Source organism: Trichosurus vulpecula, chromosome 8 (assembly GCF_011100635.1).
Source record: "Trichosurus vulpecula isolate mTriVul1 chromosome 8, mTriVul1.pri, whole genome shotgun sequence".
Classification (NCBI taxonomy): domain Eukaryota; kingdom Metazoa; phylum Chordata; class Mammalia; order Diprotodontia; family Phalangeridae; genus Trichosurus; species Trichosurus vulpecula.
In genome coordinates this window covers 227,525,847-227,814,204 of record NC_050580.1, presented here as the reverse complement: position 1 = coordinate 227,814,204, position 288,358 = coordinate 227,525,847, and the positions used below count along the sequence as shown (strand labels likewise).

Below are 288,358 nucleotides of genomic sequence, written 5' to 3'. Positions count from 1 at the left end.
TTCAAATTTGGCCTTCAGACACTTACTAGCTGTGTGATCCTGGGCGAGTCATTTAACCCTGTTTGTCTCAGTTTCCTCATCTATAAAATGATCTGGAGAAGGAAATGGCAAACTACTCCAGTATCTCTGCCAAGAAAACCTCAAATGGAGTGAAAAGAGTCAGACATGACTGAACGACAACAACCATTGACTCTAAATTTTATTCTCTTTCCACTCTTCCTTGTTACTTCTACCTGGGCTATCATAATAACCTCTATTTCATCCCCTGTTCTGGTATTCTCTCTCTCTAATTTATTCTTAACATAATTGCCAGAATCATCTTCCTAATGTGCAGATCTGACGAGGTGACATCCCTGCTCAAAAATATTATGTGGTTCCCCCTTGGATAAAGTTCCAGTTCCTAAACTTAGCTTCTATGGGCCACTTCAGTCCATCTCCAAACTCTCTTACCAGCCCTATTTTACTCTTCTTGTAGTGTAACACCTGTTTGTGCGTGCCATTTTTTCTTCTACTTAAAATAGCACCAGGACCATCATTGAGGAGGAACAATGAGGCTGCCACAGGTATACAAGGCTATACAAGGTATACAAGCCACAGGTATACAAGCTACCTCTGAAGACCAGAGGGTAAGCAGCATGTGTCCACACACCTGCATGTTCACTGAACCAGTCCTTTTAGGGGATGGAGGAACCATTTGGCTTCCATGACACCTAAGACATGAAAAGCCTAGCCTACAGAAAGTTGGTGTTGGAGGTTTTACTAGAGCTTTTACTGCCTGGAGGGGAAATGCCTTTCCCATCTGGTGTGGCAAGTTGCCATGGTGACTGCAGAGGAGAAGGAGGAGGAGGGGAATAGTGTTTTATCTGATTCAGTATCCTTTTTAACTTTAGAAACTATCATTTTAAAGTCTCTGGTTATCAGTTATTTTTATTGCATTTTGTGGTCAGTAAATACTTTACTGTATTTTAATACCCTTCCATCCTCAGCCTGAATCACTAGATTGACCTAGGTTAGTCATGGCTCAGAATAACTACTCTCTTGCACGTATTCTAAGTGCCAGGCAAATTGAACTACTAGCTTTATCCCATCTCATCTGACCTGCTCCTACTTCTGTACAATTAGTCCTCATATTTGAATATATGCTTTCTTGTCTTTTTTCATGGCCCATCTCAATTGTCACCTACCCCACGAAATTTCCCCTGAACCTCCATTCCCACTTACCATCAACTGAAAGAATCAGTCTTCTCTCAAATTTTCTTAGAGTACTTTGTCTGGAAAAGTGCCTGGAAAAATCCCCTGCCCAGGAGAAGTCCCCATCCCTATCAAATTCTACTTGTGTATTTATTTGTGTACATGACATGCCCCCCAAATGATATTGTAAACTCATTGAGGAAGAGGATTGTGCCTTTTTAAAAAAAATCTTTATATCTAGTGTACAGCACATTACCTTATACACATCAGATGCCCAGCAAATGTTTGGGTAACCCATGCCTCACAGTTCATTTGCATAGGACTCTCCTTACTGGTGGATACTGGTTATTCAATGTTTTAGTGCCTGTATGAGGAGCAGAGTTGGTGAGATCTTGGGAAAGGAAAGATACTGGTCTTCTGATTTCCAGCTTCTAGAAAGAAGAGATGAGGTTTCATATTCTCTTTAGGTCCCTGAAGGGAGAGAAAGACCTTGACAAGAGGTCAACATGTAGAGAACACAGCATCTGATCATGGTCCTTCCCTCAGCTTACCACACTAGAGCCTTTGGGGAATTTCCCCTTGTGCGAGATCTAAGACTCTTTCAGCCAAGCTATATTTCACTCCCAATGGTTAGAGTTCATTTAGTCTGTGTATTATCTGGTATATATTCTTCTACGCATACTTTCTCTGATTTCTACTTGCTATTAGCTTGAATAAATGGGTTTGTTTGCTATTTGCTACATGTATTCAATGTGGAATTGGCATTTGGTGGCAAGGAAATCAAGTCTGGGATAGCTTGGGGCACTTCTTCCTTATGAAGGGATAGTGATCAGAAGTTCAGCTTGAATATAAAAATTATTTTCCCTAGACTAACAATATTACTATACTATAATTCTAGCTTGGTATTCTTTCTCTGAGATGAGAGGCTAGTATCTGGCCCCAACTTCCTGCTACCCTCCTGACAGAAATCAAAGTTCCCCTTGGAGAATGGTGGGTAGAGAAGACCCTAGAGGTTTTAATGCTTCTTAGAGATTCATTTGTTTTTATTGTTTCATCTTTCAGTCATTTCTGACTTTTTGTGACCCCATTTAGGGTTTTCTTGGCAAAGATACTGGAGTGGTTCACCATTTCCTTCTCCAGTTCATTTTACAGATGAGGAACTAAGGCAAGCAAGGTTAAGGGATTTGTCCAGGGTCACACAGCTAGTTAAGTGTCTGAGTCCAGATTTGAACTCATGAAGATGAGTCTTCCTGATTCCAAACCCTGTGCTCTATCGACTGTGCCACCATTCCTCCCTACAAGCCACATCTAGACAGACTCAATGGATACACGCAACCTATATGGGCAACACACATACCTACATTTATCTGAATTTTAAAGCCTTACCCTCAATCAATGGAAAGAATGTTATGTTTGGTTGTGAGAAACTAATTAAAGAGAAGTGGCAACGTTTCTGGCAAAGGAAAGAGAAATGGGCTTGCATCAATGGATTTAAATCCCAACTCAGTCTACTCTTTATAAATTGCATGATCCTGGGCAAATCACTTAGTCACCTCCACCCTCAGTTTCCTTACCTGTCAAAAAAATAGGATAATATTTACATTACCTACTTTACAGGATATTTGTAAGGAATGGTTTTTGTGAATGTAATGGGAGATAGTGCAATGAGGGTCCAGTCTTCTAAGGGGTTCTTAACCTAGGATCAGTAAATGATTTTTAAAAATATATTGATAACTCTATTTCAATGTAATTGGTTTTCTTTGTAAGTCTACGTATTTTATGTGTAACCCGAGACTCAAGCCCATTTGTATATGACTCTACTGGTAGAGAATTACTAAGTACTCTGCATTAGGGGCAGAGTTGGTGAGAGCTTGGTAGAGTGAGAGATCCTAGTGCTTCTTGTTCTCAGCCTCTAGAGAGGACACACATGTGTTTCCAGGTTCTTTTCAGGGAAATATCCCTGGAAAAAGGAAAAAATACAGCAAGAAGAAGCCTCAGCTGACTACACTAGAGATTTTGGAAAATTTCCATTTGGTTAAGATTGAAGCTTCTCTCAGTTGAACTAAGATTTCCTCACTAACAGTGGGAGAGTTCATTCACTTTATTTATTTTCTGGTATATTTTAATCTGTATAACTTTTCTGACTTCTGTTTGTTATTGGCTTGGAAAAATGGATTTATTTGCTATTCACGTTTGTCTTTGTGTAACTGGTTTCTGGTAGAAACGGAATCATACTTTTGGATCTAGCTTTGGGACATTCCTTTCTTGTTAAGAGAACCACTCAGGAGAGTGGTTTGAACCTAAAAATTATTTCTCTTATACTAATAATATTGGGGGTGGGAAGATAAATATAACTCTAGTTTGATACCTCCTCTCTGAGGAGAGCAGAATAGCCAGCCTCATATCTCTAACCTGCTGTTCCACTCCTGGTAGGAATCAAAGTTTCCCTTGGAGAAAAGTGGGCAGAAAAGGTTCTAGAGATATCTATTCACACCTCTCTGTGAGCCACATCTAGAGATATCCATATGGATACACATAAAATCTACATGGACAACACAATACACACATATACCCTACATATGTATTTTAATGATTAGTCTTAAAAGGGGTCCATAGATATCACTAAACCGTCAAAAAGGTCCATGACATAAAAAATGTTAAGAGCCCCTGTTCTAGAATGAGCTTGGATTTATCCATCCAGGTGGGTTCTATGGAACATATGTAGGTATTCTCTGCCTGGTTTTAATCCAACATGTGGAATTTTGGGTAGCCAGTTTCTAACCGTGAGTAATTGTTACAGTATGATGATAAAGCCTTTGTATTTGGAAGAACTGATGACTCAAGAGCCACTGAGCTTGAACTCAATTCTCGTACAAAAAAGACACCCAGCAAATCTCTGATGCTCTTCCTTCCTGGAAGTGAGTAAAGCAACCATTTGGATCTGCCAGGAAAAAGGAAGGGTGACTATCATTGTGTCCATGAGCACAAGGGACTTCTATTTATTTCTTGTTTCCCAAATCTTAGTTCCCTGAACTAAGTTTCATACATAGAATCTACCAAATTACATCCTTGTGGACTATGAAATGTCAGAAGAGTAAAGGTTCCATCTCCAAGTGGAGCCGAAGAAGAGTCCATTGGAGGCAGTAGCAGTAGATGACATAACAGAGGAAGTCCTTGTAGACAAATATGGAAAGTCAATCATGGAGAATTGTGACAGCTCCAAGGAGCATGACTCCTCACCCTGAAAAGAAATGCTGGCTATAGACTTTAGAAATGCACTGATATTTGTTGACCAGCAGAAAGTTATTTCTAAGGGGAACCTCATGAGGACTCTATGAAGGGAGAAAAAGACTTCTAGTTCCATGAGTTGAGAGGCATCCCTTGGTCACATATGTTCTGTACACATGTGTATTTTAAGTTAGGGTTTCATTCTCCTCAAGGTCCTTATGTGTTTGAGGAGAGAGTAAACTTCCTGGTTGGGGGTGGGGGTGGGATATTTTATTACAGTTATTCTTTCAATACTTTCTCAGTTAATTCCCAAAGCTAATAAAATTCTATTGGCTTATTGATTAATGGGCAGCAAACCTGAGGGGAACTCAGAAGCTGGAGGCAACAAGGTGTGCTCAAACTTAATGCAGTTTCTACATAGCATTGATTCCACCAAGTTCAAACCTAAAAGTTCTCCTGACCTTCTCATGAGGACATAGCCATCTCCCATCTCCTTTAATCAATAAACATTGATTAAGGCCTACTCTGTGCCAGGCACTGTGCTAAGCACCAGGGATACAAAAAGAGGCAAAAGACAGTCCTTGCCCTCAAGGATCTTATAATCTAATGAAGGAGACACAAAAACAAATATATACAAAGCAAACTATATATAGAATAAATATGAAAAATTAACAGAAAGAAGGCACTAGAATTAAATAGTGTTGAGGAAGACTTCCTGTAAAATATAGGATTTTAGTTGAGACTCAAAGGAAGCCAGGGAGGTCAGAGAAGTCAGAGTAGAGGAGTAAAGCATTCCAGGCATGAAGGACAGCCAGCCAAAATACCTAGAGCTAAAAGATGGAGTATCTGGAGGCCAGTGTAACTGGATTAAAGAGTACATGTTGGGGATTAAAGAGTAAGAAGACTGAAAAGCCAGGAGGGGCCTAGGTAATGAAGAGCTTTGAATGACAAATAGAACATTTTGTATTTGCCCCTGAAAACAATAGGGAGCCACTTGAGTTTGTGAGTAGGGGGTATGTGTGGCATGGTTGGATCTACATTTTAGGAAAATCACTTTAGTGGGTTGAATGGAGGATGAATTGGAGTGGGGAGAGACTTGAGGTAGACAGACCCAACAGCAGGTTATTATAAAAATCAAGGCATATGGTGATAAGGGCCTGCACTAGAGTGCTGGAAATGTCACAACAGAGAAGGGGCCATTTGTGAGAGATGTTGCAAAAGTGAAATCCACAGGCCTTGGTAACAGCTCAGATATGGGGAGGTGGTAGTGAGAGTAACCAATGGGCCACAAACCCGTTGGTGAGTTACGGGGGTTTCTACCCAAAGCATGTGAAAATTTTCCCTATTGGAATGGGTAGATGAGGACAATTTGTTCCAATGGTCAGACATTGAAGACACTAAGGTCATCCACTGCATCCCAGGCTATTGCCAGTCATCCTGAGTTTTGTCTTGCCACTGGACTTCAATGACTCTGAAAGAGAGAGTAAGGCTGATGACTTCATGCAGCTCTTCCTTACTTAAATCTAATTTACCCACCAGTCAAGATATCACTGTGTGATGTCATTGGTCCTCATTGAGAATGAAGGACAACCAACAACAGGAAAACCAGGAGATAGTGTTGTGTCAAAGACCTAGAGAAAAGAGAGTAGCAAGAAGAATCCTTCACCCAAAAAAGGAAAAAAAAACACATTTTAAGGCAAAGAACCAAGGCCCCTATTCATGGGTTACAGGTTAGCTTGAGATGGGGAGGGCCAAGGTCTGTACCAGAATGCAGCCAGATGGGAAGGAGTCAGACCAAAGGGTCGGGCTGGGTCAACTAGAACCCTTGGAATGCACCTCATTTCCAATTTCATGGCCAAGCAAAAAGGTTCGTCTTCTAGAGAATCAAGTAAAAAACTACTTGAAATAACAAATAACTTTAGCAAAGTTGCAGGATATAAAACAAACTCACATAAATCCTCAGCATTTCTCTATATTACTAACAACAGCAAGAGATAGAAAGAGAAATTCCATTTAAAGTTACTGTAGACACTATAAAATATTTGAGAGTCTACCTGCCATGACAAACCCAGGACCTATATGAACACAATTACAAAACACTTTTCACACAAATAAAGTCAGATTTAAATAAATGGACAAACATCAGTTGCTCATGGTTAGGCCAAGCTAATATAATAAAAATGACAATTTTACCTAAATTATTTTACTTATTTAGTGCCATACCAATCGAACTATCAAGCTAGATAAAATAATAACAAAATTCATCTGGAAGAACAAAAGATCCAGAATATCAAGGGAATAAATGGAAAGAAATGCTAGGAAAGGAGGCCTAGTCATACCAGATATTAAACTGTATTATAAAGCAGCAATCATCATAACTACTTGGTACTGGCTAAGAAATAGAGTAGTGGATCAGTGGAATAGGTTAGGTACACAAGACACAGTCGTTAATGACTACAGTAAACTACTCTTTGATAAACCCAGAGTCTAGCTTCTCAGATAAGAGCTCACTATTTCACAAAAACTTCTGCGAAAACTGGAAAATAATATGGCAGAAATTGGGCATAGACCAATGTCTTACTCCATATACCAAAATAAAGTCAAAATGGGTTCATGATTAAAAGCTGATATTATAAGTATTTATTGGAGAGAAGGGAATGGTTTACCTGTCAGACTTATGGAGAAAGGCTAACATGTCAAAACAAGAAAATGATAAATGCTAGAGAAGATGTGGGAAAATTGGAACACTACTGCATTGTTGGTGGAGTTGTGAACTGATCTAACCATTCTGGAGAGCAGTTTGGAACTATGCCCAAAGGGCTATGAAAATGTGCATTCCCTTTGACCCAGCAATAACACTTCTAGGGCTATATCCCAAAGAGATTGTACGAGGCGAGGGGGACCTGTATGTACAAAAATATTTATAGCAGGTTTTTTTGTGGTGGCAAAGAATTGGAAATCAAGGGGATGCCCATGAATTGGGGAATGGCTAAACAAATTGTGGTATATGAATTTCATGGAATACTATTGTGCTGTAAGAAATGAGGAGCAGATGAACTTCGTAAGACCTGAAGAGTCTTATATGATCTGATGATAAGTGAAGGGAGCTGAACCAGGAGAACATTGTACACAACCACAGACACATTGCTTCTGTGATGACTAATTTTGATAGACTTAGCTCTTCTCATTAATGGAAGGTTCTAAGACAGCTCCAAAAGACTCATGATGGAAAAGGCTATCCACATCCAGAGAAAGAATTATGGAGTCTGAATGCAGATTGAAGCAAACTATTTGCTCTCTCTTTTTAAAAATATAATTTAATTTTATTTGATTCTTGGTTTTGTTTCATCTTTCTCATGGTTCATTTCATTGATTATAATTCTTTTTTACAACTTGATTATTGGGAAAATAAGTTTAATGTGAGGATGGAATCTATATCAGATCACATGCTGTCTTGGAGGGGGAGAGGGGAAGGAGGGAGGGAAAATTTCAAAACTCAAAAACTTGTGGAAAAGGTTCCTCTCCCCCACATGGTTATTTGAACTTGAACCAGTTACAGAATGTCTGTGCATGCCCCAAAATCCACGTAGTGATTGTTATAACAACTGAGCACTCTGTGTTTACTCATAAGGCCTAGAGGCTCATCAGAAAGTGCCCTGGTACACAACGAAAAACTAGCCTTAAAAACTCCTCCTGACCCAGTGGTGGGTAAAGCCTTTTAGAGCTGAATATAAATGAGTGCTGTTAGTGTTGTGACAATTGCTTCTTTAGCTTCTCCCACAGAAACAACAGATAGTGTTACTGTATCTTCAAACACTTTGGAATCTTAAACAGTGATAGTTTAATGACCATTACTTGAGAAGTCAGTGGTGAGTATGTATTTTAATTTTTACCTATGAGGACTCTGTGAGGAGATAAAAAGTTTTAACAGTCATCTTTAATTGTCATTCTGGGGAGGCTGGTCACAGTGGCATCTGGAGATAAACAGATGACAGAGTGAAAGGATGAGGAAAACTTTCTGAGAATCATTTTAATTTTTATCTTGTGAAGAAACTTTACAAACAGAATTTCTTGAGGAGACTCAAGAATTTTAACTGTCATTCTGAAGAGTTACCTGTTATGGTTGGAAAGAGACTGCTAGGACAGAGAGAAAGGGCTTATTCCCTGAGAGAATTGAATTTAACCCTTTATACTGAATAAACAAGAAGAGATCTCAGTCACATAAGGTCTTGCACGAACCCAAGTGAGGGAAGCTTGGGTGACTTTGCGAGGGTGGGGTCAGTTGAGTCTGGCTAGATATTGAGGAGAACAGGAAGCTCATGTTTTGGGGGGGACCCTGATGGGGGGCTCTTGACAAAGACTTCTCAGACTCTAAGCCTTGGCACCCAGATATCTGGACCAAGAGACAGGCACAATTTGGCCAGACCTTGATCTTCAGGGAGGAAGGCAGGCTGATGAGCCTCCTTCCCAGTCTCTGAGATAAGGGAAATTTTGCTCTATACCTTTAAGCAGGCTCTCAAGAAATCCCAAACAAGAAACAGGGAGTCTTTGTGAGTATAGGCTCTGTTGAGTTTGCGGGGTTGAGGGAGGGTAAATCGCAGTAACATATAAAGTAAGAGAACTCTCAGAAGTTATGACTGAATTCGAATTCTGAATTGTTTGTGTGCAGCGCCTAGTCTAATGTCTGTATGTTTAAGAAAAGTTTCTTTTTTTTTAACTTCAGGATTTAAGGTCAGGAAAGAACTCCCATTTGTCTTAGGCTTTTACTGGGAAATTAAGATTTTTTTGGTTTCAACACTGGCCAAGTTGGAATACCAGACTCGAAGTTGAATTGTGAAAAGCCAGTAGGTTTTAGAACTGATAAGGAATCAGAGCCAAAGCAGCCCGCCCAGAGGAGGAGAGGGCTGATAAAGAGAAGAAAGCTGGAAGGTCTGAATTAAGGTTTGATTAGGTCCTAAAGGTTTAAAAAAAAATTGTGTGTTTGCATTGAATCAGTGTATCTAACAACAAGCAAAGTGTTTTAAAATTGTAGAAGTAAAGGGGTCTTCTGTATGATAATTGGATGTTTATTTTAAAGGTTCAGTGGTCTGTTTAGAATGTGATTAAATTGTTTTAAGGTAAAAAAGCAGCTGGAAAAGAAGCTTGGTAAGTATAATTTTTTTTTCATTTATTTGAAATGTTTGAGGTAGTTTGGGTCAAGATTAGGAAAAAGATTGAAATTGGAGTGAGAATACAGAGGGTATAATGTTTCAGTAAAGATTGGGAAAGAAAGAGAGATAGAAACTGGAGATAAGGGAATTTGAGTGGCTAAATCCACGTGGCTTTAAATCATGTGCTCTTAGCCACGCCTCCCACACCCTACATTGGAAGACTTTGGTTGTGTCAAACCAGAGCTGGGGCTGAAAGAAACTTGTAGCCTGATTGGAAAAATAAGGCTGATTGGTTGGTAATCCAAGTTTTTATAGTAAAGATATTGATTTGTATGATTATAAAATAAGCTTTTCCTGTGTAAGGTATGATTGAATTTTGTGTCCACGTACTGGTGGCTAGGGATAGGAAATTAAGCTAGCCCCCTGAAAATTGCATATCTAAAAAGAAATAGCTCCTTTGTTCTTAGAAGGTCCTCTAGGCCAGGCCCAAAGTAATTCACCTAGGGATGAGACTCCTAGTCCGTTAAAAGTATTTTAACTTGGAATAAAGAATTGGTGTGTATGAAGATGAGAGGGGTTTATGGAGGGTCTTGAGGAGGAGTCTAAGGAGGATTTGATGGGACTGGGGTGACTAGAGGTCAAGACTACAGGAAGCAAGAGAATGGGATTTTAATGGGACCAAGGGTGGGAGGCAGCTGGACAAGAGAGGGCTAGGCCAAGTAGAGATTTGGGCCTAGACAATCTAAGGCTTATGGCCTCAGGGGAAGGCCAGATCTAGTGGGAAGATTCAAGGAGAGTTCAAGGGGGCTTCCAGAGACTGTACTCCATCAGGTTCAAGGGGTTTCCCAGAGACTGTACCCCATCACTCTCCATTAAAAACACCTTTTTGACTAAGGGAATTTGTGATATTTAGGGATTCTGTAATAACAAGGAATTTAGTTTTTTGATAATGCTTTGGAATTTGTGTTACTTAGGGACTTTTGCATCAACTCAGTTTTAATGAATTCCAATGTTTAAAGGTTTATTTTTGCCTTAAGGAAGAAGAAAGAAATTTCTATCATTTTAAAACTACCCAACTAATTTTTTTCATAAAAGTTTAGTGATTACTCCTCTTATCAGGATAAAATTTTAAACTGTTTTTTTTAAAGAAGGGGAAATACTTCTAGAAATGTTTTGAAAAATCTCTTGTGGGATTTTTAGAAGTCCTGCTGTAAATTTGTAGTCATTCCATGGCCTAAACAAGAGTTAAAATTAGTGTTTGAACTCATCATATGTAAGTAGTATCTCATTCTTCTACACTGAGTATAATTAGAGAAGAATAAACAAGCTTGTGAAACAAGGACATAAATCCATCCACCTGTGGGGTTAGTCATTAACCTCTTTGCTTTGTTTAAGCTGGAATGGGATTCCAGTACAGTAGTTACGTTAGTAAAGGGTAATAATTTATGAGCTATCTTGCCTTATGGTTGAAACGTAAACTAAGGTTGAATAATGGATAGTTTCAAGTTTTAAATACATAAAAATGTTTAAGACATTAAATTTGGGGGGCAGCTAGGTGGCACAGTGAGTAGACCACTGACCCTGGAGTCAGGAGGACCTGAGTTCAAATCTGGCCTCAGACACGTGACACATCTACTAGCTGTGTGACCTTAGGCAAATCACTTAACCCCAATTGCCCTGCCAAAAAACAAAAAATAAACAAACAAAAAAAGACATTAAATTTGTACAGTTCAAACATACATTTGTATGGTTTAAATGTTAAGAATTGTACTATCAGAGAAAAATGATGAAGAGGTTAAAAAGCTGTTATTGAATTATTATTGAAATTAATTTTTATCAATCAGTGTTATAGTACTTTGGGAATTTATGAACAGCAATTCCCCTTATAATCTAGATGTTGTTAGATTTAAGAATTGTACTTAATAAAGAATAGAGGCTGTTAACTAAAACAAGGATTTTGAACATAAATTCTTATCAACCCTGTGTAAAATCTTGAATTTTATGAGTCTGTAGTTAGGACTAAATGCTAGGGAGATATGCACAAGCTGAATGTGCCCCATAGAGATACCCAGACAGGTCTGGGCAAACGTTAACCACCCCTTTTGTTGAGTGGGGTGGAAATTGGTGTCTCTTTGATCAGGATCCAGTGACTTAGGTCTACACCAGAACTCATTTCAATATAGCTCCCCTCCCAGAATGTAGGCCTGTCAATTGGCATTCCTTGGGAACACCTAATCTTTGGTAGAAGGGAAGGAAGGAGGAGGGGCAGAAGTTACTGGGATTTAGGTTTTACTGAAAGAAAGAGAACAGCATGGGTCAGAAGCCAGCCTACCTCCAAACCTGGCTTTTTAAAGTTAGTAGAACTGATTCCTAGTGATGGGGTTTTAGGATAAGATTAGATTTTGAGATGTGGGTCCTGGTAAAGTATCAAAATTTGCGATCTGATGTAAAAGAACCTACCCTCTGGAGGAGATTATATGACGCTGCCTATTTTTTATGGCAGGTCTCTGTAATTAAAAAAAGTAGTTATAAAAGGAAAGGTATCTGTCAGAATCTGTTACTATTGTGAAGTGAAGTTGTGATACCTACAGACCTACCTGATTTTATGGGGAAAAATGGAAAACTTGATTAATGCAAATATGTGAAATCCTGCTGTTCTAAATCAAATGACTGGGTAAATTGGTACTCTTGTATAGTCATATGAAGGATAATATTCTTTCTAAATATTAGTGGGAATAGTTAGACAAAGGGGGGAAAAAGTTTGTGAAATAAGAATATAAATGCAATGTTGAATCCTCATCCCATAGACTAAGGCTGGAATTTAAAGTTACTTTGTATCTATGTGGAATAAGGCCCTTAAATGCTTCAAAGTGATATAAGATCAATTGGGTATTAAGACAAATGGTGTGATTAATTACTGGAATTAAATCAGAGACATTTTCAGTTTGGGGAAAATAATTTCAGTGTTCCTTAAAGAGAGGTAAGTTGTAAAATATTTTTGCATTGATGGGAAAAGTTAAATGTTGTTGTTTGGATTTGAATTCATTCCATGGTCTAAAAAGTAAATATAGAGTTAGTATTTGAACCTACCATATTTATATGGTTCAATTCTTGAAGAATATCTCATTCTTTCATATCAGGCATAGTTAGAGGAGAATAGAAAGCCTGGGAAACTGATGCAAATGTGTTAGAGCAATAACTTATGATCTTAATGGGAAGATTTTATGAACAAAAGTGGAAGCACACATGAGCTACTTAAGGCTCACTTTAAGGATGCTCCTTAAGCAATGTGAGATTAGAGTCATATCTTAAACTGATTATTGGAACTTGTTATTCAAAGACTTAGTGGGATTGTTAACTATTTTTCTGAGTCTAACTCCAGGTGTGAATATCAAGGAAGGCTGTCTGAGCCACCGATTCATGATGTCAGCAGCCCTGTGAAGGGAAGTATGAACTGCACGTATGATTTCATGGGAGGGCATAAGACAGCAATTTCTGCATATGCTGAGGTAGGACTCTCTTGACTTCCTTAACTGAAACCAGGCAGACTTTAAGCCTGGTTCAATGCAGCTTGCAGTTTGACACAACTTCTGCCTGGAGTTGACAGGAAGCTGGGGAAATATCATCCCCTTACTATAAGACCCTAATCTCTTAGTGGCATATTTTTATAATCAGAAGGTTTTGTAAGTACAGTAGCAAGTCTATTAAAATAACTGATCATGGAACATTTCAGGTTACTATAGGACTGGGACTAGTGCTCTTGTGTGTGGTCCTGCATATGTTAGGGTAGTTTATAAAGGCCTTACATAGGGTCTTATATAAGTTAGGTTTTTTTCTTGGTAATGGTATGGAGACAATTAGGTCAAGGGCTTGTAATAATATTATTTTGCTATTTGGTTAATATCATGCTTGTCTGAAGCTTTGTTACAATTAGTTATGTTAAAAGGAGAATGGCTTGTGGTTTATTTTGTAAATACCATCAAAGAAACATGGCATGGCTAAGATTTTATGTGTACTGTATTAAAAATTGATTATTTAATGTATTTATGTATGTACTGGAGCCTTTTGTTAATTCCTTAGTGACATCTCATCCTTCTGGTGAGGAAATTAACAATGGTTTAATGTAAAATATAAGAAACTGGGTTCTGATGTGAATTTCTTAAACATGACAATTAGTCAAGGTTCCAATTTTGAATTTGTAAAAGTGATGAGGGTATAAGGATTAGAAATGGTAACTTAAAATTGTATTAAGGTAACTTTTGTAGGAGAATGGAAAGAAAGCTGGTTCCTACAAGGAGACAAGAAGAAGAAGATGCTGAGATGCTGTGCTGGAGATGGCTGGAACAAATACCAAGGACCAGAGGACTTCATTCCCTGGACATATTCCTGCCAGACAGCTGTATGGGAAGAGACTTTTGAATCTTAAAAAGGACAATTGCATTATTGTTTTCTTTTGGGTCTCTGTATCTGTATTTATAAAGGGGACTGCCCTCTTTGATTTGTCAATGCATCGATCAACCTTTACCTCTTCCCATATTTACTTAAAGGGGTGATGGTTAAGGGGGAAAAAGTTCAGATGAGAAAGAGAGTAAGGGAGTATTAAAGATGTGGAAACAAAAATTTGAATAAAATAAGAGGGGGAATTATAAGAGATGGGGGAACAGTTTTGTTTCCACAGAGTTGAAAGCATTCCTCTTCCTTCCCCTCCCCCCTCAGCTTTAGCAGAATGTAAGTCGAGTGACTGGTTAGAACTAGTTCTAATCAAAGCTCTAGGGTGAAAGGTAAATGCCTGTATGAATGCTTAAACAATGCTTAAAAATGCCATTTGAGGAGGGCAGGACATAGGCAGTCAGGGGTTTGCATCTGGCCAATGAAGAGCCTGGCGGGAGATTCAAAGGGACGGTCTTTCTTTCTTTCTCTCTCTCACTCTCTCTCTCTCTCTCTCTCTCTCTCTCTCTCAATCTCCCCATCTCCCCTTTAGCACCCATGAATTCAACTATCATTTCTATACAGATTCCCAAAACTACATGTTTGACTTTCATCTCTCACCTGAATTCTAGTCCTAGCCACATTTCCTCCTTCCAGCTTGACTATCTCCCCCAGATGTCCCAAGGGCATCTTAAACTCAATACATAAGAATAATAATAACTAGCATTTATATAGCATATTAGGGTTGGCAGAGTGCTTTACAAATATGATTTCATGACAATCCAATGAGGTGGGTGCTATTTATCCCCACTTCACCATTGAGGAAACTGAGGTTAAGTCACTCGCCCAAGGTAACACAGCTATTTAGGGTCTGAGGCTGAATTTGTAGTCAGATTTTTGTGACTCAGGTCCAGCACCCTATTCACTGTGCCACCTAGCTGCCTACTCAACATATCCAAAACAGAACTCATTATCTTTCCCCTTCCATACACTTTTCCCTCTAACTTTCCTGATAAGCATGAATACTATCTTTCCAGTCACCCAGGTTCTCAACCTAGGAGTAGTCCTTAACTCTTCCCATTCCCTTACCCCATTATCAAATCAATTACCCAATCTTGTTACTTCCACCTCCTCAACATTACCATAGTCACCCTACTCCAAACTTTTATCTCTTTTCACCTGGACTATCAGTCTCCTAAGCGATCTCATCATATCCAGTCCCTCTCTTCTATGTGTCCTCCTCTATATAGGTGCCAAACTGATATTCTTAAAATGCAGATCTGACCATATTGCTCCTCTGTCCAAGAAGCTTCAATGATTCCCCATTGCTTTTAGGTCCTCTGACATGTATTCAGCCTATCTGCCCAGGCTAATAATACATGACTTCTCTCTCATACACCCACATTCCAGTTTATTTGCTGGTCCTTTTACACAACACTCCCTCTCCTATCTTGTCACAGGCCATTCCTCTTGTCTCAAATGCTGTTCCTTCTCACCTTGAAACACCCAATTTCCTTTAAAGTTCAGCTCATTGTCCACCACCTACAAAAGGACTCTCCTGACTCTCCGAAGTGTTAGTGCCATACATACCCATTAACCTAGTTGTTTGTGATACACACACTCCATTAGATTGTGAGGTCATTGAGGGTAGGGGCTGTTGGTTACCTCCTTTTGTATCCCCAGCACTTAGCAAAGTGCTTGACACATGTTTAATAAATGTTTTTTGACTTATTGACCCCAAACAAAAATCACTTTTTATCTATTTTGGATTTATTTATATGCGAACATAATGCTAGTGCCTTAATATTGATGCCTTCCCTTCAAGTTTGTCTCCAATTTATCCTGTGTATATTTTCTTTGTACGTAGTTGTTTTCAGATTGTCTACCCTATTGACCTTCTTGAGAACCGGGACTGTTTTCCCACTTTTCTTTGTATCCCCAGCCCTTAGTACACTTTCTGGAACACCATAGATGCTTAATAAATATTTATCGATGTGATATGACTTGAATATGTTATATCTTATGAGTATATTGTAAATTTGCCACCTTGACTTAAAGAATGCTTGAGATTGTGAATTCATTCCAGACGGCCTTCCAGTACTTGGGTCCTTGAAGGGTACTCCCCCTTAACGACCCATCTGGGAACTCCAGTCCTGGGAACTTTAGTTTCGGGATTCCTGAATCCCTGGGTTTTTCCCCCTCAACATCAACTAAAATCCCATTTTCTAGAGGAAACATTTCCCAATCCCTTTTAATTCTAGTGCCTTCCTCTCTTAATTCTTTCTTACTTATCCTATTATTTATTTGCTTCTTTTCTCCTCTAACACAGTAGGCTAGTATTTAATAAACCCAAAGATTCTAGATATTGGAGTAAAGATTCACTTTTCAACAAGAACTGTTGGAAAAATTGAAAAATAGGTTGGCAGAAAGAAGGTAGAGACCAACACCTCATACAATGTACCAATATAAGCTTCAAAAGGATACATGATTTATACATAAAAAATGACATCACAAACAAATAAGAGGAACAACAAAGAAACTATTTGTCAGATCTATGGATGGAGAAGAATTCATGGCCACACAAGGGATAGAGAAGGTAACAAAAGGTAAAATTGGCAATTTTGGTTACATAAAACTAGAAAGTTTTTGCACAAACAAAACCAATGCAGCTTAAATTAGAAGAGAAGCAGATAAATAGGAGAAAAACAGGGAAATTATTCAAATTTCTAAGAATAAGAGCCATTGCTCAGTTGATAAGTAGTCAAAGGATATGGACTGGCAGTTTTCAGAGAAAGTAATCCAAACTGTCAAAATCCAAGTGAAAAATGTTCTAAATTACTAATAATTAGAGAAATACAAATTAAAATCACCTTAATGTTCCACCTCATATCCATCAGATTGGTAAATTTGACAGAAAAGGAAAATGACAAATTCTGAAGGGGCTGTGAGAAAACGGGTAAATGAAATACACTATTGGTGGAACTGAGAAGTGGCTCAGCTATTCTGGAAAACAATTTGGAATTATGTTCATATCCTTCTAACCCAGAAATACCACTACTAGGTCTATACCCCAAAGAGATCAAAAAAAAGGAAAAGGAGCCATATGTACAAAAATATGTATAATAGCTCTTTTGGTGAAGGCAAATAACTGGGAAATTGAGAGAATGCCTATCATTTGGGGGAGTGTTAAGCAAGTCATGGTATATGAATATGATGAAATTGTGCTATAATGTGCTATATTGTGCTATAATGATAAAGAGATGGTTTCAAAGAAACTTGGGATGACTTACATAAACTTATATGAAGCAAAGAGAACAGAGCCAGGAGCATAGTATAAAAACAAATAACTTTGAAACACTTAAGAACTCTGATAAACACAATAGCCAATCACAATTATAAAGGAATTGTGGTGAAACATGCTACCCAACTGCTGATTAAAGAGGTGATGGACTCAGAGTACAAATTGGGAAATACACACAATTTGTGTGTGTGTGTGTGTGTGTGTGTATTTGGTTCTGGCCAATGCAGAGATTTATTTTGCTTGACTGTACATATTTGCTACAAAGGCTTTATTGTTCTTTCTTTTTTCCCAATGGGATGGGGGGAAGGGCTTATTAATAACTACTGTTATATTCTACCAAGATATTGAGACAAAACCATCACAAAATAAAGCATTTGTTGGCTGTCTTCAAGTAGTCAAAGGGCTGTTATGTGGAGGAGAGATTCAGTTAGTTTTATTTGGCCCTAGAAGACACAGGAATCATGAGTAAAACTTGCAAGGAAGCCAATTTAGGCTTGATGTCAGAAAAACACCATTTTTTTTGGCAGGGCAATTGGGGTTAAGTGACTTGCCCAAGGTACATGTACAGCTAGTACACATGTCAAGTGTCTGAGGCCAGATTTGAACTCAGGTCCTCCTGACTCCAGGGCTGGTGCTCTAATCACTGTGCCACCTAGCTGCCCCCAGAAAAAACTTTATAACAATTACATCTATCCAGAAGTTGGAATGGGCTGTCTTGAGAGGTGGTGGGTTTCTTCTCCAGACCTCTTGGGTTCACAAGGTTATCTTAGCATGGATACAGCCATCTTAAGATGGATGTTTGATCACTTAGGATAAGGTGGAGAAATACAGAGCAGAAGAGGCAGCCAGATGCTCATGGTTAAACTTCCTTAACTGATCCCCATTCTTGTTGCCATATGGAAGCAGGGCCAGAGCACCTCTGTAAATGCCTTTCTACTCTTGGACCAGACTAGATCAGAAGGGTCAAACTCTGCTTTCAACACTCTGGAATGTGGCCTGACCTATATTAAAATGTAATTGGCAAATATTTGACAGAATAAATAAAAATACAGTAAAACAGATAATCTTTATATGTAGTTATCTAAGTCAATATATGGCCACAGGACTCTTTCTGTATGAGTTTCATGGTCCTTTCTATTTGTGTTTGACACAACTGGATAGCCCTTTTAAGTAGGTAGAAGCCAGACTAATTCCTATTTCAACTCCAGTACTCATTCTACTATAAAGCAGAGTTGGTGATCAACATTTTCACCTCAGTATTTTATTACCAAGAAAATTCATAGATGTGTTTATGGAAGAGGACTGACTTAATCTGTAAGCTTTCTATCACAATGTCTTATTTATTTATATCCATATCAGACAAGAAAGGCTTTGTTTAGCTCATAAGCTTCTTTGAAGGCTAGGATCACATCTCCATGCTAACTTTGCATAAAGTACCTAAGACATTGTCCCAAGATGCTTAGGAAACAGTGGAATATTATCACCTTGAGGAGCAGGGATTGTATTTATGTTCTAGTATTTATCATTATTCCTACTGCCTAGGAAAATCACAAGAATCTTGCACATGATTCTATGGATTTGGGATCTCATCAGTATGGGTACACCACACCTTCCAATGCTATAGACTACAGTCCAACCACCCCTTTTCATTCTATGTAAATCTTGTTCAAGGTCTCCCATAAGCCTAATAGGGGATTTCCTTTAGATACCTTGATATTGCATGGATACAAAAAAAGAGTACACTGGCTATGTAGCTCTTGCTAAATGACAAGCCTGCCTCCTTTTCCAGGCATATATTTCTCTGGCTATATATCCTTTATACCACTTCTTCTGCCCAGTTGTATTGGCAATCAAGATGGGGTCTTAGCACTTATTCAAACAAGTGCCCTTGAAGAGTTTGGCCTTTGTTTCCTTGATTAAATTAGGAGTCCTTGATGACCTCCTTGCCTCAAGGGAAAGCCTGGTTTACATGGATTTGAGTGACATGTTTGTGACATCAGAGGCTTTTAGACCACGTGGGTTTAAGTCGCATTTTTGTGACGATTTTAGGTCATGTGGGTGAGTCCCATGCATGACTCGCCTTTGGCCCTGAACAAGATATATAAACCCAGAGGTTGGCTTTCTCTTTTGGAGCTCTGAGCCACAGCAAGAGTGGCACGTGACTCTGGGCCCGTCATTGTTATGAGCTCCCTGGCTTTAGAGAAAACTCAGGTGTTGATGGTTCTTTGGTAACTTTGGTAACTATGAATTGTATTTGGTCTGTTTATAAATGTATGTTTGTAATTTGTATTTGCTCTGAAGTTCAGGGAGCTGGCTTTTTCCCCTAAACTAAGTGAATGATATTTGTATGTTGGATTAAATTTTGTTAACCCCTTAACGTTGCTTTCCTTAGTAAAGCAGATCAAAAGAACCTGGGCTTGCAGCATTCTGTGTGCTGGTTGTTGTTGGTTTTACACAGCCACAGTAGCTGCTAGCTGAATTGTTGAAACAGCAGCTCAACTCTAAATGTTGGTTGAATTGAGTAAGGTAGCTCACAAGTAATTTATTCAAATAGACTTACTATGTTTCACAAAACCTTTCAAAGGATAGAGCTAGGTTCAGTTGTAAAAAACAAAACAATTTGGAATAACATCTCACTGGGGGTTGCCTTAAAATTGGATATCCTATATACCAACTTCTTGTGGAGTGGGAAAGTAAGTTTGACCCAAATTTCAGGCCAGTCCCCGCTGGAGCTCGCATGGGAACCTAGGCATTCCTTCCTCTCAGAGGCTTTGGCTCTGGTTTTCCTAGCTCACACCTGTCCCTGAGGCTAAGAGAGGCTCCTTTATCCATGAGAACATTAAATCAGCCTCATTGTACGCAAATAGGCAGTATCTGTGCCTGTGAATGAGACCATACAGGTAAGTGGTGCCTCTGTGCCTCACATAGAGATTAGTACCCAGGCCAAGTTTATTTTTCTTTGGAAAATTCTTAATGTTTCCATGGTCTGGTACTGGTGAGTTCATATTAATTCATCTTAATTAAGTGTCTGGGTAGTGTTGGGTTTTTTCTCCTACCAGTTTCTATGTTATTCTTTGTTTGAGAAGCCAAGGGGAAAAAGGTCTTAGAGTCAGGACAAACTATCTGTTATATTTACATCTAAGAAGGCGCCAGCCCTAGGTGAGTAACTAGCTAGGGAGTTAGCACATTGAGTCCTGGTTCTGCCTTATTCTTCCACAATAAAAGAATAAATCTATAGTTCAGTCACCCTGTGCTCCTGGGTAGGTCAGGTAAGGGTCATGTGGTATGGGAGAAAGAGCTAAATGCCAGGTGCTGGTGACTTGTGATTTTAAACAAAACTTCCAAACTTCCCTGTCTTAGTTTCCTCAACTGTCCAATGAAAAAAAGACCCTTACTTATACCATCTCCCTCAGTGGGTTGATGTGGAGATCAAATATGGAAGGAAATAAACATTTATTAAGCCCCTCCTGTGTTCTAGGCACTATGCTATGACCTTTACAAATATTATCTCATTTGATCCTCACAACAATACTGGGAGGTAGGTGTTATTATTACCCCCACTTTACAGTTGAGGCAACTGAGGCAGACAGAAGGTCTTACCCAGGGTCACACATCTAGTAAGGCCAGATGTGAACTCAGATCTTCTTGTCTCCAGGCCCAGTGTTCTGTCCATTGTGCCCACCTGGCTACAAACTATGGGATGGAAATGAGATAGAAGGGAAGGAACTTTGAAAATTTTAAAGCACAATATATGGTTTATGATATTATTACTGAAGAAAAAAGCCCAGACAGAAATTTCACCTGCATCCAACTCGTATCTAAATCTTGTACTTGCATCCCTCGAGGCCTACCTCAAGTCTTATATCCTCTGGATTCACTAAAAAGTCACCTTCCTGCTGCCCACTCCTTTCTTCAAAGCATTCTGCTGCAGCAAGTGGAAGGAAGTGGAGTTCAAGACGGGTGATCAGGGCTTGAATCCTACCTCAGACACTTCACAGGCAAGGCCCAAGCTCTCTGAGCCTCAGTTTCCTTATATGGTACATGGGGAAACTAATACCTGTGCTATTTACCTCACAAGGTTGTTGAGAGGAAAGCACTTCGTTGACTGTCAAGTCCGATATAAATATGAGTTGTTGTTGCTACTGAACTTAAAGATGTTTTGAGGCAGTGTGAAGTTGGAGTCAGAAGACCTTGGTTCTAGTCCTAGCTCTGCCATTGTAGTGGAAAGAACATCTGTTAGAGTCCCATCCATGTAGTCTGAAGGACTAAAAAGCTGTCTGCACAACCTGCTTGGTTCAGGGTACTATGGCTTCAGCCATTGATGAGCCCATGATGAAGTTTCCTAGTTGCCTAGGACATGAAAAGTCTATTCCACAGGGGTAAGGGACCCCTCCTAATTGAAAGATTTGCTGCTGCCCTGTGAGTCAATACATCCTTCTGACTCAGTGGGCTTCTCTGTATGTAGATTAGTGGGGCTGTGTTTGCCTGAACCATTGCTGTATCTTTTCTGAATATACTTTCCATGCTACTGCTAAGTAAATTTCCTTTTTGCTAAATGTTAGATGGCCTGGGATTGCTTGGCTTTATACCAGTCTCAAACCTGAACTACCAGACCAGCCCTGAGTCAAACCTGGCCCAAAAAAAGCCACAAAGTAGACCTACGGCTTTTGGCTAAGCCACAGTTTCCTTATCTATAAAATGAGGCACTATTATTATCCCCATTTTACAAAAGGGAAAACAGAGCATGAGAGAGGTCAGGTGACTTGCCCAGGGTCACAGGGTTAAATGTCTGAGTGAGGACTGAGAATTTACAGTTCCCTGACTTCAGACTCAATACTCTACCTATTGTGCCATCTTGCTATGTAATGGTTAATGTGTCATGGCGTCAGGAGGTCCTGAGTCCCAGTCCTGTCTCTGGCATTTACTAGATGTGTGACTAGGGGTAAGTGTCCATTCTCTGTATCTTTCAAATAGTGATAATGATTCCTATAGTAGCCACCTCACACAGTTGTGAGATGCAAGTAAATGATATATGTAAAATGCTTCCCAAATTTTAAAGTTCTATACAAATGTCAATTATTATGATTGTTAACTTCAGTTTAGCATTCTCTTTTTGAGTTATTTTTGGATCTTGATTCAGTCTTCATTGTGTTAGTTATCTCTTCTAGCTTTATGTCATTTGAAGATCTGGTAAATATGGTATCTATGCCTTCATCCAAATGACAAAGACCACTTTGGCCTTAGAGAGGTAGTGCATCATAGAAAAAAAATGCTAGATTTGGAATCAGAAGACTAGGGTTTTTATCCTGGCTCTTCTATATACTCATGGTGTGATCCTGGGCAATTGCTTATGGTCCCTGAGCCCCAAATGGCGTTGCCTAACTTTAAGGGTGGTTCCCAACTTAAAGGATTATTGGAAGAAAAATGCCATGTAATCAATCAACATGTATTTATTAAGCACCTAATATTTGCTAGTCAATGGCAATATCAACATAAATAATGAAACAATCTTTACTGTCAAAGAAGGGAGAGATATATTGGGAAATAAAAATGATATAGAGATAGATATAAATACAGACATAGATATAGGTGTGTATGTATTTTTTTAAATAGAAATATAAACTTGTATTCCTAATGAGGAATCAAATGAAGAAGCTTTTATTAAGCATCTGTCAGATACTGTGCTAAGCACTGGGGATACAAAAACAGGCAAAAATATGGTTCCTGACTTGAAGAAACTCTTAATCTAGTAGGGGAGACAAGATGCAAACAAGATATGCATACTGGATAAACTGAAGATAATCAACAGAAGGCAGGCATTAAGGGAACCAAGAAAGACTTCTTGCAGAAGCTGAGATATTGGTTGAAACTTGAAGGAAGCCAGGAAAAGAGAAAATGTTTGATGCATTTTTTTAAAGTGTACTTTCTTTTCTTGGAAGCTGGAACAGTCTTGGGAAATCTGAAACATATGGTCATCTTACCTATGTGCCAAACTTCTCATGGACTACTTTGGTACAATAGTAACTTCAGTGGTTCCTTGAAGAATCAACCTCTCACCCCTACCTCAGCCTCAGTATTATGAGCTCCGTCTCTCCACACTTACTTATTTTCATGCAGATCTCTGGGCTACAATTTGGGGCTGGTGAGAGATGTTCTATCCCTAGCTCTTGAAATCTGAGGCCCTTTGTTATTTTAAACAAGCTGTGGCAGCCCTAGTTTCTCTGACAATTTGCCTCAGCCCCTCCCTGTTCTAGGGAGAAAAGGAAAGCATCCCAGTCCATTAAAATATGGTAGACCAAGGGCCTGAGCCTTTGAAGTCAGGAAGTACCACTCATCCAAAATCTGGGAATCATAGAAATGGGAATGGTCCAGAGAGATCACCTGATCCAGCTTATTGCTGAAATGGTAGGGAAGCCAGGGACAGTGGAACATTTCTCCAGGCAGAAGGCAACCAGCCAGACTGGAAAGAAAGCATGTTACCCCAAAAGGGAAACTATCAGACTCCTTTGAAAAAGCATCCTTCTTCCTGATCCCTTCTATGACTATTTAAAAATAACTGGATTTTGCACAATAAAAAGCAATTTACTTAAGACAAAAAGATACATTGGCGGGGGCAAGGGAGATTGAAGTAGATGTATCAGATAAAGATCTGATATCCAGACTCTACAAGGAATTAATGCATACTTATAAGAATCATAGTACATAATCTCCAACGGAACAATATTTTAAGGATATGAATAGACAATAAAGGAAAATATATTAAACTGTTAATAACCAAATGAAAAGATGCTCAAATTCCCTAATAATTAGAGAAATGCAAATCAAAGTAACCATAAGATAACATCTTACACTCACTAAAGCAGCAAAAATGGCCAAAAAAAGAGAAAAATAGAATGTTGGAGGGGCTAACAATGGAGCCACTAGGTCAAAGGGTATGATCAATTTTGTGATTTTGGTTGCTATCCAACATATTTGGAGGTGACAGCCAAGAGAAAACATTCATCTGTTGGTAAGACAGCAGACTGATACAAATACATAATTATTAAAAGCATCCCTCTTATTAATAGTTATAATAATAGCTACCATTTATATAACACTTTAAGGTTTAAAAAGTGCTTTAAATGTTAGCTCATTCGATCCTCACAGCAACCGTATTGAGGTAGACGCTATTTATTGTCTCCATTTTTAATATGGCAAAACTGAGGCTGAGACTGATTAAGTGACTTGCCCAGATTAAATAACTTGCAGAGTTGCTAGTAAGTTCCTGAGGCCAGATGGGAACTCAGATCTTTCTGACTCCAAGTCCAGCACTCTACCCATCATGCCACCCTGCTGCCTCATTAAATTATTTGTTATTGATATTAGAGTTGGAATAAACCTTGGAAACCAGCTAATCTAACCTTTTCATTTTGCAGATGAAGAAACTGAGTCCCAAAGAGGGAAAGTGACTGGATTTAGAGTCAGAAGACCTGGATTTGAATCCTAGCTCTCCTACATGCTACCTTCATCAAGCCTGATCCTTTGTTTCCTCATCTGTAAAATGAAGAGGTTGGATTACATGGTCTCTGAAGACCTCTCTAGATCTATGATCCTATGAGCTCTAAAATCTGTTCCAGATCTTGCCCAATGTCCCAGGATTAGATCCAGGGTTAAACTGTATGTAACAAAGCCAGGATGAAAACAGTTTCCATTTTACCTGTTAGACCTATGGATAACGGAAGAGGTTATGATCAAACAAAAAAGATAGGCTCATGAGGTGTATGAATAATTCCGATTACATGAAATTAAAAAGTTTTTGCACAAAACCAATACATCCAAAATTAGAAAGAAATCAGGAAACTGGGAAAGAATTTTATAGCAAGTTTCTCTGATAAAGGACTCATTTCTCAAATATATAGGGAACTAAGTAAAATTTATTAAAATAAGAGCCATTTCCCAAATTGACAAAGGATATGAATAAGTGGTTTACAGAAGAATCAAAGTTATCAATAGTCATATGAAAAAATGCTTGAATTTCTATTGATTAGAGAAATGTAAATGAAAACAACGCTGAGGTGCTACTTCACACCTATCAGATTGGCTAACATGACAGAAAAGGAAAATGACAAATGCTGGAGGGGATGTAGAAAAGCAGGGGCACTAATGCACTGTTGGTGGAATTGTAAATTGGTCCAACCATTCTGACAACCAATTAGGAAATTAACTCAAAGGGCTATAAAACTGTGCATACCCTTTGATCCAGCAATGCCACTACTGGGTGTATATCCCAAAGAGATTTTTTAAAAAAGGAAAAGGACCTATTTGTACAAAAATATTTATAGACATTCTTTTTGTGGTGGCAAAGAATTGGAAATTGAAGGGATGCCCATCAATAGGAGAATGGCTGAACAAGTATATGAGTGTGACAGAATACTATTGTGCTATAAGAAATGATGAGCAGGATGATTTCAGAAAAACCTGGAAGACCTATATGAACTGAAGCAAAATTCTCAGAGCCACCCTGCTTACTTTCATAGTTCAGAGAACAGATAAAGAAATCAGTTGCCCTTTGTATGAAAATAAAGAGTCCTTGATACTGTCTTAGGATTGGGTCTACCTTTTCCTGAGCTAGTGGTAGCGTTTATAAACCATTGCCTCTTTCACCAACACAAGACACATCGAGCCCCCATTCCTGTTACTTGACTACAGAGTGACTAGAGGCAGTTTCAAATGCTTTCAAATGAACATCTGAGGAAGCCAAGAGAAATCTTTGCCCTTTAAAAAGAACCTTTAGCAACTACTCTAAAGCTGTACTTAGCCTTTGGGTGTGGCCACACTGGCCATTTTTTAATCAGATTTTTGAGCAGGTAGCCAGGTTTCCATCTTGCTCCAGTGCTGATCTGGAACAAGGAGGTGGGAGGAGACAGTATCTCTTTAAAGCAGAGTCTTTGGTGAGTTAGATTAACAAGGAAAAATAATTGACCATTCCAGAAAGTTCATAAAAATGAATTGAGGGCTTGATTTTATGACAAACAGATGACTCCATTTCCCCTGACCTTTATCTTTCTCCAGAAATTTGTCCCTGTTCCCTTTTTTCCTCCAAAATAAATACTTTGCTTGACTTAAGGAGACTGATTCATTTCTCTTATCCTAGGCATTTTAGACAGGAGCTAGGGAAGAAACTTGAGACTCAAATTAAATTTAAAATACATGTACATTTATATAATGGTGAAATCACCTTTTTAACAAGCACAACAGAACTTATTCATCCAAAGGAGAATTATATCATTTAAAATAGTTACCACAGGAAACCATCATTCCACGTATTTCTAAAAGTCCTCTTTGGGAATCTTCTTCAGACCCACCAATGTGTTCTCATAAATATCCTTAATAGTGGCAGGTCCTCCTACATAAGGCATTTCCTGATTGGCCCTCCCCCCCCCCCCATTTTTCAAGCTCTTAATCCTTTTTGAAATACCTTGCATTATTTTATATATACTTCATAGTTACTTATGTCAGCCACAGTCCAGAATTAGGGTCCTTCACACAAAGGGGACTCTGGACTCATGCTGACTGAGTTCATTCCTGGAGGAACCTGATTACAAAGAAAAGGGATAAAACTTTTTACTTTTTCTCATAGTCTCTGGTTTATTATGTCACTATCCCATGGTTCCAAGGAAAAATCTCAAGCAAAATCTAGGTATGGCTCATGGATGCACAGAGTGCCTTCTAGAAATGGTACACACACACACACACACACACACACACACACACAAAGTATCCTTCCTACTGGTGGTTTCTCTTAGTGATTGTGGTGGTGCATCATCTCATCCAAGGAGGTATAGGGGACACCTTCTGAAAGGCTACTGGCACTGACTAAGATACTCACAACCTCTTGAACTCATAAGTCGCCGGCTGGGCTGGCAACATACATTTCTTAGGAAGATTGTTTGGTAACCTCAGGGAAAGAAATATGAAGCTGAAGAGGCAACCAGAGACTTGAGGTACAGTCGCTGGGTTATCTATGTGAACCCTTCCCTACATTAGGTTGAAAGTCCAAGGGAGAGAGAGGCTGCCTGGGTCCCAAGTGATACACTAGAAAGAGTCAGAGGAAAAGTTTATCTACAGCTCTTATAGCTACTGGGGTAGAAGAAGGATATAGCTCTTCCTGGCTCAGTCACCAGTCATCTTTGACACTACCTCCCAGGCACAGGGACGAAGGAGGTCACATATATTCTTTAACTAGGGTGAAAATAACTGTTTCCTTGGGAAGTTGTATCAGTAAGGCAATAAACACAACATCAATGATAATTGTGAATATGCCTGTGTAGTTCCGTATCACCAAGCATGAGAGACTCTCCATAAAGAAGGCAAAAGAAGTATAACATTTATTCAGACACCAGAAAACCATATCCCATAACCAAATGTTCAGCTCCCACAGTCAGTTAGCCCACTTTATCATAACAGGAAGGAACTTAAAACACCATATCACAGCCTGTAACCTCGCCATCCTAAAGCCTCTCCAACCCCCTGCTGGGGTCTTCCCCAAAGAATACATTTAAGTCAACCCGTTCAGTTCTAACAATCACGAGGGCAGCCATTAGCAGCCATTAACAACCATAACTGCTCTCTCTCTCTCTCTCTCTCTCTCTCTCTCTCTCTCTCTCTCTCTTTCTTTCTCTCTCTGAATTTCCTGTGACATAACTTCCTTTCCTCGTCAGGAAGCTCCTCCCACCACATGTGACTTAGGCTTCCTGCTACATAAGCAGGTTTCATGGCCTATTTATGGGTGGGAAAGATCTTCAAATCTAAATTGCTAGTACAGAAGCGCACAAGTTCAGCAGATCAGGGGGGATTGCCTGGATTGTCCCCATTTTATTTACTGTTGTAAATGATTTCTGAGTAGCATATAAACTACTCAAAGCCAGGGATTCTTCCCACCGCACCTAGTACAGTGTCTTGCACAAAGTAGATATTTAACAAATATTTGTTGAGGGAGAAGGGAGTTAGCCTGTGATTTCATTAGCATAGGGAACTCCTAGTTTGGAAACTCCCTCTAGCAACGTAGATTGCCACCTACTCTCAATCTATAATCTTAGAAATTTGCTTGGCTCAATAACTAATCCTCTTTGATACAGCCTGACCTCTTTGCAGGGACCATTTCCTCCACTTTCATGCCACCATTATGATGATCATATTGACCAATCCAGAATCACTTTTTGAAGAAATAGAGGGAGGCTAAGTAATTTAGGGAGGGTCATGGCCATTTTATATTGTCGGCGGCAGGTCTTCCTGACACCAGGGCCAGATCTCCATTCACTATACCATGATGTATCTACCAGATTAGAGTTCCTCCACCTGCATGAATGGAGAGCAAGAGTTCCATAGTATAATGCAGTCCCAAGAAAGCTGAATCTGATTGGTGTCAGAAGGCCCGGGTTCAAATACTGGATCTTCCACTTACTACCTCTGTAACCTGATTTAGTCACTTAACTTCTCATTTAGGACCCCTGTCCCAAAGTCCTTTGCTATGGGCCAAGGGAGGGGAACCTGTGGCCTCAAGGCCACATGTGGCCCTCTAGGTCCTCAGTTGCAGCTTTTTCACTGAATCCAAGTTTTACAGAACAAATCCTTTTATTAAGGGGATTTGTTCTGTGAAGTTTGGATTCAGTCAAAGGTCTGCACTCAAGGACCTAGAGGGCCACATGTGGTCTTGAGGCCACAGATTCCCCACCCCTGGTATGGGCTCTTTCCTTATTGGAGGAGATGAAAGTCCTGCCATGTGTGAGGGGTAGGGTGGAGTTGGCAAGAGATAAAAGCCTCAGTTCTTAGCAAATCCTGCTTTGGGGACTCATCATTCAGGTCCTCCTGGCTTCTAGCTTCAAGAGAGAAGACGGAAGAGGCCAATCCCACTTCAGGTTGCTAAAGGAAAAGACTCTGGGAAGTAGGAGAGAAGCAGGTAGTCTTTTTATGACCCTAATTCCTAGCTTGCTACACTAGAGATTTTAGTGAGTTTCCTCTTGGGTAAGATATGAGACCCTCTCTCTTGATTGAGCTGTTATTTCTCTTCCAGTGAGAGAGCTACTTCACTTTGTATCTTCTGGGATATGTTGTCCTATGTACACCAACACTGATTTTTATTTTGCTATTCTGAATAAATGAGCTTCTTTGCTATTCTTTATGTGTTCATTGTGAAACTAAGATTAGATGGGAAAGGAGTTAAGCTTGGAGATATAAAGCTTGGGGTCTCTCTTTTCCCCCAAATTACAAAGTGATCAAAAATTAGTTGGAATCTAATCTAATCTTTAAGGAATTATTTTCTTCAGTGAGCTTTTGTACCTCCTTTTCCATTTGGCCAATCTACTTTTTAAGGAGTTGTTTCCTTCACTGAATTTTTCTAAATTTTTAAATATCTTTTTCCATTTAGCCAATTCTGGTTTTTAAAGAGTTCTTCTCTTCAGTGGATTTTTGTGCCTCTGTTGCCATTTGCCCTAATCTTTTTAAGGTGTTATTTTCTTCAGTATTTTTTGTGCTTTCTGTATCAAGCTGTTGACTCTTTTTTCATGATCTTCTTGCTTGACTCTCATTTCTTTTCCCAATATTTCCTCTTCCTCTCTTATTTGATTTTTAAAATACTTTTTGAGAACTTCTATGAGTTCTTTTTGGGCCTGAGACCAATTCACATTTTCCTCTGAGGCTCTGCATGTAGCTGTTTTGACATTGTTGTCCTCTTCTGAGTTTATGTTTTGATCTTCACTGTCACCATAGTAACTTTCTATGATCAGGTTCTTTTTTTGCTGCTTGATCATTTTTCTCACCTGCTTCTTGACTTTTAACTTTGTGCTAAAATTGGATTCTGCTCCTGTGGTAGAAGTTTGGTCTGAAGTTTCAAGTTTTTTGTTCTGTTGTTTTCAGAGATGGTTCTGGGGGTCTGTAAATTTTTAGTTCTTCCAAGGTGGTATGATTTAGGGAGAGGTGTGGTCACTGCTGTCTGGGCCTGTGAGCAACCACAAGCACTGTTTTCTGCTCTGGAAATATGACCAGCATCCCCACTCCCCTGCAACTAGGAGCTCTAATGTATTATTGTTCCTCTTCACCCTGAGACTGTGACCCAGATCCCTTTTGGCAATGCAATAGAGTCCTGCACTGCATCAATGACTGAATGACAGTCAGGATTTTTTTAAAGACCTTGGTAAGCTAGAATGTTAGACTGAATTTAATAAGATGAAATTTAAAAGGCACAAATGTAAAGTCTTATATTTAGGCTCAAAAAATCACTTCACAAGTAGGAAAAGACAACAATTCATCTTAAAAAGACCTGAGAATATTAATATATTTTAAGATCAATATGATTCAACAGTATAATATGGAAACAAAAATAAAGCTAATTTAGTCTTGGACTACCTTAGTAGAGGCACAATGTCCAGGGACAGGGAGGCAATAATACCTCTGTATTCTACACTACTCTACCCTAACCTACATCTGTAGCATTATGTTCAGTTGTAGGCAACACATTTTAGAAAAGACACTGATAAGCTGGAGAGCATCCAGAGGAAAGCAACCAGAATGGTGAAGGAGATCAACTTTGTGCCATGTGAGGAGAGGTTGAAAAAATGTGAGATATTTAATGGGAGGAAGGGATGGAGGGAGATTTGATAGCTATCTTCAAGCATTTGAAGGGCTATCATTTGGAAAAGGCTTTAGACTTGTTCTGCTTTTTCCCCAGGAGCACAAATAGGAGGAATAGATTGGAGTCTCAAAGGGGCAAATTTAGACTTATCTAGGACATCCAACAATTAGAACTAAAGATAGAGTGGGTTCCTCTCCCCTACCTCGAGTGTGGTCTTTAAACAAAAGTTGTTCTACCATTTTCCAACTATGTTATAAAAGGGATTCTTTTTTCAAATACTAAATGGCCTCTGAGATCCTTTCCAACTCTGAAATTTTGTGATTATGATTCTATAATTGAGATTCCAAATCATAGACTTTTCCCACAACAACCTGAGACCTCTGGCCCTCTTTTTTCATCAACAATAACTATGTCATACCATGCACTGAATGTAGCACTCTATTTATTTACACAATCGCTTCCCTCTTTGGGATGCAATGGCACTTCACAATATTGACTGACAGCAAGTCTTTTTCTGTTCTGATGTAGTAGATGAAGAAATGGGTGGTTGAAGTGGTTTTTTCAAGGTTGCATAGTAAGGAGTAGGCAGACTAGAACCATTGTGAAATGATTCCTCTTCAACAGAGGAAGTACAGAGCAGAAAGCTTCCAGTCAACTTCCTCTGAGAAGTACCTTTCCTTTCATGTCTAATTTCAGTTTATCATCAACATCTTTTACATTTACTTTTAAATTTTAGTGATTTTTAACACTGCAATCATTTTCTGAAACCTCTTCCCCTTTATTGAAATCTTTTGTCTTAAAGTCACCTTTATTTAAGACTATATCCCTCCCTCCTCCTCTTACCCAGCATTCCATCCTGTAATAAAGATTCTAAAGGAAAGAAAGAAAAAAAAGTAGTTTAGCAAAACTAGCCAACCCACTGACTGATTCTGAGGGTATATACTGCAATCCACACCCACTATTTGATCTCAACTCTGCAAAGAAGGGAGGGAAGTACATTTTCTCATCTCTTCTCCAGGGCCAAGTTTGGTCATTATAATTACAGTGTTTCATTCAGGGACTTTTGCTGTTGTTGTTCTTTCCATTCTTTCCATAGTTGTAGGCATTGTATATATTGTTTTCATGGCTCTGTTTACTTTGCTCTGAATCAGCTCATATAACGAGAGGAGGCATCCTGGTGTAAGGCAGAGGGCACCAGATCTGGACTTAGAGAAGCTGGGTTTGAATTTTGTCTCTGTCACTTCATGTACGACCTTGGGCAAGTCATGTAATCCTCTCTGGGCTACACTTTCCTTATCTGTAGAATGAGGGGGTTGGACTAGATGACTCCTAAAGTCTCTTCCAGCTCTAAATTTTTGATTTTATGATCAAGCTTCTCTGAATTTTTTGCCAGGAGGGCATAGTGATGTTATATTCATGTACCATCATTTGTTCTATCATGCTTTAATTGATAGACACTTTGCTTCCAATTCTTTACTACTACAGAAAGTGATGAATACTTTGATGTATATGCAACCTTTATTTCTATCTATGACCTCCTTAGGGTGTTTGCCTAGCAGTGGGCTCTCTGGGTGAAAAGGCATGCATGGGCCTTTTAGTTTCCCCTCCCCCCTTTTAAAGAATAATGACAAATAGATGTGGTCATTGGGGCAAAGGATATGGACTTTTTTAGTCACTTTTTTTTTTAGCATAATTCCATATTGATGATGCCTTTTGTTTTTGATATGACCATCATTTCCTGACACTTCTTCTTACATAGAACCTTCCCTTTAAAAAAGTTTTTATTAATATATTCTCTTTCTACATCACTTTCATTTCTGTTTGAGTGAGAAGGATAATTTGTGAAGACTTCACAGGGTAAGAATATAGGGACTACTCTTGTCTCATATTTCTGGAATGGGGAATGTCTGAGGGAGTAGGAGAGGCTTGGAATTTAACCTTATAGTGACTTAGCTAACTTCTGAAAAGTCAGGGCCTGAAGCAGTAGGTGCCCTTCCCTTCCCCCTCTCTGAGTGCTAGCACAAGAATTTTACCAAATAGGGAGATAATGGACTACCTGTGAGCTGTTTGTTCTCTGCTCCAGGAAGGTCTCCCTCTCCTTCCTCATTCTTTCTCTTTAGCCATATCATTGCCACATTAGTAGCCAAATAAAGAAAGTATGTATGGATTGGCTCTGTATTTTCATGCCTAGATTGTAAGCCCGCCTCCCAGCTAATGGTGAGAAGGGATAGAGGTGGGCAGGAATCTTTGCATTAAGGGTATAGCTAGTGCTGCATTTCCTTTGTACTTTGCCTCCCTCCACCAGTTTCCTAGTGGAGGTGAAGCCCAAATCTTGTGAGGTTTGTAAAATAAATTCGCTTTGCTTCTCCTAAAGATGTCTCTCCCATTATTTGAATTTCCCGTCCCACACATGATGTTTTACCTTCCCTCCCCCTTACCTACTTAGCTAGCCCTTGCGCTGAAGATTTGTTTTTTTAATTCTCTAGATCAGTCAACATATCAACCCACAACTAACAAAATATGCAATGATCCCCTCTCTGCAACTCCTCTCTTGGGCTAACCTTCTTGGTCATAATAATTACACAGCATAGAGCCCTTCTTTTAAACAAAAACAAAAATAAAAAGAGTTAAGCAACATCTGACACAATAACATTTGTAAGTTACTTTGCAAACCTTAAAGTGTTATATAAATCCTATGATCATCATTGTTATAATTATTATAATTGTTACTATCACATAGTCTGTGAAGCTATATTACATCTTCCACCTATGGTTCCACAACTCCTTTCTAAGAGGAGGACAGTGTTTTTAGAGACAAAGTTTGGTCACTGCATTTAATCTGAGTTAAGCTTTTTTTTCAATAATTATTTTCTTGATATTACATCAGACATCTTGTACATTTACACCAGGATTAGAGTACTAGGTGGGCAAGAAAAGGAGGGCTTCGCAAATGAAGAAGAATTTTGAAGGAGAGGAAGGAAGATATTACTTCCGGATTTTGAGAACTGCTGAGGAGGCTGCTTGGAAAAGCAGTGAGGTAATATCCATAGAGTTCTTTGAGATGTCTGCTGAAAGGTATTAAATAAACAGCCATTATCCTCATCACCAAGCTTGTGTATCTAACAACAGCCACAACAATGGATGGCCCAGAGGTCAATCTTCGGTCTTCTGTTGGCTAATACATTTAGTAAGGATCTGGAGGAGGAAATGAGTTGATGAAATTTGTTGATAATTCGAACAGGTTTGGCTGGCCATATGCATGGAGGCCTGTGAGAAACTCCAGATGGAGTTAAAGCTCCTTGGGGCCCTGGGCAACAACAGATGGCAGATGAGTTTAACTTGAATGAATGTGAGTGAAGTCAGGCACACTGGTGAAAGCTCATTTCAGCTTTTCTGAAGTGATATAAGATTCAGAACTTGTGAGATCCTAGAGAAGATGAAATTAAGAGAAGCCCTGAGAGATAAGTATAGCCATTCCAGGGGAAATGGATGATTGCCTTGAGTACAACAGCAAACAAAAAAAGCCTTTAAGGATTGGTAATTGGGGTCAATAATGCATCTCACCACCTCTACCCAATTGAGTCCCTGTGCATACCTATGGAGGTCATTAGCCCCAACCTGGTAGAGCATCACAGATTATGCCAGGGTATGGTATGGGGACAATGAGACTAGGCAGAGGTCACCCTAATTCTCTTATATGCTACATATATGCATACATATATCCTGGTTGACATTCCCATGAATGGGTTCCCAAGAGTCCAGAGCAATGTACTACAATTCAACAACAAAATTTATTAGGTGCCCACTGTGTGCTAGTAGTTGGGTATGCAAAGATTTTTTAAATGGCATAGTAGCCTCCCTTGGGGAGTTTGTAATCTAATACAGGAGGTAAGACATATAAGTGTAACAGGGGAACTCATTTACCCCTTCTGTTATATTCTATGTTCAAGCCCCTGGCTAAAACTAAGCATGCTCTTAGGCCATTTCTGGTGATAGATGTGCCCGGGCTTAGCACAGAAGAATTTATGCTTTAAGATGATTCCCGGTAAATTGATCTTTTGGTCCCTCTGATGATGAGAGAGGGAGAAGTTTGCACATCAAAAAGAATAGGGTACTGATCTGAAAAAACTGCCCGTTTGGTATACTTTAAAAGGGAGGTAGCAAGGTGACATGATGGAGTGCTGGGCCTAAAGTCCAGAAGATTCATCTTCTGTAGTTCAGATCTGGCCTCAGACACTTACTAGCTTTGTGGCCCTGGGCAAGTGACTTAACCCTATTTCTCTCAGTTTCCTTATCTATAAAATGAGCTGGAGAAGGAAATGGCAAATCACTCCAGTATCTTTGCCCAGAAAACCCTAAATGGGGTCATGAAGAGTCAGACATGACTTAAAAATGAAACAAAAACAAAATACTTTAAAAGGAGAAACAACTTCTGCTATGGCTCTCTCTTCCCATCTGTTGAGCGTGTTGGTGTCCTAGCAGCCTCTCCCTTGTATTTCCATTGGGGAGAATCTTCCCCATCTTCCCTCAGCAGCTATGGTGGTTACTCACACATGGTAGAGAAGAGCATGTGCTTGTCTAGGGGAGCCTGAAACTGGATCTTAAAGTCCTAGCTACCTTTTCTGTTTTGTGTTTCTTTCCCTGAACAGAGGTTCATCTTGAGAGATGAATTTTTGGGACCTGATAGCCACATCAGGAATTCTTGAGTTCCTACATTCATTAGTTGGTTCTGAAGGCCACTAACAACTCCCCCTCCAGTTGGAGATCACTGCTGACAGGAGAATTCATGCCAGTCTACTTTGTTTTTTATTATGAACCTTGTAGTCTCATAAAGGGTTTTATGTTGTGTTTTAATGATTTAAGTACCAGCCCCCATAACAGAAAAATAGGAGTAAAGGGTTTTAGTATGTTTTTCAAACACATGTTTATGCACAGTTAAGAGTCTTTTGTGTTTTAAGCATTTTTTTGTGATGGAGGAAATAAATAGCTGTCCTATATCTCATCTGTTTTGTATACTTAGTACCTATCTAAAAGGGGCCTTTTAATTCCATTTTGGCCATCTTAAACATAACCCACTTTGGACATGAACCATTTATAAATTTTGTTTAAGAGATTTACTCAGAAATTGCCAGGGTGGAAAACAGGTGTATTCTACCCTCCTCTCCCCAGGGATGTCTGAAGTTGGGACTGTTTGTCAATATAAGTGGAAAGAGAAAATACTAGGAGAAGTTGTGTCTCCTTTTAAGGTCTATTGCATGGGCAGATTGTTCTGCTCAGTGACTAATCCTCTTTGGAATCACTCCCATCCCCCATCATCATTGTTGACCAAGGGATCATTCAAGAAATTTCTCATCATCCTAGAGCATTAGTTCATAGGGACAAATAATGGGTCACTGCTTCATTCCCAAAACAAAAGTCTTGCATGACTGAGCCAGAACACACATATCACCTAAAGTGGATAAAATATTGGATTTAGAGCCAGAAAGAACTCATTTTGATACTTGGAGACCTACTAGCCTCAGACACTTACAAGCTCTGTGACCCTGGGAGCCTTTCTCAGCCTCAGGTTCCTCATCTGTAAAATAGAAATAATAACAGCCATCTACCTCACAACACTATTGTGAGCATCAAATGATGCATATATAAATGCTTTGCAAACAAAATGCTATATAAATACCATTTGTTGTTGTTGTGGCTGTTGCTGCTAGTTTCATCATAAAATAAGACAGGTAAGGTAGATTGGAGATAGGTTGTAAAAGGCCCTAAAAGCAAAGCATGAAGTCTTTATTTTATTTTTTAAGTAATGGGAAGCCACAGGAAGCTTTTAAGTATATGGTCAGACCTGCACACTAGGAAGATTGTTTTGGTAGTTGTGTGAAGGATGAATTGGAGAGGAGAGAGAATGGACTTAGGAAACCAATGGAGAGATAGGACCTTGAACTAGAACTGCAGTCCTATGAAGAAAGAAGGGGAGAAATTCAGGAGATGTGGAGGTAGGATCAATATGAATTATTAACTGAATGGAAGTTAGGAACAGTAAATCAATTCAAAACTAGGGGGACTAAATGATATTCATTCTGACCAAAAAACATAAAGAAGTTGTTTCTAGCTAAATGTAACAAAATGAAAGAAAAATTCAAAAGTTTGTCCAAAAGAAGCATATAAAGAAGGTGACAGAGTCTGTTTTACTATGTACTGAAAGACAACAAGAAACATCATTTCATGGAATATTTGGTCATCTGTGGAGGTGGGGGGGGGAATGAACAAGACCAACATGAAGATAATAATTACAACTTATTGTACCAACATCTGTTGAAGAGGATGAAATCTAAAAAGAAGACATACTTCTGTATGTAAAGTATACCTTCTACAAGAAGAGAGCTGGAAGGTGCCAAACTTGGGAATGAGTATCCCCCAAAATGAAATTGATGATATTTAACAGAAAGGAAATGACAGGATCTAGATGCAGCAGTCATTTCCAAAATAGTCTATTTGGGTGAGTGAATGAATGAATGGATCAATGAAAAAACAAGTATTAATTATTTACTATGTGGCTGGATTCTATGCTAAGATTTTCAAATACAAATAGTAAGGTCTTTGCTTGGGGAAGATGGGCTGATGATTACTGACAACAGGGAAGGCAGAGCGATTCAATTCCTATTTTATTTCTATTTCTCTGTAAAGGAGAATTAGCTTTAATCAGGAAAAAGACAGAACAAAAGTGGTTAACCAGTTGATACACAAAATTAGTCAGGAGATAGAGAGGGCTTAGATGCCCTTGGTGAATTCAAGTCACCTGGCCTAGACAAAGTACAAATAAGGGCCCTGAAAAAAAATGGGATTAGAGAGCCACCATCAGTGACATTCAAAAGATCATGGGAAATGGAAGAAATAAGATAAGACTAAAGAAGGGCCAGTGTTGTCCCAATTTTCAAAAAAGGGAAGTGAATAGAAGCTTCAAACCATAAGTCAGTGAACTTGACTGATTCCTAGGAAAATTCTTGAAAGAATCATTAAAGAGATGCTGGGAAATATTTAGAAAGAGAAGCGGCGATTGTAGAACCAGCCTAATTTTACCAGGAACAAGCCATGCCAGACTAATTTCATTTCCTTTTTTTTTGACAGGATTACTAAACTAGTAGGTGAGGGAAATGCTGTAGATACAGTTTACTCAGATTTTAGCAAAATGTCTTATACTATTCTTGTGGAGACAATAAAGAGGTATGGATTAGATAATAATGCTATCGCATGTATTGAGAATTGGTTGGATAGCTGTCAATGTGGAAGGAGGTCTCTAGGGGAATACCTCAGAGATCTGTACTTGGTTCTGTGCTGTTAAATATGTTTTATCAATGACTTGAATAAATGCATCAGTGCATATACTCATTAAATTACTAAATGGCACAAAGCTGGGAGAGATAGCTAATGTACTAGATGACAGAGTCAGGATCCAAAGGAATTTTAGACAGGCTAGAGCGCCGGGTAGAAAATTGAAGGTGAAATTCAATAGGGACAAATGTAAAGTACGGCATTTGGATTAAAAAAACCCCAACTCCCCAAATATAAGATGGGGAATCGTGAAGGGATGGCAGTCAACAGTGCGACGTAGCAGGCAAAAAGTTAATGCAATCTTGCATTGCATTAGGAGGGGAATGGCTTCCAGGAACAGGGAGGTGATAATCTCAATGAACTCTGTCATCAGCAGAATTCATTTGGAGTACTGTGTTCACTTCTAGAAACCCTGCTTTAAGAAGGATAATGGTAAGCTTCAGGGTGTCCCAAAGGAGAACAACTAGGCTAGTTAAGGGCCTTGAATCCATGATATAGGAGGATCAGTTGAAGGAGTTGGCCGTGTTAAAACCTGGAGGGAAGAAGACCAAGGGAGAGACGATAGCTGCCTTCAAGTTTGTGGAAAAGGGATAAGACTTGTTCTTTTTGGCCCCAGAAGGCGGAACCAAGAGGAATGCATGGAAGTTTCAAAGAGAACAAGTTAGGCTTGATGTAAAAAGAAACCAAAAACTTTCTAACCCGAAGCAGAACAGCTTATCTCTAGAGGTGTGGATAGTTCCTCCTTAGAAATCTTCAAGCAGAGGCAAGATGACAACTTGTCAGATATGTTATTGTGGGTTATCGGTGCATGGGTTGGATGAAAAGGCTGCTGATGTCCTTTTCAATTCTCAAATTTGGTGATTTTATGAGCTTATTCCATTTTATAGCCCAGAGAGGGGAGCAGTGGCCAGGGAAGGCAATTTTGGTATAGGAAGTCAGCAGATAGTAACTTGATCCATAAAGCAATTATTTAATACACTCTTTCCAAAAAATAATGGAATCATTAATTTGATACATCTTTTTAAAATTACTGGCCCAGACCAAGACATGGGAAGGGAAAGGTGGGAGTATGCATGCTAGGGGCAGGTGAATGATTGGATGGAATAGGAAGCCTGGTCTGGTTTCAACTGGGGACAGCTAGAAATTATAAATCAAGCAAATCAGTGTAGTTGAGCCCGAGAACAGGAGTTCCACAACTGAATAGGTTAACTTTCCCAGAAATTAGAAGGTGTGAATAATGGAGGCCTGGTGGTTGAGAGAAGTGAGGAGTTAGTGGTGAAGGGATGACTAGATGGCATATAAAGCATAGTTCAGGGCAAGGTTACATACATTGGGCCATGAAATTTTGTATTCACTCAAGATGGATTAGCTCCAGGGTAGGAGTTTCAAAATTGAGTAGACTGAATTCTTCAAGGATTAGAGGTAATCAAACTATCAGTTATTAATCCAAAAGTCACAATCAAGAACCTTTTGAAGGATAGAGATGAGAAAAAGATACTAGGTGAACCTGACCAATTTAGATAAGCTATTGACTGAGAAATAAAGGTTAACTCTGATTATCACTATTTTAGAGAAAGTTAGCAGATATAAAATAATAAGCACAAAAACACCAAAAGCAAAAAGCCTAGACATCACCTCAGTCAGCAAATACTTGATCTCCTGGCTGAGAGACATGGAAGCCAAAGGCAACACCATTTTAGAGTACAAGCTTATTTATGAAATATAACATGACTACATAGGATCCTCACAAAATTGTGAAAATGCAGTTAAGAGGAGAGCAAGCTTGTAGATACATTGGCATGGGACCCAACTGGGTCAGATTATCCTAAGAGCATTTATGGATAAAACTTGAGGACAATGAATAGACATGAAATGGAATAAATTTGCCAGGGTTTCCATAGGGATGTATTATCACCATGGATGACAGTGGAAACATCACATTTGGACTCTACCAACTCAGTACCCAATGTACTATATAAAGGAGTGAACTAAAGTAGCACTAAAGAAGATGAAATTGGGAGATGTTACTGTCCCTGACCAACTCTATACAAAAGAAATCTGTACTGTGGGTGTCACAATTTTATTTTTTGAAATCAGAAAGTGTGTTTTATTGTATAGTATTTTAATATCTTTTGGTTTTTGTACCACCTTTATTTCCAAATATCCTTCCTCCTCCCCTCCCCAGTCCTTAAAATACAATGAAAAAGAAAGAAATTTAAAATTGTCAGGTAACATTTGTAAAGGCACCTGGAATTCATTTCCAAGAGATTTCAAAGAATCAAAGATTCCACAATAGTGGAAAAGAGCATAGGTAACAATTCTATATAAAGAAACAAAAAGAAAACATGAAAATATCATCAAACATTGACCTATATTCATGATTTTTCATCTCTATAACACTTTTATGAGAAGGAATTATTTACAAAGTAAGGGTACCTTTAAGGAATATGTGAAGAGGAAATCGCCAGACTTTCAAAACAATTTTCTATAATGGACCACATTCTCACAGGCATATAATTAACTGAGAGATATGGACAATACAAGACCATTCTGTTTATTTTTATTGATAGCAAAAAAGTACTTGATTTAGACAGGCAAAAATGTAGTCTTAAAGTCCTTCTTCCAACAAGGTAGAAACATTCATGCAATTATTCAAGTTACATAAGACTCCTTGAAAGATGTAAACCCAGAGATAATATTATTCCATAATCCTCTGAGTATCAGTATCAAAAAGAGAAAAAAGCAGGAAGATATATTTGCCAAAGGTGCTTGTCACACTATTACTGAGAGCTATCCTGCATCAGAGTCCAGAAAGAAGAGATTTCCTGTTGATGGTGAGGCTCCCCTCATTCTCGTGCTAGTACCAACTGTATCTATCTCTGTATTATAGGACCTCCTCAATGCTTTTAGAGACCATTTAAAAGAGATTGGCCTGGTAGACCATATAGGAAAAACCAAATGGATGAAGATGTTATTCATGTAGAAGGGCTAGAGCTCATGGGGTATCTGCACTAAGTCCTGTCGCTGATGTGTAGAGCCCCAGGTAGCGGAGAATCATCGTACTACCTAAGGAAGTGTAAACCAGCCAAGGTCAGAAAAATAGAGTCGGTTGAAGCTTTTATGCCAATTTATTTTAGGTTTGGCCAATGAGTGGTTTCTGTACTTCCAGGGTGGGTGAGATAGGGACACCCAGTTGTAAGGGCAAGCAAAGCAGGATTTTTTTTTTTTTTGCTGTTTGTCTGTGTTTTTCAGTTTTCCAGCCTCAGTCTTACATGCCTCTGCGTGGAGCCAATCAGAGATGTGCAGGTGGGCTTTAACCAATCAGATATGTGCATGTGGGCTCTATCCAGACATGTACATGTGGGCCCTAGCCAATCAAATGCTGACTAGAGCTGTATATGTACAGAGCCAGTGTTGAGGGGGCAAGTCAGCATTGAAAAGAAGAGAATGCAGACAGGGGACCACCGATGGGAGAGACTTGCTAAAGGAGGCTCTGAACTTTGAAAGGGAATAGATCTGTAGGGCAGAAACCTGCCCATAGAAAGGAGGCTTATCTTGGACCCCTTTTGAGAGCTGTTAAAGTGAACTGAGCTGTTTTCACAGAGCCTCTGGACTTTGGAGGTGGATTGAGATGATGGTGCTGGTGGTGTGTGTCAATGTTGTTGTTACACTGCTGAGCTTTGTTTTCCCAGTGGCAGAAGCTGCAGGCAGGAGCCCTTGGAGCCTGCTGTTGGGCAGGAGCAGGGAGAGCTTGGAGTGGAGCAGTCCCTGGGAGCTGGGACATGGAGCAGGAGTGGAGAGCTGCCTACATGTGAATTCACGTGGGAGTCCGGAGCAGTCAGCCCACAGAGGAAGAGCCGTGGGACTTGGAAGTAAACCTTGAGTTAAGATAAAAGAGGACTTTACTTGGACACTCAGTATTGATTGGGGAGATTATTCTTACTATGATCTAGGGGTGGATGGTGTGGTGTTTTCTGCTACTCCTTGGGATAGGTTATGCTGGGGAAGACCTTGGCCTGGGACCCCCTGATTTTGGGGATGTAATGATGTGTGCTGCATAGTGTGTTGTGCTGGGGAAGATCCTAGCCTGGGACCCCCAATTGTGTAAACAAGTATTTTGGGGGATGCTATCGAATGCAGTGTGTCACATGACTTTGTTATTATATAATATATATACATATATATTGAATGATATGTTCTGCTTAAGGATGTTGCTGTGAATGTTATGCTTTATTTTATTGAACAATGTTTAGATCTGAATAAAGAGTTCATTATACTATGCAATTAGACCCTTAAAATTCTTCACAGAAGTAGTCCTCAGGTGTGCTGCCATGATTGGCGCTAAACCAGTCTCCAAAAAAATAAAGAATGACTATTGCTCAGATTATGACATACAGTTGATTGGACAGGTTGGACTTAGTACATCAGTACATATATCTTAGACAAACATTTCAGACAGTGAATTAAGCCCAGAATTGAATAAAGGAGAATAAAGGAGATAAATAAAGGAATAAAGGAGAAGAGCAAGCTGGACTGCATTTGGATGCTTCCTTCCTGTATTATTCCTATATACAGAAAAAAATTTTTTGTTGTTGTTGAGCATTCCCTGTTCTTTCCTCCTTATCTCACATCATTTATATATCTTCCTCCATTGTCTCCTCCTTCACTTTGCTCTTAGATAAAGAGTCAGCCCTCCCTCCTTTCCAAGGCAAATCCTTCTATATGCACCCATGATACTATCCCCTCCTAACTTTTCCAGCAAATTACCTCTACTATCATCCCCATTCTCTTTCCTATATTCAATTTCTCCATACCTCCTGCCTCTTTCACTGCTGCTACAAACATGACCACATCTCCGTTCTTAGGAAAAAAAAACCCTAACTGGATCAGACCATTTCTCCTAGCTATCATCCTTTTTCTCTTCTTCCCTTTGTGGCAAAACTAATTGAGGAATCAGTCTACAGTTAATGCCTCCACTTCCTCTCCTCTTAACCTCTTCTAAACTTTCTGCAATCTGGCTTCCAACCTCATTATTCAACAGACCCCATCCTCTAGAAAGTCTCTAATGATCACTTAATTTAAGGGCCTGAAGGCAATCTAGTAAGTAGTAACTAGTATGATTCCCATTTATACAAAGAAAGAATAATTATACTTAAACTCTTAAACATGAAACATTTACTAAACAAGACAAAAGCAATAATTATAAAAAATAACATTTATTCAATAGAAGGCAAAACCAGGAATAATCAAAATGTAATATTTCACCTACAAACCTGGGTCACATTCTCCTACCAAAAGAGGAGAGTATCAGGAGAGAGTGGGTATACCTATCTGTGAGGCACCTGAGTAGGAAAATCCATGTGCCTTGGTTAACTCATAACTCTAGACTGTAAGCTTAGATGTTGGTGGTTGTTTATTTAAGCAATATTCTGTACAATTCTTGATTTTCTCCTGCTGGACAAAGCTGCTTCTCTGCTACTCAAGCCAGTGAAGCAGTATTAAGCTCTTTTGGTAAAGCCACAGCACCATTCTCTTTTCAATAGCACAGCATTTCCCTTAAGTCTGGAACATGCCAGGCTAATCAGGTGTGATCTCTATGTGCTGTGAGGGGTTTCCCTTCTTCAAGTCGTAGAGTTCAGAAAAGAGCAGGCAAGCCCCTGAAAGGTTCCCCCTCCCTCAAGCTATAGATAGTGATACAGCAAATGTAGCCTGTTCTTCAAATAGAAGAGGGTTCAATTTTATTTAATTAGCTCTCCACAAAGAGAGGTATCTTTTTTTCAATCAAAATAGCTCACAGTAAAGCAGATGTGAAGCCTGTCTTTCTCCCTAAAAGGTCTTCCTTTTCTTAGGGTGTAGTTGGAACTACAGAGCAATGAGCTCAGCCATCTCTTCATACACAAGAATCCTATTTTCCTCCCAATCAGTTTTCCCAGCATGTGCAGGGCTTATTTATTTCATTTGGCTCCCTCATTTGACTTCTCCTAAGAGAGCTGTTCTTATCTTCCAATTATCCTCTTCTCTCACTTCTTTCAAATAGCAGGAGAGAGTCTCTGTCATTAGCTTCTCTCTTTAGGCAGCTGCTGTGTCTTCTGGCTTCTCACCTCTCTTCTTTTATGTTTTCTATCTTAAATCAGGACTTCCTCGTTAGTTCGCTCTATAACTCAGGTGAAAAAAGCCAAAGTTCATAGATCAATCATGTGTAATGTAAACAAACAAAAGAATCTTTCTATAGTTCCCAAACAGTTGTGTGAGTTATAGTTTCTCAGCTCTATTCTTCAAAACCCTGAAAACAAATCATATGTAAATGAGAAGATAATGGTGCCTTGTAGCCATCGACATTTTCAGTCAGTATTGTTTTCTAAATTTTCTTTTTTTTAAAAATTATTTATTTATTTTTAGCCTGGGATGCTTTCTCTCTGTATCTCCTTGTATACTGACTAGCTTCGAGTCCCAAATAGAAATCCCATTTTCTAAAAGAAGACTTTTTCAGCTCCTCTGAATTCTAGCTCCTTCCCTCCCTTAATTATTTCCTATTCTTACTATATATAGCTTGTGCAAACTTATTTATTGGATTGTTGTTTCCCCCGTTAGATTGTGAGCTCCTTGACAGCAGGAACTATCTTTTGTCTTTTTTTGTATCCCTAGTCCTTAGCACAGTGTCTGGCACGTTTGTTGTTGTTGCTGTTCACTTATTTTCAGTCATGTCCGACTTTGCATGACCCCATTTGAGGTTTTCTTGGCAAAGATACTGGAGTAATTTGTCATTTCCTTCTCCAGCTCATTTTACAAGTGAAGAAACTGAGGCAAACATGGTTAAGTGACTTGCCCAGAGTCACAGAGCTAGTAAGTGTCTGAGGCCAGATTTGAATGCAGGTCTTCCTGACTCTAGGCCTGGCACTATCCACTATGCTGCCTAACTGCTCCTGGCACATAGGAGACACTTAATAAATATTTATTCTTAATGATTGATAGTTTTCACCAACCTCTAAATGAAATGTAGCATTTCCTTCAATTACTCTGAGAAGGGATCCATAGTCTTCACCATACACAATGACATACACAAAAAGGTCTATGAACCTTTGATTCTAATCTAATCCTCTCGTTTTACAAATGAGGAAATTGAGACCCAGAAAGGTAAATATCCTCAAGGTCACACAGGTATGAAGCAGCAGGGCTCACACTCGAACTTAGAACCTCTGATTACAAATCCTATCATCTTTCCCCTTCCCTACAGCCATTTCCTAGGGCTGTGTTAAGAATAGACCAGAATCCTTGTCCTCAAGGAGTGTATATTCTAGTTGTGGACATCAAGATCACTGGATCCAAGGAAATCAAAGTGATATGTTATTTACTGAATATAATATAGAATTGACCTGAAAAACTTTTATTTGGGTTTCTGAACTTATCCCTACATTTTGAAGATTATTGATAGTCTGATTATGCATGGGAGGAATGACAGAAGAGGTCCTCAAGATCTCAAGGAGGCCAGTTTCTTTTGATTTATCAGTATTTTGCTGATTCTAGGAGAGGAAGCCCACAATTTGGTCCCTGCTAGGGCCATCTACTCCCTCACTATGAGGTTAGTCCATCTACCCATCTACCGGGGCAGCTAGGTGGCACAGTGAGTAGAGCACTGGCCCTGGAGTCAGGAGGACCTGAGTTCAAATCTGGCCTCAGACACTTGACACATGTACTAGCTGTGTGACCTTGGGCAAGTCACTTAACCCCAATTGCTCTGCCAAAAAAAAAAAAACCAACCCAATAAAGAGCTTCACACTTGACTGTGATACAAAGTTTACAGCTAGGTGGTACACTGGATAGAGCACCAGGCCTGTTTGCCTCAGTTTCCTCATTTGTAAAATAAGAAGAAAATGGTAAACCACTTCAGTATCTTTACTGAGAAAACCCCAAATGGGGTCACAAAGAGTCAGACATGACTGAAAATGACTGAACAACAGAGGTCATTGGATTAGGTTAGGAACAGCAAGCCTCTTACAAAGGAGGGATGCCAGGGCTCAGAGGAATGATGGTGAGGAGGCTTTGATATAGACACTTAGTTAATATCCTCAGAATTTTTTGTGTTAAAGGATAGGGATTAAAAGAATGAAAGAAAGAAAAATGGAACTGATAGGATTTCCATGATTTCTTTTCTGCCTGAGTACAAATTAACCTCTGTGTAAGATGGAAGAGTAGTCTCTTTCATACTATGAGTAATGTGGTCTACAAGTCACAAGATCTGGGTTTTCTAATCCTAGCTCTGCTACACATCAGCTTTGTGACTTCGGTCAAATCACTTGGTCTAGCTGAGCTTTACTTTTCCCTTTGGTAAAATGAAGCCTGGCATAGAGTCAGGAAGACCTGAGTTCAAATTTAGCCTCAGACACTTACTAGCAATGTGACCTTTGGCAAGTCACTTAACACTATTTGCCTCAGTTTTCTCATCTTCGAGCTGGAGAAGGAAATGACAAACCATTCCATTATCTTTGCCAAGAAAACCCCCAAAAGGGGTCATGGAAAGTCTGACACAACAGAAATGGTGGAAAAACATAAAGGTGGCACAATGGAAAGAGGGAACATCTGAGTTCAAATCCAGCCTCAGAAAAATAGTATCTTGTGTGACCCTGGGCAAGTCAACTTAACCTGTTTCCTCAACTGTAAACCCTTTAAAAGGTTGTTGTGAGGATCAGATGAGATTATATTTGTAAAATGTTTAGCACAGTGCTTAGAACACAGTACTCACTTAATACATGCTTATTCTCTTCTTTCCTTTAGAATTCGGGAAGATCTAGTTTTGGGTCCTATCTATATCTCATACTTTGGGCAAGTTACTTAAGCCCAAAGTGCCACAGTGTTTCAACAATCCGGCTAGCAGCTGCTGTGGGGGGTATAAAACCAACAACAACCAGCTCACAGAGCACTGCAAGCCCAGGTACTTTTGATCTGCTTTACCAAGGAAAGCAATGTTAAGGGGTTGATAATCTTACTTTAATCCAGCATACAAATGCCATTCACTTAGTTCAGGGGAAAAAGCCAGCACCCTGAACTTCAGAGCAAATACAAACAAATTATAAACATCAACAGACAGACCAAATACAATTTATAGTTACCAACATCTGAGTTCAGCCAGGGAGCTCATAACAATGGCTGGCCCAGAGTCATGCACACCACTACTGCTGTGGGTCAGAGCTCCGGAAAAGGAAAGCCAGCCCCTGGTTTTATATCTTTTTCAGGGTCAAGGGTGAGTCACCCACATGATCTAAAATTGTCACAAAAATGTGACTTAAACTCACGTGGTATAAAAGCCTCTGATATCACAAACATGTCACTCAAACCTATGTAAACTAGGCTTTCCCTTGAGGCAAGGAGGTTGTCAACGACTCCTAATTTAATCAAGGAAATAAAGGCCAAACTCTTCAAGGGCACTTGGTTGAATTAAGAGCTAAGAGCCCATTTTGATTGCCAATACACTCAGGCAACTTTCTAAACCTACCTGTTACAGATGACTTCCAGTTGTGCCTTGGTGAAGGCAGCATCCATGGTGAGATTTCTTCATGCTCATGAAATCACTGGCTTAATGTTCATAGAATGCTTTTAAATGGTTGCATGGAATTGAACCAATTTCATGGTTATCATCTCATTTGATCTTTACAACAATGTGGGGAGGTAAGAAAGACAGGTGTTTAACTTTTGAGTAAATGGAAGCTCACAGCCAATGAGTGATGGAAGCCAGGTCTTAAGACCCTCTTATCCTGTGATTTTTCTCTTCCATTTCATCACTCCACCAGCCTGCCTATCTCAGAAGGTTAGAATGAAGTCAGAGCAAAAACTATCAAAATTCATGATTTAAGCTAAGAACACAATGACACCAACAAAAAATCTGCCCATAATCACTGAACTCTCTGAATCCCCAGAGTTTCTTTCTTTAAAGGATAGCAAAAAACAAGCTGAGCTTCAGACAAGGAAAGTGATCAATCAATGGGAGCTAGGTTTGTTTCCCTCCTTATTTCCTCCAACTTTGCCTCAATTTCTCTCCAGGTTCATAATCCTTGTCTTCTTCCCCCTCAGCCTACAACCAGCACCAGAGTCCTGAAGTTCTTAAATCTTCCAATGGAGAAGCGGGACAAAAGACCTTACCTTACCTTTAGAACTTCTACTAACAACCAAAAGTATGACAAATAACCCTAACCCAACAATGGAAAAGCATGATCATTTATTTTGTGGATGACTTTATGGGAGTGCTGGAAGAAATATAAAACAGGGTCATTCATCCCAAGGAATTTACAAACTGGGTATAAAAGATAACTATAAACACAAAAGATAATAAACCATTAGATTGTAAGCTCCTCAAAGGCAAAAACTGTATTCTTTTCCATCTGTCTTTATTGAGCACTTAAAAGAGCTCCTGTATACAGTAAATGTTTAACACATAGTGGATATTCCAAAAGTCTTAGGGCACTAACTTTTAATTGCTCCAAGACTTTTGGGACAGTCTGTATTTAAATTAGCAGAGGGAATAGTAAGGTAGATCCTTGTGGTATAATGCAGGAAAAATCATAAAAACAAGTCCCTGTTCTCATGGATTTAAAAATCTGATTATGGAAGCCCATCTCTAATAAGGTGGGGACAAGTTGTAGAAGGATTCTTCCTCCCGCCAAGGAAGGGAAAATCGATGATTTTCTAGCAGCTGGGTGGTACAGTAGATAGAACACTGATCCTGGAGTCAGGAAGACCTGAGTTCAAATCCAGCTTCAGATACTATGACCCTGGGCAAGTCGCTCAGCCTTTGTTTGCCTTAGTTTCCTCAACTGTAAAATGGGGATAATAACAGCACCTACCTCTCAGGGTTGTTGTGAGGATCAAATGAGATCATATGTGTAAGGTACTTAGCACAGTGCCTGGCACATAGTAGGCACTATATAAATGCTTATTCTTTTCTCTTCCTTCTCTCCCTCATGGGTGGTATGGTACAAATCAGCAACTTCTCTGTAACTTAATCTTGGAAAATTGCCTAAGAATTCTGAGAGTGACTTAACATCATAAAAGATCCTGAGCTGGGAGGAACCTCAAAGACCATGTAGTCATTTACAGATGAAGAACTGAGACCCATGGAGATTAACGACTTTTTCCCGGTCATACAGCACTATGTCTCAGAGGCAGGACTTGAACCCAGGTCTTTCCTGACTCCAAGTCTAGCTTTGTATCCCTCACACCAGGCTGTCTTTCATAATGAACACACGTAATTAAGTTATCCATTGTAAGATGCATGTTGAGGACTGCAGGAATTCAGAGAAGGGGAGATTCATGAAGGCTATCAGTAGCCAAGGAGGGTCTCATTGAGAAGTGAGACTTTGAAGCTTATACGGTTTTGGATAGATGGCAAGGAATGAGGAACATTCTGATGAGAGGAAGCTATTCCAGAAAAAAAAAAAGGAGGCAGGATAAAGCACCCACATGTGTTTGGGACTAATTATAGAGGATCCTTATCAGCTTTGTCACTCTTGACTCCTCATTCTCTCTCTCTCTCTCTCTCTCTCTCTCTCTCTCTCTCTCTCTCTCTCTCTCTCGAACACACACCCATCCAATCTGTTGCCAAGTTCTGCCAATTCTACCTTTGTATCATTTCTCCTATTTGACCCCTTTTCATGTCTGACATTGCCATCACCCTCCTGCAATCCTCACCATCTCACACTTGGATTATTTCAATGGTCTGCTGATTGGTCTGTCTCCAGTCTCTTTCCACTCTCTTCCAGTCCATTCTCCACCCAGCCGTCAAACTAATCTTCCTAACATGTAGGTCTGACTGCGTCATTTCCTATTCAATAAACGTGCAGTGGCTCCCTATCACCTTTAGCAGCAAATGCATCATCTGCTTGGCATTTGAAGCCCTTCATAACCTGGTCCCACCCACCTTTCCAGTCTTCTTTCATCTTCCTTCCCTTCCTTGCTACTCTCTAATACTCTGCGATCCATTGACAACGGCCCCCTTGCTGTTCCTGAAACCAGACACACTGTCTTCTGACTCTAGGGATTTTCACTGGCTTAAAATTTCCTTTTCAACTCTGTCTCCTGGCTTCCTTGGCTTCTTCCAAGTCCCAGCTCAAACACTACTCTCTACAAGAAGTCTTTCCTGATTCTCCTTAATGGCACTGCCTTTTCTCTGTTGATTAGCTCCAATTTATCATGTCTATAGTTCATTTGTACATAATTGTTGGCATATTGCCTCCGTCATTAATGTGACCCCTTTGAAAGCAGGTAGTTTTTTCTTTTTTCTTTTCTTTGTATCTGTAGCATTTAGCACAGTGCTTGGCACATCATAGGCATTTAAAAAAATGCTTGTTGAATGTCTTACACATTGCCCAAGTTAGAAATGATTAGGAAATAACCTGCTAATCTGTTGTATAAAGCTCCAGCACAATTTTGTAACACAACCCAAAAATAGGAGATGCAATTTAAGAATAAGAGTAGCAACTACATATATGTGTATAGTGGCAACATTCTTAAATCTCCTTGGAATGCAAGGTACTTTCTCTTCCTCCAGACCATACATGATACTGGAAGAACCCAAAACCAGGTCTCTTCCTCTAAGGAAATTCCCTTCTTCAAAGGTCACTTCTTTAACCCACCCAGGATAGCAGGCTCCTGGGGAAGTGTCACTTTTAGAATGAATTGTTCAAAGATTAGGGGCCTCATCACTTGTAGTTTTAAGCTTCTGGGGGCACAACTGGGGGACTAGATAAACAAATTGTTGAATCTTGAATGTAATGGGATACCACTGTACCATAAGAAATGATGAATATGAGTTCAGTGAAACAGTAGATTTCTAATTACTAATGCATAATATACTCAGACTACAGCAATGCAAATGGGAAGAGTCATAAAATAAAGTGGAATGCTTTGTTATTAAAAATGCACCTCCTTCCCTTCATTGTAGAAGTGGAGGAGTTTGGGTGTGGAATAGTACATCTGTTAGCTGAAATGGCTGTGTTGGCTGGTTTTGTTGAGTTAATCTCTTTCTCCCTCTTTTTAAATCTTTGTTAAGACCCAATAGGTAGGAGAGGGAGGGAGGAAAGGGATAAATTCCAAAATGAATGGGATTAAAGACAAAATATCAATAACAGTAAAACGCTATGCAATCAATTACGACTCAGGGTCTTCTCTGACACTCATTTCCCTCTGCAGTTTTAATTGGATCAACATTTTCTTGAAGTAGCTTTCTCCTAGGCCAGTACACAGCGATAACTCAGTTGACATCCAGGGAACATGGACTAGATAGTATGAGAAAGTACAGTGATTAATTCAACAAACATCAGTCACTTAATCAACAAAGTCCTTACCCTCAAGAAACTTGAGGCTACTCAGCAAGGGGAGAAGTTAATAACTTATTCTAAAAGAGAGTAAAGATAAAGCATGGGAGGAATTTTTGGTCTAACGTCCCCTGATAAAGCTCTGCTGGGGAATAAAGTGAAAGAGAAATTATGAAGAGTGGCACAGCAGAGAGCCGTCGCTGCAAATAGTGCTGGAGGTGGGAGGAAGGGCAGTGTCATGGCAAAATCTCACCTTCTGCTAGAAGCCTTTCCGATCACCCTTAAAGCTGAGATTACCTGCCATTTATACAGTATATAGCTTGCTTATACACAGATGTTTGCATGTGGTCTCCTCCATTAGACTGAGTTCCTTTGAGCACAGGAGCTGTTTTTGCCTTTCTCGATATCCCCAGAGCTAGCACAATGCCTGGCACAGAGTAGGCACTCGTTGACTTGACTAGCAAGAGCACTTTCCCGGAAGTCAAAAACCCTGTTTCTTACTTTACCAGTGTCTACCCAATTCACAGGGTTGTCGTTAGTATCAAATGTGCTGAGGAAGGGAGGGAGTAAAGAAGAGAGAAAGGGAGGGTTGAGGTTAGAGGAAGGGGGGGCAGGGAGCAGAGTGAGGGAAATGTTAGGGGGGGAAGAAGGAGGGGGAAAGAGAGGGAGTAGGGAAAGGAGGTGGAAAAGGGAGTGAAGAGAAAGAGAGAAGAAGTTATTCGCCCAAATCAACCTATATCAGCAATTGTGAGGCTGATGGATATCAGGAAGCCCCAATGAGAGGCGAAGATAGGAAGTTTGGGCTACTCAGATGAGCCAATCAAGTTGTTCGGGAGGGCTCTGCCCGCTTCTCAGCAGCGCTCCTCCTCTCCCTCCAGCTGCGTGTGCGCGAAGATTAGGTTTGAGCCCAGGTATTGAAGAGCTGCCTCCGTAGCCGCAGCTGCCTCTTCCCGCCCCCCGCCCCCGCCCCCTATAGCCAGCCCTTCTCTCTTTTCCTCACTAGCCGCGTTGTAGCAGGGCGGAGGGGAGTTCACACGACCAGCCCAACTCGCCCCGGCCCAGCCCCACTCAAAGTGTGGCACTAGCCACAGCTTGTAGAGAAGGTGGAAGACAAAACCCAAGGACGCAGAGTCGACCATGGATCATTATGATTCCCAACAAACCAATGACTACATGCAGCCGGAAGAGGACTGGGACAGAGACTTGCTCCTTGACCCCGCCTGGGAGAAGCAGCAAAGAAAGGTAACCAACACCAACCACCGTCCTCTCCATCCTCCCCCAATCCACACCCTGCTGATGTGATCGCCGTCCTCCCTAGCCCCTGCATCCCAGGAAGAGTCCACGGCGAGCCGTGGGAGGGAACCAGCCGAGGCTTGCAGGGGCGCTAAAGGATTCATCGGGGTGTTAGGTTTCAGGCATTTAGCAGGAAAAGGGGGTGGGGTGGGTGGATGGGTGGTAGTGGAGGAGGTGCTGGCAGGGTTGGGCTCCACCGGTGCTTCTCTAAATTTCGTTTCCCCGGTGTGCACTGGCATAGAGGGAGCTGCAATCATGAGGGACTAGAAGTTGGGTTGGAGGGGAAGATTAGGCGGATTATCGGGCAGGTTTCCTTTTGTGACCCGGCTCCAGGCATCACCCCCAGCTGGAGTCTGGAAAGCCCGGGAATATCGGGAAGAGATGCGGTTTGGGGGTGGGAGAGCTGAGCTCACCACCAATATCGATGGTTCCAGAGATCCATCCCCCCTTCCTTCTCATTCCCGCCCCCTGTCCGTCTCTTCCGTATGGCGTTCAGTGGCAGCTTGGTTTCCTTTGCTTGCCCCGTGCTCGTTACCTGGGGGTATATAATCTTAATAGCGCAGCTGTAGCTGCGTGCCAGACCCCTCTCCTTCCCCTGTCCCCTGCCTCCCACCAGCTCCCCCGGATCCGCCAGTACTGCGGCCCACGTAGCTCCAACTCCGGGGCTGGCAGGGGTAGGTAGGTAAGTAGGGGGAGAGGCAGAGTCGCTTTAGGGTCTCTCCCCGAGAGCGTGTAGGAGGTGGATGTGCTTGTGTATTCGTGATCTGTGGTGGGTGGGAGGAAAACGGGAACCGGCTGTGTTAGCTCGGATCCGTTTTTCGACTCTTTCCCTAAACAAGAGGCCAAAAAAAAGGAGAAAAAAAGGAAAAGGTAGAGGGGATGGAATGAGTAAAATCAAACCGTTTTATTGCCCAATTCAGGCAAGGGAGAAGTTCCCTTTTGTGGTTACCAATCCAGAGACTTGTATCTATTTACTATTTGTACCTGTTTCTGTCTCTCACCTTCAGTTCCCCACCCTACCCCCTCCCCTCTTCCCTCTCCCTCTTTTCTCCTCATTCTGAAAAAAACTGTTCTTGGGGGAGGGGTGAATCCTTAGGAGTCCCGAAGGTTCCTGGCCCCTGGGCACCAAGGAGGCAGTGCAGATAAGTACTGATTTCTTCAACATCTTTATGGAGAGCCCTAGTGTGTGCCCAAATTGCGTGTGAGCTCTAACGCGTCTAGATTCTACACCACGAGGTCAGGGACTCTGGACTGGCTGGAAAGGTGATTCTGGAGCAGCTAGTTTCGGGAAGAGAACAGGAAGGCCCCCCCCTTTCCCGCTCCCTCCTCCCACTGCTGTAGGAACCCCACGTTGGGAGTGGGACCCAGGAAGCTAGTCCTTTTGCCTGTCTTGGACATCCCAGGTATCCGGCGTGCTACCTCACCTACAGTCGTCCCTTTCCAAACTCCCGGCTCCCGCCTCCCTTTGGCCACCACCACCCCACTCCTTCCCTCGGACTCCTCCCCCACTTCCCATTCCCGCAATTCCAGCTGATCTTCCGAATGGGGAGGATAGTGTGGTTTTAGGGCAGGGCTAGAAGGAGAACGCTCATGTCCAAAAATGGTAACGTTCATTCCCTTTTTTAAACTTAAAAGGAGTGGGGGGTGGGGTGGGCTCGAGCCGGCTGAACTTTTTTTTTCTCTCTTCAGCCAAAGGCATCCTGTATTAGCTCACTCTGGAATTCTAAGCCCTGAAACATTTCCCTTTTAGTCACTTCATCAGACAATCAAAGGTAATTTAAAACACATACGCTATAAGGCTTGGCTTGTTGCTTCCTACAAATGTGGCAACCTCGGGGCCTGGGAGTGCCTGGCCTGCTCCCCGTTCTCTGCCATATATAGTCTTCTGTGGACTTCATTTTCTACTCCCCCCATTCCTTTGTAATGTAACTAAGTCATTTAACTACCTTCTCTAGTACCCCACCCTACTGTTTACATACACTTTAGAGAGGGGTGGCTGTGATCAATGGGGGGGGAGGCAGAGGGTAAATGGGGCCATATTAAAAATCAGGCTTATTATCCGGGACTAGTTGGGAATTGAGAAGAAATTTTTTTTGATGTTTTATTGATCTTAAAACCCCAAAAACATAACCCTCACTTCCCATTGATGGCCCTCTCTTATATAGTCAAGAAAAATAACGCATTAACCACATTAGCCATGTGTGAAAAATAGTTGTTTCATTCTCCAATGATACCCTACCTCCTCTTTGCTAGGAGGCATGATTAACCATCATTCTTTTGAAATCATGACTAGTAACTTCATAAATAAGAATTCTGAATTTTTTCTGTTTTCTTTTAATATTGTTGACATCATGTAAATCCTTCCCTTGGTTTTGCTTATTTCAATCTATCTGTTCATACACATTTTCTCAAGTTTCTCTGAACTTTTCATATTCATCCTTGTGGGGTGGTACAGTACAAAGAGCACTGACCTAGGAGTCCCAGGGATTTCATGTATAATCCTGGGCCTGCCATTCACTGCCAGTCTTACCTTGGGCAAGTCATTAACCTGTTTTGACTTTTGTTTCTTCATTTGACTAGGTGACCTCTAAGGGCTCTTCCAATACTAAATCTATGTTTCTGTAATCTTTTCATCCACTTGGCAAGTGATGCCTTCATTTCCAGTTCTTTGCTAACACAAAAAGTGATGCTCTAATTATTTTTGTATATGTGGGACCTTTCTCTCTGTCTTTGACATTCTTGGGATATCTATTTAGTCGTGGCATCATTGGGTCATAGAATATGTACAGCTTAGTGGCTTTTGGGGTATAATTCCAATTCACAGTTCCAACTTTAATGTACCTGCTCTCTGAGAGGGTAATTATTAAGTGCCAAAGAGAGGTTGTCTTTTAGTGAAGCTTCCTAGAGGTTGGAATTTAGTTTCATTTTGGGGGTGGACGAATGCTAGGAGTTGTGGTCGAAGAATAGTTCAGGGAAAATGTATGAGCTCATATGAACGTAGGTTTGTTGTTTGCTACTTTTAAAATACCATATTGACATCTACTGTGTGCAAGGTATTATGTTAGCCATCCAGGAGACAAGAGAGACTCAGTCCATTCACTCCCTGCAGGACTGAAAATCTTGTTAGGGGAGGAAAGGCACACAAATGTCCTGAAATTATTGGGTAGCCCTAGAGGAAAAATAATGAAAGGGAAGAGCCAAAACATTTGTTTAAACCAGGGGTTCTTAATCGTTTTTATGTCATGGATTCCTTTGGCAGGTAAAGCTTGTGGACCCCTTCTTGGAATAAAGTCATAAAATAAAACACAAGATTACAAAGGATTTTGAAATACAGTCATTAAAGTATTAAAAAAAAAGTTTACGCTCCTCAAGTAAAGAACCTGAAATTGGTTGTTTTGGGTTAGTCAGGCTTGAACAAGGGCAAGTGGAAAGTTTGGTATCAAAGGTAAGAACAAAACCAGCTGTGAGCACATAAGACCCACTTGTACCAAGTCTGTTTAAGGAAAAGAGGCAGGAGGTGGAAGGTCTCCAGCAACAGTGGAAATCTGGAGGTGGCAGGCAGCTGATTTGTCTTGGTAGAGATTATGATGGAGGCAGTGTGATGTAATGGAAAAAGCTACTGGACAAGAGAGCAGAGATCTGCATTCTAGGCTTGTTTGGCCTTTTTACAGTCATGTGACCATGGTCAAGTCACTACTAAGTCTCTCTGGGTCTCAATTTCATCATCCGTAAGTTAGAGACAATATATCTACCCTGCTGACCTCAAAATTGTTGTGGTGAGCAAATGAAATGCTGTGTGAAAGGGTTTTTGAAAAAAATGAAGCCTTTTATAAATGCAGGTTATTCAATATTATGAGTAACTTGGTAAGTCCTGCCTTCTGCAAATACTCTATCACCATACTCTTGGTGGGTGAATGGTAAAATTGATTCATGAGCAAGAGTTGACATAAGAACAGAGGGAAATGGGGGACATACAGGTGAGGAAGGAAATCAGGAACTCCCAGGGGATAGAAGAGGTTCAGATGGGAATCTAGGGGATGGGAGATAAAGAAACTACTTTTTGACAAACAGGCTAGAATATGATTAATTTTCCTGAACATTTTTATAGCTTTTTGTGTCTTCAGAGACTTATGGTACCACAGTCCATTGTCATTACCTTCAGATACATAAATTCTTCAAATAATCCACTTTCCATCTGCCCAAATCCTATCTGTTCTTTGAGACCCAGCTCAAATGTCATGTCCTGCCTGAGGCTTTCCTAGATTCCCATCAGTATTATTAAATCTGATGTCACCCTTCCTTGGACCCTATAGCAGCCTGTCCTTGTACTATACTGGTAGGCAGTGAAGGTGGGGCAGGCAGTGTGGGTGGAGCAGAAAGGACATTAGACCAGGAAGCAGGAGATGTGGGTTCAAATCCTACCTTTGAATCTGAATAATATGTTATCACACATAATATGCAGAATATATATAATATATATCATATAATACAAAGTTAAGTTACTTTCCTTTTTCTGGGCCTCAGCTTTCCTCTTTGCAAAATGGGGATAATAATACTTGTATTACCTGCCTTATAAGCTTGTTGTGCAGAAAACCCTTTGTAAACCTTGCAACCAGAGTTGCTATTGTGTATATGATTTATATTTTCTCTAGTTTCCTATGATTGGGGACTTTTAATTTATTCATCTTTGCATCTATATTGCACCTAATAGAGAGCATTAAATCTAGTCAATAGTAATAAATATTTGTTGAGTAAATTTAGAAACTGAGACTGGTGAAGGAAGCAAGCTTTCAGCAGGTGATAGTTAACCACTTTATCTTTAGCCAGCTTCCTCATCCTTCTGGGTTACTGAAGGGACAAATGGGTCTTTAAGGCTCATTCTCTGGACAGTGAGAAAACTACACCACTTTTACCTGTCCAACTGTAACAACCCCCCCTCCCCCTTTGGCCATGTTAAATGTGTCAAGCTGGCAGATGAATGAGGATTAGGAAATGATGGATTGAGAGCTTTAGGAGATCTTGGTCAAATTCCTTTGATTTTGAAGTGACTGACCAAGATTAAACCATGGTTAAAAAAAGGTAGTAAGTAGAAGAGGTAGGATTTGAATATAGCTCTTCTGACTCCAAGTCCAAAACTCATATTGGCCTGGGAAATCTAATAATTTTTAAGGTTTGCAAAATACTTTACAAACATTTATCTGATTTATTCTCATAACAATCCTGAAAGAAAGGTGCTTTTATCTCCATTTTACAGAAAAGGAAACTGAGGCAATCAGAGATTAAGTGACTTGCCTAGGATCACACAGCTAATAAGTAAGCATCTGAGGCAGGATTTGAACTCAGGTCTTCCTTCCTCCTCCAGGTCCAGTACTGTCTCCACTATACCACCTAGTTGCCCCCTAAAGATGAAGGTGTCTAAAAGGAGTAATTCTACTACAGTGCCCTCTGGGAACTGGACAGGGTCTTCCACTCATCTACTTAATTTAGACATTCAAGAAATCGTTGGTCATGAACTAACCTCTCCTTGTGTGTGAAATGAAAGGAAACTTATCTCACCTCCCAGCAATGCCAAGTAGAGGTATCATGAGTATGAAAAAAAGATGAACTGAACTGGTTTGTTGTCTTAGGTGACATTATTTCCATAAGCTGAAAGAACCCTAGCTACCTCTTCTCCCACTGCTCTCAAGTGTGAGCCATATAGTCCAAGCACAGGGCAACCATTTTTACTTTTAGAGGTGGCCTCTTCCAGTTGGAGTTGAAGCCCATAACTGTTACCTCCTACTCCAGGGATCATCCGTTTAGGATCATCAGGGGCCATTCCATCTCGGAGGCTATCTCTTTTAATGCCTTCATTTTATAGATGAGGAAATAGTGCTAGAGGGATGAAGTGTGGCTTGCCCTTGCCCCGATTTTCTGGTTTCTTTTCTTTAGATGGGATGTGCAGAGTTTTTTTGTCCTCCAGTTTGAGAGTCATTGGGACTCTCATATAAATTGGCCTTCTTAGTAGCCAGTAGGTTTGGGGAAGCCAGGGTTGGAGCTTGCTTATGCTGGCCTCTTTTTGTTGAATCACGTTGCCATTTGGAATGACCTCGTCTGCAAAATGGAGATGTTGATAAAAATTTAACAGATAAAATACATTGCTTTCTTCCTTGCCTCTTCACAGAAAATTTAGGATGAAGATAAGATGATATTACAGTGTTATAGAGCTAATTATCTTAGAATTGTTGCTAATCCCAATAATTATAACTAATTACTGATTCAATGACATGTGTATGAAAATGCTAAAGCACTATAGAAATGTAAATAATCATTATTACTGTTAGGAATTTCCTTAAAATAAATTCAACATATTCAATCTGGGTCCTACCTCAAAGGTTAAATTGTCCAGTGTTTTCTTTCAGGCCCATCTTTAATCTAGCGTTGTCACTTTGAATAGTGGAAAGAGTACTCACTTGGGAGACCTGAGCCTCCAATCCTGGCTCTGCTCTTCATGAATGGTTTTGGGCACTGAGAATGTTGGCCTAAAAGAGCTCTAAGGTTGTTTCCAGCTCTAAATCCAATGAATCCCTTAAGGACTTTGCTTAGTGACTCCTTCCTTTTCAAAATTCTTGCCCATAACCAACTGAAGATTTGTCCAGGTTTCAGAGCCTGGGTAAAAGTGTCTGTCAAGTCTTCTGACATTCCCTATGTCTTTTTCACTTGGGTTGATTGGTGCTTCCCAAGTGTGAGATGGAAGATGTTATTCCTGATAAGGGATGAGCACTGGATGCCATTTGTGCTCAGACTAACAACAGACAGATTTTTGATCCAGGGTTAGCTGTTTGGGGCTACCTAGGTGGTATTACCACTTGGGGAAGCCCTGAAAGCACTTGCGGGAAGAACTAGATTTTGAAGAATGGTTGAGGAATAATTTTTGCTACTAGGGCTATCATGATTTTTTTAAAAGAATCTTAGCTCATTTAGCATCAGTAAAATAATAATAATAAATGCCCTTATGTAATATTTAGATATATTTGCTCATAAGCTTTTTTTTTTTTGCAGGGGGGAAGGCAGAGCAATTGGGGTTAAGTGACTTGCCCAAGGCCACACAGCTAGTAAATGTGTCAAGTGTCTAAGGCCACATTTGAACTCAGGTACTCCTGACTCTAGGGCCGGTGCTCTACTCCCTGTGCCACCTAGCTGCCTCACTCATAAACTCATAAGGTTTTTTAAGGGGAATTGGGGGAAATAATTTTTTTAAAGCTGACCTTTCTATTGAGTTTGCAGGTTAGAGGGTGGGAGGTGGCAGTGAGGTATGTGCCTGAGACCCTGCGGAGAGAGAAGGAGATATGTGTCTTAATGTAAAAATCTTCCCCTTGTCAGAGGTTGAGGAGTAAATCTCTGATTGGGGTTCTAACTTCCCTCTCCCTAAATTTCAAGGAAGCCTTTCTAAGACTTAGGCACAAAGATAATTAACAATATGAAACAGTAAGTAGTAAAGTAGCAAGTGAAAGGGTGATAGTACTGGAGATGCTCAGAGAACAGAAAACAGTGTGCTGGGGCAACCAGGAAATTTCTGGCTCGCAAAAATTTATTTAAAAACTACCCTATGCTAGGGGAGATGGCCAATTCTCCCTCCTTTTCCATACACACACTTGTGATTTCCTTGGTGTAAGTTCTGCAATATAGTCTTTTTTTTTTTTTTTGAGGCAATTGTGGTTAAGCATTTTGCCCAAAGTCGTCATATAGCTAGGATGTGTCAGAGGCCTGGACTTGAATCTAGGTTTTCCTAATTCTGGGAAGATAATCCTCTATCTTTTACCCCATATTGCCAGGGGACCTAGAAGGATTAATAAAATACTGTTCTTGCTCTCATCAACAAGACAATCTACAGAAGAGCGAGATAGGATCTATGCAAGTAATTATATATTTAAAAAAATCAAATGTGTGCAACAAAGAATGTATTGTGAGTTTCAGGAAGGAAAGAACATTTCTAACTGGGGGAATCTGGGAAAGCTTTCATTAGGTGGAGAGTGTGGAGGGAAGGGTGGGAATGGAATAAGGTGAGGCATTCCTACTCTATAGAACTCTGAACAAAGAAAGGCCCAGGAATGGGAAGGCCTGGGACGAGTCCTGGGAACTGGGAAGCCAAAGGGTGGGAAGCAGTAAAAGATAAGACTGCTAAGTCATGGTGGAAATGAGACTGAAAAAGAAAAAGGGTATGTGGAAAGTTATCAAATAGCTTAGAGGAACACATGTTGGAAAAGACTCACCTTTCCCTGATGGTTCTTGTGGGGGTGTATGTGAGAGAGAATGAGAGGGTGGGAAAGGGAATTCAGGCAGAGTGATGAGTAACCCATGTGGGTGCAGGAGCTCTCTCCCAAGTACACCTCCCCCTGGTTTTCTCCCTGCAGGCTGACTGCTGAAGCCTGTTGAATGCTGCTCCTGTTTTTTCTCTTCCCACCTATTGTTTTTCCTCTCTCTCTGTCCCTTCCCCCACCACAAGGCTTCCTTTTTACCTATACAGGAGGTCAGGCTTAGCTTCTGGTACAGGTTGCTGCTATCAAGTACCACAGTGATTTTTTTTTAAACTTGAAGTAGGCTTCATGCCAGACAAGTCAATACCTCCTACACAGGTTAACCTGGATAGGAGACTTAGGGATAGGGAAAAGTGTCCTGAAAGACAGTGCCATTGAATTAAAATGGGGGCACTGGCATCAAGGCCTTACCTGGGAAACCTGACATCCTGCCCCTATTCCTGGTCATCCTGTCCTCCCCTCCGAGTGAATGGTAAGCCCATTGGCTTTATCTCTTGCTTTGAATGGGGAAATATCCAGCAGAGAGTGTAAATATGTTCAGGATCTGCTTGGTTGCAGGGTCAGCTTACTGTTGTTCTTATACGAGGAGTTCAAATCTGGCCTCAGACACTCACTTGTAATAATTCGACCCTGGGCAAGTCAGTTAACCCTGTTTGCCTCAGTTTCCTCATCTGTTAAATGAGCTGGAGAAGGAAATGGCAAACTACTCTAATATCTTTGCCAAGAAAACCCCCAATGGGGTCAAGAGGAGTCGAATTTGACTCAACAACAACAAAAGAGGAAATGAGAAGTAAAATGAATAATCAAGTACCTTTCTGGCAAGCAACTGACTTTACCTTTGGCTTGCCTGCGACCTATTAAATGGAGCTTAGTCCTGCAAATGAAGCTTATTAGGGGGGTGGAACATAGCTGAGCCTATTCCCTTAGCCCAGGGGTGGGGAACCTGTGGCTTTGAGGCTACTTGTGGCCTTCTAGGTCCTTGGGTGTGGCCTTTTAACTGAGTCCAAGTTTTACAGAACAAATCCTTTTATTGAGGCAGTTTGTTCTGTGAAGTTTAGATTCAGTCAAAGGGCTGTACTTGAGGACCTAGAGGGCCACGTGTGGCGTTGAGGCCACAGATTCCCCACCCCTGCCTTAGCCTGGCTTACCATATCAGACCTATGTTCTCTTTCTGCTGTTGGCATTACTGGACAGTTCGTGGGATGGAGTGGGGGGGGGGTCCCCATGGAGATGTCACCCAACAGCCTAGTTTCCCCTTAATAATACATTCTCTTGAAAGTGATTAAGGAGAATTTTCAGTCTTTAGCAGGGTTAAAGAGGTAGTTGATGCCAACTCTTTGGATTGGGGCCCAGTTATTGAATATTTCCCAAGAAAGTCAGGTTTCCAGCTCTTTCAGACTGAAATTTGTATTCACTTCAGGCTTCAACTCCAGATTCTCCAGTAAACTTCTTTCACAGTCCAGGTGGGGAGAGACAGGAGGAAGATCTTAATGTGTTTTCCCTGGGCTCCTGCTCACATATGCCCCAACTGTGCCTTCCCAAGACTATAGAATTTAGAGCTTGGAGGAAACGTAAGGATTAGCTGGTTGAAAAGAAGACTGGGTAAGAGAGAGGTGATGGCTTTAGTGGTGAGAGAATTAGGACAGAATGAAAAGAATGCCAGCTCCAGGGATCAAGAGATCTGGACAATTACTAGCCATGTGATCATGGACAAGTCACTCAGCTCACTCTCTTAATCCTGGTTGTCTCGTTTAGAAAATGGAAACGCACTGATAGGGGAGTTGCTGGGGGAGAAGGGAACACATATTTATTAAGCACTTAAAATACTAGTAAAGAGCTTAGCACAATCTCTTTTGGACTACTTGTTTCCCAGTGCTGTGAGGGAAGTATTCTGTTTCTATAATGTACTTTATGTTCTATTAAAGTATGTTTTATAAGGCAGCTAGATGGTATAGTGGATAGGGTAGTGGACCTGGAGTCAGGAAGAACTGACTTCAAATTCAGCCTCAAAAGTTTGTATGACCCTGGGGAAGTCACTTAACCTTCCGTCTGCCTCAGTTTCTTCATCTGTAAAATAGGGATAACATATTCCTACCTTCTAGCATCATTGTGAGGAAAGAAATGTCATAATATTTATAAAGTGCCTTATAAATCTTAAATCATGTGTGTGTGTTTTCTTTATCATCATTTACAAATTTGGCTTGGAATTGCTCAAGAATATTTGCAGAGAGATGTTATATTGTACAGAGTACTAATTTTTTGGATTCAGAGGACATAGGTTCAGATACTCCCTTGCTATCCTACTACTCACTTCTTAATAGAGCAGAGGAGCTAGGATTGTAGAATAGTTTCACTGGAGTGGGGCTAGGGACATAGTAGATAGAGCTCTGGACCTGGAATCAGAAAGACCGGACTTCAAATTCATTCTAGACTTTTCATTGATTCATAGACTTTTACCAGCTGTGTGATCCTAGGCAAGTCACGTAACCTCTCTGTGCCTCAGTTTCCTCTTCCATAGAATGGAGATAGTAATAGCATCTACCTCCTAGGGTTGCATGGATCAAAGGAAAATTTGTAAAGTGCTTCTTAGCATAGTGGCTGGCACATAGTAGGTACTTCATAAGTCTTCCTTTGGTCCATCTACAAATTGCTTTCAGTTTGCGCTTTATTCTGGTTCCTTCTCTATTTTATTTCCTATTTATCCTGTATATGGCTTATTTGTGCATATTTGTTCGCTTGTTGCCTCCCCTCCCCACTTTAGATTGTGAGCTCCTTGAGGGCAGGGGCTGCCTCCTGCCTCTTTTTATATCCCTAGCAATTAGCACAGTTCCTGGCACTTGGTAGGCATAAATACTTATTGACCATTGAAGTAGATGGCCCCTTTGGTCCGTTTCAGCTCTGAATTTATGATTTCATGATCCTTTTACCTTGTTGTTCAGACGTGTCTTATTCCTCGTGGTTGCATTTGGAGTTTTCTTGGCAAAGATACTGGGGTGGTTCGCCATTTCCTTCTCTAGCTCATTTTACAGATGAAGAAACTGAGGCAAAGAGGAATAAGTGACTTGCCCAAGATCACACAACTAGTAAGTGTCTGATTTGAACTTAGGGAGAGATGAGTCTCCCTGACTCCAGGCTTTGCACTCTTTCTACTGTGCCACCTACCATATTCCAGTGCGTGGGGATGCGTTTGGTTTGGCCTTCCTTATCTTCTCACATGCTCCTTGGAAAAATGTTTGTGTAGACCTGCTTTAAAAAAAATAAACAGATACTTTTTGGGTTTTATGTCACTTTTGTTCCTGGACACATCCCTATTCCATCCTCTCCTATCCCCTCTCCTGGAAGCTATCCCTTGTAACCAAGATTTTTAAAAGTTTAAAGGAAAAAAAAAGCATTTCAACAAAACCAAGCAGTATATCACCTGAGTGGTCTTACAGTACAGACATTTCATCCATAGTCCCCTGCCTTAGCATCAAAGGGAAGAAGGTGCTTTTTTTCAACTCTTCTCCAGGGCCAAATTTCAAGACCTGCTTTAGGAAGATTTTTGAGCAATGCACTTGGGTCTGAGAGGCTGAATACCTCCCTTTCAGTACCCCTCCTCTTGTTAACAAGAACTCAGGGTGGCCTGAACCTCTCCAAACCTTTTTCTTGGTGGGGGAGGGGGGAAAGAATGTGTTTATTTTTGGCCTTCAGTGTTGAGGGGCGGGGATTAGTGGTAGGGGTATGCATTCCACTGCAGAGGGAAAGTAACAAGCAGTTCTCTGTATGTGCCTAGCAACAGTGGGGAACTGTTAAATTCTTTAGGAGCTCATAAGGCAATGGTAGCTAACTGAGAAGGGGGCCTGAAGTACAGCTTCGTATGGTGGTGAAGGGCCCTCTGGACCAGGTCTCCCTGGTCACTGGCCTATACTGGAACACCCACTCTCATAGCTGAATTCTGGCTCTGCTTCTGAGATGATGACTCCATTTTTAGGTGTCACCCAATAGGAAAAATGATGCCAACACCCCAGTACTTAAAATAATAATACTGTTCCGCCTTAGGGCAGTGATTCCTAACCTGTTCTGTGTGTGCCCTGGGCTCCTTTGGAAATCTAGTTAAACTTATAGACTCCTTCTCAGAATAATCTTTTTAAATTCACAAAATACAATACATAGGATTACAAAGGAAACCAATTATATTGAAAGTTATCTATCTATACATATATATGTTAAAAAGTTCATGGACTTCAGGTTAAGAAACCACATCATTGGGGTCAATTCAAAACACTTCATAGACTAAAATGATGCTACATTGTTCAAGTCAGAAACCACCAATTAAGTAGCTACCGTATGTTGATCATTTTATTCCATTGGAGGAAGAGCCAAGGCTGATGAATTAAGTGTTAGGGAATTTATAAGCTAGCAGGGTATTTAAATGATGGGAAATAGAAGTTAAGTGTGATAAGTACCTTAGAGAGGCACAAAGTTATATGAAATGTGCCTGGTATATAGTAAGCATTTAATAAGTGCTTATTCACTGAATGTTGATTGGAAATTCAAGACAGTTTATGACTGAGGAAAATCAAGGAAGGCTTCATGGATGAGCTAGCATTTGAGTGGGTCATTATGTAACTGCATATATTGCTCCAAATGTAATGGTGGAAATTTATTTTGATTATTAATCACCTAATCTAGACATCTTTGAAAAAAGTTGATCATTTGTTATGTCACCTTTATTTCTGGGTATATCCTTCTTTTGTGTAGTGAGCAAATTCTTTTAACAAAGAATAAAAAATTGGGGGAAAGGGGGCACAGCTTAGCAAAACCAAACAATGCATCTACCAAATCTTAGTAGATGCAATATTCTATACTTCTGAAAAAAAACTGAGACAGATGCATTTTTTTTCAGCTCTCCAGGGCCAAACTCAATCAACAAGTCTTGACTGAATACCTGCTCAGTGCACCAAAAGAAGATAGGACACTTCTCTTGCCCTTAGAGCAGATTCCTGGTTGATGAGACATGATTTAAACTTGAGTAAAATGTAAGATGTTAGGTAGATCATCTAAATCTTGTCCAGATTCAGATAGTAAGAAGCCTTTTGCTTCTTAAACCTTTTGCTTATGTAGGCTTCAAGATGACTTTCTTGCCTTGATGAAATTGCCAGAGCACAGAAGAAGGAAGACTTTTCCAAGGTCTTTCAGTGATCCTGACCAAACTAGATCTCTTAGAGAAAGGATCTCCTTAAATTTTCACCTTTTATGACTATAAAGAATTGATCTCAAAAGAATTGCCTTTGTGCTTTTGGGACTAAATCAATCCTCCTTTCTGTATAGTACTCACTTGCCGTTTTCTTTTTGTCTGTTTGTTTGTCTGTTTGTTTCCTCGTTCGGTCTTTGGTCTGCTAGCTGTTTTTGTTGGTGTTGTTCACTTGGGTGGCATAGCTGCTTTGAGCCAAATAGATTAGGATCAGAGTTTTATTTTATGTTTAAGGTTAAAAAAATGCAATATTTTGAGTTGGTTTTTTCAAAGTAACCTTATGACTCTTATGAGAATTTTGAGAGAAGTTTTGGGGCAGTTAACTACTGACACTACTATGATTCAGCTTTTAGCTGTTGAGCTTTTAAAGGCCAGTCCAAAACCCCTCAAAACCCCCAAATGACAGCAAAGTCCTCTCCACCCTCCCCAGCACTCCTCCTTCTCCACCAAGCTTACTGAGGGAGTGAAGAGCCATCCAGGACCTCTAAGTTATCAGTTCTCAAACTTTTTGATCTTAGGATCCCTTTGAATTCTTAAAAACTATTGAGAACGCCCCCCCTCACTTCCTAAGAGCTTTTCTTTATATTGGTTATAGCTATAAATAGTTACTTTATTAGACATTAAAATATCGGTAATGTTATGAAAATAGTTTTGACCTTGAGGACCCCCTGAAGGCCTTACAGGGAGCCACAGGGATCCCCAAACATGTGCTGGTTCTGAATCAATAATTTTACTTGGCAGTGTCTCAAGGCTTAAAAGAAATCAGGTGATGAGCTTTGAAGCATCTCTCAAGCTAACTCTCCCTTCTGTTCTCTTAGGTTTCTATGGGAATCCGTGAGGGGGTGAGGGGGTGGGGTGGAGTGAGGGGTGGTACTTGGAATATATTTGGGTATAGGACTGAGCTCTTAGATTAGTAACTTAAAGAGTGGTTGAAGGAGAGTATTATTGTGGTCTGGAAAAGGAACATATCTAGAGGTTTGTGGATTTATTTTTTTTAAATGACATCTGTAAGGGTGATTATTAATGAGACAAGAATAGTACTACATTTAACTCTATCTTCATATCACCTAGAGCAGGTGCGGGGAACCTTTTCATGTTGGATGGTCGCATTAATATTAGGATGTAATCAAATGAGGCCACATTCAAGAAACTTAAATTAGATATACTTAAAAATGTACATTATTTTGTAAAAATCTAAATACTATGTACTTAATAATTTTGAAAAATGAAAACCATTTGTTAATTTTAAAGTTAACTAACCTTTTAATGACACTGTTGTGTCTGCTTTTTGTTGGAAAGTATTTGAATATTTGGTTGTAGCATGGAGGTCTGCAATGTCAGTTGATCTTCTAGATGGGTATCAGTCATTTGTGACCTTTATGGCATCTTAATTTGGGTTAGGTAGGAGAGTATAGATTCTCAGCAATGAGTGGTTGAAAAGCAATAAAGCATTTTTTGGTCATATTGCCAAACGCATGGGTATTCTACTGTATTTTTCAGTATTTCAACTGGATCTTTCTTAGCATCAAACAATGACTTTAAAGTGTAAATACTAAGAGCTCAATGAATTCCATCTGTAGTTCTTTAGGTGCCTTGGTGATATCAACTAGGTGAGGCTGAAATGCTAATTTGAGTGTGATGTCATCTGAAATGTCCTTTTGAAGAAGTTTTTTGAAAAAAGATAGCTTTTTTTTAAAAAATAATTGGATTTTTTGCCACGTATCATATATAGACTTAGTTTTTTACCTTCCAAAGAAATATTCAAGTTGTTTTGATTTGACATATCACACAGCATTCCTATAGAAATCTTCTTACGATAGTTCATGTTGCTGATTCTATTCTTCATAAAATTTAATTATCTGTTGCCACAGAGAGAAAATTTTGGCTAACACCTGTCCCTGTGATAGCCAACACACTTTAGAATGATACAGCAAATCCACACTGAATACCCATTGTTCAACTTTAGCATGTTACAAAACTGAAAATGCCATGTTACATTTGCACAAATATAGCTAACAATACTTATAACTTGTTGCAAAGTGTCACTTAAATAGTAGCTTTAGCATAGAGATTTTGCGGATACAAGATACAATGAAAAAGAAATGAGAGCATCTGGATCTGTTAATACTTTTTTTTTAATCTGTGCGATTAAACTCTTCATGTTTTCCTGTTGTGGAAGGTGTACCATCTGCACATACACTAACTAAATTTATTGTCAAAGATATCTATTCACCATGTTCTGTTCGCAAGAGTGTCCAAAGCCAGTAGCAAACCTGAATGAAATATAAAACCTGCGCTGAGTCAGTAGTATCAGTTGATTCAGCCAAAGTGATTGAATAATATATTATTATATAATTGTAATATATTACTTCCCTTCGAAGTATTGCACGATGCTGTTCTGTTAAGTTGAAGGCTAATTCATGCTGCCGATCAGTTATGGTTCTCCTTGAAAGAGGCAGTTGTTTGTACTTTGAAACATTATCTGGGGCTAAGCATCCTACAACTTTGACAATGCATGCTTTCCCAGTGTCTACACCACTGAATGGCTTCCCTTTTTTCCCGAGTATATAAGCTACTTTATAAGTTGCTTCAGTAGAATTATTTCCCTATCTTATTGCTCTTTGAAAGAATTGTCTTTGCTTTTCATCTTTTAATTTCTGCAGTGCAACCTTTTGCGCCTTGTGAGTGTTATAATGCTGATGAGCATTGAATTTCTTTAATGTTGATATTGCAGCATCACAAAGCAAGCAAATCATCTCATCTTTAGCAGAAACAAGATAATATTGTAATTCACAATCCTCACTAAAAAAATCTGTTTTCTTCCTTCAGTGCTCTCTTGGTCTCCTTTGACATGATGGGCTGTTAACCAGACAGAATTCAAAAATACTGTTGAGCTGTGCAACTATTCACAAATTCTACTTCAGACAGAAACACAGTGAGTGCACCGTTGTCAAAAGCTTATAACAGACTGGTACATTTGACCCCCATAAACTCTCACCAACCAGCCTCGTATGGTAGTGGCGCCAATCAGGCAGAGGAAGTTGGAACTAAATAAAGAGTGTAGCAACCGTCAGTCTAGCCCTTGTGGCTTACTAATTTCTAATTGTGCTGGTCAATCTGGGAAGATTATTTTGTTGAAACTTATTTTATTCTCTGGTATTTTAAATATGTTCATCTTTAAAATAAAATAAAAATAGAAAAGATGAACAAAAATGTATTAATAAAAATAAAAAGTTTTGTTCTGTAAAATTTGGATTCAGTCAAAAGGCCAAACTTAAAGACCTAGGAGGCCACATGTGGCCTTAAGGCTGAAGGTTCCCCACTCCTGACCTGGATTGAAGGAAATTTCCTAGTGGGTGGCCCCCTTTTTTTAAATAGTATTTTATTTTTTCCAATTACATGTAAAGACAATTTTTAACATTTATTTAAAAAAATTTTTGAGTTTCAAATTCTTTCCCTACCTCCCTCTTCTCCCACTCCCTAAAAAGATGAGAATTTTAAATAGGTTATATTATGTGCAATCATGTAAGACATATTACTCATGTTTGAAAGAAACAGACCAAAAGGGGGGAAAACATGAAAAAGGTAAAGAAAATTAAAATAGTATGCTTTGATCTGCATTTGGATTCCATCTCTTCTTTCTCTGGATGTGGATAGCATTTTTCACCATGTGTCCTTTGGAATTGTATTGGTGAGAAGAGCTAATTTTTCATAGTTGATCGTCGCACAACCTTTCTGTTACTGTGTACAATGTTCTCTTGGTTCTGCTCACTTCATTTTGCATCAGTTCATGTAAGTCATTCCATTTTTTTCTGAAATCTGCCTGCTCATCATTTTTTATAGCACAGTATTATTCCATTACATTCATATATCACAATTTTGTTCAGCCATTCCCCAATTGATGTGGATGGCCATCTTTCAGACAGTCTTGATATAATGGATTGAATGAAGCCTTAAGTGTTGGAAGAGAACTACTCTGTCTTTGGGATGTCTTTTGTATATACTGTGTTAATTGAGATTGTACCTTTCCTCCTTGTGTTTTATTCTGACGATGTCAAGTGTTTATTGGACACAGAGAGAATTCTGGTTTCTAGTCCCCAGCATCAAGCTATCACATCTCCTGAATGAGCCTGGGACAAGGAAACGAGAGACTCAGCATAATTTCTCTCTTCTCTCTCCCCATCCATCCATTCTCTAGAACATCCATGTGTCTGCTTTCCACTGCTTGGGCTGGATATTCCTTCTGTTGTGTTCTTTTTTTGTATGCTGCAGACATCTTCCAGATGCTGTATAATTTGAATTTGCATTAGAATTGCCAATATTTAGGACACACCTTTCTCTCTAGACACCAAAGCATTTTTATAGACCAGGTCCAGGCCTGAGAGCTACAAGGAAATGGTGCTGGCCACTTGTCAATTCCCGTTTCACCTGTGGAAGAGGTAGAGGGTTAGGGACTAGAGGAGAACAATGTTTAGTCAGTGGTTGAGCTAGGAAGAGAACTTGAATTTTCTGCCCTCCTTGTGGGAAGAAATAGCTGGGGACTTATTTGCATATATGAGACAACTCCATCTCTCTACCAAGTGCAAGCATTTCCTAGGTTGTTAACCTAAATTGGGAGTGATGTGATACAGTATAAAGAGCATAGGTTCTGGAGTCAGAGGACCTGGATCCAGATCTCTCTGGTGCTTATTAGCTCTGCAACCTTGGGCACATAGTCACTTAACCCCCCGAGACTTAGTTTCCTCATTTGTAAAATGAGGGGTTGAGATAGCCTTTGTTCTTTTTAGCTCAAGTTCTGTGATAATGATCTGTGAATTTTACAGTTATTTTTAAAGCAACAAAAAACCCAAAAGCCCACTAAAGTACATTTTTTAGGAAGTTAGAAAATTTAGGGGGGATATTGTGGATGGTCTCTTCTTGTGGAAGAGTTGGTTTCCTTGGTTCTTCTTTTGGTGGGCCCTGGGATGAGCTATTGCCCAATATCTGACCAGTGAAGCTTTTTCCCTCATGGACTTTGGTCTTGGCTTTTAGGTCCAATACTTCAGCTAAGTACCTGGACTGCAAAAACTTGCATTATGGCAAGTCTGGAAAAATGAAAAACCAGTCATGGAGTTCAAGGGGATGGACCTAGGCAAGTCTTAGTACGGCCCCCTCCATGTGCCAGCCTGGGAGGCATTATTTTCCCTAGGAGACCAGCTGATTTGGAGGAAAGCCCACCTTGCCAACTGTGCCTCATTCTCCTAAGCAGCCCAAATGATGTTTTTTTTGGCTTATGATCAATTGGCTTATAAATGCAAAAGAGGATTGCTATTTCAAAGTCTTTCTCTATCCTCCCCAGCCTCTCATGGGACAGTCTGTAAATATCTGCTTCATAGACCCCTGCAAAGGAGAAGGATGAAACCTGATTCACTCAAGGCCCAAAGACCCCAGGGTGTAAAGCATGGATTTCAAAGACAAATATGACTTTGAAGCTGGTCCATGAAGGCCAGGATGTTAGTTGATGTTTCTTAAAGTTCCACACTTGGTATTTATTTGCATATCCTTGGTATGGTGGGTCTGATAATTGAGAGATTAGTATATTGTCTTATTTCCTTCATCTAATCTAATACAAAAAACAGTTGGGGGGGAGGGGAAGCATCTGGATCTTTAAATATTTCTGTGAAGAATTTCCTGTGAAGAATATTTCTCTACTAATGCCAATCAGCAACTACTATATAGTTTTAGAGAATTACCTGGGGGCAATGAGAGATTAACTGACTCTTCTGAAGTCACACCTGTAGTAAGTGATGGAGCCAGGTTTCAAACCCAAGAATCTTACTTCCCAGTTCCATTATCTTTCCTTAGACCACACTGCTTTGAAATACTTTTTAAAAGGTTTTCTAGAAGGTCAGGGAGTTGCTGGTATTCATGAAGAGGGGCAGATGGTGGGTCATAGACTTAGAGCTAGAAGAGATTGAGTCCAAACTTTTAATATTTCAGATGAGGAAAGTGATGGCCAGATAAGTGATTTTCTCCAGGGTCCTACAGGTAGAACTGAAATATGAAGCCCAGTGTTCTGATTGAAAATTTTTTTTTCAATAGATCATGTTGTTGTTGTGTTGTTTTAGTTGTGTCCAACTCTGTGACCCCGTTTGGACTTTTCTTGGCAAATATACTGGGGTTGTTTGCCATTTCCTTCTCCATTTCAATACATCATACTCTTTAAGTTTTTTTGAGCTAAATCTTGGTTTTTCTCCCCCTACCCCTTTCAATTTCTCCTTTTGGTTGCTAAGTCTCCCTCTCTTCTTGCCTTCACATTTCTGTTCTTTCCTATCCTCCCCACTTCCTTTCCTCCCATTTCCTCAGACTCTGTTCTCTTTCTCTTTGGAATTACTAAATTCATTCCTTGTTGTTCTACTCCTAGGTTATGGTCCTGTGGAAAGACTTGGGTAGAAGTCCCAGCTCTGATTTCATGTTAATTTCCTATATCATCTTGGACAAGTCACTTAACCTCATCTGTAAAATTGAATTGGATTAAGATGGCCCCTGAAATTCTTTTCGGTTTTAGAGTTGTGAGTTGTCCTCTGGGCCCTTCTGGATCCTTCTCCTTTTTGGCAGGGATGAGCCAAGTTGGTCAAACTTTGGGAATTCAGCTAAGTCAGGGAAAGTGTTGTTGGAAAGGCCTGACTCAACCCTGTTCCATGGTAGTTTAGGTTCAGCATTAGAAAAAAAATTAAATATCTTATTAACAAAAGAAGATTTACTTAGCCACTGGAGGGGAAGAATATTCATCCTTTGGCTAAATGAACATGGTCTCCTATTTAGCCAAACATAGCTTTTCCTGCTTCTGTACTACCCATGGCAGAGAGATCAGAGGAGCTGGAGCTTCATATGACCTCATCTTTTAGTCACCTGGGCCAGTTAAGTCATGAACACAGTTGCCTTTTAAGGAAAAGAAATAACCCAGCCCATATGGAGGGGGACTCTGGTAGACATTCCTTCTACAACAGAGGGAACACACAGGGAAATGGGAGTCTGGAGTAGTGGAAAGAACTCTGGGACCACAGCAAATCAATTCACTTTTCTCAGGCTCGTTTTCCTCATCTGAAAAATGGTGGTGATACTTGCACTACCTATCCTCATGGGATTACTATGTTATACAGCCAGGAATTAAAGCTACATCATCCTGATTCCTAGGACAGCTCTCTATCCACTGTATCAGGCTACTTATCATCATTATCATAATCATTGTCATCGTCATCATCATAAGAACGGTCAGCAGCGAGGATAAATGTTGGACTTCGTGTATATAAGCATACGGCACTGAGAGCAGTTGTTGCCTCAGGCTTTTGTAGTGTGGTGTAGGTAAGCCTGGTGGTGGCTGTGGTCCAGCCTGGCTCCCCTCCTAAGAGGCTCTTACCACACCCATATCTTCCTGAAGCCATTTCCTGTGTGGGGTAAGAGCCTCTGTGAAGAGAGATAGCTTAAGCTTTGGATTCTTCAAGTTTTGCCAAAGCTGAAAAGATGCCAAGAGCTGACTTGTCAGTGTTATGGCCTCCAAGGGTGGCAGTCTTCATTCCCACATCCCTCCCCCATTTTGGCTCCAGAGACACTGACTCCAGTCGTCAGATGTCACAACTTTGTTCTGGGGCCAGTAGAAAGGATGAGGATAGAGCATATGCTGACCCTACATTAGGGCTCGGGAAATGTATTTTTGTTCTGCTTTTAGTGCTAGCTAGCTTGCATAGCTTTGAGGAAGTAAATTCAGCTCTCTAGGTCTCAGTTTCCTCATTTGTAAAATAAGGGGTTGGATGAACTGATTTTTAAGGCTCCTTCTAGCCCCAAATTCACCAGTTTGATGGGGGGGGCAGTCCTGGTTCTGTTGGGTGTTGAAAGATGAGTTGGGAGAGTAAGTAGTTAGGAGGTAGTCATGAGCCCTACTGCATGGAGGGAGGGTTGATTGGATGGGGGACAGATTGGAGGGCAAAGAGAACAACATTCTGCTTTCATAGGACCATAGCCAGCAGGGTAGTCTTAGTGTAGGGGGTTTCAAATTCTCAGAAATCTGCCGTGGCTCTCCATGGGGGTGCTAGAATGTTGGCTGGCCTGGGGGAATGAGTAAGTTGTAGAGAAGGATGGGGCAGTCTTGCCTCTTCTCCCATCCTGCTGCTTTTGGCATACAACTGACCCCATTCTGTTGTAAACCCACACTCCTTGTCCCTCATCCTCCCCCGCCCCCAAATAATGGGCATTTGTTAACTGGCTTTTATGAGAAGTGTAGATTGAGTCTAGACAGGGCTGGGGTCCATGACATGTCTTCCCTTTCTACCTTTCTTTCCTCCTGCTGGGTGGTCTTTGAAAGTATGGTTTCTGTGGTGAAGGGCCTGGCTTGATTTATAGTAGGACTGGGTTCTAGGGTCAGCAGGACCAGCTTTCCCCACTTGTTTCCCTTCCTCACATTTGCTTTCAGTTGCCAGACCTTGCTTTGGCTTTCTTCCTAAAGCAACCCATTGCAATTTCTGGGGTGAGACAGGAATTTCCCCAACTCTCCCTTCCTTATCTCCCTCCCTCCCTCCCTCCTTTCCTCCTTCCTTCGTTTCTTCCTTTCTTCCTTTCTTCCTTTCTTCCTTTCTTTCTTTCTTTCTTTCTTTCTTTCTTTCTTTCTTTCTTTCTTTCTTTCTTTCTTTCTTTCTTTCTTTCTTCCTGCTATACCAAGTAAAAATGGGGAACAGGAATCCCTTTCTCCTTCCACATTCTTCCCCACCCTCTAATCTATTTTTTTAAAAATTAGAATATGTGGCTAATAATGCTAGAATCTCAGTAATCCTTGGGACAGAATTCACCTCAAAGGAGAGAGGGGAAAATGCTCCTCTACCCCTTCTTGGCATAGCTAGAGAACGCTAAGCATGGCACCTTGGGGGCATTGTGTATACTGTCAGGGTTGGGTGATATTTTGGTTAGTTTTGCTGAACATCCTTTTTTCTCTTTCTTAGATTGTTTGTTATTAGGGTTGGCTCATAGGGATGGGGGAGGGATAGATTCAGAAATGAAGGTAATGTAAAAATAAAAAATATCAAAGTTAATTTTTTTAAATCATAGGAGGGAAGCCAAGGGAGCTGCTCCTGAGAAGGAAGGTGCTGCTGCCACTTTTTTCTCCTCAAAGGGAACTAAGCTGACATTGGGGAACTGAGGCTCAAGAGAGGAAGCAACTTTCCCAGCTAGTGCTAATAGGAAACAGAGGTTGCTGATTACTCAGCCATTGATCTCAGAGTGGGGCCTAGCCACCACTCCCCCTCCTCCCCCCATTCTGGAGGTGCACATTTTAAAAAAACCCCACCAAAACTAAAAAACCCTCTTCTTTGAATAGCCTTAGTTTAATAGAAAGAAACTGGCTTTAAAGTCAGAGGACCTGGGTCAGAACCTCAGCTCTGAAACTCAGTAGTTGGGTCAATAAGCCAACAAGAATTTATTAAGCACTTACTAAGTGACAAGCATTGTGCTAAGGTGAGGTAGGGCCATGGAGTAGAAGGGGATGCAAAGTGGCCTCGTGGCTGCCCTTATTCAGCCTACATTCTTACGGAGGAGAAAATATGCAAACAACCATGTACTGAGGGAGAGTTATTCAGTCCCTCTAATCGGGTTTCCCCAGTGGAAATAAGAATTACTCCCCACATTTCAGGATTGTTTCGAATGAAGGTCCCTTAGAAATTGTAGCACAATGTTCATGTGAGTTGTTGACTGAGGGCCCCTAAGGGGATCATCAGATTTTTTTTCCTTTAAGAGTCACTGAATAATTTTTTTTTTTTTTTACCCAGGGTCTACTTGCTGCTCCTTCCCCTCTTTTCCTTTGGCTCTTTCCCAGTAGGTAGTGGGACTGTGTGGGTGAAGTTCTCTGTCTGTTCAAGCATGAGGTTTGGCAGTTGGCTCTTCAATCAGGACTGACCTGATGACCCTCCAGAATAGGGTGTTGACAAATGAGCACCAACCTTTGTTTGAAGCTTTCCTCCTCTTGTTTCTATAACTATTGGAGCTAATATAGACTTTTCCGTGAGTAAGGTGGTGGTGGTGGTGGGGGGTGGCAGGGAGGAAGGACAACAGATCCAGATCTTACCTTTAGATGCTTAAAGGAGACAGCAACTAATAAAAAAGGAGGCCACAGTTTCCAGCCAGGAGAAGGTGGCTTTTTTTGTGTGGGTGGACTGCCAGAGGAGTCTGGGTGGAGTGGATAGCGTTCTCAGGGCTCTTGTTCTGCCAATTCCTGTCTCTTCATTAAACTTTCGTGTGACCTACAGTGTTCCTCTGTGGCTTTTGAAGTGGAGGTCTCTGAATTGACTGATAGAACTTATTTGGTCAAAAATTATTTGGGGCAGAGCATTTCAGTTTTGGCTGGATAGCATGGTACAAATAGGAGCAGAAAAGTCAGAAAGAAAGGGGTGGAGGTAACAGAGGGAAGGTGGTAAGAGAGAAAGGGGAAGAAAAAGGTGGAAGGGAAGAGAGAAAGGTGCACCTCTCCCCCCCCCTCTATAAGTTCATTTTCTCTTTGAAGAAGTATACTTCCCAGGATACCATATTTTGTCTTTTCTAGTCTATTGCTAATGGCATTGCCTCAAGGGAGGAGGAAGAGAATTGGAATGGGTCTAGAAAATTCCAAGGAATTTCTTCCCATGCCTTTGTATCTGTTCCCCTGTCAGCTCAGCCAAGCATTCTTGTAGCCTCCCAGCTTTGCCTGCAGACATGATTTGGCCAGGCATCCTGGGAACCAACCAGCTGGGCTTGCCCAGCCCATGAATCCTCCAGCCATGATCCTACTACTTCAATACTGGCTTAAATATATATAGTACTTTCCATGAACAAATTCCCATCATATCTATTCTTTTTTTTTTTTTTTCCGGAGAGGGGAAGGCAGGGTAATTGGTGTTAAGTGACTTGCCCAAAGTCATACAGCTAGGAAATGTGTCAAGTGTCTGAGGCTGCATTTGAACTCAGGTCCTCCTGACTCCAGGGCCACATCTGTTCTTTCTTTGGGATCTTCACAAAAACCCTGTGAAGAGGGTTATGAAGCTGCTCTCATGCCCATTTTACAAACAAGGAAACTTAAGATTCGGAGAATTTAAGTGATTTAAACATCCAGTCGTAGAGCCAAGACCAGAAACTTTTTGTCTTCTAGGAAGACCCTGTCCTTCTGCCCTTAGCCTCTTTGTCAGAAATGGCTCTCTGTGACCTGTCATTTTTAATAATTTTCTATCACTTTACTCCCTGACAGTGCCTTATTTGGGGAAGGGGAAGAGCTGGGGGACTCTGGACCAAATCCTAACTTGTCATGTAGTCCCCTTGCTTTGACCTCTTTCTGAGAACATAAGTGCTACTAACCTCTCCCTTCCCATGACCTCATGACAAGGTAAGTTACTTTTTCTTCTTGTCCTTGTAGCTCTAGTGCCTGTAACAGTGCTGTAGGCATCCTAGACACTTAATAAATATTGAATTTGAGTTGAATTACTGTATTTTCTTAGATGTAGTTTAGTTTATGTTCCCTGAATATCAAATGAAGTTATCTCTACATACCAGCTCAGGACAGAAAAGATTCAAGAAAACTTTTATCCAATTAAAACTGCAAAGATGAAATGAGTCTAGGAGGAAATCCTGACTCATAGTTCTGGGGTGTCTCCAATCTTTTTGTTATTAGCATCTTGGTTATTGTTATCAATGCCTTTTGTTTTTTTCACATTTCATTTCTGAACATATCCCTTCCCTCCCTTTCCCATATAATGATCCATTTCTCTTAACAAAGATTTAAAAAGGAAGAGAAAAAGATCGGTTTAAAGAAACCAACCTACAAGCCATTTCAGCTGACATTATATGCATTCTTCCACATCCAAACGCCCCCGTCTCTACAGTGAAAGGAGGGAGGTACATTTTTTCAACTCTTTCCCTGGGCCAAGTTCGGTCTTTATAATCATACGGCATTCCATCTTATTTTTATCTCTTTCCGTTTACCTTGCTGTAGTTTGAGTATATTGTTTTTCTGATTCTACTTATTTCATTCTGCATCTGTTACTACAAGTCTCACCTTGGTTCTCTGGATTCATGTTAGTAATTTCTTTTCTTTTGTGCTTTCCCATTACATTTACATTCAGTAGTTTGTTATGTTGTGCTCCATCAGTGGTACTCCAGAATTTTAACAACTGCAAGAGATGAGTCCCTTAAACTTTGTGTAACTCATTGTACAAGTGACAATTCCCTGGAGCTTGAAATGCTTGGGGAATAGGGGTGGGGAATTAAAGGAGTGACCCTTGGAGAAGGGAATGCCCTTGGAGACAGACCTGGTTTGGAGTTCTTCCAGTATCATGTTTGGCCTGGAGGAAGGGAAAGTACCTTACATTCCAAAGTGACCCAAGAGTGTTGCCATTATGCATATCTATGTTGTTGCTACTCTTACTGTTCTTAAGTGGCATCTCCCTTTTTTTTTTTTGGTTAAGTGCTACAAAATTATCCTAACCTTTATACAAAACTGGTGCTCAGCAGAGAAGACAGTTATCTTAGCAACAGAGATAATAGATTGACAAGTTATTTCATAACCATTTTTCATTTGGGCAACATGTAAGCCAGAGCTGACTGTGGTTCTCCGAAGCTATTCACAAATACTTGCAAAGCCTGATCTTGCCTGCTCTTTCTCTGGAATGGCTCTGAGCCTTTACGTGAATGTTCCTCATTCCTCCCAATCTATTTGAAACTATACATGCCTGAGAAATCCTGGCACAAGTCCCACTTCTCCATGAAGCCCTTGCTCATCTCCCATCCTCTGAGTTCCTGTAACCCTCTGTATGTAACTTGCAATGGATTACTTAATCATATGTAATCTATATGAAAGACAGTCTGGTTTGGTAATTAAGGAGCCAGACTTGGAGTCAGGAGGACCTTGGTTCAAGTCCTGCCTCAGAGACATTAGCAGTATGACCATAGACAAATTATTTAACATCCTTGGGCCTCAGTTTCTTCATCTGTAAAAATGATAGTCTTTGAGATTCCTCCCAGCCCTAGATCTCTAATCCTAGTTTGCTTAGTCAAAATTAATCAAAACTAGTCAAAACTCTTTGACAGTTCTCTGAGACTGTAAGTTATAGGTCTGTATTGACGAAGGGATTTGTCATTACCACCTATGATAGGGGTGGGGAACCTGTGGCCTCAAGGCCAAATGTGGCCTTCTAGGTCCTCAGGCTCAGCCGACTGACTGAATCCAAACTTCACAGAACAAATCCCCTTTACTAAAAGGATTTGTTCTGTAAAACTTGGACTGAGTCAAAAGGCTGCACCCAAGGACCTTAAAGGCCACGTGTGTCCTTGAGTTCGCAGATTCCCTATCCCTGACTTATAAAATCATAGTTTTCCCCTTCTTGACAAACAACCAGAACCCCCATCCTCATTAGAGATTTGTTTCTGTGATCAGATTATAAAATCCTTGAGGACAGAGATTGTGTTTTGTGATTTTTGTTTTATATATTCTTCCATAGCATCTTCTCCCTTAATCTTACTCTGATTTGAATTAAATTCATATAGTAAACATTTACTGCATAAAAGGAACTCTAAGAGATGCTAGAGACACTCCTCTCTTCTTAAATCCCTTGTTCCCTTGTCCTAGTGTTACTCAGGTGCCTTGCTAAACTCCAACTCCATATTACTTCACCCCTCCATCATCTGCCTCCTTTGCTCCTAACCATATGCTATTGAATAGGGCTGGAGGAAGAAAAAACCAATTCTCTGTGTCCACAGCCCTAGTTGCTCTCCTGAGCACCAGTACTGCACCACCAACTACCTGCTGCACATTTTGAACTGCATGACCTGTAAGCATCTCAGACCTTGTACAGTGGCATCTCTGATGGCAGAGAAGAGGGAGCATGTGAGAGATGTTGTAGGGCTAGGATTAGGAGGTTGAATTTGTCTAGGGGCTACGGTGAAAGGGAGAAAAAAACCACCCACGGCCTCTGCCATGACCTCATTCTAATGGAGAAGGTCTCTCCATTCTAATGGGCACAACAACCATTAAATCTTTAGTGGAATATAATCTCAGGGAAGGCACTGGGACTGGGGTAGAACTTGGAAAGGCCTCCTCCAGAGGTGAGATTGAGCTGTATCTTATAGAAAGTCAGAAAAGCTGGCAGGTGGAGGTGAGGAATGAGAGCATTCTAGGCATGGGGGACAACCAGTGCAAAGGGATGGAGTTAAGGTCATAGAGTGTTGTGTGTGAGAAAAAATGAGAAGACCAATGTAGCTGGGATTGTAGAGTGTGTGTTCTCAGTGTAAGCAATGTCTCATGCTCCACTTGTTCATGTCAGGTACCTCTCCTTGCAACCTTGGTGTCATCCTTAACTACTTACTCTTATTCACTATACATACGCAGGTAGTTGACACATCTTGATTCTTCTACCCTGACATTCTCTCTCATGTCCTTCCTCTTTTCTCTACTCACATAACTACTGCCATAGTTCATTCTCTCCTTGACCCTCAGCTGGACTATTGCTGTAGTCTTGTGCTATGTCTAATGACATAATCCAGTGACTATGGTCTTAAGTCACTCACTATTCTCTTCCAATCCACACTAAAAACAACTGCCAAAGTAATTTTCCTAAAGACTGTGTATGCCTCCCTTGCCCTTTAGGGGGGGCTTAGGAAAATTACTTTGGCAGTAATAAACTCAATAAACTCCAGTGGCTCTCTATTATGTCTAAGATCGAATATAAATGCCTTGATTTGGCATTTGAATTTCTTCGTAACTGGGGATCTTCCTGTCTTTCTAGTCATCTTACACATTATATTTCCCTCAACACACTCTACAATTCATCCATCTTGGCCTCCTTGCTACTTTTCACACACTTGCTGTTGCCTGTTTCTGTACTTCTAGCTGTCTCCTATGCCTGGAGAGCCCTTCCCTCCTCCACTTTAGAACTGTTGACTCTCTTCTAGGCTCAGCTCAAAAGCTGCCTTTTGGAGTAGGCCTTTTCTAGTCTACCCAACCTGCTAGTGCCTTCCACTCCAAAGTTGCCTTGTATGTTTTTTTGCATTTTGCATGTTTTTATATGCATATTGTCTCCACCATTAGAATGTAAGATCCCTGACAGCAAGGACTGTTTTTGTTTTTTCTTGGTATTTCCAAGGTTTAGAGTGCCTGCTACCTAATAAGCATTTAATAAATGCTTGTTGATTGAGTGATTTAATCATGTACTGAAGGACCAAGATTTAGCTTATCCAGTATGTTGGCAAAGAGCTGTACTAGGGACAAACAATGAAGAATCTCATAGAATACAAATAGATGTCAAGTGACAGCTGATCAGAGGCCTGAGCAAGGGGGATGAATCAAGATTTCACTTTTTACAGTCATCTCTTGACATTTTTGGGTTTTCACATTTGTGGTTTTGGTTATTTGTGGGTTGGCCTTCAATAATAAAATGGCAATTTTTGGATATTTGCCACATACTGCAGAAAATCACAGATGAAAGAAAACTAAAAAAATAAAAACTTAAGTCATAGATACATAAGTGCTGCATATTATTAATCTATTTTTATCATTTACATTTATCATATCCATTTAAGTATACATACATAAGTTTATTATCAACAGTTAAATTTTGTGAAAAGTTTCAGTGCCCTAAAGAACTACTGGGCTACACACTCTTTTTGAGAAAACCTCCTCTTTGTCTCTCTACCATCCAGACTCAGTCATATGATTTTCTCACGCAGTGATGATGTATCTGTGCTTTTCTTAGGAGAAGAAAATCCACGAAGCAGTTGCTGAAGTTACACTGGCCTATGTGAAAACTCTACACAGTGTGCGAAATACTGATCTCCCTCATGTAGAAACTGCAACTTTTTTATGGGTGCAGTGTGTTGTTTTACTTGTTTTATGTGTTAAATAAATATGATTAGAATTATTAAAAAAAATAAAGATTTGGGGTGGGCCCTAGAGTTATTTGCGGTTTTTCACTTTCTCGGGGGTCCTGAAACCCTAGTCCCTGTGATTGTCGAGAGATCACTGTACCTTCTATGTGTCATCATTGGAGAGATTACAACTCTGAGAGGGAGGAAGTAACAGAGAAGGCTCAGGATTAGTTTCTCAGGGTTGTGGCCAATGACCATTTCTCTCTTGGGATGGGATGACCAACCAGAATTTCTGAAAATGGAACTGACAAAGTGGATCTCATGGCCCCATGACAAGGGGCATTTATAAGGAGGCAGCCTCGTACAGTGGAAAGAATGCTGACTCTGGAGTCAGAGGAACCAAGTTCAAATCTTACCTCTGATGCCTATTTGACCTTGGTCAAATCACTTAACCTCCTTTGGCCTCCATATCCTTATTTGAAAAATGAAGGGTTTTGTCCAGATGGCCTCTGATGTCCTTTCTGGCTCTCCATCAATGGTCCTTTGATCCATATCTACCTGTGTTCATTCGCTGGTTAACATACTCTTCCCCAGATTCAACCTAAGGCACAATGTTAGAATTAATGTCAAGGGGTTGACAATTGTGTTGGATTTGTTGAACCAACCCCATTATATTACAGAATTGCAAATTAAGGCATAGAAATGGAAAGAGATTTGCCTAAGATCACACAATGGTAAATATTGGATCCAGTACTTGTATCCGGGTCTTTAGACTTCACATCTGGTGCTCTTCTTCAAATAGGGAGGAAATGACCAGCAACTCAAATGAATTACAGTTCATTTTCCTTTTTGAAAGACTGAATGCTCAGTCTTCTGGTGCTTTTCTGTAGTCTCCAAGCAAAAGTACAGGGATAGTATTGAGGCTAATATTAATTATAGTAATACTTAATCCCTGCTTATCCTTTTGCCCTTCACTTGAGGAATTCCAAGCACTTTACAATTCAAAGCTAATCCCATCCTGTGTTATATCTTTAGAACAAAATATTACAAATGATCATAGGAGCACAGATTTAGAGCTAGAAGAGACTTTTTAGTCCAATTTTTTAATTCTACAAATAAGGAAACCAAGATCCCAAAAATTTAGTGACTTGGCCAAGGGATCATAAGGGACAGAGATAGGATTTTAACTCAGGTTTCCTGACCTCAAATCTAGTGTTCCTGCCTCTGTTCCATGGTGTCCTTCTGTTGGTTCTGTGCCTCCTGCCCTCTCCCCATTTCCAGGGCCTGTCTGTGCTCTGCACCTGGCATTCAGTAAATATCACCTGATCGATATCCTGTTGCTGACATCCTGCTTAGCACATTTTTTAAATTTAATTTTTAATTTATAGCACTTTCATTTCTTAATATCCATTCGTGTTCCTCTTATGGAAGGCCATTACAAAGAACAAAGAGGGAAAAAAAAGGGGGAAAAACAGTCTATTAAAACACCAGCCAAATCTTACATTATATGTAGTGTTTCATACTTATAAGTTGCTTCCTCTGCAAAAAAAGGAGAGAGGCCAGAGTTCTTGGTGTCAGGCAGTGTTAAGCACCTTCTTTTTACCAGAAGTGCCATGGCCAAATGCCTCATGCCATTTTGTTATAGTGAAAAGAACATTGTAGTTAGTGGACCAGGATTCATATCCTAGCTCTGCCACATACTGCTTCTCTGACCTTGGACAAGTCATCTGTTACATGAAGAGGTTGAACTAGGTGACCTCTTTAGATTTCTTCCAGCTCTAAGTCTATGATTCTCTCGTTAGAAAAGTTGATAGAATAGAAATTGAATAGAATAAGAAAGGGTCTTTGGTCTTCCATTTATCTCATCTGTCCTGTTTGGATAATACCACTTGCTCCTGCTTAACTCTCAAGGTTATTTTGGGGGAAAGGAACTTTAGAATGGAAGCTGGGTTCTCCTCCCTAGCTTCTACCATTACCTTGTGTGTGAGTTTAGGTGAGTTAAGAGATGGATTAGATGATCTTTTGAGGTTTATCTAGCTCTGACATTCTGTGGCTGCAGCCTTAAACCCAACTCACTCTGGAGCCCATAGATTGGATTACAAGTCCCTGTCCTCCCAGCACAGAGTGAATGTAAATACTAAATAGTAACTTGTTTCTCTTTTGGGCAGGAACCCTGAGGGTCTTCCCCTCCCAGTTTGATTTTTTTTGTTTTTAATTAAAGGGGCCATCCCTTGATTAACTTCTTAAAGAGGCCTATTCACTGAATGGGTGCTGTCTCAAAGGGCCAGGGTCTCCTAATGCATCTTGAGCCATCTCCATTTGTCCTGGTGAACATCAGGCCACTGGACCCAGATGGCTGTGGAAGAGACAGTGAGGCTGGTGACCTTGCACTGCTCTCCCTCACTGATATCAAAGTCAACTGCAAGTCATGCCATCATTTCCCTGATGTCCCCTTCAAGAACGAAGGACAAACACAACAACTTTGTGGTTATGACCTCATTAGGCTAAATATTTTTGAAATAATTTATTTTTCCCCAATTACATGTAAAAGTAATTTTTAACATTGGTTGGTTTTTTTTTTTTTAAGTTTTGAGTTCTAAATTCTTTCTCTCCTTCCCTCCACCCTCCCTGAAATGATAAGCAATCTGATATAGGTTATACACTAACAATCATGTAAAACATTTTCATATTAGTCATTTTCTGGAGGGAAGTTCAAAAAAGAAAGCATGCTTTGGTTTATGTTCAGATGCCATCATCCTTTCTCTGGAGGCAAATAGCATTTTTTTATCATGAGTCCTTTGGGGTTGTCTTGGATCATTGTATTGTTGAGAATTGCTAAGTTACAGTTGTCCAGTGTACAGTATTGCTGCTACCATGTACAATATTCTGGTTCTGCTCATTTCACTATGTATCAGTTCATGTAAGTCCAGGTGTTTCTGAAATCATCCTGCTTATCATTTCTTATAGCACAATAATATTCCATTACAGTCATATACCACCACCACTTGTTTATAGTCTATATATTTTACATACATTTGCATACCTCTCATTTGATTCTTAAAACAAACCAATCGTTACTAGGTGAAACTACAGGTATTAGCCCCATTTTACAGATGAAAGTGAAAGAAGTGATTTGCCTCTGGTAAATATAGCTACTGTCAGAGGTCAAATTGGATTTCAAGTTGTCTTATCTTCGTGCTCGGCGTGCTGTACACTACTCAGCGCTGCCAACATAGATTAATAGTTGGGAAAACTTGATTAAGTTATAAAAATACCACCTGACAGCTTTCTCTCTTTTCTCATAGGCTACATGCATATACATGAAATTGTAAGTCCTGATCTTCATAGTAATTTGGTTTATTCTCTGTTCTACTTTCTTTCTGGAATGTAGTTAGAAAAATCAATGGAGTTGGCATTCAGTAGGCCCAGTTTCTAATGTGGTCAGTGGCTCACCTTGGGAAAACCTCTTTACTTTTTTGGGTCTCAGTTTCCACATCTGGAAAATGAGGGAATTGGATAGACAAGGGGGAATCCTCTTTTTTTTTATTGATGTCTTTTTAAAGAACACATCTCTGTTGATCTTTTGCTTTTGAATCAGCTACGTTTTTCAATTTATCTTTCCTCCCTGTGCTAGAGAGCTATCTCTTATAATAAAGTGAAAAGATGGGAAATACAATTCAGCAAAACTAAACCAATACATTGGAAGAAGTCCAACATTATATGCAGCATTTCCCTCATCTCTGCAAAGAAGGCAGGGAAATGCTTTCTCTTATATTTGGGTCCAGCCTTGGTCATTAGCATTTCACTACATTCAATTTCTATTGTTTTTTCCTGTCTTCATTTTTTTAATCATTGCAGGTATTATTTTCCTTGTTCTCTTCTTACTTCACTTGGTATCAAATCACGTGCATTTTCTCATGCTTTTCTGAATCTATCAGGTTTCTCATAACATAGTGATATTCAATTATGAATGCCACAGTTAGTTAACTTTAACCATTCCTCAATTGATGAATATCTATCTACTTATTTCTAATTGTTTACTACTCTATAAAAAAATGCTACTATAAATAATCTTGTGTATATGAGGTCTTGTGACTGACTTCCTTAGTGCCTAGCAGTGGGATCTCTGGGTCAAAGAGCATAGATATTTTAATGACCTTCTTAGCACATAACCCCAATTATTTGGAAATAATCATAATTTACATTTATATTATATTCACAACTTATAGCATTAATTATATGATTATTACTCATGCCAGTTATATAATTATTATGTATAATAATTATTAAACAATTTGGAATGATTAAGCCAATAGCTCTTCTTAAGGTATCTTTTAAGTTAAATGTTCTTTGACAGAGAAAGCCCCGGTTTGTCAGTTCCTGTTTTTGAGGCATACTAACTCTGTTTAGGCAACTCTCTAAGACTCTAAATTACCTAGAAGTTATTGACTTAGATTAGTAGAGGGTGTGTCCTCACTTGGGAGTTCTATAAACCAATGAAATCATAGTTTCTAACCCTTTCCCTTATCCTCTTATCAGAAACGCTAATGGTCATTTAGCTATCAGTCAGTTGGTATTTTATCAGGGAAATGGCATCTGTGTTGGTTTCACAATTTTGCCTGGGGCTTCCCCAGGCCATTTCCCCCTAAATTCTTATGTTTTGGATATTTGCTTAAATAGTTGAGATGTTTGTGACATGTAGGATCCTAAACCTGTTTGTCTCCATTCCTTTTGAATATCCCTTAGGCTGCAGCTCTTAGAAGGCTATATTTAGATGGATGGTCTGCTCAGAAGTCTAGCTACTAGCTCCTAGTACTTTTAGAGGAGAAATCCTAATTCCTCTCCCCCCCCACTTAGTCTCTGAGCCTCTTTTCTTATTGGCCGGGAGATCCTGCTGAGATCAAGGCCCTGGACATTCTGGTCACAAGCTACCCCTTCTGGACTCCAATCACTTTGACTACTAGAACTATAGATTGTCCAGGATTACTGTTGGTAGTCAGTTATCTGGCTTATATCAGGTCGTTGTTGAAACAATGGGTCTAGTTTTCCAGGCAGCTTTGGATCCTTTGATAAGAAGATTAATTTGCTTTTGAATAACTGCTTAAGTGACTAGTAGTGATAGCTCTTCCTAGGGAGGACTGGATGAGAATTTCTAACTTCAAACTACCGTAGGGTCTGTTTACAAGGGCCTGATTTTTACCTGTTAGGCATTCCACATTGAAATGAGTGAACGAATGAAGTATAGCCCAAAATGTAGACATAAGATGTAGAGGAGAACATAGAATCACATAATATTTAAAGGAACTTTTTAGAATTCATCTACTTTGGCCATTTCATTTTGTAGATGAGCCTTTAACAAGAGGTTTGTCAAAGTCATGGAATTGCCCATGATTGCACAGAAATGGGACTAGAGCTGCTGACTGCTGGCTCCCTGTTCTTTCACTACAACAAGGAGAAACCATTCTTCTGCTCCATCATGTAGATTTGAATGGGTGGGGCAGCTAAGTGGCACAGTGGACAGAGTGACCCTGGAGTCAGGAGGACCTGAGTTCAAATGGGGCCTCATTGACACTTACTACCTGTGTGACCCTGGGCAAGTCATTTAACTCCGATTGCCTTGCCAAAAAAAAAAAAAGATTTGAATGGGAAATAATAGTATAGATTGAGAGCTGGAAGGGGGCCTTAGATGTCATCTTATCTGAACTTCTCGTTTAAAATTTTTTATTGTTTTTTTTTTGTTTAAAAACAAAGATTTTAAAATCTTCATTTTTTGATTCTCCTTTCTATCTTTACTTGTGAGATATAACATTTAAAAAGAAAGAGGAAAAGGCAGTTCATCAAAACTAACCAACAGTATAGGGAAGTCTGTCTATCTCATAGAGTATTCACTGTTCCACACTCATAGTCTTCCACCTCTGTGATGAAGGAATCATTTAAAAATGGCTTTTCTGGGGCCAAACTTGGTCATTACAATGAATATATTATTCTCTCTGTCTCTCTTTCCTTTTTGTTATTTGCATTGTTGTCATGTGTATATGATTTTCCCAGTTCTGATTACTTTCCTCTGCATCAGTTCATGGCTTCCCACACTTCTCTGAATTCTTCATTGTTTTCTTATAAGGCGATAATATACCACAATTTGTTTAACCATTCTCTTATCAATAGTAATCATCTTTGCTACCACAAAAGTATTGCTATGAATATTTTAATGTATTTGGCATGTTTCTGCCTTTGACCTCCTTGGGGTATATATAACCCTTTCATTTTACAGGTGTGGAAGTTGAGGCCCAAAGAGTAGAAATGACTGGCCCAAAGTCTCACACACAGAATATGTGGAAGAGGTGCTGCTTCCTCTGCAGTGATCATAACTATGGGACTTCAGGTCCCGTTTTTTTTTAAGCCCATTTACAGAGTGCTTTGTAACTTAGTATTCCCATTTAATATCCCCACATTAGGTGACTTGGGGTCTCTTAGAAAGTTGAAACTGTAAGTGACTTTAGGGCCACAAGTCATAGTCTTATCATTTTACATAGGAAAAACTATTTATTTTTCTCTGTAATAGGATTTTTCAGAATTCTCATTGGCTGTGCTCATCTGTCTCCCACCACCACCCAACATCCTGGGCAAAATCCCTGGGGCTGTGGGCCTAAAATGACTGTTTTTAGTTTTTGCAGGTTTTTTACTCTGGGGAGTTGCTTACTGGAGGGGAGTAGTGTGGGAAGCTACAGAATAAGTTTCATTTGCTACTCAAGTTGCTTGGATTAAATATCTCTACCCCCAGGGTCCCACAACTCTTCCACCTTGTAACCATGTGTTTGGGCTGGGATATATTTGTTAGGGATGGTCTCTTTAGATTTTCTTTGTTCCTCTACTTCACCGGAAACCACAATAAAACAAAGAATGGCGTAAGTAGGAAGGATTCAGGGTCATTAGGATGAGATGAAAAGATTTTGTCTGATGAAGGAGCCCCTGGACCCCTAGCCCAGTAGGACTGGAGGCTGTGGAAGTATTTTGTCCTTTTGTCAGTGACTGAATTTTTTGTGTGGTTGGAAGCAATTATCTTACTTGATATGAATATCTGACAACTGTCTTCCCCTCTCCTATCAACCAATCTAGATAAGTAGAATTTATCTGTGACCACTTTTTTTTTTTTGAGAGCTTGCCCAAAGTCAGCAAAAAGTTCAAAAACTAACCTGTTTTTTTTGACTCCCGAGTCCAGTTGCTCAGTAAATCCCTTATTATTGTCATACCACCTTTTTATTTATGACTTCAACTCAACAAACCCTTAGACCCTTACCATGTGCTAGGCTTTGGAAATACAGGAAGGAAAACAAAGCAGCATCTTTGCCTTAGAGGAGTAGAAAGTAGGTAAGTAATTAAAAAAAACCAAATAATTTCAGGAAGGGGAGGGCACTAATAACTGAGGAGATCTGGAAATAATAATAATAGATACCATTTTATAGCAGTTTTTAAGGTTCACAAAGCCCTTCATAGGTATAGACTGTTCCAAGAGACTTTAGTGTAGTTTAGGCTAAAGCTTAAAGCTAAATCTTTTGGAACACCTTGTATGTGGTCTCATTTGATCCTTATGTTCAAATGAACAAGGAAAGGCCCTGTGTGGCTCAGGTGTCTCCTGAGCTCATCTTTGCAGGAAATTGGGAGATTTTCAGAGTCAAAGATCAGTAGGCAGTGCATTCCAGATACAAGTGGCAGCCTGTGGCATAGGTGGGGATGGAACATTATGAATGGGGTACAGTTAGTCATCTGGGTTGATTGAAATAGTGAGTGAGAGGGATTATTAATATGAAATAAGACTGGAGAAGTAGGTGGGGCCTAGATTGTCGAGAGCTTTAAATGCTGGACGGAGCATTGAGCTCATGATTCAATACGTGAATTCTGTATTTTACGTGGGAGATTATAGGGAACCAGGGAAAATTTTTGAGAAGGTAAGTGATATGGTAAAGAGCATAAGGACCTATTACATGCCAGGCACTGTGCTAAACACTACAAGTATTAATTCATTTGACCTTCACACCAATCCTGGGAGGTAGGCGCTCATTATTCCAATTTTATGGTTGAAGAAACCGAGGCAGAGGTTGAGTGACAGCCTGCTAGTAAATGTCTGAGACCAGATTTGAACTAAGGTCATCCTGACTCCAGGCTCTGCCCCACTTAGCTGTTTAGTTATCTCTAAGGCTGCTATAGAGTATCAAAACTCTTCACCTCAATCCTCTCTTCAGTGTGAGGTATAGCTACAGTGTCCAGAAGGCATACTTTTCATGGGTAAAACATATAACACTTAATGGAATTTTGCACCTAGCATATCATTCATTCTCTGCTTTCTCCTTCTTCCTGAAGTGCTGGTGCCTTTTTAAGGTAGGGGACAAAGAGAAGAAACTGAAAGCCTTTTGAGTTCTAGTAAGCCTTGAGAGTTATGTCATAGCTTCTTTGACCTGCTCCTTGGGGCAGTAGGATTATTACTAATACTTATTGTTGAGTCACTTTTCAGTTGTGTCTGACTCTTTTTTTGGCAAAGATACTGCAGTAGTTTACCATTTCCTTCTCCAGCTCATTTTACAGATGAGGCAACTGAGGCAAAGGGTTAAATGACTAGCCCAGGGTCACACAGCTAGTAAGTGTCTGAGGCCAGATTTGAATTTAGGAAAAGGGAATCCGACTCCAGACCCTGATACTCTATCTGCTGAGCTAGCTAGTTGCCCTATTACTAATAAACCCTGCCAGTGAATGAATGAACAAAAAAGTATTTATTAATCACCTACTGTGTATATAATTAAGCCCTAAAGATGCAAATAGAAAAGGCTAGACAATTTCTGCTCTCCAGAGACTCACCTGATAATTGGAGGAAATAATGCATAAAAGAATGTTCGGCTGTAGGGGAGATGGATGTAAGTGCATTGTGGATGGGAATCATTTCGTCCTTTGTACAGCTTGATTCACAGGACCTAGCTCAGTGCCTAGCAGTAGTAGGCACTTAATAAATCCTGTTGTTTGATAGAAGAGCCCACAAGGCTTCACATTGGGATAGTATTGGCAACTCCCATCTCATCCAAGTCATCCGAGCCATCAGACAACCCCATTAGTTCTGGATGGTCTGGCCAGGAGAGAGGGGAGGTAAAAGGTAAAACAAGAGATGGGTGCCACTGGGGTTTGTGGATCTTCCCATTGCCCAGCCAGCCATCCCCCAGAATGAGCACTCTGTAGCCACAGGCCCTGCCTAGACTTAACATTCTAGCTAGCTAGACACATCTGTGTCCTCCACTGACCCATTCAACTCTTTTGTTTCAGTTCGGTTTCCTGTGGAAAGGGGACTTTTGGACATAATGTGTCCTTCCTCTCCTCGAGCTTTCTTTCTGTCTGCCCCTTTTAATAACCCTGAATTCCAAAACCCAGCGTAAGCCAAGTTTTGATTTCAGGCTGCTCTGTTCATAGGTACACATGGGGAAGCAACAGGGAATTGGGTTTGGATTTAAAAAAAAAATCATCACCATTTTAACTTGGTGTGGGTGGGGACTATTTTAGCCTCCATCTCTGCCAACTGAGAGGATGTCCACATAGACTGATTTCTCTGTAAATGGATGCCAGGAAATGGGAGGAATGGACAGTCTTTACAGGAGTCAGCTTAACAAGCTTATCCCCCAACAAGAGCTACCATACACAGGAAGTGGGATTGAGTTTGCTTTTGAGTTCTCCAGGAAACCCTCTGGCCATTCCCTTCCTCCCCATTCATCCTGAGATCTTTGTCGAGAGACATATGTAGTATATGGCTTCAGCTGGGGCCACAGTATGAAAGGAGATCAGGGAATACCTTAGGGACTCCACAGAATCCCTAAGAGTCAGAGGGAGGCTGGGAGCCCTGTCAAAGGGACCCTGCTGTAGGGTAGTTTTGGTTACCTTAAGGTCCATCTATCTCTTTGAACACAATAGCACCCTAGAGTATCACTACTTTCTCCTAAGGGCCAGCTGTTGGATTCAGTTCCATTTAAGTGGATAGCAGGGCAAGACATTTGGCAGGGTGGGGCTAATATTAGAGCAGGCTAAGATTAAAAAAACAACAAATAAGCTGCAGGTTGGGCAACAAAAGCACATGAAACAAAGAAATAAGAACTGAAGATATTTTAACCAAGTCTCTAAGGTCTCTTTCAGCTTTGACATTCAATCATAGAATATTAGATTTGGAAGGACCCAGAGAGTCCCAAATCCTCATTTTACAGCTAAAGAAAAAAAGAATGAATGAGGAATGAATGAATGAAAAATATTAGGCATTTACTATGCTCAGAGCTCTGTATTCAGTGCTGGGTATGCAAATAAAAACAAGGCAATCCCTGCTCCTAAGTAGCTTGCTTATATTCTAAAGGCAGCTAAGTAGTCCAGAATCTAGAATGTGGAGTTGGGAGACCCTTAGTTCAAATCCCACTTCAGATACTTAGGTGATCCTGGGCCTGTCTGTCATTTAATCTCTGTATGCCTCAGTTCCCTCATCTGTAGAAGGGGAATTATAACAGCGCCTATGTCGCAGAGTGGTTGGGAGGATTAAATGAGTTAAGGGAAGTAAAATGCTTTGCAAACCTTAAAATGCCAGCTATTATTATTAACAGGGGAGAGGAACACATATAGAAAAATGGAATGGTCTGTGTTCTTAGGATGCTCTGGCAAGGCTTATGGTGATCCTTCTTTTTGATGCATTATTTCCATTTGTCCTTTTTTTTGATGTAGAACCATTGGACGCTGCCAAAGTCTTCAGTGGCCAGAGCCTTGTTTTCTTGGTCCTTGGTAGCTGTGGTTGTTGAGTAGGCAGGGGCTGAAGTGCCTGAAGATTTAGTTGCCAGGTCACATCTCCACCAGGGTTGCTGTTCTGGCTAGCAGTCTGGGAAATTTGCTATTCCTGGAGCTATTGGGTGCAAGGTCCAGGCCTGTCTCCATTGGGCCTGATGTCTTGGCAGTGGTTTGGCCTGCCTGGAACATGCTGTATTCTGTCTCATTCTAGGTTCATTGCTGCTGTGGCTAGGATGCCCTGCCTGCCAGTCTCCTATGGTTGGTGTTGGTGTGCCACATCTCCACATAAAGATCAAGTGACTTCTCCAAGGTTACATTATATTGAGAGGCATGGGGGACTCAAACACCGATCTTCTGATTCCCGGCTTATTGTTTATAGTATTCATGATTCAGCAAGTTTTAAAAAATTATACTAGATATAATGGGAGTTTTTGTTTTTTATTTTTGGTCTAGATATGTGATTTCTTTTAGCTGTAACTGATAGATGGTTTGAGGGATTTTTCCTTTGGCACTGAGACATATAGTGATTTACTATACCGGCTCTCTCACACAAAGCTCCAAATCTTTCACACTTAATTTTTTTAAGGAATACTTTCTTTTGTTTGTTTTTTTTAGGCAATTTGGGTTAAGTGATTTGCCCAGGGTCACACAGCTAGCAAGTGTCTGATACCACATTCGAACTCAAGTCCTCCTGACTCCAGGGCTGGAGCTCTGTCCAATGTGGCACCTAGCTGCCTCAGGAGTACATTAACTTTTAAAGACAGTAGTAAAAAGAACATTCTGTTTTTCTGTTCTTTTTGTCTTTTGTGGTGCACTATGATTTTAGTATTCTAAGGGGGTGAGGATTTTACGGGTTGGTTCTAAAGGAGATTTCCTGGAGGAGATAGAACTGGAGTGTAGCCCTTGAATCTTGAGGAGGTGGGTACTTAATAGGAAGAAAGGGGCTCGTGCATGGGTTAGCCTTTCTAAGCCAAAGAACTGGAAGTGAAAGGAGGCCCTCCAGGCTTAGACAGAAACTTTGCCTCCAGCTACTCCATAGAAGGAAACTTTGTCCTGCCTACTTGAGAAGTGGACTAATCAGCTGACAATTTAAGTCAATGCTTCTAGAAACTCAGAAAAAATAGGACTATGCAGGAAGGGAGCTGGGCAAACCATACTTAATACTCTTTGGTTGAAGGAAGGGGGTGAGGGGAAGCATTTATTAAGTGCCTACTATGCGTCAGGCACTGTGCCCTATGTACTAAGTGCTTTACAAATGTTGTCTCGTTTAATCCTCACAATAACTCTGAGAGGTAGGTGTTACTGTCATTCTCCCCATTTTATAGCTGAGGAAACAGAGATCTAATAACTTGCCAAGGGGTCACTGGGCTACTAAGTGTCTAAGGTCAGATTTGAACTCTTGAAGTCTTGATCCACTGAGCTGCTTAGCTGCTTTACTGAGCTGTCTAACTGGAGAGTCTTTTATTGCTGGAAAGTCCTTCAGAAAGTGCCCATAGGTTCATAGATTTAGAGCTGAAAGGAACCGCAGAGATCATCTGGTCCAGGGGTTCTTAACTCAGGGTCCATAAACGTATTTAAAAAAAAAAACATTTTGATAACTGTATTTCAATATATTTTTTTTCCTTTGTATTTCCTATTTTATTTTATGCATTTAAAAACCTTATTTTGAGAAGGGACCCACTGGCTTGACCAGATAGCCCATCCGCCTTTTAAGCATTACCTTCTCCCATTAGAATGTAAACTCCTTGAGGACAGGGATTGCCTTTTTACTTGTATTTAAATACTTGCTGACTTTTCTATCTTTGTTTTGAGCTTCCTTGGTTCTGGAGGTAAGCTTTGAGTCTTTGCTTTTGGTCAGGCTTGACAGTTTGTTTAAATTGAGCACTAATTGAGAGCATGTGGCAGAGAATTGAAGGCCCTGGCCCTTTAAGATTTAGGCTTCAAGTGAATTTTGGCAGAAGAGATACTGAAGATTTAATTTTAGAGTCCAAGAGGAGGGTGAGGGGGAAAGTCCCCAGTCTGCATCTGGTTTGTATTACGCCCTTCCCTTTAGCAAAGGGCCATGTTTGCCATTAAAATCCAGAGCTCTGGCAGGGGGAGGGGAGGAGGGTGAGGAGTGGGGGAAGAATATTACCATTCCTTGCAGTAGGCACCAGGGCTGTGTGGTGGTACACATGACTTTCTGCGTGTCCTTCCGCCCTGTGATACAGGAAAAAAAAAGTCTCCACTTTCTACTCTTAAGCCTATGAGCTAAGCATTAGTGTTCAGATAGTTATAGCTGGAACTTGCCATTTTAATACTGGCCCCCAGAGCCTCTGAACTCTACTGAATTGGCTCTCTGTTAGCTGGATTTGTCTTGAGAGTCATCCCACCAAGATAGGTTTGCTATTCGAGGTCTCAAAAGAGACCCACAAGAAGCATCTTGCTGAAGATATATGGGTCAGTCAGGGATCTTCTGTGATCCCTATGATGTGGAAAGATTAAGGAAGGATGAAAGAAATCTGCCAATGAAATTCCTACATTTGAATTTTCCTGTGGAACAAACCCAAGTGTATGGAGAAAGAGATCCAAATGTTAGTGTAAAGTTTTGTCATTGTATGGGTACTATATACCTACTGCGTAGCCCAACTCAGGTTGTATGTAGTCTCTTCTAAAGTTAGAATGGGACTCCTTATAACAACTTTTTTTTTTGGGAGGGGGGTAGGCAGGGCAATTGGGGTTAAGTGACTTGCCCAAGGTCACACAGCTAGTAAGTGTGTCATGTATTTGAACTCAGGTCACTCAGGTTCTTCTGACTCCAGAGCCTGTGCTCTACTCACTGCACCACCTGGCTGCCCCTCCCTATAAGAACTTTCTTAGGAATAATAATTATTACACTGTCTTCTTAACTTCCTATTTTATAGGAAAATGGTAGTAACTTATCCAAGATCACAAAACATATTATTGAAGTAACCAGGAACAGCAACAGCAATATAGCAGCTTACATTTATAGAATGACTACTGTGTGCAAAGCACTATGTTAACAGCTTTACAAATATTAGCTCATTTCATCTTCCAGACAACCTAAGAGTAAGGTCCTATCCTGAGGCAAATAGAGGTCTCAGAGCCGTTTGTGTCCGGGGCTGGATTTGAACTCAGGTCTTCCTGACTTCAGGCCCAGTGCTCTATGCCACCTCTCTTGAATTCCTGGGTCTTCTGTCTTATTACTATCTTCTTCAAAATAGTTTGGATTTTCTTCTTTGTTTCCTTCCTTTACCTATGTCTTGCCTTTAAAAGGAACTGGCTGTGGTAGAGGATGGGGAGACCTCCTTAAAGCAGGATAGAAAAATGGAAAAAAAAAATGAAATGCTTAACCTGCAGGGCTCATGTCTGATCACTCTCTGTGGCAAGCCAGTTTTTCCTATAAACTTATGCCTTACATGAAAGAGAAGGAGAATAAATGAGGCAGAGACAGAAGGGAGACAAAAGGTAGCAAATGTTGTCCCTGTATGCTTGAGAAAGGCTCCTTCTTATCGCAGACTGGAGCTGTTTTCCCCTAGAAGCACTCTTGTCCCCCAAGGGCAGCAATCCTTACGTTATAATGAGCCCCAGAAATGGGACTGTCAGAAGTTGGCCCTTGGGTGTTTGCTCTTAGCTTCTGGTTTTCCCAAATCTGTAGGAGTCACTTTCAGAGTCTGACACAGTAGCTGCCTCAGGATTATCCTGCCTGGTTAGGCCTGCTGGGTGCCCTTCCCCTCTAGCCGATGCATTCCCCCCTCCCCCTCCCCCTCCCCAGGACCGCGGGCAGGAATGATGGAAAGCAGAGCCTGTCCCCGCTCTGGCTGCTGTGCAGCTCTGAGGGAAGTCTGGAGCTGCTGAGTTAATAGGAAACTCCAGCAGCACCGACTTCTACTTTTAAGAGAATGGCCTTTTTTGGATCTGTCCTTTCTTCACCTCGCAAGCTGATACACAAGGATTCGGCCTGAGGCTTCCACAGAACACCCGCCATTGGGAAAGCAGGAACATCAAATGACCAAGACCCTACTGGCAGACTGGAATGTTTACCGACATATCCCGGCCCCTCTCATTCCCTGCTCCCTACTGACACCCCCACTGTCCCCTGATACTATGCCTCCCTCCACCCCCCTTTTCGTTCTTTCTGTTTGGGTGTTATTGTCCTCATTCCCAGAGTCTTTTCCCGTGAGCTGCTGGATGACAAATTTTTGGCTAGTAGGTTATAGAGAATGATCCAAAACTTCCTAACTGGTCTTTGGGGGAAAGTCTAGTCAGTTTCTCTCTCTCTTTCTCTGTCTCCTTGTGAACGAATCAGGCTACCCTTCATTCTCTCTCCCTCCTACGCAGAGAATCCAAAAACACTGCTTTCTTAAAAACTTAAAATGGCCCCTATTTCCTGACTCCCTGAGTTTAAACTTTCTACCTTGGTATTCAAAACCTTTTTGTAGTATTGCTCTCTCTTAGCTTTCTAGCTTTCTCATAATTTTTAAACACATTAACCAAGTGTTACCTTTCTGTTATGGACCAGGCATTGACAAAAGGTCCCTGCACATTAATTAGACTGTAAGCTCCTTGAGGGAGGGGATTATCTTTTGCCTCTTTTTGTATCCCCTGTGCTTAACACAGTGCCTGGCACATAATAGGCACTTAATAAATGTTTATTGATTGATTGACTGAATTAAAAGTATAATGTAAGTAAATAAAAGATCATTTTTCAGAATGGATCTAGGTGGGGGGAGAACATGTAGCTAAGGACAGCATCAAAGGAGACTTAGATGTAGAGCTGGATCTGACCTTAGAGATTGTCCAGTCCAACCCTTTCCATTTTACAGATGAGGTTACTGAGGTCCAGAGTTTAAGTGAATTGCTTAAGGTTACATATCCAGTAAGTGGAAGAGCTGGGATTAAAATGCAGCTTTTCAGGCTCCCCCATTCACAGCTCTTTCCCTTCTTCCCTGCCATATCCCATAGTACTTTCCTGTTGTCCATTTTTATTCTCCGTGTCCCACTCTGAAGGTGATTTCACCTCTAGAGAAAACAGAAGCAGAATAGAGGTTGGCTAGTCCCTGCTTTGTCATCTTATGGTACTCTCTGCCCTGAGACATCTGATTTTTTCTTTAATCTCCATCTTGCCCCTCAACATAGAGCTCATCATTTCTACTTCAGCATCTAGCTCCTCTCCCTGGTCCTAATCAAGTCCAGAGTAGTCATTCCCCTAGTAGTTTACTCCGTCTTCTGAGGGGATGAACTTAATCAGTGATCCTTCCTTTGGATTTATGTACACATTGTCATCCCCTGCTTGGAATACCCTCCCCTCATCCAAATCTTAGTCATCTTTTGATTCTGTTTCCATGGCCTACACAGACATCGTCCTTTCCAGATTGCTTATTATATTTATTATCTGTGTCATGGTTTTGGCACCTAATTATATAATCTCTGTAGTATTCTTTATTCTGTGTAAGTCTTCTCTGGTCAACTGGATCGGAATCTCCTTGAGAGCAGGAGCATTTATTATTGGTTTTTCTTTTATGGTGCCTGAGTCATGCTTCCTCACTACCCACTGTATTTTGTTATCAATAGCGCCCCACCAAGGGACACATAGTGAGTGCACAGGTATTGCTATTTCCACTCATGTCAGCCAAAAGCTTTGGTTGCCATATATACTCAAAATATCTGTAATTTCTGCACAAAAGCGATAGTAGTCAATAGGGTTGGGTATAGCCGATTTCATTCAGAACTCCTGTATTCTTCCCTGGTTCATTCCTCTTTCCTCTAGATGGACAACTCTTGGGCCCGGCCTTTGTGCTTTTCTTTCCTTAAGATATTGACCTATTTGTTGCTTCATTTTACTTGGTCTTCTGTTTTGTCAGTATTGGGACGCTTAATGTGTAGCAACAAAGGCTATACCACCCTTCTCTGTGCCCTTTGACCTGCATGAATGGAAAGTTGAGGAAGGATGATTGGGATACAAATTTAAGTGATCTGCATATTAATCCTAACTGTTGTAAAAGATTCATTTCAAAGTCCATCCCTTTTATAAAGCTTTCCCTGACCAACTGGTAGAAAATGGAGGCTCCCACAAGTTAGCTTTGCCATGGTCACATAGCTACTGAAAGCCAGTATTTTTTGAACCTGGGTTTTCCTAATTCCACATTCTATCCATAATACCCTATCGTACCTCCTCATGGCTAGGTGAGAGAAAAAATGAAGATAGATAGGTTCCTTTTGTGTTATACACTGAGATAGATTGAGACTTTGTCAGGAGGCTGCCCCTGAATAAGCATAAAATCGTCACTGTCCTGGGCATCAGACTTATGGGCATTCTCTGTAAATCCTCAGACGAGGAGACACTATTTCCAGAATACCCACGGTGAATTGCCTTCCTTTGCCAGTCGTCCATTCCTATCCTGTTCTTCTGTGAAGAGAAGATTGCAGAGATTGTATTCTGCTATCTCCCTGGGTGGTGGTAGCTGCTTTAACAACAGGAAGAAATTATTCCCTGGGAAAATCTGAGCTTTGGAACACTGGCCTAGGGCCCATCTCAGTGTGAGTCCCTGAGTCCCTCCTGGATCTGATGATGAGAGGTCTTGGCCTGGAGAGGGTGGACTCTTATGCTGAGTTATAGTGAGATCAGGTTTCTTCACCACTTGGTTGACAAGCATTCCTTTAGAGCCCATCTCAAGTCCCAACTCGTCCATCATGAAGCCTTTCCCATGCTCCCTCACTCTAGCCCACACTCGTCCCTTCTTCAGTCCCTGTCAGCACTTAACTCTCTCTCTTTCACACTGCTTATCTGTGTCTTTCTTTGGACCCCGAGTACTAGGCCTTCTATTGTTGACCTCTTTCATGGTAATGAATATCTGCTCTCCTCAGCTTTGTTGTTACCTTCTTAAGGGCAATGCCTTATAATTCTGTCATATCCTCATAGCACCTTAAAGAGTTCCTATGGGAGAGGAAACAGGAACTTTCAAGCTCTCTGTAGACTGGTGGAGTAATTAAAGCCTATCAAATTTGAACCCCAGTGCTTCTCGATGCTACCACCTAGGTGACTTTGTTCACATCACTGGGCCTCAGTTTCCCCAAGTGTCAAATGAGGGGTTGGATTAGATCAATGGTTTCTAATGTTTTTTGCTCTGTGAACCTCTTTTAACAAAAAACAACTAGTGTTGTAAATCCCCAAGGTAATTTAATATGCCACTCATAACATTCTTTTAGGTTTATTCACTGTGTGCTTACAATAACTACAATCATAACTTTTGCCCCCAAAAGCTTCAAATTAAAATTTACAGACCTATAAGGCTTCAAACATACTTTCGCATATTGTCATAGAGGAAAAATATTTGTAGCGTAATCGAGCAATTATTGAACACCTAAGGCACCATTAAAGAATTTTTAGCTTGAACTTGGGGGCGGAGGGTGAGCCATTAAATAGGAAGCACCATATCAGATAGTCTCTTAATGCTCTCTTTCAGCTCTAAACCCATGGATCATTATCTCTGACCTGCTAAGTTCCATCTAATTCATGTCTTTGGTAATGGGATTCTCTCTCTCTCCCCCTCTGCTCTCCCATTTCTTTTTCCTCTCCCTCTTCTTCCTCTCCTCTTTCTTTTTTGCAGTGCAGTGTGTGTTCATAGGGGGTGGGGGTGTGTGGTGCTTATCCTAAAACCTAGCGGGGCTGCATCCTAGCCAATGTAAGAAGCCTAGAGGAGGTTTTGGAATGGAGATGACAAGACTTATTAAATGCATAAAATAGAATATATAGGATTACAAGGGAAATCAATTATACACAAATTCATCATATTCCAAAGTTGTCAAAATATTTTTAAAAATACTGGACCCTAGGTTAAGAACTAGTAGAATAGAGATTAGCTGTTGCAGAAACACTTAGGAAGGCAGGAGATGGAAAGAGGAAACACAATCATGAGGTAGAACAACATAAGCAATGGGGTGTGTATGGATGAGAATAATGGTGCCATTCTGAAGGCTGTGTGTCTAATGGGGTGCAGGGCAGAAGAGGAAGAAAGCAAACAGCCATATGAATGAGCACAACAGGAAATTCAAGCTGGTACAGGTGTGAATTAAAATAAACACAACCATTCCCACTGGGGTTGGAGCTAATCATCTTTGTGTATCTTTTAAATTGATTGACAATTCACCCATAATTTACTGTGCTTCACTAATAACCTCCTCCCCAATGCCTCCTTGTGGCCTAGAGGTGACCCTGGATTTGCAAAGGTTATGCCAGGGATACACAAGCTCTGTCAGGTCCTGCAAAACTGGTAAGGCATCGTTGGCCTGGCAAAGGACTTTGTCCCAGGGCCAGTCTGAATTGCAGAGGTCAGTCCGTAGGAGATCTCTGATTCTAGCTCTTTTCTTTTGCCCACAATGAGTTGTTAAGCTACCTACAGTTGTTAAGCTACCTAAGCATGGAGGGATGTTAAGTATTAGAATGTTTACTGAGGACCCATTATGCCATGGTTGCTGTTCAAGGTGCTTGCTTTCATGCTCTGTGCCATCTCCCTGATCCTGCCAAATGTTGGCAAGGTTGGGAAACATTCTGTGTGCTGGCTGGTACCACCAGTCTGTGGATTTAGATAGAATATTTTTAGGCTTTCTTCAGATCTAGAGTTATGTTAGCCCATTGTGTTTATGTAATGTCTTTCTCCATCAAGGTCACGTCCAATGAACTACATGAGACCAATCTTATGGAAAATGTTTATCACGCAGTACTTGTCTGTCATAGATATGGAGTGAAACAGAGAAGGAAAGTGGGAGGCAGTGTTGTCATGTTACTCCAGAGAAGCAGGGACAGGTCTGCCAAGGTTCTTGCCTAGATTCTTTCAATCAAGCTTGTAATGGTGGAGGAATAAGCAGTTTGTTAAGCAGATTGCTAGTGATTCTAGAATGTCTCCCTTTTCCAAGTTATTAAGAATATAGGGGTAGAGATTAACTAGTAACAGCCATTTCCAAGGTTACCTAGTCCAACCTCCCATTCAGTGCAGTAACTCTCTATAACAGTCATCTGGTCTCTGCTTAGACACTTTTCAATGACAGAGAGCTCACTGCCTCACTAGGCAACCAGTTCCATTTTTTAGAATATTTTTCCTTCTGTTGATCTGAAATCTCTCTGTAATTTAAACTGATTGGTCTGGAGCTACACTGAATTGCTTTTCAACATGACAGCATGGCATCCTTTTAAATATTTAAAAATTGTTGTTGTGACCCTTGGAATTTCTCTCTTTCCCCCTCTCTCCCCCTCTGTCTCTCTCTCTCTCTCTCCCCCTCTCTCCTCCCCTTTCCCTCTCTCTCTCTCTCTCTTTCTTTCTCTCTTTCTGTCTTTCTCTCTTTCTCCCCTTCTCCCCGCTTCTCCTCCTTCTCCCTCAGGCTTAATATCCCTGGTTTCTTAATCATAAGCAAGAGTCACTGCTTGTGACCCTCTGCTACCCTTGATGTTTAACTCAAAAAAAAAAACAAACCAAACCTCCTTCCTTTCTTTGCCCTTTTAGGATTGCATTCTGTTCATCTGAGCCTGATTTCACCTGTATAAAAAGGGAAAGGCCCTGGGTGAGGAGAGGAGGGATGGGAAGGGAAATTATGGTTTTCAATCCCTCTCCCCTTCATAAATAGAGACAGCTGTTTATGCATTGCTCCTGGTAGTTTAAGGATCCTGGCTTTTCACAACATGACAAGCTACAGTAAGACTTTGGGGGCTAGGGCTGGGTATTGTAGGGGGGTAGTTATTAGAGTCAAGGGCAGGGGAGCTGGAAATATAGATGTTATAGAGGAGGTAGTGACAAATTAAGGGTATGGAGATCAAGGCAGGGAAACTGACAGCCCCTGCTGCCAGAGGTGACAGGAAGAAGGGTAGAGGATATGACGGATGGTGGGAGGGAGTCTATATTTTCTTTGTTTTCTCATAACCAGGAGTCAGGGGCCAGGAACCAGACTGCTTATTGAATCTGAGTGATGGAGTAAACAAAGCCCAACACTCGTCTTCCCTCTGACAATGGGCTCAGCTTTTATAGTGACGGCCATGACAACAGAACATCAGTAATTGGGTTATTGGGGACATGCCAAGAATGAGGAGAAGGGAGCCTGGAGACCACTACAGATTTAGAGTTAGGAGAGCTCAGAGGCCAAGTCCCTCAATTTACAGCTTCAGGGGTCAGGGTCTTGACTCCAGGGCTAATGCTCAAATTGCTGGTTTGGAAAGGGGCAGGATGGAGAGAAGGTAGAGAAGGGGGTTCAACATTCGTGCCATTGCCAAGAAGACTAAAAATCAGGGGTCTCCTAAAGCAACTTCCTGAAGATCAATAGGTTGTTGGTTTGATGGGAAGGTGTGATCTGACTGGTAGGGGAGGTGGTATGGAGTCCTGCTGTGTTGGGACAGTAGCTGTTAGGAGACCAAGAAGAGTGTGGACCTAAGGGAATTAGATCAGATTTTCTCTCTCCTACCCTCCTGAGGTTACTGTTCCAGTTAGGAGATTCCAGGATAGTCTGTGAATCCTTCTCCCTTCTCTTAAAGAATAATGGAGTATCGGGGGCAGCTAGGTGGCACAGTAAGTAGAGCACTGGCCCTGGAGTCAGGAGGACCTGACTTCAAATCTGGCCTCAGACGCTCGACACATATACTAGCCGTGTGACCTTGGGCAAGTCACTTAACCCCAATTGCGCTGCCCAAAATAAACAACAAAAAAAAGAATAATGGAGTATTATTCTGAAAGCAGAGTTTAGGACTTCTTGTTCAGCCAGGAAAAAAAAAGAAATCTATATGATAACTTTATATATTTAAAAGAAAGAGCAAGTTGTGTATATAGATTTGTAGTTACATGTGCAATCAACTTTTTTATTATACTATGTTATGGAAATGCTTATTTCATTCCATAAATTAAAAATAAAATAAGTTTTTAAAAAAGAATTTAGGACTTCTGATAACTCCACTAACTGTAAAGAATGTCTTATGGTGTTAAGAGAGTTTTTTCTTTTTCTTTCCTATTACTTCCTACTTCCATTCCAAATCCAGTGTCAATTTGTGATTCAGGAGATAAATCCTGAGGCACTAGAAAGTCAGCAATAATTAATCAGTAAACATTTATTAAGTGCCTACTCTGTTCCAAGCATTGTGCTAGGTGCTAGAAGTTGAGTGACTTGCTCTGGGTCACCAGCTAGCAAGTATCAAAGGCAGATTTGAACCCAGGACTCTGACTCTATTAAGCCACTGTCTTTATTATAATAACCTGTATTTCCATGAGAAGAAAGGAAGGAAGGAAGGAAGGAAGGAAGGAAACAAGCATCTGTTAATGTGCCAAATTTACAAATATCATCTCATTTGATCCTCACAACCCTGGGAGGTAGGTACTGTTATTATCCTCATTTTTACAGAGAAGGCAATTGAGGCAAACAGAGGTTAAGTGACTTGCCTAGGGTCACACAGCTAGTAAATGCCACTCAGGTGGCACAGTGGATAGAGCGGGATAGGCATGGAATCAGGAAGACCTGAGTTCAAATGCAGCCTCAGACACTTATTAGCTGGGTGGCCCTGGGCAAGTCACTTAATTCTGTTTGCCTCAGTTTCCTCATCTGTAAAATGAGCTGGAGGAGGAAATGGCAAACCACAATATCTTTGGCAAGAAAACCCCCAAAAGGAGTCATAAAGAGTTGAACATGGCCGAGAAACAACTGAACAACTTCCTGACTCTAGGTCCAGTTCTCTATACACCGAGCCACCTATTTCCCTTTAAGGGTTTTTTTTTGAGGTTTTTTTAGTTTAAACAAAAGATGTTTAATTAAACAGGATAGCAAATAAAGTGATGAAGATTCCTGCACCCTCCCTGTTTCCATGCAAATATGAAATACACTCCACAGCTGTCTCTCTGGAAAAAAAATGTACTAGGGACACACTTAAGTTTAATCTACATTATTTTCTCCATCACTTTATTAAGTCTAGACAATCAACAAAATAATAAGTCAGGTCCTGACTTGTAGTGTTAGTCGACTTAAGAGGTGTAAATGCTCGCACTGAGAATGTAATAATCAGTTCGGGCTGGCTGTGGCATATCCCTGGGTACACTCTCCCCACCATGTAACCACATCACCAATAGTGGAGGGCACAGAACCACACCTGGAGGGCACACACATAGGCAGTGTGTGGCTGTGAGGTGTTTTAAGGTTTGCTGAGACAATCCTCACAGCAACCACATGAGGCAACAGGGTTGATGTTGTTCTTCCTCAACATTTTCTAGACGAGGAAGTTGAAAGGTTCAGCAAGGTTAAGTAACATGTCTGTGTCTTCATGGCTAACGAATGTCAGAGATGAGACCCAGAGACAGCTCTCTCCTAATTTCAGATCTGGTACTCTTTTCACTCTGCTTTATGGAATCTTCCTTCTTATCATATTATCATCATCACTGAACATTTACTGAGCACTCATGGACCAGATGTGACAGGGAACACAGAAGCGTAAGAGGAAGTCCTTTATTGAGGATAGAGAAGTAGCTGTAAGAACCACAGGTATGGTAGTAGATCCCTTTATTAACCAGTATTTAAGCCTTAGGGAGTAACCTGAGCCACGTCAAAGTTAAGTGACTTACTCAGGATCATGCAGATAATAGGCATTAAAGGTTGGATTTGAACCCAGATTTCCAAGTGTAGTACCCTAGGACAGAGACATAAGAAGCTAAATACCAGTAGAAGGTAGCTTTTGCAAGTAAACGTTACAGAGAATTCATAGGAGGGATTCCTTCTGTACAGGGGGAGTTAGTACAGGTAAGACTTGATTTAGACCTTAAAGAGTTGCGGGGGGGGGGGGGGTATTGAGATGATTGGAGAGGAGGGAGAACGTTCCAGGTAGGAGAGCAGCTGAGGCAAGTTTGCTCTTGGTATGTCAAGGTGACAATTTATCTGGAGCAGAAGGCTTGGAAAGTAATGGAAAATCCAGTGGGTGGGTCCATTATTGCTCCTTCCCTCCTCCAGGTAGGCAATGGGAAGTCCTGGACATCCCCTCCCTGGTGGAATAATAGAGCATCCTTTTGACAGCAGACTTATTTTTTGGGGGACCCTTCAGCAGATTAAATGGTAAACAGGATGAAAAGTGGTGGCCATTCATGTAACCTCCTTGAAAATTTATTTGAACTTTGTATTTTGTGCCCACCACCCACCCAGGGCCCAAGACGGGACTTTTTCATATAATAGGCACTTAATAAATGGGTATTGTTGAATGAGTTGGAGAAGTAAAAAGGTTCCATATTTGGGGTGTGGACTATGCTTGAATGTTAAGCTAAGGAGTTTTTATTTGAACCTACAGACAATGGGCAGCCACACTTGAGCAGGGCAGTGATGAGTGCAAAGAAGTGGTCTAAATCACTAAGAAATGAGTGCTCAGGAGGATGGATTGGAGTGGGGAGGGACAGGAGTTAAAAGACCCATAAGGAGATTTCAAGGATCTCATGCCATCATAGATTTAGAGTTTGAAGGAAATTTGGAGGAATAGGAAGCTAAAGGTTATATAAGGCCCTAGTGGTATACTCACAAACAAAACTCTTTGTGCCGTTCTCTCCTTTAATTATTTAGGATCTCTTTCAATTAATTTTCTGTGCTGAGAGTTGACAAACATTTCACTGCTACCTTTTTTTTCTTTTTGGTTTTGTTTTTCAGTATGGGAGTTGGGGGGGGGGCGGCGGTGTGAGAAAGCAGAGTCAGTGGCTTTTACTGGCATTGTTGTGGTAGGCTGTTTGTTGCTGAGGTATCCAGCTAGGGAGGGACCCTACCTGGAATTTTTCAGAAACTGGCCTGGAGGGATCTGGATAGACTTCAGGGCTTTCTTCTACTGAGGAAGGCACGTGAGCTTTTTAAGGTGAGCTAAGAATTCTGTAGTTGGCAGCACCAGAATCTAATCCTTGTTTTCCCCTCTAACACACCTGTGATAGTCCAAAGAGCCTCTGGCTTTTTGGAACTCTCAGGGTCCCATGGGATTAATTTTCAGCAGACTGCCTCTGCCTTGGCTATGACTTATCTTCTCATCTTTTCTGGAAACTTCCATGCATAACACTTGCTTTTCCAATTGTATTCATTGTCCAGTTCCCAGTGCCTCCCTGTCTGTGAAATCACAGATGGACCTAAAAGAGCTCCCACCCCCCAGCCCCCCCCAAAAAGCCTGCCCCAATCCCTGTAGTCTCTTTGATTCCATTGTGTGGACGAATCCTGTGTATCACTTAGGAGGGTGGCCTCTCCCAGGACTGTGCTAACACTTTACTCCTCCTTTTTCCTCTTACTGTGGTCTGAACATTATCATGCTTGTCACCTCCTGCCCTGCCTCCACTCTCCCTGCCCCCATCTATGTTAGGCTTTGAGCTTTCCCTAGAATTTGACCTATGGCCTGTTTGACTCTCCTATGAATGCTTCTCAGGTTTAGGGTCTTTTGAGTCCCCAATCTGTTAGGATGGACTGAGATGAAACCTGAAGACTTTAAAAGAGTCTCTTTGGTCTCAGGGCCTTCATCTTTAAATTGGTGACCATGTGAGACATGGTTCACTACAGGTGGGGAACATGTTGCCTATATATAATTGGTTGACTTTGCTTAGCTATTTATCTTTGTTATAAGGTATGCTCAGTAAAGGGAAGAGGTAATGACTGGTGTAAAAAGTCCTCAAAGCATTAATTAGACGTTATTTAAAATGATTTTTAAAAGTTGAAGCCAGTGTTAGTTTTTATCTCAAGAGTTTGAGGACAAATGGTTTATGATTCAAAAATCTTTTTTTACTTCACGGCAAGGCTAAAGGTGGTAAGAAACCAGCCTTTTCTCTGCCTCTTGGGCTCAATGTGGTCAGCTGCCAGGGATTACAGCTTCTATTCGTATTCAAACACTCCCATAATTGGAGTGTTCTTGAAATATATTGGAGGGACAATGTATGGCTTGGGATGCTCACTGTGGTCAGTCTAGTTTAATCAGCAGATTCCATCTGGTTCTTGGGCTCTGCCTTGGCCTTTCCACCTGTACCCAGTCCCTCTTGAATCCCTCTTCTCTAGTGTGTTGACCTTTCTTCATAGTGCATCTTATTCTGCAGGACTCACTATCCTTGGGGCTCTCCCCCCAGGACAAAGCTGATTAGATGGTCAACAGAATGAGAAGTTATGGCATTCCATGTGAACATCTAGATTTTGAAGTTTGTGCTGGAAAGGCAAATATTAGCACCTCTCAAAAGGCGTGGGCAGGCTTTTTGTTTTGTTTTTGCTCCTTCAAGCACTTCCCATGGCTCCTTTAAAGGTGCTGGCCCTGTGACACGAGAGGAGAAGAGAAAACAGGGTAGGGGAGTCCCATTGCAGGCATGCATGCCAGAGCTCTTTGCTGCCTTCCCATCTGCCTTTCCTAGGATATAGAAATTTTCCTTCTGATGTGGAATAATGATAAACAACCTAGTCTCATGAATCAATCAATCAACAAAGGTTTATTAAACAGCTACTCTGTGCCAGGCACTGTGGTAGGCAATAGGGATATAGATTCAATGAATGAAGCAATCACTACCTGCAGGGAGCAAACTTACAGTTTAACAAAGGAGATACACACATATATACACACACACACATATAATAAATATAGTGATATTATTTTTGTGAGAAAATGACCTTCCTATTTTGGGAAATGTTCAAAATATTCTTGTTCCATGAACAAGAAACTCCCATTTCTCACTCCAGGCATTCTCTCTGGCTGTCCCACATGCCTGGAATTCTCCCCCTCCTCCACTCTACCAGCTGACCTCCCTGGCTTCCTTTAAGTTTCAACTAAAATCCCACGTTCAACAGGAAGCCTTCTCTAACCCCTCTTAATTCTAGTGCTTTCCTTCTTAATTGTTTGTCCTATTTGTCCTTTATATATAGCTTGCTTTGTATATGTTTGTTGCATGGTGTCTCCTCCATTAGATTGTAAGTTCCTTGTAGGGCAAGGACTATCTTTTTTTTGAGGCATTCTGGGTTAAGTGACTTGCCCAGGGTCACACAGCTAGTAAATGGGCAAGAACTAACTTTTACCTCTTTTTTTTATCCCCAGCACTTAGCACAGTTTTTGGCACATAGTAGGTGCTTAATAAATGTTTATTGAAATAAAGGCTAGATGATCACCTGTCAGAATAATGAAGAGGAAATTTCTATATGAAGATGGAAAATTGGACTAGATAACCAGTGAGGTACAATGACTCACTTGACAGTAGGTCATTAAAAGGCACTGATTCCCAGTAGGCTGGACTTTTTATGCCCCAGGTGACTGAGGAACCCCTCAACATCTTGAGTTGTAAGGCTAATTTCCCTGCCTAGCTCAACCCATGTGGCAGAGACCCTAGTAGGTGTTGCTTATATCACTTAACAGAACCTAGGTCCTGCCTTTGGTGCTTACTTACTACCCATGTATGACTTTGGGCCAGTTAGTTCACCTCCTCAATCCTTAGATTCCTCTTCTACAAAATTAGGGGTGACTTCTGATGTTACTTGCTGCTATAGACCTGACCTCATGATCCTCTAAAGTCCCTCCTAGCTCTTCAGGCCCTATGATTCTATTAATATTTCTTACTGTAGAATGGATGCTAGACTTCGAGAGAGGTGGGAAGGGGATGAAGGAGTAGTTTTTCTTGGGATGTGCTGACCCAAATCCTTAGTTTTAGGGAGATTCAACATTGCTGGACTTTGTTCTCCTCCACACCTAGTACCAAGTCAGGGACTGAGAGAGACAAATTACATTGGCAGGGGATATGGTACAGAGGTGACTTTGAATGCCATCTGGTACCATTCTGCTACTCTCAGTCCAGTTTTCTCTTTCTTTCCATTCTTTCCCATCTCTGCACTTCTCCCTTCTTTCTTTTCTTTTCTCCTCTCCTCTTCTTTCTTTTCTTTCTTTCCTCCCTCCTTTCCTCCCTCCCTTCCTTCGTCCCTCCCTCCGTTCCTTCCTTCCTCCCTCCCTTCCTTTCTCCCTCCCTCCCTTTCTCCCTCCCTCCCTTCCTTCCTTCCTCCCTCCCTCCCTCCCTTCCTTCCTTCCTCCCTCCCTTCCTTCCTCCCTCCCTTCCTTCCTCCCTTCTCTCCTTCTTCCTTCCCTCCTTCTCTCCCTCTCTCCCCTTCTTTGTGGTGATATGATTGGTGTAGGTCAGAAGCAGAAATTTAACCCAAGTTTTTCTGACTTCAGACCTCTCCCCTTTCCACCCTGCTCTACTACTGTCGTGCTTCCTATGCCTTAAAAAAAAAAGTTCCTTTTTTTCTCTCCTTAAGGCTAGTCAGAAGGCTCCTTGCTTAGCCCTGCTGTGCCATTATGAGACTACGTCAGCTGCCTTAATTTAATTGTGACCACCTCATTGTTGTGCTTTAAGGTGTTATAGAGTAGAGCTTCTTAAACTTTTTCCCCTTGTGACCCCTTTTTGCCTGAGAAATTTTTACCCTACGCCAGGTATATAGGTACATAAAAATAGGTATGCAAATCAAACATTTATTATAATGAATAATGAATCATAAAGAAATTTATTTTAAAACAATGCTTTGGTATACATATAATTTTACCATTTATTAAAGACTGAAAGCAAATTTGCTTACTGATGAGATAGGTGTGTTTATTTTTACATAAAGAATTAAATTTTGGCAGAATATTTGATATTGTAGGATGTAGAATGTCTTCATTGTTTTTCAGAGTTGATCTATATTTTGATTTTATGATCATCAATGCCGAGAATACCACTTCGCATAAATGTATAGTACAAAATGGCAGAAGCAGGTTTAGGGCCATTTCAGAAATTGTTGGAAATTCTGCCCTAATCCCAAGCCAAGATTTATTCAATGATTTTGTATGTACAGTAAAAACACTGTAATTTGTAACATACAATAGTCTCGAATCTGAGCCGAGGTGTTTCTGGCAGTGTTTGTTGGCATTGCATGGTGTGATGGCATGCGCAGTGCAAAGTATGTATGTTGTGTGTTCAAAACCAAGGTTGCAATGAAGTTGCACGATGCAACACAGGCAAGTGCTGCCAGAAACACCTTGGATCCATTAGGCGCTTGATTTTGAATTCATTTTTGGTCATTATGCATACAGAAACCTTTTACTGTTGCCACATTTTTCGTGACCCCTATATTCAGTTAAGAAGCACTGTTATAGAGTGCTTCCTACACAGTCCTGTTTGGTAGGTTATGCAACTATTATTTTTGAAATTTTATTCATGTTGGACTTTTTTTTTTTGAATCAGAATTTCTTGATAAAAAAGTAGTTGACAGGTGGGGTTTGAAACACCCTATGTTAGTAGATTTCCCCCCACCTCTCCAGTGAGAGGAAAGAAGATATGTTTTATTTACCTTCCTTGAAGACCAAGATTGTTCATCAGTTCTAATGCTGGCCCCATTTTACAGCTGAGGAAACTGAGGCTCAGGGTTAATTAGCTTCCACTAGTAAATTCTACAGCCTGGATTTTAACCCAAGTTCAGTGTTCTTTCTACTATACCAGTATCTTGTTGCTATATTTATTCCCCAATATTTAATGCACTTGATTATGCTCTTAAAGCTTTGGGCTTATTCAGTTGCCTTTTCTCCCAAGGCTCAATGTTAATCACCAGCTATTGGTACCAGAGAACACTGAGCTAGCTACTAGGGCAGTTAATCTTTAGTGGTAGTCAGGAAGAAAAACATGATTCAGATTTAATCTCTTAGTTTGAACAGACTGTTTCATGGGTGAAAAGGGATGTCAGCAGCGATTTTAATTATTTTATATAGAAATTTAGCCAGTGTCAACCAGGTGCTACAACAAGGAGATAAAGAGTCTTAAAAATGTCCTAGCAGATACTTGACTTGCTAAGCAGAGAAAAATGGTCACCCAAGGCAACACTGGTTTATTTAAAATAAATATAAATTTATTTTAAAGAAAAATGATGGAAGTATAGGAGTAGTATCACTTTGTAGAGCAGAAGGAAGCAGAGGGGAGGGTAAAAGTCATTTAAAGAACACTTGGTAAGAATCCCAACTAAGCAAAGTCATTTGGAGGTTGTTGAAGGATGAAAACAGAAGAATAACAAATGATCGGAAAAAAAAGTAAAAGAGGCTCTAAAGATTTTTATAAGGAAATGTCTTCACCAGCAAGGATAATAGAGCCACTGCACTTGGACCCTTTTTTTGGTTTGTTTTTGGATGGGGGAGGGCAAGGCAATTGGGGTTAAGTGACTTGCCCAAGGTCACACAGCTAGTAAGTGTGCCAAGTGTCTGAGGTCAGATTTGAACTCAGGCTCCAGGGCCGGTACTCTACTCACTGTGCCACCTAGCTGCCCTGCACTTGGACTCTTAATATCCCGGTCCGGTATGGGCTTACAGGGGAGAGAGAAAATGACAATAGAGAGAACAAAATGCACCTGGATTAGACCATATATTTATAGAGGAGATCCCCGTTGGCAGTGACACAGTTGTTAGAGTGTTGAGGGATTAAATCCAAAGATATATGAAGGAGAGAAAGATGCCAAAGGTGTAAGGAGAATCTCAGACTTCACTAATACAGAAAAGAAAATCAACTTAGATAACAGCAGCTATGTGCCTTGACTCTTTTGTGAATTCAGAGTCTTCCGCATCAGTGCCATAGAGGTTGTCTTCATGGTGCTCTAGGGAGAAGAGATCGAGACGCAGAGCTTTTATTGAATAGGAAGACTAAAACTTCAGGTCTGCTTTCATACGAACAGAGAGGGGAGACTGAAAAATTATAACCTCAGGATTGGGCAGGGCGAGGACATGAAAACAACAGTAATTGCTGGCATCTATGATGCTTTCAAGGTTGCAGAGTTCTCTATAAACATGGTCTCGTTTGATCTTCATGACAACCTAGTGAGGTAGGTGGTACAGTTATTGTTGTCCTCATCTTATAAGGAGGGGATACTGTGGCTCGGATTAAGCTACTAGCTATAGGCACAGAGCTGGTAAGTGTTGGAGGTGAATCCATATCTGTGGTGATTTCTAATCCACTGTATTTTTTAATAGGCCACATCAGGAGGCTCATGTAGTAGACTTTTCCTTTTGCGTAAAAGTAATCCTTGTAATAAAAAGCACAGAAGAGTGCACTTTACTTGCTGCTTCTGTTGGGGGATCTTTGAAATATAAACAAATAGACATACTAAATAAGAGAGAAGGAATTCGGTGAGCAGGGTTGGGCATAGGCAAAATGCCCTACCAGCCTTTCCTTTCTGCCCATTTTTCTTTCCTCAAGGGCATCAGCACCCACTCTGAGGTGTCCAGTGCTTCAGAGCTCTCTCGATTAAGGAACTAAGATCATAGATTTAGACCTGGAAGGGACCTTAAAGGTCATCTAGCCCAATCCTCCCATTTTACAGATGAGAGAGCTTAAGTGACTTGCCCATGATCACATAGGTGGTAAGCAGTAAGTAGTGTTGGGATTCAAAACCAGGTCCTCTGACTCCAAACTGAGTACTCTTCATTTCCACTGTACTTCACTATTTCTTCACACAAGTTTACTCACTTTATCCAAATCTGCTACAGAGAGATAATCTCTGTTCCTGCAATTGATACAGTTAGTACAAGGGACACCTCCTGGGTCTCATCACCTTTAGGGAACTCTCTTCCATTTGGGCTTTGTAAAGGGCATCATATGTATTGCCACTAAACACTTGGAGATTGCTATCTCTTTTTTTCTCTTCCCTTGATGTTCATAATCATAGGGTCATTGAATACCATTATCTCTGATTTTTGTCTGTCAAGGAATTAATGAAATTGATGTATGCATGGGAGAGACAGTGTCTGCTGACTTATAATTGATTGATAAGGATTCCTTCATTACCTTTTCCAAGGGTATTTGCATTTCACTTGGAGTCAAAGATTTGCTAAAGGAAAGATTTAATGTAAAAATTTCAGGTGTGGGGAGGTAGGAGTTGGAAGGGGTGATCAGTGGGTCTGAAATCATACCCAGTAGAATGTAACCTGTTTTACCCACATACAAAGTCATCTGAGTTGGACAAGGAAAGTTTAGAGACAGAACACTCCAGAGAAGAGAGCATGAGGGAGCCATAGTAACTTGCCATGGTTGAAGACTCTACCTAGTGACAAATTCCCCTGGCAACATGGAAATTTGCTTAGCCCTTTTCTCAATCAACTAACATTTTATTAAGCACCTGTCACATGCAGAGCCCTGTGCTAGGCACTGAGGAACATGCAGAGTATAGATAAGACAAAATTCTTGACTTCATGAAGTTTACAGTAATTATAGATATTTATGTGTACTATATATAATACATAGATGTAAATGTACTTAAAACTAATATGTAAGGGATACATTAAAGCGGTACAAAATAAACTGCTTTGTTAGGTATTAAAAAAGGAATGAATGTTAGCAGTGTGGAGGCAGGGAGAGTGATCAGGGATAGCTTCACTGAGAAGGCAGCATTTTAGTTTGACTTTAAAAAAAAAAGGTGGGTGAGAGAATGGCTAAAGCAAACAAACCTCCAAGTCAATGAAACCAAGGGTTCAAGTCTCGTTCCTGACACTCACTGGCTGTGTGACTCTGAGTAAGTCACTTGAATCTCTTAGTGCTTCAACTAGTCATAAGACTGTAAGTTGCTGACCATTGGTAGAGAGAATTTCCTTACCAGGTGTCTGTCTCTACTTTGATGAAAACACAAGTCTGGCCCTCTTTAAAAAAGCTCATGATGCATGCTTTCTCTTGTGCGTTCGTCCTGCTAACCAAGCGAAATGTCCCATGCAGGGGGCTTTGGGGATGCCTCTGAGCCATTTGTTCTGAATAGTATTACAATTCTGGGAAGATTTGGACTGTGGCTTTTGTTGTTACCTTTTCAGAAACCACTTCTGAAGGCTTAGAAAGTCACATAATGCAGGGTGGAGAAGGCTCTGCTTTTAATCCTTTTGTCAACCAGTTGACAGCTTCTTTGAAAAAATTGACAGACTTGCTAACTTAATTAAATACTCTAGTCTGAATTAGCCTCAAAGACATACATACACCAGAGGGCACAATCCATGTAATGCCCATCACCTGACCAGATTGACAGCCTGTTTTAAAAGAATTGACATCAAGGGCAACCTACTGGAAATACAATAATTTCTGGCCGCTGACCACTAATTTTTTTTTTCATTGAAAGGAGCTGTAGGAGAAAAACTCCCAGCTCAAAAATGTTTATCTTGCTCAGCTGCCAGTGTACCCAGGGCTAACAATAATGTAGAGAGCTGTGGAGGCCAGTGATACTTATTTCCTTTCAGACTGTGTGTTTTCAGGAAAGTGTGGTTGCCCAGTAGGACAGTAGGAAGTGGGGAAAGGGTAAAGAAGATTGAATTGTGGTTGGGGGCTGGTGACTTTTTTTTATTCCAGTGGTTCTCAAACCCTTTTTTCTTTTTTGCTTGTGGCATGGTATTCTTTGCAGCAAGGACTCTCAATGCATTGAAAGTTTACACTGGCACCACCAACAGTGAGAGGGTTGGGTCACTTGTTTGTGCAGATTGTGCAGTGGGTAGAATGCCAGACCTGGAGTCAGGGAAGACTCATCATGAGTTCAAATTGGGCCTCAGATACTTATTAGCTATGTGACCCTGGACAAATCACTTAACCCTGTTTGCCTCAGTTACTTCATCTGCAAAGTGAACTGCAGAAGGAAATGGCAAACCACTCTAGTCTGTTTGCCAGGGAAACCCCAAATGAGGTCAGGAAGAGTAACCCAGGACTGAAATGGCTCAACAGCAATAAAAGTCTCCTTCAGTGAGAGCAGGCATGTTTGTTAGATTTTTTTGCTGGTTCAAGGTTAGACTTCTTAGTAAGTAAGTTTTTTTAATTGGCAAATACTATACTTACCACACTAATGTATACAGGACAAGTAAAATTTATATTAAACAAAATAATTTAATAGTAACAGCTAATGTTTATGTGGCCAGCTAAATGGTGCAGCAGTTAGAGCACTGGGCCTGGAGTCAGGAACACCTTAGTTCAAATGTGGCCTGGAGCGTTTGTTATCTGTGTGACCCTGGGCAAGTCACTTAACCCTGTTTGCCTCAGTTTCCTCATCTATAAAATGATCTGGAGAAGGAAATGGCAAATCACTCCAGTGTCTTTGCCAAGAAGACCCCAAATGGGGTCATGAAGAGTCAGACATGACTGAAATGCTGAACAAAGGGACAGAAAAAAGTTTATGTAGCTCTATAAGGTTTGCAAAATGCTTTATTTCATTTGATGCTCATAGGTGCTATTATTATCTTTGTTTTACAGATAAGGAAACTGAGGCTAGAAGTTAAATGATCTTGCCCTGTGTCATACAGCTAGGGAGTATCTGAGGCAGGATTTAACTCATGTCTTCCTGATTCCCAAGTCACTGCTTCTTGTTGCCTCTATTTATAAATATTCTGCAATAATTAAATCATGCAGAGCTTCCTAGCATGGCTAACAAAACTCAAAGCATGCCCGTTAAGAACCTATCTGTGAGGTGAGTTTAAAACTTGCATGGGAACTTTTCCCCAGAGATGCAAACACCATGTGATAAGAGTTTTGTATGTCTCCAAGGCAACTTTTCCATAACATAGAATAATCCATAAATCTGTGTTTTGTTTCCTGGTTCCAGGTGATATGGGGCATCACGTCCCCCATCCCTACCCGATAGCTAAGGAAAAGAGTGATGGGCAATCTGCCAGCTTTCTAGTTATATTTGCAGCAGTTGTCTGTGGCTAAATCTTGGAAGCCAAGCCAAGTTGGACCTGGTTAGTAATTGAATTAGAGACTGCCTGAGAATACTGGGTACTAGAAGCTTGGCAGGCAGCACTGTACACTGGAAAGGCTCTAGTGGACCTTGATTCAAATTCTGCCTCAAACGCTTTCACTGCCTGTGTGCACTACCTGACTACCCGGGTCCTTGGATTCTTCCTTTATAAGATAAGAGGTTAGACTAGCTAGCTCCTGAGGTCCTAGCTTTAAATCTGTAATCTTTGGAGTTATCCCCTCAGTCACTGAGAGAAAGTCCTAGTTATTGACAGCTTTACAGGTAGATAATAACCCACTATGCTCTCTCTGAGAGTCCTCAGTCTTGTGGTTTTGATCATCTCATTTGACCTTCATGTCAGGCTTTATTTTCCTCATTTTGAAGAAGACAAAATTAAGGCCCAGAAAGTTTTAATGACTTATCCAAGGTTGTATAGCAAGTCAGACCTGAACCAAGACTAGAATACATATTTCTTCTTATTCTGGTGTTCTTTCTGTTATTAACACTGCCTCTTAACAACCGTACTTATGGCTGTTACAGTCAATAACCATTGACCCCTATCCATATTACATCCTTTCCCTGGCTGGGGTCAGTCTTTCTATCAGGGCATTAGAGAACAAAGGGTGTAAGAGGCAATGCAAGCTGGCTGGAGAATAATAGGGCATTTCTCTCATGTACTGGTGTGAATTCATCAAAGGCCAGGCTAAGAGGTTGTTTTTTCTTTTCATCCCAAGATTTGGGGGGAAGGAGGAGGGAGAAATTTCATTTGGTTGCAGATGGGGTTTATGTTTGTACAGGTACTGCTTAGTAGGTTGGAAAAGCACCTATGTAAACAGTTATTCATCCTTCTGTTGAGGGCAGCCAACAGCTTGGACTTTGGTTGCTGTTTTTGATTTGTTGAGGAGTGTAAACATCAGGAAAGGGAGTGGGGAGGGAGGAGGCTCCAGAAGTTGACCACTCTTAAAGCTACAGAGCCCTGGAAAAATAGTGGAATTACTTCTCCAGAAACTAGTGAAAAGCCACCTCTAGGAAATATCAGCTAAGCACTAGTTTGAGAACTCATTGGGGAGAAGCATTAAATAGAGACCGCTGCGCAAGTCAGAACCTAGAAGATGAGTGGACAAATTATGTCGTATTACTAGGAAGACAGCTTTGCTCTTAGCTTTAGAACCCAAGTCTGTGACCTGGTGAGACTGTAACCTTAGCTTTCAAAAGCCGCCTAGGCTGCACTGTTTGTGTGACCATGAGACCAAGGCACACTAGATGGCTCTCGCACTAGGGGACATTGATTCAGACTTTGGGAAGTGAAGGAAAAGGAACAAACATTTACTGAGTGCTAACTATATGCCAAGCACTGTGCTAAGTGCTTTATGAATATTATCTCATGATCTTCGTGACAATCCTGGAGGGTAGGTGGTGGTATCCCCATTTTAAGCTGAGTATACTGAGACAGAAATTAAGTGACTTGTCCAGGGCTGTGCAGCTAATAAGTGCCCAAGGCTGGATTTAAACTCAGATCTTCTTGACTACAGGTCTAATGCCCTATCTATTAGGAAATATCAGTGAATTCTAAGGCATATCTGTCTCTACTTCATTGGCTAATAAGTCACTCTAAACCATTGCATATAATATTGTAGGTGTATGACTAGGAGGCACCTCAGAAGCTATGTAGTCCAACCTACTCATTTTATATAGATAAGGGGACTAAGAAACAAATAAGGTTAAGTAACAAGATCAAGAAGGTAGCAAGCATCAGAGGTAATATTTGAACCCCCCCCCCGCCGCCCCTCATCTTCTGACTCTAGAATTAGTGGGTTGAGTTTTTTTCCCACTATACTATGATGACTTTTGTAACTTGCTGTGTAAACCAGGGATTTAAACCTGTTGTCTGGGAGAAGAGGGATTTGATGCCTTATAGTCCAAGTTGAAATTTTTCTGAAAGGGGAGGGTAAAATCATTAAAACTCATTGAGTTTAGGAAGGGATGCAGTTTGGGAGAGGGCACACTTTGGTGGGAAGAAAAATTTATGTTGCTTGGATGACCTATAGAAATAGCTTTCTAAGGAAAGAGATTTCCTTGAAAACTCAGTGGTTTTTTTTTTCCCCTTCTCTTAAGACCTTAAAAGGGGTTGTGTTTTTGGCACAGAGAGAAGCCAGGACTCTACTATAAAAGGAGAGGGCCCTCCACCTAGGTGTCTGGGAATTTGGGTGCCCTGAGTTCCTAGATTAATTCCTGGGCATGACTCATCCTCCAACCTTGTCCTAATAAGGTAGTGACTATAAGAGTGACAGAAATCAGAAAACTAAGTTTAATTAAGTTTGCTCTTTCTTAGGAAAGATTGCAGTAGACAGAAATATATAGGGAAAGTCATTGTGGTCAGGACCCTTTAGCTGTCTGGGAATCCAAATTTGTAGCTTTATACAAGGAAAGGAAAATGTCTTTTCTGGGTAGGTTTTGGTCATTGGCTCCACAGTTTCTGGGAATGAATTGCTGATCGATGACATTACTTCCTTCCTTCCCTCCCTTCCTCTGCCCATCTTCTTTTTTACTAGTGAACATTAGCCAGCTCATACCCAGGATCATGGATCAGTTTGAGGGATTTATTTAATTTAATGCCATCAGCATTCATCATTCAGCAAAGAAGGATGACACTACCCCTTGCCACTATCCCTTTAGAAGAAAAGATTTCATATTTTTCAGACTTAGAAAAATCACAAAAAGTGCATTCATACTTCAGGCAGGTTTTTCCTGTTGTGTTCTATGGATCACACTGTCTGTTACTCAGGCCAATCAAGCCAATATTGGACAATAACCAATGGAACATGAACACCTGTGTGCTGAATGCTTTGCTTGAATCATATAAATCCTAGAACTTTAGAGCTGAGAGGTTCCTTACAAAATTTATTTACTAAACTTACTGAGGCCTTCCCAGTTTACAGATAAGTAAACTAAGGCCCAGAGAAGTCCTGTGTGTGATACATATCTATATTTGCCAAGTGTCTCAGGAATATTTTTCCACACAGTGTGGTGCTGTAGAAAGAACTTTGGCTCTGAAATCAAAAGACCCTTGTTCAAATCCTACCTCTGACAAATTGTACTGTTTGACCTTGGGCAAGTCACTGAACATTTCAGGGCCTGAGTTTCCTCATCTGTAACAATGTAGATATATAATCATGTTTAAGTCATTGAACCTCCCTGGACCTCAGTTTTCTTATTTTTAAAATGAGACATTTGACCAAAAAAAAAAAAAAAGAGATCCCCTATATCTCTAGATCTTATCTGCTAAGATTGATCCTGCAATAAGCAGGTTTATCAGAAAAGCCCAGATTTAACTCAGGGTATTGGAACCTATAAGCATTTACTCTGAGGGGTTTAGTAGAGACCTTCTTGGTCTAATGTGTCTCTGAAGTATGCCTTGATAACTAAATTTTCCACTTATTCAATAGAAGTAGGGAGAGGCAGCATATAGAAAACTGGCTTCAAAGCCAGGAATACCTGTGTTCAAATTCCACCTCTGACATACTGGCTGTGTGACCTTAACCTCTCAATGCTTTTGGCAACTCAGTAAGATTTCTCAAAATTTCAGAGAAGGTGCTGACCAGCATTGATAAGAGGGGATTTCATCATCCCACTCTCTGAAAGCACAGGTCCATTTTCTCTCTCTATTCTCTTTTCTTAAAAGAATGCTTTTATTGTGTTTTTTTCTCAATTGCATGTAAAATTTTTTTTTAACTTCTTTAAAAAGTAATTTTTGAATGGCTGAACAAGTTGTGGTGTATGAACGTAATGGAAAACTATTGTGCTATAAGAAATGATGAGCAGGCAAATTTCAGAAAAACCTGGAAAGACTTCTGTGAACTGATGCTGAGTGAAATGAGCAGAACCAGGAGAACATTGTATACAGTAACAGCCACATTGTGTGATGACTGACTTTGATGTACTTAGCTCTTCTCAGCAATGCAAGGATCTAAAACAACTCCAAAAGACTCACAATGGAAAATGCTATCTAATCCAGAAGAAGAGCTTTGGAATCTGAATGCAGATGGAAGCATACTATTTGCTCTCCTTTTGTTTTGTTTTGTTCTTTCCCATGGTTCCTCCCATTAGTTGTAATTCTTTACATCGTGACTGATGTGAAAATATGTGTAACATGAATGTAGAAGTAGAACCTACATCAGATTACATGCTGTTTTGGGGAGGGGAGGGGAGAGGAGAGGGAGGGGGAGAAAATTTAAAACTCAATCTTATGGAAGTGAATGTTGAAAACTAAAAATAAATGTTTAAAAAATTTTATGAATTCTGAATTCCTTCCCTCCTTCCCACCCTTCCCCACTCCTTGAGAAGACAAGCACTTTGATATAGATTATACATGTGCAGTCATGCAAAACATTTCCATATTAGCCATGTTGCAAAAGAAAACAGACTAAAAAAAACCCCAAGAATAATAAAGCAAAAAAAAAGTATGCTTCAATCAGCATTCGGATTCTATCAGTCCTTTCTCTGGAAGTCCTTCAGAATTGTCTTGGATCGTTTATATTGCTGAGAATAGTTAAGTCATTCACAGTTGTTCATCATACAGTATTACTGTTACTGGGTATCCTGGTTCTGCTTACTTCACTTCTGCTCACTTTATATCAGTTCATGTAACTCTTTACAGATTTTTCTTAAAGCGTTATGCTTGTCATTTCTTACAGCACTATAGTATTCTGTTATATTCATATACCACAACTTGTTCAGCCATTCCCCAGCTGATGGGCATCCCCTCAGTTTCCAATTCTTTTGCCACCATAAGAATAGCTGCTATCATCTCTATTCTTTACAATAGAAATACAAGGTCAAATTTCAGGACAATGAATATCTTTAACCTGTGTTGTGTAAGATCCAGTGTACACAGTATCATAGTGAAGGAAATGTACAGCTCCCCATTTGACATTGCATTAATACCTACCCACATTTGTAAAGTGCCCTGAGATCACTTTATCAGAGATTTTGTAAAATAGGTATTTAGCATTTCTCTTCCCTTTTACCACCTGTCCTCATGTCACCTGATCTCCCTGATGCCCAAGGTCGTTTAGTACAATGGTCCTGCAGCTGGGTTACCTGAAGAAAAAAAAGGTGGCTCATCTGAAAGCTGGGGAAGATGCACAATGGTTAAAGGGTTACCACTTCCCCAGGGAACTGAGCTGTTGATGTTTGCTTCTACTGGTTGTTTTGTGCTGGCTGAACTCTGTGATTATCTGTGCCCGATCCCCACAGAGAATTTGCTCCAAGGACATTGCTACTAGCTGTTGTCCTCAGTAAGGACATCCAGGTCCTTATTGCCAGACTCCCCTTCTCTATTTAATAAAGTTCTGTTGTTAGTTTAGGAAGCATTGAGGTGAAGGCAAATGTTGAGGGGTAAAAGGGAAGCTAGGGGCATCTGGAGTGGTCAGATAAAACTGGAGCCTCACCACATTGGTGAGGGAGCATGGACTGCTGAGGTGATTAAGTCACTCATTTGTATCTGTATTTATATCCTTCCTGGCTAGGATGATGGATTCTTGGATTTCTAAAGGCCTGGAGCTACATTGCTTCTTGTGGAAGGTTGGGGAAATAAGCCATTTCAGTGGCTCCCGAAGGTCAGTTCAGACTGCCAAGGGCTGCTATATTGTCCTAGAGCATTTATCACACATTCCCCCCAAACCTAATCCAGGGGTTCTTATCCATGAATAGTAAAAAAGCCACATCCTTGCTCTGCCTATGAAACAATATCCTCTAATATCAGAGGACATAGGTTCAAATCTTGACTCTATCTTGCCACCCAAGATCACATAGATATTAATAATATAGTAAGTCATTCAGTTTCTTTAGGTCTTATTATTAAATGAGAGGTTGGACCAATTGGCCTTTGTATTCCCTCTAGCTCTCAATCTATTATCCTTTGATTTCAAAGTAGGCATGTATCAATGTTGAGAGAGGAAATTGCCCAATAATATGTTCAGTCCTGGGCAGCTAGATGGCACAGTGGATAGAGTGCCAGGCCTGGAGCCAGGAAGAGTGATCTTCCTGAATTCAAATCTGGTCTCAGATACTTGCTAGCTGTGTGACCTTGGGCAAGTCACTTAACCCTATTTGCCTCAGTTTCTTCATCTGTAAAATGAGCTGGAGAAGGAAATGGCAAACCACTCTAGTATCTCTGCCAAGAAAACCTGAAATGGGATCATGACATTGGACATGACTGAAATAACACCAACAACAACAGTTCATCTTCCTATGATGAGAAGTTCTGTTATTGAAGTCAGTGTATCCGTCATTCTCACTCTCTTACCTTCAATCCCTCCTGTGTATTAGCCCCTTTCTTGGTGTCTACAACCATATCAGTGTTTCCCCCACACTTAAAAAAAAAAAACCCTCGCTTGATCCTAACATCCGACACTTCTCTTTTATGAAGCCCCTCAAGAAATCTGTCTACACTAGCTGATTTCACCCATCTCCTCTAAACCCTCCACAGTCTGGCTTCCAGCCTCTTCATTCAGCTGAAGCTGCTGTCTTCAAACTTAACAATAATATCATATTACTGAATCAAATGACTTTTTTCTCAAACCTCATCCTTCCTGATCTTTTTGTAACATTGGGCATCGATGTTCTCCATTTTGTCCTTGATATTCTTCTCTCTAAATTTTTGTGGCTCTTCTCCTTTCTTGTTTAGTCATTTTAGTCGTGTCCAACTCTTGACCTCCGTTTGGGGTTTTCTTGGCAAAGATGCTGGAGTGATCTGCCATATCTTTCTCCAGCTCATTTTACAGAGGAGGAAACTGCAGCAAACAGGGTTAAATGACTTGCCCTGGGTCACCCAGCTAGTAGGTGTCTGAAGCCAGATTTGAACCCAGGAAGAGGAGTTTTCCATATGCCAGGCCTGGAGCATTAACCATCATGCCGCCTAGCTCCCCGCGGTACTACTTAGTTTAGAGAAATCTGGAAGAGCCAAAAGGAGCGGGGCAGATATAAGACCCAATCTAGCTGTGTCCTTTAGAGCAGGGTATAGTACCTGGGAAACAAATGGTTGGCTCGTATTTTATGCGAGTTCAAGAAGGAAGTGAGGAGTCATGCTCCTTGCCCTTCCTCTTTGTCATGGAGAGAAGCTACTTGACTATAGGAACTTCAGCAGCTTTCCTGTGGGACCTGAAAAACCTGTGCAATCAGGGAAGCCTCCCCAAACAAAACTGAGAAGGACTGGTTAAGTTTTTCACATCTTCCCCCCTTTTTCATTCTTGCCCAGGTGTCTGGGTACTCATTGCCCTCCCCACCATGCTCCACAGCTACCCTGTTCTAGATTTATCCCTTCACCTTCCCCCAACAAAACTTACTGTTTTGTGGTGATCTAAGGAGTCTATTCTCAGTAAGTTTTCAAGAAGGAAGAGATGTAATAAACTAATAGAAAAGTATTAGTAAATAATCCTGGAGATGGGCATCTTAAACATCAAATAATGCTACTGCCTGTAACCTAAGGGAGAACTCTCTCTAATAGGGAATTTTAGGGCCCAAACTGTGTAGGGTTAACTAATTTTTCAGTATAATTCAATAAATATGTCAAGTACAGTACTAGGTATTACCTGAAAAAGGAGGTATCGGATCTTTATTGTAGAGAGGAAGGGAAAACTATTCATATAAAACTGAGCTGAAAGCTCTCATTTTCCCCCTGGCCAAAGGATCTACTTGCCCCCTCCGGTATTGGAAGTAAGGCCTCTTCAGTCTATTGGGATTGATAGAAGGAATCAACAGCTCTGTTAGAGGCACTGAGATGACAGTATGAGGCTAATGAGTCTGGGAATACTGACCACTCTTCTTCTTTCTCTTTCTTAGACATTCACAGCATGGTGCAATTCACACCTCCGAAAGGCAGGCACGCAGATTGAGAACATAGAGGAGGATTTCCGGGATGGCCTGAAGCTCATGTTGCTCCTGGAGGTGATTTCAGGTGAGGCTGGGATCAAGAAGTGAGTTTGGGAAACATTAAGCACGTATTTTCTGAGGTGGAAGACTGAACAAGGGCAGGTTAACAGGGTCTACCTTGACTCACTTTAGTAAAGCTACTTTCTATATTCTATCCATTTTGGAAAAATGAGCCCAGGTTTAGGGATAGCCCAAACCTGTGGCCAGCCATGCATCTGTCTTTGGGAGCAGTATGATATAGAACAGAATTTATTAACCTGGGGTCCATAAACTTGTCTTTTAAAAATATTTTGATAACTGTGTTTCAACATAATTAGTTTCTTTTGTAATACTATGTATTTTATTTTATACACTTTAAAACATTATTCTGAGAAGAGGTCCATAGGTTTTGCCAGACTGCCAAAAGAATCTGTGTTTGAAAAACCTTTTTGAGAACCCTTGATGAAGAGGAAAGAACATTGAACTAAGAGTTGGAGGCTCCTGGCACTGCTTAACTGGCCATGAAATATTGGGAAAGTCCCTTAGCATCTTTGGGTCTTAGTTACTTCATCTGTAAGAAAATGACGGAATTGGACTAGATAGATGAGCGCTAAAATCTCTTCTAGAGCTAATGTCCCATTTTTCCTAGTCATGAATATGATAAAGGCTCATATTGCCTGAAAACTCCAGTATGGAAGGTCCATTGGGTGCCTCTGCTTTACAAAGCAGAAACTTCGAAAACCCTGGAACCCTCATTTGCCTTTGCCCTTAGGCAGAGTTGGTTCCTCCCCTTCAGGAGGTTAGAGGGGGCAAAGCAGTGTCTCTGTCATATTAATTTTTAAATTGGAATATCTTTGGGGAACTTTTGGGGGGGTGTTGGGGAGAGAAAATGTAGGGGAGGGAAGGAGGATGTCTGGATGGCTCCACCCCTGCTACTGCTTGGCAGAGTGAGATAGGAAGAAACCACTTTCCTAACTGGCCCCCCTTTTACTCAAGCCTTGTATTATGAAGGCAGTTATGAAGGCAGAATTTATGATTTCAAAGAGAATCGTATATATGCCTGAAAGGTTCGGAATCGCAGGATATGAGGAATTCTCTAGGTAGAAGGCAGAAGAATTAAAGCATGTATTTAAACTCCACAGTAACAGACCCACGAACCAGCATCCCCATTTTGATATTTTGATCAAAAGCTTCCAGGCCCAATAAGTCCACCTCACAAGAGTAACCAGGAGGCCACAGAGAAGCATGATGGTATAAAGCAAAATCATATACATGCTTCCCCTCTACGGTAAGAAGATTACCCACTGGCCTCAAGTCCTTGCTCAGCACTCCTTGGTCCACAGGTGGGTCAGCTCTGCTACTGGCAGCTCCTGCTTCAGCTTTGGCTGTAGGCGTCTCTGGCTCCAACAGAAAGAAAAAAGGGCTCTTCAAGCTGTCTTCTCTCCTCTTATAGAGTTTTTGACATCATCAAGCGCCGCCTGAATGACCAGGGCCAATTGGTTCTTGAGTTGGCCCCTCCCCCTATGACCCTGGGAGGTTCACGTCCACATAGACTAGGTTAACACCTCCCCTCAGCCAGCCCCATGAATCGTCACACAGGAAGTTCTCTGCTCCCAGGCATGGGTCTCTGGGCTTCCTGCCCCGGAAGAGAAGCAGCAGGCCCAGCACCCAGCAAGGCTCAATGAGGTAAACTGAGTCACTCAAAGAAAACAAAGGCTATTTTGTCTACCGACACAAGCCTTCAAGTCTGGCCAGTGCCTACAACTTAGTTGGGCTCGCTACAAGTGGTATAGGGGAGTCAGGGACTTAGCTAATGCAGGAGTCATCATCTGAGAAGGAAGAAAGTTCCTGTCAGTACCATGCTACCCATGTTATCTATGTGCCTCTGGAGTCTATTAATTGGTACACGGTAGGACTAATGAATTATAGGTTACCAAGTTTTTCCATATCCTGACAGCTCAGGAACTCTGGAGACCTCTATAAATGGAAAGTATTGATTTAATAATAAAACAAAAATCAAGCCTCCTTGATTGGTTGTGAAAGAGTCAGACTCTATCTGAGGAAAGAAATCTGTTCAACACCTGTAGCCTTTGAGGCAAACAAGCACCATTGCAGAAAGGCTTAGGGAAAGGCAATCTCACCAGAGCTGTGTCATTCCCCTTTCCCACTCTGACCTTCTGGAAGTAGGATTAGTTATTGAATTGGGGATGAGTCAATCTTTGGTTGTGATGGAAGAATGTGTCTTTGTCGGGGAAGGTGGTGGGATGGGTTGAAGAGAAGCATATGGCAGTAAGCAGTGGTATGCCGCCCGAGTGGGCTGGTTTGAAGTCTCTGGGAGAAAGATTTCAATCCTGGGATTGGCATTTGGAACAAGTTCCCTGTAGTATCTTGGCTTTTTTCTGGTCACAAAGCCTGTGGAAGAGTTTTTAAATGGAGTTTAGAGTCGGAAGGAGGGAGGGCAGGCCTCCAGGAGAGGCGAACCTCTCAGCTCAGTGAGCTGGTTCCCTTCCATAGAAGTGGCTTTATGTTTACTTCCTGCTAAAAAGCCAGGGGCCCCTTTCCCTGTTGCATTAGAACTGTAAGTCTATTTCAGTCTCCCTTTTTTGTTTTTTGTCAAGTTCTATTGATACCTGTTTTTTATATACCGTGGTTTCTCCCTTAAATTCTGCCTTCTCCCTTACCACCTCTTTTCCCTACCTGCCACTGAACCCTTCCATGTAGCCCACCCCCCCCCCAAAAAAAAAGAAGAAAGAGAGAAAAAAAGAAAAGAAATTTAAGCAAAGCCAAGCAACATGATTACCCAGTTTGACAGCCTAAACCTCTGTCTTTCTTTTCTAATAGAAGAAAAGTGAGTTTCATTTTAACCTCTAATACCAGAAGTTATTAGGCAGCTAGGGGGGTAGGCGGTGAAGTGAGTGAAGTGAGTAGGGTGAAGTCTTCCTAAGTTTGAATCCATCCTCAGACATGTACTAGGTATATATATGACCCTGGGCAAGTCACTTAACCCTGTTTGCCTCAGCTTCCACATCTGTAAAATGAGCTGGAGAAGGAAATAGCAAGCCACTCCAGTATCTTTGCCAAGAAAACCCCAAATGGGATCACAACGAGTCAAACATGATTTAAATGACTTAACAAAAATTATTATTACAACTGAGCAAAACAATTGAATACATTGGCCATGTCTAATAAAGTATGCTTGTTCTGCACTCATAGCTCCTCACCTCTGCTAAAAGTAGGGAAGCATGCTTCACTCACAATTTCCTAAAGCTCTGATTGATCATCGATATCTTTTTTTTTCTTTACATTATGATGGTCATTGTGCCTTGTCTCTTTGCTCTGCATTAATGCTCTGCATTGGTCCCTACTAGTTGCTCTAAGTATTTGTTAAGCTGTTACACAATTTATGGGCACCACTCCAAAAAAAAATTGAAAATGCCTTCAGTCCATTGTAGAAGAATCTAGATTGCCCACTGTAGCACAGGCAAAAGTCTCTGGTGACAATAATAATGATTCTTTTCCCCAGTGTTTTAATGTTTACCAAGTGTTTTCCTCATGGGAACTCTTTGAGGGGAGGTGGTTGATGTAGATATTATCCTTATATTACAGGAGAGAAAAAGGAAGTCCAAAAGGTGAAATAACTTCCCCTAGGTTATACAGCAAGTTATACAGGAACCAAAACTTGAGGTGTGGTCTTCTGATTGTAAAACCAATGCTCTTTCCAATGCACCAGATGATAGTTGCAAGGCTCTGTTTATATGGGAGGCCCAGGGACTGAATAGGTGGTGGTGGGCTTTGGGGGAGGTAGGTGCTGGCCTAAAGCTTCATCAGTGTCTTGTTGTGTGACCTTGGACCAGGCACTTCTCTGTTTGCCTTTTTTATCATCACGATTGGTGACCAGATATGATATAAACAACCCCTCCCTCCCTCCCCTGAGCCCCGAGTTCAGGAGAGCAGCAGAAATGTTTGAAGCACAGAGACGCCTGATGTCTTTGAAGGAGGAAGCAAGACCTGCAGATTCTGTCTTCTTCCCCCTTTATGCCTACACTGGTGTTTCTGCTCGCTGTCCATTTATTTCTTGCTATGCTTCAATGAATTCCCTGATACTAGAGTCTTCATTCACCTGGTTGGGGGTAGCAGAGGGTAGTGACATTCTCCCCTCATCTGAGTGTTTTATTTTTTCTCAAGCGTTTTCTTTCTTTCTCTCTTTTTTTTTTTTGTTCTCTCTAATTAGGTGAACGTTTGGCCAAGCCAGAGCGAGGCAAGATGAGGGTACACAAAATCTCCAACGTGAATAAGGCCCTGGACTTCATTGCTAGCAAAGGGGTCAAACTGGTCTCCATTGGAGCAGAAGGTAAAAAACCTGCTTTCCTAGGGTGGTGGAATCTGGTGAGACAAATGGTGATAGCTTATTTTCCCCAAGGTCATTTCACTTGCAGATTCAATGACGACACACACCAAGGCATTGGGGGAGGAATATCCAGTGCCACTTGTCTTTTAGGCCTCAAGGCCATTTACTTCCAGATCTTTTTCCTCACATTATGTCACTATCATTTCAGAGGCAGCTGGGTGGCAGTGGATAGTGTCAGGAAGACCTGAGTTCAAATCCAGCTTCATGCACTTTGTAGGGCAAGTCACTTATCCCCTGTTTGCCTCAGTTTCTTCATCTATAAAAGGGGAATATAAAACATTTTATATTAACAATTAAAATATTATATATTACATATACAATACCACCACCTCTCAGGGTTGTGGTGAGGGTCAAATGAGATAATAATTGTAAAGACCTAGCAGAGCCTTTAAGAGCTGTATACATGTTAGTTATATTGCTATTAATTTCCTAGGACCAGGACCCCCCTACCATAACAGAACCTTCCTTTGTAACAAGGAAAATGCAGTTAAGCAAAACAAATCAGATACACCTTGATCACATTTTAACAAGCTTTGCCTCATTATGTACTTAATAGGATACTGCTTCTCTGCAAAGTGGAGGCGGCCCACATACCTCTTTGTTAGGCCTCTGAGGTCAAGATAGGTCACTGCATTAATCAGCACTATGATGTCTTTTAGGTTTTGTTTTTTGGAATACTGTGGTTATTGGCTCAGTAATTCTAGTTCTGCTAATTTCACTCTCAACCAATTCATACAAGCCTTTCCAAGTTCCTCTGAGTTTTTCACATTTCATTTTTTATGGCTCAGTAATAGTCTGTTATATTAATTTACCACAAATTGTTTAGCCTTTCTCCATTGACAGGTATGGTCACAAGAGCTCATTTCTCAGACTTTTCTTTATATCTTCAGAAAAAACCCATTTCTGAAACCATTTAGCTAAAGCCTATAGGGGGCTGGCTGATTAAGGCTATGCCACTGACAAATGAGCATTCCATCTGGAAGTAGAGACTGATGGGAAAGTGGGAAGGATAAGAAAGCTGTTAGCAGAAAATAGGGAGCAGGGAGGGGTTTAGGCTGTGTGAATCCTGAGAGAGTCTTTCAAGCTATCTCTGGGCAGGTGACTTACTGCTCAGGAACCTCTAATAACCAGCACACTTGAGGACTTTGCAGAGGAAAGAAGGTGTAATAATCCCACACATATTCACATGCATGTGAAGAATCCTCACCTCTTTTTTTTTTTTTTTTTTTTTTTTTTTATAATTCCTGGCTTTCTACTTTTTGGATCAGGCCCAGCCTGTTACCAGAAGGGAAGGGCTTATTTTCCTAGCAGTTACAAGGGCTGTGAGGCATCTCCTGAGGGAGCCAGCTTTTATATAGCTAAATTCATTAGTGCTTTAGAGTTCACAAAGTACTTTATTTAACCAAGGAGAAGAAGGTGGTATAAGTATTAGGATTCCTATTTTACATGGGAAGATACAGAAGCAGACAGATCAAGTGACTTTCCCAAGGTCACACAACATATATATATTGGATGGAACCAGATTTCCTCACCCCAAGTCTGGTGCCCTTTTCACTGTACCGTGCTGCTTCTCAGTAAGGGAAAGTCCACCTACTCAATAGGGATTTTTTGGAGACTGTCCTTTATAATAGGAATCACTTGAAAAGAATGGGAATTGAGGCTGTATTGAGACTTAAGTGAGGAAAGATTGTTCTGTATAAAGGAAGCTGGAGAGACTTTGTGAGAGGATGCCAAATTCCTTCAGCAAACATTAAGCATCTGTTACCTTGCAGACAGAGTGTTACCTTCAAGGCAAAGTCCTAAGTGCTAGGGATACAAATTGTTCTTACCGGGAAGGACCTTACATTCTTTGGGGAAAACAGACATTTTTCTTATATGCAGATAAATCAATACAAAATATTTGTAAGGTAATTCCAGGGCACTGACCACTAGGATAATCAGAAAAGGCCTCAATGGGAGTTGGCACTTGAGCTGATCTTTGAAGGAAATTAGAGATTCTGGAGGGGTGGGGTAGAAGGGGTGGGGAGGGGCGTTTCATTTCAGGCATGGGGGACAGCCTCTGCAAAGACACAAGGCAAAGATGGCGTGTCATGTATATGCAACAGCAGGTAGCTCAGTTTGGCTGGAACATTGAGTGGGTGGGGGAGTGGGTAGGAGAGCATTGAAGCCAGTTTGAAAGGATATGTTTGAACCAGATTGTGAAAGGCTTTACATGCCAAGTGGAGGAGTTTGAATTTAAATTATCCTGGAGTCCATAGGGAACCATTGAAACTTCTTGAGCAGGGGAATGATGGGGTCAGACTTACGTGGGCATGAGCTAGATTACAGGGTCTGAGTCTGAAGAAGCCATCAAGTCCAACCTATGCCTCAGTAAGAGGGGTCTGCAACACAGCCAGCAAAGCAGTCATTTGGCCTTGCTTAAGACCTCCAATGAGAGGGAACTTGGTATTTTGAGAAGCCCCTCCATTGCACTTTTGCATAGTTCTACCATCAAGCCTAAGTCTTCCTCTGTGCGGCTTACACCCAATGCTCCTGTTCGGCCTTCAGGCACCACACAGCACAAATATTACTCTTCTTGCATGTGATAGCGATTCAGATACTTGTAGGTGGCTATTTTGTCCCCTCCTAAGCCTTCTCTTCCCAGACCAAGAAAGATTGAAAAGGTGGGATGCTAACACGATGAGCTTAGGACTAAATAAGATCCAAGAACTAGAAGATTTATTTAAGTGTCAGTAAGGGCTCCTCCCTGAGACGTCTTGTGCCTGATTGCTCTCCCCTGTGGCTGATCTTGTTTCCTGTGCCCACCCTGGTTTTCTTTATTCTGATAAGTTGTTTCAGTTTTATTAACTAATGTGGATCATCTATACCTCAGTTGATGGTTTTTTGGAGCTGTAATGGCCTGGAAAATTCATGTCCCACTAGATTAATCTTTTCTTTATTTAGCCATGCTAGCCCTTGGACAGCAGGTGCACCTCATCTGACAAGCACTTGAGTGTTTTCTAGATTGGCATAGGTGCTTGACAGTGTGGGCTCAACTGGTATGAGGCCATCTCCAAGGCACAATGAGGTAAATGTAGGAGGTTTTTAGTAAAGGATATTATTCCGTTCCTCAATAGGGCCATGTTATCATTGAGAATTCCCTTCACAGTTACCCACTGGTTAGAGTGGGCTTTGCCTGGAGTCAAGAAGAGCTGAATTTAAATCTGGCCACCAACACTTATTAACTGGGCTTCTCACTTAACCTTTGTTGGAATAGCATCTATGTTGTACTGTTATTGTAAGAATCAAATGAGAAAGTATAGAGAGTGCTTAGCACAGTGTCTGGCACATGGTAGATGCCATATAAAGCTCATTCCCTTCCCTCCCTCTTTTAGGTACAGATCAAAAACCATTCATGTCTTATCTTGTGCGATTCAACACATGTTCTTTCATAGTTCTCCCACAGAGGATCAGTCAGTCAAAAAGCATTTATTAAATGCCTCCTGTGTGCAGGCACTTGTATTGAGGAGTCTTGGAAACATTCCTCTAGGTCTTTTTACATTGCTTCAGTAGCAGTGGAGTATTAATTATTCTGACTGTTCATCTATTCCCCTTCACTTTCACCATGACTGGCCCAATAACAGTAGGCCTTGTAGTTGCATGATATTTTGTGCTTTTGAAGTATTTTCATGTATTTCACCTTTATTCTCACTGAAACCTGTTGAGTCTCCTTGAGGACAGGTACTATTTGTCATTTTGTCTTTGAATGCTCATGATGGGCTCTTAATAAATACTTGTTGAATTGAATTAGGACTGACATTGGTCCCCTTTGATAGACGAGATTCAGCTATTGGAACGGGCGGTGAATTGCCCCATGTTTACACAGCAGAACCAGGACCCAAACTCAAGTCTTTGGACTCTTGAGGATTGTTGTTGCCTCTGTTCCAAACTTGGAAGCTGCAAATGTCATTCTCTCTGACTGTCTCAAGCAACTAATCTTTACTGTATCCTGCTATCTGCCTCTTTGGCCAGTCAGTTACACCCAGTGTCTTGAGTACGTACTTTGTGGTCAGCACAATGCTAACATTTAAAGGTATTCCTCAAGGAACTTAGTCTAGTTGGGAAATATTATATGGAAATAGGATATTATATGGAGTAATTATAGATACCAAAGTCTGGTTTAGCTCTGCAAGTGTAGTAGTGGGTCAGAAGTAAAGGCAAGGCCAATGGGGTTTGGAAGTAGTCTGGGAAAGACTTCTGAAGGAAGAAGAAAAATGGCGAGCTCAACCTTAAAGGATGGGTAAAATGTGAAGAGAGGCTGTGCTACCTCCTGAGATGGATGCTCTGCCATAGCATCAAAGGTTTAGAGATGGAGAGGACCTTAGAGGTCATCCACTCAACCAGTCATCTTAATTCAAGGCCCAAGAGCCGGTAGGTGGCACAGTATATAGAGTACTGGACCTGGAGTCAGGAAGATTCATTTTCCTGGGTTCAAATCTGTCTTCAGACACTTACCAGCTCTATGACTCTGGGCAGGTCACTTTATCCTGTTTGCCTCAGTTTCTTCATCTGTAAAATGAGCTGGAGAAGGAAATGGCAAACCACTCCAGTATCTTTGCCAAGAAAATCCCAAAAGGAGTCACAAAGAGTTGGATAGGACTGAAACAACTAAACAACAACAGCAATCTGAGGCCCAGATTTGTCAAGTGACTTAGGGTTTTATGGTAGAAAGAAGAGAAAGGATTCAGAGTTGGGTTCCCTGATACCCTCAGGGTCAACGGGGATGTTTGTTAATGATCCATCCTCTATCCTAGTGTGGTACATAATAACTCAGATATATATATTGATTAGAAATTTTTAATGTTCTTTCCTCATAACATCCCTGTGAAGTAAGGTATTATTTTTATAAATATTCATTGATAACTTTTTTTACATGAACAGTTTTTTTTTCCCAATATTCTTTCTTCCTCTTCCCAAAGAGCCATCCCATATAGCAATATTTTTTTTATTTAATTTATTTAATATATTTAGTTTTCAGCATTGATTTTTCACAAGAGTTTGAATTACGAATTTTCTCCCCATTTCTACCCCCCCCCCCACTCCAAGATGGCGTATATTCTGGTTGCCCTGTTCCCCAGTCAGCCCTCCCTTCTGTCAGCCCACTCCTCTCCCATCCCCTTTTCCCTTCCTTTCTTGTAGGGCAAGATAAATTTCTACACCCCATTGCCTGCGTATCTTATTTCCTAGTTGCATGCAAAAACTTTTTTTTTTGTTTTTTAACGTCTGTTTTTAAAACTTTGAGTTCCAAATTCTTTCCCCTCTTCCCTCCCCACCCACCCTCCCTAAGAAGGCAAGCAATTCAACATAGGCCACATGTGTTTCATTATGTAAAACCCTTCCACAATACTCATGTTGTGAAAGATTAACTATATTTTGCTCCTTCCTAACCTATCCCCCTTTATTGAATTTTCTCCCTTGACCCTGTCCCTTTTTGAAAGTGTTTGTTTTTGATTACCTCCTCCCCCTGTCTGCCCTCCCTTCTATTGTCCCCCCTTTTTTATCTTCTTCCTCCTCCTTTCCTGTGGGGTAAGATACCCAACTGAGTGTGTATGGTATTCCCTCCTCAGGTCAAATCCAATGAGAGTAAGATTTACTCATTCTTCCTCACCTGCCCCCTCTTCCCTTCCTACAGAACTGCTTTGTCTTGCCACTTTTATGAGAGATAATTTACCCCATTCTATCTCTCCCTTTCTCCCTCTCTCAATATATTCCTCTATTATCCCTTAATTTGATTTTATTTTTTTAGATATCATCCCTTCATATTCAACTCACCCTGTGCCCTCTGTCCATATATATATATATATATATATATATACACACATACACACACATATATATACACACACATACACACACACACACACCCCTACATATATACATACATTGATACACACATATGTGTATATATTTATATGCATATTCTTTTCAGCTACTATGATACTGAGGTCTCATGAATCATACACATCATCTTTCCATGTAGGAATGTAAACAAAACAGTTCAACTTTAGTAAGTCCCTTATGATTTCTCTTGTTTACCTTTTCATGCTTCTCTTGATTCTTGGGTTTGAAAGTCAAATTTTCTATTCAGCTCTGGTCTTTTCACTGAGAAAGCTTGAAAGTCCTCTATTTTGTTGAAAATCCGTATTTTGCCTTGGAGCATGATACTCAGTTTTGCTGGGTAGGTGATTCTTGGTTTTAATCCTAGCTCCATTGACCTCCGGAATATAGTATTCCAAGCCCTTTGGTCCCTTAATGTGCAAGCTGCTAGATCCTGTGTTACCATATAGCAATATTTTTAAAGGGAGGAAAATGAAAAAAATCAGCAAAACTAATCGATTCATTGGAAAAAGCCTCAGAATGTATTCAACATACTACACCTATGGATTTCCCTTCTCTGCGAAGGAATGGAATTGGGGATACCTTCTCATAGCTCTTCTTTGGGGATTTATTCTCTGTCATTTTGCAACATTCTCTTTTGATTGCTCTGTGATTCTTTGCATTTGCCTTGTTGTCATTGGGTATGTTATTTTCTTGTTTCAGCTTGCTTTACTCTATATCCTTTCATGTAAGTTTCCAGGCTTTTTGTATTCATTATATTTGTCTTTCCTGACATACCACAATTTGTTTAGTCATTCACTAGTCCTTGGCATACTCTTTGTTTCCAGTTTTGACATAAATATTTTAGTGTATATGGGGACTTTCTTCTTATCAGTATCTTATATAATCCTATTAATTGAATCTCTGGGTCAGAAAGATTGAGTCCACAATCTGTGGACATTTTCATTCCTTTATTTGCATTATTCCAAATTGCTTTAGCGTAAATTTAAGTATTATAGTCAAAGAAACTAAAGATTAGAGAGATGCGTGTGAACCTCAAGGTTACATGGCTTGGAAATGTCAGGGCTGGGATTTTACTCCAAGACTAGTGACTTTCCACTATACCACATGATCTGAGCATTTTGTGACTTCAGTTGTAGTTTACCCTTGTAGTAGATTCATCTAGTTGCTTCCCTCTTTGATGCCTCAATCATTCCTCCTTCTATACATTTAAATGTGGCTAGTCTTTAGAGTGTTGGGAAATCAGTGAATGGTGTTGAATTAAACACAATTATATGCATATTCATATTTTCTGAGATAAGTCTGAAAATTGCAATCTACCACCCCTAGAAGCGAAGGGATAGACAGCCAGTTTGGGACCATATGAGGGCAGGCTAGTCAGTGAGATGAGATTGTGGGTCTGGTACATAGCTACTTAATTTGAGATATCTCACTGCTCTACACCTTGCACAGCTCTATACTTTCCATTGAAAAATTTTCTCTAACTCTAGTGAGAAATTCCACAGATGCTGTTGGAGCCAGTAATCTGAGATTTTTTTTTTTTTGCATAGGTGACGGAAGGGGTGAGTCAAAAGGCCAAAATGCAGAGGAGTCACTTGCTTACTTAAAGCTAGGGGAATGTCAGTAAACAGAAATCTCCAGGTGTCTTCTGTATAAGGCTGAGCTTAATTGCCTCTTCTCCAACAGCGGAAGTGTAGGAAGTGAGGCGTAATAAAGAAGTCAGCACAGTGGCTCTGGTAACTTGGCCTTTGGGAATCTTCCTGGTTCTAGAACCATTCATGGGGAAGTAGCATTCAGTTCTGTCTCCTTTAGTGAAGAGGGTGTTGACTCTCAGGCTGTAGTTATCTTTGGAATTCCATCTTTGTCTGAGATATATTTAGTGTGGGGTACATTATTCCTTATCCTATACTTGCCTCTTCCTGCCCCCTTACCTTAGCAGTGCAGTATGTGAAAAAGTCAGTCAGCCAACAAGCATTTAAGTGCTTAACTATATTCGGGTTACTGTATAGCACTTACATGCTGGGGATAAAAAGACAGACACAAATATCTCCTGCCCTCGGGTGGCATACATTGTAATGAGGGAGATAACATGTAAATAACTCAATACATAGAAGATATACATGGAATAGATGGAAGTTAACATGAGCAGCTGCAGGAACTGGGAAAGGCCTTCTGCTGAAGGTGGGAATTGACTGCAATCTTGAAGGAAAGCAAAAAGACCAAGAGGTGGAGGTGCGGGGCGGGGTATTCCGAGCGTGGAGGACAATCCTTACAAAAGCTTGGAGACGAGCTGGAGTGTTTGGGAGAGTGCTGGGGCTCTAGAGTAAGAGGTTGTTGTTCAGTCATTTTCAGTAGTGTCTGACTGTTCGTGACCCCGTATGGCAAAGATACTGGAGTGGTTTGCCACTTCCTTCTCCAGCTCATTTTACAGATGAGGAACTGAGGCAAACAGTGTTAAGTGTCTTGTCCAGGGTCACACAGTGAATGTCTGAGGCCAGCTTTGAATTCAGGAAGATGAGCCTTTCTGACCCCGGGCCCAGCACTCTATCCACTGTGCCTCCTAACTGTACTGCCCTAGAGTAAGAGGTTCAAATCCCACCTGACACTAACTACCCGTGTAACCTTGGAGTTGTCATATAACCTCTTTGGCCTTTGTTTTGTCATCACAATTAAGAAACTTGTTCTAGATTTTCTTTAGGTCCTTTCCAGCTCCTAATTTATGCTCCCGTGCCTCTAATAATCACACTGGAAGAATTAAAAGGGTGGCAGAATGGGAAATAGAGCCTCCAGGTTAGAGGGCCGTGGCTGACCCTGGAGTACAACTGGGCAGGAGGCCCTAGTCATCTTTTTCCCCCCAGGCTAGAGGACATTGGTGAATGAGATGAGGTGGGAACGCTTAGCAGGTCTTCTGCAAGGCAGAATATTGGTTTCACTTGACAGCCCAGGTAATGATACTCAGACTTTTAGTAGAATAAACAGCACTGTGCTGACCATCGTGGACGGAATGAAGGGAAGGATTGTGGGGTAATGGAACAAAGTAAAAAAAAATGAGCCTGCCACATGCAAGCTGCATGATCTGAAGCAAGTCATGTCTCAGCTTTTGGCTTCTCCTCTAGTTGGAGTAGGTTGGCATCGTGCTCTGAGGTTCTAACCTTCTCTGATCCTTTGTTTTACTTGATGCTTAGCCTTTTGCATTTGGCTATATGTATGTACCTCAGTAACTTTCAAAGCACTTGACTGCTCTTGTACATACCTGTAAATATTGCCACTTCCTCACGCTCCACTTCAGCAAAGGGAGGGGGAAGTTATTTTCTCATCTCTCTTCTTTGGGACAGAACTTGTTCTTTGTAATTTTTCAGCATTCATTTTCACTTGTCTGGTGGATTTTTTTTTTCCCATTGTCATCGGTAGAGTCGTTGTGTATATTGTTTTCTTGGCTTTATTTTCTCTTTGCATCAATTCCCAGGTCTTCTGTGCTCTCCTGTATTAGCATGCTCTGTTTCTTACTGCATATTAATAGTCTGTTACATCGATGCACCACAGTTTTTAGTGTTAAGTGTCTTAACTTTCAATGAACTTCCATCTTCTGATTTCTAAAATGGGGATGATGGTGGTTGCAAAGGAAACTTTCTGTGAATCTTAAAGCATTTCCTAAAAAGACACTTTTGTGGACCATAGCAAGGATAGGGCTAGTGGTTTCCCCCTTCTTTATCTACTATCTATTTCATTGTAAGCTTGTAGGAAATACTGCCCTCTGCAGTTAGCAGCCGTAAGTAGAGGATTTCTGTGTCCCTTCCCACACTTCATTTTCTAGGGATCGGGCTAAGTTTGTGAGCAGTCTTTGACCCCTGTGAGCTACAGGCTAGCCAGTGGGCAGGAAGGAAGCAGAGTTTAGATTCTTGGTGGGAATCTTTGCAACCTCAGGTTTTTTGACATGTGATCCTGCTGCCTCTGCCACAGTCCCAACTCCTGGCAAAGTGTAAGTGTAGACAAGGTAGAATCTTCAACCTGTTCCTATAAAAGACAATACAGAAAGAATACTTGGAAAGCATAACTAGCTATGGAAAAGCACTTAACCTTACTGGGCCTCAGTTGCTGTAGCTATAAAATGAAGGGTTTAAATTAGATGGTTTCTTCCCTTCCAGCATCAACATTATAGTAAGTTTTAAGGTTATATCCCAGGCCTAACAAAGTTAAAGCCCAGCCTTGGAGTTTTAAGTGTGGACCTTAGTGTTCATCTTGGAACTCATGGTCCGTTTTCTGCGGAGGATGGAGTCAGTTCATCCATAAGCATTTTTAATGGTCTGACGTATGCCAGACGCTGGAGACACAAAGACCAAAGTGAAATAATCCTTGTCCTCAATGAATTTACATTTTATTGGAGAAAAAAAAATTGTACATCTATAAATACAAGGTCATTTTTCAGAGAGATAGGAAGCGGCTGGGGGAAATCAGGCAAGGCCTCGTGGAGAAGGTGAAGCTTGATAAGAGCTTTAAAGAAAAATAGGGATTCTAAAAAAAAAAGGTAGAGGTGAGGAGGGAATGCAGACTAGACGTGGGTCATCTTGCAGGTCACTGCAGCCCCAGCCCCCATCTCCTGCCTCAGGGCCCTCTGTCATCGCCTGTTTGGGGAGAAATGCTCTTCTCATTATCCTTTACTCTTCTCCCTTCTTTCCTACTTTCCCTGTTCTTCTCACCACATGACCTGAGCAGAGGTCTAGCTTTGAAGGCAGAAAGGGAAAGGGAATAAGCATTTATGTAGCACCGACTGTGTGCCAGGCACTGTGCTAAGTGCATTTTACAAATATTATCTCATTTGAGTTTCGCAACGATCCCGTAATCGTGATGCTGTTATTACCCCCTCTTTACAGGTGAGGAAGCAGAGGGGCTCAAAGGTTAAGTGACCTGCCCATGGTCGCACATCTAATAAGGGTCTAAGGCCGGATTTGAACTTAGGTCTTCCTGACTCCAGGCCTAGAACTCTATCCATGGCACCTGCTAGTTACTTCAGTGGAGGTAGCAGCTACTCCGCATGCTTGTATCCTGGCTTCTTTGGCATCTGTCTTTGTGTAGTGGGAAAAGCCCTGGTTTTGGAATCAGAGAACTTGGGTTCAAATTCTGACTCTGAAGTGACTCCCTGTAGTCTGCCTGGCCTACCTGTAGTGACCTTAGACAAGTCATTTGAGAGCCTCTCTGTGCCTCAAGGGTTGGGGTGGACTAGGCGACCTTTGAGGTCACTTCTAGTTCTAAATCCATGCTCCCAGATTAGGAATTATCCTGCCAAAGAACAGAGTATATGTGATGTGTTGGAATAAGGTGGAGTCATTTAGACATAGGGAGATACTGTTGTACCTCCCCAACCTAGTCCCCAGAACCCTTAGCCCACGGAGCAAAATATAGCTGAGTTTAGGGAACATCCTGGTTTTCTAGCCCTGATCCCCAGTCTAAGATATCCCTGATACAAATCATTTGTGGTCTGTAGTCAGTCTTACTCTCATGGCTGCTTGAGACCAGGAGGTATCCATTCTAATATTTGTTTGCTTTTTTCCTGCAGAAATTGTGGATGGGAATGTGAAAATGACTCTAGGGATGATTTGGACTATCATCCTTCGCTTTGCTATTCAGGATATCTCAGTGGAAGGTATGACTAGGGTTCATCCTACCCTCTTTTCTCACATTTTCCCCAGATGTTGATCTTTTCCACCTCTCTCTCTTCATCTTGTATGCATACAACCTCTCAGATAGTACCTGGGCAGACTTAGGTGTGTGATGATAACCTGGATCTTTTCACTTACACCCACTAGTTGTGTTAAGTTGAAGGTTCATTCTGGTCAAGTGATACTATTTATGGAAGGGGAAATGGGGAGGTTAACCCCTTTTCATATCACATCTGGGTATGTTCATGGTAGTTGTTACAGAGTAGAAAAAGGAGATGCATGCCTATTAGTTATATGGTAGTATTGACCAGACCCGCTAGGCTTTGGTTTTGTTGATACCCTGTCTGGTGCAGTAGGGAAGTATTCCACTTAAAACTCTTAAAACACTTCTCCCTCTCCACCTCCCACCCCCCATCCATATGGGCAAGTCAGCCCCATGGCCCCTCTGGACTGGTGGGGATTTCAGGCAGGGGAAGTACAAGGTAATGAGGCCCCCTCTCCCAAGCCTCCCCTAAAAGACTTAGTGCCTTATTTTGGGAGGGGAGGTAGGGGAATCCCATTTCAGAGAGAAGGGATTGTGTTTGAATCAAAGGCGGGAGATGACTCCACTAGCCTTCATAATGAGGGGCCACATGTTGCTGCCCTGAGTGGCCCTTGTATATGCATATCTATTCAGAAGCACAACTAACTTTCCCCTCTTTCCTGTTTTGCCTACTTCACAGAGACATCAGCAAAGGAAGGGCTGCTGCTGTGGTGTCAGAGGAAGACAGCCCCATATAAAAATGTAAACATTCAGAACTTCCACATCAGGTATGTGACATACATGCCACATGTACGTCCTCACAATCCTAACTAGGCTGTTTTGACCAAGGTGCTGTTGAATCCCCCGCCCTGCCCACCCCAGCTATATCAGACTAGTCTAAGCTGAGATTCTTTGGGGATATGTATGGAGTATTGAAAAGGCTTCTATATATTTTCAAAAATAAATGTATATTAATTTTTAAAATATCACCTGCATTTCCTAATATAGCTCTTCCTGCTTCCTCTCCAAGACCCATCCCTTGTAACAAAGAGGAGAAAAGAAAGGGGGAAAAACCCAAGATCAATAAAATTAACTAACACATTGGAAAAAGGCCAAGGTTATATACACTATTTCACAACCATGATCCCTTCTGCAAGGAAGGGAGGGGAAGGTACTGAATATCTATTCTTAGAAAGGCTGTCTGATGGTTATATTTCTTTACTGTTTCCTCCAGTGTTTAGCACATGTTCATTACATGTTTTTTGAGATGGATGATGATCTTGGCCTAGTCCCCTTGGAACACTGTATTACACAGCATAGTGGAAGGGGTTTGGAGCAGGGAGATATAATGCAATTCAATTTTGTTTATCATATATAGAGAGCTCTTACAAAGAGTAGGCAGTTCATAGTCTTGGCTCTCTGGACATCAGGTTATTAAAAATTGGATTTGGGGTTTGATTGGGAAATGGTAGTCCTTTTCCATTTTCTGTTTCCCAGTCTTTAACTTGCCCCTCACCCATCTTAAAAATAAGGAATGCCTGTATGATGACTTACATATGGTCAGAATGAGTCTCATATAGACTACTCTGCCATAAATAAAGAATAATAATGAAGACAGTCTTAGAGGGATTAACTGAAAAAAAATTATCTTTTATGCATTAAAAGTTATTAATTTATATGTAAATAGTTATTAAGCAAGCTTAGTTGGCTGAATTATTCAATGTTCTGCTTTTAATAAAACATTTAAAAATATGTTAAAGGAAAGATGATTCAGTCCTCCTGCCCCACCTTTTCTTCTCCCTATCCAAGAAAGGTAGCATGGAGTATTAGATAGAATGCTGACCCTGGAATCAGGTAGACCTGGGTTCAATTCCTAGCTCAGATACTTACTAGCTCTGTGACTTTAGGCAAGTCACAACTTCCCCGGGCCTCAGTTTTTCATTTGTAAAATGAGAGAGTTGAACTCAAAGATCTCTAAGACCCTTTCTAGTTCTAACTCTATGCTCCTATGACCTTGTGATCCCTCACCTACTCTCACTGACTCTGACCCCCACCCTCTCCTCCAAACTTACACATTTCTATGATTCATTCTTTCCTCTACAGCTGGAAAGATGGCCTTGGATTCTGCGCACTGATCCACAGACACCGGCCAGAGCTCATTGATTATGGGAAGCTGCGGAAGGTACTTACTGACAATTTGAAGGCAAATGTTAGAAATCCTTCCTTCTGTTGGCAGGGACATTAGCCCTACAAGTTCATTGGGAAGAAAGAAAAGAAATGTTTTTAGCTCACTATTGGGGTGGAATCCAGAGAGAAAACCATCCCACTCTGAGACAACAAAACAAGACAAGACAAAACGTTTTGAGCTCTTTCAGAGTATAAAGCCCCCACCTGCATGAAGGAGAGAGGGAGAGGTTTCCTGAGTAACTACTTGGTATTGCCACTCTTCTTCAGGTGCAGGATTGCACATGGTGCCCTGCTAGTCTCTGTATTCTGTATCAATGGGACCTTTACCTTTGTGTGGGTTCTAATCTAAACCATTGGTGACAACCCCATTAATTATAATAATGGCTCCTGCTACCATATACCCACAGCTTGTAGTGACTTCTCTAGAGATCTCTGAATCCTCATAAGGGCTTTCTATCCTTAGGGCTAGGGGTGTGGGGGGTGGGTGTTACTTCACAATGTGCTCACATGTAGGGGGTCTATCACAAATCAGGAGGAATCTGAATGAGACATCAAAAAGGTTTTTGTTTTGTTGTCAAGCACCAGCAGCGAGTTATCTCTGTCAGAATATGTTAATAGCATGAACAGAGACACATGAGATGAGTATATAGGGAAATGATTGTGATTACAGCTAGGTCCAGGTTGGACTATAAACCTGCACCTGAGAGGCAGTGCTTAGCATGGGTGCTTATTCATTATTAACAGCAATATCTCTGGCCAGGCCAAATGATGAAAAATGATTTACCTGGGCCAAGGCATTAAAGCTTTCCAAAGGAATTTACTTGAAAAGAAAGCAGCTGGGGCCTGGGGATATGAGATCTTAGGGAAAACAGCTTTTATTGCTGGGGTTCCTGACCTTGGTTCATATACTTACCTCCTTCCCTGCCCACCCCCACCCCCCCACCCCAAAGGATTTGTGGGTAGATTTCAGAGACCTGGGAACTTGGATAGGAAAAAATTTACATATTTATTTTCACTATCTTCTAACTGAAATGTAGTATTTTCTTTAATTAAAGACATTTTTCTGAAAAAGGGCCCATAGGCTTCATCAGATTGCCAGCTCAATAGGTTCATGACAGAAAAAGGTGGAGAATCTCTGATTTGTTGTATTATTTCCACAGATCTGGCTACTTCTGGCTATTTTAATTACCTTCTTCCTTTTAAAAAGGCTTATGTAGTTGTTCTAGGGCATAAACTCCGCCCCCCCCCCCCCCCACCCCGCGCAGAGTTTCCTGTGAGGAAAAAGCTTGAGATTCCTTTTTCACACATGGGGAAACTGAAGCACAGGCTAATAAACTGGCTTATGATTTTTTTAGGCCATGTAGGAGTAATCAAAAAAAGAAAGGGTTATCCATCAACTCCTTGCAAAACTGAATCTAAGCTTCTTCAAGGAGGCAAAAGATGTCCTATTAGGCAAGGCCTGTGGCCTTCAGGAAGATAGACCCGTTATTCTGTCTTTAAAAATTCAGTTATTTCTTCTCTCTCATACCCTGAGTAACCGGCCATTTCTTACCCAGTTGAAAAAACTGAAGCCTCGGGAGGCAAAGGAGTAACCGAGACTTTTCATCATTTGTTACCTTGATAATATTAGCTCATGTTTCTCTGACACTTTGCAGAGCCCTTTTCTCTTGAGAGCTCTTCGGTAAGTTGTGGACTTATCGCACCCATTTTACAGAGGAATAAAACAAGTTTATGTGAAGTGACTTGCCCACAGTTACCCAGACAGTAGTATCAGAGGCTTGTATTTAATCTCCAAGTCCAGTGCCCTTTTTGCCATATATGGATAGATCACCCTGCAGATAATACTTAGGATCGGGTGCTATGTGAACGCTTTGCCTTCTTGACTGCTTTTTTGATTGACCAAATCCTTAGGTCCACTGGCATGTTGAGAAAGCTGCTCTTACAGCACCCCCTGGTGGCTACTTAGTAAATCAGCAACATGGCCATTCTAAGACAGCAAAGATGGAAAACGCTTAAAGTGAAACTGTCAATCAATTTAATAGGATTCCTTGCTAAATCTACTGCATTTAAGTATCTTGGTTTCCATTGACAAGGCTGGAATCTATAGAACTTCCCATCCTGGAGGAAGGATAGACGTAGAGCTGGATTTGAAATGGCCCCAGCCAGTCCCTCTGTGTGTGTGTGTGTGTGTGTATGATTTACTCAGAGGCAGTAACCCATGTGTGGCCTGACCTCCCGTTTGGTAGAGCCAGCCAGTCCTTTTCTTCCATCTTGCTCCCTGTACAGAATGGGGCTGGCCAGTGCTTCCTCAGGTTCTCACATTATGCCTTTGTTTTTCTTTTCTCTCTTCCCGTTAGGATGACCCACTCACCAACCTAAATACAGCTTTTGATGTGGCAGAGAAGTACCTGGATATCCCAAAGATGCTGGATGCAGAAGGTAGCAAAGCTTTTTTTCTTTTTTTAAAACCTCACAAGATCTTTCCTTGATTTCCCTTCCCTCATCCTGATATACATACCAAGCTGCCAGAGGGACTCTGAACTGCTTTTCTGCTCTTATCCTTTATTGTAGTCATTTAAGTCAATCCATTTAGCAGTCATTAAATGCACTCTTATGTTCTAGGATTACGTTCAATGTTCTAGGACTACGTTTCTAGGTATTGTTCTAGGACCCGGGGATACATTGACAAAATCACAGTATGTACACCTATAGACAAATATAAAGTATATGGAAAAGTAAATATAAAGTAATATTGGTGTATGTGAGGAGAAGGGTACAAACAACTGGGGTAATTGGGAAAGACTTGATAGCACCTGAGCTTGAAGGGATTTCAAGGGGTGTGAGTGATTAGAGCATGACAAGCAGGGGAGACAGCTTGCGCAAAGGATCATAGGAAGGACATGGAATGTTATATAGAGGGAGCAGGAGGTAGGTCAGTTTGGCTGGGTTGTAGAATGGGTGGGTGGGGAGGAATGTGAAAGTCTGGGAAGATAATTTTGGAGCCAGATTGGGAAAGCCTTTAAATGTCAAATAAAAGAAATTGTATTTTATTCTGGAGGCAATAGGGAGCCATTGGAGGCTCATGAAGTGGTCTAGGCAAGAGGTGGTGGGGGCTCAAACTAGGGAGGTTATGGTGAGATGCAATATGTGAGAGAAAGGTTTGGCTGATCTAGAAGCAGACCCAACAGAACTTGGTCAATGGCTGGGCACGGGGAGTGAGAGGGAAGGAAGAGTTGAAAATGATTTCAGGGTTGCAAATCTGAATGACTGAAGGGAGATGGTAGTGTTTAAACAGAAATGTGTAAGTTAGGAAAAAGTTTGGTTGGGGGGGGTGACCATGAGTTCCATTTTTTTACTTTTTAAATTTGTGAGGCCTCTGAGATAGCCAAGTGGAAATGTCCTATAGGCAGTTGATATGCTAGACTGGAGGTGAGCAATAGATAAGGAGATTGTGTGAGTCATCTTCATGGAGGTGATCAGGACAGATCCCTGGAATAGACACATACATAGCAGGTAGGATAAAGATGATGGATAGAGGGAGACTGGAGATGGGGATGGGGATGGGGATGAAATTATCAAATGGGTAAACTGCAGGTAGAAATGATAGGGAGTTGACTTTGGCAAGGAGAAATGTCCCTTCTTTAGAGACTAGAGCAGAGGTGGGGAACCTGCAGCCTCGAGGCCACATGTAGCCTTCTAGGTCCTTGAGTATGGCCTTTTGACTGAAAGTCCAGGTTTTACAGAACAAATCTTTTAGTTAAGGGGATTTGTTCTGTGAAGTTTAGATTCAGTCAAAGAGACAAACTTGAGGACCTAGAGGGCCACATGTGGCCTGGAGGCTGCAGGTTCCCACCCCTGGACCAGAAGAGAGAAAGGGGGAGGGAAATGAGGAGGCCCAGTCATAGTCATTCCTAGGATATGAAGTTCTCTTGTCAGCTTTGACCAGGTCCTGAAGAATAGGATGACCAGATGCTGGAGTGGGGGAGGTGTGAGGAAGACTTTTCTGTAGCTGACTCTGTTAATGTCAGCATGTATATAAGTATGTGAGGTTTCCCCTTTTGGGTTGACATTTGGTTTTATATATTCCTGGGGCTAGGTTTAAAAAAACAAAAACACAAGACTTCTCTGGCCTGAATAATTTATATGTGGTCTGGGATTGCCACTAGAAGCCCTGTTTATCACAGTTTTCAGGTTAGGAGCTCAGACTTTCATGCCCTGGTCCTGAGCTCATTCATAAGTGATATCCAGATAGGATGGGGCAGAGGCCAGAAATGGCAGGAGATGTTTTGGTTCCCCAAGACTCTTACTTCTTCCTCCTTTCATCTTGGGTAGGTACCAGTGTGTCCTCCTACCCTGAGCTCTCTCTTAACCCAGTCTACCAATTGACTCCTTCTTAACTCTAGGTTTTTCTTCACAGACATTGTTGGAACTGCCCGCCCTGATGAAAAGGCCATCATGACCTATGTTTCTAGTTTCTACCACGCCTTCTCAGGAGCCCAAAAGGTATCATGGGGTACCTAGGCCTGTCTGTATACAGCACACTTAGTCCTCCTACTAATAAATACTTAGACTATTTTTTCCTCTCCCCTACTCTGATCCCCCTCCCTTTCTTTCTCCCCCTTCCCTCAACCCCTACTTGTAGTCACAGGTATCTACAGTTTGGTTCCCTTTTGGTAGAATTAAGGACTGGTTCAAATAGGTATGCTGTCATCGCTTGGCTCTACTCCTGCTGACTCTTGCCTCAACCCCCTCCCCCTTCCTTCCTTCTCCAGTGTCTGAAAGCTGTGGGGCAAGTGCCCCTTCTTAATCAGGTGCAAATGGCTTGAGGCTTTGTCATCACTAGCTTTGGCCACTGGTGAAAAGAATAGGCACTTCTAGGGACTCATCTATAGCTAGCGTTCAGGTGCAGTGAATGCTACAGTGTGGGCCATAGAGTTTTTCCACTGGGTTGGCAGGCCTTCTGAGTGAGTCCAAGTTTTTTGTTGGCAGGGAACTTAACACCAGTCTCAGCAACTAGAGTATTCAGGAGAAACCCTGCAACCATAATTCTCAATCTCTCATCCATCCTGCTAAGGAACCCTAAATATTATGACTCCAGACCTCATGACAAGAGATTGTCCTACTTGTTTTCCATTGTGTTGACTTGACTTAATACTGTCTCACAAACAACCCTCTACCCAGTCTCCCCTCATGGAGTGAGTGTAAACTCTGAGCTCTTTGCCCCTGACTGCATGCCTCTGCCCCAAGGCTAAGGGCTTGACCTATAATTGATGTCTGATAATATTGGGGGATAAGTCTAGATCCCACAACCCTCTGGTTCAGCTCTGCTTTGGGCCACCCAGGGAGGTAACCAACAACCTCCAGCCCCTCCTTGGAGCCTAGGAAGTGTAGGAGCTGAACAGGAGATTGTCTCCAGCTCCATTGAGGTGGCAGCAGGAGCATGTGATCTTGTTGGAGAAATGCTCATGGCAAAGAAAGGAAGCCGGCATGACCTTGGCATTCCCTGACCCCAGGATGAGAAACCCCTATGGAGGTAGGAATGCTGCTTTGGCCCATGGGGCTAACTCATGGATCATGTCCTCATCTGGATTCCCTGCTCTCCGCATGGAAATTGATGTGTCTTGTCTTGATATGCATGATAGGAAGTTTCTTCCCTTTCCCATGACTGCGCTCTTCCCTCTTTTTTGCTCTTTCTCTGTCTGTTTTTCTACTGTGTCTGCTCTGTCTCTGCAGTCTGTCTCTCTCTCTCTGTCTCTCTCTCACTGTCTCTCTCTCTCTCTCACTCTCTCCTCCCCCTTCCCTCTCTCTTCTTTTCCATCCCTCTTTCACCTCTCCCTCCCTCTCTCTTTTACCTCTCCCTCCCTCTCTCTCTCTCCTTTCTCTCTTTCCCCACAACTGTTTTATTTTATTCTGTGTGCTGCTGCTTCTTACTTTATCCTTTCAACCTCTTTTCCTTCTTTGCGCAGATGTTGTAGGCACGCTAAGGCCGGATGAGAAGGCCATTTTGACCTATGTTTCATGTTACTGCCACGCCTTCTCAGGTGCGCAGAAGGTGAGATATAATTCTTCCCCAGCCCATCCCTCTCACTCTTCCCTCTGTCACTTTGCTGTTTCTTCTGACTTTCCCCATCACTTCCATAGGCTCTGCCTTAAGTGGGAGCTCAGAGAGAATGGTCAGATGCCTGCTTTCCTTTTATCCCTAGGCATTAAGCTCAGGACCCTTCTCTGTGCCCATCCAGCAGGCTTTTCAAAGTGGGGTGGGGGGTTTATAGAAGCCTTTAGCCTGATATATCAGGCATTTGTAGTGAGGGTCTGAACAGATCACAAGTGTATCTGTTTTCCCCTAGCCCTTAACTTCCTCTTACCCCATGGGGGATGCTAACTCTTTTTTAGGAGGGAAGGGAAGAAGTGAGCCAAAGCCAGCCCATTCCCTCTGCCCCTAGGAAGGAGAGAGCCTTTGCTATCTGCCAGCTCTGCTCGTTCTGCTCCCCTGTCCCTTCATATAATCCTGTTCCCTTTCCAATATAGGATGGAATATTTGCTCCTTCCTAGCCTTGAAGCACTTCCTGTGTAGGAAGAAGCTCCCCCGAGAAAGGGAAACATAGACTATCCCTTTGCCCTACTATAGTTATTTGAATCCCAGAGAACTTTTTCCCTAGATAGGAGCATTCTGTTCAGGCCCTTATCTGCTCTCCTTCCTTTCTTCCCCAAGATTTGAACTTAAGGTTTGAGGGAATTATGGCCCAGATCTATTCTTGGCATGGTTCTCTGCCCAGTACAATTTCAGTTTGCCCCCTGGGTGGGCCTCCTTAACCCTCTTCATGGTTACCCATGGGAGGGCAGCCCAGACTCAAAAGATTTCTCCTACTGGCTGCCTATATACATTTCCTTTCCAGTTTTTCCACTTGGCTTTTTTGTCTCATTCCTGCTTCATGTTTCTCCTCATCCCTTCTCTGCATCTTTTAAAATTCCCCCATCCTATTCAGATATTTCCCCCGCACTGTGTGCCATTTTTACCACCGCCTTTCTCCTATTTTTTTAGGCCAGGAGATCCTCCATCCTTGCCAGGGAACTCACCTCCCTACTCAGGAACAGGAGGTCCTCGGAGTCTCCTACCTCCAGTGCTGGGTTTTTTGGTGGGCTGAGCTCACTTCATATTGCTGCTTCTTCCCCCTTTTTCTCTTCCTCTTTTTCTTCTTTGCATCCATTCTCCTTTTGTCCCTCTCATACTGTCTCTCTCACCCGGGCTACCATTGTTAGTCGTACCTGCCTGCCTCTCCGTCTCTAAAGCATTTGCTGTGTGATAGCCAATGGCAGTGCACGGAAGAGAAGTATTGGGGTTTTTTTTTTTTTAATGTGGCAGCCTGATTGTGATATTCTCCCTGCCTCCCACTCCCATTGTAAACATTTCATGCTCCTTTGGTCCACATTCCTGGCACAAGAAGGTCACTGTGCAGGGCAGAGTTGGGTGGCATGGGGGTCTTCTCATATCCTGGGTCAGGAGTCCTTCCAAAGGTCAGTCTTCCAGTGAGACTCTGGGAAGCCCAAGGAGAGAAGCCATCTGGGCACCTTCCCCTTTCCCTGCCTTTAATCTACTCTGACTCTGAGGGTTAAAGCCAAGCTAATGTCCTGGTTTTTCCCCTAAAGCTTGTCTGGCAGGGGGTAGGTTGAGAGGGAAGGGAGAGAAATAATGGAAGCCAAGGGTATTATTCCACGCCTCACTTGATGCGTCTGTGCTACTCAGATCCATGACCCTTTGCTCAGAAGCTTTATTCCTCTTTACTCTTTTACTTTCTTTGAGCTGAATTTCTGCTAAAGGTCATATGAAAACATACAGTTTAGCCTGACATTTGGTTAGTTGGGGTTTTTTTCTCTGCAGGTGAGGCCCTCACGTAAGCTGATTCGCTTTTATCCAAACTATGCTTTTGTTCTCCTTGGCTCTTATGCTTATCATACGCCCTCTCCCCCACCCCCACTTAGCACATTGGTGATTTGGTATGACACCTGTGTGCATGGGCTTGAGTAATGAATGACTGCTGGAGTTGGAGGTTGAGTTCAGGAGTGACAAGAATTTTGTTTCAGCAAGTCTTCCCTTTAGGATATGAGCTGTGCTTATTAGTGGTCATCCTGTAGGATCTGAGGTTTAGATTTTGTGAATTTCCTGATTGTAGGGACTGAAAGATATTTCCTTGGAGCTACAAGTAGCTATCTTCTGCCTCCCTTCTAAGAGGTGGAGATAATGGCATAGAGGAAAAACATCCATGGCTTGGGGAATAGCCTGGCCAAAGACATAGACAGGAAATGGAATATTGCTTATGAGAAACCGAAGTCAGGCTAGCCTCACCAGGCCCTGTAGGGCGTGAAGGGCAGTGATGTCTAATGAGCCTGGAAATGTGGATTACAGCCAGGTTGTAGAGGGCATAACAACATAACACCAATGACAATAATAATGGCTGACATTTTATATAGTACTGAAATGCTTTATAACTGTTATCTCATTTGATCTTCACCACAACCCGGGAAACTATTGTTATCCTCCTTTTATAGCATAGGAAACTGAAGCAAATAGTTTAAGTGACTTGTCCGGTGTCACCCAGGTAGGAAGTGTCTGAGGCTAGATTTGAACTCAGGTCTTCCTGACTCCAGGAGCAGTGTTCTGTTCACTGCACCACCTAGAGTTTGTGTTTTGTCGTAGAGGCAATAGGAAGCCCGGTTTATGCTTTAGAACTATAATTTTGGCAGCTGTGCAAGGATAGAATGGCAAGAAAATTAACAAGGACACTTGTAAGAGTGAGAGAGGATGAGAGCATAGACTAGGGTGGTGTTTGTGTGAGGGGAGAGATGTGTTAAGGTTTTTAGAAATTGCCAACTGGTTGAATATGGGGTGTGAAGAAGAGAGAAAAGAATCAGGGATCACCCCAAGGTTGTGGACTGTGTTTCCAAAAGGATAGAGATGCCCTCAACAGAAATAGGGAAGTTAGGAAGAGGAGCAAATTGGGTAGAGAGATGAGTTCAATTTCGAGTTTCGAGCATGTGGAGTTTGAGATTCTTATGAGATATCCAGTTAGAAATGTGCAACAGGCAGTTGGGGATGTAGATCTGGAGCTCAGGAGAGAGATTAGGGTTAGATTTATTACTTCGGGAGTCATTTGCATAGAGATATTTGATCCTATGGGAGCTGATGAGAGAGTATATAGAATGAGGAAAGAAGAGAGCCAAGGACAGAGTCTTGTGGTCATCCTACTTAGAGGGTATTCTGTGGATGATTATCCAACAAAGGAGAGACTCAAGAGACGTGATCAGATAGGTTAGAACCAAGGGTGAGGAGTATTAGGAGAAACCCAGAAAGGAGAAAGTATCAGGTGGAGAGGTTGGCCAGTGGTGTCAGATTTCACAGAGAGGTCAAGAAGAATCACGACTAAGAAGAGGCCATTGGATTTGATAGTTAAGAAACCACTGACCTTAGGATCCAGATGAGATCATCACCATATTTATATGGATCTTATCTGCATGGACCAAAGGATGAGTGACTCATTCAAAATGGTGTTTAAAAGAAATGTTAAGGGTAATGTTAATGCTACATACTAAGGGTATTTGCTGACTCTCCTTGGAGATTTGCATTGGTTAGTGTCTCCTCTTTGGTTATCTGCCACCAGATGAATTAATAATAATTACTAGAGTTATAGTGGTTTGTACAGTGCTTTCATCTTGGGACTGGACTGCTAAAAACTCCGAGAAAAAAGAGCATACAAATGTAAAATGCAAAACAATTGATTTACAGTATTATAATAAACCTTAAAACTAGTGGTAGAGAACTGATCATATGTGACCAGTCTGTTGCTTGGCTTTCTTTGACTATGCTTACAAGGGGGAGGAAATGGAATCAGTAGACAGTAACAGTGATAGGGGGAAAACCCCAACAATGCAATATTTTTAAAAGAAAACAATAAACCCTTAAGATAGATAATTCACTTCATGAACAAACAAAACCAAAATAGAAAGTGAAGGAATAGAAAGCAAAAATTTGAAATGTTGAAGTGGATTGTACACTTAGAAAAAATTTCACTCAGATACTTGTTTATATGTGTAAATAGAGAGGCAAGATGATGTTAGATAGATGGCTTGGGATTCAGGAGACCTTCGTCCTACTTTACGTGGACTCATTCTCACACAATATGATCTTCTCAGCTAGTAGATAGTCCAAGTTCCTTTGATAATTTCTTATTCCTGTTGTCTTATCTCTTACTACTTTGCTAAATCTGCAAAGTCTTGAACACACCTGGTCTCATAAGATCAAGAACTGGAAGGGAACTGACCATGTTCTACATAGTTTTAGAGCTGGAAGGTACCTTAGAGTTCGAGCCCAACCCCCTCATTTTACAGATGAGGAAACTGAGGCTCACAATTTTTCCCTGGGTCACATAGCTGGTAAGTATCTGAGGCAGGATCTGAACCCAGGTTTTCCCTTGATTCCAAATCTAGTGCTGAATGCACTATACCATATTGCCATCCTTCTGGGTTTATGTCTTGGGGTTCTCTTAACCCATTGTATTAGTTTTCTTTTCTTTGCCTATGTCTCCAGCCTGTTACTGGACTGGGACTTTGTGCTCTGATCCTCCCAAACTCTTGGATGGGAGGGGCTAAGCCTTGGTTCTCTCCCTGCTGTTGTTGCTCTGCTGGGGAACCTGAGGCTTAGAAAGATGAAGTGGCTTGTCCAAAGTCACCTAGTTAGCTGGTGGAGTAGAAAACTTGTCAGATTTGGAGTCAGAGGACCTGGGTTCAAATCTTAGTTCTGCTCCTGATTACTTATATTAAGTAAGTTACTTCTCTTCTCTGAGACCCAGTGCCACCAGAATGACAGCATAGTGTAGTTTTCTTATCCATAAAATGGAAGGTCTCGACTAGGTCCCTTCTAGCTCTAAATCCATGATCCTATGACCCTAGCTTCTCTAACCCCCAAATCTAGCTTTCCTCCTTCCTTCTTTCCTTTCTCTCTCCCATCTTTTTTTTCATAGTACTGTTTACTTCTTCCTGCAAACCAGGAAAAACCCCACTTCTAAAGTAAAAGCTCCCTACCCTCTATATTTTCCCTTTTTGGAACAATCATTGCCTTTGACATTCTCCCCAGAACGAATCTCTATTTTCTGGGGCCCTTCTAACAATGTGCTCCCCTAAGCTATTAAATCTTCCCTCTGGATTCAAAATTAGTTCTTTCTGTTAAAGAATTAACCAATTCTCTTCTCAGAGGTCCTTATATTAGTTCTTTCAGAGTTCTTTCCTTACAACGGTCATCGAGGTAGGTATACTGAAAGTACCTGTTTCTATTTTACCAATGAGGAAACTGTGAGTCTCGGAGAAGTTAAGTGGCCTGTTTGGTATCATATAGCTGGTGAGCATCAGAACTAGGACTTGAACCCCTAAACCTTAGGACCATCAGAGGCTTGCATACAGTGTAAGAGAAATAGCCTAGTTTAGAGGATTTGGTTTAAGTGTGACTCAGCCACTTTGTGAGATCTTAAGAAATCATTTACTTCTCTGAACTTTTATATGTAAAAGCAGGAGGTTAAAGCTTCCTGATCCTTTCTTGTTTGAAATCCTGTGAAATCTCCTTTCCCTTAATTATATCTTGCTAATTCTCCATGTGGGAGGTCACTGAAACTGATTCCAATTCATCTCAGATAGAAGTACTTCTTTAAAAAAAATGTAGTGATACCAGTTGTTTTTCTATCACCTTCATTTTATTTATTCATTGGTCATTTATTTATTTACTATATCCTTCCTTTTTGTATCAAGCCACTCTTTATAGTAGAGAATAGGAAAGAAAGCAGTTAAGCTAAACCAACCAATAACAATAACATACACAATGTTTTGTTTCCACAATCCCCCACATCTACACAGGAGGGAAGTTTAGCTCTTTTAAAAGGACCAAACTCATTTTAATTGCATGTAAAAATATGTCAAGGCATATTTTAACCCAAACAGCAAATGCAGGTTAATCATACAGATTCCTTTATAGACTGTAATCCCTAACTTTTAAAAATAGAGACATGAAAGACACTCTTACTTGGTACCATTGCTAGATAATTCTGGGCCAGAAGTTTGACCAAAGGTGGTACTTTTCGTGTTCTTTCGGGCTGAATGCAGTTGGCTTGGTTCATCTCTCCTTTCCCAGCCCTGTCTCTATACATTTTAGCCAAAGTAGGACAATGGGGTGAGGAGAAAAGGAAGAGATCCTAAAGGATTCAATTTTTTAAATTCTGATTTTATTTAATTATGAATATGTCAGCTTAGTTTACTGAAATGAACATCAGGAGCCAGATTTTCATTTAATAATACAGAGTTGAACTGACTTTCCCAAAGTGGCGATAATTCAGTTCAATGGTGAGACTTCATCTTTTATCTGAATCACTTTTTCTGCCTTTTGAGATCAGGCTGAAAACAAAGGTGCCAGAGGTTTTAGAGCTGGAAGAGATTTTAGAGGTCATTTAGTTCAGCCTTATTTTACAGAAGGGCCTAGGGAGGGGCTCTATTAGTCCTAAGACCCAAACCCAGGTCTTTTGCTCCAAATTCAGTGTTCTTTCTACCACTCCTTCTGGGAAATTAGTATTAATTGGGATTCATCCACCCTTATGTTCCTGTCAGCCTTATGCTAAACATTAAGATTTTGAACATAGAATTGGAAATCTGCCATTAGCTCTTTACTGCCCTTATTCCCCTCAAGTTCCTCTCTCTTCCCTTTCCATTTTTTCTCCCCTTCCTCTTCCTTTTTACATCTCCCTTCCTCTTCCTTTCTCTCTTCTTTTCTTCCTGTCCCTCTTCCTTTTCTTCTTTTCCTTCATCTTCCTTTCTTTTTCTTCCTTCCTTTCTTCATTCTTCTCTTTCTCTCCTTTCTTCTTTTCTCTCTCCTTTCTTCCTTTTCTCTCTCTCCTGCTTCTCTTTCCTTTTTCTCACCCTCCTCTTCCTTTTTCCTTCTCTCTCTTCTCATGCCCCCATCTGCCACTTACTTCCTATACATACGAGTCATTCATTCCTCCTAAGAGCTCTGCAACTGAAGAGACTAGCTCATTTGGTCCCCTTCCTCCATCCAGTATTACAGATGAACCGAAAGATAGGTAGGTAGCTATCTTAGTTAAAATGCTTTTCAAGGAAGGAGATTTTTACAACTTACTTTACTACTTTTTTACTACAACCTGCAACTTTTACTATAACCTACTTTATTTCATTACTTCCACCTCCCACCTTCAGGAAGTTCTTCCTGCTCCTAAATTCCTCCTCCTGCAACTGAAGCCCATTTGGTTTTGTTTAGGCATAGTGAATACAAAGACTGTTTGGTCACTATCCTTTGTTTAATAAACCTGTGTATACTTTGGGAGCCCATATGTAATTTTTCTTTAGGCGTTTTCCTCTTAGGCCTTCTAATCAGTTCTCATTTAGCCTCATATAAATTATCTACTTGGTTTATCTGGGGTCAGATGTTTTATCCCTGGCTGCTTTCTTCCTCTCTCCTTCCCTAGAACATTCTCCTGGGCCACCAACCCTTCAATCACATACTATGGAAAACATTAACATTTATATTAATCAAAACAGAGGGAAGTTAGGAATAGAATTAGAACGAGACAGGTAATCAATCCTTTTGGTTTGCTTCTCTGTTTAGCAGCAAACAGAAGATGAACCTGATCCATTCAGGTCCTACAGAGTCAGCAGTAATGAATAGGTAAAGAAGGAATAGCAGGATACTTTGAATATCTCTGTGTGGACTAGTGATGGTGACCTTTCTGGGGTTAGGTGTGAGATGAAGATGGCCCTGGAGCAGATAGTACCCTATCTAGCCTCCAATAATTATTCCAGGGCAAGTGTGCCAGTGATTTTTCTTTCTCTCTTGCTATTCTGTTGCAAGGCGGAGACAGCAGCTAATCGGATCTGCAAGGTGCTGGCAGTCAACCAGGAGAATGAACAGCTGATGGAAGACTATGAGAAGTTGGCCAGTGATGTAGGTACCTGCCTGGGGCATGTGCCCAGGCATTTTCCTGATCATGGTGGGGAATGATGCTTGTCTTTCATCGATTCAGCCCAAGAAGAAAAGATGTTCTCGTGTCAGTGTCCCACCTCATTTTGTGGGAGTAGGGTACATCCTGATGCTGCATGTGCTCACTCGTCGCATCAAAGTTTGCCAAGGGTTATATGGAGCAACTTTATACTTTGTACGAAAGTTGTATAATACAGCTCTGGCTCTTGACTATATGACCCTGAGCAAGTCATTTCATCTCTGTGGACCTCTGTTTCCCCTTCTATAAAGTGAAGGGACTAAATTAGTTTCTCTTTAAATCCCCTCCAGATTCAGTGACTATGTTTGTGCTTACATGTACTTGCATACACACACATAAATGGCGTAATGTTTACTGTAAACCAGGAAAAGTTTGTTGGAATGTGTTGGGTATGATTTGGAATTGGCCTGGTGGTGAGTTCTGATTAATTTAAATAATAGGCCTAGCAATGATGGGAAAATTGGATTCATAAAGGATACATCAGACCCCAGCTCTATTCCTGGAAGAGACCTCAGAGACCATCTAGTCCAACCTCCTTTTACAGATGAGGAAACTGAGGCCCAGAGAGGCTTGTTTAAGGTCCATGGGTAATTTTAGAGATGGAATTTCAGCCTAGGTCTTCTGGTTTCCCAACCACTCGTTTCTGTTGTACCAAGCTACTCTTCAGTTTTATAATTGGATCATGAAGTTTAGGCAGTGGGATGCCAATTCTTACCTTCTCTCCTCACACCTTACTGTCTCTGATGTTTTCCTCTCTTCCTGTCATAGCTATTGGAGTGGATCCGTCGCACTGTCCCATGGTTGGAGAACCGGACTCCTGAGAACACCATGCAGGCCATGCAGCAGAAACTGGAGGATTTCCGAGACTACCGCCGCCTGCACAAGCCCCCTAAGGTCCAGGAAAAGTGCCAGCTGGAGATCAACTTTAACACATTGCAGACCAAACTCCGACTCAGCAACAGGCCCGCTTTCATGCCCTCCGAGGGGAAGATGGTCTCGGTGAGTTATAGGGAGGCAGAGATGGACAAAGTGCGACTCACGTAGGGCTCGCTTTCGTGCTTGACTCTCAGAGCATACGTAGATGTTCTAGGTCCAAGTGAAACTTTATTATCATTACTGTTTTTTAAAAAATCTATTGATACTTGTTTCTGCAGCAACCTAATTTCAAAACCTACCCTTCCCCCGAGAACAATCTTCTGTAATAAAAGATAAAGAGGGAGAGAAAAAAAATATTTCAGCAAAACTAACCTATACATTAATGGAGTCTGATAGTACGTGCATGTACCACACCTATGGTGCCCCACCTCTGCAAAGAAGGGAGGGAGATCTAGCAAAACTTTATTTAAAATTTTTTTTCTTATACTTTGGACTTAATCACTCCCAAAAGAACATTTCTCTATACATAGCAGAACACAAGAAGTGGATTGTATACAACAGCATAAACCTCCATCTCTAACTGCTTGCAAACAGGCTTTACTAAGGCATCCTCTTCACAAAGAGCTGATTGGCTGAGTGCTACTCCTGGATTTCAGGCCACTGTGGTTCTCTGTCATGATCCGTAACAGACCCCTTTTTACCTGGTGTTGAAGACCGTGATGCCTACCTGTAGACAGTCTATTTCTGGCTGCATCCACCCAAACACTAGCCAAATCTCTACGGCAGATTTCCTTTTGTGCCCTTTCCTGGACTATCTCCAGTCATCCTGATCTATATGTGGCCACTGGACCCAGATGACTCTGGAGGAGAAAGTGAGGCTGGTGACTTTGCACAGCCCTCCCTTCCTCAAATCCAATTCGTTTGCAATTCATGACATCACCTCCCTGATATTATGGTCCTCTTCAAGAACAAAGGACAAATCGCAATTAGGCAGTGGTGTCAAACTTAAATAGAAACAAAAGCTACTAAACCTTACTTAAGAATCTCTGCTGGTACATATTGACTTAGAAAACCACATTTTACTATTATCTATGTTTTGTAATTTTTTTATTTGGCAAGCTAAACATTTCTCAATTACATTTTAATGTGGTTCAGGCCATCCCGGGGAGTGTTGCAGTTGGAGTGCTTGACACTTCTTTTATTTATTTATTTATTTGGTTGTTTGTTCGTCCATCTTTTAATTTATTTATTTATGGTTTTCAGCATTCACTTTTATAAGATTTTGAGTTCCAATTCCCCCCACCCCCTGCCCCCTGGCATGTAATGTGACATAGGCAAATAGTCTACTTCCATCTGCATTCAGACTCCATAGTTCTTTCTCTGGGTATGGATAGCATTTTCCATGTTTGCCGCTTCTAATGTAAAGGACAGGAAACTACAAGTTGAGGGTAGGCAAGAAATTTAACCAGGATGCAGGATAATCCTATTTGTATTTTTGTGTGAAAGGCCAGGATGGCATTATACATAGAAGTCTGGGGTTGGGAATTTGGAGTTAGGAAGTCCCTAGATTCAAGTCCTACCTACATATTGGCTGTGTAACTCTACACAAATCATTCAACCTCCGGTTGGCTCAGACAACCCTCTAAAACTAACCATTCCAGAGAGTTGGAATTTCTTATCCCAAAGAAATTATAGTTCTTCCTGTCCTCCCCACCCCTGTGTCCCCCAAAGAACAATTATAAGGAGGAATTTCCTATCCCAAAGAAATTACATTCCTCTCCTCCTTCCCCCAAAATAAAGAATTATTGTAAAGAAAGGAAACATGTTGCATTCCTGGTGAATGAGTCATTAGGGTCAAAAAGAATGATATGCTTCATCCCAAGCAATCAGTGGAATCTTCTTCAGGGCTAGATCATTATAGCTTAGTATTGGCCTATTAAGCATTTCTCTTGCTGCTAAACATTCAACTTAGAAGCCTGGGGAGTAGCTTCTGGGAGACAGGCATCTCTTTTTAATAAATGTTTTATACTTTTTAAACATTGTCTGGGACCCTCTACCCACCCATAGGTACAAAGAAAGCAATGCTGATTAGTCTGAGCATTTCAGAGAGACTTGTACCATTTAGGAGAATAGCTTTTAAAGAATAGAATAGATCCAGGGGAAATGGAGTGAACTCTGAAAGTGACTGAACAAAAGGTATTTAACTCATTGCCTTTGTACTATTGCTGTGAGGAAATAACTTAGGTATTCTATAGTACCTCCCACCCACATCAGCTTGCAGTTACTTGCATTTTTCATGCATTTGCCCTGTTTGTCTTTAGCAGACCCCTTCCTTAACATAGTGACTCCTAATTATTAATGATTGTCTGAGGTAAGTAAAGGGATTTTCACCCTGCAGAAGGATGGTTGGGGGAACAGGATAGCTGTGTCCAAGAATATGAAGGGTTATCACATGGAAGAGGGATTACATTTGCCCTGTTTGTATTCAAAGGGCAGAATTGAGAACAATTCTTGGAAGTTGGAAGGAGGCAGATGTAGGGTTTTGTTTGAAGAGAAATCTTCCTGATTGTTAGTTACCCAAAATTAGAATGGGCTGCTTCAGGAAATAGTGGGTTCCTTATAACTAGAGGTCTAAAAGCAAAGGCTGACGACCACTTATTGGGGAAGTTATTGAGGGGATTCTTATCCAGTGTTGGACTAGAGAGCCTCTGAGGTCCCTTCCAGATCTGAGCTTCTATGACCATCCAGACTCTGCCTGTACTAAGGATTCAGCCATTGCTCAACACCCCCTTGACCCTAACTGCTGACAAGACTTTCTCACTGTCTTCCACCAGGGCCAGAAGACTGCAGAAAAATCCCATTCCAGTGGAGGCCTGAGTGGCCTCAAGGAGAGAAACAGAGGGTTTTTTTGGTGTTGAAACCATTGTAGCTTAGGTTGGGAGGGATGGGTGTGGGTCACTTATAGGGCTGGGACTAGTTGGGGTGGGGAGGGTTAAGTCAGGTTGGAGAAGAATTCTTGGCAAGGAGCAGCTGATGTCATGATGATGGAATAAACTGGAAGTGACCCAGGGCCCAGGTGGGGTGAGGAACTGGGCTTTCCCATATTGAGGTGAGCCCAGATACAAACTGTTGCCATTTTTGACACTCTTTATCTGTCCCTCCAGGATATCAATAATGCATGGGGTGGCCTGGAGCAGGCAGAGAAGGGTTATGAGGAGTGGCAGTTGAATGAGATCCGGAGGTTAGAGCGACTGGACCACCTGGCTGAGAAGTTCCGGCAGAAGGCCTCTATCCATGAAGCCTGGACAGATGGTAAGGCCAACCTCAGCAGGATTCTGACCTGCTTTTCATGATTTCCCCTAAGTAGGGGTCCTTGGAAGCTAAGGAATCCTAGTTTTCTTGCTTCCTAATATTTGTCAACATAGGTCTTAGATTCCCATGTGTCAGTGACCCTGGGAAATATTCCCATCCAGCCCATAGTCCCCTCCAAATTATCCCATAGCATTTGACCAAAGTGAGACTGGTGACCCTCTTTGAAATCTCTGGGTAGGAAGCCACATGCTAGGCCAGGCAATAAGTGTTCCATGAATACTTCTTTCCCAGTTGATTAATGCAGAATTTGTCTCTGCTCTGAGAGGCACTGAGGCACAGAGATGGACACTGATTTTCCCACTGGATGGTGCCCAAGATTCTGCATTTGAGTGTGGTATCAGGACTGGAAGAAGAGGTCAAGAGAAGAGCTCCCAGAGAGCATAGCAATTCAGACCCATCTCATAAGAATCTTTGGAATCCTTAGTTCAGAGTACCCCTCCATTTGATCTTCTTCCAGCTGAGCTTTGTGGTACTACTTCTAGGTCTGCTTGCCTTCCTTTACCCAAGTCCTTGTGAGATTATATGGCCTTTTCAGTGGATTTTGGCTTGTCAAGATTGGGGCATTTATTGGGGAGTGGGCAAGAGGGAGGAAGGAGTTAAGTGGGTATGTAATATATGCATGCTATGACTTCATTTTCACTTGGCTTCCACGTGGAAACATGCTGTCTGTCATTCATTCACTCATTCATCATTTATTTATTATTTATTGCAGTGCCTGGCACGTAGTAGGTGCTTAATAAATGCTTGTTGATTGATTGGTTGATTAAGCACCTACTCAGTGCTAGGCACTGTGCTAGACGCTGGCTGTCGATGCAAAGCTATGGCACAGACCCTGTTCTTAAGGAGTTGATAAACCAACGGGATTAAAGACATGTATACAAAGAAGCCTGAGATAAGGACAAAGGAGGAGAGGTTTAGGCAAAGTACTGTGAGAAATTTTGGGAGACCTCTTTACCTGAGAGAGAAGAGGCCTCTCAGGGAAGGCTTCCTGGAGGAACTTGAACCTGAGTTTCTGAAGATGTTACAGATGACCTGCCATCAGTGGGACATGCACCTCAAGTTTGTTTCTTTTAGTAATATTGATAACCGCTCACATTACTCTAGTGTATAACAATTTTCAAAGTACTTTGCTGACTACAACCTTGGGAGGTAGGTAATGCGAGCATTATCATCCCCATTTTGCAGATAAAGAAACAGAGAAGTTATGTGATCTGTTCATAGCTTGTAAACTCAGAGCTGGGAAGAAAATCCAGACCTTTTGGCTCCTAGTCCAATGTTCCTTCCATGAGCTGGGGGTGGCAGGTAGTCACAGGGGAGGTAGTTATCCAGTCCTGTTCTCTCTTTTTGTCTTTGTCATTATATATACCCTGTTTGCAAGATGGTTGGCCGGGGTCAGACATCTGATGATGTAAGAGCAAAGATAACTGGCCCACCCATTATTCATCCTAAGGCTTATGGACAAAGTTGACCTTTTGGATTGACTTAAGCTAACCAGCCACTCATAGGAACATGGCCAATGGCCATACTAGTTGAGGCTGCTGGTTCGGTATACTCTAGCAATAGGTAGTCAGATGGTCCAGTACCTCCTGCCACAATAGGTTTCTAACTGTGCTGGGTACTATGGGAGCTACAAAAGAACTCTGTTCTGTTTCTGCCCTTAATGTGACAAGATATACACCCATGACTATAAGAAAACAATTCGGGACAGCATATGCTGAACATTTACCAGAGATAATAATTGCTCCATGGGAGTGGCCACTGTGGGCAGAGGCTTCATGGTGGCATTTTATCCCTGATAGGAACGTGAATAGATGATTTGCATGAGAGTATATGATGAGCGCAACATCTGGGGATCTAGGGATATTCCCCCATTTACCTCTTAAAAGCCTGTTTGAGACCATGGATTCACCAAAACCCTTCTTGAACCTAGGCAAGGAGGCCATGCTGCAGCAGAAGGACTATGAGATAGCCACCCTTTCTGAGATCAAGGCCCTGCTGAAGAAGCACGAGGCCTTTGAGAGTGACCTTGCTGCTCACCAGGACCGAGTGGAACAGATTGCTGCTATTGCACAGGAGCTGAAGTAGGATTCATTTGCTTCTCATTCACCCCAAACCCTTCTCCGTTTTGGTCTTCCTGCAGGGGATGCTGGGGAGGGGATTGCCTATGACCTTTTGAAACCCTGGCTCAGCTGCTTGGTTTGGGGTTAGCCTTCAAGATGGGAAGGACGCAAGCCATCAGGGATTGCAGGGTCCATGAACACTGGTGCCCATGCAGGAAGACCATGAATGCAAAAGACCAAAGTGCAAAAGCAAATTTCAGTATAGATCTGAGCTGCTGACCATATTCCATTCCACTGTCAGAGGAATGGGGACAGATTTAGATGGTCTGAGGTGATACCTACTGAGTATTAATGTAATCAGAACTTTAATTTACAAAACATTTTATTTACATTATCCCATTTGAGCCTCACAAAAATCTTTTTATGGTAGGTAGTGACAATATTATAACCCCAATTTTGTAGATGAAGAAACTGAGGCTTAGAGAGGTTTACCCTGGATCCCAGAGCTAGGAAATGTTGGACTGGGGACTTGAATGGAGGTCGTCTGACTTCTAGTTTTGACAAATGGCTTTGACATTGCTTTTCCTTTAGATGTCAGGGAATACATCTGATGCCCCAGCCAGTCCAGAGTTGGGACATTTACTTCTGAGAAGAATTATATTTTGCCTGCCTTTAATTTTTTCTTTTTGCCCATGTCTGGTTCCTTTACTCTCCATCTACCCCCTTCTCCCGTTCCCTCCATCCCATTTGGGAGGGAAAGATCCAGCCCAGAGGACTCCTTTTTACTGGAGATTACTTCATTGGTCTGAATGGAGAATCCCTTGGCCTTGTGTATTCTTTTGTTTTGTCAAAGCCTCACCCATGATGAACCTTCATACGTGTATTTTTACGCCAAAGGGGACTAGCATACTAGTTTACTCTCTCTTCTTTTTAGTTCTTTGATTTTCTTTTTAAAACATTGATGCTTTAAGATTTGTTTAATTTAAAAAAATTTTTCAAAACATCACTTCAAAATCATCATAAAGAACCTCCTTATAGAACCATTTCATATAACCAAAGAAGGGTGTTAAGCAAAGCAAACTGACACATTAATCCTGTCCTACATTGTATGTTCAGTTTCATACTCTTAGTCCACCATTCTCCTAACAGGAGACATGGAAATAAGTTTCATTAGTTCTTTATAGTCATTAATTATTAATTAATCATTACATCATTTTGAAATCACAAGTTTATTCTTTTAGAGTGAAGAGCAGTGTATGGAATGATTCTTGCTGTCTTTCTTTTATAGTGAATTGGATTATTACAATTCTCCCAGTGTCAATGCTCGTTGCCAAAAGATCTGTGACCAGTGGGACAACCTGGGAGCATTGACCCAAAAGAGAAGGGAAGCTTTGGAGGTGAGCTCTGAAAGGAAAGCTGTATCTCAAATACATTCCTCTTTTCCTGCTTGCTTCTTAATTTTCTACTGTTTTGGGCTGGGAAACCTCTCTTCTCCCACCCCCCGCCTCAATGGTCCCTCCCCCTATCTTCTCCCCCTGGTTTTCCCTTTCCTGAGTTCTAGTCTTTGCCAAGATTGGGAAAACAGAGGATTCATAATTCCCTGAGATTTTCCCGTTTAAAATACTGACCTGATTAAAATATGCATCTTCTGCTATTCTGAACAGAATATAAGCTCTCTATTTAATTACTCTAATCAGGAGCCAGGAAACTGCAGCCTCGAGGCGACATGTGGCCCACTCTAGGTCCTCAAGTGCAGCCCTTTGACCGAATCTAAACTTCATAGAACAAATCCCCGTAATAAAAGGATTTGTTCTGTAAAATTTTTTAGAGTTTAGAGTCTAAACTATGATTCCCTTAGAGTGATCATTACTCTTCTTCTCACTTCTATTATTTTCTTTCATCCTGACTCATAGGCTTATTGCCTGTGTAACCTTGGGCAAGTCACAACCTCCCTGGGTCTCAGTCTCCTTGTATGCAAAATGAAGGGTTTGGATTCAGTTGCTTCTAAGGTCCCTTTTAGCCCTCAATCTATGATCTGAACCCCTATTTTCTCCTCTAACTTCCTACTTCTGTTGATGCCCAGCGGACAGAGAAGCTGCTAGAGACAATAGACCAACTGTATCTGGAATATGCCAAGAGAGCTGCTCCTTTTAATAACTGGATGGAAGGGGCCATGGAAGATCTGCAGGATACCTTCATTGTGCATACCATAGAGGAGATTCAGGTACTCACCTTTCCACAACATTAAATCCCTAAAGAATAGTGAATCTGAACTAGTTCCAGAGGGTTTCATGCTACCTATGGCTCAGCAGCAATGATTCAGGGAAAATGCTGGAGGCATGGAGAAGGTGGGTGCAGTTGCCAGTAGCCCTTTCTCCCCAGCAAAAAAAGCCCCTTGAGACTTATGAATATCTGAGTAGTCTATAACTTCTCATGATAATTCCTATCATCATCATTAAGGTAAGGCAGTTAGGATTGTTCTTTCATTTTTTCCAATCTACCATCCCCTTCCTCTCTAAGCAAGTTACATTCTGGCTTCTTTTTTTTTTTTGTTGCCTTACTTCTTCAAGGTTGCCCTTAATATTCATTTTAACTGGATTTTGCTTAGATAAAAATGATCTTTAGAGAGGGTACAGATAGTATTATTATTACATAGCTATATCCTTCTCCCATTAAGGGCTATAGAATTTACTACTTGCTGTGATATAGGGAAACAGCAGTGGAGAGAGGAAGATACCTTGAAAGATTTAAGGTTTATTTTCCTGGATTGGAAGCCCTGAAAAGATGCATACCAAAGTTCTAGTGGAATAAAAGCTCCTGGTTTAGTTTGTCTGTCTGCCCAGCACTCAGCAGTACCCTCTTAATGTATACTCATTGATTGACTAAAGAAGTCAAGTCCAACTAGTTGGGTTAGGGTTTTGCAAAGGAGTGGCTTCTTCTATACCCTTGTATCTGTACTCTAAAGAAAGGAGCTAATCCCAGGGGCCACACATTGCCAAGGGCCATCTTGGTTGGTGCTTCTTCCCACGGTGATTAATAAAGCTCCCTGAACCATTTTGGCTTTTCTGTGTTGGCTCTCAGCCCTGAATAGTTAATAGCTGTATAACCTTAAGCAATTCACCTTTCTTTTTCCTCGTCTATGTTATACAGGGGCTGGGATTAGATAAGAGTTTGTGCCATAGACGCATGCCAGTCCGGCAAAGCCTATAGCCCCCTTTTCAGAATAATATTTTTAAGTGAATAAAACAAAATACATAGGATTATAATTGAAACGTATTATGGTGATATACAGTTGTCAAAAATATTTTTTCCATCCAGGGTATAGGCCTCTTGAAATCTATCCACAGACCTCAGAGGGCAATGGACCTTCAGGTTAAGAAGCTCTGGATTAAGTTTAATATCCATTCCAGCTATAATTCCTTTTGTTCTATGAGTGATTTTTAATTTCTAGAGTAGCAATAGGCAATTTTCTTAGTGTTTCTCCCCCTGGCTTGAGGCACATGTTATTTAGGTGATGGTGGTTGTCCAGAAGGGTACTTGTGTGACTCTGCTTCTAGCAATCCAATATTCATTATTCCAAGTATCCCTGGAGGATTTAATATTCTTTTCCATGGAAGGCACTAGACCCTTGGAGTTGATGACTGTGTTTTCTTGCCATCTTTCTTACATTCCTATTTCCCACCTAGGGATTGACCACAGCACATGAACAATTCAAAGCCACCCTCCCTGATGCTGACAAGGAGCGACAGGCCATTCTAGGAATCCATAATGAAGTTACCAAAATTGTCCAAACATACCATGTCAATATGGCTGGGACCAATCCCTACACAACCATCACCCCTCAGGAGATCAATGGCAAATGGGATCATGTAAGTCAAGTTCAGGGTGCATGGCAATGGGAGGGGAGAATGAAAGCAAGCTTGGAGAACAAAGCAAAAGACCTAGTATTCCTTGTTCGGGACCCAAACAAGTCTCCCCCCTCGCTCATCTCTTCTGGCACTCTAGGTTCGGCAACTAGTACCACGGAGGGACCAGGCCTTGATGGAGGAACACACCCGTCAGCAGCAGAATGAACGACTCCGCAAACAGTTTGCAGCTCAGGCCAATGTTATTGGACCCTGGATCCAGACCAAGATGGAGGTAACAATGAATGCTGAAATCTCTCCCCTCTTCCTTTCTCTCATCCATTCCCTATTTCCCATCTCTATCACAACCAGTTTCCTAGCTCTTCTCTCTCAACCTTCTCGCTAGGGAAGACTTCTCTTTTCTGTCTTTGAGGGAGTAAATCCTGGTAACCCATAGATACTTCCAGAATTTAGAGGAGCCCATGCTCAGTCAGTCAGTTAATTATTTTTTGGGTTTCTACTATGTGTAAGGCAACATACTAGGGAATATGAGGGATACAGAAGTTTAAGTGGATTCAGAGCACTTGGATTCAAATTCCAGTTCTATCACTTTGTTTCAACAATCCAGCTAGCAGCTTCTGTGGGGGTGTAAGATCCACCAACAACCAGCACCCAGAAAGCTGCCAACATGCTGCAAAAGCACAGGTTCTTTTGATCTGCTTTAGTAAGGAAAGCAACGTTAAGGGGTTGACAAGCTTACTTTAATTCAGCATACAAATATCATTCACTTAGTTCAGGGGAAAAAACCAGCACCCTGAACTTCAGAGCAAAATACAAACGAAGTACAAACATGGACAGACAGACTTTGTCTGATTTAAATCCCAATACATAGTTACCAGTGTTGGGGGTGGAAGCAACTCCGATTTATTGGGAGAAATCATCCATTTTTATAGGGTTTGCACTACGTGAGCATAAGCAAGTGGCCAATGGGTGTGAGGATGACAGCATGGGAAGGAACAGAAATGTTACAGAGGGACAGGATAGAAATGTTGCAGTACGGGTATATTGTGGCACTTTGTTCTGGTATGGGTATCGGTACGGGCATGGGAAGGATCTGGATTGTTGCAATGTATGGTATCTGTAGGGGTTTGGGAACGAGGGGGGATGTTGCATTACAGTATCTATGAGGGCATGGGAATGCTCAGGCATGTTGTGAGATGGTATCAGAGCTGTATGAGCTATGTGAGGCACGAGGCAGGATGTCCCCGTAATGTATCAAAGATGTTCCAGTAAGTAAAGTAACAAAGCACTGCGTTAGGCAACGGTTCAAGAGCATTAGGTAATGGCCAGCTGGGTCCCTCCTTCTGGGCTTGCGTGTCCCTCGTGGACAGGCTCTGCCTGCATGTGTAGGACGACTAGAGGGGCTTCCCAAGGGCAGAGTTTGTGTCATAGACGCGTGGCAATCCAGCAAAGCCTATGGCACCCTTTTCAAAATAATATTTTTAAGTGAATAAAATAAAATACATAGGATTATAATTGAAACGTTCCACTCCTACGAAGCCTGTCTGGTTTACCCAGGAAACAGGCCAAGTGCTAGGGTCCCAATAGCCCCGGGGTCGGCACCAACGCCTTATAATTCCCCCTTTTTGTTTTGCAACTCCCAGAGGAGGTGAGTGCTCATCGGGTAGTCTCCAGATATCATACTTTAGAGCCGTAAAGGAAGATGTCATTGCCCTCAGGAGCTGATGCAGAAGGCAAGGTAGCAGACACAAAAGAAAGGACTATGCAACCAATGCCTAAGGCAACAGTGATTAATGTATGCTCCAGCCATCCCCAAGGAGACCAGGGATGCCGGAAGAAATTTCAGGAAATCTTTAGAAAACTTATCAGAGGACAGGTCCTGGTGACTAGCCTCACTGATGGAAGTGGCAAGCTCATAGAGGTCCGTGATATCTAAGGACACATTGGCATGCCAGAGCCCATTTAACTGGTTTTTGATGTTATCCCAGCCCCATTCGGTAGCATTGTATTTTTTAGGGGTGACACAATATGAGGGGTAGCGGTAATCACACTTTAACTGTTGGTTAAGTTCTACCAGCTCTATTTCCTCTCCTATATCCATGACCGCTTGTCTAAGGGTGTTGATGGCCTGATAGAATGCTCTATCTATATGGGCTTGCATCTCAAAACCTAAGGAGATGTTATGCATAAGGTCCTGGAGAGCGTGAGCTTGGATAACCTGATTCTGTGTGTTGGATGCAGACAGGGCAAGGAAAGTGGATGAAAGAAGGAGGGATACAAGAAGAGATATGCCCACAATCATGCAGGTGCTTCAATATTCCACATAATCCCCCCCACTTTTTTTTTTTTTTTTTGCAAATACCTCACCAATATAGATACACTGGCATTTTTTCTTTGTTAGTAAACATGGGAGGGAGCAATCACCACATTGACAAATCAAAGGGAGCAGTCCCCTTTGTGAATACAAATACATAGAGTCAAAAAAGAAATAAACATGTAAGCCTCTATATAAGATCCTCTCAGCACAGCGTCTTCTTCTTTTCTTGCAGGAACCAGCTTTCTGTCCACTCTCCTACAAGAGCAATCTTTGCACAATGTTAAAGTGCCATCCCTAATCTTTATGTTCCTTTGATGGCATTTACCACAAAACATTCTTCTTATTATCATCATCATCATTAATTGCAACAAACTTTAGGCCAGCAATGAGCATGATATTAATCAAATAACAAAATAACATTCTCACATTGCTTAAGGAGCATTCACAAAGCAAGCCCTATGTGGCTCGTATGCATTTCTACCCTTCTTCAGAAAGCTTTACTAAATTGGTGCGAAAGTCCATAAGTAACACTAATTCCAAAGCATCATAACAAACAGTTTCTAGTTATTGCAGAATTCCTAAATATCACAAAGTTTCTTAGTCAAAAGGTGTTGCAATGGAACCTCACACTGGTAGCAGTAAGAGAGTGATCACAAGAAAAATGCTACTGCTCTTATAATCTTTTTTATACAAAGTGAACATCTTAAAGTTAGTCTTAAGCAAGTCGTATAAATGTCTGTACATGTACTAATTGTATATTAACTACTTGTTCTGATCACAGAAATTTGCTATAAAAAGAAAAACGGGACAGATTGTGACATAGCCAATCATGACAGGATGTAGTTACAGTTCATGCAGTAATTTTTGTTCTCATGGAGTTGTAATAAGCAATAACAATTTGCCAGGACTCACACATATAGGAGATTCCAGTTAATATCTTTTTTCTCTCAAATTTGAACTTGTCCTGGTGTAAAAGCCAATCATTAGAATCTTTTCTATCTATTGTTCATAAACTTGCAATTTCTCAGCAAGCCACGTTCATTGTTTAGACTTTACGTAACTCAAACAAGTTCTTTTTCTGGGCCTGATGACCTTGCCCGTGCAGATAGTTTCCAAGGGCCTTGGCAATTTTACAAACTAAGGAGAAGTAACATGGTGTCCAGGAAGGGGTTAATAGAAGAAACCTTGGGCCTGTTTGCTATCCTTTGCTGTTTCACTGAGCACACTTATGCAAGGTTAATACGAACACACAATAAAGCTAGGAATGATACAAGGTTGATACAAATACACAATAAAGCTAGGAATGAAAGTTAAATAAAATTGAAAAATTCACAGTGGGTTTGGGACATAATTGTCATCAATATCAAATTGGTGCAACACATTAGCTTACAAATAGAACTTTAGTGGGCCTTCTAAATATCATGGAAAGGATTTTACAAAGCATTTCTTATAGTACAATTCTTACCTAATAACATTCGGATTATTGACAACACAGATAATACAGTTGTTTACCAAATTATGCGGTAAGGACAATTTCAGAAATATAACAACATCATAAACAATTATTATCTATATAACCTTTAAAACCACAACCACTTAATTACCATTCTGGAGGCTTAACCACAGCCAGTTTTCTCCTTCAGGCAGAGGGATTTGATAATTAAATGAACAGTAATAGCAATATCTTACAATAACCAATGTCTTTAGGTGGACCTAATTCCTTGTATCTCTCCAAAACTTTGTTGGGGTTAACATTAAAATAGTAATTCCAAGGAACAAGTTAACCATCTTACAAGTTGCCTACGTGCTGGCCGAATTGTTTTAGCTGTGACCTTAACAAGGCTGAGCAAGTAACTTAACCAGTTTTACCCAATTGTTTTCATTTTGTAGTTTCACCAAAATTCAGATTAAAGATTGCTTTGTCTAATCTCATTTCTAGTCACTTAAGTTTTACAGTGTAGGAGAATTTTACTACAATTTAGAAGTACAATAATAGTACAAACAGAACAATTTCAGACGACATTAATTGCATTCCCAAATCATTACATCTATTGGGCTTACCAAGCATAGAGGCTTTTCTTCTCTCCTCACAGTTGCAGAGCCTGGTTGTGGACTGAGGGGTGCTGGGAAGCTGCAGAGTCCAGCACCTGAATTAAAGGTCTAAGGGGTCGTTGAGGAGGGTCCCTGAGGGACCTTTACTTTCTAATAGGGGTTGCTGGGTTTGGGAGACTGGGAGCAAAAATTGCTGGTTCCGGTGGTATGGGAGCAAGGACTTGGGGTCTTGGGAGGAGAGGTTCCTCTGTTTTACCTATTGCCTAGAAGTGTAGGCTTCAGGGTGCCCAGAGGTCCAGGGCTGTTGTCAGTGGGATATGAGAGGGCAACAAAGTAGCAAAGTCGAGAACAGGGAATAGAGCCTTTGTTGCAACATGTATTTTATTTTCTGCAGTTTCTATGTTATTATGATTTAAAGTTTCTATGTTATTAAGATTTAATTTATATTAAGACTTTTAGGTGAAAAACACCTCAGAATAAAGGGCCTAAATGAGAAAAAGCAGCCAGTACACAGGGCAATTATTTTGAAAAGGAGCCAACTCTCTTGTATATTTGCAGCCGAATCACTTTTAAAACTTTCCAAGTAGCAAATGTAGGAAAATCACAGCGAGCTAGAAATGTTTTCAACCGGGCAGCTCCAGTTATATCTATGGAGATAATTCCTATCTGAAGAAGTACTTTTGTTTCTCAGGAATACAGTAAGTAACAGTCTTTTGGGTAAAATATGTTTAGATTGGCTCTCATGTTCGGCTTTTATTTCTGTTTTGGAAGCTTTAGATCACTTGTTTAAAAAAGTAGGAATGAGGGTTGCTAAACTGCACACAAGGATCTCTGTAGTGGTATATTGAAAAGTACTTATTAACTCTACAGATCTATTTAATACCTTCATGTTATTAAATATTTTCCAATTTTTTATTTATACTAGTCTCATGGTAATTCTCATTAACTACACATGAATTAAAACATCTTTGTATATACTTCTGACATTGAGCTGGAATTCTAAACCCCCCAAGGAGTCTACAAATTGGAGGGGGATACAGAATATCTTTTGTCATATAAACTGATTTTTCTTCACATTCACACGTGTATTATTATTTTGAGAAAGGTTTCCTATGCTTCACCAGATTATCTATGGTTAACAGAATCTGCTAAAGAATTTTTTGCTGCTCTATCATTTATTGCAGCCCTGGCTCAGTCCAAGACAGCTGAAAAGATCTTAATGGTTCTACTTTTAACTTGAGTAAATTTTATTTCTGTGTTCACTCCTTAAAAACTTTTTTGGAAGTGAGAACTTTGAATTTGCCAGTCAAAGGTGAGTGGGACTCTGGAAAAGATCTAGTGCTACCTTGTCCCTTCTCCTTGTACTGGGAGACTCAGAGTGTCTCTTTATTTGAGATCCATGCATTTTCCAAATTTGCCTTAGTGCCAAGTGGTATAAGAAATTCTGACTTTATCTTAAGCATCAAATCAGGAGTAACACATTTCATTTAAATTTCAGGGAAAAGGTCCCTGCCTCCTTTCTTATCTCTCTTCACATTCCAAATTGGCCAGATTTGGAATGAAGGGAGAAAGAGCATTATTTCCAACAATTTTCCAAAAGTTTCCGAACCTAATTACTTTCAACACCTCTAATGTTATGCCTTCCTTAAACTTTCTATACCTCCTCCTCTTTCCTACATGCTTAAACTTTCTTGTCTTTCCTTTCTGGTGGACTTTGATTAAAGCCCCTTTTAAAACTGCACATACCTAATTTCTTTCTTTTTCTGGCCTGACACCTCTCTTACCCTCTCCGACTTGCCGTTTCCATCAAACAAAAACCGTAAAAAGAAAAAACCGCTAAACAAGAAAACATTTTTCTCTCTAGAGATGATGGACATTACAGGGTGTCAGATTACACACTCCACACAGAAATGCATATACAGAACACAGACACAGAGACAAAAAACACAGGATTTTTAAAATCCTATGCACAAATTGCTTGGCCTTCTGATGTAACGGAGGCCAGGTGCCATGCTTTATTGGGGTCGTGGAGACCCTGCTTTTAAGATGATCTGGGGCAGATCCCCGGTTGGTCTCTTCCAGTTGTTTAAGAGACATCTTTCTCTTACTAGCTTCTTCAGAACTTTCATATAATGTATTTTATGTTCCCAAATGCATGGATTGGATTTATATTGAGGAGTTGGGGGAGGGGCCAAAGGAGACTTCATTCTTTCCTCCAAATCATATTCTAAGTTGCCTTTTTCTGGTATCTTGTACTTGGAGTCTAACAAGTATGCAAGTTCCTCCTCTTGCTCTGTTCCAGTAGCCACATCTGTCTTTACAACTTTTGTTTTGAGGAACTTCAGTGTATATAGTGTTTGATGTAGCTGCTGTTGTGGTGTGGTGCCCCTGAGGAAATTCAGTGTATATGGTGTTTGATGTAGCTGCTGTTGTGGTGTGGTGCCCCTAACTCCCCCTTTTTGTTTTTGCCGGTGTGTTTTGAGAGTCCGATTAGCCCTTTCTACTATAGCTTGCCCTGTGGGATTGTATGGGAGGCCAGTGAGGTGTTGTATAGACCATTCCTGGCAGAACCGTTGAAAGGCCCGAGAAGTATAAGCAGGGCCGTTGTTGGTCTTCAATGTATGGGGGAGACCGTGATTAGCGAAGCAGTGTAGTAGGTGGGAAGTGACCTCCTTCACATAATAGTCTCGATCCTTTTCTAACAGCATAACTTCCTTATTCTCATCCTGCTTGAGCATTTTACTTTCGGTTTGACAGTTCTGTGAAAAATTCTGAACCTTTCTATTTTCTTCAGGTTTTTGCATGCAGATCGTGATTATATTGTACAAAGAAAATGTTTCTAAAAAATTATCTATTTGCTTAGATGTGCAATACTGCCCTTTCTTTGTCATCAGTCTTTTTAACACCCTAGAATAGCTCTTCTGACTATGGTCACTCAATTGTCTTGATTCTAACTTGCTCATTTGCTCCTCCAATTCCCGGGTCCTGTCAGTTAAGGTGGGCTCCGACCTTGGGACTTGAGAGAGGTCACTCAAATCTGGATAGAGGCACATGGGAGAAGTAGCCCTGGAACTCCCCGGGGAGCTTCTAGGGGAGGGTGACAGGGTAGTCTGAGTGGACAGAGAGAATCACTGCACTGTCCTTTCACTTGCCCCTACATCCTCCTCCATGGCTGCCTTTATGATGTCATACAAGAAAAATGTACTGGGCTCTAGTTCCCCTGGCTTTTCCTGGTCCAAAGAAGTAAGCTGCTCTCCCACTATCTTCCATGCTGCCGAAGTGACGGGAGGACGCTGCTCTATCCACAGGGAGATGTTTTTCAATGTATCTATGAACTTCCTGATCTTACTCAAATGTATCACGCATCCCTTTCTATCCAAGGGGAGACTTCCTTTAGGGTGTTTATGAAGTCCTGAACCTTTCTCAAATGAATTGTGCATCCCTGCTTCTTGCTAAGCTTGTAAATTATTCTACAGACTGTCTCTAAGTCCTTAGAGTCTGTGAAGGATGCAGTCTGCCCCATTGGTAAGGCCTGCTTATCCTTACCTCCTCCGAAGTCTTATCTGGCTCTCTGGCCTTGCTTCAGGTCACGTCCGGAGTCTCGTCCGGCTCTCTCTCCTGGCGAGCTGGTGGTTTGTTGCCTGTGAGCGGCTTCGGCTGCGCGCTCGCCGATTCGGTCCTTCCCTCTATGAGTCAGAGGGGCCTCACGACGTGGGGTCCTCCCTCCGGGCCCCATGTTTGGGCGCCACTTGTTGGGGGTCCCTGACTGGCAAGGGACCCATCCCGGTACGTGGTGAATGAAGCAGGAGTCAAGGTGGAAGCAACTCTCATTTATTGGGAGAAATCATCCATTTTTGTAGGGTTTGTTCTACGTGAGCATAAGCAAGTGGCCAATGGGTGTGAGGATGACAGCATGGGAAGGAACAGAAATGTTACAGAGGGACAGGATAGAAATGTTGCAGTACGGGTATATTGTGGCACTTTGTTCCGGTATGGGTATCGGTACGGGCATGGGAAGGATCTGGATTGTTGCAATGTATGGTATCTGTAGGGGTATGGGAACGAGGGGGGATGTTGCATTACAGTATCTATGAGGGCATGGGAATGCTCGGGCATGTTGTGAGATGGTATCAGAGCTGTATGAGCTATGTGAGACACGAGGCAGGATGTCCCCGTAAAGTATCAAAGATGTTCCAGTAAGTGAAGCAACAAAGCACTGCGTTAGGCAACGGTTCAAGAGCTTTAGGTAATGGCCAGCTGGGTCCCTCCTTCTGGGCTTGCGTGTCCCTCATGGACAGACTCTGCCTGCATGTGTAGGACAACTACAGGGGCTTCCCAAGGGCGGAAGCTCTCCCTCTGGGTGCCTGCCATTCCGCTCCTATTAAGCCTGTCTGGTTTACCCAGGAAAGAGGCCAAGGGCTAGGGTCCTAACAGCCCCAGGGTCGGCACCAACCCCTTATATACCAGAGTTTTACAAAGTCTCAGCATCCGGGTTTATGAGCTGGAGGGCTTCTTAGCTACAGCTGCCTGGAGTCTCTGCATCAGCACCACCACGAGTGAGAGCCCTAAACAAATTACAAACATCAACAGACAGACCAAATACAGATTCATAGTTACTAACATCTAGGTTCATCCCGGGAGCTCAGAACGAGGGCTGGCCCAGAGTCACACGTGCCACCACTGCTGTGGGAAAGAGCTCCAAAGAAGAGAAAGCCAACCCCTGGTTTTGTATCTTTTTCAGGGTCCAGGGTGAGTCACACATGCGACTCACCCACGTGACCTAGAATTGTCACAAAGTAGTGACTTAAACCCACGTGGTCTAAAAGCCTCTGATGTCCCAAACATGTCATTCAAACTCATGTGTAAACTAGGCCCTCCCCTGAGTTGGCCCTACCTTGGGCCCCACCTTAGTTACCAATCCATACCCACATAGGTTTTACACCTAATAGGGGTTTGGGCCTGGGGCTTAGCACCTAGTAAGGCTCAATGAAATACACTGAATTATTCAAAGAAAACAAAAGCCAACTAAGTGCTAAGAGCCCATTTTGCTTACCAACACACACTTATTACTTCTGTGACCTTGTGTACTTAATCTCCATGGGTCTCAGCTACTTCATCTACAAAATAAAGGTGTTATACTATTTGAGTGGTGTCAAACTCAAACAGAAGTGGGGGCCATTAAACTCTATATAAGGATCCCTATGAGCTACATATTGACTTAGAAAACCACAAATTAACATTATCTATGTTGTATCACATTTTTATTTATTTTATTAAACCTTTCCCAATTACATTTTAATCTGTTTCTCTATGGGAAGTTTTGCAGGACTGAGTTTGAGACCTTTGGACTAAATGAAGTCTAAGGGCCCTACTGGGTCAAAATCAATGACTCTTTGAAAACACGATTCCCATATTCCAGGTCCTTATGTTCTGTTTCAGGAGAGATTAACTCATATGAAATAATCAGGGAACAATATAAACCTCTATACCATTAAATGCTAGACTGAATAGTTCATATTCTTAAGTACTGTAGAGAAATCGGTAGAGGCTTCTTGGATGAAATGAAACATAATTTGGAGTTCTTAAGGATAGTTAGAATTTCAATAGAAGGAGGGATCTCCAGGCAGCCAGAACAGCTTCAGCAAGTATATGGAGGCAGGAAGGAGCATGATTTACATAGTGGCCACTGAAATATGAATGTTTAGAAATAAGATTGGACAGGTAGGATAGGCTGAGATTATGAAAGGTTTAGGAAAGCCAGGCAATGGAATTTAGGTTGAGTTTGTTATTTGCTACCCTCTTCTATGATCATTTCAGCCATTCTAGGACTTCTCTCTTTCCTGAGGGAGTCCTGAAGGAATTCTGTACTCAAATGTTACTAGGTTAAACAGATACAATCCCTGCCTTTTCTGAATATATATATCAAAACTGCAAAGATGTTGGGTTCTTTCCTATTCTTTTTCAATTTTGAGAGTCTTAGTCTTCTTAAAACTCTTAAAACTCCATAGACATGGCCAGGGGAAGGCCATGACTCAACAGAGACCCAAAGGGTTAAAATGCTGGAATTCATGGGAGCCCAAAGTTCCTCCCCATAGGTCACAGTTGTGTGAATTCTTTGGTGGGAGTAACTTTGAGGCAATGTCACTCTCTCTTTGTTTCTGTAGGAGATTGGCCGCATCTCCATTGAGATGCATGGCACCTTGGAGGACCAGCTTAATCACCTTCGACAGTATGAGAAGAGCATTGTCAATTACAAACCAAAGATTGACCAGCTGGAAGGAGACCACCAGCAGATCCAGGAGGCTCTTATTTTTGACAACAAGCACACCAACTATACCATGGAGGTATGGTCCTTGGGGGAAAAAGCTAGGGATGGTGTTGGTCTTCCTTAATCTTAAAACTTGGAAAGAGAACCAACTTTAATCCTTAGGAATAGCCTTCTTGGTCATCATTGGTACATGTATTTTTCTAATCTGCTTACTTTTCTAACAATTTCCTTCCAATATAGAATAGCAGTAGGATACATTTGCTATATTGGAAATGTCCAAACCAAAGGGGTTTTGCGCGCGTGCGCATGTGTGTGTGTGTGTGTGTGTGTGTGTGTGTGTGTGTGTAAAACATATTTATAGGTTTACACGTTATTTCCTTTAGTTAGAAAGGAGAGAAACCTATAGGGCTCTAACTCCCAAGATCATTGTTTTGTTTCTGATTATAAAAATTTTTTGGTGGTGGGGAGGGGAGATTTGGGGTGATATGTGCAAGATAAATTATACATTTAGGTAACTTCCTACCCTCTCCCCTAGAGCTATTTGCTATTATATTTCTGATTCTACGCATCCCCATCATTGGTTATTCTCCCAGGCCCCTCAGTTCTTGTTTCTTTTGCTCGCTTAGATTATGTCACTACCATGTCATTACCATGCTCCATGGTAGGGAGTATTTATGCCTTAGAGTGTATTGCTCTAAACAATCCTCATTGGCGATGTGATAAAATCAGTCTGAAATGCACAGATAGGTTTTGGGGCTTTTGCTGAAGGGGAAAGCCAAGGATTTGGGTAGTTTCACCCTGATAACAGCCATGTTGATCCCCCAGCATATCCGAGTGGGATGGGAACAGCTCCTCACCACCATTGCCAGGACCATCAATGAAGTGGAGAACCAGATCCTTACCCGAGATGCCAAAGGGATCAGCCAGGAACAGATGAATGAGTTCCGTGCCTCCTTCAACCACTTTGACCGGGTAAGAGTTTGGCCTCTTGAGCTTTTCCCCTTGCTCCCTTTCACTGAAACATAACCTCAAAATGACCTCATGGAGATGAGAAATCTCCCCAGTATAGGAGCCTTCCTTCTCAGAGGCTTTACCAGGATCTAGAGATAGCTCAAACATAGGTTTCTTTAGTAGGGCACCATGGGTCTTTGGCTCTGTTTAGTCAATATTTTGGCCAATGTGCTGATTGAAGGCATAGGTGGATCTCATGCTCAACAGACTTGGGTCTGAGATGACGCTAGGAGGGATAGCTAATATGTTGCTTTTGCTTGGTTTAGACCCATTATGTCACTGAAGTAGGAAACTCTTCTACCCAAAGCAGATCACAATTTATCTGTGACTTAAGTCTTAGAGTTGCCTATAGCCCTGAGTGCCTCTGGTTAAGTGACTTGCCTAGGGTTACACAGCCAGTATGTGTCAGAGCTGAGATTTGAACCCAGATTTTCTTGATTCTCGGACTAGCTGTCTGTTCACTATTCCATGCTGCTTAAAATGTTGGGTTATAGAATCAGGATCAAAGATCTCGAAAGTCCAGAACAGTGAACAGTCTAATTAGATGAAATTTAGCAGAGTTAGGGGGCAGCTAGGTGGCACAGTGAGTAGAGCACCGGCCCTGAAGTCAGGAGGACCTGAGTTCAAATCCAGCCTCAGACACTTGACACACTTACTAGCTGTGTGACTTTGGGCAAGTCACTTAACCCCAATTGCCCTGCCTTCCTCCCTTCCAAAAGAAAAAATTAAAAAAAAAAAAAAGAAATTTAGCAGAGTTAGTAATTTACTTGGGCAGCTAGGTGACAGATAGATGACTGGGCCTAAAGTCAGGAAGATTTCAGTTCAAATCCAGCCTCAAGACACTTACTAGCTGTGTGACCCCGGGCAAGTCATTTAACCTTGTTTGTCTTATTCCACTGGAGAAAGAAAGGGCAAACCACTCCAATATCTTTACTAAGAAAACTCCATGAACTGTATGTTCCATGGGATCACAAAGAGTCAGATAAAACTAAATGACTGAACAATAAGTACTATGCTTAGGTTTAAAAAAATTTACAAGTATGGAAAGGAATAGGCATGGCTAGACCATGTTTGATAAAGATCGGGGAGTTTCAGTTGACTGAAACTCAACATGACTCAACAATGAGATGTCATGGCCCCAAATCCTAACGTACATCATAGCACACATTGGTAGAAGCAGAAGAAATTACAATCCCACTGTACTCCACCATAGTTAAACCATATCTGGCATATTGGGCTGTCTTCTGGGTGTAACATTATAAAGACTTCAGTAAGCTGTGCCATTTCCAAAGGAGGGAAATCAGAATGGTAAGGTCATCTAAACCATGTCATGAGGACAATTTAAAGGACCTGGGAGTATTTAGCTTAGAGAAGAGAAGACTCAAGGGTGACATGATAGCTTGTCTTCTAGTACTTAAAGGGAGTAGGGATCACATTCATTTCATAGGACTTAGGGCTAGAATGGACCTTGTCCAGCCCCTTCATTTTACAAATGAGAAAATTGAGACCCAGAGAGATTAAGTGACTTGAAGTCATGCTGCCATTAAACAGTAGGACCAGGCTTTGGGCAATAGTTTTTGAGATGCCAATGTTCTTTCAACTGTATCTCACCATGCTTTGCCTCTCGTCAGAGGAAAGAAGTAGTAAAAATTGTTACAACTTTAGAAGAAGCAGATTTCACCTTGATTTTTAGGACAAACTTCCTAGCAATTTCAGCTGTACAAAAGTAAAATGGATTATCTTACAAAGTGAGTGAGTTCTCCATTACCAGAGGTCTCCAAGCAGAATATGAATGGCCACTTCTTGGGGATTTTGTGTAGGGAATTCTAGGTGAGCAGTGGACTGAACTCAGTGGCCTCTGAAGTCCCTTCTGCCTCAGAATCTGTGTTCCACGGGAAGAGCCAAGGCCTCTGTGTCTGTGCCTGTCATGTCACCCGATTTCACAGATCCATAAGAATGGCTCTATCAACCACTTTCTTTGGCCCTTGACGCACCAGCGCTCTAAATGGATCTTATACATCCTAACAACCTGCCCCACAGACCAGGCTGGAGTACCCAGTGCCTGGCCTGGTGAGCGGGCCATTGTGCAGCCTCTGGAAGTCAAGGTGCTATAAGTATTCTCCTGTGTCCAGAATGTACTCCTGCCTTACCTCCACCTCATAGAAGTCCTAGCTTCCTTTAAAGCCCGGCTCAGTTACTGCCCTTCCTGACAGGGCTCCACCTAGTTGTCTTGAAATTATCTGGTGTTTACTTGTCTCCTCCTCCTCCTCTCTACCCTGTAGATAATAGTAATGATGGCTAAATTTATATAGCACTTACTATGTGCCATTATTATCCCCATTTTACAGGTGAGGAAACTGAGGCAAATAGCAGTTAAATGACTTGCCCAGGGTCGCTAACGAGTGTCTGAGGCCAAATTCCAAGCCCAGCACCATGGAAGGATCTTGAAGGCAGAGACTGTTTAATTTTTTTCTTTCTCTGTCTTTAGTGCTGAGCACAATACCTAACCATAGTAGGTGTTTAATGTTTGTTGAATGGAAAGTGCTATGGACTTAGCAAAAAAAAAAATCTGAGTTCAGATTCCAGCTGTGTCACTTCCTGGCTGTTTAACATTGGTCCAAGCGGCTTAACCTTCTCTAGGCCTCAATTTTCTCATCTATAAAACGGGGTGGAGTGAGGGTAAGGCGTTAGATCAGAATGAGATTCTAAGGCTAGCAACAACATTTCATCTTAAAATCCTAAGGCTTTGGTGTCCATCCCGTACCTCTAGCTGGGTCTCTGCTCAAATTATCTCAGGCAGCCTGCGAGGCATCCCTTCGCTGGGCCCATCCTGAAGGAGAACTCACAAATTAACACTTGCTCTCTGCCTTCATGGCTTTCCTACCAGAATTGCTTGACTGTAAGAGTGGTAGCTTTTGGCCTTGAATGAACGCTAGACAGGCATTGGCCTTTGATTCTGGTGGTTACTCCACTGCCACCCCTACGTCTACCTCAGCCCTCCATGAGGTGATTCAGTTATTCATGGGCATCTCCCCTAGTTTTGGATTTGAACTCTGATCACTGGCCCTCATAAACACCAAGGGCCCCGAGAGCCCTCCAGTATGAATACTAGGAAAGTGAGTGGAGGTGAGGGTCAGAACTCTGCCTTTCCTCACACAGGCTATTCAAAATAGCCCAAGTGTGAATTGTACTAAATGGGTGGGCTCTTAACGTAGGCCACCCTATCCTGGTGTCTGTAAATATGGTCCTAAGGGTGGGCCAAGTGGCTCTTTGAGGATTGGGTGAGAAGAGGCCTCTATAGCCTGCTTCATGGCACTCCAGATATCTCAGGAGCCTTTAGTGGAGCTGCCTGCAGACCTGAGTGTCAGTGTGTGTTTGGGAAGGAGAGGGAGGAGGCAAGGGTTGATTTGGGAGGTTCCTGTTTTGGTCCTGTTGTCTGGAGCAAGGTTGTGTGTGAGCACATACTGAAACTTCATTTTGGTATCTAACCTTATGCACTTTTATTTCCCCTTTCTTCTTTCTCCCCTCACCCTCTTCACCCTTTTCCATCTGCATGATCATGTACACATCTCCCTCTCCACCTCTTCTCCTCACTTCCCACCGCCCACTTGCTTGCTTTCCCTCCCTCCCTGCATGGCACACACCATCCGCCTCCTCATTCACCATCCCTATGCATTTTGCCCCTCCCCCCATTCCCCTCCTCTGGCACCCACTGCATGTCCTGCTGCCTGGCACACCACGGCCGCCCCCAGGATCACTCCGGCACACTCGGTCCTGAGGAGTTCAAAGCCTGCCTCATCAGCTTGGGTTACGATATTGGCAACGACCCCCAGGTACTCAACACCTGCATGGAACATGGTCAGGGGTGGCATCTGGGGTGATCAATAACATGTGTTTCTCCTTTTTCTTTTCTCTCTCTGTCTGGATCTCTCCCTTTCCCCCACTTTCCTATGTTCCTCTGGACATGTGCCTTTCCTTTCTGTTGACTCTTCCGACTATGGAATCCTCTCTCTCTGAGGGGGATCCTTCTCGCATCCATCTGTACTTCGGACTCCCTTCCCTGAGTGCTTTTCATGGGAATCATACTTTATTTTCTTCCCCATTATCTCTGCGCTCTGTCCTTGCTGGTCTCTGCCTCTCTCTTATTCTTTGCAATATGTTCCACCCTTAATTTGTATTTCTCTTTTCCTCTTTCACTTTTATCTCTCCTCTGTCTGCCCCACCATCCAATAAAACCTATCCCTTCATTGTCCATGTCTACCTCTTGGTGAACTGGTGTGGGCCCTTTCCTCTTCCTATCTTTCCTGCCCTCCCTTTGTCTAAACGTCACTGCCTTCATGCAGAAGAAGACAGGCATGATGGACACGGACGATTTCCGAGCCTGCCTTATCTCCATGGGTTACAATATGGTAACGTAAAGCAGATGCCCCCTTCTCATTCCTGAGGGTTGGTATGGCCTCCCACGGCCACATGCCCTTATCCCTGCCCTGTGTGAAGGGAGGGATCTGTGAACCCAACCAGTGAGGTGAGGTCAAAGTAGAAAAGTTTTCTTTGGGTCTTAGGTGATCACTAAAATCAGAGAGGGTTTGAGGGCTAGAGTGGATCCATACAAAGAGCAGCTGTTATTTTCTTCATGGGCTGATCAGTTTAGCCATGATATTTCTCACTGTTAACCTTTAGCCCCTTAGGGAATAAACTTGGGGGTGGGTCAGAAGAGGTATCTTCCTATCAGCTTGCTTTCTTTGGGGACAAGTAATGCTAGGTCTGGAGAAGGAATGGTGTGGTATGGGGAGGGAGGGTATATCAGGATATCTCTTCTCAGCTAGCTGGGTGACCGGACACTATATGCTGCCAATCTTGATGTTTTATTATACCTGACTGCATTAGAAGGGGCTTTTGCCCTTTGTGCTCACAAATATTGTCCTTTTACCCAGAACATCTGGCAGGCACAACCTGGGAGTCGTTAATAGTTCTAACTTCATATTGACCTGAGCTTTTTTTGGTTGGTATGCTCCTTTGTTGCTGCCCTGTCCTCAGGCAAGGCAGGAAACTCTGATATCTGTTTCAGTCACCACCCTCAGTAGACTTGAGTCAGGCTGTCTTTTTGCCAGTGCATCTTCTTCCCTTCTCTTATTTTTACCTCATCTCACCCCTTAGTCTCCAGTGCTGAGTGGCGAGCCAGGGGTGTAAGGTTTTCTGTCCGTGGAAGCTTTTTCTTTAATGAGTTGTTAATCCTGGCTCACAGGATAATGTGCTGAGCCAAAGAACTCTCTAAGGAAGAGGAATCCAGGTGTCCAAATCAAGGTGGATTAGGGGTCCTAAAATTAGGATGTACCTGTGAGCTGGGCCCCCAAGTCAACCTAAGTTTTGTTGGGGAAATTTCTGTACTCCCCTTTGGAATCTCTCTTCCCCACAAAATAGGGAATACTGACTGAGCCCCCATAGGGCTAGGTATTTCAAGTAGATCCCAGCCTGTGGGGCTGATGTAGGTTCCATCTTTTGTTCTTCAGGGAGAGGCAGAGTTTGCCCGAATCATGAGCATTGTAGACCCTAATCGCATTGGCGTAGTGACATTCCAGGCCTTCATCGATTTCATGTCCCGTGAGACAGCTGACACAGACACAGCTGACCAAGTCATGGCTTCCTTCAAGATCCTGGCTGGGGACAAGGTAAGTTTACCGTATAATCATAGCCTTGTTAGGGGCACTGGTCTCTGACATAAGAGTCAGGTAGAGGCATGTAGATAAAGATTCTCAGAGACAAATCCATAGCCCTGAACACCTCTGTCAGTAAAAAGAGAGAGAAAATTAGTACGTTGAATTTGTATCTTAACACACACACACACACACACACACACACACACACTTCTGTTATCAATCCGTAACTCAATTGACCCAGCACTAGATCAAAAAAGTGTGCCCTGTACCTAACCCCGTTCCAGGATATCCATTCACAAAACCAACCAGCCTGATCTTGTTCAGGTCCATTCCAATGGAATGTGTTCTTGGGACACACCTTTGGCAGTCTAGCCTCTGGGACCTTTAAAGCTTATATTTCCTCTATGACTCAGTATATCATTAAGACAGAATTCTTGACTTCAAAGATAACCTTGAATATGCCTGAATGGTCCAGAATTGCAGGATATGAGGAATTCTCTAAGTAGAAGGCAGAGGAGTTAAAGCATTTATTGAAACTCAAAAGTAGCAGACCCATGAACCAGTGTCCCCAGTTCGACATCCTGGCAAGAACCTTCCAAAACCAGTATGCCCATTTCACAATAGTGACCAGGAGGCCACAGAAAAACATTATGGCAGAGGAGTCACAGGGAAAGGATCATTCTTCCCAGTTTACAGAAGGCACTGAATCATCCTGTTCCCTCTGAATGCTCTCGTGGATATCCCTGTGCTGTTAGGGTTGTTAGAAGACTTCAGTGACCCCCAAAACACATTCATTACCAACCCAGTCACTGGAGTCCTGTTTTGATTCCTGGTCTTACAATGGAAGGACATGTCAGAGGAAGATAATAGATTGGAACCAACAGTAGAACAGACAAATGCCTGGTCATCACACTACAGAAGGGAATTAATGGGCTGAGCCAGGATCAGAGAATCCAAGTGTATAGAGAGGAATATGGGCTGGACTAAGGTCAGAAGCGAGAGCCAGGGTTTGTCCCCAAAGGGAGAGTTAAAAGCAACCATCTCATTTTACAGATTAGGAAACAGTGGATTTCCAAAGGTTACAATACCTTGTGGTAGACAGAACCTAGGAAGGATTTGGGCTCAGATTTTTAGATTCTTAGTCTTTTTGTTGTTGTCCGGTCATTTCACTCCTGTTTGACTCTTTGTGTCCCCATTTGGGGTTCTCATGGCAAAGATACTGGAGCGGTTTGCCATTTCCTTCTCCAGCTCATTTTACAGATGAGGAAACTGAGGTAAAGAGGGTTAAGTGACTTGCCCAGGGTTATACTGCTAGTAAGTATCCGAGGCTAGATTTGAACTCAGGAAGATGAGTTTTCCTGACTTTAGTCCCAGCGCTCTTATCCACTGCACCAACTAGTTGCATTACCTGATGTTGGTTTATCCTTGATCATAACGTACAACCCTGCCCTTCCACACATCTCTCCTTGATGATATTATCAGATACAGAACATTGCATTTGAACCATGGATCTTTTCCAGGACAGCATTTCTCACGGTCCCATGTACAATAGGGAATATTCAGTTTGCTAAGACACTTGCCTAAGATGTTGTAGCAAAACATATGCCCTTATTCTTTAGAAAAGCGTTTGGCGACTTTTCAAAAATGTGTGCCAAGGTTCGTAGGCCCTATTCTTCCATCATGTTGATGGTAAGCCGATGGGGAGGGACTTTCGTGAGCAATGGGAAGGGCTCTAGTGGTAGTGAATAGGCTTCATGCCATCCTCAGCAATCATGGTGTCAGTTGTTGATCTCTACATTAGATGTTGCCTGTGACTAAATTTCTTTGTTCTCTTTGCAGAATTATATTACCTTGGATGAACTACGCCGGGAACTCCCACCTGACCAAGCAGAATACTGCATTGCACGGATGGCCCCCTACACTGGCCCAGATGCGGTGCCTGGTGCTCTGGACTACATGTCCTTCTCCACAGCCCTCTATGGCGAAAGTGACCTTTAACCTACTTCTAGATCCCCTTTATTACCATACAAACCCCCAGACTCTAGCAGGGTTCTTCTTCCTGTCCAGATGCACCTTTCTTTCTGTATGCAATGCAAGCCCCCCCAGCTCTGCCTCCTTTGTTGGACTGTCCCCCACTTCCTCCTTCCTTCCGCCTTCCCCACTAAACCCTGAGGTTTGATGTCAACTCCCAGGTTCCCGTCATCTTCAGGGATGGGACAGACATTACATTGAGTCTTCCCACCCTCTGAAAGTGGTAACAGTTTACAAAATTATTTTCTGCAAAAAAGAAAAAAAATGTTAAAAAAAAACCAAACCAAAAAACCCACATATTTTATTATAGAAAATAAAGGTATTTTTTCTCCACCTGACTGAAATGGATAAGGGGAAAATCTATTTGCACCACATGTTTTGTTTGTTGTGACATAGGAAAATAAGCAAGCACAATGCTACATTCCATCCTTTTTTAAAAAAAAAATATACATTTTTTTAAAAGAATTTATCTTATCTGTTCCATCTTTTGTGTCCATTCTTCCAATCCCACATCTTTCAGCGAGGGGAGGAAATTCTGCCAAGACACACCAGGTGCATGTGTGTTTGCTTGATCACTTGTTTCATGGAAATATTTTATGATATTAAAAATCTTCAGAGAGAGCTGTTTTTTAGGAAGACAAATAATTTACATGGCTTGTCTTTTCATATTTAATTCCGGAGATATGACGATCAGTCTCCTCAGTGCACAAAATGTGTTTCTTTTTTTTGTTTTGTTTTAATTATTTTAAAGTTGTCTATTAAAAAAGGTCAGGACAAACTTGGAAAGAGCGGATGACTTTGATATTGCTTGTCACAAACCATATTAAAAACAAAGCAGCATTCTTGTGATAACTCTTTGCTGTGTCTTATCTTTCTGCTGTGGGAAAATTGCGTGGGACCTCAGGGAGGTGTGTGACACCTGTCTCCATATTATTTTCTCATGCAGACTATCATTTCTTGATAGTCTAGAGTCCTGCATCCTGTTCCCTCTTAACACTTGTGTGACCCTGGACAAGCCTCTTGATTTCCCTGGGCCTCACTTTCCTCATGTATAAATGGAGCTGGGGAATTGGGTTGAGGTTAACCATGTCTCTAGCATACATGTTAGCCATGTGACCAAAGGCAAGCCACCTAACTGCTCCGTGTCTAGGGCAGCTCTCTAAGCCTGCCATCTGAACTGGTTCAGGGAGTGTCCACAATCACATTTTCCTACACTGATGAACTCATAGGTCTAAACCCCAGTTCCTCAAATGGGGATTATATCTGCCCTATCTACGTCACAAAATTAGATGGAAGTATGGCTATGCTTTGGGAAAAGTTAAGAACAGTATAGTTCAAAGGCACTCGTTTCTCATAGGCTCCATTTCCCTTTCTTGGGTTGCACAGGTGTGTAGCACTTACCCCCATCTCTTTCCCCAGAGGGATGAATGCACCTCAGTTTCATTGGATTTTCATGATTCAACCTACTCATGAATTTGTTCATTTGGAACTGTGTTATGTGAAACTTACCCGCAAGAGAGTTTTGACAGGCTACAGAAGAAATGGGCTTAGCAACTGAAAGACAAATCATGCTTCAAAGTACAGGAGACCTTTCTGTCTGAAAGGGTTTTTATGTTCTTGGGATTGTGTCATTTAAGGAATCATGATGTGCCTGTGATAAGTGGCAGTAAGTCGCTGTCTAGAGACCAATTAATACGAAGTATAAATTTACTTGGGCAGCTAGGTGGCACAGTGGATAGAGCTCTGGGCCCAGAGTCAGGAAGACTCAACTTCTCAAGTTCAAATCCAGCCTCAAACACTTAAACTAGCTGTGTGACCCTGGGTAAGTCATTTAACCCTGTTTACCTCAGTTTCCTCGTCTATAAAATGAGCTAGATAAGGAAATGGCAAGTGTCTTTGTTAAGAAAACCCCAAATAGGGTCACAAATAATTGAACGACACAACAGGAATATTCAAATTATCAGACTCCTTATGGCTTATTCCCTGCTGTGAAATCACTGGCTGCTTCCAGTAAAAATAAGTGTTGTGGGCCTCAGTTTCATCATTTGAAAATTTGTGCGATTAAAATCCTCCTATTTTTCCTTCCTCGACGTACTTCCTTTTATCCAAGGAAAATTTTTCTCTCTGGTAACACAGGGAGTAAAGATTCATAGTTTTAGGCCTCTCACCTTATCAAGGGAAACCAACCTCTACTTTGACAGGTCTGTCACTTGGCACTAGAAGAAACACTGCTGCACTTTCTGAAGGTCATTGCCAGTTTTTTCTTGTCCTTTCATGCTTGTTGGAATCGAGATCGAGATTCTGACAGGGAGTTAGTTACTGGAGCAAGCTGTCCCTTAGTGCAGGGAGGCAGCTGAGTAAGGACTAATTGTCCTTTTCAGCTGCTTTTGGTAGTCAGCAGATTTCTGCTAAGTCAATATAAATAGAAGCTAGTAGCCCAATTACTAGCAAACCTACAACTAATTAAGTAATTTCTGTCCCCCTTCCCTTCTTGTGCCTCACTAGCTACAAAGTTCTGTGTTTGACTTAGAGTCAGGAGGTGTGAATTCAAATCCTGTCTCTGACTTCCTTGTTCTAACTATGACCGTAGATAAGTCATTTTGCTTTTGAGACTCAGTTTCCTCGTCTGTGAAATGTAGGATGATGCTTCTGTCCCTGTACCACACAAGTTGATAAGAAAAGTGCGTTAGCACTATGGAAGTATATTTAATATTATATTTTACATTATATATAATAATTTTATGTATCCAATATAATATACTAATACTTCATATAATATGATATTTTATGTCATGTCATAATTATATTTTTGGCTCCGTAGAATTATATTAGTCTAAGCAACATTCAGTGTGAAAGGGAAGGGGGAAAGCACCTACTATGTGCCAGGCACTGTGCTAAATGCTTTACAAATAGCACCCTGGGAAGCAGGGGTTATATGACTTGCTGAGGGTCATACAGCTAATAAATGTCTAAGGCCAGGTTTGAGTTCAGGCTTTCCTCTTTCCAGGCCTAGTGCTCTACCCACTGTGCCTAGATATCCACCCACCCAAGGACAGCACTGTATATCTCACAGCAGGAGGTCTCCAGTGGAGTGCCCCCAGGGACATTGGATAAACATATAGATGCTATGCCCATGAAATCCGCAGATGATAAAACTGGAATAACTAACACGTTCAATTATGGGATCTAAAAAGTAGCGAAATGACATTCAATAGGCATAAATGTAAAGTCTTGCATTTGGATAAAAAAAAAAACAACCTCACAGGTATAAGATGGGGGATAGAAGTTGTTCTGAGAAAAGCTAGAGGTTTTAATGAATTGCAAGCTTGAGTCAGCAAAAATAAGGTGATTCTTGAACTTCAATAAGGGGAGGGGAGCTCAGCTTCCAGCAATAGTACATTGAAGTCATGGCCCGCTGGAATCTGCCCTCATCAGACCTGGTCTAGAGATTCAGGTGTGAGAACTGTAGAAGGGCCTTGAGTCCACGTCATAGGAGGATCCATTGAAGGAAGAAGACTCATGGGACAGAATAGCTGTCTTCCAAGATTTGTGCTGTTTGGCTCTAAAAGGTAGAGAGGACTGCCTGGAAGTGAAACAGACGACCTCCGGAGGTAGTAATTTCCCCCTCCTTGGAGGTCCTCCAGGAGGGGTTGAATGACCACTTGTCAGGCTTGTTACAGCAGGATTCCTTTTGTGTATTGGTTGGACTAGATAGCTGCTCAGGTCCCTTCCAACTCAAATTCTGTTCAAAAGCCAAGTTGTGTTGTATTTTAATGTATTTTTTAAAAAATTCAGAAGGATAAAAGAGCAGGGCATTTAAAAAAAAAAGCTTAATTGTGTGGAATCCTATGTTAATCTATACTCTGTTATTCACACCTGCAGGAAGCTTAGCTGTTCACAACATGATGGTGTACTAAGGCAGGACTAAAATTCACATGGTGGCAGCTGCCTGTATTTCTGGTTTCTGAAGGATTAGCATGATAATCTCAAAGATCAGATTTTCTGATCACAACCTGGGCTCTATGCTATAGCAGGGCCAGTTAGAGAAGGAGGAGGATTTACAGTCATTACACTTATTCCTCACAACTCTGGGAAGCAGGTACTCCTCATTTTGTAGATCACAGTAACATAAATTTAGAGTTGAAAGGGAATTTATTGTTCACTTGTTTTTCAGTCCTGTCTGACTCTTTGTGATCTCATGATCTCATGAAAACCCATTTTGGGGTTTTCTTGGCAAAAATACTGGAGTGGTTTGGTATTTCCTTCTCCAGCTCATTTCACAGACAAGGAAGCTGAATCAAACAGGGTTAAGTGATTTGCCCAGGGTGTCACAGCAAATGTCTGAGGTTGGATTTGAACTCAGGTTCTCCTGATTACGTTCCCAGTGCTGTGGCCACCCTGCCACCTAGCTGCTGGAAGTCTAATAGTGGGGATACAAAGAGGTGCAAAAACACTGGTCCCTGTCCTGCCCTCAAGGAGGTCACATTCAAATAGAGGAAGCCACATGCAAACAACTATGTGCATATAAGATTATACCTTATAAATTGGAGGTAGCCTTGAAGGGGTTGTAGAAGGTGGGATTTGAGCTGAGTTTTGTAGACAGGGAAGCTAGGAGGTAAGGATGCAGAGGGAGAACATTTTAGGTACAAGGAGCAGCCAGTGAGAAGGCAGAGTCAAGAGATGGTGGTGGTGCTGTGTGTGTGTGTGTGTGTGTGTGTGTGTGTGTGTGTGTGTGTGTGTAACAGCAAGAAGGCCAGTGTCACCACAGAGCACATGGAGGGGAGCAAAGTAGAAGACTGGAAAAGTAGGAAGGGATAAGTTAAAGGGTTTTGAAAGCTGAACAGGATTTTACGTGTCTTACTTCTCAGTCTCCTTTGTTCGATTTTCCTCCAAGTCTATTCTGGGCCCTTTCTCTTCTTTTTATATACTGTCACATTTGGTGATCTCATCAGCTCCCATGGATTCAGTTGTCATCTCTATGCAAAAAATTCTCAGACCCCAGCCTCTCTCCTGACCTCCAGTTCTCATCATCAACAGCCTTTTGGACATTTTGAACTGGATGCCCCATTGGTATCTCAAACTCAACATGTCAAAATAGAACTTGCTATTTTTCCCCCGACCACCCCCCGCCCAACTTTCCTATTGCTGTTGAGGGCACCTCCATCCCCCAGGCTCAAAATCTTGGTGTCATCCTCGACATGCACTCATCCCACATATCCAATCTGTTGCCAAGTCTTGCCATTTTTGCACTCATACTTCTTATAAATGTTCCCTTTTCTTCACTCAGATAGCTGCCACCCTACTGTGAGCACTGGTCACTTCATATTCAGACAATAGCAATAGCCTTTGGTTGGTCTCCTTGCCTCAAATCTCTCCCCATTTAAGGCGACTGTCCGCTCAGCTTCCAAGGTGATCTTGCTAAATTGAAAGGACTGACCATGTCATCCCCTGCACATCTCCAATGGCTCCCTATTGCCTCATTTTCCACCCAAAGAAATTGAGGACTAGAGATGGTCATACAGGTAGTAAATGGGAAAGCTTGGATTCAAAATCAGGCTTCCAGCCTCCAAATTTAACACTGTTTCCATTGCTATGATAAAGAAATTGAGGCTTAATGAGGCTGTGAATTGCCCAGGATTACACAGCTAATGAATGGCTGAAGCAGCAACCAAAACCAGGTCTAGATAGATCAAAGTGTGTACCTTTTTCATTATACCATGCTGTTAGATTTTATGATATTTAGAGTCAAGTCAACAAACATTAAGCTTCTGTGTGCCAGGTGCTTTACTAAGCCCTAGAGATACAAAGTAAGGCAAAATCAGTTCCTGCCTTCAAGGAGCAAAGACTCAGTATTCCTGAGTTACTAGCACCTTCGTTGTTCGGAACACCCCAGACAACAAATATCTTCCAAATCAAGCTGAAGGTATTGATTTTGTTCAAATTTTATAGTATAATTTAAAAAAGTAACATATCTAAATATTCCACTTACATAGAACATTTACTTCTGCAAAATCCCTAATTATATTAAAATTGATAATGGGGATTTCCCAGGTCTTGCCTCCCTTATTGTCTGAGATTTGAACCAAAAACTAAAAGGAATTGAGAGACATTTCTTCTGTGATCTTGGAAACAGCAGTGAACAAATTTCTGGCCATAGTAGCAATAAAGGACAGGGCTGTGATCTGTGCAGGAGACGAATGTAGGAGCTGGAATGAATTTGCTGATGAGAAAGAAAAATCTCTTAGTTTTATATGAAGGGTCTATAGGAGGAAGGGTGGGTATGCTGCAGTTGCCCAGATCAAGAAGGTTCTGTGATGGAAGGAAGCTGGGCTCAGAGGAAATACAGACTAGTTGACTTTCAGGCACTTTATCTCCATCTTTGTCAGCTGGAATTTGTATGGTCTCCTCTAACCTGGTAATGGGGCCTATAAGGATGTGTAGGAGAGAGATTCTGAACACCAGAATTAAACCCTGAGATCTAGAAATAGCTTGTGTTTGTCTGAAAGGCCATTCTAACTCCAAACTCTCAAGCCCTCTCCTCTAGCTGTTCATGTTCCCAAATGCTAGAAAGCTGGGGGAGAAAGGGAATTATGGAAATGTTTTCTGTGATCTTGTGGACATCAGCGAGTAAGTTTCTAATCATCTGGGTTCCTTTCTTTAATACGCCTAGAAATACTCGGGATAACAGGAAGGATGTGAAGCAGCTGGAAAACAAAGTTGGACTCTTGACTATTACCACTAGAGGGCAGCATAAACCAGTGGGAATCGTGGCACAACAATTAAAGGCTTTAATGAACATTTCCCCACCTCCTTTCCCTAGTTTCAAAACTGCTTGACTTGCCACTTTTATATCTCCAAAGGCCTAATAATGCCAATTCTTCTGGACACTGGCATGGAATGCAGACCAAGGTTCTAGAACAATCAAGCACAGGCAGTTCTAGTTCTGGTGTCCATTAAAAGCCAGGGTGGCAGTGAGGATTCTTGGGTTCCCTGCTCAGCCACTGACTTTCTGTGTGAGTGTGGGTTAGGAGCCTTCCCCTCCGTGTAGACTGCCTTTCTGTCAACGGTCCCTTGCTGTCCTGACTTTCTTTCAAAAGATGGGGTGAGGATGAATGAGGTACGAATCATATATTGGTGTTCATTACTCATTAGCACATTTTGCTGGGGTGGGGGTGGGGGGGTGGGAATGATCATCCATTGGAGACTTGGCATGGTGTAGTTGTTTGTTATACCTCACAATGGCTGGATGGGGACAATGAGACATGGAGCTGGTTGTGACTTGCCCAGAGTAGTGCTCCCATGGTGGAGTGGGGAATAGAACCTCGGACTCCCAATTCCCAGCTTTGCTTTTGCTGGTTTTAGTCGAACCATGTGGCTGGGCCAAACCATGCTAATCCCCTGGTGGTGTGGGCTGCACTGCTGCCATTTATTGTCCATATGGTGGATGAGAGAATAAACATTGTGGGAGGAAATGAAGACTACATGGTGAGTTATCTGGTTTCTATGTGAAGTTGTGTCTGACTCTTTGTGACCCCATTTAGGGTTTTCTTGGCAAAGATACTGAAGCTGTTTGCCATTTCCTTCTTCAGCTCATTTTACAGATGAGGCAAATGGAAGCAAACAGGGTGAAGTGACTTGCCCAAGGTCACACAGCTAGTAGGTAGGTGTCGGAGACAAGATTTGAACTCAGGTCTTGCTCACTCCAGGCTCAGCTCTTTATCCACTGTGCCACCTAGCTGCATGAAAGTAGTAAGTTATGCTTATTGGATTTGCCTCTCTTAGGATCATAGATTTAGAGCTAGAAGAAACCTTAAACTCATCTTGTCTAACTCCCTTATTTCATGGCTGAGAAAACTGAGGCCCCCAGAAGTGAAGTGACTTGGTGGTCTGGTTGTGAATAAAGAGACTAATCACTCACCAGGCATCATAAGATATAGATTCTGCTCCTAATCCAGCTTTGCTCCTGACATACTGTGTGACCCTGGATACGTAATTTCTCTTTCCTGAGATTTTGATTCCTTACCGGTAAAACAAGGATTCATAGATAATCCTTAAGGTTCTGTCTTCCTTCTCTAAGATGCAGATACCAGACGAGGAAATTTGAAAAGTGTCAGCTTATTCTTTCTAATCTTCTGTCATCCAATCTGGGCTCACTGTCTGGGCCCCTTCCAGCCACCTCTGGGCCAAGTTAGCTGCCAGTTCTTTTGAGGTGGGGGAGGAGGAAATATTTTTGGATTCGTCTGCTTTGTGATACAGTGGGAGGAAAAGACCCTTGGGAAACAGGACTCAGAGCAGTTTGCAAGTGGTCAGCCCATGCTGGCTGGGATGAACCATGTACAAAGCATGCAGAATGAGCCTCTGAAAACCCAGGCATCTGGCAGGTTTCAACAATCACTCCTCCTTATGCCCCTGCCCCGAGGAGAGGAAAAAAGTCTCCTTTTCCATTCAAAATAACACAACTTTTTTGTCTATCTAAGCCAACTAACTATTTTTACATCCATCCCAGCAGAAGTATCTGGGAATGATAGAGCTGGTAAATAAAGTCTAGTTATGTAAACCACACTTTATCTGGAATATTTCAAGTCTCTTGGTAATTGACTTTCCCTGTTCTGCTCTGCCCACCCCACCCCCACTACCCTCCCCTCATTGCTGGTAAGGGTGATTTATCTATCTTTTAGAAATTGCTGCAGGAGGAGGAATGCCTGCTACCAGTGGGGTAGGAGGATGAGGGTGATGGCATTTCTATAGCCTTTCTCCCGGTACCCACCTTTCTTCTAAAAAACACTTCCCCCTCCAATAATTTTTTTGAATGAATATGAAAGAGGTCACTTGGGAATGAAGGCTTTTACTTCTACCCAGGAAGGTTAGACTAACTTCATTTCCTTTTTTGACAGGGTTACTGGACTGGCAGAACAGGACTATGCTGTTGCTAGTTTTACCACAGACTCCAACAAAGCTATTGTTATCTTTATGGATAATATGGAGAAATGTGAATGAAAGTTCAAAGTCCACAACTGGTTTTAGCCTGACCCAAAGAGTAGTCCCTAATAAGTTCAGCTTCCTATCAGTATGGAGGGAGCATTCTAATGGGGCCTCCTGGAGATCTGTCCTTGGCCTTGGCTGTTTTATGGCTAGTATCTATGCAGTGAACACATGAATGGGTACAACAAATGCACATGCATATTATATAACACAAATGCACACACACATGTACGTGTATATTAATGCACATGTATGTGGCTCCGTGTGTCTATATAATGTGTGTGTATGTGTGCGTGCTAAAGTCCACAAAGTTCTTGGGAGGTAGATAGTATTGTCCTCACTGGTGAGGCTGAGGCTAGGCAAGGTTAAGTGATTTGTGGACTGCAAACTCGAGAAGAGTTAACAATATGGTAGAGCAGCGAAAGAGAAAGAAGGAAGGAAGACAAAGTCTCTTAGCTCAGGCCCCATTAAGAAAGGTTCAGTGTCCCAAACTAAGGGAAATGGTAACCCTGGTCTTCCTGGTCTGAAGGACTGTGTTCAGTCCCCACATTTTAGGAAGGATGTGGACAGCCTGCAGAATGTACAAAGGCAGCTGCCCGGGATGGAAAGGGTGCCAGACACTGTGCTGTACATGCATGCACTGAAGCTACTCAGGATAGAAGACACAGAGCACATGATAGCTCCCTTCAAGCGTCCGAAGGATTGTTTATGTCGAAGAGAGATTAGACTTGCTCTGTACTGCCTCTCCGTATCTCTTCCCCGTTCCTCCCCCCACAGCAGCTGAGGACCTTGTCTCATACTTCCCTGGAGTATACACTATATGATAATAATAATATGATACATACATATACATATTATTATATATACTGTCATCCTCAACTCCTCGCTTCCTCACTTTACATTCAGTCGATTGCCAGATCTTGTTCTCTCTCCTGTCACTGTATCTCCTATATGCCTCCTCCTCTTTACTCCCACAGTTATTACCCTGGTAGAGAGTCTGATTTCCCACCCGGATACTGCATTGGCTTGCAAGTTGGCCTTCCTCTGCAATCGTCTTTCTCCAATCTATCTCTCACATAGCCGCTAAAGAGATTTTCCTCCAGCATAGCTGATTACATCACTTCTCTACTTAATACCCTAGTGGCTCACTGTCCCTTAGGACCAAATAAAAGGATGTCCCTGTATTTTTAGCCTAGATAGCTTAAAACTGCACTGAGGCTTTTGGAACACCCTGTATAAAGTCCTATGGCACTGCAAGCTCTTCATTAACTGCTCCCTTCCTGCTTTTCCTGTCTTCTTATGTGCTGCTTTCCTCCATTCCCTCTCCAGTCTAGTCTAGCCATGCTGGCCTGCCTGCCGCTCCTCAAACACGTCGGCATATCTAGCTGGCTTCTTGGTGCCTTTGCACTGACCGTCCACTGTCACAGCCTGCAATGCTTTTCCCTGTTCAGCTGTGTCTCCCAGAATCCCTGGCTTCCTTGAAATTTCAGCTCGAATACCACCTTGGGGCACAAGATGCCTTTCCTGGTCTCCCCAACAGATAGAACCTTATAGCTGCTGCTGCTGCTGCTGCTGCTGCTGCTGCTGCTGCTTATCACTACTACCACCACTACCACTACTCCTAACTAGGGTGTTTATATAGCTCTTTCAGGTTTGCAAAGTGCTTTACAAATATCTCACTTGATACTCACAACCACCCTGGGAGGTAGGTGCTATGATTAGATCCATTTTACAGATAAAGAAACTGAAGCAGAAGGAGGTTAAGTGATTTGCCCAGGGTCATACTACTGTTGTCTGAGATTGTATTTGAATTCAGGTCCTCTTGACTCTTACCCCTGGCCCTCTTATTCAGCTGTGTCAGATACTTAAGGGAAGTCACTTAACCTGTCTGTCTCAGTTTCCTCAACTATAAAATGGGATAATATCACCTACCTCCCAGGTTGTGAGGATAAAATGGGATAATATTTGCAAAGTGTTTTGCAAAGCTTAATTTCCGAAACTTAAATTGCCTTATGGTTTGTTGCTTTTCAGTCATTTCAGTTGTATCTGACTCTTTGTGACCCCATTTGGCATTTTCTTGGCAAAGATACTGGAGTGTTTTACCATTTTCTTCTCCAGGTTTTACAGATGAGGAAACTGGGGCAAACAGGGTTAAGTGACTTGCCTAGGGTCACACAGCTAGGAAGTGAGGTCTTCCTGACTCCAGGCCTAGTACTCTATCCACTAGTGCCTGGCTGTCCTCTGCTCTATTGTAGTAGTCTTTAAAGAATGTGAATGATTTAAAAAGTAAGCATTCTTTCATAAAGACTGAAGAACAGTGAGACAATAGGATTGTATTGTTACACCCACACATTCCTGTTAAGTAGTGTATTGTGGTGGCCTGGCCTAACCCCTCTGGGGATGTGAGTCTGGTATTAGTGATAGCTGCCAATAAGGAACAGTCTTTATCTAGCTGCATCTCCAGGTGCCCCCAGGTAGCAGTTATCTTGTGCTGCCCATCTTACTCACGTTTTTAGGTCCTTATCATTTGCAAAGTTCTATCCCCACTGCAACCAAGAAGGAAGAGGTGGTGGTGGTGCAGGTTGCAGGGTGGTGTTTCTCTTCTTTCAAAGCTGTTAAAAGACCACTGGTGTTCTATCTCTCCAGGCTCTCTCCATAGCTGAAGAACATGCAAAGGCTCTCTCTCTGTTGCCTGCCTATCACTTCAAGTTCAAGCTCTTTTATCTGGCATTCAGGGCCCTTCACACTCTGGTCCCATTTGACCTATTCAGTTTTATTTCCTAGCCTGCCCACCAAACTTACTGGTGCTCTCTTGTGCCTTTATCCAGGGAAGTCCCTCACCCCTTCCCCAACTCTTACACTAACTGGAATCTTGGACAACTCAATATACTCATCTGCTCTTCTTCATTTTGGCAAGTTTTATTGATATCCCTTTTTTGGACATCACAGTCATTTCCTGATCAATTGTGTCTTGTAATAAAGAAAAACTGTCAAGCAAAACCAGCCATTGCAGGGGCTGCGTTTGGCATCTGTACTTGTCCACTGCCCCCCCATACTCTTTTTTCCTCACTGAAAGAAGGGAGGAATGTTTTTTCATCTGTTTGAAAGAATCAATATTGCTATTTAAGCTGTTAGTTATACATACATACATATACATGCATATATATAATTTTCTTGATTCTACTTACTTTGCTCTGATTCAATTGATAAAAGTCTTCCAAAGTTTTTCCTGAATCCCTCATATTTGATATTCAGGAATACCAGAATTTGAATCCAGCCTTCGACGAGTTACTAGCTGTGTGACCCTGGGCAAGTCACTTAACCTCTCTCAGCCTCAAGTTTCCCCTTCTGTGAAATGAGGATGATTATAGCAGCTGCCTCTCAGGGTTGTTAGGAAGATCAAATGAAATGATATATTTAAAGGGCTATATAAATGTTAGCTATTTTCCTCCTTATTGTTCAGCTGTTTTTTCAGGCATGTCTGACTCTTCATGACCTCTTTTGGGGTTTTCTCTCAGTAAAGATACTGGAGTGGTTTTGCCATTTCCTTCTTCAGTTTATTTTCCAGATGAGGAAACTGAAGCAAACAAGTGACTTGCCCAGGGTCACACAGCTAGTAGGTCAGATTTGAACTCAGGAAGATGAGTCTTCCTGACTCTAGGCTCTATCCACCGTGCCACTTAGCTGCCTGCCCCTGTTATTCCTTATGGTACAATAATATTCCATATGTTCCAATGAACAGGTTTCCAATTTTACTACTAAAAAGTATTGTTATGCACAGTTTGGTCCATATAGGATTGTTTCTTTTTTTGACTTCAGCTGGTCCTACCAATTCCTCAAGGCCCTGATCAGATCCCACATCTTCTACTCAAGTCTTTGCTTGGAGATCTCTCCCCTTCTCTTTATGGCATCGTTTAGTGTCCATATATTTTTGGTGCTCGATGCCCCACCTGGGCACACACTCCCATATGGTCTAGTGGAAAAATTGCTAGTTTTGAAATCTAAAGACCTGGGTCCAAATTCTCACTTTATTACTCCCTGTAGGCAAATCACTTTTCCTCTCCTCCTTCTAAATACATTGCCTCTTTTCCTAGTTTCACACCCCCACACTACCCCAACCAATCCTAACACAGTGTCAGTCATCCCTGTCTTTTACCTAGTCTGTGTAGCACTCTCTGGGTCCGTTTCCTCGCATGTAAAATGAGAAGCAGCCTGACATGGAGAATTGAGAGGCGTGGGCCTACATGGTTCAAGCCAAAGCTAAGTCTTGCCCCTGACACACATTAGGAGCCCTAGAATCATGACAGTTACTTAACTCCAGAGCTCCAGATGTCTCTCTTAAGACTTTGTTACAAATTGAATCAGTGGAGGGAGTTTTTCACACTGAGAATTCTCTACACTGAAATCTCAAGCCTCACCCCCCCGCCCCACTTCCAAAGGTCTGAGCTAGTGACAATGGATAGGAGTTGAAAAGAGGAATATTTTAGCTTGATGTAAGGGAAAACTTACAATTACAGCTTTCTCAAAACAGGTTGGGATGCTTTAGAAGATGAAGAGTTCCTCATCACTGGAGGTGTTCAAACAGAGGTTGCATACCCACTTGTCAGAGATTTTGTGTAGGACTCCATGGGTTGGTCTACGATCTCTGAGATCCCTCTCAGCTCTAAATCTCATAGCCCTATGAATCTCAGGACTGTTGAAGGCTTCCTCTAGCTTTGCTTTGAAACCATCCCAGAGAGATGAAGGGTCCATCTTTTTCGAAAACTTCAAAAAATATTCTGTAACATTACTTGAGTAGAGTGTCCTATTCTTGAAATCCTTCTGGATGCTCAAATCCATCCTTTATCAGGTTTTTGATGGACAAGACTGGAAAAGCACCAAACAATTCCTTTGAACTCTTTGGAGACAGGTCTTGGAGGTCCCAAGCCTGAGTGAGACCCCTGCTTGGTTAGAAAGTTAGGCCTGGTTCTCCAACGTCCTCCCTCTCCTATCCCACCCGCTCGGACCTCAGACAGGCTCTGCTCTTTTGGTTGTCCCACGTTTTGTAAGTGGGAGGCTTTGGCTACCTGCAGGCCAGATTCCAGTCAGTGCTCCCAGAGCCCTGCAATTAGTCTCCTCCCTTCTGTCATTACCACCTGCAGGAGATTTGCTAGCCTTTCTGCCCCAGGGGGAGGGAAGTAGAATTTAAAACCAATCCAACTCTGATTGGGTCTGAGAATAGCACTTGGAAACCTGCAATGAGAGTGCACCTGGGAGCGCGGTGGAGAGAAAGGAAGGAAAGCTGTTGACATGGCCAACTCCAGGGCTTCCTCCTGTAGTTGAACGGAAAAAGAGCTGGGAGCCTGGAGGACAAATGTTTGAGAATATGTTTGAGAATGAAAGGAGAATTAGGGCAGTCATAAGCATCATAATTAAACTCCAGGCCCAGAAAAGTCTCGGTAACCAGACCTTAAATGGCAATCCTTTACATTTCCAAATGCATTGCAAATCCCAGCATGCAAAAATGCTGGTGAAGGTGGTTGGTTGTGAATTGCTAAATTTCTCCAAATCCACTAATGAGGACCAAATGGAGATCTTCCTAACAACTTTGAAATGCAGTTTCTCACTTTCTCTTTCCACTTCCTCCCTCCTCCCTCTCCCCGCCTCTTCTGGCAGAGAGCCTGATAGCTATACTTTGGGCCCCTAGCCCCAGGAGGAAAGTCAGTGCCCACTTTGGGATAGGTCCTTTGGCAAAAAAAAAAAAGGCTTGGGCTAAAGATATAGTAATGATAATTCCATATTTATAGAGCCCTAACCTTAAAAAGTACTCCTTTATATATACACAAGCTCCCAGAGGGCAAGGGCTGCTTAATTTTTGTCTTCCTGTCACAGTTACCTGGTACATCCTTGACATTTCATAAATGCTTTTTGAATCAAATTCATTTGATCCTTACCCACAATGCACTGCATAGTAGGTAGTTAACGTATTATTACTACAGTCATACACATGAGAAAACTAGGGTTTCAAGAGGTAGCGACTAGCCCAGAGGAGATGGCAGGGCTGTGTTTGGGACTCACATCTTCTGATCTCAGTGCCTTTTCCACTAGCTATAATTGAGATCCTCCAATATGGGCATGTTTCTGCAAAGGCATCACCACCTATGTCCTAGCTGGGGAGCCCTCTTCCTTGCTCATCTTTGGACACTCAACAGGTCAGCCTGGAATTGTCCATATTGAAGTCTGGGGAAAGGCCGAGGTCAGGACTTTTCTTAGATTCCAGGCCACTCCCAAACCCCTAACCAAGGTCTAAGATATAGTCCTGTGTCCCTTTGTTCCCACTCTCAGATGCTGCTTTAACAAGTCTTTGTGAAGGAAAACAAAGATGTAGATGGTGGTATTGAAAATAGATGAGGGCTATAAACTTAGGACAAATGTGAAATCTGAGTTTGAGACCTTTGGCCCTGATGACCCTTCTGTTCCTCCCTGCCCCCAGTTATTCCTTGTGATGAAATTATGAATTCACTATACCCAGCCTCCATATTCCCATGCTTCCCTGTCTGGCTCCCCCACCCCCAAACTTGAGTTTCTAATGCTTTTAGGGGTGATCTCCCTCACAAAGCCAGCTTTTAGGAAAGGATAGGAAACATGTTCAGGTGTATAAATTCTGCTGTTTAAATGATGGATAATTTATTTTATGCATTTATAAACACTATTCTAAGAGGGGTTTCATGGACTTCACCAGACTGCCAAAGGGTTCATGACTTGAGAGGTTAAGAACTCTGACTTAAAATGTTCCTCTCAGGGTTGCTTCATACAAGAGTTATAGACTCATAAACTCTTAGACTTTTAAAGCTGGAAGGGATCTTGGAGGTCATCTAGTTCAACAAACTCTTCATTTTATAGGTGAGGAAACTGAGGCCTGGAGAGGTTAAGCTTATTGATTATGGGAAAGGGATTCATGACCGGTTTTTTTTTTTTAAATTCTAATTCTAGTGTCCCTTCCATACCACCATCTAGTATAACCTTTGAATGCAAGAATCTCCTCTGGGGCATCTTTCTGCTTTAGATGAGAAAGGGACCTTCGAGGTCATCTAAGTCACACTCTTAATTTTATAGCTGAGAAAACTGAAGGTTAGAGATGAAGTGACTTGTCTGAGGTCACATAGATGGCAGAGCTGGGATTTGAACTTAGGTCTTGTTACTTCAAATTCCACACAGTCTACTACACCCCACTACTTCCTGTTGATCTCCAGCAGAGGCTAGAGTATTAACAATGATAACTATTTACTCCAGTCCATTTTGAAAGCAGTTCTAATATTAGACTTTCTTCTTATATTGAGCCTTAATCTCTCTTCCTATAAGGTCTTTCTTTTCACCTTCTTGAGGTGAAACTAGTCCCTTCTATGCATAAGTATTTGAAGCCTATCACGGGTTCTGGTCAAATTTCTGCTCATTTCTAGCTGTGTAACCTTGGATAAATTGCTTAATCTCTTTGGACTTCCTTCTCATCTGCAAAATGGAGATTGGGCTGGATGATCTGTCATATTCTAAGGTTTTATTCCATATTTCTCTTAGTCTTTTTGCATTTCCTTAAGTATTTTCAAAGTCGTGGGCCAGCCAAACTGGTTAATTATAATAAATAACCTAGTTTAGAGGTTAATGACTACTGCTAGATTAGACTAATCTAGTCTAGTTTGAAGAGACAAAACACACCTCTCTTCTCTGGGTGGAAAGGTAGAAGGAATATGGTGCCCATCACAAGATGTCAGACTTGGTGCTGTGCTACCATTTGTTTTTCTTGGTTACAGGGGAGGTTTCATTGAGAGGCCAGGATGTTGGGAAAAGGCATCAATAAAACTTAAAGGTAGAACCTGGGGCATCAGTCATTTGGTAAAAAAGATTTTGAGGTAGGGAAGAAGGGGAAGAGTACTAAAATATTTCTATATGGATTTCTATGGTTTAATAAAGAGAGGGCCTATACTATTAAAAGGACTCTGGGATCATTGATTGAGAACTGGAAGGGAATCTTTAGAGGTCTTCTAGCACAGAAGTGTTCACACTCCTGAGTGAGCTGGAACCAGCTTTAAATGTAAGTAAGAAATATTTAACAAAATAAATAAAATAACAAAATATAGACAGCATTTTTTAATTTTTAACTGTTTTATTTAATATTTTTCCTAATTACATATAAAAACAATTTCAACATTCTTTTTTTCAAATTTTGAGTTTCAAATTCTCTCCCTCCCTTCTCTCCCTTCCTCATTGAGAAAGCAAGCAATTTGACATGTGTAGTCATGCAAAACACATTTCCATGTAAGTCATTCTGTGAAAGAAAACACAGACAAAAAACCCAAGAAAAATAAAGAAAGTAAAGAAAAAGTATCTTTGATCTGCATTCAGACTCTACCAGTTCTTTTTCTGGAGATAGACAGCACCTTTCATCATAAATCCTGCAGAATTGTCTTGGATTGCTGTATTGCTGAGAATAGCTGTTATTCAGAGTAGACCATCATACAATATTGCTGTTACTGTGTACAATGTTCTTCTGGTTCTGCTCATTTCACTTTACATCAGTTCATGTAAGTCTTTCCACGGCTCACATTACATTTTGAAACTAAGTCAGTATGTACCCTGCAGGCGTATGTGTGTATGGACTGGTGCCCCCCTTTCTATTTTAGTTTGATACCACTATTCTAGTCCATCCCTCTCATTTTAAACATGAGGAAACTGAGACCCAGAGAGGGCAAGCAAATTGTTCAGAGTTACACAGGTAATCAGTGCCAGAGCTGGGATTCAAATTTGGGTTCTCTGCTTCCAAATCCAGGAATTTCTCCCTATTGCATACGGGGTAGGAGGCGGGGGCAGGGCAGCAGGAGGAGAGAAGCAGAGGAGGGGAGAGAGAGGATGGAGAGAAGGGTGAAGAGAGAAAGGTGGGGAGAGAAGAGGAAAGGAGAAGAAGGAGGGGAAGGGAGGAGGGAGAGAGAGAGAGAGAGGGAGAGAGAAAATGAAAATGGGGGGGCAGAGGGAGGAGATATGTCCCAGAGACTTGTAAACAGGCCATACCTCCCTCACGTGCCAACCCTGGGTCTTTTTAATTGCACCGGAAATTCTGGTCCAGAAGCAGGCCTCCAGGAACTAGTCATGGGATTCTACTTGTCTGCCACTAGGTGGTACCTTTACGCCATGAGGAAAGGGACCAAAGTGACAGCTTAGTTTGCAATATTGTGCTTAATATAGTAACCTGGGTTATGGAAGAAACATGCAATTTACAAACCTCTCAACCCACCACAGGGGAAACCTCTGAGGCTTTTTTTCTGAGAAGAGCAATTAGGCCAACCTCTTAGGAGAAGAAATTGCATCGCTGAGCTTGTCTGGGAAAACAAAATATCTCTTCAGGAACAGCCCTGGGGAAGATGGGAGAAACCACCCAAAGAGCTTTTCAAAAATCCCAAGGATTTAGACCTACGGACGGACGTGGTGGGAAGGGGGAGGAGGGCGTGTCTGGGCTCTGACGCTGAGTGGGAAATGTCTTGGGTCTGAAGAAGTAGATCCCCCTCCAGCTTTGCATCTGGATGAAGTGAGGATAATTATTAGGTCATCCATTAAACAAACATTTATTAAAACCCTTATTATCTATATCAGGGGATAAAAAGACAAAAATAAAACTGGCTCTGTCCCCAAGGAGCCTACATTCTATTTGGGGATTGGAACTTGAGAGCTGTTCATTTGGAGGACCTGGATTTAAATCCTAAACTCTTCCTCTGACTACCTGTGTCACCTTCAGCAAGTTCCCTCTGTCTGCCTCATTTTCTTCAACTGTAAAAACAGGAATAATAGTAGCACCTACCTCACAGGGTTATTTGGAAGGATCAAATGAGATAATATTTGTAAAGTGTTTAGCTTATTGTCTGGTATAAGAAATGGGAGGAGGAGTTTTGTTTCCACAGAGCTAAAGGTGTACTTCCCCCCTCCCCCACCCCAGCTTTAGCAGAAACCAGGCCTCAAGGTCGGTCAGGTGAGAGGTCAGAAGCTTTTTGAGAAGGCAGTCAGGGGAATTAGAGAGGCCAAACCGCTTGAACCAGTTCAAGCTTATCTAGGGTCTGGTCTTGGTCAATAATCCAGACCTACTGATTTGCTAATTTGCATATGTTAAAGAGGCAAGGTAGGGGAAGTAAAAGAATGTAGATTAATCCTAAACTAAGACAAGGAAAATCTAATTAACTTCACTTTTGCTTCTGTATCCTTATTATCCTACCTATATAAACTGTATAACCTAGGAAAACTAAGTAAAAGGTAAAAGAATGTAAACTAACCATAACTCTAGCCAGAGTGGAGGGAATGGTTACCCCTGCTCCTGCAGCTGTATCAGTGTGAGTGTTCCAGTGAGCACTACACCCGCTCTCTCGAGGACCGTAATAAAATGCCTTCCTCTGCCCACTCTGGTCCTGAGTTCTTTGGGTGAGAATGGGCAAATCACATGGATTTTCCTAAGGTTAAAGAAAGGAAAGCAATGAGCAGCGGAAGCTCGTCTCAGGCTTACTTCCTGATCCTGCCTTGGGGAGTCCTGTGATCCCCACTGTGGTGTTAAGAAGGCTACCACTCAGGATTCCCCTGGGGACATCACTTGGGTCTTCAGGCCCTGTCTCAGGAGCCTTGTGATCTTACTGTCATCCTAAGGGCCATCACTTGGGTCCTCCTTAGGGTCTGACCCCTAGGAGGCCCTGTGATCCCCACAGATTAAGGGGGGCTACCACTTGATCTTCCTCTGGAAGTCCTGTGGTCTGCACAGCCTTCCTTAAGGGTCATCACATGGCTCTTTCCTGGGGTCCTGTGACTTCCCCACAACTGTTCTAAGGGGCCATTACTCGGGTCCTCCTTAGGGTCTGACCCCTCGGGGGCCCTGTGATCCCCACAGATTAAGGGGAGGCCACCACTTGGTCTTCTTCTGGAAGTCCTGTGCTCTGTACAACCTTCCTTAGGGATTATCACAGGGTTCTTCCTCAGGATTTTGGCCCTGCCTAGGAAGTCCATTGATCCCCAAAACCACATTTCTCACATCTGGGAACATAGTAGGTGCTTAATAAATGCTCGTTCCCTCTCTTTCCTGATTCCCCAATGAGACCTCTAAAGGGTGTAGAATCAAATTATCTTGAGACTAGGGAAACTTAGGTTGGAAACTGGACAGAGGAAGGGTAATCAGAAAATTCTCCAGACAGTGACTTATAAAGAGATATGAACCAGAGTAGCATGGTCTGGATGGGTTTGATAGAGCAGAGAGAAGAAATCAGCCTACAGCAGAGTATCAGTGGTCTGCCAGGTAGATTGTGGTATAAAGAAAGGCCATCTCATCTATATTAGCCTACATAGAGTGAAATAAGCAGAAAGGAAAGCACAATCTATGCAACAAAGAAAACAACGTAAAGGAAAAGATTGCTAAAGGGAAGCTAAAAAACGGATAACTGAAAAACCAACAATGGTCCCAAACAACACATAGTGAAACATACCTCTCAGCACAGAGCTGGGGGACTACCAGGGAAGAATGTGATATGAAACATCATCAGACATGATCACTGTGTTGGGTGTTTTTACTTGCCTGGTTTTCTTAGTTACATGGGAAGGGTCCAATTCAAAGAGGTGGGGGGATTTCTAGAAATGACTGATGGAAAAACATGAGATATCAATAAAACATTAAGAAAAATGATTATCTTACTTTGAGCACAGAAGCTCTCTCATTAGGCCTTGGGGAGAAAAGTAGGACAATATTGTCTATCCTCACTGGACATGTACGGCTATGAGATATTGGCAGCAGCTCTTTCACATTGTCCTCATTCAGTCAATGGTTGGTGTAGTTAAGGAGTAGGGTGTGTGAGTTTGGAGCTGGAGTTTGGGTGGGAAGAGAGATATGAAAAAATACAAAACATGGCCAAACAGCTTGCAGTCTAGATTGGGGGTAAAGCACATAGATGATGGTATAGCACGGACCTAAGATAGTTGAGTAAAGAAAGGCAGTGTGGTAAGGTAGGAGGAGGAATCATGGACTGGATCCACCCATGTGACCTTGCAAACTGCTTTGCCTTTGGACCTCGGTTTGCTCATTTATAAAACAAGGGGGTTGGACTACATGGCATCTAAGATTTCTCCTAAATGAAAAGTTCCAAGGCAAAAATAAACTAAGGTTACAAAGAAAGGCCAAACATTGGAATATGAGCTCTTAGGGGACAGAGACTATTTTCACGTACCTTTGTATCCAAAACTTTGTATACTTTCCCCCCACCTCAGGCTTGGGTAAGAAGGGTGGATGGATCCTCTTATTGACCTTACTGATGCAGGGACTTCCAGGGTATGAAAATTCCCTCCACCCATGCAGACCACCCATGGTTTTAATTGCTGAGGAGACTTACGAGGTTAAATGACTGGCCCTGGATGACATAGCTATTAGGTCAGTGGCAAGATCTAAACTGAGTTCCTGTCTCCTAACCTTGTGGCCTGTCACCTTGCCCTTAATAGGTGCTTAGTTAATTAATTGGATCTTCATGTGAAGAACAATGGGGTTTTAGTGGAGGGAGAGCTCATTTTTAGCTAGGATTGTCAGAGAAGGCATGAAAGCAAAGATGGCATTGCAGGTTGGGTAAAAGGAGAGTAGACCAGATAGTCACAGAGAAAAGGGTGATGTCAGTGGGGGAAAGCTATATGACCATACATGTAAAATGGGGTAGCTGGATGACCAGAGAGGAATAAAGAAGAAATTCTATGTTGAGGCAAATTATGAACTTTGATTGTACCTTGTTATGCATTACTTCTCTATTTTGCCTTCCATTTGTGGTATCTTCTTTTAGACTGTAAGCTCCCTGAGAGAAAGGACTATATTTTGTACCTCCTCTAATTCTTGGTTCTTCACAAGATGAGCTCATAATCAGTGTTTATTTCATTGAGCTGGAAGATGGGAAAGTAAAAGGAATATGTATGGGACAGTGGAGGGCCATGAATGCCAAACTTAGGAGTCTGGACTTTGTCCTGTGATAGGAGACCATTAAAGGTATTTAAGTAGGGGGATGACAGGAAGTAATATGTCACAAGGATTCAGTTCCTACTGGGTGTACATGAGGAAAAGGAATGTTAGTATTGAGGACCGCGGGGAGAGAAAAGACCTCTGAAATATTTCATATCATGCCATCCTTGGGCTTATTCCTCCATCCTCATTAAGTAGATTTTGTGACCTCTCACTTTATTTGGCCACAGTTTCCTTGATGGCTTTATATTAGGCTTTGTGGGTAGAAATATGCCATAGAAACCTCTCTAGTGTCTGTTCTGTAATTCATTCTAGGTGTCTCTCTAAGAAAAAAAATATTCTGAACTTAACAAACAACAAAAAGGGAGCATTTCCATATGTAAAATAGAACAAAAAAAACAGGATTATACATAAAACAGCAAATTTCTATTAGATACAGCTTGATTTTTCTATTAAGTATGATAAATTCAGCAAATAGAAGCAAAACACTTGTGGATGGACAGGATAAAAGGAGAGAGACAGTAGGATAAACCGTGGGGGGTGGGGGGAATACCTAGTAATCACAGGTATGAAAAATAATTTTACAGCAAGTTTCTCTGATAAAGACCTCATTTCTTAAATATATAGAGAACTGAATCAAATTCATAAGAATACAAGTCATTCTTCAATTAATAAATGGTCAAAGGATATGAACAAGCAGTTTTCAGACAAAGTAATCAAAGCTATCTATAGTCATATGAAAAAAATGCTCTAAATCACTATTGGTAAGGGAAATGCAAATTAAAAGAACTCTGAGGTACCACCCCACACCTATCAGACTGGCTAATGCGATAGAAAAGAAAAATGACAAATGTTGGAGAGGATGTGGGAAAATTGAGGCTCTAATGTACGGTTGGTAGAGTTGTAGACTGATTCAATCATTCTCTAGAATAATTTGGGACTGTGCGCAAATAGCTCTAAAACCATTCCATACATTTTGACCCAGCAATAGCACCACTAGATCTGTATCCCAAAGTGATGAAAAAAAACAAAAAAAACAAAAAGGGAAAGGACCCGTATATACAAAAATATTTATAGCAGCTCTTTTTGTAGTGGCAAAGAATTGGAAATGGAGGGGATGCCCATCATCTGGGGAATGGCTGAACAAGTTGTGGTATATGATTGTAATGAAATACTATTGTACTATGAGAAATGATGAGCAGGAAGATAAAAAATAAAAATCTGCAAAGGCTTACATGAACTGATGCTGAGTGAAGTAAGCAGAGCTAGGATATCATTGTACACAGTAACTTAGCTATTCTCAGAAATAGAAAGATCCAAAACAATTCTGAAGGACTTATGATGAAAAATGCTATTCATCTTCAGAGAAGAAACTGATAGAGTCTGAATGCAGATTGGAACGTACTTTGAAAAAAACTTTATTTTTCTTGTGTTTTTTTTTTGTCTGTTTTCCTTCACAACATGACTAGTGTAGAAATATGTTTTGCATGACAGCACATATATAATCTATATAAATTTGTTTGCTTTTTCAATGAGGGGAGCAGGGAGGGAGAGAATTTGGAATTCAAAATTTTAAAAAATGAACGTTCAAAATTGTTTTTACATGTGATTTTGGGAAAAATAAAATATTAAATAAATTTTAAAAAAACCCAAAACTTAACTTTTAAAGCTCTCTTCCTTACCTGTGATTCTTTCTGGCTTTTCTTCTGTGCATTAAAAAATGCTTTGATGACCCTTGCTTCCTTCCTTTATATCTCCTCTAATTCTTAATTTCTTAAACTTCCTTCCTCCTTTTCATTGCTATGTTTCCATCTTCCTCCCACCTCTATCCTCATTAAAAAAGAAAATCCTTGTAGCAAATATGCATAGTAAATAAAAACCTTCCTACATTGGTCTGTAGGAAATGTATGTTTCATTCTGTCCCTTGTGTCCATCGCCTCTCTGCCAGGAGAAATGCTTCTTCATTGGTTTTATGGAATTATGGTTGGTCATTGCATTGGTCAGAATTCTTTAAACTTCTCTTCTGTTGTTGTACAGTCATGTCTAACCCTTTGTGATCCCATTTGAGGTTTTCTTGGCAAAGATGCTGGGAGGGGTTTGCCGTTTCCTTCTCTGATGCCGCTATTGCATAAAATGTTCTGCTTACTTCATTTTGCATCAGTTCCTACAAGTTTTCCCAGACTTCTCTCAAACTGTTCCTTTCACAATTTCCTATAATCCAATAATATTACATTGATATGCCTTATCTTATTTCCTAATAGGTGAGTGCCTCTTTAGTTTCCAGTTCTTTGCTATAACAAAAAGAGCTGTTTTAAATAGCTTTTATTGATATAGGTCCTCTTCCTCTTTCTTTGATCTCTTTGGAGACATTTTGTACCACTTAAGGGAAAACTGAGCCTTAACACAGATCAAGTTCTTTGGGAGTCTTTTGGGACAGGATTATAGCACAGACAAGGTATTCTTCCTTTCCTCACCCTGAAACTAGAATAGACAAGAACCTTACCCTACCCAATGAGATTCCTTCTATCTCAAGTTTGTGAGCCCTATCCCTGACCAACCTTCCTGATCCAGGGTCCATGTCCATCATGGGTTGAATCCTCCCCCTGATGGGAGGGGGTGCCCTTTTTGCCTTACTGGGTCACAGCATGGTGACCATTCAGAATTACATTCGTGTTCTTCCCAATATCCACCTCCTTATGCAAATAGTAGTCAGGGTCATGACCCTGTAGAGTCCAGGGTCCCTCTACTACTAGGAAAACTTTTTACTTGTCTGCCTGGTCTACTCACTGATTCCATAGAGCATTCAGAATGGGCATCTTAGTCTTCCCACCCCCAATCCCTACCCCTACCTGGGCAGGAGATCAGAACAATGGTGGCTGTCCAACATTTTCCTCAGGGTTATGAGGGTCGATATTGGGTCACAATTTTCCTTAAGCAAATAGGGTTCTTGACAGACTGGTTGATAATCAACCAAAGGAGGGCTACTTGGGTCACCCAGAGGGCTGAGGGGCAGTCAGGATTAGGGAGTTGTCCATCACATAAAAGCCCTTTGTTCCTGAGATCCTGGTGCCAAAGGAAGTGGATCTTTGGGGGAATGATCTTTATGTTCTCTATCAATTCCTTGTAAATCACCAGAGTGCCCATCCTTCCCCCACAGGTAGCTCTGGAAAGTTGTGTCATTCTGTTCTCTTTCCTCCATTTTCCCAAACATGCCTCATCCGTCTCATTAGAATTCGCATACTGTTGATAAATTTTAACATAATACATGTTTGCGTAAAATTGATATCATATTGCTTGCCTTCTTAATGAGTGGGGGAGAGTGGGAGGGAAGGAGAGAATTTGGAACTCAAAATTTAAAAAAAGGAATGTTAATAATTTTTACATGCAATTGGGAAATATTTAACAAAACATATTTTTAAAAAAAACCCCAAAGTTCTTGTCCTTTGGTTGTAGAAATGGGGTGTGTGTTGTTGTACTGTAGCTATATTGTTTATAAGTCCCTGGGATATGTGTGTGTGTGTGTGTGTGTGTGGTGTGTGTGTGTGAGAGAGAGACAGAGAGACAGAGAGACAGAGAGAGAGACAGAGAGACAGAGAGAGAGAGATTTTCTGCCTTTTGAAATTGGTTAGAGTAGAATCATGTAATGATTGTTGGATTTGAAGTTATAGGACTTGAATTTAAATCCTGGTTCTACTACTTACCTCTGTGTCACCTTAAGGGCATTTGTACCTAGCTCCTTCATGTAGATAATGAGGGAGTTGGACTAGGTGATATCAGAAGTGTTTTCTAGTTTTAAATCCTGTCCTAACCCGGATTAGCCTTCTTAAACTCCTGCAAATCACACAGACCTCTCACTACTTTGAACTTCAATTGTTTTTCTCTTAGTAACGGTTTTATACTTTTTAAGTACTTTTTTCTTTTTTCATTATGAACTTGACAAACATCGACAAACATAAACACTTCCTTATACAGAAGTGTATGACATTTGTTGTTGTTGTTCAGGCATGTCCAACTCTTTGTGAACCCATTTGGGGTTTTTTTTTTTTTGGCAAAGATGATGGAGTGGTTTGCCACTTCCTCCTCCAGGTCATTTTACCGATGAGGAAACTGAGGCAAACAGGGTTAAGTGTCTTGCCCAGGGTCACACAGCTAGAATGTTTCTGAAGCCGGATTAAAACCCAGGAAAATAAGTTTTTCTGATTCCAGACCTGGCACTCTATCCACTGTGCTACCTAGCTGCCCTTATAAACTGTAGTCCTGAAATTTAATCCTACATTCAGATGCCATCTTCTTAAGGAACTGTTCACTTCCCAAATCTGCCTTTCTTCAGAAGCCCTTGCCTTCAAATTCCAACAACGATAAAACACTACCTCTGCCCTCAAGGTCTTCAGTTTCTTGCTTAAGACTTTATAATCCTTAGCAATGCACTCTAGGTTCACGGACTCTCAGAATTTCACAGGAGGAACCTCAGAGGCCAGCTAGTGCAGCCCATAGCTCGAAAAGGATCTTTGCCTCAATTTTCTCATCTGCAAATGAGTTGGAGAAGGAAATGGCAAACCACTCCAGTATCTTTGCCAAGAAACGCCAAGTGGAGTCACAAAGAGCCAGATATGTCTGAAAGAACTAGCCAAAACAGTTATAAAGCTCTTAGCAAGGGTTTCAGTATGTCTAACAAGGGCTAGTAAAAATAAAAACAAAAAACCCCCATATTTGCCTGGAGTCTTGCAAATCTAATCAACAATGCTTTGCAAATCTCAAAGTGCTATGTGAATATTGTTGTTAAGAAGCAAGCCCCATAGTAGATGGACTGGCCTAGGAGAGAGGAAAACCTGGGTTCAAGTCCTGCTTCTGACACAGCCTCAGTCAAGTCACTGATAATCTCAGTGTCCTGGGCAACTTCCTAAGTTGCAGAGAATGCATTTCCTCATTTGGAGCTGAAATAACAGGTATAATAACTTATTTCACACATCACGTGTTTTCATATAATAGTTCTTATAACTTATTTCATGTAACAACTATTATTTTAACTCTTATTAAATAACAGTCCCTATCTATATCCTTATTATTTATTTAAACTGAAAAGGAAGGAGGATACTGACTACATATATTCACTTACACTAGATACATAGGGTAGCTAAATTGTGAGAAAGAAAAAAGAACTGGAGAGAGCCAGAAATTCGTAGGAGACAAAATCCAAAAATGAAACCTGAAACAAAACCCATCGCTTCAGATATCTATACAAAAATGCAAAAATTGGTAATAGGCAAGGTAGACTAGAGATTCTGACACATAGAGGCAAATTTAAATGTGTAAGTATCACCGAGACTTGGCTGGATGGAGCCCACGTTCAAAATATGACTCTGGAAGTGTATACATACTTAATTCTAAAGGAATGTTAAAAGGGGTAAAGTGTGAAACAGCATTGTATATGGAGAAAAAATATATAGTATATTTACACATGTGCATATACACTCATATAGACACAAGCACATACATATAAACAGACACACACATACACATATATGTACATATAAATATATACATACACAGAAACCAGAGCATGGTAAGTTGAGATCAATCAGAGTCAGAAAACAAAGTCATAGTATTATTTGAGTATTATACTACAGACCACTTGGACAGAAGGGTGAGCTAAATGAGATGTTTAAGAAACAAATCACAAGCTTATCATAGATGCACAATATAGCAGTGTTAGGGGCCTTCAGTTATCTTGCCACATGCTAGAGCTTGCTTTCTTTGCCAAAAGTAGGCCAGATAGTTCCTGGTTTTTCTTAATGATAATCTCATTTTTCTAAATATGGAAGAAGAAGTGAGGTGATGACTGTCCTGCATTTGATTCATATTAAGAAGGATGATCGTAGAATCATAGACTCATAGATTTAGAGTTGGAAAGGTCATCAAGTAAAATCATAAATCTGTATCCTGAAGGAGCCTTAGAGGCAGTCTAGTCCAATCGCATGGTTTTACAGATGAGGAACCTGAGACCCAGAGTGATTAAGTGCCTTGTCTAAAGTCTCCTAGGTTATAAGTAGCAGAGCTGGGATTCAAACCCAGATCTTAACTGGTTGCAGAAGTAGAAAAGAAATCTAGGAAGGAAATGATCACTCAGATTAGGAGAACAAACTAGAATACTGTACAACATTCAATGTTTGTTACATACAAGTGTAACAGGCCTTGCAGAGGGCCCTGTGGGAAATGTAAAGTTTTCTGAAAAGATTATGTATGGGAAGAGACATGTTTTATAATGCTGTTTGGACTGGATTGGATACGGTTATACCTGCTCTATGCAGGTGGAACTGAACACCTGCCACAGTGGCAGAGCACACAAATCGAATAATACACGAAATCCTTGTAACCAGCAAGTGTTGCTGTGGAAGGCAAAGATTGCTGGCTGGTATGGGCTCAACTGTTTCTCCTAGAAAGAAGTGGAGCTGAATCCTTCCAGACCAGGAATGTCTCCACCCATGGGGCTTTGCTTTGAATACAGCCTTCTCTTTGGTCACCGCCTTCTCCCTCTCATCTCCCACACCCACTCCTTTTCCTCTCCTTGGGAGTGCAGGGAAGGTGGAGGTTCTCACTTTCAGCACCTACAGTCAAAGTAATCCCAATGCTCTGGTTAAAGAGATAAGTTCATGGTTTTAGTACAAAAGCTCAGTCCACATGGGTTCCCAGCTATTGGGGGAAGGTAGCATAGGGGGACTTATTATTGCAGATTATCATAAAGGCTCAGAGCCCCTCAACCTATAAAAAAATCTGTATTCAAATAGCCACGGCCATCCTTCAATTATACTCTCTTTGGACATAAAGATAAAACTAAGAACCTTATCTGCTGTTGTTGTGTTGTTATCAATTTTGCCTCATTTTCTGTGACCTATATTTGGGGTTTTCTTGGCAAAGATACTTCAGTGGTTTGCCATTTCCCTCTCCAGAGCATTTTACAGATGAGGAATTGAGACAAACAGGATTAAGTGACTTGCCCAGGGTCACATAGTTACTAAGTGTCTGAGGCCAGATTCACTTCAGGTCCTCCTGACTCTAGGGCAGGCACTATACCATGTTATCTAGAACCTCATCTAGGGAAAGTCATTTATGAAGCACTGATAAAATAGTAAGGAATAGCTTAACAAAAGGAAACAGGAACTTAGGACTTAAACCTATGCCTTTTTGGATAGAAAACAGAATGGGGAAGAGAAAAAGTATACAGGTCACCAGCCACTTGGGTTTTTCTTGAGAAAGACTAGTCCCATCATTTCTCACCAGGATTTTTATTAAATAAGCAGAGGCTTTCAGCTGCTAAATGGTTATCCCATTGAAAATGCCACCGTGGTTCCTTCTTTCCCTGTCTGCGGCCATTGCAGACCCATTTCAACTGCCCAGGTTGGCATCATCTTGCCCAGTCTTGTCCAAACTATGGGATAGAACCCATCTCTGCCCAAGCTGGAAATGAAATTTGTCCTTTGAAACACTGTCCTACATTTCCCAAGGGGCCCTCTGAATGACCTCTTACACAAAAACAACAGCAGAAGAATTTAACTTTCAAATATTCAGTCTGAGCAATGGAGAGGAATTCTGTCCAGATGTTTTCCTTCTTGATTAGAGGGGGCTGAGCACCAGGAGTTCTCAGCTGAATAGCTGTCGTTGCCTTAATAAAGATTTTCCTAAAGCATGGCACAAACGATGCTAACAAACAGGTGAAGCACTGGGTTTGAAATGACCCATCAGGTGTTACCACAGCCTGAGAGAAGACTGAAGGAACTTGCTTCATGGGACTTTAGTGAGATGGTTCAGCCAGAGGTCTCTGGCATATCAGGCCTTGAGACCTGACCTATTTCAAGCTGACTGTCTCCATACACAGGCAGAAGAGTCTGGCACAGCTGCGCATGAATCACAGCTGAAGTTTGTCCCAGAGATACTGGGATGTGAAAGCTCTCACCCCATGCATTGTCAATCCTGTGCTTTCAACTATAGCTTCTCTTGCATGACTGACAGAGCTTTTCAAGTCTCTAATCAATATTTTTGGAGTTTGAAAGCTGATTTCTCTTGTTCCATTTAATCAGACACCCAACTAAGAGTTAATGAACTGAGATTCTATTGTATCTTAACATTTGCTTATTATTAGCTATTGTATCTTAGCATTAGCATAGCGAGATAATTTTGTCGTAGATGTGTAAGGAATAGCAAGTTATATATAGTAGATTTACAGTATCACATGCAATCATCTTTTTTATTGGACTATGTTATAAGAATGCTTGTTTTATTCCATAAATTAAAAATAAAATTAAAAAATCTAGGAACAAACAAGCGCTCAGATTTTGGGAGAGCAGATTTCAAAGTGTTCAGAGAGGGTTCATAGGATCCTATAGACATTCTATAGATAGACTATCTCGAAGTAGCTAGGTAGTAAACTGGGCCTGGCATCAGGAAGACTTGAGTTCAAATGTGGCCTCAGACACTTACTAGCTGTGTGACCCTGGGCAAGTCACTTCATCTCTGTTTGCTTCAGTCCTCATCTGTAAAATGCGGATATTAATAATTATAGTAAATAATACTTTTCGGGGATCAGATGAGATAATAATTGTAAAGCACTTAGTACGGCAGCGGGCACAAAGTAAGCGCTATGTACACACTAGTGGTCACTGTTACTGTTCCTCCTCCTCTTCCTCCTTTTCCCTCTCATTATAGGGGACATCAGCATGAGGGATTTAGGAAGCTCCCGCACAAGGAGAACAGGAAGGGAACACAATTCTTAAGTTACGGTATATACACAGGAAGCCCACTGACCAGCTTAGACGTTAGAGACATGTAGTGAAGACAAACAAGAGGAGGTGAGTAAGACAAATAGAAAAGCGGGGCTGAGTGTTCTTAAGAATGTCAGGAATATGCAATTCAGGGCAAGGAAAGGTGGAGCCGTGCTAAGGAACACAAAAGTGGTTTGGAAAAATTTGTTTAGTAAATCGGGGAAAAGTCATTTGCATTTGAGTCACTTCACTTACACAATCCCAACTTGGTTGTACCAGTTATGGCTCTACTATCAAAGCATTATTGTGCCTATCTTTCCACAACCCCTCCAACACTGATTATTTCCATCTTTTATCATCTTGGTCAACATGGCAAGTGCTATATAAATGTTAGCTATTATTATTATTATTATTGCTATTACTATTTGCTGGCTGTGAGGTGAACCCTCAGTTGTTTTGATTAGACTTTTCTTATTTTTAGTGATTTAAAACATTCTTTTATATTTTCCTTTATTTTTTTTTTTAGTATCAGACTTCTATCTGGTATCAATACACTTATTTTCCAGTCAACAATTTCTTTTCCAAGTCTTATCCTCTTTGATTTTATTTGTACAAGAGATTTTTATTCTATTATGTCAGATTTGCCTATTTTATTGCTTATGATCTCCTCTCTCTTTTGTTTAGTTAAGAATTCTATTCTTATCCATAGTTGTAAAAAGTGTTCATTTTGAGCTTATTGTGGTACATTTTCTAGGATGTTGCTCAAAACCTGTTTCTAACAAACTGCTTTGTAGTTTTCTTAGCAGTTCTTACCAAAAGGAAGTCCCTTCCCCAGTGATTTATGTTGTTGGGTCATCAAATACCAGGCCATTGTTTTTGCTCACTTCTACTTCTTACCAAGCCTTTCTATTTTTTAACTTGCACCAAATAATTTTGATAATTAAAATTTGACAATTAAGTTTGAGGTCTAATGATGCTGTGTCTCCTTCAAATTTTCTAATTACTTCTTTTGATATTCTAAATCTTTTGTTTGTCCGAATTTCATTATTATTTTGTGTATTTATAGAAAATGTCCCAATTTTATAGAATATAGAATATATAAATGTCCCAAATTTATAGAAAATGTCCCAAAAGACTCAGTGCAGTTTAAAAGTTCAAGTTTAACTGTTTAAAATTACACTAATACTTTGGGGACATGCTATATAAAGTATTCCCTTGATAATTCACTCATTAAAACACTAGACCTGTAAATTAACATTAGCCATTTTTATTTCATTGGCACAGCCTACCCATGAAGAATAGTAAATCTCTCTTCAATGAGTTTACCTCATTTCTGTAAATAATGTTTCATAGCTTAATTTATATAAATTTTGTGTATATTTTAGTAGGCTAACTCCAAGATGTTTTATGTATTTTGTAGCTGTTTTGAATGTTTTCAATGGTGTTATTTTTGTATGTATAGAAAGGCTGATGATTTTAATGAATTTCTTTTATATATTATAAGATGCTGAAGCTCTTAATCATCTTGATTAGCTTCTTTGCTTGTTTGTCTTTTTCCCCAAGTATACCATCATGTCATCTGTAAATAGAGATCATTTTGGCTCCTCTTCACCAAAGTTTATGCCTTTAATTTTGTTCTCTTGTCTTATTACTATAGCTAGGATTTTCCGTACGATATCACATAGTATGGAGAGAGAATATACTTGATTTTTTTTTTCTGTGTGTACTGGCAATTCTTTTAGTGTTTCTCCATTGCAAATAATGCTAGCTCTTGGTTTTAAATATAAGGTTTTATATTCCTCCTATGCCTATGTTTTTTAGGATTTTTAAAATAAATGATTACTGTATTTTGTCCAAGCCTTTTATTTATCTATTGAGATAATCATATGGATTTTAACTTTGTTCATGTAGCACACATATGCTCTGGGCTCACTCTCCCATCCCACATAGAACGAATTGGGTTCCCAGAGTTTTGCTACTTTCCCCCTCACAGTATGATCCTGTCTGTCACATAGTAAATATTTAATAAATGCCTGTTGACTTGATTTGACTGTTGTTCATGAGACCCCATCCAGTGCATTCCTCCCAATCTCAGTTAACCCGTTGATATCTCCTTATATCAACTGACCAATTAGCACAAATTATCTTTTACAAAGGGATATTTACTGAGAAAATATGGCAAGGACAGAATTATATAACTACCCTCCTGTACCGGGGCACACTCTTTTACACAACCACTTGGGGTGCAGGGGGAAAGTGAACTCAAAGTGGTGAGTACCAAATATTCACCCACCTTCCCCGTCCTTATCCCCCAACCCCAAGTTCCCCTCTCAGTGTGGCATAACTGAAGTTGAGTGGCTCCCTAGCTTGCAGGATATGATATCTGTACTTGATTCAGCGCTAGGCTGGGTCAAGCAGACTGGTCCTTAGGGCCCGGCTTCTCACTATCCTCAACCACTGCAGCTGTGGACAAACTCCGCTATGAATTCCAGCTGCTGAATTTCTAGTGACTCTTCCTACCATTTGAAGCTCACAAGGTCATAATCCGATCAGTTCCATCTTTGATACTCATTCACCAAAGGATATTCACTCTATTTCCCTTTGTTGCTACTCTGGTTTATGGGCCCCTACTCACCTAGGACTATGGGAGCAAGGATTCTCCTTCTTCCCACCCCTCCTGGAGGAGGTAGCTCCAAAAGGTGCCTAAATTTGCTGCACTCATGGAGGCTGAAGGAATGCTCTGGACCAAAGTGTGGGATTAGTAGGGGAGCAGAAATGCTTTGAAAATGGTAGGGATGACTAGCTGGTAAGTTGGTCTTCAGCTTTTCCCCCCATAAGAAATACCCTGTTTTTACCTCTCTTGTCATTGCTGAGTTGATTGCTGTCTTTTATTTTTATTTTTTTAATTTTGGGCCTTTCGTGTAAGGTACTACTCATCTGCAATGTGGACACTTTGATTGCTGAAAGGGGAAGAAAAGGAACATTTGTGTGTGGAACACTGATAAAATCTGCTTGAGAAAAAACAAAGCCCATCAGATAACAGTGCTTTAAGGACAGACATAGACTGTTCTGAGAGTACCAGAAAGAGAACATTCTCTCTCTCTCTCTGAGGCAAAAGGCCTGGTGAAAGGCAAAGATGCTTACAGTGCATCGTGTTCTAGCTGCTAATATTCACATTGCTCTTTTAAAGCTGGGAAATGCTAAATTAAATAACTGTTTGGAGACCATGAAAAAAGCATATAAAATATGACTGTTAAGGGTGGATTTTTTCATTTTTCATCATAAGGTAAAAATGAGTCACTAAAACAAAGGAGGCAGGAAACTCAGTGAGAAGCTTGAGTGCAAGAGGGATCAGAAGATGCCAGGGCTAGAAGACATAACAGGGGACAAAAGAAGCTGAGACCTCAGAAGCCAGAAGATAATTTCAGGTTAGCAAAGTGCTTTCCATATATTATCTCATATTATCCTTACAACCATCCTGGGAGGTAGGTAGTATTATCATCTCCATTTTATAGATGAGGTAACTGAGGCAGACAAAGGTAAAGTGACTTGGCCAGGTTGTATTTGTACTCGAGTGTCCCCGACCTCAGGACCACCATTCTCTCCACTGTGTCACCTGTCTACATAGAACACAAAGGACAGAATACTAGATGCTTCGAGGTGAGATAATAGACTGGGGATGGTTTTTCATCTGCTTTTTGGTGAGCTGTGTTGATGGCAAAAAAAGGCATTGTGAGAACTGATTGGCTGTATCTTTTGTCATCTACAGCATGGGAGAGCGAACTTATTGTCCTCTGAAGCTTAAGAGAGGAGGGCAGGAGAGTTTGCAGCTGTTTTGCTGTGAGCTAAGAAGAGTTGTTGCTGGGAGCTAGTTAGAAAGAGTAGAATCCTGCTGTGTAAAGATCCGGCTGAGCTGATCTATAGTAGTCTTTAGCAAGTATACATACCTGAAAAGTTTAGACTCAAGGCTTAGGGCTGCCGTCTCACTGAAAGAGTGTCTCAAAGAGTTTGGCTATGAAAAGGAGGCAGAGACATCAGAGAACGGCAGTTCGAGGGGATATAGGGTCGAGTGAGGGTTGTTGTTGATTTTTGAAGGATAAGTGAATCTTGGGTGTAACAAGCTTATCAAATTCTCAAATGACAGAAATTCAGGATCCAAAAAAATTGTGAACAGGCTAGAACACTGAGGCAAAGCTAATAAGTCAGTAAGCTAGTATTTATTATGTGACCACCTACTGAGTACCAAGTTCTGTGCAAAGTACTGAGGATATGAAGAAAGGCAAAAGACAGGCCCTGCCCTCAAGGAGCTCACAATCTAATGGAAGGAGACAACGTGCAAACAACTATGTACAAACAAGTTACATACAGGAAATATTGGAAGATAATCAATGGAGGGAAGGCACTAACACATTAAGGAAAACCAGGAAAGGCCTTCTATAGAAGGTGGGATTTTAGAAGCCAGGGAAACCAGCAAGTGAAGATGAGGAGGGACAGCATTCCAGGTGTGGGGGACAGCTGGTGAAAATGTCCAGATCCGGGAAGTGTATGGTTTTATTCAAGAGTAGTGAGGAAACCAGTGTCACTAGATCAAAGATTACATGCTAGGGGCATAAGGTAGAAGAAGACTGGAGAGGTAGGAAGGAGCCAAGCTATAAAGGGGTTTTAAAAGCCAAACAGAGGATTTTGTATTTGGTCCTGAAGGTAACAAGGGAGTTTATTCAAAAGGTGGAGGTGGTAATGTGGTCAGAGCTTCCCTTTAGGAAGATTAGCATGACATCTGAGTGAAGGGTGGACTGGAGAGGGGAGAGATTTGAGGCTGGGAGCCCAAGCAGCACGTTATTGTAATAACATGAAACTTAAGGATAAACTGATGTCTTATACTTCAAAAAAATAAGTATATAAGAGAAGAGGGATGACAGTTATCCTGCAGTTCATTTGAAAGAATTCTGGCCATTTTAGCAGACTGAAAGTTCAAGTTTAGGTGAGAGGTGGTGGGGATGGTAGCTCTGTGCATGGAGAGAAGAAGATATAGTCAAGAGATATTGTGGCCAATAGAAACATCAAGATTTGACACCTGTTTGGAAATGTGGGATAAGGAGGAATGAGGATGAATGAGGAAGCTGAGGATAATGCAAACCAGGGAGACTGGAAGGATTGTGATGCCAAGACAGACAGGGGTGTTTGGAAGATAGGTGGATTTTGGAGGGAAGAACATGATTTAAAGAAAGGATTATTTGGGAGGAGATCTAGGGGAGAACTGGAGCTATGCTCACGCTGATTGTTATATTTTCAGGCAGAACATTTGCACCTTGGAAACTGACAAAGCTAAACCTGATGCTTGATTTATTGTTTCAGAGACTGAGTTTTTGTTGATTGGTTAGATTTAAAAAAGCGATAATAAGCAGATTAAATTTAAAAGTGTATCATGGGTTTTTGGATAGCTATTTGTTAAATAAACTTTTACCAGCATACCCCTGGAGAGATGTCCCTAAGATTAGAGATCTGGCCCCAGAGTCTGGGGTGCTGGGCCATGGGTCACACTTGATTTGTATAATTTGTCATAGGGAAATGTTGCTACCAATGCTACCATGTCCCAATTTCTTCTCCCTCACCAAATGTTTACCAAGTGTTTTTTGTTCTTTTTAGCATCTTGCGACTGGTGAAGAATCCAGGAATACTGACCCTAAGGGGAAAACTTCTGTACTGATCTGTTAGAAGTATGGGATCTTTAACCCTTAGGGCATTCACTTATAGAATAGTAGTAGTGGAATGGTGAAATGAACAAAAGATGAGGTCCTGGGAGACTGGAGTCCCCGTCAGGGCTTTGCCAATCACTGAACTTGGTGACTTAAGTCATAATCTCTCTGGGTGCAGTTTTTCTCTCTAGCAAATGGAGAATATCTGTGTTTCCTAGCTCCCTGGCATGTTGTGATGATCTGGCTAGAATATATATGAAAATGCTTTGAAGAAAGTATAAAATATTTACATGTGTGTGTTTTTAAGGGCACACTACCCGAGACTTAGGGAAATTTTACACTTCTTGTCAGGGGCTGGTTTTTATTACAGCCATCCTGCGTCCACCAGACATTTCATAGGTTGACTTAGAGCTGGAAAGGACTGTAGTGTTGGAAGCCATCTAGTCCATTCCCCTTATTTTAAAGGTGAGGATACCGAGGCTCCAATAGCTAGTAAGTATCAGAGGAGGGATTCAAACTCACGACTTACCCAAACTCCAAGTCTAGCACTTTCTGCTGTGTCATTCTACTCCTCTGAGGAGCCTGGGCAAAAGGAGAGAAAAGAGAAATCAGGGAGAAATGGTAGCTCCTAAGGGACCTCAAGGCACCTGTAGCAGCAACTGCTGGCCTGTGTTGTATTATATCAAAGAACACTAGGTTTGGATTCCAAGGGTCTGGGTTCAAATCCTGTCTGTGCTAGCTCTATTAGCAAGTCACTTTATCCCTCTTGGCCTCAGTTCCCTCATCTGCAAAGTAGAGGGATTGGGTTACATGACTTCTAAAGAATCCTATGATTGTGTTAGAGCCCCTCCCCCTCCCTGCAGGAATGCTCTTCTTCCAGCTTTCAGCTTGAGCACCAATGCACCTCCTTCCCACTAGGGTTATTGGTGTTCACACTTCACCTGCCCCAGAGCACCTTTCTCACGCTCCCTGGCTGCCCCAGCTGCTTCTCCCTTCCCTGAGAACCTTAGTCAAAGACTGGCTCTCCTGCCCCCAGGTGCTCCTCACCTGAGCAAACCGTGATTATAAATATAGGGGTGACACATCTCACGTCTCTTAAATGCCTTTCATCTGGGGAGACTGCGTCAGGACTAATTGGTTTGGGGAGGAGGATGACTAAGGAGTTGTCAGTCCTGGGTCCAGATAGATCGGCTGGTAGAGGAATGAGGCTAACCTTCCTCCGGATAAACTGGTTAAAGAGGATGGCTTCTCTGATTCTCTGCTTTATACCCAACTCTCCCTTTTTCACCCCTCTTTCTCTCTGCTCCAGAAAAAATATAACAAAAAAATTCTCCCTTTTTTTTTGCACTTAGGACTTTGAGTTTTCTAGGCTGGGAGGCATGAGTTATATGTCAAAGAATCATAAAAGTTTTAGAGCTTGAAGGGAACTTACGATTAGACCTTCATCTAATGAAGCCCAATTTCCTTACTTGACAGGTGAGGAAATTGAGGTCCAGAGTGGGGTGTGTGATAATAACACATTTGAATAGAGCTGTTAGGTTTCTAGGGCAATTTTCCTAGAACAACCCTGAATGTTAGGTAATGCAAGCATTATTCTTGCTTTAAAGACTAGGAATCAGAGGTTTAGGGAAAGGGCAGCAACTTGCCCAAGGTTATATAGCTAATAAACGTTGGAGCTGGGATGGACGATTTAGCCTTGGCTATGACCTCAGATTCTGTCAAGTCCAATTTCCTCATTTTACAGCTGAGGAAACTGAGGTACCCAGAGGTTAAGTTTCTCAGAATCATGCAGCTAGTAAGTATCTGAGGCAGGATTTGAACTCAGGTCTTCTGACTCCAAGTCTTACCCGTTATCTACTCTGCCATCATTACCTCATATCTCTCTATATTTCCTGATTTTCCATTATACCAAAATCACTCTCACATGACTTGGTCAAGATCATATGATTACTTTGTAAAAAGACTTCTATCTCAGAGCAGGGAAAGGGCAAGACTACATAGTACTTCATAGACCCAGTGTCTAAGGAACAATAAATATAAGCTGAAAAAGGCTTATACTTATGAATGACAACACATGAAACACAAGAAAAATTTTTAAATGGCTCTCAGTTCTGTGTGGCCACACACCATGACAATGTGTTTAGCAACTGGTGGCAAAAGAATTTTTCCTGACTTTTTTTTTTAACCCTCTATGATCATTAACAGTAGATCCCGTAAATGTGTGATCTTACATTTAAAGGCAGCTAGGTGGTGCAGTGAAGAAAGCCCAGCGCTTAGGAGTCAGGAAATCCTGAATTCAAATCCAGCCTCAGATACTTTCTAGCTGTGTCACCCTGGGTAAGCCATATAACCTCTGTCTCTCTGAGTTTCCTCATGGGGATAATAATAGTGCCAACTCCTAAGGTTGTTGTGAGGATAAAATGAGATGATATTTGCAAAGCACTTTGCAAATGTCAAAGTGCTATATAAATGATGGCTATTATCATGATTATCTTTGTCCAGTTACTAATGAATGAACATATGTTACTAGACAAATTAAACCCCATCAATATTGATATTCTTACAATAAATGAAATTAGAATGCAAAAGGACTTTGTAAACAAATGGAAAGCTCAACTTACAGGCTTTCCTTGGAGCAGGAAAGGAAGGAACTGATTTCATTATGCATCCAAAAGCTGTAAGAAACTAACTGTATTTCCCTCCATCCTATCCTGTCCCCCTTTATTCAGTTTTCTCCCTTGAACCCTGTCCCTTTCCAAAAGTGTCTGGGTTTGATTACCTCCTCCCTCAATCTGCCCTCCCTTTCATCATCTCCCCTTTCTATCTCCTTCCCCCCTACTTTCCTGTAGGGTAAGATACCCAATTGAGTGTGTATGTTACTCCCTCCTTAAGCCAAATCCGATGAGAGCAAGATTCACTCATTCCCTTTCACCTACCCTCTCTTCCCTTCCATTATAACAGCTTTTTATTGCCACTTTTATGAAGTAATTTACCTCATTCTATCTCTCCCTTTCTCCTTCTCCCAATATACTCCTATCTCATCCCTTAATTTTTTTTTAGATATCATCCCTTCATATTCAACTCACCCTATGCCCTCTGTCTATATATCTACATGTATATCTATCTATATCTATATGTATATCTATATATATAATATATGTTCCCTTCAACTACCCTAATACTGAGAAAGGTCTCATGAGTTACAAATATCATCTTCCTATGTAGGAATGTAAACAAAACAGTTCAACTTTAGTAAGTCCCTTATGATTTCCCTTTCCTGTTTACTGTTTCATGCTTCTCTTGATTCTTGTGTTTGAAAGTCAAATTTTCTATTCAACTCTGATTTTTTCATCAAGAATGCTTGAAAGTCCTCTATTTCATCAAAAATCCATATTTTTTCCTGAAGTATTATACTCAGTTTTGCTGGGTAGGTGATTCTTGGTTTTAATCATAGCTCCTTTGACCTCCAAGCCCTTTGATTCCTTAATGTAGAAGCTGCTAGATCTTGTGTTATCCTGATTGTGTTTCCAAAATACTCAAATTGTTTCTTTCTGGCTGCTTGAAGTATTTTCTCCTTGGCCTGGGAACTCTGGAATTTGGTGACTACATTCCTAGGAGTTTTCTTTTGGGATCTTTTTCATGAGGCGATTGGTGGATTCTCTCAATTTCTATTTTACCCTCTGGCTCTAGAATATCAGGGGAGTTTTCCTTGATAATTTCTTGAAAGATGATATCTAGGCTCTTTTTTTGATCATGGCTTTCAGGTAGTCCAATAATTTTTAAATTATCTCTCCTGGATCTATTTTCCAGGTCAGCAGTTTTTCCAATGAGATATTTCATGTTGTCTTCCATTTTTTTCATTCCTTTGGATCTGTTTCATAATATCTTGATTTCTCATAAAGTCACTAGCTTCCACTTACTCCATTCTAATTTTTAAGGCCATATTTTCTTCAGTGGTCTTTTGGACTTCCTTTTCCATTTGGCTAATTCTGCCTTTTAAGGCATTCTTTTCCTCGTTGGCTTTTTGGAGCTCTTTTGCCATATGGATTACTCCATATTTTAAGGTGTTATTTTCTTCAGTATTTTTTGGGTCTCATTTAGCAAGCTGTTGACTTGTTTTTCATGATTTTCTTGTATCACTCTCATTTTTCTTCTCAATTTTTCCTCTACTTCTCTTACTTGATTTTCCAAATCCTTTATGCGCTCTTCCATGGCCTGAGAACAATTCATATTTTTCTTGGAGGCTTTTGATGTAGGATCTTTGTTAACTTCTGGCTGTATGTTTTGATCTTGTCACCAAAGAAAGATTCTATAGTCTGAGTCCTTTTACTCTGCCTGATCTTTTTCCCAGCTAATTACTTGACTTTTGAGTTTTGTTAGGGTTTGACTGCTTCAAGAGTGGAGAGCGCTTTGTCCCAAGCTTCAGGGGTTTTGTGCTGCTGTTTTCAGAGCTACTTCTATTCTGAGGTGGTATGATACTCCTCTCCTGGCCTGTGCTCTGATCTCTGAGTGCAAGCATGCCTTTCTGCCATGTAACTACCAGGAGGACTCCCTCTCCGCAGTCACTGCAAGCTCTGCCACACCAGCGCTCCTCTTCCCCCAACAACTGCCAACCAGGACTGTGACCCAGATTCAAGCATGGAAAAGGGAGAGAATGCTGCCTCAGCTCCAGCAAAGAAATCCTTGCACTCCTGCTCTGATCAGCTGCTTCATTCCTCCCACCGCCTGTGGGCCTGGAGCTCCAGAAGCAGCCGCCACAGCTGCAGCCACCTCTGCCACCCCGGGGCTGGGGCCAGATCATCTACTTCTCTCACCCAGGTCCAACAGTTTTCCCACTGACATGCTCCATTGTCTTTGGCATTTGTGGATTGAGAAGTCTGTAAACTGCCATAACTACCAATGACTCAGTGCCCTGAGGCCTGCTCTACCTGGTCTACTCTGGCCTGGTCTGTCTTGGCACAGCCCATGCTGGGCTGCACTCTGCTCCCAGCATGGTGTGATAGACCCCTCCCAGTGACCATCCAGGCCATCTTGGGCTGGAGAATTGTTTTAATCTGTCATTTCATGGGTTCTGTAGATCTAGAATTTGTTTAGAGTCATTTTTTAACAGGTGTTTGTAGGTATTTGGGGGAGAGCTCAAGTGAGTCCCTGTTTTCAAGCCGCCATTTTGGCTCTGCCCCCCCCTCCATATTTGTTATTTTTCATAGTACATTCAAGTACCACAATTTATTTAGCCTTTTTTTCCATCAATGGGGGCATCTATTCCCTGCCCCCACCCCCAGATCTTAGCTACCACAAAAAGTGTCACTATAAATACTTTTGTGTATATGGGAACTTTTTGTGGATGTCCTTCTTGGGGTATATGCTTAGCAGGGGAATCTTTGGGTCAAAGTATATGGACATTTTACCCGTTTTATTTTTATAATTTATATAATAATATGTATAACGTGGGTAGCTAGATGGCACAGTGTATAGAGCGCTGGCCCTGAAGTGAGGAGGATCTGAGTTCAAATGCATCCTCAGACATTTGCGAATGATATGACCCTTGGCAAGTCACTTACCCATTTGCCTCAGTTTCCTCATTTGTAAAATGAGCTGGAGAAGAAAATGGCAAACCATTCCAGTATCTTTGCTAAGAAAACCCCAAATGGAAAGTCAGAGATGAATGAAACAACTCAACAACAAAATGTATAACATAACTTATGCATTTTACTCCCAAGTCTATATATCTAATTTTAAGTCTCCCAAGCTCTAGTCCTGCACTACCAACTGTCTATTGGATGTTTGCTACTAGATAGCCCATAGGCATCTCAAATTCAACATGTTCAAAAAATAAAATTTACCTCTCCCATTCCTAATTCATCCCCTTTTCTGAACATCCTTATTAATTTTTGTTTTTAAAATAAATCTTATTAATATCTTGTTTTTGTGTCACCTAGATTTCCACCTGTATTTACTTCTTTCTCCCCTCTTATAACAAAGAATTTAAAAAAACTTTAAAAAGGGAAGAAGGAAAAAAATTTAGCAAAATCGAATAATTCATCAAAAAGTGACATGTAATGTTCTATGCCTGGTTGAATCTTTCCATGCCCCTCCCCTCCAATATGCACACACCTCTGCAAAGTGGTGGGCTGTTTTCTCACATATCATGTTTCATTCTTGAGGCCAAGTTTTTCTTTATAATTCCACAACATTCATTTTCAATCATCTCATGGTTGTGGTTGTTTTTATAAATTTACATTGTTGTAATCATTGTGTATATTGTTTTCCTGGCTCTGCTTACTTTACTTTGCATCAGTTCATGTAAGTCTTTCCATAATTCTCTGTATTCATGTTCATGTTCATTGCTTCCTACAACACAGTATTATCACATACATTTGTTTAGCCATTCCCCATCAGTGGTCATCCATTAACTTCCAGTTCTTTGCTATTACAAGAAAATGCTTCTATAAATGTTATGGTATTTTTTCTTTTTGTAAATGATCTCCTTGGGGTATTATACCTAGAACTGGAAACTTTGGGTCAAAGAATGTGGACTTTTTAGCCACTGTATTTGTAGAATTCCAAATAACTTTCCAGAATGGTTATACTAACCCAGAGAGGTTACATTCTAATAAGGAAGACAATATATGTAAGGAAGTGGTTGGGGAAGGTTGATTTAGTTTAAGATGGTGATTGGAACAATAAGGCATTCAGTTGGCATGCCCTTTCCAGATACAATGATAGGGTTGATTTGATTATGGTTATCGTGGCAAGAGGTGGAAGTTTATGTGGGAGGTGGGTTGGGAAGGGAGGAACAGAAGAAGACAAAGTTTGTCATACCTTTCAATGCTTTCTTCTAGAAGAGTGTTGGAAGGTGCTAGACATGGTAAGCACCAAATAAAAAACCCCAAATTTAGTGCCTCTTAATAGACATCTGGCACCTGTTATATCAGAAGTAGATTTCTCTGTGTATTCAGATCATTTCATAGTTACAGAAAAAGACAAAATCAACATTAAATTAGAAAGCATTTCCCAACCCTCATTAACCTTGGTGCCCTTCCTCTGAGATTATCTCCAATTTATCCTGTATATAATTGGTACATAGTTGTTTGCATGATGCCTCACCCACTAGACTGTGAGTTCCTTGAGAACAGAGACTGTCATTTGCTTTTCATTATATCTCTAGGGCTTAGCACAGTGTCTGGCATATAGTAGGCCCTTAATGAATGCCTTATTATTTGACTTGAAGGATAAGTCTTAACCTAACTTATTCAAATGAATTGTTGATGCAAAAAATGAATGGTTTCCGCAAAAAAATAGGAAAAAGAAAAAAATGTCAAAGATGACCTTAATTGTCCCCATCTTCTAAAAAAAAATTAGCAGATGTGAAACAGTTGCTACAAGGATGCCCAGAGAGCCTATAAACCACCTTAACCAGCAAACAGTGGTTAGGATATAAACCAATTTGTAAAAGATTATGGGGAAGATGGTGGAGAGAAACCAGGAAATTGCCTGAGCTGTTCCCAGTTTTCCTCAGAAGCAACATTAAATCAAGCGTCTAAAAGAATTCTGGAGCAACAGAATACAGAGAAAGACAGAGAGAAACAATTTTCTAGCCCAAGAGAACTTAGAAGGACTTCAGGAAAGGTCTGTCTCATTTGGGTAAAAGGGAAGTGGAGCCCAGTTCAGGTGGTATCTGGGCAAGCCAGCAGGCATCTCAGCCACAGCAACCAAGGCCCTGCAGTCCTGGCTCAGCAGGCCAGTGGCATAGTAGGGCAGCTCTGAGGCCTCCAGCTCCTGCATAGTAGGCAAAATTGCCAGCCCCAGAACCCAGGGCATAATAGGCATGATTAGACTGGGCCACCCCAGCTTAGTAGGCAAGCCACTAGCACCTAGGCCCTGTAGTTGAAAGCCAGTGACAAGCCCCTGTCCACAAGAACAAGAAGCTTGGGACAGTGCCCTCTGTGCCCCATGAGCACAACTCAACTTCTAAAAATTAGCAAAAACCAGAAAAGAGCCTTGAACATACTATGGCAACAGGGAAGATCCAAACACAAACTAAGAAGAGGACAACTGTGAAAATGATAGCATGTGAAACCTCAAAGGGGAATATGAATTGGTCTCAAGCCCAAAAGGCCTTATTGAAAGAACTTAAAAAGTATTTTAAAAATCAGAAAGGTAGAGGAAAAATTGGGAAAAGAAATGAGCGATATACATGAGAAAGTCAACAGCTTGGAAAAGGAAGGACTGAATTCCTTAAAAAATACAACTGGACAAATGAAAAAAAAAATGAAATTATCAAGGAAAACTCCCTGATAACCTGGATCAAGAGGGTAAAATAGTCATTGTAAGAATCCACCAATCACTTCCTGAAAATGATCCCAAAATGAAAACTCCAAAGAATATTGTAGCCAAATTCCAGATTTATCAGGTCAAGAAGGAAATACTGCAAGCAGTGAGAAAGAAACAATTCAAACATCAAGGAGCCACAGTCAGGATTACACAGGACTTAGCAGCTTGTACATTAAAGGACTGGAGGGCTTGGAATATGATGGTCTGGAAGGCAAAGGAGCTTGGATTACAACCAAGAATAAACTACTCAGCAAAATTGAGCATAATCTTTCAGTCATTCAATGAAATAGGGGACTTTCAAACTTACTTGATGAAAACATCAAAGCTGAACAAAAAATTCTGTCTTCAAGTACAAGACTCAAGAGAAGCATAAAAAGGCAAACAGAAAAGAAAAAAGTTATTCAATAAGGCTAAACTGTTTACATCCCTACATGGGAAGATAATACTTGTAACTCTTGAAAACTGTATCTCTATTAGGGCAGTTAGAAAGGGTATACATAGACAGAGGGTGTGGGTATAAGTTGACTTTGATGTAATGATATGTAAAAAAATTTAACAGGTGAAATTAAGGATTGTGCTGGAAGAAGAGGAAAAGGGGAGGCAGAATGGGGTAAATTACATCACATGAAGAAGCCCCAAAGACCTATTACAGGAGAAGGAAAGAAGGGGGTGGAGTGAGCATTGTTTGAACCTTACTCTCATTGGATTTGGCTCAAAGAGGGAATAACATACTCACTCATTTGGGTATAGAAATTTATTTACCTTACCCTATAGGGAAGTAGGAGGGGAAAGGGGGAAGAAAAGGGAGGGGGGGCCTAATAGAAGGGAGGACAGATTGAGGGAGGCAGTGGTTAGAAGCAAAACACTGGTGAGGAGAGACAGGGTGAAAGGAGAGAGAATAGTATAAATGGGGAAAAATAGGATGAAGGGAAACACAATATAATCATAACTGAATGTGAATGGGATGAACTCTCTCATAAAATGGAAGCAGATAGCAGAGTAGTGTATTAAAAACCAGAATCCTATAATATATTGTTTACAGGAAACACATTTGAAGTAGAGATACACACAGAGTGAAGGTAAAAGACTGTAGCAGAATAGATTGTGCTTCAACTGAAATAAAAAAAGGATGGGGTAATGATCCTGAACTCAGACAAAGTAAAAGCAAAAATAGATCTAATTAAAAGAAATAAGGAAGGAAACTCCATCTTGCCAAAATGTACCATAGCCAATGAAGTAATAAAACATATATACACCAAGTGGTATAGTATCCAAATTCTCAGAGAAGAAATTAAATGAGTTACAGGAAGAAATAGACAGCAAAACTATACTATTGGGATCTTCAACTTCCCCCTCTCAGAACTAGATAAATCTAATCATAAAATAAACAAGAAAGAAGTTAATGAGGTGAAAAGAATTTTAGAAAAGTTAGATATGATATACCTCTAGAGAAAATTGAACAGCAATAGACAGGAATATACCTTTTTCTCAGTGGTATGTGGCACCTACACAAAAATTGACCATATATTAGGGCATGAAAAACTCAGAATCCAATGCAGGAAGGCAGAAATATTAAATGCATCCTTTCCAGATCACGATGCAATAAAAATTACATGTAATAAAGGGCCATTGAAAGAGAAATTAAAAATTAATTGGAAACTAAATAATTTCATCCTAAAGAATGAGTGGGTTAAACAACATATCACAGAAGCAATAAATAATTTCATCAAAGAGAATGACAATAATGAGACAACATACCAAAATTTATGCGATGCACCCCAAACAGTACTTAGGGGAAATTTTATAACTCCAAATGCTTACATGAATAAAATAGAGAAAGAACAGATCAATTAATTGGGCATGTAACTCAAAAAAAAAACTGGAAAAGGAACAAATTTAAAACCCTCAATCAAACACGAAATTAGAAATTCTGAAAATCAAAGCAGAGATTAATAAAATTGAAAGTAAGAAAACTGCATAATAAATAAAACTAAGAGCTGGTTTTATAGGAAAACCCCAATAAAGTAGATAAGGCCTTTGGTTAATTTGATTAAAAAAAGAAAGAAGAAAACCAAATTATTAGTATCAAAAATGAAAAGGGTGAATTTACCACTAATGAAGAGGAAATGAAAGCAATAATTAGGAGCTATTTTGCCCAAATGTATGCCAATAAATCTGGCAATCTAAGTGAAATGGATGAATATTTAAAAAGTATAAATTGCCCAGATTAACAGAAGAGGAAATAAATTACTTAACCCCATTTTAGAAACAGAAATGGAACAAGCCATCAATGAAGAAAAAATTTCCAGGGCAAGATGGATTTACAACTGAATTCTACCAAAGATTTAAAGAACAATTAATTCTAATAATATATAAATTATTTGGGAAAATTGGCAAAGAATTCTTTGTATTAATTATTAATTTATTAATAATTATTAATTATTGATTTATTAATTGGCCAAATTCTTTTTATGACACAAATATGGTGCTGATACCTAAACCAGGAAGAGCCAAAACAAAGAAAGAAAATTATAGACCAATTTCCCTAATGCATATTGATGAAAAAATTTTAAATAAAAAATTATCAAAGAGATTACAGCAATTTATCACCAGGATAATACACTATGACCAGGTGGGATTTATACCAGGAATGCAGGGCTGGTTCAGTATTAAGAAATATTAGGAAAACTATCAGCATCACTGATCATATCAATAATGAAACCGAGAGAAATCATATGATTATCTCAATAGATGCCGAAAAAGCTTTTGACAAAATACAGCACTATTTAGACACTAGAGAGCACAGGGCTAAATGGAGTTTTCCTTAAAATGATAAGTAGTATCTATCTAAAACCATCAACAAGCATTACATATAATGGGAATAAGCTAAAGGCTTTCCCAATAAGATCAGGGATATAAAAAGGATGCCCATTGTCACCATTATTATTCAATATTATACTGGAAATGTTAGCTTTAGCAATAAGAGAAGAAAAAGAAATTGAAGGAATTAGAATAGGAAACAAGGAAACAAAACTATCACTCTTTGCAGATGATATGATGATATACTTAGAGAATCCTAGAGAACCAACTAAAAAACTGCAGGATATAAGATAAACCCTCACAAATCATCAGCATTTCTATATAATGCTAACAAAGCCCAGCAGCAAGACAGAGAAAGAGAAATTCCATTTAAAATAACTGTAGACAATACAAAATATTTGGGAGTCTACCTGCCAAGACAAACCCAGGAACTATATGAACACAATTACAAAACACTTTTCACACAAATAAAGTCAGATCTAAACAAATTGGAAAATATCAATCAAGCTAATATAATAAAAATGACAATTCTACCTAAATTAATTTACTTGTTCAGAATCATACCAATCGAACTACCAAAAATAATTTTGTAGAGCTAGAAAAAATAGTAACAAAATTCATCTTGAAGAACAAAAGGTCAAGAATAATAAGGGAATTAATGAAAAAAGGCAAATGAAGATGGCCTTGCCATACCAGATCTAATTTGGTAGAGCAAAGGTCCCATCCAATGAGAAGTGTCTCATGCTTATGTTAAGGTCATATGGGATTCCTTGAAAATTGTAACCATGGAAAAACTTATTGACAACCCTTTCATTTTTAATGTCAAAGAAAGTATAGAATGTGGAGATATGTACTTACCGATTTATTTACCTTTGTCTGAGTATGTTCTATGTAGGATCCAAGTGGAAGAGGGATTCCCTACAAATAGTGGGGTTTCCAAATGTTTCTGTTTGCAGCTGAAAGTAAGAAGGTCCTGTTACATTCTAGTACTTGATACAAGAAGAAACATGATTAATCAAAAGGTACTGGCTAACAATTTGTATAGTCTCTTGTCCAGACAATAGTGTGTTGTTGTTGTTGTGTTTGGCCTTCATTCTCGAAGAGGACCATGACATCAGGGAAATGATGACATGTCTTGCAGTTGACTTTGATTTGAGTGAGGGAGGGCTGTGCAAGGTCACCAGCCTCACTTTCTCCTCCAGAGTCATCTGGGTCCAGTGGCCTGATATTCACCAGCATGACTGAAGATGGACCAGGATGCATTAGGAGCCCAGACAATATTACATGAAGTTGAACGGACGATCCGTTGGGTTACTACATTAGAATGTCTGTTTGGGCGAGGCATTGTGGATGCGTACAAAATAGAATAGGAGAATGCAGCAGGGTTGGATTGAACTTTTCAAATTGTGTGGTACTTTTAATAATCCAATGATCTCAAGCTATTTCTTGGTATGAAAATCCAATTTTTAAACGTATTTTTTTTAGTAATTCTCTATTATTGTGCGTGACTCAACTGCAATGCAGAGTTGCATGGTTTGCCCAAGTAGGCTATAACAAATATTTCTTAAAATTTTTCTATTTTATTAAGAACTTAACAAACATTTCAACATACAAAGAACAAAAAGAAGATTGTCTCAAAAACTGCAAAACTACATAGTTAAAAAAGGAAATATTATACACATACAATTAAGCTTAACAAGATAGTAGTAACAAAATTTCCATTTTGCGTCCCCTTTCACACCTTTTAGTCATGCACATCTTTTGTTGTAAACTTAGCAATATTTCAAGATTTAAAGAAGTTTAAGAAAGAAGAATGCATGAGAAACTGTGAACTTCTGTTATGTACATTTCTTATCTTGATAAGACAAAAAATCTTATATTACTTTTACAAGCTAGTAACAAAATTGCCCTGTGCCCCTTTCTAGCACTTTTTGTTCTTATTTTTATGTACTTTTATGTTTCTTTTTACCATGTACATAACAATCACCAATACACATACATTTTAAGATACAAAAAAGGGAAAGGAATATATAAGAAACTGAACTTGTAACATATGTATGCTAAGTTTAATAAGGTAGCAACAATTTATTTATGTCTTCTGTACTTTTTTCTTCTATGAATAGAAAAAACAGTTTTGGGGTGCACTTTTTTTTGTGTCTACTCTTATTCATTAATGCACATCCTCCTTCCTTCCCTGCCTCGAAGCCTTCCCTTTTAACACATATGCATAGTCAAGCAAAACAAATCATGACATTTGCTGTGTCCAAGAATTCTTGTCTCATTTATCTCCAAAGGCACTAAGACATTTGGGATACTCTATATGTTTCATCATCAGTCTTCAAGGTTGTGATTAAGTTGTTGCTTTGGTGAGTGTCCTGAGGTCTATCAAGCATAACTTTCACTCATATTATTGTGGTCATGATGTTAATTGGTTTCCTGGTTCTGCTCACTTCCTATTACATTGGTTCATATAGGTCTTTCTATGTTTCTCTGAATTAGCTTCTTTATAATTTCCTTGGATCAATAATATTTGATTAAACACATGTACCACAGTTAGTTCAATTAAGTTCAATTTCAATAAGTCCCTGCTTGCCTCAGTTTCTTCATCTGTAAAATAAGATGGAGAAGGGAATGGCCAACCACTCCAGTATCTTTGTTGAAAAAAACCTGAATAGGGCCACGAAGTCAGACTTGACTGAGAAATGACAAACCTAGCCTTTATCTCAGTATTTGATGCCTCAGGTTTATAGGGCTCCACCTGAAGCACATGTCCAATAAACATCTGTACCCAAGAAGTAGTATAAGTAATAACAAGGAAATAATGTGAAAAGGAGATGATCTGGTTGCTTGAGAACAAGAGACGACGGGGAAAAAAAAGCTCACATGTTTCACTGATACCTGAGAAATGTAAAAGGACCAAAGGCCCCCCAGCATGTTGAGTATTGATTAAAAAGAATTTATTAAGCACTTACTGTGCTAAGCAGTGGGACTACCAAAAAAGGGGCCAAAATAGTATCCTCTCCTTGAGAAACTTGTATTCTAATGGGGAAGGCAGCATTTACATACAAGATTCACCTAGAGTAGAGGGAAGGGGAGGCTCTAGCTCCTGGGAGGAACTGGGAACGATCTGCAGAAGGTGGCATTTGAGCTTCAGTCTTAAAGGAAGCCAGGGATTCCAAGAGGCATTCCAGGCTTAGGAAATGGCCAGTTCAAAGGTGAGGGGATCAGAGATGGAGTATCACGGGGGAGAATCAGCAAGCAGACAAGCTTGTCTGGAGGTAGATCGTCTACGTAGGATTTGTGGAAGAAGAGTCATAAGGACTGAGAAGTCACATATACCACTGGAGAGACTACTCCCCACTTGAGATCACAGAACGATTGAAGTAGATAGTTCTTTAAAGTTCACAAAATGCTTTTCTTACAATGATCCTGGGAGGGTGATGTATTCAAGCAGTTTTATTTTTATTTTTATAAATGAGAAAACTAAGTCTCTAGTCTTATGTCACACAGGGTCTGGGATGCAGACCGAGATCCCTCTGACCTCTGAGTCCAAGGCTTTTTCTACTACACCACATGACAGGAAAGTATTGGCAAAGTAGAGGCCCAGATGGGAAGAGTCTGGGGCTCTCAGGAAAATTTCTAACAAATCCATTCACAATAGACCACAACTGAACTGTTGTAAATAGCATGAATTTTACTAGCTGTATCAATATAAAGGGGTGTGTGTGTGTGTGTGTGTGTGTGTGTGCGCGCGCGTGCGTGTGATGCTCACATATCACACGCCCCCATCATGGCCATTTATGGTAGACAATCAAGAAATATTTGTTAAATTGAATTTGGTAGGAAGCCCACCAGCTCTCTCATTTATGTGGTGGTTGTACTATAACTAAATACTTGCAAACAATATTCTTTTTTAAACATTTTTTTGTTCTGAACTTAAATACTGAAGGAATATTTCCATATACACAGAAGAAAAGAGGAAGATTGCATATAAAACTATGACTCCATTTCCTATTGCTCACGTTTGTTTAAAGGATGAAATAAATTCCACTTGTTACTTTCAAAACTATCCTGCTTGTCTGCTCTTCCTTCTGTCCCTTTCTCTGCATTTTTTCCCCAATGGCCTTTTTTTGTGACATCATTATCGTTAAGTCAAGTATAGTCAAGCAAAATGAATCCACATCGAGGCCATATGTTAAAATGCAAAACTCTGTCTCTTGAATCCATTCTCTCGGCTAGGAAACAGGTAATATAAACAAAGCTATTGTTGGTTCTCTTGAAATAGAGTTGTTATCGCATTGACCAGTATTCCTGAGTCTTTCAAAGTGGTTTCCTTCACATTGATGTTTTCCTTGTATAAATTATCCTTCTGGTTCTCTGCTTACTCTGGATTGTATCAGTTCATACTAATCAAAATTTCCTGAAATAATCTCTTTTTATTATTTTTCTACGGAGCAACAGTATCATTCATATGCCACATTTGTTTAGCTATTCCCCAGTTGATGGGCATTGACCTTATAGTTCTTTGCTCTTATTTTCCTTTTCTTTTAGGATTACAATGTTTGTTCTGGTGTGAGAGCTACCAAGTCCTTTTCAGGGCTTTTTTTCACCTTTGGTGTCTATCTGCCACCCAACTCTCCCTGTGACTCCACGAAACTGTAGCATGCACAGTAGCCACACCCTGGTAAAATTGTTCCAGCAGATGAGATAAACCAGGTTAAGGGTAACCAACAGACCTTAAAACCCATCATTGAGTTAGGGGGCTGTCTACCCTATGCATGTGAAGACTTTCCTGATACTATAGGTGGATGAGAACAATTGGTTTCAAAGAGCCACGAAAGCTGCAAAAGCAGGTGCTCTGGAGCACTTAGAGTATGGCTACACATCAAAGACGCCAAGGTCATCCACTGAATCCCAGGCCATCACCAGTCATCTTGACTTCTGTCTTGCCACTGGACTCCAATAACTCTGGGAGAGAATAAAGCTGACAATTTTGCACGCTTGGTCTCACTTAAATTCAATTTATGCCTGAGTTAAAAGACATCACATTTTACCATTTTTATCTACCTTGAGTGATGATAGTGATAGGCCAGTGATGAAGCAGCAGATGGGGATACACTGGGAGCTATAGTCACAACTCTGCCCACAGGTGGCCCAGGCCATACATTGTCTTCTCAATGGACTGAATGAAGCAGCAGCGGAATTCGGCAGCCCCTGGGTATTTGAGCAGCCATTTTAAAAGATTGCACTGCTCACTTTCCGGTGTGAGGAAGGGACTAGAAAAGGTGCCCTAAAAATTGTCTGATTCACCTAATCCTGTCCTGCTTACTGCAGGAGGTGGGGATCCTACCCTGCAGTTGAAACATAAAAAATGTGCAAAAACTTTTGTGAAGATGATTCCACTGACTATTGGAATATTTGCATGCTTATGGACAACATGAAATCCTGTAGACCCACAAAGATGAACAGCTCTTGTGAAAGAAATCAGCAGGTATCACATCCAAATAACATCCCTGAGTAAAACAAGGCTAGGAAATAAAGGCCAGCTTATTGAAGTTGGAGCAGGATATACATTTTTCTGGAGTGGCTGCAGTGGTGGGGAGTGCTGTGAAGCTTGTCTAGGTTTCTTAATCAAATCTAATCAACAAGCTTGTGTGCCTCCCAAAAGGAGTGAATGACAGGCTCACGACGATGCAACTGCCACTTGCAGGAACGTGCTGAGCCACCATCATCAGTGAGTATGCTTCCACCACGAAAAAATCCTAATGGAGTAAAAAAAAAATTTATAAAGACCGGGAAGCCCTCATTGTCATTGTGCCAAAAGAAGACAAGCTTGTAATTCTGAGTGGCTTTAATCACAGAAAATGCACAGACTATCAAACATGGCAGCGAGTCCTTGGATATGGAAGTGTCAGATACATAAGCATCAGAGTCGGAGTTGGATACAGAAAGAACAATGGTCACTTACTACAAAAGACTTGTGCATTTCATGCCTTTTCATCACCAACACTGCATTCTATTTACCTTAATGCAATAAAACTTTGTGGATGCACCCTTGCAGCAAACATTGGCATTTAATAGACTATGTCACTGTAAGGAGAAGAGACAGACAGGATGTGAGAGTGACCAAAGTGATCTGTGGCTCAGAGTGCTGGATTGATCACAGACTCATCCTACACAAGAGAAACATTCACATTCAACAAAAGTGGCCCCAGGGCAAGACAACTATGTCAACAGATTAGGCTTCTCTGTCAGTGAACAGTTTGTTACTAACTTGGAGGGAAAGCTGAACCAACACATGGTTGGCTACAGTGAAGCAGAAGAGAGATGTAGTGTACAGTACTGCATTTACTCACCTGGGCCAGAACACTCTCAAACATTGGTTTGATGAAAATGATGGGGAAATAAAGAAGTTACTAAAAGAAAAATGAGATCTCCACAGGGTTTACCAGTAAAATAATTTGCCCATTTCTAAGAAGGCAGCATTTAATTTCATCAAAAATAAAGTGCAAGTGAAACTTAGAGAAATACAGAATTCTTGGCTCAGTAAGAAGGAAGATGAAATTCAGTTTTATGCTGATAGTAACAATCCAAGGTGCTTTTATGATGCCCTGATGACTATTTGTGGGCCAAAGACCCTATGGTGCATCTCAACTACTCAGAACTGGTAGAGCCATATTGATTAGTGATAAGAACATGATCCTGGAGAGATGGGCTGAACACTTCCATAATGTTCTCAACAGACCATAATCAACCAAAGAAGAAGCCATTGACCATATACTTCAGGTTGAAATCAATCCTTCTCTAGCTGAACTTCCAACTGAAAAAGAGGTTTTGAATGCTATTAGGCTCCTCTTGTTTGGCAAAATATGTGGTGCTAATTCTTAATCTAATTGAGATTTACAAGGCAGAGAGTCCACTGCCCATACAGAAGCTAAGTGAAATCTGGGGCATAAGGCAAGAGGATATCCCCCAGGAATTCAAGGATGCCTCCATTTTCCATCTCTATAAAGGAAAAGGAAATAGGTTGTTCTGTGACAATCACAGGGGAATCTCTCTCTTAGACATGGCTGGCAAGATTCTTGCCAGAGTCTTCCTTAATAAACTGATCCTTCACCTGGAAGATACTCATCTGCATGAGAGCTATTGTGGCTTCAGAAAGGGCCGAGGTATGGTTGATACGTCATTTGCTGCCCAACAACTCTAGGAGGAATGCCAGGAGCTGAACAGAGGTCTGTGTACATTTGTTGTTCTGACACCAAGGCTTTTGATACTGTCAGTCACGAACGCTTGTGGAAGATCATGGCAAAATTTGGCTGCCCAGAGTTGTTCATCAATATTGTATGCCAATTCCATAATGGTACACTTACTTGAGTTCTGGATAACGGATCAGCTTTCTCTTAGTCACCAAGGGAGTGAAGCAGGGTTGTGCGCTTGCTCCCATGTTTCTTAGCATGTTTTTGGCAATGCTGTCAGATGCTTTCAGTGAGGACAAGAACAGTGTCAAAGTCAGCTTGGTACTTGATACAAGGTCACTGATGGTAAATTATTTAACTTGAAAAGTCTTGAAAAGTCAAGACTAAAGTGGAAGTAGAGTTGGTGTGTGACTTTTTGTTCATAGATGATTGTGCACTCAATGGAGCCTCAGAGGCTAAGATGCAACAGAGTATAGATCAATTCTCTGCTGTGCCTGCTAATTTTGACCTGACAATTAACACCAAGAAAACAAATTCTCTACCAGCTAGCACTGCACCATCCATTTGTGGAACCACTGGTCATAGTAAGTGGAGAAATTTTGAAGGCTGTGGTTAAGTTCACTTACCTTGACAGTATGCTTTCCAGGGAATGTGCACAGAGATGATGAAGTTGATGCACACATTGCCAGAGCTAGCTCAGTGTTTGGGAGGTTCTGAAAGAAACTATGGGAGAGAAGAGGTATTAGACTGCCTACCAAACTGAAAGTCTACAGAGCTGTGGTGATGACCTCATTGTTGTATGCCTAGGAAACCTGGACAGTATACCAACTATGCTAGGAAACTGAATCACTTCCACTTGAATTGTCTTAGGAAGATTCTAGCACAGGGGTGGGGAACCTGCAGCCTAGAGGCCACATGTAGCCCTCTAGGTCCTGAAGTGCGGGCCTTCGACTGAATTCAAACTTAACAGAACAAATCCCCTTAATAAAAGGATTTGTTCTGTAAAACTTGGACACAGTCAAAAGGCTGCACCCAAGGACCTAGAAGGTCACATGTGGCCTTGAGGCCGCAGGTTCCCCACTCTTAAGGTACTGGAGCTGAACTGCCAAGCATTCAAACCCTATGGCAGAGAGCCAACTCCAATGGAATGGCCACTTTGTTTGAATGCCAGATATATGTTTGCCTAAAAGAGAACTCACACAAGGCAAGCACTCACATGGAGGTCAGAAGAAGAGATACAAGAACACTTTCAAGGTCTCTTGGAAGAACTCTGGAATCAGTTGTGAAATATGGGAGACACAGGCCCAGGACCACTCAGCATGGAGTGCCTGCATTAAAGAAAGATGCTATGCTCTATGAGCAAAGCAGACTTGTAGTAGCTCAAAAGAAGCATGAGATGTGCAAATTTAGAGACATCTCCACTCCAAATATTTATTTGTTCCTGACCTGTGATAGGACCTTCGAAGCTCATATCGGTTTGATTAACCACAGTTGGATACACTGTACATTGACCCTAACGTAGTGATGTCATTTTTGTCTTCTTCAATTAGAAAAGTAAATAATCAACCATTTGACTCCCTCAAGGGAGTCATTTGAAGATATTAAGGTCCTGTTTCTTCTTCCCCCCTTTTCACCTTTTTTTTTAGTGTTTGCCAATTTCTTTTATTTTTAAATTTTTGACATTCTTTTTCAAATTTTAGGTTCCTAATTCTTTTTCTCCCTTTCTCCTTCCCTACTCCTTAAGAAGGCAAGGAATTTGACATGGATAATACATGTCCAATCATGCCAAACATATTTCCATATTAGCTCTGTTGTGAAATAAAAAACACAAGAAAAATAAAGTTGTTTTTTTTAAAAAGTATGCTTTGATCTGCATTCATACTCTATCAGTTCTTTCTCTGGAGGTTTCTCCCCCTTTTTAGAATGTTAGCACTGCATCACCAGGAGCAACGTCTATCTGCTCAGGTAAATGTACCTTTCTAGGTTTCTCTTGTGTTGATATTTTAAAGTTCCTACTTAGCTCTGGTATTTTTATCAAAAGTGCTTTATTCCATTAAAAGTCTATTCCCCCTCCTTCAATCCTCATAAGATTATACTCTGATTTTCAGGGTAAGTTATTATTTGTTGTAAGCCCACATCTTTTGCCTTTTAGAACATTGTATTACAAGCTCTTCTTTCTTTATATAGTAGAAATTATTGTCAGGTCTTGTGTCATCCTGACTTTGGTACCTTAACACCTTTCTGGATGCTTGCAGTATTTTTTTTTCTTTGACAGAGGATTTCTGGATTTTGACTTTGATGTTCCTGGGACTTTTCCTTTTGGAATTTCTTTTCAGTAGGTAACTGGTGGATTCTTTCTGTTTTCATTTTGTCCTCTTATTTTCATAGATTGGAGCAGTTTTCATTTATAGTTTCTTGAAACGAAGTATTCAGGCTGCTTTTTTAAATCATGCTTTTCAGAGAGTACAATGATTCCTAAATTATGTCTTTTTTACTAAGTTTCTAAGTCAGTTGTTTTGGATATCATATAGCATACATTTTCCTCTGTTTTTTCAATCATTAGACTTGTTCTAATATTTTTTGCTACCTCATAGAGTCATTGATTTCTGTTTGCTATCCTACTTACTGCCTACTTTGGCAAAGTTTGCCACTTTTTCTTCTAAGTGATTTGATCTAATTCCTTCTACCAGAGCTTCTATTTATTTATTTTATCTCTTGCTTCCTTTCTCCTAGGTATTCATGTAGTTTTAATAGAAAATACATTTTTTCCTTTGAGTCTCTACTTTTAGTTGTGTTACAGTTATTCCCTCCTTTGGGGGAAAATGACTAGAACTACAATGATTAAAAAAAACATTGGTTACTGTCTTCTTTGGTTTAGTTTCTAAAGCGGAGTTTTGTGCCAGGACCAGGCTCTACCCTCTGCTGTGCTTTTGGGTAGGATGGTTGGCCATAGCTGGTCATTCCCTCAGTCCCCTTGGTTCTTGCACTGATCTCTCTACCTCCTGGGCTTAGATTCTACTGTATCTTTATGGTTGGCAGTGCTAGAGCTTGAAGTCCTTCTCTGATGTCTTAGGGCAGAGTGCTATGGACTTAGGAGGGAGGCCCTAGGTACATAGGCTATCTTGATATGGGCATTGCCACAAAGCACTGGTTGTGGCATCTTCCTGGGGCTTCCAAGATCGTCACTGTGGTTTTCTGATTCTTCTAAGGCACGTGGAGCCCTGCTGGCATATCTCTGGCCTGTCTCTATGGTTGCTGCTAAGTTTCCAGCCTATTTGCCTGTGCTGGCAATGGCTTTGCTGGAAGTACCCTTTCCTACAGCCCCATGGGTGTCTGGTTAGTTTTTTTGTGTAGTTCTGGGGGTAGAAAAAGTAATTTATTGTAGTTTCTCATTGGATTTCTTGTTAATTATTCAGTCTGGTGTGAATTTTACGTTTTTATCAGAGTGAGTATGGAGAGCTGAGTAATCCTCTTCTGTTCAATTCACTCCCCTTCTGTGTTCCGCCTAACAGTGAATATTGTTTAGTTTCTTCGGCATTAGAGCAGAAGGGGCAAGTGTGTAGTTTTATAACCCCAAACACAGGAGAGGAGTGGTAAGCATTTGGGCCAGAAGCTGTAGGGGAGGGTTTCTCCGTGATAGGATGTGGATAGCACTATTTTACTCCTTTTTCCCATTTGTTCTCTCCAAATGTTTTCATTTCTGAGATGAACATAACTAAATGTCCCATAATAGTGATGCTGATTAACCAAGTATTTCATTCTGGTGGCTGACATGTGGCAAAAGGCAGGGTGGGAAGGAGAGGTGACAGAAAAATGGCGTCTTCAAAAAACAGCAAAGGGTAGTTTCTCCTGAAGCTGGACACGTGGCATACAAGACAGCTGCATGTGGCAGGGAAGTGGTAGAGGAGGGGGAGGGTAGATGGAACCCACCTGCAACTCTTCAAAAGTGCTTGTATCTAGCTTTAGATGGCACGGTGTTATTTCTCATATTGGCCACTGGAGGGTAGCATGACCACATTTATCTATCTCAGCTCTGCAATGGTAGCAGTGGTGACAGCCTTAGCTGTACATAGAGAATATAGACGAAAAACAATTGGGGCCATACTCCACCAAGGAGCCCAAAAACGGGTGAGGCACATTCTTGCAACCTCCTAATTGCTGTTCATACTTCTCAAAAATCCTTGCAAGATATAGGAAATCAAAGGTTTGGTTCCAACACCCCCTTGTACCAACAAAATTATTCCAGAGTCTTTGGGGCAAAAGCAATTTATCCTCTTTTGTTTATTCCCTCTAACAGTGGGGAACTGGACTGGGAAGTTTCCATCCCCTTTCTTATTTGATTGGTCTGTGAATTCAGCCTAAGAAAAACCTTCCTGCCTGTTAGCTAGTAGGTCTGTCAGGACTAGAGATCTGTCCCTGTAGAAAGCAGGGCAGGGTGCCAAGTTGGGAGGCAAAGCCTTGACTGTTTCCCTAGAGCCAAAGGGCAGTCCTATCCTCGTGATCCCTTTAAAAATGAGAAAACAATTTCACCATCTTTTACGTGGCCAGGTTTTAACCCAATCTTCATCCCACCAAGGACTTTTGTTCAGGTAGTCAAATGTCCTGCAAGATGAAAATATTTCTGTTTTCCTTCTTCTTCTTCCTTTCTTTTTTAACTTCCATCCTTCCTTTACCTGTTTCTTCCTTCCTAGGGTCACAGAAAGTCTTGCAAACATTGTCACTCCAACAATAAATTTTGCTCACCAACAACAAACCTTCTTGAGTTTAGGATGTGAAGAAGTAATACAGTGAGAATGAATGATCTCTAAAAACAGAAAAATCTTAGAAATTAGACAGGATTCCCTTGCAAATGAATCCAGTTCATTGTAATTTGGTTGTTTTTTTGTGTAATACTCTCTCTGAGGTTACTCCCCACACTTGCACTCATGTTTGCCATTTGGGATCCCCAGGTGGGTGGTTGTTATTACTCCCCTCAGAGTTCTAGGGGTTAATACTGTAGCTTCTGAGCCCCTACCAGTGTGCTCACTGTTGGCAGTCAGCCTGCCAGCCAGCCTCTATTACTTTTTTTTAAAAGGAGATTTATTAAGATGGTAGAAAATATTCCTTCCAAACTGAGGGTTCAAAATCCTCTTACACATACAGTGTTTCTGAGCAGAGTGGGCTCCAACTTAAGGTACAATGGTTGTTAAACATACATGTAGAGAACATGTGTAGCTATAGGGTGCCTCCTGCCTGCTGGCCCTAGAGATTCTTTTTTCCTTCATGGAGTCTTCATGAAGTTTCCATTGTGTGTAGCTCTTATCTAGGCAGGCCATTGCACTGCTGGTACTGGGTTGAGCTCTTCTGGTATTCTCTTCCCTACCCCACCCCGTCCATCTACTTGGGTGCTAGGGAAGAAGTCTGGCTTTTGTGCTGGCTCCTTGCCAGTCTAGGCTGCTATGGGGTTAGGACACTCAACTATTACCCTGCCACCTTACAATAACCACAGAGTCACTGCCTGGGCATATCCACCTTAGTAACTTCATTACTGCTACTACCTCTGGTGGATGCCATTACCAATTCTGGTTGCTGATGGGACCTGTGATAGAATCCAAATTCACAAAGTCACTTCCTGGACACATTAACTTTGAAGTACTCATTTTATCCAACATTAGATAAGAATAAATACAAAGAGAAAGAGACAGCAATGTGCCCACAGCTGGCCAAGGGGATACCAGGCAGTCACCTTTCTCCCCAACCAGCTCTCAGACCATTTCAGAGCAATCCTGCCGCTTTGAAAATGCAAAGAAGAGAAGATGGAGAGATGGGCAAGTTGTACCTTTTACATGTATGCTCAGCTGTGGCTCCATACGTGTTGAATCATCAGTTTTTCTGACTCTACAGCCAATTAGAAAACCTTTCATTATCATTTTCTAGCAATCCCTGAGTCGCTCATTGCAGAAAAGTGGCTCCCCAAAGTTTTCCCAAAGCTAGGCTGGAAGCAGGCAGAGAGTATCTGCATTTGCTGTGAGGGTTTCCCCATGTCCCCATTGGCCAGTTCCCTCCAGAATTTGCCAGATTCTAGAAAATATAAATATCAGTGGCAACTGAAGTTGATTGGCATTGCTGTCAAATATTTGTTGAATGCCCAAATTCCAGGGCCCAAGGCTGGGTGTTTTACAAAGTATGGTATCTAGAACCTAAGGTTCTGGAAGCTTGCAGGTAGAAGATTACATGTCAACATATACTCAGCTATGTACCAAGGGATCTGGGTAGGCTCTCATACCAGCTTTAAGACTTTGCGGATAGTACTCGTTAAACTATTCATCGTATTTAATTAGTTTTTCATTTCTGCATCTGTAAGATGAGGCAAATGGATATTATTTCCAAAATCCTTTTTCCAGCTCTAGCCTGTGATTCTGATCTTGCTTTTGCCTGCGTTTGGGTTACCATGAAAGCAGTCTCAGTGGAGCCCTACCTCTCCAGATGCTCCCACATTTCTAAGCTCTCCATCCCCTCCAGGAATGGGGCATCCCAGGTCCTTTTTCTTCTATTCTCTCAGCATCCATGGAGGTATTATGAATGTTAACTGATTAGTTGATCTCCAAGTCTGTCATAGGCAAGTAAAGTCACAGTAAGTTTGAACCCTGGTTAAAGAAATACATGTCATAATGTTTTCTTAGACACTAGAGTGGAATATTACTTCCTTTTGAGCTATTGATTTTAGCAGAATGGTGTGGGGACCAGTAAATACAATATTGGACCGGGAGGCAAATGTCAGACCCCTGGTGTCTCCTTGACCGGGGCATGAGATAGGCCTGGAGTTTTATCTTCCTGTGCCCAAGGGTGAGAATACTTCAAACAAAATAGGATAATATAGGACTGCAATCATTACAAAGCATACAAAGACAGGTGAGGAAGACCTGTTCCTACCCTAGAAGAGCTTAGGATCTTAGTTAAAGACTCTCTGTGGTCCTTATGGTATTGATCAGAGTATAAAGTTAGCTTCTGAGATGAATGAAGCAAGGTGCTAAGTTAAATTTAAAGGTGGGGAAAGGAACCCAATTCTTTAAAAAACTAAAACTAAAAGACAACATTTCCAATTCAAGACTCTGGAAAACTGCTTTCAGGCCACACCCCCAGATGACATGGTGAATGCTCATTAATGAGAAAACAAAGAGTTGGCCGGCTTTATTTATGAATTTAAAAATAAATAAATGAACTATGACAACAAAATCTGAAACCAGCCTCTAAGACCCGGACTTTCACTTCCTTGTTGGGAAACAAAACAGAGAAGCATCCCCCTCCAAATAAAAGTGAAGTTAATAATCAGACAACTTTAGCTGCCGGCCACATCCTGTGCACTGGCCTCCACACTCTGTTTATAGCTGGTGAGATTCCCTCCAGAGCCTTCACCAGCAGCCAGATTAACCCTTTCCTTACCCTCATAGGGAAGCTCCAAATTCTGCTAGGAGTCTGGGGCGAGGGAGGGGCACTTGGATTGGACTCTATCCCTTTATACTCTTCCCAATCCTTTGGAGCATCCTTTCCATGTTCAGCCATACACCAAATGGCTAGATCTCTTATGACCTGCATTCTAACTTGAGTTTCCTCACTATCTTCTTCATCTCCCGCTCATCCCAAAGTTATTCCACAAGAGATACAGATACATCATCACTCCTCCAACTACCTCACCTCCATATCTCCAGGGAAAATCCAAAGGATTCTGAAGGCCATTGTCTACCTTATTCCTTAATTTTTCTCCCTTAGTTTTTGATCTCCCTCTCTCTGTCTCCCTCTTTCTCTGTCTCTCTCTCTCAATCAAAAGCACGCAACAGGGTGACTTGTTTTCTCCTTGGTCCAAATCTGTCCCAGTTTCCTATTCTTCGGAGCCAGTCAATAAGTTAACATTTGGTGCAAAGGAAAGAATGCTGGATTTGGAGCTTAAGGGCCTAGGTTTCAATCCCGGGCCTTGCATAAATCACCTGTCTGGGACTCCGTTTCCTTACTTGTAAAATAAAGGGGTTGTTTTAGACGTCTAGGGCATAGAAAAATTAGATATTTTATCCATGTCACAGCTAATTAAGAGAGGGTCTCCCCATCTTGGGTCTGGGATCTTTCAGAGCAACTGATAACTCAGAAGAAATTCTTGCATGTGTTATTTTTCATTTTTCTTTTATTTTTATTGATGTCTTTTGTTATCACATTATCTTCTGAATATCTCTCTATCAGCAGTTCAGTAAAATTAACCACATCAATGTTGTTTATCAGTAAATACAATATTCTGCATTCGTGATCCACCACCACTGGGACAGAGAAAGGACAGAGATACATCTTTTCAACTCTTGTTTAAGGCCATACCTGCCTATAGTAATTACATAGCATTGTTTCTTTCATTTTTGCTCTTTTCATTTATATTCTTGTAGTTGTACAATTTTTTTCTTGGGTCTGTTTCAATCTAAACTATGCTCCTCTAAATTTTTCCTATTTCTCATTGCTTATTCTACAATCATATTCCATTACATTCATGTGCTGCGATTTGATTGTTGTTGAGTCCTTTCAGTCACATCTGACTCTTTGTGGCCCCATTTGGGATTTTCTTGGCAAAGATACTGGAATGGTTTGTCATTTTCTTCTCCAGCTCATTTTACAGATGAGCAAACTGAGGCAAACAGGGAGAAGCGACTTGCCCAAGGTCACACAACGAGTAAGTATCTGAGGCCAGATTCGAAAGATGAATATTTGTGACTCCAGACCTTGCACTCCATCTACTGTGCCACCTAGCTGCCCTGCAATTTGATTAGCCATCCCATAATCAATAATAATCAACTTTGCTTCTAGTTCTTTTCTACTACAAAAGTGCGAATATGTCTATTTTTGTTGTATATTTCTGTCTTTGACTTTACTGGGGTATATGCCTAGCAGTGAGATCTCTGGAGTCAAAGAGCATTGATATGATATGTGTATTTTTGTTGTATAAATCTGTCTTTGACTTTACTGGAGTACATGCCTAGCATCATGAGATCTTTGGACTCAAAGAACATTGATATTTTAGTCACTTTATTTTAGCCTAATTCCAGGCCGTTTCACAGCAGCAGCAATCACATATTAATGTCCTTGTTTTGCCATAAACTCTCTGTGGACATTTTCATCTTTTTGCCATATTTGCTGGTTTTTGAGACGTGAGGTGAAAACTTAAGAGTTGTTTTGATTTCCATTTTTTTCCTATTAGTGATTTAAAGCAGTTTTTCATGTGGTTGCTACAAGTTTCTGTCATGTGTTTAATAAGGCCTGAGCCTTCTCCACTCAGCTCTGACCTGCTCAGCTGCAGCTTGGTGTAGCCTCTATGCAATGGACCGAGCAGCAACACCTCTACATAAGGAATGAGATTCATTTATTCCACTTATGTTTGTCTAAGAGTTGACTGTGGATCAAGAAAAAAAGAGGCTAAAGTACAGAGAGGGTCAGTCAGTTAACAAATATTTATTAAATGTGCCAAGAACTGTGCTGAGCACTAGCCATACAAGGTAAGGTAAAAGATGGAGGCTGCCCTTGAGGAGCTTACACTTTAATGGGGGGAGATAACTTGCAAATGACTACGTACAAACAATCCACATGCAGGACAAATTCAGGGTGACTGATTAGCATTCTCCTGTAGAACTGGGCGGCTTCACCTCTGGGTTGTAGTCTTCAGGAAGGAGCTTTAAGCGTCAGAGACCCAAGTCAGGACATGGGCACAGCAACCATATGACCCAGTGGTACAGTCCTGATTTTAGGAAAATAAAGTGCATGCTTAATGATGCTTTACAAAAAGAATACATTCGATCTGGTCACCTGTTTCTAATTTTTAGTTTGGATGATAGCAAATCTCTTTGACAGGGACTGGACCAATGTTATTCGTCACTATTATAGCTTGAACCCAAAGGATCTTAGCTCCTTATTTAATTCAAATATTTATTAAGCACCAACTAGGTACAGGGCCTGGTGCTAGGCATTACAGATAACAGGGCAAACCCCCTCCTTTTTCCTGTATGATTAACTTTTGTGTTGAGTCCCCTTGCCCAGATCCTCTCCAACTTCTCGTTTCTCTGCTTTTTGTTTAGTCGTTTCAGCCATGTCTGACTCTTCGTGGCTGCATTTAGGGTTTTCTTGGCAAAGATACTGTAATGGTTTGCCATTCCTTCTCCAACTCATTTTACATATGAGGAAACTGAGGCAAACAGGGTTAAGTAATTTGCCCAGGGTCACCCAGCTAGTAAGTGTCTGAGACTGGATTTTGAACTCAGGAAGATGAATCTTTCTTACTTAAGGCCCAGCACTCTACCCACTGCACCACCTAGATGCCCTCTGTTTCTCTGCAGCTACCAATAAAATACCTTCTCCTGTGCCTTCATGCTAACCCTTGCAAAAAGTCTCTTCCCCATTCCCTGGGGGCAGGCTGAGAGAGAATTATTACGTGATTGAGCTTGCCACTTTGTTCATTTCCTGGAGCAAGCCTGGACTAGTAATAAATGATGCTGCTGAGTAAAAATGAAGTATTTTTTATGCAACAAGCAAAGTTATCTGATCTTGCTGTTGGCAGTGTCTCCCATCGGGAAGCCCGAGCATCAATACCAAGGCTGGTTTTGCCCTGGGTTATAGCTGCTTTGTCCCCTAATGCTGGGAGGCCTTCCCAGATATTTTGCTTATAGCAAAGCTCAGTTGTTCACTGCTGGGCATGGGGTCTTCTGTGGATCTGTCATAAGTCCTGGGTTCACTGAACCACAGAATTAATAGATTTTCAGAATGAGAAGGGATCCAAAGGATGATTTAATTCTATCCCCTCATTTACAGGTGAGAAAACTGATCCAGAGAAGGGAGATGACTTACCTGAAGTCAAAAAATCATTTTCTCCCATCTCTGGAAATGAGCTGATTGCTCAATTAATTAGAGGCTGTATAGCCACCAACACTCAGTGTTGACTTCTTTTCAAATCTATGGCACAAGCCCTATCTGTCGTAGAGTCTAAACTTGCTCACAGTAAAATTATCATCTCCCCTGTTCTGGCTTTTTTTTTAAAGAAACTGTAAACTATTGAGGATAGAGTCTATCTTACAGTGAGGGCACACACAGAATAATTAGTTGAATGAGTCAATGAATGTATTTCTCAACTCTCAGAGAAAGAATTTACTCTGTCGCCTCCTCCCAACCTTAATTTCCTTTCCCACCTCTAAAGGTAATCTCTTTAGGAGCTATGTAGTAAAAGACGGTAGTTATCAGAGCTCAGCCATCTGGGCTCCAAAGGAAGTCAGAATCACTAGAAAGGCAAAGTACAACTTTGTAACGATCCTGGTTGGCTGGACAATATATTGTCCAGGGAGAAAAGAAACCCTTGACAGAGAATACTTTATCCCTATAAGTACAAGGATTTCAGCCAGATGTTTACTGCTAAATTTGTGTGTGTGTGTATGTATGTATGTATATATACATATATATACACACATATATATGTGTGTATGTATATATATACATAAATATATATATATATGCAAGTGGGGAATAAAGATAGGAGAATCAGGGCATCCAAGGTAGTCTGTCTTCATCCAATTTCTTTTAAAGGCAATCTTGGCACCTAGCCCAGGGGAAGGGGGCATAGCATAGTAAAGACATGGACTTTATGATTAGTGGATGAGGGTGCAGGAGAAAGAACAATGTAGGAAGTGGAGTCAAGACTACTCAAGCTATTTTGAGGTTTTGTGGGAAGCAGCTGTGACCTGGAGTTGTGCAAGTGGAATGTTAAATTGTCCTGACTTGGCATCCAAAGAGAAGGCCCATCCTGCTAAAACTGGGACTACCAGTCTAGAAAATGGAACACCAATGGAGTTTCTTCCCCGATGGAATTCTAAGACCCCACAGTGCCTAGCAAATCTCTCCTACATAATAAATGTTTCAAAAGTATTCAAGCTGATTTTGGGTCTCTATTCCAGAAGGAGAGCCTCATTTAAAACTGATCCCATTAAAATGGGATTTCTCTGCATAAGATAGCTATACCTGTTGCCTCCACTCACCACCAGATTTCCTCTGATGTCCCTTCCAGCCCTAGATCTATATGATCTTTCTCACCCAATTCTCAACTCCTTGCAATTTGACTTCTTTCACTACCACTAAGGGAGAGCTGCACTGGGGGTCAGGAAGACCCAGGTTAAAATCTGACCTTAGGGACTAGCTGTGTGATTCTGAACAAGTCAAGTAACATTTCTCAGCTTCAGCTTCCTTATCTGTGCAAGGATGATAATTAAAGCAGCTATCTCAGGGGACTATTGTGAGGATCAACCAAGATAATATACATAAGTGTTCCACAAACCTTAAAGGACTATGCAAATGTTAGCTGTTACTATTTACCTTGAGAGGCAGTGTGGTTTAGTGGCTAGATAGCCTTCCCAGGAGCCAGAAGACCTGGATTTGAGTCCTCTGTCCACCACATATCAGCTGTGACTCTAGGCAAATCACTGAACCTCTTCACGTTGCAACATGCGCTGGGAGAGGAAGTTTCTTATAGGAATAAAGTCGCAGGCCCAATCCCTATTCCCAGTATTATCACCAAATTGAGATTGCTCTTTCCAAGGTCACTAATGACCTTCCAGTTCAATATCTCCACCTGCCTATTGGACTCCTCTTCTACCTAATTATTCCTCAGACTCAACATATCAAAAATGAAGCTTTCTCTTCCCCTTTAAACCCCCCTCTCCCATCATCCTTCGTCACCCAGCTTCACAACCTAGAAACCATTCCCAGCTCCTCCTTGTCTTTAACCCCTACCTGCGCCGCCCCCCCCCCACCCAATCCAATCACTTGGCTAAGTCTTCTCTATTCTGCCTCCGCAGCATCTCTCACATCTCTCCATTCCTCCCTACTCACCACACTACAAAACAGTTCAGGCACTCATTGCCTCTTATCTGAACTAAGGCAATAGCTTCTTAATTGGTCTCTTTTCCTCCACTCCTCTAGTTCATCCTATACACACACAAACACACACACACACCACAAATTGATATTCCTAAAGCACATTTCTGATCTCCGTACTTCCCTGCTCAACAAATTCTTTGGCTCCCTATTACCTCAAAGGTAAGTTCAAACTTCTCTGGCATTTAAAGCCCTTCCTAGACTGGTTCCAGTTTATCTTTTCAGGTTTATTACACATTTCTCCCCTTCACAAACTCTACATTTTGGGCAAACTGGTCTTGCCATTTTCCTATGTCTTTTCATGAGCTGTCCCCTATTCTTGGAATTCTGTCCCTCCTCACCTCTACTTCTTAGAATCTGTGGCTCCCTTAGCTCAGGTCAAGACCTCCTCCAGGAGGTCTTTATCTATTCTTCCTGCTTTTAGTATTCCTCTTGAAATTACTTTTTATTTATTTGGTAGATAGCTTGTATTTACTTATTGTGCATGCTCCAGTAAACTCCTTGATGGCAGCACTCTTGAGTTTGTTTTTGTGTCCCTAATGCCTAGCACATAGGTGTTTAATAAATGTTTTATTCAAGTAGATGGGTCCATGCATATACATTAAAGCCAACATGGAAAAGTCAGCAATTTGCAAGCAGACCCACCCAAAACCGTAGAAGAGTTTGATGAGGGGCTTAAACTAGAGTGAAGATAACTTAAAAAAAAAAACACACTTTCTGCTGAGTCTACAAACAATGAATCAGAGAACCAGATAACAAAAACCAAATGTTGGAAAATATAAACATCTTCCCCTGTCCCCAAGGAGGGAGTTCTTCTGAGGTTCATTGAGCCCTTCAATATTTCTGCTCATGTTCAGACAGATAGAATTAAGGTTTACTCTTTACTGTGCTTTCACCAGCCCATCAAGATAGCTAGCCAGACTTCTTCTACTAGTCATTCACCTGCCACATTTCTTTTTTTGAGTTAACACTTTGTTGAAAAGTCAAGTTTAAAGTAAATATTAATTTTTCTAACTTTTATTTCAACTCCATAAAGAGGAGATTTTTTAAAAATAATTCACTTAAGCTCTAAATCAAAGGGTTTTTTTCTGCATTTGGGCAGCCCCCATCTGCTAGCTTGCAAAAGGGCCAGTTTCTACAAATGGACTATAACGTGTGTATGTATGCAAATGCAGCAAAGAGAAACTAATATGAGAAGATTATTATGGCCCCCTGCAGACTTCCCCCACCCACTTAGAATGCCCCCATCCACTTAAAAGCCCTCATTCTGAGTGATTGAACTTGGCTCGCCTATCTCGTTTTCCACTCGCCAGCTGCTCTGTCCCTCCACTGGGCATTCCCCCTATCTCTTGCTTGAGGATATATGACACTGCTTCAGTGACTCTGTGGAATCCCACCTCGCTAGGTCTGCAACCTTACTTTGGTCCTGCTGGTACTTACCTTAAACAGAGGCTGTTTATTGGGTCTGCTTATTGAGGTTCCTTTAATAATCTACTGGATAGCTATGGTCCAGGGTTAGTGGTCTCTGTGTGAAACTGCTGTCAGCCTTTGGCCAAATCCCAAAAATTTAATAGACACTATTTTCTCAAATGGTCACATTCTCTAGTGTAGACACAACTATGACTTATTAAACACACCCTCATTAGAGGATTAGCTGGGTTGAATGGAATGAATTTTAGGTCTGTCAGTCTCTAATTTCCTTGTTTATTCTTCCTTAAAGTCAAATAATAGTCTTGTTGGCAGATTCAGAGTCTGAAGGTGAAGATTGGGACAAGGTAAAGAGGATGGGCGTCCCCTGTCTTACTCTGGTTCCCTGTTCAGTATTTATCACATCTTATTCTTCCTCTTTTAAATCCCAACATCAAATCCCCATTACAGATAACCTAGAACTCCTGGGTTTAGAGTAGGATGATTTTTTTGGTCCTGTCAAATTAAGTATGTGGCTGTGTGATGTTCCACCAACAACAGATCTTGGCAGAATTATTTATTAAATGTGTGTGTGTGTGTGTATGTAGAATATTGGAATACATTCACACTGTTATCTAGGTATTAATCCTAAATGACACAACTCCTTCTAGTAATAGTAAAGTCTTAACAAATACTTTAACTTTTTTTCTTTCTCTCTTCCTCCTTTCCCTCCTTTCTTCCTTCCATCTTTTCTTTTCTTCCTTCCTTTATTTTTCAACCCCTTCAAGTTTGCATTCAGACCCATCACTCCATTGAAATTGTTTTCTGCAAGGTTACCAATGATCTAAATTAAATCCAGAGTCCTTTTCTTAATCCTCATTATTCTTACACTCTGTAGCTTTTGACATTACTTCCTCCTAGATACTCTTTCCTCTCCTATCTTTCCATACTTCCAACTCCTATCTTTCCCCCTCTTTTTTTCTTTTCATTTCAACATTTTATGAACTTGACAGTCACTCCAAAAATGAATATTTCAATTTATAAAGAGTAGAAAAAGAGGATTTGTATATATATATATATATATGTATATATAAACATGAATCTCTATTGTGCATGGCTTGTTTTTAAAATATATATTTAAACATGTATTCCCACCTTCTGCAAGAAATCTTTCCTGGTCCTCCCTAATGTGTTAGTGCTTTCCCTCTGTTGATTATCTCAAATTAATCCTGTATGTGTTTTGTTTGTACACAGTTGTTTTCATGTTGTCTCCCCTAATGAGATTGTGCCTTTCTTTGTATCCCTGGTGCTTATCTCAGTCATTGGCAAATATTAGGTGCTTAATAACTGTATATTGACTTGATGAAGAATATGACATTATCCATTGCAAATTGTTACAGGTATAGTCAAAGTTAGGCTAGTGATAATAACTTGGGTGTTCTTATAGTAGGTTTTAAGGTCTGCAAAATGCATTCCTCAGAGCAGCCTCATGAGGTAGGCATGTCAAGTATAATTTCAATTTGACAGATGAAGAAACTGAGACTAGAGAGATTGTGACTTGCTTATTTGTCTCATGACCACTTAGCAGCAGAACTGTGGCTCAGACCGAGTCAAATTCTCTAAAGAAAGCTTTTTTAATAAAGCCAGGTTTCCAACTTCATAAAGTCAGTCTTCTGACTCCAAGCACAGAACTCTTCCATTCTGTGGTATCTTATAAGCTGCAAATTATCTATTTCCCTTACTTCTTAATTTTCAATGCAGGAGGTGGAGGAGGAAAGGGATGATGATGGAAAATTAAGAAGTTCAGAGGGAGGGGAAGAAGAGCTCAGGCAAGGCTCCAGGAGAAGGGCATGTGTCAAGATGGCAAAGTTATAATTCTTAGCCTTCATTCATAGGATTCATATACTTAAAAATGAATACCTGTTCTTCATTCAAGAAGGGTTGTCAGAAGGAGACATTTCATTAGGACAACCAGTGAGACCTCACTGTTTCTTTATGTTGTTCTAGCTAGGTGGCGCAGTGGATAGGACACCAGACCTAGAGTCAGGAAGACCTGAATTCAAATCCACCCTCAGATACTTACCAGCTGTGTGACCATAGGAAAGTCACTTAACCCTGTTTGCCTCAGTTTCCTCATCTGTAAAATGAGCTGGAGAAGGAAATGGCAAACCACTCCAGTACTTTTGCCAAGAAAACCCTAAAAAGGGTCACAGAGAGTCAGACAGGACTGAAACATGACTGAACAACAGCAAAACTATTCCCTGAAGGCCATTTCAAGGACTCAGAAGTCAGTTACAAAAGCTTTTTAAAGAAACCTTGCCCTAGTTCTTCTAGGAGGAAATCATAGGAAGTTGGAAGGATCCTTACAATCATCTAGTCCAACCCCTTCATGTTGTAGGTGAAGTAACTGAGATGAAGGAGGTTAAGTTTTTCCTAAGGTCCCACAGGTACTAAATAGTAGAACTAGGATTTGAACTCAGCTCTTCTGACTCCAAATCCAATGCTCTCCCCAGTATTCCAGTTGCCTCTTCTCTAATCAACCTTTATTATGCTCAGGGTTTAATTAAATTCAATGCCCTGCATTTATAGTGTTGTGTAGTATTTATAATCATGTATTTGTATAGTATTAATAATTTATAATCTAGCATATTAGGAGATAACCCTGACACTAACTAGCTGTGTAACTTTGGGCAAGTCACGATTTTGGGGGGACTTGGTTTCTCCATTTTATAAAGCAATATCTCCACACTGCTTTCAGATTTATCTTTATTATTTATAGATATGGACATGCCACTCCTTTGTCAGAAAACCTCCAAAGATATTCTCTTGCCTATGAAGTCAAGTTCAGACTTCTTAGAATGGCATGTCCAAGACTTCCACGAGCTCAAGCCACCTGATCTCATCTCTCATTCTGCTTCCTTTCAGTAGCCTGTATTCAATACAAACCACCAGCTGCTGTCCCTTAAGCACTCTCTAACTCCAGAAGCCCATAATTTGGCTCATGTTATCCCCTTATATCTGAAATACCATTCCCCCTATCTCTTGAATTTTTATCCACCTTTTAAAGGCCAACTCAAATGCCACCTCATTAGTGAAGATTTCCTTGACTCCCCACTTCTGAAGGTCCTTCTCAAGGAGACTTCACATAACACTTTGCTTGTACCTCCTTTGTATAGACTACGTAAGTAGGGCAGTGAATAGAGCACCAGGCCTGAGTTAGAATTTGGCCTTAGACAACTTACTATCTGTGTGACTCATGGCAAGTCACAACTTCTGTTTGCCTCAGTTTCTTCATTTGTAAAATGGGGATAACAAAAGTACCTACCTTGCAGGGTTGTTGTAAGGATCAAATGAGATGATAATTATAAATTGCTTAGTACAGTGCCTGGCATATGTGAAGTACTATATAAATGCTAGCTATTATAATTTTGTATTATTTTAATTTATGTATATTTTATGTTTTTATGTTTTTGTATTATTTTTATGTGTTTGTGTTTTGCTTTTGTGCATTTTAGGTTTATTTTGTTTTTATCTATTTTTTATATAGTTTATGACGTGTTTGCAATCTGTAAACTCTGTGAGAGCATGGAGGACACTGAGGCCCTAAATAAAACCTGTGTCCATCTCCCACAGGCTTAGTACAAGAAGCGTTTAACAAATATTTGAATAGAACTCAGTTGTTAAATTGAATTGTATGATCTCCCAGGTCCTCTTCTATAGGTCCTACAGTCAATACCTGAGAGTTGATATTACTGTTGGTTACCCTACCCTTTAATATCTGCAAGGTCAAGTTATTAGTTTCTCCTGGCAGTGTTCCAATATCCCCATTTGGTTTTCTATAAGATAGAAAGAATGGCAAGTTGCTACTTCAACCTTCACTGTGGTACCTAGTGCCTAAAGGAAGATTTTGACTAAGAGATAGTCAAGCACCCTTAATAGCAGACTATATTGGGGGGGGGTGCAAAGGCTGCATGAAAAGGAAGAATAAGAAGGAAAGTTTGCTTTGCTGGTGCTATTTTTGCAATGTGGAAGGCTTCAAGTCTTTCATTCATCTCCATTCTGTCCAAAGCAGGACCATTCAATTGGGCTGTTCCTAACATTTATTGTATTATTTTTAGCTTTTTTGAAGGGAGTGGTAGGGAATCGTTTTGAGTTCTTTTCTGGCTCCTTTGCTCTCTTGGTTCCCTTTCCCTTTTCGGCCTATTTATTTCTAAACTTTTTTCTTGTCTCAGAATATTTATAACCTCTCCCTACTGTCCCCCTTCTCCCTCTCCTCCACCCCCAACACACATACTGCATCATTTTTCCTTGTTTTTGGCCTCCTCCACTTTGCATCTGGGCTCTTGGATGGTTCCTTCTGTCTTTTGCTTTGAGTTTCCCTCCTTTCCTCTCCCACCCTATTTCCTGTACTGGTCTTTCTTGGGCTTCAGTTCTTTCCCCCAAAGCTTTCCTTAGGCCACATGGGTCTTTATTCATGCTCATCTGTTAAAAGCTGTGCTGGCAAGGAATGGGCAGGCAGCCGGCAAACAGAGCCTAGGGCAGCAAATGAGTAAGCCAATCGACCAGAGGTTCTCAGAGATCCAGGACCCCTTACAAGGGTGATTTCCTCCCTTCGTGATCTGTCTCCCCTTCTAGGCTCCTCCTCAGGAGGTAGGGATGATAACCTATGTAATACCTAGAAGGGTCTGAGTCGATGCTATTTTATCAGGAGGCAGAACGGGAGTACTCTTAGAGAACGTTCCTTCAATCCTAGAACTCCCTCCCATCGCTGATCCCGGCTTATGTGTCTTATTAGGGTCATATAAAGAAAGTGATGATTTCATTGAGCCCCGCAAGGTGCTGGGCTCTGGATATTGATGAGAGGTCAACCTTTCTGGCTCTATCCCGTCCAAAGGGGTCAATGATTTGACTTGGTTCTGAAGGCACTTCTAAGTATCACTTCATGACGGGTGTGGGTGTTCTTCATCCTCAGCGTATCCCAGAGGCTTAGAAGCATTTGAAAAGCATCCTTATGGAGTGTGCCATGAGGGATTAGAAGAAACCCGTTTCTTGTTCTGTTTTTGTTTTTTTACCTTGAACCTCAGCAGCTACAGTCCTTGACCTCTGGCAAATCTGTAAAACGGTACGTATGCAGGGCACCTGGCGCTGAATTAGCCATTCCTATTACCTTTAGGCACCTTATAGTCTAGGGTGGCATCAGACAAAAGGAAGAACTTCAACAGCTCAGGCAGGTGTTTGTGTCTACATTTCCAAGTAAGGGCCTGAGACCAGAGGAAATATGTCAAAAAGAGTGATGGTCTTGGAGTCCCAAAGACCTGGGTTTGAACCCCCTTTCTAATACAGCTAGCTATGGGACCACCTTAGTCAATTTCCTCATCTGTAAAACAGGGATCATATTAGTTTCCTTATTTGCAAAATGAGTTGCTTCCTCCGTAAAGCAGAGATAATGCTGGCCACTTTCTTCGTCCGTAAAATGGGGATAATAATACTGTCTGGTTGCCTTACCTGTGAAATGGGCATAGGACTGTGAAAAAAGAGACAACCCCTTTAGTACCTGCCTCCAAAGGCTGCTATGAATGAGATTTTTTAAAAAAGTGGTTTGCAAACCTGACAACTATTATTTATACGGTGCTTTGTCATTATTAATAATTATTACTCAGCAGCACCGGGGAAAGCCTACTTACTTTCCAGAGATCTGCTCCTTCTCGAATATTTCATCGGGTCAGGGACCTGGTGCACCGTGTCTCTGACTGAGCCTGAATATGCCTATTCCCTATTCTGCCCTCTCTCTTCCCATGAACCACGTTTTATAAATATTTACACCCCCAAGCTGGCAAGACTCTCTCTCCAGCTGCTTCCCCAGGTCTCTGGGCGGGCTTGTTTTCTCACCCAGCAGCTGCAGGCAGATCTGGTTGCCTCTGACCAGACGAGGGTAGATGCTGGTTAGGGGGCCCACAAAGGCCCTCTAGATTTGAAGAGCATACATGAGAGGAAAAGTTTCCTGTGTGAAAGAAAACACAGGGAGGCAAACAACCATTACCCAATCAAAAAGGTTTTTCTGATGATGATAATAGCAACTGACATTTATGTAGTGCTTTAAGGTTTACAAAGCACTTTGTAAACATGATCCTGTTTTGGTTTCACAACAACCCTGGGAGGTGGGTGCTATCGAGGCAGGGGTGAAGTGACTTGCCCAGGGTCACTAGGCAGTGTCTGAGGCTGGATTTAAATTCAGGTCCCCTGTGGCACCTTGCTCAGCCTTGAGAATATAAAGTCTAAGTTGGATTGTGTGAGGGGACTTCCTTCTAAATGAAGAGCTGTGAAAGACCTGACCTGGGTGGTCCTGAGGCACTGCTATGGTAGATAGGCAGGCAGGGCACAGTGTGCGCTGCAGCTGAAGTCTGAAGGGCTTGGGTTTAAATCCTGCCTCAGACAGTTTCCACCTGTGTGACCCTGGGCAAGTCACTCAAGTCTCTATACTCCGGTTTCCTCATGTGTAAATTGAGGGGGTTGGACGTGAGGGCCGCCAAGACCCCTTCTAGCCTGGATTCCACAATCCTATGATTGCCGTCACTGTTCATCCTTCATTTTCAGAGCGGGCCGGTGACATCGCAGGTGATGTCACTGGATTGGAGGCAGAGTTGTGCGTTGCCCAAGTTGTACAGACCAAACCAGATAGCAGTCTTACCCTAAAAGAGACACAACCTCCAGTTCATCCCCAAATCCCTCTAGACTCTTCGTGAAAGACACACCCCATTTCCTCTTCTCTAGCACTCCCCTTGTCCCGTCTTTCCCCCAGGATTGGATCAGTACCAGTCACTTCCCTCTGGTAGCAAGAAGGTTGGGTGTTCCTTGTTTCTCCCACCTTTTTCCTTGCAAGCATCGGGAGTGATGGAGCATCTCCCCTTTCCAGAATCTTTAATTTCTTGGAAGCATGTTCCCTTCTCTCTCAATATCTCTTCTTTTTCCCCCAACTCCATCTTACATTAATACAGCCAAGTCAGCCAACTTCCAGCAATAGATTTCTTTCCTTCCCTATTCTCCTTATCTTAGAAGATAACTAAAGAGAATTGGAGTGAGTGGAGATGAGAAGCAAAGTGGTTGTTTTCTGCCTTCCTCACCCTTTATTTTGGCTCAATTTATCTCGTATAATGTGTTGTTGTTTGGTTGGGGAAGGGTGGAAATCATAATTAATACAGCCAACCTAAAGCTTGTTGAGCCCCACACAAATACAGGACTTTAGACAAACAAGACAAAATGGTGTTTTTATTCCAACCATTCTTTGTAGTCAAGGGAAGTTTGTGTGAAGGAAGTGATCTGCCAGGTGTGGGGAGCACCCAAGGATGTGACTCAGCCTGTTCACAAGCTGAAGAGGAAGGAGATGGGGTTAAAAAGCCCATGACTTTTTAGATGTTGCCCTGTAACATATTCATTCTAAGTGGTGGTTCGCTGGGAGGGAGTGGGAATGGGAGGGTGGGGTGGGGGCTACAGGCACTAAGTGATGACAAAAGTCCAGCCCATCACACAGTGTGCAGGGGTGGGGGTGGGGGGGGTAAAGGGGTCTGTAGTGACTGAACAAAAGCCTCCTTTTCCTTCCCTACACACCCATGCCAGAAAGGAAGAAAACAGGAAGAAAAAAAAATCACCCACACAGAGCAAAAGTCCTTGGTAGAAACAGGATCAAGCAGAGCTACGGTGGAAGGTGCTTGTGTGTGGGGAGATGGAGGCCAGGGACGGGCTGGACTTTTCACACACGGCACTGGGGTATGTGTATGGAAAAAGGTGGGAAGCCACAACTCCGAAATGCAGCTGTAGGACATTCCTGCCTGCCTCCCCAACCCCAAACGGTACAACAAAACCCAAATAAAACCCTGACCCTGCAGATATTAATACTCCAGGGCAGGGGCTGGTGTGCAAGAAGGTTTTCCTCCCCAACACCCCCTCCCCCTTTTCTGTTTCTATAACTGGCTGAAACAAATTTAGCTGAGCAACCCCACCCGTCTGAAGGCCTAGGATTTCAGAGCAGTGGGGCTCCCTTACGTGAAAGCCCATGTTTTTCAGGAGCTTGTAACTTTGTATAAATTCCCTTGGGGGAATGGAATGCATCAGATTTAAGAGGATTATTGCTCTGCAGGGACCATCCTTCCTAAGTGAATTCTTTGGCACAGGGTGGCCTGTGGAAAAGCTGATCTGGAATAGTGAGTCGACTTTCAATCACTTAGTCCTATTTATCTGTGTGTTTTAATTTTTTTTTTAATTCTTTTGTCTCTCTACCTGCCTGTGCTTATCTGAATCTGTGCTATAGGTCTTATATTTTATTGTTAAAAGTAAAATAATAACAGCTTGAATTTATATATACTGTTTACAACATGTTTTCCTCACAATCACCCTCTGAGATGCAGTCCAAGAATTATTTCCATTTTACACAGGAGGAAACTATGGCTTAGGGAGTCTGTAAGGGACTGGTACACAGTCACAAATTTGTAAATGAAAAAGTCAAGACCTAAGCAGGTCTCAGAGGCATATCACCACCTTCAATACTTATGTACCTACCTTACAAAAAGGTTGTGAGATGTCCATGAGACAAGGTGTGTAAAGGACCCTGTGATCCTTAAACTGATGTGTCTGTGTGTTTATGTGTGTGTGTTGTTACTATTATTTAAAAAAAAGATTTGAGCAGGTCTTCTATTTCCAAATAAGGATCAAGGATCACTTAGATCCAAATTTCTCTATAAAGCCACCTAGGGCCACTCTAAGTCACAAATGTTCAATTTATGTACTAACCCTGTGTTTGGAGGCTCCACTCTTTACTAAAAGGGAGCTAGCTATCCCTTAACCTCAACTTCCTAAGGATGAAATCCTCCTCCACATTCTCAGGACCTTACCGTTAGCAGAATCCCTTTCTTTAGCCCCTTCTCCTTCCCATGGTTGGACTGAAGACTCTGAAGAGCTAGTCTGTCCACAAATAGGAATGAAATAGAATTTAATAGGTTAGCTCAGAAACCTGAGTCATAAATAACATTATATCTATGGGGAAAATATGATCTGGGTTCCAAATAGTAGACCAACAACGAAATATTTGGAATACAGCCCCTTGTTAAGTTTGAGATGGCTCTTATTCAGAATCAAATACATAATCTCGTATAGGCCTTTCCTCTCATAAACTAATCAAGGAGTTTGAAACATTTTTGTGTGTTGTAGACCCCTTTTGGCAGTCTGGTGAAGCCTGTGGATCCCCCTCTCAGAGTAATGTTTATTGCCTTCATTCATAATCAAAGGAAATAATAAATTTCAGTTAGGTTAGTAAAAATTAAAGATGTGATTTTTTTCCCCCATCTATAATTGACCCTCTGAAATCTGTCCATGGACCCCAGGCCAAGAAACCCTACTCTTGACCTTTCCCATCTCTCCTCTTGTGTCTTCTCTTGGCTTCAAAAATACTAAACTCCTGGTTCTCTTCCTTAACCTGTATGACTTTTTTCTAAGTGATCTCTTCGTTTGCAGGTTTATAACTGATCACCTCTCCTATAGATGTGAATGTTCCCCAAGATTCTATCCTTTCTCTATACCCTGCTCCTTGGTGATCTAAACCAGTTGGGTCAAATTTAAACAGAAACAGCAGTGGGGAGGGGACAACTAATCTATACATAAGGCTGCCTGTGGACCACTTATTGACTTGGTTTTAAAATACAATGTTATCTGTGTTTTATTGTATTTTTATTCAATTTTGATATATATGTCCCAATTACATTTTGATGTGGTTCAGCAGCATTGCATTTGACACTTCTGATCTAAATGGTTTCCATGAGTTTAAAGGTCATCCAAATCTACATAGCCAACCCAAGTCCCTTGAATTCTAGTTTTACATTGTCAAATGCTTTGTTAGACATCTCACCTCAGATTTAAGAAGTCCAACATGGAGCTTCTCATCTCCTCCCCTAACATGCTCCTTCCTCAAATTTCATTGTTTTGTTGGGTGAACTATCATCCTTCTTGTTACCCCAGTTCACAACCTTGGTGTCATCCTTGCCTCTTCCCCCTCCTTTAACCCTCCATATCCGATCAGCTGCCAAAACCACTGTGCTTGTGACAAGTACTACCCCAACGTCTTCAGGATTTGTCCCCTCCTAATTATTACGCTAGTTTGAGCCCTCACCATTTCTCACCCAGACTAGTCAGCCTCCTCCTAAGTGTCCTTGCTTCTGCTCTCTCCCCTTTTTCAATGATCACAGCTGCCAAAATTCTTAAGGCAGAGGTCTGACTGTTACTCTGCTGCCCAACCATCTTCCCAATAGAGAAGACTGCCTCCAACATAAAATACAAAACCTTTAGCCTAGCCTTTAAAGTCTCCCACAGTCTGGCTCTAACCTACTTTTCCAAACTTGTTTTCCGTTATTCCCCCTCTAGTCCAGACATACTTGATTATAAGCTAGTCTTTGAACTTAACATTGGGCATCTCCAGTCTATATGCCTTTGCATAGGCCTGTCCCTCACGCCTGGAATGCATCCTCTCCTTAACTTCATCTCTACGAACCTTTAGCTTCCTTCAGTTCAGCTAAGATGCCATCCCTAGGTAGGGCTGTTCCTGATTCTCTCCACCTCGTGTTAGAGATCTCTTTCCTGTAAAGACCTGGTATTTACCTATATACCGCATGCACCCTTCTAAAAGAATATAAGCTCGTAAGGGCAGTGGCTCGCATGCTGCCTCATCTGTGTGCAGTAGGTAGTTCATAAATATTTGTTGAATTGCACTGTGTTAACGGCTACCTGGGCGGGGGGTGTTACAGACTCTGCATCTGGGCAGACTTTTAGGAATAAGAGAGGAGGACCACAGAGCTAGAACTAGGAGTTGTTGCACTTGAGGCAAGCAGCACAAAAGGTGCTCTCAGTTTGGGCCAGCAGAGGGAGACAAAGACCCCAGTACAACACTGTGAGGCCTCTGCTAGAGGGAATGGGCGTAGGGAACAAGTTGGGATGGGAAAGAAACTCATTCTAGTGTACCCTCTGGTAGCTTTCTATTTTTATGAATTATTCTTGCCATCTAGGTGCTAGGATCTATTGTTTCTAAGTTACTGAAGAGCCACAAGTGCTGTCAGTATCCTTTAAATTTGATGCTCCAAGGCAAAGCCCCAGTTGCCCCACCCTAGTTACGACTTTGTATAATAGAAAAGAGTGCCAAGATTGTGGGCATGTCTTTTTAACTCGGTAAGCTTCAGTTTTTTCATCTGCATTAATGAAGGGGGCTGGACTAGCTGATCTCTAAGGTATAAAATTTTATGATTTAGACATCTACTTTGGGTAACTTAGGACTCCTGCCTAGAGGTTGAAGTCTGGGCAGCATGACTTTTGAGGTCACTTTCAAAGTCATTTAACATCTGACACTCAATTTCTTCTAGCTCTAAAATAAGGAAAACAATACACGTACTATCTACCTCATGGGACTGTTGTTAGAAAAGAGCTTTGCAAATCACACAAGTATATATTATTCTAATTTCTCTCTGCCTGATTTTTTTTCCTTAGTAAAATAAGGGCCATGGCCTTATCATTCCTAAGGCCCCCATTATGGTGTCATACCTTGCTTAAGCGTAGGTTCTTTTTAAAAGGCCAAAATATTTTTCAAATGATGATTCCTGTCTTCTATATACATTAGACGAATGAAAGAAGCAGCACAAAAATTCAGTTTGGAAGGGACCTCAGATACTATCTGGTCCAACTTGAACCAAAACAGCAATTCCCTTTACATCATGTCTAGCAAGTGGTCATCTTGTCAAAGTCTGGGGACTTTGCTTGTTTCCTTGAGGGAGAACCCACTATCTTCTGAGGTAGCCTATTACTTTTGGGTAGCTATAATTATTTAGAAAGTCTTTGGATTTTCTCCCCTTACATCAAGGTAACATTCCTCTTTGCAACTTATATGTCTCTTTGCAGGTGGTTGATGCACTGGGCTCAAAAGACCTGATTTCAAATACTCCAGACACTTGCTGTGTGACCCTGTGCAAGTCACCTAACCTCAATTTCCTGTACTGTACTGTAAAATACAATAGCACTCATGTCACAGAGTTCTTTAGAGGATCAAATGAGGTAATATTTGTAAAGTGCCCGGCACAGTGCCTGGCACATACTAGGCGTTTAATAAATGCCTGTTTCCTTCCCCTCTTTGTAATTTTCACCCTTTGCTCCAAGTTCTACCCTCTGGAGCCAAGCAGAATAAGTTTAATCCCTTTTCTAGATGATATCCCTTCAATTACTTTAAGACAGTTATGCTGTCTCTTCTAAGGCTGCTTCCTCTTTCAGGTATAATAATGTAATAGTAATAATATATATAATAAAAATAATTAAAAATAATAACATAATAATAAAAATCCTTACGTGGCACTGTCTTGAAGCCCTTCAAAATCCGGGTTGTTCTTCAGTTAAGTTTCAGTTGTGTCTGACTCTTCACGACATCACTTAGGTTCTTCTTGGTGAAGACCCTGGAGGGGGTTGCCATCTCCTTCTCCAGCTCATTTTACAGATGAGGAAACAAAGAGAAGCAGGGTTAAGTATCTTGCCCAGGGTCACACAGCTAGTAAGTGTCTGAGGCCAGATTTGAACTCATGAAGATGAGGGAGTCTTCCTGACTCCACTCCCAGCACTCTACTCCCTGTGCCATCTAGTTGTCCATCTCTGGATGCTAATAATTTTATCAGTGCCCTTCCTAAAATGTGACACTTAAAACTGAACATGATATTCCAGTAGCAGTCTGACCAGGACAGACTGAACAGTACAGTGGAGATGTCACCTTCCTAGTCTTAGTGAAGTATTTCTTTAAAATACAGACAAACTTCAGTGTGAAAAATAGCAAACAAAAGGAAGAATGACCACTGAACACTTTGAATTAAAACAAAAACTAATTTGAGGCTGTTTCAGAAGAGCTGGAGTTCTGAGAAAGGAAGAGCTGCTCACCCTTCAATAATAACTAGGAAACAAATGAGAGATCAGAGGAAGAGACTGGTAGTGGTTGATGATTTCCTATTTGAGGGATATTGAGTCAGCTATCTGCTGACCTGATAACAAGAACATCTTTGTCTCCTTATAGTATTTATCCAAGAGATGACAGAGAGCCTTCCAAGATTTGTTGGAAGAGATGACCACTACTCACTTCTGGTGAATTCTGTGGGAACAAAATACAGGCAAGAAACAGAAGACCTTAGGGGTACACAGGTGGTGTTTTCATCACTGCTATACAAAAGGATTCAGAAAAGTAAACAGCAGGTTAAGAAGCTGGCATCTGAAAATGAGATTTGGATTTCTGGACCATGACTTAAAATGTAGATTCCTGGTCAGGGATGCAGTTTATCTAATGAGGAACGGTAAGAATGTGTTTTCTGAGAGACCTGAAAAATCTAATCAATAGGATTTCAAATTTTTGGGGAAATGCCATTTAATCAACTCCAAATGATACAACTAAGAAAATGCTCTGTACCAGTGGTGTCAAACTCTAATAGGAAGAAATGAAGCCACTAAACCATACATAAGGATCTCTGTTGCCCATATTGGCTTAGGAAACTACACAAATCTATATTCTATTATATTTTTATTTAATTTGCTAAGTACTTCCCACTTATACTTTAAGTTGATTCTGCCATTCTCAGGAATGTTGGGCCTTGTATTTGATACTTCTTCTTTAGACCTTGAGACTGTTATCTGGTAAGAATGCCTCTTTGAGTTTCAGAATCAAGCAGTTATGAGCTGGATGTGAACAGGTCCTAGAAGCATTTACTGAATCAACTGAAGGTGTAAACTAGGTGCAAATAAGTTTTTAAATAAAATCAACAGCATTTATTAATCACCCACTGTGTGTCAGGCATTGTACTAAGCACTGGGGACACAAAGGAAGGCAAAAAACAAAAACAAAACCCACCACCACCAAAACCTAGTGCCTGATCTCAAGGAGTTCACAGTCTAGTGGAGGAGATAACATACAGAAAATTATTTGCATAAAAGATATATACAGGATGACTTGAATATATATAGGATACATTAGAATTAAATTTGGAATGAATCAAGTGCTTCTAGCCATTGGATGAAATCAGATGACAACACACAGAAAATATATTGGGATTGGTGGAAAGAATTAGATATACCCAATACCAGAAGGCAGAAAGGGTAGGGAGAGACCCCTCTTTGACCAAGGGATGACCTTGTGAACTTTGGTTTGTATTTTCCATGGGTGTTTGTAGCAATATCCTCACTGGTGGCTGATGTCAGCTTCTGCATTAGGAGCTTAGAGGTACGGTAAAGGCAAATGTCATACTGAGAAAAGGCAGTTTTGGCTGGCACCAACTCAGGATATGTCAGAGAACTGAATCTATGAATTACCCGTTTGCCAAATGTACCTTCTAAGCCAGAGCCCACTTTCCCCTGGGGTCTACGTGTGCATATAGGTCAATGTGCTCTAGATATGTGGGGAGAATGTTTCTGTACCAATTATTCTTAGGGTACTATATTAGTAAATACCACTAGCTAAAAGCTAAACAAAAGTTTGGCTGGGTGCTAATCTGAGGTGAGCATATTGACTGGGTGCTCACGAGTCAAAATTACCCCTAGAACTCTGAGGGAAGAAGTAATCAGACACTTTCTGAAGACTCAACCTGTTAGTGCTAGGAAGTAGCCCAAAGGTAGGCTGTAAGTGCTTCCTGAGGTCCTTTTAAAAATTGTGTCAGTTGGAGGTATTCATCTTCCATTATGTACCAACAATGCAGCGCCTCTTTCAGTGTTCTGTGATGCTGGATTCAAAGTTCAGATTCATCAAACACTTACATGATGCAGACAGTCAATTCTTGGTCAGTTCTCCAGTGTATAAAGCTATCAAGAACATCCCAACAACGCCTAGATTCAATTTTATCTTCATTTAGAATAACTTCTCATTTATCGGACACAACAGGAAGAGATGCTAATTAATTCTGTGGAACTACTCACCTTATTTCAAGTCTGTCACCCAGAGAACGGTTGGATATTAGACCTAAAAAAGCCAGGATAAGGTGTTTTTGGATGTTATCTTCCCATTCATCACTTTTATAAGTTTTAAGACCTGGCCATATCATGTTCCCAATTTGGTCAAATAGATGAACTCCTAGAAACTGGTAGCTCCATTTATAGAAATCTTACTTTTGCTTTCAATGCACTAAGAAGACCTGATTTTAATGGAAGTCTATGCTGAAGAATGCTTCTGTAAAGTATAGTAGAAGGGTGGCTTGAACTGAAACACAGAATCACAGATTTAGACCTGGAAAAGAACTGTGATATCATCTGGTCTAACCACCTCATTTGACCAGTGAAGAAACTGGGGCCCAAAGAGAGGTTGAGTTGCCCAAGGTCACACAGCTAGTCAATGGTAAAGGCATGATTGAAAGGGAGCTTCTCTGATTGCAAATCCAGCAATATCTCCACCTGGATAACGGTATTGACTATCACTGACTAAGCCTTAGGACCACTGGCAAGTTACTTAACCTCATCTATCAAACTGCAAGTTTTCCTAAGGTCTTTTTCCATCTTTATCTTTCTTTGAAATTACCTATGAATTTCTTCCTCTGTGTCCCCAAAACTTTCTTTTGTTGATTAATCTGGAATTTTCATCATGTCTTGACAGTTTTGCCTTTAATAAATTTGTTTTTTAGTTAGATACATCCCTGCTGTTGCCAGACGGAGAAGATGGTTCTGTGGGTGGACACTTGAGGAGAGTTGAAAACCAAGGCGCAGGAGGAAGAAGGCAGTGCCGGTCACCCTCTCTGGCTGGTACACTGACTTGCCTCACCCTTAAATACAGCCACCCACTTGATCACGTGCTTCCAGCTTCCACTACAGACTACATAGCCGAGGCCTGGCAGCTCTCAGCTTCTCTCTGCAGGAACAGTCGGCTTCCCCTGAGGTCCCTGACCCCATTTATGCTAGTGAGTAATTTTGCTACTTTAAAAAAAAAATGAGCCATTACTGACTTCTTTTCCTGGTAGCACCAAGGAGATCCATGTGAAAACAAACCCAAACTTAAAAATAACTCGCCACTCCTGTTCCTAGACCAGTTTTAGGGCTGAGGGACGATTTTTCGAAGTCCCCTAGGTTCAGGCCCCTTAATCTGAGAGTTACTCCTTGCTGTGCCTGAATCTCTTGCAAGGCGGTACACCTCCCGGCCAAAAGCTGCAGTGCACGGGAAGGAGCGATTGCCCGGGCTATGGACTCAGAAAGAAAGGAAAGAGTTAAAAAACAAACCCAATTCGAGACATTTTTAAGTGGTTGGACCGTAGGGAAGGGGGTGGTGTGACCTGGACCAGTTGAACTCCGGGATCTGAACCTGGCTGCAGTTAAATTTCAGCCCTCCCTCCCATGGGGTCTTAACCCCTCCGTACTCACTCCTCTCTCCTCCCCTCCTAACTCGTGGACGGCCTCTCCTGGTACCCTCTTGCCCCTGGGAGCTCGAACGCAGCAGTAGGGGCTGCGAGGAGCGGGTTAGCAAACGGTTAACACGAGTTTGCTTCCCTCCTGGACTCTGTAACCCTTGGAAAGTCCCTGAAATGACGTTTCCAACCCAACAATTAAAGAAGGTTTAATTATAGAGAGTGGCTCCCAGAGCTGGGAACAAACCCGGGCTGCCCAGCCCGTAAACAACTGCACAGAGGGCCACATGCTGGGGGTGGGAGGAGGGCGAAGAAGGGGGATCCTGGAGTCGAAGGGAAGAGGGAGAAGAAATGGGGGGTGTATGGATAGACCGCTCCTATTTAGAAAGTTTGAAGAAATTCGAAGAATAGGGTTTAATTTTTTTTTTTTAATTCTGGATTGGATATAGTCTGTGGGCGTCTTTTCGTTTGGTTATTTTGGCTGGTCTTGTGAACCAGAAGAGGAAAATGTGGCAGCAGCCAAGAGGAGAATTTTAAAGCCCAGTTCCTGAGGGCTGAAATGCATGGAAGAGGAAGTGGGAACAGGGGCCATTTGTTTTGAATGGGATCTCTTTTCTCTTCTCCTATTTTCAGCATTTCATCTCCTCCCCTCCCCCCGCGGCCCCTATCCCACCCCCCACCCCCCTGATCCTACACTCCCCTCTTGGGCCCCCCCTTCAGTTCTTTGCCCCCCCCTTCTTCGCTTCCCTCTCGCCTTCCTCATTTCCCGTCTCCCTCAGCTGTGTCCTACATCCCACTGGAGGTGAGGGCTGGTCCTGGAGTTAAGGACGTGTTTCAGAGAGGGGAGGAGGAGGAGGGCTCAGCCAGGATGAGTTCAATCCGAAATAGCCTCACATGAGGAGTCATACAAACCTCGTGCTCTTAATGTGCAACCTACTTTGTGTATTGAAATCTGGAACTCATTACTTCATCACCAAGTAACTTTATGAAATAAAAACTTATTCTTACCCCCAGACTTTAGAAACTTCCCTCCACCCCCTTCTCGAATCAGGGGGAAAGCATAGTTTAGGAATAAGCAAAACCTTAAAAAAAAAAAACCGAGCCTTAATGTCCTAAATTAATGTGGATGTGAGTTACTTCCCTTCCTGGAGCTTGCCAAATTTAAGTAAAAATTGGAAAAGGGGGAGTAAGGGGGAGTAAATCAACAGGAGACAGTTGTCTTGGGGGAGGGTGGGGGAAAGGCAGAAGCCAGTTGTGTTAAAAATGTTCACGTCTACTAAAGTATAGAAACGTGAAGTTTGCCCAGAGAGTGAGAATAGCTTCACATTTATGCACAGCTTAATTACTTTATAAGCTTTAAAGTTGAGGAGGATTTTATTTCTCAAGCTTAATTTTATAAGTCACTTAGTATTTGCTAGGGCTGTTGGCATTTTAAAAAAAATAAAATATGGAACCTCTTTAAATGTGAGTTAAGGCGAGTCCAATTTTGCCTTTCCTACGAAAAACGTGCTTATAATAGGGTGACCTAATTACATCGCAATGGAAAATGCACTTAGGCACACACAAACACATTCTGGGTTTCATAATAAGACTGAGCAGTTAAAAGTGTTGTGGAATAAACATCTGAGTCGGGTTGAAGGGTTTTACTGTAACAAGATGGCAAAGGGCTTATGGAAACAGAGAAGGAAAACACCCCAGAGACGGTCGTTTCGGTCTCTATCTTTCATTCCAAAACTCGCTAGGGCGGGGGAAGCAGAACGACGCATCAGTAGCTTAACTAAGAAGTGCCTACTAAGTGCCAGGAGAGCACGGTGCTAAACGCGGAGGGATAGAGCATTAGCAGCGAGTGGATTCTTTTTTAACTTTAAAAACAACAAGTTTCGGCCTGAGAGCCCCATGCTCTTCCCGTCCCGCCAAAACAGAGTAGAAGAAAACACCCAGAGTGAAACCAAGCCTTGAAGGGACCGAAAAGCCATCTGTTACATTCAATTGGGCTGACTTGGGGGGTGGGGTGGGGTGGGGGGACTCAATAACAGTGGAGTAGGCAGGGAATGCTCTCTCCTTCCTTTCCCCAGCCTCAAAGAACAATTTATCCTCAGGTTTGGGGGGAGGGGAGGCCAAGGGACAAGGGGGGAGGGTTTTGTAATGGACTGCTATATGAGTTTTGGGGGGGGGTGTCTGTAAGGGAGGGCATAGTGAAGGGTGTAGGATTGGCTTTGCTAGGCATCCTTGGAGGAGAGAGGAGAAAGTGGAGAAATTATTTTGTCCGTTAAGAGAGATGGGGAGAAAGAAGTAGTTGCTGGAGGCAAAAGACCTAGAGGGGTGGTCGTTTTTCTTGCAAACTCCCCAAGCGAGAGAGGCATCCCGTAAAACCTGGAGGCTGGAGTGCAGAGGCACGCGGACGCGAATGGTACCATCCGCCGCGGGCCCCAGCGGCCGCAGAGTAGTTCTCAAGAAGCGGAAAGAAAAAGAAAAACTTCCCTGGGTTCCTATCCATCCCCACCCCCACCCCCACCCCCACCCCCCATGCACCTCATGGACGCCCTACGGCCCTGCCTCTAAGAAGACTAAAAAGGCTTCTGAACTTTAAAAATTCTTGCTTTTTTTTTTAAACAAAAAAGGGAAGGAGGACGACCATAAAGGGAAAAGAACGAAGCAAAGTGAGGACGACAACTTTGTAGGTTTTAACATGAGACCTAATTAAAAAATAAAAACTTGCCTGGGTTCCTATAGCTCCCCCCTCCCCTCCCGCCTCCTCTGAGAAAACTTAAAAGGCGTCTGAACTTTAAAAGTCCTCTCCCTGCCTTTACAAAAAGGGGGGAGAAGGAAGAAACTAAAGTGAGGACGACAAGAACTTTTTAGGTTTTCACATAAGACCTATTAAAAAAAAACAACAACTTCTTTTTAGTGCAGAACCTGCAAGCAGAGATCCGATTCAGATCTCAACAAAAAAGAGAAAGTTGATACTGCCTTCCAGAAAAGAAGAAAAAAAAAAGGGGGGGGGTGGAATAAATGTGATGTCACGGATCACATTCAGAGACTGACAAAAGAAAAAAAAACTTGTCCATTTCTCCATCCTCCGCCCCACCCCCCCCAACTCTAGGTGCGTTTAAAACGTACATGCAGCAAAGGGAGTGAACTCTAAACTTCTTAAAAAAAGTTGTGAAGCTTCAGTGTGGTTTTTTTTTCCCCTTTTCTCCCCTCCCCATTCTTTCTTTTGAAAGTTTTTTTTCCCCTCTCCCCTACGTTTGACCGCATGGCTGATTCAACCTCGTTGTCAATCAACTTTTTTTTCCTCCTCTTCCTCATTTAAATGAGTTTAAAGCTCCTCCTCCGGCTAGCAAGTCTTGAAACTTTATAAATTGGGCCTTAAAAGCTCCGCAGCTTGGGAGAGTCTAAAAGCCGAGGGGGTGGTTGGAACTGGGAGTGAGAGGACTCCAGAACCCAGAGAAACTGGAGGCTGTGCCTTACCAACACTGTGATTCTTTTTTTAAAAATTATATATATATTTTATCCCCCTCCCCTTATTTGAACTTTGAAGATGACCACAGCTCTGGTGTCCGCAACCATCTTCGACTTGAGCGAAGTTTTATGCAAGGTAAACCGGGTCAAAGCGTTTATGTTTTTTCCCCCCAATGTAAACTTTTGCTTAAAAACAAAACCTTTAGCTCCTGGAAAGTGGGAGGAGGGATAGACAGGCAAGATTTTTTTTCTGTCCCAATTATTACCCTTCGCCCTCTACTTTTAAACTTATAGAAGATCTTTCTTTTGCCTTTTTTGTTTGTTGTTTAAAAGTTCAGGAAAAGATAGAATGGGATTTTTAAACGCAGTCCTATGGGAGGAGGGGGGGAATCCGCAGTTGTCCGGTTACTTTTCTCTGCAGATGGTCCAAGAGACTTTGCAAACTTTTTTTTTTGTATAATTCTGCATTCGTTTCACAAGAAGTTCAAAGTACACTTCCGCGGCTCCGTTCCCCTCCCTTTCACCCGATCCCCTAAAGTGTCTTTCTCTGATTTGTAGTTCTTGTCAACCTTGGGCTTACCTTCTATCCAGTTTTGCCTTATAAAGTTTGAGGTTCGATTCAGTTTGAATTCCTTTCCCCAAGGAGAGTCCGGTCGTCTTGGGGTGGCGGGGTGGGGGAGTGGCGGGAGGGTTTGGTGTGGGGGGAAAGATGGTTAAGATTGGATCAGAAAGGATGTTGCAAAACGAATTTGCAGAGGAGTTTTGTGTTTGTTAGCCCTGAGTCTGGTCTGAATGCCCGACCTTGCCTGCAGACTCTGGGTTTGGGTAAATCTGGCACTTTACCGGGCGGCAGGAAGGGGACTTTTAGGGATCGGGAGCCGGAGGTATTTTCGGACCTGGAAACCTGTTTGAATTGTGTATCTGAAACGCTGATTGCTTACATTCGAGGGTCGTGGTGACAAGTGTCCGCCTTTTAAGAAGTTTGCATAGACTTCCAGAAGTGCAGTCGGGGGGACCTCAGACGTTATCTAGTTTGAAGAAGTGAGGGCAGTTTAGCAGTTAACGAGATGTTTGAAGTTGGGAATCTTGTGGGAAAGCAGCTAGTGTATGTAGCAACTGGCTGACGTGTTTTAAGTTTCCTTTCTTTAGCTGAGTCCCGGGCCCCCCTCCCCCCGTTTGAAAGGGTGAAGTTGCTCAGCCACTTTTAATTGCTAAAGTGTTTTGACTACATTTTAGACACGTCTGGTCTTGTTTGCTCTAACTTTTCCCAATTTGCTCCTGCTGTTGGTTGCTGCTCCCACGGCTGTAGCTAGAAGTGCAAGGAATTACTAGGAGTTGAACACACACACACACACACACACACACACACTATAGAATGTAAGTTGTCCGCCTTTCTTGCCCCCCCCCCCCCCGTGTTGCTTTTAGCCACCTGGGAACTTTTCAATTCAATCCTTCTTTGATGTGATTGTCTCCCCCCAACCCCCCTTTTCTCTCCCCTCCCCCCTCCTCTTTCTAAATGAGCCCCATTGTTGGAAACTCAGCTCTTAGCTCTGAAGCCGTAATCGGTTTGGCTGGGTTGGTGCTTTGGGGCTCGCCTTGATTTCTAGCCGCTGACCTGAAGGGGCAAACGTTGAATTTGCACAGTGACACCCACATGGTGCTGAGAGCCCATCTCCCCTTCCCCTTCCAAATTTGGGTATATTTTTCAACAGGTGTGACTGGAGGGCGGTGGAAGCTTGTCTGTGGTTTCCCCCCAGGGTAGGGGGAAGGATGGGGATGGGGGTGGGGGGGGGTTGAGACTTGAGATTGAGGCTTCCTTTTTTTGCCTTTTTTTTCCCTTCCATCTGCAGCTTTCCTCTAAAGATTAAACACTGGTGCCCTTATCCTGCCCTGTTTTTGCATGCAGCCAAAAGACTAATTGCAATGGAATCCTCCCAGGGTTGGGGGTGGGCAGAGGAAGGGGTGGTGATTAGAACTATGATGGAAGATACTCAGGACAAGAGCATGTGTCTACAGATTATCAATGAGTTGATCTCCCTGGATACGCTTCCCCACCACCCCACCCCACCCCTTCTGTATTTTGCTACCCAGCTAGTCTCTAAAAGTAGAGAGCTAATGAAGTCTAGAGCTCTGATTTTTGGGGAAAATGTTTGGAAGGGAAGAAATTGAAGGATCTTTTAGGCCAAGTTATAGGAGAAAAAGAGCAGGCAGCAGGGAGCGGAGGGGCTGGCGGCAAAATGATGAAGGGTAAAGGAGAACGTAACTGGTTGGTTGCTGCCCCTAAGACTTTTAGGGGAGCACCCAAGAAATCTGGGTTCCTTTGGGAAGGCTTCAAGTCAGTCTGGGTGCCAAACAAGTTGCATTTTGACGAAATAAATAGGCAATTTTAGGGGGCGCTGCTTTAGTGGCAGTGGGTGTGGCAGAGAAACATTGCTAGAGTTGTGGGGGGAGAGAGAGAATATGATATTTTTGCCAGTAGGGATTGTTTCGTTCTTTGTTCTTGAGTCTCCAGCACTTAATAAATACTTGCTGATTGTTGCCTGTCGATTGAGGCTTGGGGCCTCAGGTGAGGACTGTGTAGAAACTTAGAGAAGACCGTCTCATGAGTGAGAATTGCTTTTGCTCAGGGCAGATTAAGAGGTATTTAGCGTTTGGGTACTTAAGCTTAGGAGGGAAGGAAAGGGAAGGGGTGTTGGGGCGTGCTGTGCTCTTGGCAGACACCAGTCGCCTCCCTCTGTCATCTCATCTCTTCTCCCTTTTTCCCCTCCCTCTCTTCTCCCTCTTCTCTCATACAGAATAACAAGATGCTGAGCTACGGCCCCTCCAGCCCAGGGGGCTGCCTGCTGGACAGGAAGGCAGTGGGCACCCCAGCAGGTGGGGGTTTTCCCCGGAGGCACTCGGTCACCTTGCCCAGCTCCAAGTTCCACCAGAACCCGCTCCTGAGCAGCCTGAAGGCAGGGGAGCCATCCCAGGCTCTCAGTTCCAGGGACAGCCGCTTCAGGGACCGCTCCTTTTCGGAGGGGGGCGAGCGGCTCCTGCCTCCTCAGAAGCAGCCCGGGGGAGGCCAGGTCAACTCCAGCCGCTACAAGACAGAATTATGCCGCCCCTTCGAGGAGAACGGTGCCTGCAAGTATGGAGACAAGTGCCAGTTTGCCCACGGCATCCACGAGCTCAGAAGCCTCACCCGCCACCCCAAGTACAAAACAGAGCTGTGCCGCACCTTCCACACCATTGGCTTCTGCCCCTACGGCCCCCGATGCCACTTCATCCACAATGCTGAGGAGCGCAGGGCCTTGGCGGGGGGCCGGGACCCCTCTGCTGACCGTCCCCGCCTCCACCACAGCTTCAGTTTCTCTGGCTTCCCCAGTGCCGCCAGCGCTGCTACCACGGGGCTGCTGGACAGCCCCACCTCTATCACCCCACCTCCCATCCTGAGCGCCGATGACCTCCTGGGCTCGCCCACCTTGCCCGACGGCGCCAACAACCCCTTTGCCTATTCCAGCCAGGAGCTGGCCAGCCTTTTTGCCCCCAGCATGGGGGTCCCCGGGGGTGGCTCCCCAACCACCTTCCTCTTCCGGCCCATGTCAGAGTCCCCCCACATGTTTGACTCTCCCCCCAGCCCTCAGGACTCCCTCTCGGACCAGGAGGGTTACCTGAGCAGTTCCAGCAGTAGCCACAGTGGTTCAGACTCCCCAACCTTGGACAACTCAAGGCGCCTCCCCATCTTCAGCAGACTCTCCATCTCAGATGACTAACCAGGGCAGGGAGGGTTCCCCCCTTCCTATTTTCCCCTCCATCCTCTCCCCTCTCCCACATTCTTCTACCCTCATCAATTTCCCTACAGCCCTTTTACATTAACAAGGTTAAGCTCAACCCCTTTCCCCTAGCCTTGGAATATCCTCGCACTCCTTGCCCCTTTTTTGTCCCACCTAACATAACGACAAGTCCATTTGTCTGTAGCCTTCTCTAGCTTCAACCTCTTCCCTCCTACCGCCTTGCCCCAATTCCTCATCAATTTTCTACCCCACTTTACATAAAAGACAAAAGTCCCAACTGTTGGTAGTTGCCTTTCTCTCTGGCTTAAGCCTTAAGTGCCAAATCACAAAAGCAAAAAGCAGTAACAGTTTACAAAAACAACTTAGTGCCTTTAAACCTAACTTTTTTTTTTTTTCCACTGTGACTACATTACCTCTCTAGCTGCAGAGGGCACCAGTGGGCCTTCCTGACTCTGCCCTTCAAATGTAAAGGGGAAGGAGGGGTGGGAGGCTTTGGGAAGTGGAATCAGTAGCTCCCTCCACTGGCCAGGAGAAACTGGACCTCTATTTCAGTCCCTCCTCTCCCCGCCACCTCCTTCCCTTCCCTTCTTCTCCCTGGGACAATTCCCAGCAGGCCTGCTGCATGTAGAAAGCTGGCAGCATTTGAATCCTTTCCCCTCCCATCCCTCCTAGTGCTCTTGTTGACTAATCTTGCCTGGGTCTATGCAGGTCAGCAGGAAGGAAGGCTGAGAATGGACAAAGATTGGTGACCTAAGTGGGACTTTAACGATTTAAAATTTTATTTTATTTTATGTGGATTTTTTTGGTGGGGAGGGAGGAAGGGAATGCTAGGTGGACCATGAAAGACTTTTGATTTTGGTGCTAAAAAGTTCCCCAGTATATATGTGACATCTATAAAAAAAAAGGAGAAAGTATAAGGGGTGAGTGGTGAATGGTATTCATTCCATATACAATTTCTGTGTAAAACAATTTCCAGTAGAAAGTAGCTATAATGGTTTTTGCTCTAGAGTACATTAAGTACGTTAGGACTATTGTTATAGCACTCACGCCATGCTTTTTTTTTCTGGGTTTTTAACTGTATAACTTTCAGAAATTGGAGAGCAAAAATTTTGCTTGTCACTGCACACAATATAAAAAAGCTTATTTAACTTATCAAAAAAACGTATTTATTGCCAAACTATGCTTTTTTTTGTTAATTTTGTTCATATTTATCGGGATGACAAATCCATAGAATATATTCTTTTATGTTTAAATTATGATTCTTCCATATTAATCTTAAGATTGTGAAGTGTCTTTTTTTCCTTTTTTTTCCACAGTTTAATATATTATACTACAATGACATTTTTTGTAACTTTACACCTTTTGGTTATTTTATTTTAAAAAAAATGAAAAATTAATTTAAAAAAATGCAAAAAACTGTTGGATTATTTATTTTAGAAATTCCCCCCTTGTGTTGGACTGCAAATTGAGTTTCTTTCTTTCTAGACCTTACACAGCTAGGACTTAGAATGTATGTAAAAGTTGTGGTAAAAAAATAAAACAGTAAAGAAGGAAAACAACTTTTTTTTTTTGTATAGCTTCTAAAAGGGAAAAAGCAACAGCAACAAACAAAACCCTTGGACTTCCCACGTGCTACTCAAGACATTCTGAGCACAGATTTGTGGTTCAGTATTCCAGGTCTGGAGTTTTCCAATGTTAGTGTAAACAGAACTCAACATACACACGCATACATACATACACAAAGATGAATGTAATTACTTTTTCCTGTTACTGTTCACTACCGATGCTTTCTATTTCTTTTTCCTTTGTGTGAGTTTATTTAAAGAAAAATCTTTTTGTAACGACTGTTTGCAGTTTAGAAATCAATAAACCCCCAGGTTTTTTCAAGAAACTTTGGCAGTGATGCTGGTTTTGTTCTCGTGTACACAAATGGTGCTTCTTAAATTTCTGGTGCTCCCTTTTACATCTAGTTCTTTGGTCCAATGAGAGGAAGGGTTTAGCCATGTGAGTCTGTGGTTAGAGAATCGTTTTGGGGCTGATCTCCAACACTTCCCTTACTGGCACACTAAGCAATGGGCTCCAAAGGAGGGGGGTGGGGAGGGCTGTTGCTTGACCCCAAGGGCTGTGTGATCCACCAGTTGGAGGATGGGAAGAGAAGTCACCACTTTTCCCCACAAGAGCCAGCCGTGAAAGTTGTAGCTAATCCAGTCACACTTGGCCCCTTTTCTCCTCTAATATTCCCCTAGACATTCCCTTCCATTGTTCCAGCTCCTAATCTCCCTTCTGAGCCAGACATTGGACTCTTGGGAATTAGTTAATGTTGCTACCTGGCACCCATAGCTGCAGCTATATAGATGGTATTGGGAGAATCCTCCTGTCCTCACCATCGTACCATGCTGATCCCTTGACCTCTGCCTAGATCACCCCAGAACTGTAACAGGTACTAAGATGTCCCTCTGATTCAGGACACTGGTAAGAGCCCTCTCTCCTTTTTCATTTTGGGCAGGGCATCACAAGTTGCAGTTTGAATAGGTGTGGATGGGTTGTGACAAATCACAGATCTCATTACATTACCTTTTACCCCAAACTCTCCCTTCTTCCACATTTTCCTGTTACTGTCAAGGATACCACCAGCCTTTTAGTTTCCCAAGTTCACCGCTCAGTCATCTTTGACTTCTCACTTTTCTTCACCACGTATTTCAAGGCTTGGCAAATCAGTATCCCCATCAATCCTATTTGTCCCCTTTACCTATGTAGTCTAGTGGCTACCTCATTTTGAACTACTGCAATAGCCTAAATGGTCTCCCTGCCTCAATTTCCCCCTGCAATTCACGCAGCTGTCCGAGTGAAGTTTCTGAAAGTACAGGCCTACCCAATAAACTCTAATGGCTCCCTATTGACTTTAGGCTTAATAATCATTAGCTCATTATTAATATGTTTTATAGTTTATTCAATTAAATACACAATTATGCAAATATAATTTATATACAATTATAAATAAATGTTCACATTAGGGATGTGTACTCAAACATTTTATGCTGATAGAGGTACAGAATCAAAAAAGTTAGGAGGTCACTTCACTAGAGATTTGACCTGTACTTTGTCATTTTGCCTCGTTTTTACTAGCTTGGTGCTGCAGAGATATTGTTCCAATCCAGGGGGAGCCAGGGCGAGGGGGGAAAGAGTGGCCAGTAGGAAATGACCGAGGCTGCACAAGCTTCGTTTCCTTTTCCCGCACAAATAACATCTTCCCCCCCTGTAGATCCATGAGGTTTTTCCACCGGAGTGTCCTTCCTCTTCTGTGGTAGCCACCAGCTGATCAAGACTAGAGCCGAGCCTCTCAGGGACTGAGCCTTGGGTTCTAAGAAGCATTATTTTAGCTCCATATTTTTCATCCTTTGTTCTTGAAGAGGACGGACGACATCATGAGGGTGACGTCTTGCTTTCCAGATAGATAAGTAGCCAGATAGACCTGATGCTAGTCATTGTTGGGTGTGTTGCTACTCAGGACATCCGGGGAAGTTTATTTTCTTCAATTAACTAGGCCTATCCTGATAGCAGGTAGGTCTGTAATGGATACTAGTCAAGTCAAAATCGAGGAAGGGATCGGCTAGGCCTAGGATCATCAGTAAACTGAACCAAACTTTCCTTAGCTTTGGGCCCTACTATAGAGGGTAGAGGTATATGAACCATCAAAAGTATATCTGCCAAGTCTTTTGTTCAAGGTCCAAGACAGGAAAACTTTTCTGAGGGTAGGGTGGGCTTCTTGGTCCCCAAAGGTCAGGATGTGCCCCCATCATGGGGAGGGTTGGGGGGAAAAGTGTTTATTTTGACATTTTCCTGAAGCTTGGTTATTGAACTTTGGTCACATTAGCCAAAATGCCAACCTGGGTGGAGGTGAGGGAAGTGTGACTTCTTTCCTTCTTTGTATGTCACCAAATAATCACGAATTGGTTTATCAGACTATCTAAAGCACTGATTCAGGACCCAGAAGAAATGAGTGTGCATATATATTCTGTCACTTAACTGGTCACAGGACATTGGGCAAATCATGCCAACTCACTGACCATCAGATTCCAAATCTAGAAAATGGAATAATCATATTTGTACTACCTGCCTTACAAGAATGAACAAGCCCCAGAGGACTAGGCAGTGGCTGGAATGTGTTCTGAAGATTGTCTTTCTCCTACTATTTGCAAAGTAGGCCTCAAGTTAGGGATATGGAGGGTAAGCCTTATTCCTAGGTTCCAGACTTCCAGAGAGCAGAGGTTGGTGGACATCCCAGGGCAGTACTGCCTTTTTATCTGTCCACTCTCTGGTTCAGAGATTTTTAACCTGGCATCCATGGATACCCCTTAGGTGTCCAAGGAGAGATTTCAGGGGGTCCATGAACTTGGGTGAAAAAAAATTACATCTATTTCCATTAAACTCTAAGTGAAGTTTAAGCATTTTCCTTCATTTATTGGGAAACATCCTGAGGTGTCCACCAGACTGCCAAAGGGGACCATGACAACGCACAAAAAAGTTAAAACCCTTTGTTCATTCTTGTTCCTTCATAGCTCTGGTCGGTCTGCAGAGTACACTATAGAGAGAACAGCTAAAACTAGAAATGAGAAGGGGGGTTGTGTATGGGAATGGCTGGTCTCTCGGTCTCCTTTTCCTATTGCTTTTGTTGTTCAGTCATTTCAGTTACGTCCAACTCTTCGTGACAGCATTTGGGGTTTTCTTGGCAAAGATCTGGGAGTGGTTTGCCACATCCTTCAATTCATTTTGCAGATGAGGAAACTGAGGCAAACAGCGTTAAGTGACTTGGCCAGGGTCACATAGCCAGTAAGTCTCTGAGGCCAAATTTAAACTCATGAAGTTCAGAAGAGTCAGTTTTCCTGACTTCAGGCCTGGCACTCTATCTACTGTGCCACCTAGCTGGCTCTTTCCTAATGCTACTTCCCCAATTAATAGTTCAGTTTACTAACCATTTTTCTTCTCTGGAGGAGATAACAAGGTCATAGAATCATAAAGCTAGAGCAAGAAGGAAACTCAGAAGTCATCTAGTCCAAGCCCCTCATCTTAAAAATGAAGCTGAGACACCTTGGGGTTGAGTGATTTGCTCAAGGTTACATGGGTAGTAAGAGAAATGATGTGGGGATTTGAACTCAGGTCCTGGGATTCCAAGTTTAGCCCTCTGTGTTCAATACTCTTTCCATTGCAAGGATGGTCAGTGAAAGAATTCTGGAAACAATCGATTTTTCTAGGAGAAGACAACACAGTCTGGGAAATGGAGAAAGGATGGGAAAGCGTGGGCCTTCATCCTATATGGCCAGGCTTGACTACTCACTGAGCCTCAGCTCCAGATATCTTCTGGGCCTGGGATGTGCTGTTACTACGGCCAAAGTATCTTGCCTGAAAAGTGCATTTTAGATGCCCAGGCAGATGGAAGCTCTGCAGCTGCTGGTAGCTCAATGGAGTTTTATTAGAGTCAGCAAGACTCAGATTCAAATAGGACCTCAAACTCTTACTAACTGTGTGACCTTGGCCAAGTCACTTAGTCCATAAACATTTATTTAATATACTTAACCTCTGTGATTTATAGATGAGGAGTTTCCTTGGATTAGATGGCCATTAAGGTCCCTTTCAGTTCTAAAGCTGTGATCTTATGATGTTATTACTTGGCCTAGGAAAAGTAGCCTGACAGATTTCCAGAGAAGGAAATATCTTTATCTGAGAGTCATAACTCACCAATTGCCTTCCACCAAGGAATGAACAAAAGAAGTATCCCTTTAAATTTGAACATGGGAGGATATAGGAAGAAAGACTGTAGGAATGTAGGAAGAAAGGAGAATGTAGTGAAGAAAGGGCTGCTGACACCAAGATAGGCTACCAGAGGACAGGAAGCAGAGGGATAGCTCAATGACCTATGCCTTCTCACCCCAGAAGTCACTGAACTTACTCCATAAATCTTTGGGCTGATATGTTTGAAGGTGGGTGTTTCACAGGGGGAGGGGTTAGGCCACCCCTTTGGACTTTCCTCCTGCCTAATGCTGTAGGGGTGCCCTTTGTTAATGATTGATAGAGGGAAAGATTAGGCCCCAGGAATCCCAGAGTGGGAGTCAGTCTTGTCCTGTTATCACAGACCTGCCCCTTGCATATATGGCTGGGCCAAGTCAACATCACTGATGGGACTGGCTTAACCCCACCTGATTTCAGAGGTGGCAAGTTGTTTCCCTTCACCTACTACCTTTGGAACAGTCTTTTTGCAGCTTGATTATTGGTTGAAAGAAAAGAGATTCAGAGGGCCAGGAAGCTAGAGAGCCAAAGCTAGGCATTTTCTCGATTGGTACAGCATATAAAGTGCCTCCTGCAAGGGCCAACACTTCCTGGTGATACGACTTGGAGATCAGTAAAACCTCTATTCTAAGGAGGTTAATACTTTCTGTTCATTCTTATGCCATCAAGATTTAGGTGCAGATATTTTTTATCTTTGTTTTACAGATGTGGAAACAAACCCTAAGGGAGCCAGGACTTAAGACTACCTGAATGCTAGTCTGGTGTTCTGCGTTCTTACACATTTTTCTTTAATCTATGTAAAAGACAAAAAAATCCTCCCAACAGCCATTTAAGTTGCAAATATGGATATTTTGTATCTTCAAATTGTTTAGTAGGTTTTTTCATATTTTATTTTTTCTCAATTACTTGTAAAAAATTTTTAACTTTCATTTAAAAAAAATTTTAAGTTCCAAATTCTCTCCCTCCTTTACTCCCTGCCCCCTCCTTGAGAAGACAAGTAATTTGATATAGATTATGCTTATGAAGTCATGCAAAACATTTCCATATTAGCCATGTTGCAAAAGAAAACAGACAAAAAAAGAAAAAGAAACTTTTCAACTCCATCAGTTCTTTTAGACTCTATCAGTTTTTCCTCTGAAGGTGGATGGCATTTTTTTCATAAATCCTTTGGAATTGTCTTAGATCATTATATTGCTAAGAATAGCTAAGTCATTCACAAGGGAATGATCATTGTATAATATTGTCATTACTATGTACACTATTTTCCTGGTTCTGCTTACTTTACTTTGCATCAGTTCATATAAGTCTTCCCAAGTTTTTCTGAAAGCATCCTGCTTTGTCATTTCTTATAGCACAATGATATTCTGTCACAATCATATGCCACAAATTGTTCAGCCATTCCCCAATGGATGGGCTTCTCATTTTCTAGTTCTTTGCCACCACAAAGAGTTGCTATAAATATTTTTGTACATATAGATTTTTTCCCTTTTTCTTTTGATCTCTTTGGATACAGATCTAGTAGTGGGATTGCTGGGTAAAAGATTTTAGAGTTCTTTGGGCATAGTTCCAAATTACTCTCTGGAATCATTAGATCAGTTTGTAATACCACCATCGGTGCATTGGTGTCACAGTTTTTCCACATGTTCTCCACCATTTGTCATTTTTCTTTTCTGTCGTATTAGCCAATCTGATAGGTGTGAGGTGGTATTTGAGTTGTTTTAATTTGCATTTCTCCAATCAATAGTGATTTAGAGTGTTTTCCCATATGACTATAGATAACTTTGCTTTTTTCTTGTAAAATCTGCCTGTTCACATCCTTTGACTATTTATCAGTTGGAGAATGACTTGTATTCTTATAAATTTGACTCACTTCTCTATATATTTGAGAAATGAGGCCTTTATCAGAGAAATTCCCCCCTCCTCCCAGTTTCCTGCTTTCCTCCTAATCTTGGCTGTATACGTTTTGTTTGAGCAAAAACTGAAATTTAATGTAATTATTTATTTTATATCCCATTATGCTCTCTGTCTCTTGTCTGGTCACAAACCCTTTCCATATCCATAGATTTGACAGGTAAAATTTTCCATGCTTCTCTCTTGCTTATGATGTCACCCTTTGTATCTAAATCATGTACCCATTTTGACCTTTTTCTTCATATACAGAGTGAGATGTTAGTCTATTACCGAGTTTCTGCCAAACTCCTTTCCAGTTTTCCCAGTGATTTTTGTCAAATAATGAAGCTTGGATCTTTGGGTTTATCAAACAGTAGATTACTATTGGCATTTACAGTAATATATTATGTACTGCATCCATTCCACTGAACCACCACTCCATTTCTTAGCCAGTACCAGATTGTTTTGATAATTACTACTTTGTAATACAGTTTGAGATCTGGTACTACTAGGCCACTTAACTTCACATTTTTTTTTCTTTGATTCCCCTGATATACTTGACCTTTTGTTTTCCTAGATGAATTTTGTTATTTTTCCTAGTTCAATAAAATACATTTTTTTTGGTAATTTGATTGGTATGGCATTAAATAAGTAAATAAATTTAGGTAGAATTGTCATTTTTATTGTACTGGTTCAGACTACCCATGAACAATTAATATTTCTCCAGTTTAGATCTGACTTTATTTGTGTAGAAAGTGTTTTGTAATTGTGTTCATATAGCTCCTGCATTTGTCTTGGTAGGTAAACTCCTAAGTATTTGACATTGTCTGTAGTTATTTTAAATGGAATTTCTCTTTCTATCTCTTCCTGCTGGACTCTGTTGGTAATACATAGAAATGCTGATGATTTATGTGGGTTTATATTCTGCAATTTTGCTGAAATTGTTTATTATTTCAACTAGTTTTTTAGTTGATTCTCTAAATATCTATCATATCTGCAAAGAATGATACTTTCGTTTCTTCATTGCCTAATCTAATTCCTTCCATTTCTTTTCCTTCTGTTATTACTATAGCTAGCATTTCTAATACAATATTGAATAATTGTGGTGATAATGGGCATCCTTACTTCAACCCTGATCTTATTGGGAAGACTTCTAGTTTACTCCCATTACATATAATGCTTGCTGATTGTTTTAGATAGATAACTACTTATCATTTTGGGGTATATGGGTTTTTCAAGGAGGACTAGTGCCCTTTTCAGAGCTGTTCATCCATCTTTGGTGTCCACCTGGCAGTCAACTCCAACCTGTGGCTCTGAGGAAACTGTAGCCATTCAGGGACCACAATCCAGTAAACCATCTTGGCAGATGGGCTAAGCTAGGTTGAGGGTTACAGATGGTCCTCACACCCATCATGAATTACGGGGGTGTTTATTCCAGTTATGTGAAGACTTTGCCCAGAAGTAGAGGAGAATGATTTTTTCCAATGGCTATGAAGGTGGCTGAAGCTGGTGCTATGGAATGCTTAGAGTTTGGTCAGACATTGAAGACACCACGGTCATCCTGGGTCATCACCAGTTGTCCTGAGTTTTGTCTTGTCACTGGACTTCAATGACCGTGGAAAAGAGAATGAGGCTTCCTACTTTGTGCTACTT

At 41.3% G+C, this 288,358-nt stretch overlaps 2 protein-coding genes and 1 long non-coding RNA gene across 5 annotated transcripts; 2 read left to right on the top strand and 1 right to left on the bottom strand.

The window, feature by feature from the left end:
• Positions 1-52,367: 52,367 nt before the first annotated feature.
• On the top strand, positions 52,368-187,172 carry ACTN1 (actinin alpha 1). Of its 3 annotated transcripts, XM_036734526.1 has the most exons (22): positions 52,468-52,782; positions 124,546-124,660; positions 128,846-128,965; positions 140,454-140,540; positions 141,279-141,366; positions 142,682-142,760; positions 145,123-145,204; positions 147,183-147,268; positions 156,663-156,755; positions 157,579-157,809; positions 160,851-160,998; positions 162,989-163,139; positions 164,407-164,515; positions 165,202-165,342; positions 166,805-166,987; positions 167,124-167,258; positions 177,518-177,697; positions 178,447-178,593; positions 182,385-182,465; positions 182,976-183,041; positions 184,143-184,301; positions 186,129-187,172. In XM_036734526.1, the coding sequence occupies exons 1-22, from the start codon at positions 52,678-52,680 to the stop codon at positions 186,285-186,287; spliced, it is 2,745 nt and encodes a 914-aa protein (XP_036590421.1). In that variant the 5' UTR covers positions 52,468-52,677; the 3' UTR covers positions 186,288-187,172. The 3 variants fall into 3 exon arrangements, with proteins under 3 accessions (XP_036590422.1, XP_036590423.1, XP_036590421.1); XM_036734527.1 differs by lacking the exon at positions 182,976-183,041 and having other exon boundaries at positions 52,368-52,782; XM_036734528.1 differs by lacking the exon at positions 182,385-182,465 and having other exon boundaries at positions 52,467-52,782.
• A 75,516-nt stretch (positions 187,173-262,688) lies between these two features.
• On the bottom strand, positions 262,689-267,916 carry LOC118828620. The gene is made up of 3 exons (XR_005008956.1): positions 267,790-267,916; positions 264,306-264,375; positions 262,689-262,786 (listed from the first exon to the last, which is right to left on the bottom strand). It is a non-coding gene; the product is annotated as an uncharacterized LOC118828620 (long non-coding RNA).
• Positions 267,917-275,180: 7,264 nt separating this feature from the next.
• ZFP36L1 (ZFP36 ring finger protein like 1) lies at positions 275,181-280,922 on the top strand. The gene is made up of 2 exons (XM_036735419.1): positions 275,181-275,391; positions 278,051-280,922. Exons 1-2 carry the CDS (start codon positions 275,335-275,337, stop codon positions 279,008-279,010), a joined length of 1,017 nt encoding a protein of 338 aa, XP_036591314.1. The 5' UTR covers positions 275,181-275,334; the 3' UTR covers positions 279,011-280,922.
• The last annotated feature ends 7,436 nt before the right edge of the window (positions 280,923-288,358 follow it).

Coding starts and splice junctions, on each gene's coding strand:
- ACTN1 (XM_036734526.1), top strand. CDS start 52,678: ATGGATCATTATGATTCCCAACAAACCAATGACTACATGCAGCCGGAA. Junction 124,661..128,845: donor GCTCCTGGAGGTGATTTCAG/GTGAGGCTGGGA, acceptor CTCTCTAATTAG/GTGAACGTTTGGCCAAGCCA. Junction 163,140..164,406: donor GCTATTGCACAGGAGCTGAA/GTAGGATTCATT, acceptor TTTCTTTTATAG/TGAATTGGATTATTACAATT.
- ZFP36L1 (XM_036735419.1), top strand. CDS start 275,335: ATGACCACAGCTCTGGTGTCCGCAACCATCTTCGACTTGAGCGAAGTT. Junction 275,392..278,050: donor TGAGCGAAGTTTTATGCAAG/GTAAACCGGGTC, acceptor TCTCTCATACAG/AATAACAAGATGCTGAGCTA.